The 269068-nt window shown below is 55.0% G+C and overlaps 19 protein-coding genes and 1 long non-coding RNA gene across 44 annotated transcripts; 9 read left to right on the forward strand and 11 right to left on the reverse strand.

The window, feature by feature from the left end:
• Window positions 1-2057: 2057 nt before the first annotated feature.
• On the reverse strand, window positions 2058-10442 carry ZNF346 (zinc finger protein 346). The gene is made up of 7 exons (XM_032703337.1): window positions 10347-10442; window positions 10076-10179; window positions 9895-9990; window positions 7916-8066; window positions 6217-6456; window positions 3651-3744; window positions 2058-2373 (listed from the first exon to the last, which is right to left on the reverse strand). The coding sequence occupies exons 1-7, from the start codon at window positions 10405-10407 to the stop codon at window positions 2268-2270; spliced, it is 852 nt and encodes a 283-aa protein (XP_032559228.1). The 5' UTR covers window positions 10408-10442; the 3' UTR covers window positions 2058-2267.
• An 86-nt stretch (window positions 10443-10528) lies between these two features.
• Window positions 10529-50683, forward strand: UIMC1 (ubiquitin interaction motif containing 1). Of its 4 annotated transcripts, none has more exons than XM_032703325.1 (13): window positions 10529-10767; window positions 15108-15256; window positions 23250-23340; window positions 28525-28649; window positions 28987-30141; window positions 33711-33775; window positions 36262-36350; window positions 37286-37365; window positions 40632-40800; window positions 46227-46305; window positions 47816-47936; window positions 49689-49752; window positions 50182-50683. In XM_032703325.1, the coding sequence occupies exons 2-13, from the start codon at window positions 15116-15118 to the stop codon at window positions 50436-50438; spliced, it is 2436 nt and encodes an 811-aa protein (XP_032559216.1). In that variant the 5' UTR covers window positions 10529-10767; window positions 15108-15115; the 3' UTR covers window positions 50439-50683. The 4 variants fall into 4 exon arrangements, with proteins under 4 accessions (XP_032559216.1, XP_032559217.1, XP_032559215.1 ...); XM_032703326.1 differs by lacking the exon at window positions 10529-10767 and adding an exon at window positions 10771-10883 and having other exon boundaries at window positions 23253-23340; XM_032703324.1 differs by lacking the exon at window positions 10529-10767 and adding an exon at window positions 10778-10883.
• Window positions 50684-51409: 726 nt separating this feature from the next.
• Window positions 51410-57041, forward strand: HK3 (hexokinase 3). 4 transcript variants are annotated; one of them, XM_032703318.1, is made up of 20 exons: window positions 51410-51648; window positions 51763-51906; window positions 52014-52068; window positions 52142-52304; window positions 52619-52767; window positions 52926-53045; window positions 53157-53252; window positions 53338-53437; window positions 53519-53702; window positions 53875-54030; window positions 54152-54385; window positions 54577-54881; window positions 54959-55098; window positions 55252-55371; window positions 55465-55560; window positions 55682-55781; window positions 55904-56087; window positions 56161-56316; window positions 56494-56727; window positions 56857-57041. In XM_032703318.1, exons 1-20 carry the CDS (start codon window positions 51515-51517, stop codon window positions 56996-56998), a joined length of 3012 nt encoding a protein of 1003 aa, XP_032559209.1. In that variant the 5' UTR covers window positions 51410-51514; the 3' UTR covers window positions 56999-57041. The 4 variants fall into 4 exon arrangements, with proteins under 4 accessions (XP_032559209.1, XP_032559210.1, XP_032559212.1 ...); XM_032703319.1 differs by lacking the exon at window positions 56857-57041 and having other exon boundaries at window positions 56534-56692; XM_032703321.1 differs by lacking the exons at window positions 51410-51648; window positions 51763-51906; window positions 52014-52068; ... (6 more) ...; window positions 53875-54030; window positions 54577-54881 and having other exon boundaries at window positions 54247-54385.
• A 64-nt stretch (window positions 57042-57105) lies between these two features.
• Window positions 57106-70106, reverse strand: UNC5A (unc-5 netrin receptor A). The gene is made up of 16 exons (XM_032703323.1): window positions 69995-70106; window positions 61906-62127; window positions 61622-61765; window positions 61443-61546; window positions 61176-61356; window positions 60895-61062; window positions 60542-60706; window positions 60271-60459; window positions 59427-59726; window positions 59248-59335; window positions 59000-59168; window positions 58683-58916; window positions 58446-58595; window positions 58188-58352; window positions 57925-58103; window positions 57106-57722 (listed from the first exon to the last, which is right to left on the reverse strand). Exons 1-16 carry the CDS (start codon window positions 70104-70106, stop codon window positions 57557-57559), a joined length of 2736 nt encoding a protein of 911 aa, XP_032559214.1. The 3' UTR covers window positions 57106-57556.
• An 8904-nt stretch (window positions 70107-79010) lies between these two features.
• EIF4E1B (eukaryotic translation initiation factor 4E family member 1B) lies at window positions 79011-81272 on the reverse strand. Of its 2 annotated transcripts, none has more exons than XM_032703274.1 (7): window positions 80469-81272; window positions 80235-80320; window positions 80039-80134; window positions 79864-79927; window positions 79563-79676; window positions 79314-79453; window positions 79011-79196 (listed from the first exon to the last, which is right to left on the reverse strand). In XM_032703274.1, exons 1-7 carry the CDS (start codon window positions 80484-80486, stop codon window positions 79082-79084), a joined length of 633 nt encoding a protein of 210 aa, XP_032559165.1. In that variant the 5' UTR covers window positions 80487-81272; the 3' UTR covers window positions 79011-79081. The 2 variants fall into 2 exon arrangements, with proteins under 2 accessions (XP_032559165.1, XP_032559164.1); XM_032703273.1 differs by having other exon boundaries at window positions 80235-80323.
• SNCB (synuclein beta) lies at window positions 80927-85576 on the forward strand. Of its 3 annotated transcripts, none has more exons than XM_032703275.1 (6): window positions 80927-81051; window positions 81655-81782; window positions 83302-83340; window positions 83696-83814; window positions 84589-84678; window positions 84828-85576. In XM_032703275.1, exons 1-6 carry the CDS (start codon window positions 80933-80935, stop codon window positions 84858-84860), a joined length of 528 nt encoding a protein of 175 aa, XP_032559166.1. In that variant the 5' UTR covers window positions 80927-80932; the 3' UTR covers window positions 84861-85576. The 3 variants fall into 3 exon arrangements, with proteins under 3 accessions (XP_032559166.1, XP_032559168.1, XP_032559167.1); XM_032703277.1 differs by lacking the exon at window positions 80927-81051 and adding an exon at window positions 81083-81195; XM_032703276.1 differs by lacking the exon at window positions 80927-81051 and adding an exon at window positions 81365-81510.
• Window positions 85577-86621: 1045 nt separating this feature from the next.
• LOC116794552 lies at window positions 86622-94016 on the reverse strand. The gene is made up of 4 exons (XR_004359823.1): window positions 93860-94016; window positions 90956-91036; window positions 90421-90476; window positions 86622-86826 (listed from the first exon to the last, which is right to left on the reverse strand). It is a non-coding gene; the product is annotated as an uncharacterized LOC116794552 (long non-coding RNA).
• GPRIN1 (G protein regulated inducer of neurite outgrowth 1) lies at window positions 93767-99055 on the forward strand. Of its 2 annotated transcripts, none has more exons than XM_032703302.1 (3): window positions 93767-93964; window positions 95509-95600; window positions 95803-99055. In XM_032703302.1, the coding sequence occupies exon 3, from the start codon at window positions 95843-95845 to the stop codon at window positions 97226-97228; it is 1386 nt and encodes a 461-aa protein (XP_032559193.1). In that variant the 5' UTR covers window positions 93767-93964; window positions 95509-95600; window positions 95803-95842; the 3' UTR covers window positions 97229-99055. The 2 variants fall into 2 exon arrangements, with proteins under 2 accessions (XP_032559193.1, XP_032559195.1); XM_032703304.1 differs by lacking the exon at window positions 93767-93964 and adding an exon at window positions 94371-94455.
• A 224-nt stretch (window positions 99056-99279) lies between these two features.
• CDHR2 (cadherin related family member 2) lies at window positions 99280-110692 on the reverse strand. Its single transcript, XM_032703306.1, has 33 exons — window positions 110654-110692; window positions 109331-109396; window positions 108828-108886; window positions 108392-108457; window positions 108157-108299; window positions 107856-107909; window positions 107552-107641; window positions 106828-106917; window positions 106375-106497; window positions 106154-106297; window positions 105936-106011; window positions 105634-105740; window positions 105330-105560; window positions 105087-105242; window positions 104697-104861; window positions 104368-104429; window positions 104034-104274; window positions 103694-103930; window positions 103374-103443; window positions 102672-103286; window positions 102345-102416; window positions 102020-102069; window positions 101752-101903; window positions 101445-101547; window positions 101281-101369; window positions 100966-101040; window positions 100775-100852; window positions 100634-100694; window positions 100401-100525; window positions 100129-100242; window positions 99874-99951; window positions 99708-99768; window positions 99280-99498 (listed from the first exon to the last, which is right to left on the reverse strand). The coding sequence occupies exons 2-33, from the start codon at window positions 109369-109371 to the stop codon at window positions 99379-99381; spliced, it is 3948 nt and encodes a 1315-aa protein (XP_032559197.1). The 5' UTR covers window positions 109372-109396; window positions 110654-110692; the 3' UTR covers window positions 99280-99378.
• A 244-nt stretch (window positions 110693-110936) lies between these two features.
• Window positions 110937-127976, forward strand: RNF44 (ring finger protein 44). 4 transcript variants are annotated; one of them, XM_032703140.1, is made up of 11 exons: window positions 110937-111053; window positions 122949-123129; window positions 123514-123730; window positions 124229-124396; window positions 124574-124750; window positions 124920-125081; window positions 125159-125283; window positions 125442-125529; window positions 125673-125794; window positions 125904-126003; window positions 126251-127976. In XM_032703140.1, the coding sequence occupies exons 2-11, from the start codon at window positions 123023-123025 to the stop codon at window positions 126311-126313; spliced, it is 1329 nt and encodes a 442-aa protein (XP_032559031.1). In that variant the 5' UTR covers window positions 110937-111053; window positions 122949-123022; the 3' UTR covers window positions 126314-127976. The 4 variants fall into 4 exon arrangements, with proteins under 4 accessions (XP_032559031.1, XP_032559029.1, XP_032559032.1 ...); XM_032703138.1 differs by lacking the exon at window positions 110937-111053 and adding an exon at window positions 111596-111732; XM_032703141.1 differs by lacking the exon at window positions 110937-111053 and adding an exon at window positions 120021-120039.
• Window positions 127977-130308: 2332 nt separating this feature from the next.
• FAF2 (Fas associated factor family member 2) lies at window positions 130309-145457 on the reverse strand. Of its 4 annotated transcripts, none has more exons than XM_032702798.1 (11): window positions 144823-145457; window positions 138807-138875; window positions 138326-138460; window positions 137553-137629; window positions 136269-136407; window positions 134888-134973; window positions 134716-134807; window positions 133128-133305; window positions 132043-132214; window positions 131710-131853; window positions 130309-131159 (listed from the first exon to the last, which is right to left on the reverse strand). In XM_032702798.1, the coding sequence occupies exons 1-11, from the start codon at window positions 144883-144885 to the stop codon at window positions 130977-130979; spliced, it is 1338 nt and encodes a 445-aa protein (XP_032558689.1). In that variant the 5' UTR covers window positions 144886-145457; the 3' UTR covers window positions 130309-130976. The 4 variants fall into 4 exon arrangements, with proteins under 4 accessions (XP_032558689.1, XP_032558690.1, XP_032558691.1 ...); XM_032702799.1 differs by lacking the exon at window positions 144823-145457 and adding an exon at window positions 144491-144696; XM_032702800.1 differs by lacking the exon at window positions 144823-145457 and adding an exon at window positions 143896-144460.
• A 179-nt stretch (window positions 145458-145636) lies between these two features.
• On the forward strand, window positions 145637-151888 carry CLTB (clathrin light chain B). 2 transcript variants are annotated; one of them, XM_032702803.1, is made up of 6 exons: window positions 145637-145909; window positions 147439-147485; window positions 148668-148785; window positions 149051-149162; window positions 149563-149616; window positions 150089-151888. In XM_032702803.1, exons 1-6 carry the CDS (start codon window positions 145726-145728, stop codon window positions 150258-150260), a joined length of 687 nt encoding a protein of 228 aa, XP_032558694.1. In that variant the 5' UTR covers window positions 145637-145725; the 3' UTR covers window positions 150261-151888. The 2 variants fall into 2 exon arrangements, with proteins under 2 accessions (XP_032558694.1, XP_032558695.1); XM_032702804.1 differs by lacking the exon at window positions 149563-149616.
• Window positions 151889-152553: 665 nt separating this feature from the next.
• Window positions 152554-153249, reverse strand: HIGD2A (HIG1 hypoxia inducible domain family member 2A). The gene is made up of 2 exons (XM_032702927.1): window positions 153088-153249; window positions 152554-152899 (listed from the first exon to the last, which is right to left on the reverse strand). The coding sequence occupies exons 1-2, from the start codon at window positions 153200-153202 to the stop codon at window positions 152733-152735; spliced, it is 282 nt and encodes a 93-aa protein (XP_032558818.1). The 5' UTR covers window positions 153203-153249; the 3' UTR covers window positions 152554-152732.
• A 100-nt stretch (window positions 153250-153349) lies between these two features.
• On the forward strand, window positions 153350-156088 carry NOP16 (NOP16 nucleolar protein). The gene is made up of 5 exons (XM_032702879.1): window positions 153350-153502; window positions 153625-153733; window positions 154395-154464; window positions 155363-155469; window positions 155723-156088. The coding sequence occupies exons 1-5, from the start codon at window positions 153396-153398 to the stop codon at window positions 155864-155866; spliced, it is 537 nt and encodes a 178-aa protein (XP_032558770.1). The 5' UTR covers window positions 153350-153395; the 3' UTR covers window positions 155867-156088.
• A 1540-nt stretch (window positions 156089-157628) lies between these two features.
• KIAA1191 (KIAA1191 ortholog) lies at window positions 157629-165009 on the forward strand. The gene is made up of 6 exons (XM_032702584.1): window positions 157629-158008; window positions 159270-159396; window positions 160922-161046; window positions 162249-162355; window positions 162637-162773; window positions 163236-165009. The coding sequence occupies exons 1-6, from the start codon at window positions 157853-157855 to the stop codon at window positions 163442-163444; spliced, it is 861 nt and encodes a 286-aa protein (XP_032558475.1). The 5' UTR covers window positions 157629-157852; the 3' UTR covers window positions 163445-165009.
• Window positions 165010-166590: 1581 nt separating this feature from the next.
• On the reverse strand, window positions 166591-174489 carry SIMC1 (SUMO interacting motifs containing 1). Of its 6 annotated transcripts, none has more exons than XM_032702581.1 (10): window positions 174394-174489; window positions 172217-172945; window positions 171759-171979; window positions 171484-171553; window positions 170897-171042; window positions 170276-170443; window positions 169654-169782; window positions 168536-168692; window positions 168159-168457; window positions 166896-167604 (listed from the first exon to the last, which is right to left on the reverse strand). In XM_032702581.1, exons 2-10 carry the CDS (start codon window positions 172739-172741, stop codon window positions 167373-167375), a joined length of 1947 nt encoding a protein of 648 aa, XP_032558472.1. In that variant the 5' UTR covers window positions 172742-172945; window positions 174394-174489; the 3' UTR covers window positions 166896-167372. The 6 variants fall into 6 exon arrangements, with proteins under 6 accessions (XP_032558471.1, XP_032558472.1, XP_032558469.1 ...); XM_032702578.1 differs by lacking the exon at window positions 174394-174489 and adding an exon at window positions 173142-173750; XM_032702580.1 differs by lacking the exon at window positions 174394-174489 and having other exon boundaries at window positions 166591-167011; window positions 168373-168457; window positions 172217-173123.
• Window positions 174022-178086, forward strand: THOC3 (THO complex 3). 2 transcript variants are annotated; one of them, XM_032702582.1, is made up of 6 exons: window positions 174022-174897; window positions 175383-175454; window positions 176184-176388; window positions 176710-176871; window positions 176959-177059; window positions 177364-178086. In XM_032702582.1, the coding sequence occupies exons 1-6, from the start codon at window positions 174207-174209 to the stop codon at window positions 177525-177527; spliced, it is 1395 nt and encodes a 464-aa protein (XP_032558473.1). In that variant the 5' UTR covers window positions 174022-174206; the 3' UTR covers window positions 177528-178086. The 2 variants fall into 2 exon arrangements, with proteins under 2 accessions (XP_032558473.1, XP_032558474.1); XM_032702583.1 differs by having other exon boundaries at window positions 174634-174897; window positions 175298-175454.
• A 1046-nt stretch (window positions 178087-179132) lies between these two features.
• CPLX2 (complexin 2) lies at window positions 179133-194999 on the reverse strand. Of its 2 annotated transcripts, XM_032702585.1 has the most exons (5): window positions 194841-194999; window positions 190166-190263; window positions 181406-181513; window positions 180744-180919; window positions 179133-180573 (listed from the first exon to the last, which is right to left on the reverse strand). In XM_032702585.1, the coding sequence occupies exons 3-5, from the start codon at window positions 181434-181436 to the stop codon at window positions 180376-180378; spliced, it is 405 nt and encodes a 134-aa protein (XP_032558476.1). In that variant the 5' UTR covers window positions 181437-181513; window positions 190166-190263; window positions 194841-194999; the 3' UTR covers window positions 179133-180375. The 2 variants fall into 2 exon arrangements, with proteins under 2 accessions (XP_032558476.1, XP_032558478.1); XM_032702587.1 differs by lacking the exons at window positions 190166-190263; window positions 194841-194999 and adding an exon at window positions 183620-183670.
• A 17647-nt stretch (window positions 195000-212646) lies between these two features.
• On the reverse strand, window positions 212647-225104 carry HRH2 (histamine receptor H2). The gene is made up of 4 exons (XM_032703011.1): window positions 225009-225104; window positions 217792-219305; window positions 214563-214727; window positions 212647-212788 (listed from the first exon to the last, which is right to left on the reverse strand). The coding sequence occupies exons 2-3, from the start codon at window positions 218874-218876 to the stop codon at window positions 214709-214711; spliced, it is 1104 nt and encodes a 367-aa protein (XP_032558902.1). The 5' UTR covers window positions 218877-219305; window positions 225009-225104; the 3' UTR covers window positions 212647-212788; window positions 214563-214708.
• Window positions 225105-256004: 30900 nt separating this feature from the next.
• On the reverse strand, window positions 256005-261113 carry LOC116794519 (pancreatic secretory trypsin inhibitor-like). Its single transcript, XM_032703245.1, has 4 exons — window positions 261002-261113; window positions 259471-259511; window positions 258757-258869; window positions 256005-256143 (listed from the first exon to the last, which is right to left on the reverse strand). Exons 1-4 carry the CDS (start codon window positions 261054-261056, stop codon window positions 256071-256073), a joined length of 282 nt encoding a protein of 93 aa, XP_032559136.1. The 5' UTR covers window positions 261057-261113; the 3' UTR covers window positions 256005-256070.
• Between the last annotated feature and the right edge of the window lie 7955 nt (window positions 261114-269068).

Genomic DNA, 269068 nt, shown 5'->3' on the forward strand with positions numbered 1-269068 from the left:
GAGAGGGAGTGTGTCCCCATAGCCCTCTGGATGGGGCAGGTGGACCCACTCTGCCCCATGCCCAACTGGGAGAGGTGACCCCCTGGCCAGACCCTTGGGCTCACTTACAAGTGCAGGGCCCCACGGCAGTGAGCATGCACGAGGGGCCGGGCGCCGGCATGCTGGAGCTTCATCCTCCCGCCCCTGCCCCTTCCCCCAGGCAGTAAATCATCCCCACTCCTCTCATGAAAGGCCCATGTATGCACTGCCGGTGCAGGGAGCCTGCCTGGTGCCAACAATATTGCTCTTGGAAGGCAGCCGGAGCTGCGGGAACACAGCCGCCCCTTGTGCCTGGCCCCAGCGCTCGCCGACACTCCCGCTGTGGTGGCACCTGTGGCCGGCATGAGCACGCGCGGCACCGTGGCTCCTGGGGGGCCGGAGCCTGGGGGGCTCTTTCCTCCTGGAAGTTTCTCTTGGCTTCCTCTGAACAGCAGTTGTTTGAGGGGCAGGAGCCCCAGCTCCCTGTACCCTATATGTGTATGGGGTCCAGGAGCTGAGGCTGAGCAAGCTTATGCCACGTACTGGGGTGATGGGAACCCCTTGGCACAGAGGGAGTGGGCCAGCCCTGAAGCACAGGGGTGAGCCCCAGCATGAGGGCTTCCAGCTCCATCCAGCCCCACTGGCCACATGGCAGCTTTCAGCCACAATCTGCTGCCCTCACATCCATGGGGACTCACCAAGGCAGGCAGGGCCCATGGCAGAGGGGCAGCAACCCCAGGCTGGGCAGGGTACTCTGCAGGGGCTGGGTGTGTTGCTGGAGGTGAGCAGCCAGGCTCAGGGCAGTGCTTCTCACCAGGCCCTGGTCTCGCCTGCCCATCCTTATCTCCAGCTGGGAGGGACTGATGGAACAACCCAGCTCGGTTAAGGTTTAACCAGGCAGAACTTGGCAAACATGAACCTGCTGCTCCCTCTGGGGAGCCAAGAATGTGGGGCCCAGCACAGGGGCTGCAAGACAGGGACACTGAGGTCCTGGGCTTTGGCCACAGCATGGCACAGGAGCACTCACAGACTGGGGCAGTGAGGGCTGAGTGAGGAAAATGTGGGGTGGGGGTAGCCTGGCAGCAGAGCAGGCAGTGCCATGTCTTGTCCCTGCTGCAGTCCTGTTGCCCCTTCCTGTCCCGGCTATGTGGAGGAGCGCTGGTACCACAGGCAGCACAGGGAACAGGGTGCATGGGGCCAGGATGGGTGCTGCTCCCCTTGGGGATGTGGCACATGCCATGTGCTGGGCTGGGAACCACGGTGCCCACCCGTGGGTCAAGCAAGCAGGATCTTTGCCTCCCAGCCCTGTCCCCTGTATAGCACTGGGGAGAGCTGCAGCCACGGCAGAGGGCTGTGAGGCAGGAATGGGGCCACCCCGATGCTCCCAGCCCCTAATCGCAAGCAGGCACCCAGCCCTGACTCCACATCTGCACCTGATTTACTTGCTGGAGCCAGTGAGGCCACGAGGGATGGCAGTGGTTGGGGCTGCAGCTGGGGCTGTGCTCCCCCCAGCTCAGGGGGAGCCCCACGGCCCAGCCCTGCATTTCTGGAGCAGCAGTTGGCCCCACGGAGCTGCTGTGGTGAGGGCAAGGGACTGCGGTGCTTCCGTGGGGGACGTGGCTGGCGGGCAGCTCGTGCCCTTCCCCGTGTCTGCCAGCCTGGGAAGCGCTGGGGCTCGGCCCAGGGAGGCAGCCAGAGCCCTGGTCCAGGGCAGGGATGAACAGAGCTGGGCTGACAGCATGCCAGCATCAGGGCACACCTGGGGACAGGGGCCACTCTCTGTCCTCAGCCTCCCCAGGCTTGTGGGTGGCTCTGGCCCCACAGCCTGGCTCCAGCTCCCCTCTCGTCACACCTAGGCGTGCCCACAGGTGCTGGTGTCCCTCTGAGAGCAGCCCAGCAGCAGGATGGGCAGCCCTCCAGAGTGGGGACAGGGAGGAGGTGGCCACTACCAGCCTGTTGCCAAACCCTCCTTTACACCAGATACACACTTCCTCTCACACCGCACCCACCTTCACAGGAAGCAATTACACAATGAAAACTACTCTAAAGGGAGTGAAGTATTTGCTGTCTAGCAAGTCTCTTCCAGCTGGATCCTTTTCCTGACAGATTCAGTCCTCGTTCTGCTCAACGAGTGCATACAGGAGGGTAGGGTTTTGCTTATCCAGAGGGATAATGAAACCGTTGTGGGCTGGCAAAGGATGTGCGTTCTGGGGCCACCAACAACTCCAAGAACAGCACTGCAACTTGCTCTAGAAGTCTTGGCTGAAGTAACTGTAGCCTCCTGGGGCAGTTGACTCTTCCCGGACATACTGCTGCGGTGGGAACGGTCCGACAACTGGCACTGCTCCTGGCATCCTGCACGTCGAAGGGAGCAAGAGGAAAACATAGGAAAAAAAGGAGACAATGTCACAAATGCTCTGAAATGTGCCAGCTGCAATCACTGCTCAGCAGGAACGGCTGTCAGCAGAGCAACAGCCCTCTGCAGCCAAGGCAACAACTTGCCAGAAAACCTTCCAAGTGCATCCTTGCCCTCTGTGCCTGTGTGTAAACAGACACCTTTAGCATGGCAGAATTAGCCGTGGCACAGCTCAAGGACTGCTAAAGAGCTCCCATTACAAAGCAAGCATCCTGCCTCTCCGCAGGCTGCAGGAGCTGGAACAGGACTGCACGGCTGAATCCAGAGCAGCTTTCTGAAAAGTGGCTGCAACAGCTATGACAACATCTGTGTCCTTAAAGGGAACATTCATGTGTGTGTGTGTGTTGCGAACATCCTCAATGCTGTCTCTCTGGAATGGGATACTTCCTATTCACTCATTCAGTTGCACTGTTTGAAAGCTGAAACTTTTCTGGGATGCAGGATGGAGCACAAGTCTTCCAATGAAGTACTCCAGAGAGCCGAGGGACCATGGGGCTGTTATTTCACAGACAAGCAACAAGAGACTCCAGTTTTCTTCCTGACTCATTTGGGAAATTTGGCTACGAGCCCGTCCTCACTTGAGGTAGGGTTTCCTAATACTTCTTCCTTCTAAGAAGCTTTCTAAGCAACCCGGGTTCATTATTGAGTCTCTTTTAGTGAAGGCTCTTAAATTAAAGATCTGAACTTTGACAGAGTTCAGAACAAGTATTTTTGGTATTAATCACCTGGCAACCTGATTTTTTTCAATTAATAATATATGCAGGGGATGCCATTATTTAACTTGCCAGCTGTGAGAGGGAGTGAAGGAATATAGTCCAGGTTTCTGGAGCACGCTGACTCCATGCCAAATTTTACAACAAGCAACCCCAAGGGAGATTAGAATGGCAAGCAGATCTCCACTGAGCCAGTTCTTAATTAAATTAAAATCTCAGCTGTTAAGAGAAACCGTGTTTAATGGGTGTCAGGCTCACTGCAAACGTCTGTGCTGAGCTGAACTACCAGGAACCGAAAGAAACTGGAAGCAGCACAGCCGGGCTGTCTGCAGAGGGAGCTGTTGGAGTGGCGTCAGGACACACAGAGAGAGCCTACACAGACCCTGCTGTTCTGCTTGGAAGTCAGCTGGAGATACGCGTTCAAAACCGCATTTTAGGTTATATTTAGGCCATTGATTTGAACAGCGAGGCTGGAAACACACTTAGACAAGAATGTTACTTACTGATTCTTGTGTTTGAAGCCACTGATGTGAGCTTGGTACTGCTCTATGGAGTTCAGCACTATGTTACATGTGCTGCAGGGGTAGCCCTTCCCGGCTGAAACAGACAGCAATGTTAGCACACACAGCCAGCCAAACCCGGTGCCTGACTTAGAAACAAGAGAGATAATCAATCACCTCATGTGTTAAACAACCCTACACAAAGACAAATAACAAGTCAACAGCCTGACCAGGCAAGGAGCTCACACGATCCCACTACCCCACTGTGTATCGGCCAGTCACTGTGAGGGAATCACTGAGACAAAAAAGCTTTCCTAATGAGAACATGGGTTTGTTCATCGATAACAACAAAGACACATTTCCTACGAATAGGTCACAGTATCAGACATAGGAGAAGTCTTAGCATTAGGATCCCAACCTCGATGCTATACTGCCTTTGCAACTCCATTTTTTTCCCACATTCTCACTTCTCCTGATCTGGAAATCTCATAACAGAGAATGAGGGAGATACTGAATTTGTAAGCTCATAGTGTTTCAATAATAAAAACAGCCAGAGGAGATTACACCTGATGTCCAGCTCCACAATGCAGCATTCTGCTAAGCCTTGCTGAGGTGCCAATGGAGGATATTAAGCTCTGTCCTCAAGCAGTTTGGTTACAGTCAGCGGATCAGTTAACTGCCAGGAAAAAAATAGTTTCCAACAATAGTTGTACTAGACAGGATCAATGGTTTTGTGTAACATGACAACTCCAGCCAGACTGAAAGTTCAGGAGGTCACAGATACCAAACAGGCAAGCATGGCAGCACAGGATTCTCTATCAGGGAAAAATTCTGGCAGTTGTCCTCAAGATAATTGAGCGTTCCTGAATTTTGGCTCACTGGGGAAGGGCTCTGCCTGGGAGTCTCACAAGGAAAATATTTCATTAAGATGAAAGAGGACATGGATCCCAGGGGTGCAGAGCAGCAAATCACTGAGCGGGAAGCACAACGTGGCTGCTGCACCTCAAAGATTCCAGACTCCAGTGGGACATTGAGCTCTTAAAATGGGTCTGGATCTGGGCAGGAAAGGCCAGAGGAGCCAATACAGTCTCAGGTCTGCCTCCCTGCACCACCAAGGTCAAGATCTCTCTGTTGCAAATCCAGCCAACAGGTGTGTGCATGAAGTTGTCTAAACTGCACTTCTGCACCCCAAACCTCTGGTTCCCAGAGGACTTTAAGCAGACAAACATCTCAGTGTTGCGCTGCAAAGAACACCTGCTGCCAGCCAGGTCCCAGCAGAGAGTTTAGGAACAGGTGTGGCTGTTGGCACACAGAGACGGCAAAGAGAGTGGGAGAAAACATGCCTGACTACAGTCCATCCCATCCCATCCCATCCCATCCCCCCCGAATTACAGCCCAGGCTCTGAAACTCTCCAGAACAGCTGAGGTGCCCCGGAGATGTGTCTGTATGTACTCCGGTTCTGCTGGCACTTCTTGGGACACATCAATCACACGGGCAAGGGCACTGCCCACCTACCCAGCCCACCTGGGCCGGGGCTCCTGCCACTGTCAGCGCCTGAGTCACACTCAAGTAGAACCATTCATCAGACCCCACTAATTAGGTGCAGAGCAGATGGGTAACACGAGATACCGAGCACCTTCTCCATCTCCCACACGGCCACGCAATGTGGGAGAGAACATTACTTGGCTAATTGAGCCTCATTTGTCATAAGTGCTACCGGTATCTAAAGGTGGCCTGCAAAGAATTAGAATAATTAATCTTCTGCTTGTGTGGGTTTTTACGACAGAGAAAGGAGCCCTTGATGAAGATTTTAAGATGATTTGTCTGCTTATTATTTACCTTGAGCATCCAGCAGGTACTAAGACTTCCTGGTCCAACAGAAGGCTGTTGGGAGGAACAAGGGCATTTTCCTAATGCTTTCACTGGACTCTGAGGGCTTTCATCACATACAAGTGCTCATAAGCAGCAGATCATAAACCAGAAGAGTTTTAACTGTCTGCCTAAAGTTCCTCCTTAATAGCTCTGGAGTTTTTTTCCCCACATTCCTCCTTGCTCCAGAGAGAGTTGCATTAGTTCATCAGATGGAAGTGCCCACACAGAGGCAGAAAAGCATTCAGGGAGAAATCTCTCTGGCTTTCATGTGCTTTGAAGCAGCAGGTGCAGTTAAACCTATTCCTTCCATCTTTGGCTAGTCCCCCCCAAAGATGATTTTTAAGCATCAAATGCCACTTTTATCTTTCCATTTTGGATGCAATCACCTAACGAGAAACAGTACTGGCCAAAATCCCTGGATTATCCGCACAGAGAATAAAAAGGACGCGTCCCCGATTAAACAACATCACAAAACACAACCCAAAGCTTGTCACGAGTAGCTACAGTCTAAAACATCTGCTGCTGGGGGGTTACAGCCAAATCAATCTTATGGTGTATAATCAAGTCCCTCATCACGAGCATTTCTCCCCTGCTCCCTCCACACAGACTCCCTCGTCCAAAGGCCTGTCAGACACATTCTGTTGCTCTCCCACCCTGCTCTCCAGCTGGTTATCAGCCTCCCTGCTGAGAACTCACCCATGAAGGACGATGCAGGTGCATCAGGGGTTCGGCCATAGTGCGCCATCAGCTTGTGTTTGGTCTCTTGCTTTCTGTGCTTCTTGCCTACGTAGTGCTGTTTTGCCATAAGGGGGTTGTTGAAAGTGGCATGGCAGAGGCTACAGAACTTGTCTGGGTCAGTAATGTCCTTGTTCTCTTCGTTAGAAGATGCAGTAGAGGTGGGGAGAGCAGCAGGGTGTTTCTGTGGGGGCACTGCTTCTGTTGGGTGGATCCAAACTCTTGGTCAGTCTCAGAACTCACAGGTAAAAACCAGTCACTTTATTTCCCCCAAACTCACACTGAAACTCATAACCTGCTACATCTAACCCCCAAACCTAGACAATGTAAGACACCTTGATAAATTCACGATGCTCCTATCTCTTCCCATAACGCCGCAGAATTTAAAAACATGTGGTAAGATAAGTCAGAGTACACCAGGAAAACTTTCAGAGTTTAAAATAATCCAACAGATTTGTACATTTCTCCTTAATGTAAGCATGACTGTATTTATGAAACAGTGGGTATGAATGAGCTTCCACCTGCTGTTACCATTCCCCAGCCAGAATAGGAGCACAAGCCCCTGCACAGCAAAGGCAGTGGGTTTCTGGAAGCACCGTGCAGCTGCAAGAGTTGATTGTGAACTGAGTTAATGAGGACTCTTGCCTGAGAAACAGCATGAACGGGACTATGTCTGACACAGCGAATCCACACAGGGAACTGGCTTCCTGTGTGATGGAGAAACCTGCAGCCTCTCACTATGCAGTGCCAAAGACCAGAGCAACAAACCTTCCAGGGATCAGAGAGCTCTTCTAATGCAAAACCAAAGGCACGCACCAGACTGCTCAGTGCACGTCCACCCCTCCCTGCAGGCTCCTGTCTTACCCAAAAGCAAGGGTTCCAAAGAACTAAAACGTCCCACGGGCCACCCTGACCCCAGAGGCGGCCTTGCTCTGCACATACATCTTAGCAAAGCCATGAAGACACTCAGGACAGTTTCTGGCTGGAAGATCCCAGCTCAGAGCCAGCACAAGCTGCCACCCTCAGGTGCACTCAAACGCTGTGTTTTCCCTCCATCCTGAGCACCTGCAGTCCACCAAGCTCATGGCTGCCCCTACCTGCCCTGGAGAGAGGGTTTCCCTCCCCACCCACCGGGCCTTTCTGGCTGCTAGCAAAGGGGTGGGACACAGGCAGCTGCACCCCAGGCAGACATGGTCAGACAAGCATATACTGATGCTCCTCAGCTGTACTCTCCCAGTCCCCAGATATCTGCAGCTCACCAGTCCCTGAACCTCAGAGGCCACATCGTTGTAGCAGAGCAGCTCTGAGGAATTTGTCATATTGGAGTTTCACCAGTCACTGCAATCCCTGTAAGCTTTCAGTGAGCATCATATCCTGTGACGGGCATTTCTACAGTGCAACATCACACTCCTGGTCCCTGCACACAGGGATGGGGACAACTCTGCTACCAGCTGCATTTCTCCCAAACAAAGCAAACCAAAAATCCACACAACTTTTTTTCCCACTGAGCAGGATGTCACAGCCAGGTCTGTGGAGGTGCACTGCTTCTTCTAATTCATAACAAAGAGCACACACACCCTCATAAGAGCTCACACTTGGGGTGCAACAAACCTCTCAACAGCCCCTCGGGACAACGCAAAGGCACTGCAGACACTCATACCTTCCGCTTTGGGGGCCTGCTGCTTCATGTTCTTGGCATGAGTCTTGCCCAAGTAGTGAGATGTTGCCACGGCTGGAGAGGAGAAGGTCATGTTGCAGATGGGACAACACTTGTTCCTGTCCTCCCCGTTGCTGCCTTCCTGCTTGCTGTCCTGTGCACAGAGAACCGCAGAGTGGCTGATGCCAGGAGGGACCTCTGCAGGTCACCCTGTCCAGCCTCCTGGTTATAAGGAGAAACACTACAGTTTGGGGGTTCTGAGAAAAGGTTATGACAAGAAATGCTACAATTTCAGAGTCTAAGAAAAGGTAGCCGGAGACATTTGGGTGCTAAGAAGTGTGACTGAGTAGGACTTCCACGATGCAGCATCACGCTCTCCCTTACTGCAGATTGTTCTTGCACCAGATTACCGTTTTTAAACCCTTTGGTAAACACTCCAGGCAGAAGGGCCACCCTCGCCTGTTTGGGTGAAGGACATGGTTAAGTGTGTGGCTGCCAAAACTGGACCAGGCAGCCTCGTCCCCTGCAAGGTGTGAACTGAGCAGTGCAAACATCACTATCAGCTGGGTCATCTGCAACATGATTCCAGCAGCGCAGGGAGCACCAGGCAGTTCTCAGCCTGACACTATGTGCGAAGGCATCCGCCATTATCCCCCAACTCCCTGCAAATGCCAGAGTTAGGGATTAGAGCTGAAGCAATCATAAAAGTAGAATCTGTTCCCCAAGGGAGTCAGGGGCAGACAGATGGCCGAATGGAACGTGGGGCCTTTACTGACCAACAGGCTTCAGCTACTGGCTGAGGGAACCCACATAAGTACAACAAGGATTGCTCTGGGAAGCAAATTCCCGTGGATGGTGGACCCAATGTGCTCTGTGTGATGTTATGCAACAATACTCCTCACAAGCTGTTGCTCCTATTTTTTCTCCGCAATTTCAAGCAAAACTATCAAAAAAAGGCAACGTGCATTTGTTTAAATGGAGAAGAAATACTCACAGAGGCTGTTTGAGTGAGGAGGGCAGCAAGAGCTGGGACAAGGGCTGGTGAAACACCTGCCATTGAGCTCCTCAGTTCTCACAATGCTCTTTCTGAGAGTCTTTTCCTCATTCACTTACAAGGCTGTTAAACAGTTTTTAGTCCAGCAGGTCCTGCTGTGCCATATTCAGCCCTGAGGGGTCCTGCACTCACAGGATGGGTCAGGTTGGAAGGGACCACAGTGGGTCATCTGGTCCCACCTCCCTGCTCAGGCAGCGCCATCCCAGAGCACGTGGCACAGGATTGCATCCAGACTGTTCTGGAATATCTCCTGTGAGGGAGATTCCACACCCTCTCTGGACAATCTGTTTCAGTGCTCAGTCACTGCACAGGAACGAAGTTCTTCCTCACATTCAGGTGGAACTGCCTGTCCATCAGCTTCTGCCTGTTGCTTCTTGTCCTATTGCTGGACAACCCCAAGCAGAGCCTGGTCCACCCTCTCACACTATCTGGTCCTATCTTCCTCTCAGACACTTTACAGAATCACAGAATCATTAAGGTTAGAAAATGCCTCTGAAATCATGAAGTCCAACCTGTGACTGATCCCCACCTTGTCAACCAGACCAGAGCATTGAGTGCCACGTCCAGTCGTTCTTTGAACACCAAGGATGGTGACTCCACCACCTTCCTGGGCAGCTCATTCCAGGGACTGACAACCCTTTCCATGAAGAAACTCTTTCTGATGTCCAACCTGAACCTCCCCAAGCACAGCTTAAGGCCTTTTCCTCCTGTTCTGTGGCTAGTTACCTGGGAGAAGAGGCTGACCCCCACCTGGCTACAACCTCCTGCCAGGGAATTGTAGAGAGCAATAAGGCCTAAACTGCCTCATTTTCTCCAAGCTGAGCCCCCCCCCCAGCCCCTTCAGCTGCTCCTCATGACTTATCATCCACACTTCACAGACACTGATTTACAGACCTTACTGATAGGCAGCAATCGAGTCCCCGCTCACCTGCTTCGCCTCCAGCTTCATCTTCTTCCCGTGGGCACCCTCCTCCCCACCGTGGATGGACAGGTACCGCCTCACCTTGTTGGCGTGTTTCTTGCTCTGGGGAAAGCAGAGAAAGACCCGCTCTGTGCCCCGCCGCGCCCGGGGGGCGGGCTGGGGTGGGGGGATGCTCCCCGTTCTTTACCTGGTAGTGCGCCAGCCGCTGCGACTCGGAGATGAGCAGAGCGCTGCACACCTTGCACTGCGCCTCGGTGAAGATGTGTCCGTTCTCCCGGATCAGCCGCTCCACTGTGGGGTGGGGGGGCACAGAACGGGGGCGTCAGCGGCCCGGTCGGACCCCGGGAGGTGCGGGGCGGCCCGAACAGGGCCGCCCCGCACCTCGCGGCGTCCGACCGGGCTGCAAGGAACCTCGTGGAGGTCCGGCCACCCGCCCGCCCCCGGTCCCGCCGCCTCACCCGCCTCTTTGCCCACCGGCGGCCCCGCAGCGTCCCCGTTGCTACCGGCCCCGTCCGCCATGGCCACCACCGCCGCCTCACGCTGTTCTCGCGAGAGCCCGCCCGCGCGCCCCCTCCGCGCCTAGCAACGGCGGGGTGGCCTCCCGCGAGAGCGCCGCGCCCGCCAGGGGAGGCGGCGGCGGACATGTTGGTTGTGGGCATAAGTATAGAGCGCGGCACGGTGGCGGCCGGTCTTTGTGACTGTTTAAGCGACGCAGCGCATCCTCTCCGGAGGAAGCGGCGCTCCAGGCTGAGAAAACGGCGAGACCGCCTGTGCCTCAGGGCGAGGCGCCCGGGCCCCGCCCGCCATGGACATGGCGCCGCCCGCTTCAGCGCCCCGACGGCCACGTGAGGAGCAGCGAAGCCGCCGCCGCCATCTTGGGTGAGGGCAATGAGGCCTCCGCCGCCAACTTGAGCGCGGGTGCGGGACCCGCCGACCGGGGCCGGTGCGGGTAGACCTGGCGGGGAGGCCGCGGGCAACGGGGCGGCCAAGGCCCGGTGAGTACCTTGTGCCCTGCGGGGCCTGCTGCTGCCCTGCGGCTCGCCCGGGGCCGACTCGCCGCGGGGCTCCCGGGGCTGTGAGGGATCCCCCTTTCTCCGCCCGGGGCCGTTCCCCGGCCCGTGGTCCCCGGGGCTGACCCCCTTCCCTCACCTCCGCCCCCCCCTTGCGTGACCATCGGCCCCCGCTCTGGGTGGCCCGGGACCGGCACCCAGCGCTGCCCCCTGGGGAAGGGACACCCTCCGTCCCACCCCCAAGGGCAGTTCCCGTGTTCCTTCCCTGGAGGTGCAGTGCCTAGAGATACCCTGGAACTCCTCCTGGCCTGTCCCCTTGGGAGGGAACCCCAAAACCAGAGCTTTGTCCTGGCCCCATCCCCTAAGGCCAGGGTGCTCCTGCCCCTCCTGTTCCCCCTGACAGGCCTGGCTCCTTTCTCCCGGGGCAGCCCCTGCACACTCCCCTCCCTCTTGTTTGCTCACCTGTGGCTGATCACCTTCCCCCGAGCTCACCCCCATCCCGCCTGGGACCCCCATCCTTCTCGGCAGCTTGCTGAGTATCCCTGACCCCATCCTTGTCACTTTCCCTGCAGAGCCCTCCCTGCCCGAAGGCAGCGGGCCGGGAAGGGGACAGAGGGACCCTGGGCGTGGTCTGGGGATGGGGTCACTTTCCTCCCACATAGTTGGGGGGGAAACGTTTTTCTCAGCTGTCCTTGGAGAAGGGAGGTGCTGCGCGTGGGACTCGAGGGCACTGGAGCACGGAGCAGCTCCCGAGAGCTCGGATGCACTCGGCCGTGCGTGGCCTCTGCCGTGCCCGTGCCCTCTCTGCGAAGAGCTAGCTCTATAAACGGATCAGTCCAGTAAACAATTTCTCTCTCCCCGAGGCGCTGCCAGCCCTCGGGTCCTGCTCGCGGAGCATCAGCTGGGCCCTGCGTGCCGGGTCGAGCCGAGGGTCCAGGGATGATATTTCCATGGAGGCGTGTGGTGCTGACCCGCCTGAGCACGGGAAGCGTCGTGGCTCTGCTTCCCAAGGCGGGGGGGAGTTGTTTACAAAGCGACAGCCTGTGTCTCCAACGGCTCAGGAACTCATCCGGGGATGAGAGTCATTCATTTTTTTTGGCTCCGTTTTTCGAGCATTTTTCAAGCTGTCACAGCTTGGCAGGTCTGTAGCTGCAGTGTCAAGATTTAGAATTATTCTGTCGGTAATTGCTTTCTGATTCATCAAAATGATAGATGAGAGGGAAAATGACAAATAATCACAAGTTGGGGATCTTCAAGGATATCCCTAAAAATGTGACTGGAGAAGCGTGACATGTGCGAGTCCCTTATCAGGAGGTCACCTTTGCTGTCAGTGCGTTTACGAAGAAATTCTCTTAAATTCAGAGTTGGAAAAAAAATCTGGATAACTGCAAAATCAGTCTGTGAACCAAATTGCAAAGGTAGTTTTAGATAATTCAGTCTTTGGCCTATTTTTTGCTGGGTCTGAAAACAGGTATGATCCCCTCAGGTACTGACAACTGTCCTTTCCAAGGGTGCTAAAAGCAATAGATGGTCGACTTCCCTGCCTGAAGAGGAGGGCTGTGCTCTGATGCATGTTTTCTTCTCTCAGCTACACCAGCTTGTCTAATAAAAGCTATTGCTGCTCTCCTACTCACAGCCTCAGACTAGCACAGCTACGACTGATCTCTTACTTGTCTTGTTCCCTTAGTTACATTTCCAGAGACTCTCTTTGCCACAAGTCCCTTCATTTTCAGAAGCGCTGTGGGAGTTGTGTGGTTACATCTCTTACATCTCCTCTTTTCTCTCCTTTAAATGTTGAAGGTAGGTGACTCATCATAACTTCAGTTGATATTTCTCAGTGATCTCTTATTTAGCACAGAGCACCAAGCAGAAGATGTATCACAGAGTCAGAGGAGAGATGGTGATACCAGTGTGGATTTAAAAAAAAATAAAAGGCAGCATAGCAACTCCTTGTTGCTGTTTCTTTTGTTGTGAGGGTAAGGAGGTTTATGGGCTGCCTTTCCAAGACCAGTGACCCTCCGTGGGCCTTTCCGTGCTCCTTGTAGCGCATGTGAGTGGTTTTCCAACGATAAGGGAATGTTCCCCACCACTACGGGTACAGCAGCTGGGTGTGAGGCTTGGCTCATCTCCCTGGACAGGGAGGGCAAAGAAACCATTTGGAGCAAAAGATAAAAAAATGGAGACGCTACAATGAGGATATTCGAACAGGACCTGAGTTCAGCTCAGCTGGAGCTGAACAGCGTTGTTTTGCAGGAGCCAGAGCTTTTCCGAAAGCAGCACTTATTTCTATTTCCCTTTCCATAATGGCTTCAAACTGACAAAGAGCAGGGTTAGATTGGATATTAGAAAAAAATTCTTCCCTGTGACAGTGGTGAGGCACTGGCACAGGTTACTCAGAGAAGCTGTGGCTGCCCCATCCCTGGAAGTGTTCAAGGCCAGGTTGGATAGAGCTCTGAGCAACCTGGTCTAGTGGAAGGTGTCTCTGCCCATGGCAGGGGGTTGAAACTGGATGATCTTTAAGGTCCCTTCCAATCCAAACCATTCTGTGGTTCCTAAGCAGACAAACACGGGGGTACTGCAGTGGTCCTTCAGTCACTTTGCCATTTGTACAGTATTCTGCCTTCAGAGGGCTCAGAAAATCTTCGGTGCAAATCATGACTCACCAGGATAATCGTCTTTTGTCTTTGCGTGTGTGTGCATGTCTTTGCAGAGGGAGGGAGGCGAAGGGAGTCCGTGAAGGCTGTGGATAGTAGGGCTGGAGCGATGTTATTCCTCACCTTGCTGCTTGGACTGTAGATGGAGCAGTGCACTGCAGTTCTCGGCACTGATGGGGATTTTGGACTCCCTGCTCGTTACTGTTTCTATACACAGCGTCTGTTTGCAATTTTGTGGTGTTACAGGGAAGGGTTTGGCTCTATCCTGGGTGATGTACAGTCTCTGTTGCATCTTCTCTTCCTCTTATTTTAGATCTAAGCACCACACTTGAGCTATTTGAGTGATCTTGAAGGAAAGCGGAGTGATGCTGTGGAAGGACACTGGTCTGGGAACCAGCCAACTTGACTTGCATTTCCAGCTCTGCTGTTCTCTGGTGTGAAATGAGGGGCTTGTTGTTTAACCACTCTCTGCACATGTTTAACTTCAACAGAGCTGGTCATGCTCAGCCTGCTTTGTAAGGCTCTTTTACATCACAGTTCAGGAAGCGCCAAATGTTGTTGTTGAGTTATCTGGCAAACAGCAAGCACAGGCAGGAAAGGGTGGTTTAACTCTGTGTGCCTTCCTGCTGCTCTCCTTCACCGAGATCTCTTCCCAGTCCTCTCCTCGGAGCCCTTTTGGATCCAAGCAGCTGATGCTTGCTGTGCATCCCTCTCCAGCAGTCTATGGGCTGGCAAGGGAAGGGATGCTGAAGTACCAGCTTGCACTGTGTGGGCACCTGCGTGCACAGAGCACTCAGGTTTGCACTAATAATGCTCAGCAGGTTCCTTGCTGCTTGTTAAGTGCCTTTGTTAATGCGGATGGTTTGGGCATGTCTGCCCGGAGTTCTTCCGGAGGCTGCTGGTCATTGAGAAACCCAGGCTGCCAGATAAACCTGTTGTCTTGTTTCCAGCCTGCCTGCTGCCAGTGCCTGTGTTTTCCCTGTCTGTAGTGCTGGAGCAGCTGTGCACCAAGTGGTGCTGAGGGCAGGACAGCATCCTTGAAAGAACAATGCCTTTCCCCCTGGTTTTGTTGAATACAAACGCTGACAAAGGGCTGTGCTGTGGTGGCTTCTTGGTCTGGTGTGCAACTGTCAGCTTGATCTGCTGCCACAGCCTGCTTTGTTCTGGTGAAGGTGTGGGGCTAAGGAGGGGAAGTTGTATTGGAGGGTGGGAGATCCACTGTAAAGTGATGCTGTGGAGGAGTTTGCTGATGGGCTTTGAGAGGAAACCCTCATTGCTTTGGAACAAGGTATTCAGAGTGGCTTTAGTCTGTGTTGCTGGTCCCCTGAAACCCCTTTTTAGCAATCAGATGTAATAAAGTGTTCTTAACTAGATGAGTGGTGACTGGTACATGTGGCTCCCAGTAACGCTAAATCCACCACGCTTTGTAATAAGGTTTCAGTGCCTGGGGTCTTTTGCCTAAAAATAGCGGAAAAAAAAAAAAAAAAGGATGACTGGTAGGGGAAATCTAAATCAGAAGGAAACAAATGGCTTTTAATCTTTTCATCTGTTTCAGAGTGAAGGATGCCGAGGAGGAAGAAGCCCACGCAGGGCCTGGAGTCTAGAGGTCAGGATGGGGAGGAAGATGAGGATGAGAAGAGGAATGCCAAGAAGAAGCGCAGTTTTGTGGATGCATTTATTGTTATATCTGACAGTGATGGAGAGGTCAGTGATGGGTTTGGGGTGCCCAGAGCCTGTGCTGGGCCCTGCTGCTGCAGGACAGTGCCTGAGCAGCCTTCGGTGTTGTGCCGGGGTTGGACTTTGCGCAAAGGATCTTGTGCCGTTCCTTTTCTTACATACGAGATGAATCAAATCCTATTTGACTAGGAAATGAATGATGTGCTTCGTGAGGGTGAGTTATGAGTCTGGGATTTGATAACCAAATCCTCTCAGAACCAAATCTGAAACGTAATTTAAAAGTAACCTTTCCTCAATCCCTTTACAAATCTTTTTTTCATAATTTTTATTTGATTGATTTCCAGCTAAACCTTAGAAACATGATTCTGTATTATGTGCAAATAGATAAGAAAATGATTCAGAACACAGGCTTGTGAGTAGCTCAGAGACAGCCAGTGTCTAGTAAACTGATCCTGAATTACAGGAATCCAAGTTTGTAACCCACCTCCGTAGGGTGTAAAGGTGAATGTGGTGTGGGAGTGCCTGGCTGAGGCGTCAAGGCTCAGATCTCTGATCCCCGGCGTCGGCTTACACACATCAGCATTACTCTAAAGATTGAAATGTCTGTGTTGGTTACACGGGCGTTGGGATGAGCTCAGGAACTCCTGCCTGGGAGAAACCCAGAGCCCCGAGAACCTGTGCTCAACCGAGCGAGCCGCACGAGGGGAAATTATTAGAATCAGCATTTTATGTGTGACTCTTAAGGCTTTGCTCTGTCTTCCTGGTGATTGGGGATCCTAAGCTGCTTTTTGTAATTCCACCATTTTCAAAAGCGTTTCAGTTCACTCTCTAGCTGTAGATCTTAAATCAAGTCCCTTTTGCTCCCACATCTGCAGTGTGCTGCTCTCCAATAAGGCGATTATCATGTGAGGAGGGGAAAAGCACTAGAAATAAACAGTAAGAAGCTGTAGGGCAAACGATATTGGATGTTTTTTCTTCACATTGTCTGAGTTCTTTCCCATTGGGAAATTCCCTGAAAGAAATGGAACATATGGCAGTAATAGTTCAGTGGGGTTAAACCCTTAGCTCTGCAATATGCTAAGTTAACTTCAGAAGTCTGCTGCATCACTGGCCTTTATGGTGAAACCTATAAGGAAAAAAGAAATCAGCAGCTATAAGAGCTGCTGCAGTACATAAAAGATCAGGACCTGTTATTGTCTGCAATTATTCATCTCAATGTGCGCGTATCTGAAAAAGAGGAAACAAACGTCTCTTAAAACACATCTATAAAAAGGTTAGGCTCTCTCGCTGTTCTGTAAGTTTGTCTATAAACAATAAATTCTGATGGCATAATCGGTCATATTACAGAAAAGGATATGCTCAGAGAGGCCGTTAAAGAGCCAATTAGGTTCTGTTTAAGTGACAACAGTTCAGTCAGTTGAATGAGTGGATTTATTCAGTTCAGTCTCTTTCTGTGAGTCATCAGCTTACAGATCCAGTGCCATAGTCTCTTGTCGTGTTGTTTTCTGCAAAATCGAACGCAAAACTGTGATTTACTTGGGATCTCAAAAAAATAACTGTCTGCCTTCTGTAACTGTCTCAGCTCTTCTGTGTACATCAAGCTGAATTTCAATTTTGAACCTTCTAACTGTTGTTCTTGCTCTGGTAAGACCTTGTTGTGTGTTCAAGAAGAGGTGTGGGAAGCTCAGATCAATAGCAATTTTAGAGAACAATACATTCTCAATTAATCTTGCATCTGTTAGGACATGGTTCCTTATGAATCAAAAGCTACAAGGACAATTTGGGCATCATTGATTCGATGGCTTTCTTCCTTGGCAGTCTCTTGGCAGGTATCTATAGAACAAGTCCCTAGTTCTGCTTCCAGACCAGCAGATCTTGTAGCAGCTGCACCTGGAAAGCCTCCAGCTTCTCACTTTTGATGATCTTTGGCAGACTGCCTCTCCCAGGAATTTTTCAGTCATGCTGGATTATCAAGCTCATCCATGTTATTTTGCCAAGTTCTCTTTCTTTGCTCATGTCTATGCTGTGGCATCTGCAGAGCTGCATCAGAAAGAAGTTTTCTGGACGTGAGGCTTTCTTGATCTCTGCTATATATAATCCTGGATTCGGGGAACACTTCTCTTTTTTTGGAAAGGCTTGGACAAAATAAGAACAGTCTCTCTGGCTCTGTGGAAGGAAGAGGAGATGACCTTCTTTGTGCAAACTGTGTCTCAGAAAACGCAGACATGACGAATGAGCAGAGTGGTTCCTGTCTCCCCCGGCTGTTTAAACCCTGAGGGGAATTGGTTGCCCACGCCAGAAGATGGGTGGTCATCTACAAACACACAATATTTCAAATAGTCCCCAACAGTGCTCTTTCCAAGAATAGCAATTCCTGGTCTGTGTCATGAGCCCCTTGCTTGAGTTGGGCTGTTGGTAAAGACTCTGACCCCCAAGATTTTCTGAAGCCATGTCTGAAACATGATTGTTCCCTGGCATCAGGCCTGGCCGAATGTGAGCACTGAGCACAGCCCAAAGGTTGTGCTGACCCGTAGACTGATTTGCAGCTTTTAATCCCAAAATGCCACTGATCTGCTGTGGGAACTTTTGGAAGGGTCTGTTTTTCCTGGGTAGATCCTTTGTGAGCTTCGAGAGTACCTGCCTGCACTCAGAGTTGGCATGAAGTCTCACAAGCTCTTTCTGCCAGATCCGTCAGCTCTACCAGCCCTCGGGGAACATATGATGAGACTCCAGGGTGATGGTGCCATCTATTTCTGCATGGCTTGTCTTCCCTTTGGTGTGGAACATCCCTTTGCCCAAGTGTTCCTGTGTTTGGAGATACTTGCAGTCAGGGAAATCAGCAGCTTGTGTCGATGTTCCAGTTTAGATTTCGGCTGTGGTGCAGAGGGAGGTGTGTTTGGACATCATCTGAAATACCTGGCCACTGCCCTGTCCTGTCTTCATCAGCTGTGACAGCAGCCACTCACCTCAGGACCAGGCATGGCCTGAGGGACATCTTACTATGGAAAAGATGGGATGACAGTGCCCACCTGTTGTGCTTGAATCCCAGCTGGCAACTAAGTACCACATGACTGCTTGCTCACTCCACACCCCCCTCACTGTGGTGGGGAGGAGAATTTGAAAAAAAGTGAACCTCATGGGTCGAGATAAGAACAGCTTAATAATAGAAACAAGATAAAATACCGTAATACTACTAATTATCCTAATGATAATATCAATAATAATTGTAATGAAAAGGAGGGAGAGAGGAACTGCTTTTTATGAGAAAATGTAGTGATAGGACAAGGAGGAATGGGGTCAAACTAAAAGAGGAGAAATTTAGGTTAGATATGTGGAAGAAATTTTTTACTGTGAGGGTGACGAGGCACTGGAATAGGATGCTCAGAGAGGTTGTGGATACCCCATCCCTGGCAGTGTTCAAAGCCAGGCAATGAGCAACCTGGTCTAGTGGGAGGTGTTCCTGCCTATGGCAAGGGGGTTGAAAAGAGGTGATCTTTAAGGTCCTTTCCAACCCAAACCATTCTGTGATTCTATGAGTAAAACCCAAGAGAAACAAATGATGCACAATACCATTGCTCACCACTCACTGACTGATGCCCAGCCTGTCCTTGAGCAGCCATCGGTGGCTCCCAGCCAATTTCCCCCAGTTTATATACTGGACATGATGTTCTATGGTATGGAATATCCCTTTGGCCAGTTCCTCCCAGCATCTTGCACACCCGGTCACTGTCAGAGCACAGGAAACTGAGGAGTCCTTGATTTATAGTAAGCACTGCTTGGCACCAAAGAACCATCAGTGTGTTATCAGCATTATTTCCATACTAAATTCAAAACACAGCACTGCACCAGCTACTAGGAATAAAATTAACTCAATCCCAGCTGAAACCAGGATACCAGCTCACACCGCTGACCATCCGAGTGAAGCAGAGCCTCATGGGAGTATCTCTGCAGTACCCTGCTGTCCCCATGGGCTCTGCTGGTGCCAAGGGACCTGGTGCCTCCAGTTCCCAGAGGACAATGTGGTGTGAGTTGGCTCTTGGGAAGGCTCCGTGGCTCTGCTGCGATCACTCCTCAAAAATCAGATTGATCTGAATCCAGACTCCTCACAGCCCGATGAAAACCCTTCCCTCTGTGTGTCAGGAACTGCATGTCTGGCATGAGCCCCGTTGTGCCTTGTTGTTCAAGTCTCCAATTCCAACAGGTTTGTTCTAATGAGCTGAAAGACAGCAAAGCTGAAACAGATTCTGAAGTCAGAGACTAATAAAGTAGGGTGTGATATTAATTTCAGCAGCAGCCTTGGCTAGAGCCAAACATTGGACTTCCAACATCTAATTGGTTTTTAAAAATAAATTAGTCTGGTTTTCATCTGCGTATTTCCCATGCAGGACGTGTGGTGTTTGGCTGTGCCCTGTTGTTAGATGGTCCCAACTGCTGTTGAGCAGTAAAATTACCCAGACCTTTCAACTTTGCAGTCTGCACCATTAGTGATGGAGACATTCTGCTGTAGCCTTTCCTTCCCTGAGTCAGTAGAAGCTGATTTCTGTGGTTTATGATGTGGATTTGAGGGAGCAGGATGTGGGATGCTGGCTACTGGCTTCCATTTACGGGCTTTTAGGAGGGAGTGGAGATGTATCTGTTTCTGCTGGCAGAGTCAGGTTCTCTTAAGTATGTGCGAAAGCATTTTTAAAATGGGAGTTTGATTTCCTGCTATCTGGTGAAACGAAGCAGGTTAAAAAATAAGGAAGAAGAATAGTGGCTGCCTTCCACTAAATGTGTAGGGAACTTTGAAAACCTGTCTATTTCTTGATCTGTGTACAATGCTGGCAGTGAAATTGCTCATAAGAGAGCATCATAAATTAAAATGCGGAGCCTGACACACAGGAAAACATTTGGGCTCCTTCTGGCTGTTGTGCCTTGAATGGACAGCAAAGGAGAGATTCTCTCCAGGCTGGCACTGAACAGAGGTGTGCAGTTCCTACCTCACCTCTGCTATAATAATTAGTTTCCCTTGGAAGTTGTGTGTTGGAGATGACCTTGTAACTAAGAGTATTGGCTGCAGTTTGGGAATATTTTAATTGATTAAGATTATTTTTGGACTAGTGATCTTATTAGAAAGGCAGTTGGTTGAGTGGCCCCCTGAGTTCCTATTATCCTTGTAGATAGATGAGCATTAAAAGGTTGGGTCAGGAAGAGCAAGCCCTGTTGTCTTCTCTGAATTTTTTTGGCCCCTTCGGTTTCTACCATCCATGCCTGCATTTATGCAGAGCACTCTGGGGCCTGCGGGGCTCTCTCCCAGCAGAGGTACAAACAGCCATAAATCCTAATTAAAAGGTATGTTTTATTTTCTTGGTTTAAAAATAAAGAAGATTTAAGAATTCTTGGAATTGAGATGTGTGTATATATTTTGGCCCATCAGGATTAATTGGATTTGCTTCAGCGGTTCTCTGCACCGTGGCTGTTCAGTAGAACGCTGCTGAGCAATTTAAACATCTTTCTCAAATGTATGAGGTTCGTATAACACGTGTCCTGCAATAATTTTGCTCCTGCCACTGTTGTAAATGTCGAGATTCTTCAGGACCAGCACAGAGAACCGAGGCACGTACTTGGCTGTGCGGTGGATCCGGGCAGCGCGCCCAGTGCCGGGTGCACCGTTCCACTCCAGAGCCCTGGAGGTGTTTGGGCCCGGTCTTGTCCCATGGTGTGTGTTGTAAGTGTTTGTCTCAGTGCACAGTGCAGGCACTTGCAGCCATGGAAAGTTTGGTGTGCTCATAAATCACATCCGTGCCCTGGAAGAGAGCTGCAGATGAGAGTGTCAGGGTTGACCTTCCAGCAAGTGCAAGAGTGATGAGGGGAAGACTGATGCCTTGAGAGAAGAGCTGGGGATTTACAGAGCCTGCTAGGATTAAATTGCCCCTGTCTTAAGCTGGGGTGCGTTTAGCACTGTTAGACAGGGCTTTGGGGGAGAGTGGGAGAGCTGTTGCTTAACCTCCTACATCATATCATCCTAGTGTGATCCTGGTGCAATCCCACAGACCGTTTCCCACTTCCTCAGGTGTGGTCTGCTCGTGAGGTAGGTGGGAGGCTATTGCTGCAGACCAAGGTGGGCACTTTGGAGTAGGACATCCCTTGGCTTATGGGAAACTGTGGAGAAGGGCGATATACCAGGGCCCCGGAAGAGGGGATTTCACCTCCTAAATGTGAGCTTGGCATCCATCTCCTTGCAGGAGAAACTCTGGATGTGAAGCAGTTTTTTGAAGACACAGTGGCAGATCTTAGAAAGGGGGTACCCAAACCAGGCTGAGTAGGGAAGAGAAGGAATCGGTCATAGGAAAAACCCCTTAGGTACAAGCATGAGTGTGTGTGGACTTGCCAAGTATGATTGCTGCTGTGTTGTGAGGTGCTTCTTAAGTCAGTGAAGTGAGGAATGGTGTAGGTATGAGGGCATGTAGAAGCTGTAACGTATTAGGGTTTCAGGAAACCACTTAATAGTATGTCTTGCAAAAATCTTAGTTGGGTAAATAATTCAATTTGGTCTAGATAGTAACATTCCTGCATTGAAATCCTGCTAAAAGACTGTCAGCAAGAGCTGGTGATGAAGAGAAGGGAGGCTCATCTGGGGGAGATGTAAGGCTGAGGCCAAGAGGATCGATATTAGGTCTGTGTGTGTTTTAACATCCTCATTAATGATCTGTAAGAGGGAGCAAATGGTGTATATAGATTAATAAAATCTACAGATAACACTAAAGCTGGAGATGTCTGGAACAAAACTCAGCACAGAGGTGCAGTCCAAAGGACTTCACAGGCTCAGAAACATGGACGAAGGACAAAAGAAATTGATGACACTTGAAAAAAAATCAATATATCTGTTTGTGTTAAAGTAGCCCAAGCCACATGCCCCTGTCTTGAACCCCTCTCCTGTCACAGGAGGTGGAATGAGGCACAAGTGTGTGGCCAATGTGTGTCTCACAGAGAGCAAAACTCACTGCAGCTGCAGAGGGAGTGGTGCAAAGCCCCTCCTGGCCAGGCATGAGTCTCTGCCTGAAATACTGGGTTTGATTCTAATCCTGCCTGATTTAGAGAGACAAATTGGAAGGGGCCCAGTGCCAGCCTTCAGTAATGTGTGTGGCCTTGCTTAAGCTGCTAGGACAACAACTTGCATTAATGTATGTCATTTATGTCTGTGCCCAGTCCTGGTGCAGTCCCTGTGCTTAAAGCAGCACACATGTAGGTTGTTTGTAGGGGTATTGTTCCAGAGAGGCCCAAGACAACGAATTCCCGAAGTATTCAAGCTTCAAAGATGAAACACTTGTGGCAATACTGCCCAGAGAAGCTGTGGTGGCCCCATCCCTGGAAGTGTTCAATGCCAGGTTGGATGGGGCTCTCAGCAGCCTGGTCTAGTGGAAGGTGTCCCTGCCCATGGCAGGGAGTTGGAACGAGATGATATTTAAGGTCCCTTTCAACCCAAACCATTCTATGATTCTATGAATACAATGAGAGATTGGCACGAGGAGGAAATACGTATGGCTCTCCTGCCCTGGGGTTGTGTTCACATGGGTCTCCAAAAATAGGTAGGGATCCTAGTTTTGATCACCTGAAATTGTTTGGGCAGAGTTACTAGAAGCTGCATGGCAGGAAACAGTCCTGGCTTACAGGTGTGTGATGCTCACTTGTAAAAAGGTTCTGTTTTGAGTGCTTACAAATATCAATGTTTTAGCAAGGCCAAACAAATTCTCTCTGAAATCGTGGGTAGCAGGTGCAGTGCATGGTGGTGACTGGCATGAAGTCTATTGTCTCTCCTACTTCTCTGTTTATGTCAGTCTGTAACTCTTTTTGCTCATTATGCTTATCACACAGCTTTTAATAGTTACAGAATGTGTTTGAATTATGTTTGAAATTCAAATTTCACACAAATAGAGGCTTGTTCTTGAACCAGTGTTTGTGTCTGAGTAGCTGGGGGGGGAGGGGGCTGGTAGTATTTCTTACATATTGCATGGACTCACCATGTTTTTTTCCATTACAGCAGGAGTCAAAGGAAGAGAGTGGATTGCAAAAGAAGAGAACAAAACAGCAGCTGGATCAAACCAAGTTTGCTGCTAAAAGAAAAATTGCACGTAGGTCTCGATTGTGGGGCTGGGGAAGTTGTCTGGTGCTGAGCAGCTGTTTGTGTTAGAGATTATTTCCCTTGCAGAAAGGCTGTGATGTGGCTGGGGATGCAGAGCTTTCAGAAAAGACCCTTCTCAGGGGTAAATTTTGCCTGTCTGAATAGGCACACTGTCACTTGTTTTTTCCCTGGGCAGCGTGTGCGTGGACTGGTGCACTTCCAAAATAAGTGTGGGAGGGTGTTGGTACCTCACCAGGTTTCAAAACTGAAGCCAATCTGAAAGTGCTATCAGTCACAAACTGCTTTTCCATTCAGGCCCCTCTGCTGCTGCCTGTCCCTGAAACATCAGGATGCTCTGACCTGGCAGCTGCCACTCAGGGAAGATCTGAGTCGCAGCTGACAGTTCTCTGAAATTGTTGGCTCATGGCACGGGGGCAGCTGGAGCACTGGCAACAGTGGACATCATAAGGCAGGGTGTTAAGAACCAGAGATTTGGGTGATGTCATTTTGCAGTTATATGGAGTATTGGTGCACCCCTGTCACAGCCATGTGTGCAGTTCTGGTCTCTGCATCGCAAGGCCGTGGTGGTACATCCAGAGAAGGGCAGCCCAAGCCATGAAGGGCACGGAGCAGCTGCCTTATGGGGAGAGACTGGAGAGCCTGGGGCTGCTTTGTTAGGAGAGGAAGGTGGGATCAAAGTTCCTATCAGGAAGGCAGTGCCTCAGCTGAGCACAGAGCCATTGTTTACAAGCTCCTATTAGCCAGCGTGCATTGGTGGAAATAGCAGGAGATAGATGTGTTTGAAACAGGTGAAGGACAGTAATGCTTCACACAGCATGGAGTGAACTCCTGGAAGTTTGTGTCACAGGAGGTTGTGAAGGGGTCAGTATCAGCAGCTTTAATAAGAGATTAAATGCATTCATGGACGATGGGTCTAAGAATAAATGCTAAAGCGAACAGACTGGGATGTTCCTGTTTATATTCTGAATGCTAGGGATGTACAGGCAGAAGGGACCACTGAGCATGGCCATGTTGCCTGTGTTCCTGGTACAGCCCCGCTTGTTACAGCAGCCAGGCCCCAGGTCCCTGCTTGTGTTCCTATGCTCTGCAAGGCAGTAGTCGGTCCATCCAGCATGTGAAATTCAGGATGTTTTAAAATGGGAAAGGTGCTGTCTCCTACAAAACCCAAAGCAATCACTGAACAAAATGGAGCACACCAGTGCTCTGTAAGCAGCAGCAGTTGGGCTTGTCAGTCCTCACAGGGCTTGTGTGAATTAAATTGTTTTTAATAGAGGCCTAAGGCCATAGCACAGAACAGCCCAGCTCTTTGTGGGAGCTGAAGCCCACTGTGCGTATCTGTGTTGAACAAGTAAGATAACAAAAGTCAGAAATGTGGGAAGAGTTCTTTTTCTTTTTCTTCTTTTTCTCCCAAAGGAAACAGGGCACCAAATAAAAGCTAAAACCCCCCTTGGAGAAGCCAATAAAATGTGACCAAACATATGGCGTTAAGAACAGGGATCTGCTGAAGTTGGATATCCTCGTTGCATCATTGAGTGTGCAGGGTTTTGGGAGCTGGTGCTGTGCAAAAGGTGTTTGGTGTGCTCCAGAAAATCCACGGGAGACAGAGCCAGCTCTCCAGCCATTGTGTAACGGAGCAGTTCTGCTGTGTTTCTAGATACTGAAATTATTGATAATAGTTTTTCTTTTCCTGGGGCTACAGCTGCAATTTTCTGTTGCTTAGTGTGCACGTCTGAGTTTGGGGGTGCCGGCGCCGCTCGGTCGGAGAGCGGGCGCTTGTTTAAGCACGTGTGATCGTGGGGCTGTTCTCATTTATGGGAAGCTATAATTAGACTTTTGGTGTTTGCTTTTAGGCAAATTAAGATTTGAAGTAGTAATTATTTTTCTCAGTGTCTTTAAATAAATTCTTTGAATTGCGAGGCAAATTGGTCTTTTGTAAAGATTCGGTGCTTCTGGGTAGAGCAAGTTCTTTCTCCTCAAAACTGGAAAATTTCGGATATTGGCAGGCTCTAGTTCTAAAGCATATCCTCCCATTTTTGCTTTGTTGTGGTTTTATTCATTTTAACCTAAAGCCATAACTAAAATATATCTGTGACGTTTCATCCTGACAGGATAAATGGAAGTACAAAACCTAACGAAGTCTCTCTCTTTTTCTGGAGGAAGTCTGTGCTTTAAAGCACATTTGAATGTTTTTACTGTAATTGCTCTTTGGATATGTGGAAATACTGAGATCCCCCATTTCTGTTATATTTGAGTAAATCTCTTATTAGTAAGTGTTAGAACTACAACTAGCGGGGTTTTGCATCTAATTCACTTTGCAAATGTCAAAATGGAACATAAATCGCTTCACAAATTGCTGTATTAGCATTTAAAAAGGCTCTGAAATGGTTTAATTTGTTTAGGGCTGCAGTATCTTAAAAACAGTTTCTCTCTGACCCCTCCTTCCCATCTGTGGGTGTCTTGGATGCCCTGGTCTCCAGAGAGGCTCTGGGATTTCATGCTGCGTTGGGATGGACGTGTGACGAGTGGATTTTGGAGTGTGAGACGCGGAGTTCCCAGCTGGAAGTGCTGGTGTTTCCTCACGAGAATGGGCTCCTGTGAGACGAGCGATGAGTGTGAGCTGAGCAGGGTGGTCCAGATGGAGAGGGATCGTTCTTCCCCGGGGGCTGTGGGAGCTCCTGTCCCTCTGGCATGCTCCAGGAGCATGGCTCGTCTCCGCCACACGCTCTGAGCTCCCTGGGTCTGTTTGCACACGCCGGTCGGGGGCTAACGCGGCGCTCTGCATTTCTAATCATCATCAATTATGACCGCTGCAATCAGCATCAAGTTTAATAAAACACACGGTGCTGAGAAGTCATCAGTCCTGGAGCACGAAATACTGTCGGCTCCACTTAAAGCAGGTCAGGTCTATGGAAGACATGGGCAGAGCTGCTCTTTGCTCTCCCACCGTAATGCCAGGTGGGTTTAAACTCGAGATTACCCCATCTCTGGAGCACCTACTCAACTGGAACGTGCACTAAGTGCATCTTGTTTGTCACTGGTTTCTTTGCCAGAGGCAGCATTTGTCTGGCACATTCCTTGTCCCCAGAGGGGAAATTGCTGTGCCAGGGAAGGAGAAGAAAACAAAATGTACAGCAGTAGCTCGCCAGAAAATGTTTCTTTTTATTAAGCTTCATGGATGTTGATAGCCTGAACTGGCGAACACTCAGGCCCCCGTTGAAGCACGTGGAAAGTCGTGTGTTGTGGGATGCCAATCACGTGCACTGGTTTTTGTGCCCATGTTGGAGTTTGTAATCAGGATCAGGATCTGGCCTGATGGCTGTGATGGATTGGGCAGGGAAACAAATCAACACAGACTTTCCAAATGCTTGGAAGGTGTTTAGTATTGTGAAACCAGAAAAGACTGGACGTGGCACTTAGTGCCATGGTCTAGTTGACAAGGTGGTGATCAGTCAAAGGTTGTAATCACTGAGGTCTTTTCCAACCTAATTGATTCTGTGCAATGCTGTGTATTGCTGTTGTTCTTGGGGATGGGATCCTTCTCCATACACTGGACTGTCATCTGCTTTCCATTAAAGGATGCTTTTTTGTTGCCCTGGTCCCTCTTGGCTGTAACATCATAGAACGACTTTGTCCAAGGACAAAAGATCCCCACGAGCCCTGAGAGCACTGCAGTCTGCCTTCCCTTCAACCTCTTTCTTAATTTTAAAAGGAATTACCCCCCTCCCCCCCAAACCAACAACCTGAAGCTAAGTGCTGATTTAGTAGGACACATAAAAGAATCTGAGAGTAATCAGAGCAGTCCAAAAATGCTTCAGATCCTGCTTGGGTGGGGGAGCACGGGGCTGCCATCAGCGAGGAGCTGGGGGAAGGGCAGAGCAGAGCCGGCTGCTCCGTGGCTGCTCCTCGTTGCAGCCGTGCTGTCATGCACGGACTGTGCTACGGCCAGAGCAGTCCCCAGCTGCTTCCAGGGTGGCTGTGCTGCTGTGTTTGGGTGGCAGCTGGTAGGAAGAGGATGGGATAAAAAATGGGAGCCTGCAAGTTCTGAATGCTTTATCCAGGGAAAGGTCTGTCTCCGGAGCTGGCTGCAGTGAAGGCATGTTTTGTGCTTGGGCGGCCTCCCTGTTCAATGACATGTCTTAAAGATGTTGTACCCCGTCAGAGAGCGCGAGCCTTTGGTTCATGCATGAGATGGCGCGTGCAGGATTCTGCCTGGAGGAGGGAGCGGGTTCTGAAGGAAATCTGTCAGTTTGTTTCAAGTGACAAGATGTATTTTTCAGCTCCTGAGAGTGCTGTTGAGTTGTTTTTCAAGCTGCACTCCATTCTGCAGGCGCTGTATATTTTAAGCATAGTGGAAGTGTTGGATTGAATCTAAGTAAATAAGTGTTTTCCAGAGTAACTAACTGCTTTGTTTCTAAATAGCCAGTCCAGGCTTTTGGTTTGATTTGATCGAGGAGTATTTCAGGAAGAAATTTTCTGCTGAAATAGCAGTTACAACTGTAGGAAACCTGTTTCCCATGCATGACTGACTTAGTGATGCAGTGGAGTGGTGATGTGAGCAGAAGGGGGATGTATGCATGTGAAAGATCCTCTATAATATCACCAAGCAAGTAACATTATCCTCCACAGAGCTTTCCACCTGCAGCTCAGGGTGAACAACATGTAGCTCTTTTTCTCTCAGGTAGGTCTCCTGTGGTATTGCAGGTATCTGTGTGTCAGAAGGCACTGAGTTGTGCTACTGGTTAGTAAAAAAATGTCTTAAAGAAGGTGTGTTGTTTATCCTGCCTTGCTGCTGATCTGTCTGATATAAAAATGAGCACACTTTGGAAATCTGTCCTTTTTCTCTCTCCTTGAACTGAATTCGGCACCTGCAGAGTGTGTTGTTTGATGCCAAATAAAATATCAAGTTGCAGATAATATACCCAGGGAATGGGAGCTTAGATTGCTGTAGAAACCTGAACTGAAGTTCCTGACCTGGGTTACCTTTCTCATTTATTGTTGCCTGCTCAGTTTCGGTGACACCTTTTCAGGAAAGCTGAAGTTTAGATGTTTTGCTCTGCATTCCTCTTGGGGAGGTGGGACCCTTACGCGTTTCTCTCAACATGTTGGATATATGTTGAGTGTTTACGTACACCTGCAGCTGTGACTTGACATTATCCTATTTCTTCTGCTGTAGAGATGAGTGAAGAGGAACAGTTTGCACTGGCCCTGAAAATGAGTGAGCAAGAAGCCAGACAAGTGAACTGTCAGGAAGAGGAAGAGGAGGAGCTCTTGAGGAAGGCCATTGCTGAGAGCCTTAGCGTAAGTGCGCTTCTGTGAAGAGCCTTACTAGGGTTCTTCAGCAGCACTGCTTTCTGTGCTTGCTTTGCCACGCTGCATAAAAGAAGGTTTTACGGGGGGGGACCTAGTTATTTCCAGCACAAGCTGGAACAACAGCAGTCACAGAGTAGTTGCTCTGGACTGTTCCTAGTGAGAGGGACATGTAAACTTCAACCTTAGCTGTTTTGGGGTACACAGTTCTGATTGGGGTAGGGGCATCTGCAGTCAGGATGATGGCTGCCAGCATGCTGTGGGAGACCTTGGTGTACTGTGCTGATAGAGAACACGCCTCTAGGAGAGCCAACATTTTGTTTTTCAGAGCTGTCAGCCCTCAGACTCCTCTGATGTGACTCCTCAGTTGTCAGAGGAAGTGCTGGGTGCACGAGGCCAAAGCCAGCCTGCTGAGAAAGAAGGCTCTGAGATCCTGGGAGGTCTGGCACTTTGCCCTGACACCCCTCGCTCTGAGTGCAGCTCCCACTCACAGAGCTCCAGAGCTGATGGGAGCGGACAGTTGGATGTCACCCGGAGCCCCCGGGTAGTGTTGAGGAGGTTAAGCCAGGAAATCATTGAAAACTCACTAGTATCCAGCATAATAGTGTCTCCGGGGAAGGACCAGGCTTTGACAAGGTCGAGTGAAAAGTCTTCCTCACCAGCAAAAAGTGATTCGAGTAACATGTTACCAAGAACTCTCGGAGAGGACTTCATCTCATTGAGTCCCACCTTTGGCAGGGTGGCTTCAGGCTCCTGGCGACTCACACCTCGCAGACTGTTCACAAGCCCCTCCAGCTCCTCTGAAGCAACAGGCCACGAACCAAAAGAGCAGTTCCTGCCCTGCACTGGCCATTCTGTGGGAGAAGCAGGTGCCGGGAGCTCAGCCACGCTCTGGAAGAGTGGGACCACAGAACAGTGTGAGAGCCCCAGGAGAAGCAGTGGAGGGGCAGGTACCAAACACACCTCACAGCCCAGGCACCCTGCCAAGGTCTGTGTTTCCACAGAGCAACTAAAGCAGAACGAGGCGTCCGACAGTACCCCGGATCTTTGCATGCTGACTGCGGCAGAGGAGAGGCACAAACAGGAGGAGGCGAGAGACACAGTGCACTATTACTGGGGCATCCCCTTCTGCCCCAAAGGGGTGGACCCTAACCAGTACACCAAAGTCATCTTGTGTCAGCTGGAGGTTTACCAGAAGAGCCTGAAGCAGGCTCAGAGGCAGCTACTGCATAAGAAGGAGTTTGGTAACCCGGTTGTGCCCAGTTCTTCCTTGACCCAAAATGAGCTTGGGAAAGGAGAGGAGATAAGCAGGGAGAACGGGGTTGCTGATGGTATGGAAGATGGAGATACAGAGGGGCAGGAGTCTGAAAGCATCACCTGGCTCCACCCTTCAAAGAGGAGGGAGGCAGAGAGTCCAGGGCACAGCATGGAAGAAGAGAAGAATTCCACTTCTGATGATGAACCAACCACCAGCTACTGCCAGGTAAGAGCCTCGCCACTGACCAGAGGTTGAGCAGCCCTCCTCTTCAGTCTGTTTTACAATTCAGTCCCTTCTGCAAAGCAGGTGCTGCTGTTTAATGTCCCTCTTAAATTTAGGGACTTCCTTCCCTAGCCATACAGTTTACTGTGGAAGGGGGAGAAGTGTGCAGGCTGTCACCCAGCTCACACACGGTAGGGACCATCACGCAGCCTGACAGTCATTGTTAATGCACCAGAGACAGACACATCCAACTGATCCTTCTCAGAAAGGTGAAGCCTGTCAGTGTGTCAGGGTAGCGAGCACAGAGGTGGTCTGACCACCAGCAGCTCTGGTGAACCAGTTTATAAACCCTTGGCTGCATGGGGAGCTCTGCATTTCCCCTCCCAGTCAGAGAATGTGGGTTTGTCCTTGCAGCACAGCCTTTCCAGTTTGCCCCTACTCACTCCTGTGCCTCTGTACGTGCTTCACCCTTGGAAGTTCTCTTTTCCTTCGTGGTCCTGTGGCTGTGAGGAGCTCTGCCTGCTCACAGGCATCTTCTGCCTGCCCTGATGATGTGTCACCGCAGTGGTGCTCGCTGTCCTTGTCCTGGTGTTGGGCACCTTCTCTCGGCTCACTGCTCGGGTCTAGTAGACACTAGATGTCAGCCTCTGTCTCCATCAGGGCTCTCCTGCTGGAGCGGAAGGCAGCTTTCTGTCACTGCTAAGTTTAAACAGATTGCTAGTCAGATGAAGTATTTATTACTGCTGTATTTTAGGTTTGTGTCAGCCTTTTCCAACCCTCATTTTTCATAATGACTTCACTCCCGGATCATTGTATAACTTTATCTTCTCTATGACTGAAGCCTTGGCTCTGTTGTTCCTGTTTTCAAGTGTATTTGATCATTTACCCTGGTGTTAGAAAGATACTTAACTTGTTTTGTGATATTTATATTCTGTCTTGTAATATTGAACACTTAGGAAAAACGTCATGTCTGCATTTTCTGGTTGCAGAAAAAGAGCAGAGCAGCCTGTGCTGAAATGTGACTTTTCCTGACAGTGCTTTGGCTCGAGTTTAGCAGATGGAGATTTAAACAAGCCTTAGAGGTGATCTGCAGAGGAAAGGAACTGACTTGTGTCCTTTTTCATTTCTTTAGGATAGTTACAAAAGGCCTCAGAGGTTCTTAAAGCAAACTGCTTTTTTTTTTTTTCTGTAGCTTTTCCTCTGGAAAGGGAGGTGTCATTAATCTGGAAGATTGGGGTGACTGGAGGTCTATGGATGTGTACACTAAAGCCCTTGGAAAGATACAGCATCTGGGAAGGGTGTGAACTTTTAATCAGTATTGAAAATTGTGGTGTATTTTTAAAAATATTATCTGTTTAATCCTAATACCTAATTAATTCTTGGGGAGAAAAGAGGTTTTAGTGGTGCTGAGTGGTAACTTGTACTCATCTTGACCATGAGAGCTCTCTCAGAGCCATAACCTGTGTGTAGATGTAGCCTTTCTGATATTTTTAAGGTGAAAAAATAAGGAAGGGGGAGGGGCAGTAGGCTTAAAAAATTTCAACCCTAGCCCAAAATTTGCCAGTCTTTTATTTACACAAGAGAAAATTATTTCTAAATGCCCTTTCATCTGCCTTATCACACCCAGCATGAGAGGTTGCTCCCTTCTCTCGCCTCTGTGCAGTCACACACTGAGGCCAGAGCAGGTGATTTACTTGCAAAATCGATATGTTTGATGTTTACTTGTGCCTTGTCTCCATTTTTTTTCTTCTATCAAATACAATTCCATCGACAGTGACAAAGGAGGGGCCCAGAGCAGTCGAGTCTCCGACATGCTGCATCGCTTGGAGACCCTTTGCTGCCTGTGCTGCCCTGAGGCTCCCTCAGTGCCACCAGGGCTGCTCTGCTGGGGGTCTAGTGGGAATTTTAGGCTGTGCCAATGTTAGAAATCATCCTTGAAAAGGACTCAAATCTGTCCTTGAAAAGGACTCAAATCTGTCCTTAAACAAATCTGTCCTCATGCTGTGTGTTATACCAGTGAAATGAAGGTGCAGATGATGTGCTTGAGGGAGGCTGCCTGTGCCCCTGCCCTGAAAACCTCACCTGGGGCAGGCACAGACCTTCCACCCTGCCAGCAGCTGACTGCTGCCACTGTCTGCTGCAGCCAAGGGATGTTTGCACAAAGCAAATCCTGGTTGTCGGAAGATCTCACAGCCCGTGAACCTGCACTAACAAACTTCAGCGCTAATAGAATCAATTCCTTCAGAGCCTTTCAAATAAGGTTAGGGGACTCTTGGTCTTTAAAAGATTCAGAGGGAAAAGGCACAATTCTGGAGATTTAGAGTCTGGTGACCTGAATTAGTGCCATATTTTATAACAGATGTACTTGGGAAAACCAGAAACATGGACCAGTGTTCGTGAGCAGGGCAGAAGCATTGTTAACATATGCACAGTTCAGGACAAAGAGAAATAAAAATAAAGGAGGAGGTATGGTATTTTATGTTAATGGTGAATTAGGCTGCAAAGAAGTAAAGAACAGCATAGACAAAGCAGAATATTTGGGGATTGGAATCACATTAGGGAAATCTGACAGGAGGCCTTGATTTGGGGCTTGCTGGGGAAGTACATCAGCCATCCAGGAGTGGAGCTGGTCGAAATTGAAACCTATGGTGGAAATTGAACTTGGAGAGTTTGATAGACTCAAGGAAGGGGTTGGAAAACCCTTCTGTGAGAACTAGCATGAGAACTGACAGCAAGGACTGCTAATAAACTGTTGTAATTTCACCTGATTAGAGGATGGCAAGTGTAACGTGTACACTGCAGAAGAAGAAAGGGATCTGGGTATTAACTGGCATGTTACCCTGACCTCGGCAGTGCATAAGGCTTTTGAACAAATTTTAAAGGAAAGAATAAGTGGAGTCGTAGAGCTAAATGAAAAATGGGATAAAATGCACACAGATTTATCAGCTGTAGATTGTGCAGGTTAATCTGTTCCCTCTCTTTGATGGGACAACTGATTTCGCAGGCAAGAAAAACGCAACGGATTTTATTTCTAGGAAATTTCGGAAAAGTGCTTCTTATGGTCAAACACCAGCTGTACCAGTTGATCAGGTCATCCCAACTCGAGAAAACAGGTTTTAAAGTTGAGTAGGTGAGGGCTGCTAGGATGCCTGGGGGAGTGCAGGGAACACTAAAAACTTTGGGTTGTTTAGCTCAGCACGGGTGGAGATGGAGGAGAGCTGTGGTTGCTGCCTACAAGTACATTGAGGTGGATGCTTAGAACAGGCAGAGAGCATGGAAGGTGATGGACAGTGCTGGAATGAGTTGACAGTCCTGGGACTGTCCAGGAACATGTCTAGGCAGCAAGGTAACAAAAAGTACTACCTGGCTTTATTTCAGGCAGCTGCTGAAACACCTTCCCAAAAAGAGGGATGGAGGGAAAAAGCTGAGTAGTTCCAGATGGATACTGAGGCATTTTCAAATAAAAATATACAGCAGAGTGGGTGCAGTGTCATGGACAGAAACCGATGACCCAGCAGACCTCTGTCAGCTGTGCATATTGTTTTATATAACATCAGAATTTTCTTTTCCAGGCCTCCCAGGTGCTCCCTGCAGAGGATGCACATGAAGAAGGGGAGCCGATGCAAATTGCACAGAGGTGAGTAGGATAATTTCTGAGTGTGGGGCTCACAGTGATATGGGCTCTTTCACTCTCCCTGGAGTATTTTAGGGTGCAATCCCACTGTGGCTTGCTGCAGGGCTTGCTGGAAAGGCTTCTGCAGCCACTGCTGTTAGATATCCCTCGCTTTGGAGCAGCGTGGGAGAGAGGTGAGGCATAACTGGGGAGAAAGGATCAGTTACTTTATAAGATGTGCAAGTACATCCTTGTGCAAGTTGGAGGACTTGCTCCTTGCCCTCTGTAGCTCCTGTAACATGGTGCAGTACAGCTCTGGGGGTGGGTGGGGGAGCTGAAGGCGAGTTACACCGATGCCATCACGTGTCTATCGGGGAAGGAGCATAGGCAGCATGGTGGAGGGTTTACTGGATTTCTGTGTGTATTTTTATGTTCCTGCCTTACTGCTGAAGAGGAAAGCAGGGAAGAGGAAGCCAGACGGCACTGCCTATCAGCCAAAGATAGAGTGCAGTGCTCCAGAAAAGCCACTTCAGCAGATGACAGGTGTGGGACAAGTCAACATGATTTTCTTCAGATTTAAGCCTACTCCTCTTTCCTTGTTTTTTTTTTTTTCCTTCTCCTTCCTGTGGGATGCAATTCTCAAGCAAAGACTGTGGAGAAGAAGGACAAATGGGAGAGGATTTAGGGAGCAAGTTACAAGAGAGGCCAGATAATGTCATGTTTTTAATTTGCTGGGTTTTATAATTTAAACCTGCTTTGGAACAAAACTGCCAACTTTTCTCTGATCTAACAGCATTTGGCCTGAACAGTTATTATCAATATGCAGAGTATGAAAATCCCTCTTGCTTGCACCTTTCTAACAAGCTTAAAACCTGCCTTGGGGAGCAGGAGGAACCTGCAGCTGCCACTGCTGCTGAGGCTGATGAGTTTGTGACAGCTGAGGTCTGAGCTTGCGTAGAAGGCAGCGAGGTGTGTGCTCTGCAGCGCTGGCCTCCCGCCTGCTTAGGGCAGGAGAGACCAGGATATGGAGGATATAGAAAGAGAGGGACCTCCTTCCTTTGGTGTAGCTGATGGGGTTAGTCTGGGACATTCCCCAAGCCACCCTGGAGCTGCCTGCCTTGGGGTGGGATGCACCTGGTTTCAGCGCTCCCTCCTCGGGCAGCTGGAACATCTGCAGGAAAGCAAGAAATGGCTGCAGTCTTTGCAGTTCTGTGCACATTAAGCGTTGCCATCTGGCTCCTGGTAATTTGCCAGCACAGGCCTCTCTCGGGTAGGGCTCAGGCACCCTGACTGGCTGGCCTCAGCCTCACTTAATAGGAAAACACGGCTCTGAGCTGTCTGGAGGGAGTGGAGCAGTTTAGGAAGTGCCAGCCCTGGGAAGAGGCTGCTTTGCTTTCTGTGGGCCACTCTCCCTGCTTGTTTTACTCTTTGTATGGAGCATGGAAGATTGGGGTTTTAATAAATGATTATAGGCTTTGTTACCAAGAGATAGTTGGTGTAGCAAGAAATGTGGTTTGACTTCAAATTGATTAGCCCATTTTATAAATGTCATAGCAAGTTGTTTTGTGTGAGTTCTTTTGAAGAGAGCCCTGATGTTAGACACAGAGTAAAACATGCTCAGCCTGGATTCATAACAAATGCTTTGAGATGCTTTATTTAGAGAGAAAAGCCACTTGTGATTTCCTATCAGAATTTTGTTATTTATCATAAATCAGCAGTGGCTGTTCTCTCCTCTCTAAGGCCTGTGGTTGAGCTTAATAAATCTTCTGTTTGTCAGTGCGGGGATTCATGTTTTTAAAGTGTGTTCTTGCATACTTGATCAGACTAATCAGAAAGCCACGCAAGGCGTGGAGTGTATCAGCATGGGTGCTAGACTTCCTCAGCAATGCCTGCCTGGTTCGGAAAGACATTGTGCAGTGAGGGGGGAGGAAAAAAAAAGGAGAAATCCGAAGGTCAAAATGAGAGGAGCGATGCCCGGTGCTGCTCCAAGGAACCACCACCCTAATGCTGTAAGGATTTTGCTGCAAGGAAAATGCCTTGTGTCACATCCGTGCTGCTTCTGGCTGCCGTGCACAGGGATAAGGGAGAAAATGAACAGTGTGAGGAGGGAGAGGATAATGTGGGATAAAGCAGGTCTGTCTTTCCTCTGTGAGGATTTCCTTCCCCAGGCAAAAAGAGGCACAGTGCTGCTACCTGCACAACTCCCAAGTCTTCTCCCACAGAGAGTCACACAGTTGTTGTGAGCAGGTAGTTTTGCTCCCCTGACAAGAGATAGTGACCCTTTCTGCCTTTTTGTCAAGGGTTTCTAGAAGAAAAAAATGTTCCCTTTGGGGTGTTTGCTTAGGATGGCATTTTAGATCCATATTTTCCTGTTATCCTGGTCATTTCTGGCTGTCAGATTCGTACTGACCACTTGGAAATTATGGCATTGTCTGCTGTTCTGAACTGCGTGAGACAGGCAGGTGTGGCTCTCACACTGGAGATTCATATTATATTTATATTTTGAACAGCATCTCCACGATGACCCCACTTGGCAGTAAAAGGAGCCCAGATATTGCCACAGAAAATTCTGCTGAAGAAGAGATCTCTGTTTGCCCAGGTAAAAGGCACTTGAGAATGTTATGAATTTTGTACCGAAAGTTGCACACTTATGGAATTCAGAGGAAAGACGAGAATTTTCAAGTTACTTGAAGAAAAAGGGAAAGATTTCTTTCCCTTCTCCATTTGTCAGGGCTAAAATTATCCAGGTAATGTAGTTTGATCCCCTAGTTTTGGACCCATTTCCTCTAAAACAATTCTGTGACAGGGTTTGTTGGGGACTTGCTGCTGAAGAGGCATGAGGATGTGCATCAGCATGGAGGGCTCACTCAAAACAAGGTGTCAGGAGTGGTCTCTGCATTGCAATCAGATTTTCAGATTTTTCAGTGTCAAGATAATGTGCAAAGCGTGAGAGCTGAAATAATTTCTGGCTTGCATTAATTAAACATGTTTTGGACCAGCGACTTTTTCTTCCTCAGTCTCTCCTACCATGTTTGAGGTTTTCCAGTCCAGTGTTTTAAGTGAGAAAATTAATGAAGGGACTGTTCCTGTTCACGAGCAGCCATAACAGGAGAGGTCATGGTGGTGCTTGGTGGCATATTTTGTTGCTAAGGAAGATGTGGAGGTCTAAAGATGGTGCAACTGCAAGGCAGACCACAGAATGGGAGCTCTGCTTGTCTTGATGCGAGAGCAGCTCTATTCTTGCTTTGTCTCCATCCCAGCAAGTGTCCCACGCACTTTCCTTGTGTCTAATCTCACTCCCCATGAAGCTGCAAAGCTGTGGTGGCTTTGTCCTCACACCACCATGCTGTGACTTTAACCCCTCATCTGGCTGTGTTGTTGCACATTGTCTGATAACATTTGTGGCAAGTCTAAAAAATGTTTTGAAACTGTGAAAACTGTGTGAAGAAGCGTTAAGGGCTAAGTTACATCAGGAAGTGAGGAGGTAGTTTGGGGGCTGCAAACCTGTGCTGACATGAGGGTGTTTTTCTGCAGAGACACAGACGAGCCCATTGGAAGCTGTTGAGGAGGAGAGAGGAGAGCTCTGCTCAGACAGCAGAGATGCACCTATGCAGGTAAAAGAGCTGGAAGTTTGGGAAGGGTTCTGTTTCCAGTCCTACCTTCTAGACCCTGGTTCAGCTGAGCTGTGCTGGCATTTCCCCTTGGGTAGCTGGGAGCTTGGACTTCTGCTATTTGGATCCTCAATAAACAGTTCCCACTTTGCTTTTCTCTGCTGCTTCATATCTCCAATCCCTTTTGGCTGGGAACTGCATGCAGCTGCTTGGAGCCTTTCAGTCCTATAGCTGGAGAGCTGTTATCAATTCCAGCCCATTCTTTTGTACCCTTACACTGCTGTGCTGGAGGATGCCATCAGCGTGGGTGGCAGGGCTGTTGCTTGCCCGTGCTCAGGGGTGCAGTGCTGTGATGCTCAGTGATGCAGAGGGACCCCAGGAGCTGTGAGGGGTGTCCTAGGAAACCTCAGTCACTCTTGTTGTGACGTGCTTTTCCCTGTTACAATCCTCTGAATTCCAGTGTTTGCTCTCCAACAGACCATCTTCAAAAGGCTAAGAAGAGAGCTTCACCCAAAGACTGGACTGGGATAAAGATGTCCTTGAAGTGTTGAGGGCTGGTGGTGGTTTGCAGGCCAAGCAAAGTGTCCTGAGCCGGGAATGTTGCTTTCTGTGCAGTAATAGTTGATAGCAATAGTAATTCAGTGGCAGGGCCATCCTCTTACCTCTCACTGCAGATGTGCTCTGTGTGCAGTTCCTTTCCTGCATTGTCACACCTGCACAGCAATTGCTTTGCAGCTGTCACTGTACCAACACCTGACTTCAGTTCCTGCTTCTGATAAAACTCCCTTTGTCTATTAATTTAGAGAGCGATATCAAAGGGGTTGCCAAGTACTCCTCTGGCAGGGTACATGGATACAGAATCGTACAGCTCTTGACAAGAGGACTCATTTGTGGAAAGCTCATTCTGGGAGTTTGCAGCTTGTACAACATGTCTGCAGCTCCTCATTCTCACAGGCCTCTTAATAAACCATCTTCTGCTCTCGCGTGCCTTTCATTCTGCAGGTATCTCCAAGCACTGCTCAGTCAATTAGGGACTGCAGTAGGGAGAGTGTTGATCCTGGGCTGGCCACCGAAGCACGTTTGTGACCCATTTGGCTGTGGCCAGGACTCTGTCCTGTCCCTCGTGCTCTGCAGAAGGTGCCCTGGGTCTCACACCTCTGCCTGGATGGCACAAGGTGATCAGCAAAGTGGTGGGGAGCAGGTTCCTAGGGATTGTTTGACAACATTATGGCTGGCAGCAGGTCCTGGTCCGGAGCCCGCAGCCCTCCAGGAAGACAGCAGAAACAGCTACCATGGCATCAGCAGTTTGCATGAGCTGAGCCTAGACCACTGGGATTGGCTTCTTCCTAGCAGATGCTGAGCCAGGACACAGGAGTCTTGTTGTTGAGCTCAGCCTCTAGCATTGCTTTTGGCTGGCTGTTGGCTGCAAGTACTACATCTTGTAGGCAATTTCCTCTGCTAAAGAGCAGAGGCAACTGTCTCTGCCTCTGACAGGGGTGATTGGTTCTGCAGTTGAGGTTTTCCAGACTGTTACAGCAAGGTTTTGTACAAGCAGTTTTGGAACTGTGGTGTCTTTTGTTACAGAATGTTGCATTTCCATTTAAAATTAGTAATTTACCATCGAATGTAGGCGGGCAGGGTGTATAGAACCAGTGATCTCCTAAGATTGCTTTAAAAAAGGCAGCTAGAAGGAGCAGTGCCTGCTGCTTTTCCCATCATATTTTTTACGTGTGTTGTCTGACTGGGATAGCGCAGGTTTGATTTGATCATTCATATTTGACACATCTTGTTTTTTATGGCTCTTGTGTGTGACGCCCCACAGTGAGGACTTCACACGATGCAGTGACACTGAGATGTGAGAGAGGGGTACGAGCGCTAATGCTGTAAGTGATGTACTTCAGCAGCTTGTATTCGTCTGGAGGAACTCTTGTGGCAACTCCTCCACGGAAATCCAGGGCAGAGAGCCTCCCTGGGAATGAAAGAGATGTTCCTGGGGCTTGGTGCTGTAGCTGTAGCTGGTATCTGGGAGAAATGCATTCCATGAGTCGGAATCTCAGTTTAAGGCCCAGTCCTGCAATTTTTGACATAGCTCCTCGGAGTCAACAAAAACAACCTCCTTCCCTTTAGGACATAAACCCCAGAATCAGATCCCAATTTGGGAAAGGAAGTAATAAACCGAGTAATACGACAAAGCGCTCCAGTGGCATGGAGCATCTTGGCTGACCCCAATTACTGCTTCCCTGAAATGATACTGTTGGAGGAAAGCAGACAGCAGTTTTGCTGCACACTGTCTACATGTCACTGCTTAGCTTTAAACAGAAACCCCTTCCCTGTTATTTTCCTATAGGTTTTTTCTACACGGGTAATATTTAAGTAGCTTTTTTTAATCATTGCAGGGAGGGAAAGGTTCTTTCTTAAATGTGAAAAAATCTTGCAGCAAGCCTGACTAGGCAGAGATGTAGTTATGAGTGAGATGGCTGCAGTCTGCTGCATTTGGGAATGTCAGTAGCATAGGGAGCAGGCTAGATCTCCGTGGGTGGGTAGTGGAACACCTTTGCAGCTGTGTGACCAATGCAAAAAGAGGGTGTCAGTAAGTGGTAATGGCACCCTGAGAACATACACGAGCTGTGACATTCTGCCCTGGCAAAAAGCCTCCGCTGGTAATTTTGTGACACGGATTTTCAATGGTATTGCCTCTCTCCTTGATCGGTGTCCCCTCTGATGATTGCTCCAGCCACCTCCTCTACAGAGGAGGAGCTTCCAGTGATCTCTCCTTGCTCCCTAAGACCACAGCAGCCTCCTTTCATCCTGGGGGAAGCTGTGTTCCCAGACAGTGCTGCCTGTGTGGCGTGGATCGTGTCCAGAAACTGATGAGCACAAGTCAGGTGTTGAACTCTTGCTTTGCCCCATGAATTTTCCATCAGTTTCGCTTCTGAGCTTTCCTGATTAATGGAAGCCTTACCATTTTTCCACGGTAGTACAGGTGATGTTTGCCTTAAACGGTGTGCATGGCTGTGCAGAGAGGTTTCACCATGATTCAGAAGGACATGTTGCCTTTGCAAGAAGAATTAGTTGTTAGTGCAGCGCCGTTTACTCAGCCAGTGGTCTTATTTCTGACCCCTGTGTGATGGAGGAAGAATAAAACTTTCCAAGAAAAACTGAGTCTGTGGCAGGGTGAGTAGCTACCAGACAGCATGGAGCTCTGCACCTAGCAAAAAAAGAGAAACATCACTATCTGGCTAATTTTTCTTCTTCTTCTTCTTCCTTAGGTTGGTGGAGATGAAGATGCTGGTGGGACTGTGTCCAAGCGCAGTCCTACAGCTGCTGCCCATGTGTCGTGCCCGCTGTGTGATCACAGCTTTCCAGCTGCAGAGATCGAGCTCCATGCCATGTACTGCAACGGCATCGTGGGAGCAGAGGCTGGCAGGGACACTCCAGGTCTGCCAAGTGCTACTTGCAAGTGTTTGCTCCTTGTGCTCGTCCCCCTTCCCTACTGTTACTTGGCAGACAGGTGCTGCAGTCTTGTTCTTCTTGGGATATTTGGTGCATGACGTGTGGGGAGGTTTGCTCTGCCTTATTCTGTCTCCACGCTGTTCAGGAGAGTGTTATTCAGAGGCTCTGGTGTTTCCAGCACTTCCTGTACAGAGACATCTCTGATTGACTTCGCACAACAATTCACCACATTATCAGCTCCTGAATATTGCCCCAGGATCTTGTCCTGGATGCTTCAAGCAGTTCTCATAAGACGTGTCTATTGTGTGTTTTGTTGAGGACCTGCAGAGAATGTGGCAGTGATAGGAAGTGGAAGTCTTGTGTCCTTCAGGGCTCTTGAGAAGGAAAAATGTTCTGTACCACTCCAAGCATGGCCTGTGCTCTGCATGGAGTCTGACATTTGTATGTACTAAAATGGCTTGTTCGGGTGGCAGAGATTGCAGAAAAGTTTCCCTCTTGTTCCACTAAAATTGCAAAATGATAACTATCGATCTGGGAGTGTGGATTTTTCTCCTTCATTTGAAGAGTGAGGTGTAGAAGCACGGTCAGAATGCCTGTATTAATCCTCTTTGCAGTCTTTTTTATATCAGGTTTCCATAGCCAACCTTTGTAGAGCTTAAGTGAACAAATACACTGGTTGGTTATCAACATATTCAGTAAGTTATGTTTTAGCTGCTGCTTGAAATGTAAAACTTGTGTTAGCACAATGTCAGGTAATATCAAAGTAGTAGCTTGTAATAAGATTAACTTTTCAGGTTGTGAATATATAATTTTCAGTTACATTCTGGGTTATTACGTGCAACCTAAATCTATGATGTTTAAACAATTTGAGCAAATCAGAGCTAGTACAAGAACCGTAACTTCTGCATTCCTCTAGCAGGAGGAAGTTTCACCATGTAATCTTAATGCAGAGTTGATGTAGTTCCTGAACAAGGTCCCTGTTATACTAAATCTTTGGGGATGTGACATGGGTCCTGTCAAGATAACAGGAGCCAGAGTAGTGGCTGATACTGGCTGGTGCTTAATTTTGGTGGGAAGTTCTCTCTGTAGGCACAGCCCTGCTACTAATGCAAAGCATTTGGCTCAGGCAAATCACAAATTATCACAGTTCTATCCTCAACACTGATAAAGGTGTTATCCATGCTACAAAATGGAGCAGAATTTTTAGTATGCCTTTTAGCAGGAATGTCTTTGGCCCTGTGGTATTTGGGTCCCTGGTGTGGCTGGACTGTGAGCATTTCCATTGATCCTGGGGAATCCTGACTGTGATCAAGAAAAAGCTTTGAATTCTTTGGCAGTGCGAGGGAATTTGTTCTTCCCTTTGGTGTTGGCTTTCAGCAGGACAGAGTTCAAGGCTGGCCTCTCCACTCTGCTCCAGACTGGTTTCCTTGGGGATGTTTGTAAGGGTAGTTATTTTGGAATTGCTACTCTGCTGTTCTGGCTTGTTCAGAATAATCCCCCCATAAGAAAACCAGCCTGGAATAAAAGGGATTTTGCTCTGCAATAATGGCTGTAAGCAGAGCAATGGGTTTGGGACAAAAATCACAATAATTTGGGTTTTCTATTGCCAGCTATTCTGGTATTTTCCCTGTAGAGACCAGGCTCTATTATCCATAGCAGTCTATGACACCTGTGTTGTTTGCACCCAGACTCTTTGAAGGACCATGGGCTTCCAGGGCTTGGGCAGAATCCTGTCCTTGCTTGTGGGACTCTGGGTCACAGGGCATCTTGGGCCAGTTCCCAGCATCTGTTGGAAGGCAAGAGTCACCCAGGAGGGTCTCAGCTGATGGGCTGATCATTGGATTTTGGGTTGAATAGGCAGGGGGGATGTTCAGCTCTGAGCAGAGGCCACACAGTAGCCTGGCACAGCTGTGCAGGTACAAAAGGACTCTGTTTCCAGGATTGTTACCTTGGCATCCATTGCTAGCACAAAATCCACAGGTAAAGCTAATGCATGGGGAGAAAAAAAGAGGTGAGAGAATTGTCTTCTGAGGCAAATGCCAGCTCCTGTGTGGGTCCAGAAGCTGTTCTGTACTGCTGCAGCACTGTGTGCTCTTGGCTGGCTGCTGGCTTCCTCAAGAGCACAGCAACAACCTCGTGTGAGAAGAAATCAGTTCACTACTCTAAGCCATGTCCTGATCTGTTAAGAAAAGACTGCTTCAATTTTCCTTTGGTGCACTGGGTCAGGGGTTCCTGGTCTGTCTTCAGATTTATTAATTGGACTTACTCCTGATGTCTCAAGAATTGCAGATTATGCAGTTCTGCAAACTACAGCTGTCAGTGGTTTTCATTTTAATATTACAAAAGGATGGGTTCTTGCTGGTTTTACTTCTCTTCTTCCCTCTTCTAATCATGCACCAAAGTCTCTTGGTGTTAGGTCTCGGGAGACCAGCTCAGCCTGGCTGATATCTAAGGACAGATTTTCAAATGAGTTAGCTGGGCAAGATGAGTTACAGTCACTTTCCCTACACACATGGACACCCTGGCTGGATGCCCAGACCACCAAACACCTGGGCAGTATGAAAATCTGGTCATGAATTTCCATTTTCCTATGATCTGAGTAAATAAAAAAGAAGAGCCTGCTGTTGTGTTAGCCCCTGTACCAGGCTGGGGAAGGTTCAGGTCCTGGGTTTCCAGCTCAGTGACTGGTGTTAATTCCAAACGAACAAGTGGATCTGTGGAAGTGCTGTGCCAGCTCCCTCTTTCTTCATGCACTCCACTGAAGGGCTCACTTGTGTGAGAGGGGCTGTGTGAGAGGGCTCTGCTGGAGCCACCATATCCATCGCCTGCTGCTGCTGCCAACGCAGGAATCTGCTGGTTTCACCCTGGAAGCTAGTCTTGGCTGCTACTGAGTGCAGCAAATACTCTCAAGCTTTGTGACATACTTGATGCCTCTTACCCTCCATCTACATGCATCCGACATCTCGTTTCCCAAGTGAGCTCAGGGAGATGAGGATTTGGTATGTCCCTTCCTCCCAAAGGCTCAAATGCAGTGTGATGCAGCTGTCAGTCTTCAGCAGCAGCACTGGTGTTGTTAAAAAGCTCCTGACATCAGTAGAAGTGGCACTAATACAGCAGAAAGAGTAAGGGAATAGGTGTAGAGGAAGCTGGATGGCTTCTGAGAAGGGACAAGATGCCGTGAGCTGGACAGTAAAAGATCCTGCACAGAAGTGGCACAGCTGGCAATCAGCACAGGGAGGAAGCTGGTGGGCCAAGCAGCAAGGTGAGGAGCTCAGTGGCTCTGGCCTTGCAGCCCCAGGAGGTGCCTGAGCTGGGCTGATAGTGGGGCCGTGCTGGGGAGGGTTTGCTCCTCTCCCCCAGGGTGCACGTTGAAACCAAACAGGCCAAGGATGACTTGTCAACCAGAAGAAATGCCAAGTGAGGGAAAAGGTGGTTGTTGGACTACGGAGCATGTCTGACCCAGCAAAGAGCATTGCATTTGGGAGAGTTACAAGGCTCCTGTCACACAGCAGGTCAGCACTGCTCTGTGGTGGGGATTTTCCCTGCGGCAAGTCTTTTCCTGTATTCTGAACTACCTTCTTGTGGGTGACTGAAGTGTTTTGGCAGGGGTCGTGCCTCACCAGCTGGCCCTGTTCTCTCTCCTGCGCTGCTTCTTCCAGCAACACAGCTGAGGGTCTCCCCCTGGGCAGCTGCAGAGCTAGTCCCAGACATCTCTAATGGGCCCATTATGCCAGATGTGTTCACTGCCTTTGGAAGAAAATAGAACTGATTAACACCTGAGCTGGTGCACAAGGCTCCCGAGACGGTGTTAAAAGAATATTAACAAGCGCACGCTGGTTTGGAGAGCAGCTCTCACCATGCTGTCAAACACATGTGTTGGTTGGGTTCTTGGGAGGCTGGGTGGCCTGGGGGGTGGCCATCGTTACCAGCCGTCCTAGTCAGGCTGCCACTTTGAATCTGGGCCAGGCTATGTTAAAGAGAGACGTTTTCTTCAGTTCCTGTGAGAGATGAGCTGTTGGTATCAGTCATCGCCTACGAGACAATACCCACATCCTAGGAAACGCTCGAGCTTGTTTCTCCAGTGTGGTTGTCTCCTGTCAGCCCCAACAGCTCCTGAGCACCTTGCAGTGCATTGCTGGTTGTGGCTGCAGATCAGTGATTGCTGCTAAGGGAAAGGCTGTGTTGCATTGGATAGATATTGGGGTTGCCCAACACTTTGGAAATGGGGTTTAGCTAAAACTCAGAAGAATTCCCTTTATTCTGCACAAAATTTTGTGCGTTGCTTTCTTTATCACAGATGACGTGCCAACAAAAACAGGTTTGTTGTGCCTATACCTTGGATTCAGACCTTTTCTAATGTCAGTATGGGAAGCAGCGTCACCGAGCCGTAAAACAGCTCCCTACATTGTCCCCTTAGCCAGCGTGCCTGAGAGCGCTTCCTGTGACATCTGTTTTGGAGCTGGAGTCTTGAACGTCCCTGGTGAAGCAAGCTAAGCTATCTGAAATGTTCCCTGAGGATCTTTGCTGGTGGTATGTCAACAGGAATACGCTGAGAGGAATTCGACTGAAAGGGACAACGCTCCAACATGCTCCCTGCAGATGCCTGCAGAGCCAGTTGGGAAGGGCTGCTTGGGCTTGCCGAGGGAACAGAAATTTTTGGACCCATCATCAGCTGCTCAGCTGGGATCTCCTTTGCTACCCACATGTATTGGAGCTGCTGGAGAGCAGCACTGCTCCTAGTAGAGATCGTCATGCAGGGGACCCCCAGAGCTGTATGTGGACAATAGCACTGGTCACCCTGGTTCATATGGGCCGTGGGAAAGCGACGACTGCGGGGCTAATTGTTGTAACCTTCCCTTTCCGGTGTGAGCTGTGCCCTCCCCTGCAAGGCTCTCCCTGCCACATCAGCAGAAGGGCCGGTGCCTCTGCGCAGCCCCTGCCTCAGCTCACCATGTCCCCGAGCTCACAGCTGCCACAGTCCCTCCCTGCAGCAGACACGGGAGCCTGGATTGGCAGGGAGTGGTGCTGTGCTGCTGGAGCAGCTGGATAACGCTTCTCCCGGGCTATCGCGCTGCTGCGCGTCAGCTTTAAAGTTCCTGTAAACTACATACTGTCGATCCAGCTGTTTCTGGCTGAAGACAAGTTAGGTGTGAAATGTTTAGCTGGCTTCCAAGTGTGGGAAAGATACATTCTTCAGTATCCCTGAGGGGAAAAAGGGAGACTTGGTCAGCAACCTGTTCTTCAGGAAAGAAGACTCTGCTGGTCCCAGTCCGGTGTTTGCCTCTACCATCACTTGTGCTGCAGCCCTGAGTGAAAGCAATGAAAACTTGTTGCAGTTGGGCATGGTGTAGGGGTGGTTTTGGGGTGGACAGTAGTACCCTCTCTGTTAACCCTTTTTGTTTTTCCTCCAGTGCTCACCCGGCGTCAGAGAGAGGCAAGAAATAAAGCTGCCAGTGGTGAAGGCAGCCCTTCATCCTTAGACATTGACAAGTAAGTAGGTATGCTTGCCTTCTCCAAGATTGTTTCCATGCTTCCATTCTAGCTAGACTGTGGATGTCTTTATTCCTGTACAAATGCTGGCCGTTGGCTTTATAGCAGTGTTTCCCTAAGAAATTGCCTTCTGTCAGTGGCTCTTGTTGCAGTGCTGGCTATATTTAAACTGAAGCAAGAGGAATTTGCTGTTCTCAGATTGTTTATTTTTGCACTGATTTCCTTTCAGCCCAATCCATGGTGGGTCAGGGGCGTGTGGCTGCTGGGGTGGAGCTGTAGCTAAAAGGGTGCTAACTCAGCTGGTTTCTAATGGGAGATCTGAGCTTGGTAACCCCAGGAAAAGAAGAGGCCAGGACATGGAGGCTGTCAACATGGCACCTGTAGTGATATTCTTAATTAAATTAGACTTTCAGAATAGCAGTGGCTTTGTTTAATCTCTTTCCATGCAGCCCCTCCTCCTGCCACCCACACAAAGCATCATAAGAGAGGATCTGACAGTAAAATCCTTGCTATGGAAGCAATTTTGCTGCTACAAACAGTGGATGGCAACATCACTAATGGAATTAGGCTAATTATAGAGAGGACAGCTTCTGTTTAGACACATTATCTGGGTAATCAGCACTGACTGGAAAGAAAATACGGGAAAAGTACTGCAGAGTTTTGCTCGATGGGGGCTCTCCATATGCATTTTAGAGCCTGGGGTGTTTCACTAAGAGAGTACCACTATCAAACTGAACTCAATGCTACTGGGGCTGGTCCCTGGGGGCTTTGTCTCTTCTTGGAGATGGTCCATTCCTGAATTCATTCTGAAGAGCCAGTGTCCTCTCCTGCACGGTTCAGTCCCTGCAGACCATGGTTCCCTGGTGTGGAAGCAAGTGTAGCTGTGTAAATCCATGCCTGACCTTCTTCTCCTTTCACCCAGCATGATTTTCTTCCCAAGGACACTCGGTTGTCCTGCATGAGCCTGGGCATCTTCTACTCAAATGAGGGGATTTGAGGAACAGGCCAGCCCCCCAGCAGGAGCACGTGCTCTGCAATTCCTCTCCCTGCATGGCATGATGTAAAATGGAGACAGTGCAGAGAAAGACTTGATTTACTAGTCAGACAAGTTCATCCAGCCCTGGTAAAATGTCTCTCTGATTTAACACACTTGGTTTGCTTTTCAGGCAGAATTTAGCTCCCCTTTGCAAAGCCCGTGCACTTCATTTCTGTAGATTTTGACAGGGTGCTTTATGTCTGGGGAGAAATCAGTGGTGTTTGAGATAGTTAGATGAACAGATTTGATTACTGTCCCGCTGCTGCAGCAGCAGGATACAGAGGAACAAGCAGGGAAAACTGATAATCACTCAGTCTTTGCGATTGGTGCTGGCCCGACCCCACTGAGCAAGACTGGATTTGGTGACACGTCTTCTCCGTGGCGTGGCCTGGAGGAGGAAAGTCACCGCTGGTGTCTGGGAGCCCAGTGCAGGGTGAATCCTAATGCAGTGCTCTGTCCTTTGCTGCCTGGCAGGTGTGAGAAGTGCTACCTCTGTAAGTCACTGGTGCCACTGCTGCAGTATCAGAGGCACGTGGACAGCTGCCTTCAGGCTGCTAGGCAAGCTCAGGGAACCAGGAGGCTGCGAAGAGCCAAGGTGAGGGGCGACCCTGCATACCGTCTCCTTTGCTTTGCGCTGGGTATGGGGCTGGCTTGGCAGCAGGAGCTGCTTCCCTGGTTGATGGGGATAAGCTGACCTGATGTAGGATTGCCTGTCCCTGTGGGCCACTGTGGGCAGAGAACTCATTGCCCTCCTTCCTGCTATGCTCGGTGAGAGCACGGACTGGTCCCAGGGGTGAGCTAATCCAGCAGAGCTGCCAGTAACCTCTCCAGTGGGCAGATAGCCAGGGCTGTCCTGCTGCCAGCCAGTGTGCCTCAATCCTGCAGCCTTCCTCAGCTGAATGTCGATGGAGTGGGGGGCACCGCCAGGATGACAAGCCTATCTGAGTCCATCCACAAGCCTATCCTTTTCCACGGGGGGAGGCTTCAGAGACAGAGCAGGGGGAATTGTGCTGGGAGCAAACCACAGCATCCCTGGAGAATTGTGGGGGAGCGAGTGCAGTGGAGGTGTGTGGGGTGTGGGGAATGTGCCTCGGTAGAGGAGGTGGGAGGCAGGAGTGTGGGTGGCAGCTGGCTCACAGTCAGGTGTTGGCCCCCACTGTGCTTTTCCCTGCTCGCAGCGGTCCCGGGGGAGCACAGAGAGGGTCCTTCCAAGGCCTTCCTGCTGGTTTCTGCAGGCAAAGCCCTAGTGCTGCAGCTTTGCCTGTGCTCAGAAATGTGATTCACGGCATGAAGATGCAACATGATGTCTTAGTTTTGTATAATCCCTTAAATCCATCACAGGCCTCAGCCCTTTGGGGATTCAGATGCAAATGATGAGATTTCTGGTTGATGATTTTGGCTGGGATACAGCCAAGCGCTGTGTGGTTCAGAGTACTGCAGGGCACGGCTGCTCCTGCATGTGACTGGCTCTGTGGGGGCTGTTTGACTCTGTCCCTGTGCTGGCTGGTGTGCAGGTCCTGCATGCAGGAAAGATGCTGGAGCCAGGTGGCTCTTTGGGGTTGGCTTGGCAAGGCTCTGTGTTACCTCTGGCCCTGCCTTGTGCTGAGGTGGCAGCTCAGGTGGCAGCTCACTGGGGGAATAGGTCACGACTGGGCATGGGATGGGCCATTGGAAAGCTTCCTAGTGGCTCTGTTGGGCTTGTGGATTTTTGCCATGGCTCATTTTGGGGTGCTTTGCAGCTCCAACCCACAGCTGGGACACCAGTGCCTTCTAGAGCCGTTTTGGGGGCAGAGAGCAGCCAGAAGAGGAGACTTTGCTGGGCCAATGAGGGTCAAAGCAGCCAGCCCAAGTGGTCTTCCCTTAGCCTGTGTGACCAGCGTGGCTGCATCTTCTCTGGTGCTGAGAGGGGGTACAAGAGGTGCATTCCTCATCTGGCTCTGCCCTGAAGGAAGGCCCTTCCCTCCAGCGCCAAGCCTTGGTGCCCTCAGACAGACTGGGATGAACCTGCCCTTGGAGGCACAGTTCTGGAGGATGTGTCCTAGCTGTGGCAGAGCCCCTGGTGCCCCCATTTCTGTTACAGCACTGTGCTCACCAGCTGGGCTTGGGGTTGGCTTCCTGCACCCTGGCCTCCCTCCTTGCTGGGTTTTTCTTAATTAACTGCTTTCATCTGCCTCTGCTTGAGCACTAGCTGGGCTGGACACAGAACAGAGCCCTTCCTGTGGGTGGCTGGAGGCCCTGGACATTCAACATTCCCTCTTGTGCCCAGCCTGAGGGGGAACTTGTGTCCACAGGGCTATGGGGTTCCCTTGTGGCAGTGCTATGATGGTGGCTGTCCTCTCCTTGGCAGGACACCGGAAAGCGGGAGAGGGGCCTCCTCAGGATGCTGGAGCTCTCGGAGAGCAAGTCTGAAGGTGGGAAACTGCTTAAACTGCTTTTTGTGCCTGCCTGGCTGGGTCAGGAGTGTCCTTTTCCCAGTTCTCCCCTTTTCGTCCTGGCTTGGCCTAGGCTGTTCTGGCAGAGCAAATTCTCCTTGGAAGGGCCTGTGCTTCCTGAGCAGAGCAGGAGGCTGTGAGCTTAGCTGGCTGTCAGCATTCCCCAGTACACATCCCTGCTTGTGCCCATTGGACCTGTGCCCACAGGACCTGTGCCAGCACCCAGAGCCCTTGCGGGGATGGGGTATGCTCTGAGCAGTGGCACCGAGACATGTTCAGCTTCCTGGGGGATGTGGGAGACTGGTCTTCCCTGCAGGGATCCAAGGACAATAGGAAAAAGGTGGGGAGTGGTGCTCTCAGCAGCACCTGTGGCTCACACAGGAGGGCTGATGTGTGCTCTTGTTGCAGGTGCTGACGTGGAGACCCCCCTCACTGGATTAGGAGACCAACAGTCCCCTCCCGCACTCTCAGCTGGAGCCAGTGGGGAGCCAGCAGCAGACAGCCCCTTCTCCCTTCAGCACCTTTCTTTCCACGTCTCCCCCGCGAAACCCGGCGTCTCCTCAGAAGCCATGGACGGTGTGATGGACTCGGAGCCGCGCGTGGCTCTCCGTGCAGGCAGCCAGCAACAGACCAAAGGCTGCCGCCGGAGAAGGCACAAATTCTGAGGCTGGCGATGTGGCAGGGACCCCCAGCAGCTCCCCGTGCCCCAGCAAGGGTCTCCTTGGCACCGTACCCCTGCTTCACCTGCAGCCTTTGTCTCCCACCCCCTTTTTGTATGTTTTATACGACCTGTGCGGGGAGTACCGGGTGGAGAAGCGACTGTGTGTTTTATAGGTGCCTGTGCAGCTTGGCTCTCTGTTACAGAAATGGAAATATATTTATGTATGTTTTTATGAAACTGCAGCACCACGGCGGAGCTGTGCTGGCTTTCTCTGGGGAATGGGAGGGCGCTGGAGGGAGGAGAGGAGGAGCAGCAGACGGTGGGTCCCAAATCATGCTTCCCCAGGCCTGTCCTGGGGTGGAGAGGGTGGTGGGGGCTCAGAGACCCCTGGGCAGGGACCTGCAGTGCCCCCTGCTCCACACAGCAACACAGCAGTGCCATTCCCAGCCGGGAGCAGCGGAGGGCACCTTGGTGCCAGCTGACAGCCGCAGTCAGCGGATGTGGGGACCAGAGGAGCCACGGCCGCGGTGTCCCCGTGTCCTTGGTGCCTTCCCTGTCCCCAGGTGGCTCGGCCGTGCTCCCGCTCGCCGGGACAGCGCGGATCTGCCTGCCGGATCTGCCAGCGCGGACCGGGCCGTGGAGGGACCTGCTCCCCGGGAGCATCCTCACCGGGAACAGGGGCGAGGGGGACTGTGCTGCCTAATTAACGGGACGAGCTGATGCGGAGCTAATTAAACCCCGGGCTTCCACCAGCGCTGCCGCCCGGCCGGGCGCGGGGAGCGGCCCCTCCCGCGGGGGGGCCCGAGCGCCGCCACCCATTGGCCGCGGCGGGCCCGGCCTGCGGCGGGCCGGCCAATGGCGGGGCGGGGTGGGGCTGTTGCCAAGGGGACGGCAGCGGCAACGGTCCCCCCGCGCCCCCACCGGCCCCGCCGCCAACGGTCCCGCACCGGCCCCACACCGGCCCCGGCCCCCACGGGCTTAACACCGGCCCCGGCCCCGCCCCGGCCCCCACGGGCTTAACACCGGCCCCCACGGGCTTAACATCGGCCCCGGCCCCACACCATCCCCGGCCCCGTCGCCATGGGCAGCCGCAGCACCCGTCCCCAGTCTGGCCGGTACAGCGGGCCGGGCAGCGCACAGCAGAGCCCCGGCTCCGCCGGCCGCCCCCGGCGAAGCTCGGGCTCGGAAGCGGCGGGCAGCTCGTACTCTGACCGGTGAGCGGCTCCCGCCCTGCGGAGGCCGCGATGGGGCCGGGGATGGAGCCGCGCAGGCTCCCCCAGCCCCCCGGGCCGTTGCAGGGCAGGGACAGCAGCTCCGGCCTCTTGCAGGTCTCGGAGACCCCCTCGTCAACCTGTCCCGCCGGCTTCGCCCATGGCCGTGGTGGGGCACAGCTGCCACCTGCACCATCGCAGGGACAGTGGGCGGACGCTGCAAAGGAACGATTCCCGATGGAGCATGGAAACAGAGGATAGGTGGGAGGCAGGCCCCCAACACCATCATGTGCCAGGGGAAGGGCAGGCGTGAGTCCTGTCCTGCGGGCCAGCGCTCAGCAGGTGACATGCCGCCTCCCTCCATGCAGGTTCACAATGAGCCGTCTGATGAACCAAGAACAGGATTCTTCCGCCAGCACACCGGTAAGGTCTGTCCCTGCCCCAGGCATCCCCTGCCCTTCGTCCCTGTGCCCCTGGCCTAATGCACCATCGCCAGGTACAACGAGCCCTGCGGGCGCTCACCATCCCGCTGGAGAGGCTGCACATTATGAAGGGCCACATGATGCAGGCCATGCGCAGGGGGCTGGGCCGCCACACACATTCACGGGCCACCTTGAAGATGCTGCCCACCTACATCTGCGCCACTCCTGACGGCACCGGTAAGACAGCCTGGTCTGAGGATGGGTTGCTCTGCTACCTGCAGCCCCACCTCATTGGACTTGGCTCTGAGGGTGCTGGGGAGGGGTACGCAGCTCTCCAGTCAGTTATGGAGTCCATAAGCTGCCCCTCTGCCAGTCTCCAGTGCAGGGTGAGTGGCCAGGAGCTAGTTCTTTTGGCCCCTGTGAGGGTCTCAGGCTCTCAGGACCCTCCTCCATGGATGAGTGACTCTCCTTGGGATAGGCTGAGGAGCAGATTCTGAGGGATCTGCCACAGGAAAGGTCTCTGGCCTGACACAGCCTCTGTTCCCCCATAGAGAAGGGTGACTTTCTGGTGGTGGAGCTGTGCCAGAGCCAGGTCCGGACCCTGCTGGTGACCCTCTTTGGAGATGGAAACCCAAGCCCACAAATTATGTACAAGACCTTTGACATGCCAGAGGACATCATGCAGGGCGAGGGGGAAGCGGTATGAGGAGGCCATGGCACAGGGTGGCTGGTGCTGGGCTGCCCAGCAGCATGGAGGCTTGGCAGGGCTCTAGACTGGTGCTGGAGCTCTGGACTGCCTCCTACATCCTGGGTACTGGATAAGGGAAGCAGCCCTTACCCCTAGTCATGCCTTTGCAGCTCTTTGATTTCATTGCACAATGCCTGTCCCAGTTCCTGGCTGACACCAACACACCCCTGGAACACCTTCCCCTGGGCTTCGTCTTCCCCTTCAGCTGTCGGCAGACACAGCTGAACAAGGTGAGGGGCCCTGTCCTGGGCTGTGACCACATCCTCCCCAGCACAGCAGCAGTGGGGAGAGAAGCTAGCCCAGTCCTGGAGGCCAATGGCTGTGCCGCATGTTCTCCACAGGCAGAACTCATCTCCTGGTCCAAGGGCTTCAGCTGCAGGGACGTGGTGGGGAAGGATGTTGTGCAGTTGCTACAGTCAGCCATCAACAAGCAGGAGGTGGAGGACCGTGGGGTGGGGGGGACCTGCTCAGGGGCTGCCCCCGTGGAGGGGCTGATGATGCTCTCACTTTGCTCCCGGTCAGCTCTCCCATGTGGAAGTTGTTGCCCTGATGAATGACACGGTGGGCACCATGATGACCTGCAGCACAGAGGGAAGCCCCTGTGAGGTTGCCTTGATTGCAGGTCAGCAGCGGGCACCCCATGTGCCAGGGTGGAGGGTGCTGGGGGGGCCGAGCTGGTGCTCACCCCCATTGCTCCCTGCAGACAAGGGCAGCAACTGCTGCTTCATGGCCGAGGCATATCTGGTAGAAACGGCAGAGGAGACCAGCGGGCGGATGTGTATCAACACTGAGTGGGGCCGCTTTGGGGACGATGGTATTCTGAATGACATCCTGACCCCCTATGATGAGTGTGTGGATGAAGAATCCTCCAGCCCTGGGGAGAAGAGGTGCTCCCACCCCTCAGCAAGGACAGGGTCCTTGGGGTTCCCCATCCATCCCTGAGCATGTCAGGCCCTACCAACAGGAGCACAACAGGAGCCCTGCAATGCTCCTGGGTGCTCTCAAAGGGCCAAGGGGTGCTAGGGTGGCACAACTGACTCCCATGTGGGCTGCATGCAGATTTGAGAAGATGGTGGGCAGCCTGTATCTGGGGGAGATCACCCGGCACGTGCTGATTGCCCTGGCCGCTGAAAAAGCACTCTTCACTGGGAGCAGTGTTGCTGTCCTGAAGGAGAAGGGTGTGCTCACGACCCATCAGGTTCTGGAGATCATCAAGTGAGTGTCTGGGGACCAGGAGCTACCGTGGATGGGAGAATGGGGGGGTGATGGATGGGTGCCCCTATTTGCGAGCTGTTGGACCCTTGCAAGTGTTGCAAGGCTGTGCTCTGCCTTGCAGCACTGAGGAAGGCATGGCTCTGACGAAGACGACTCTGGAGGCTCTGGGGCTGCAGCCAAATGAGCAAGATTGCAGCCGGGTGCAGCAGATCTGCCGGGCGGTGGTGAGCCGCGCTGCCACGCTCGAAGCCACTGGCCTGGCTGCCGTCCTCAGCTACATGTGTGAGACCCGGGACATGGATCAACTGCTTGTCAACGTGGGGGTGGATGGAGAATTGTACCAAGGCCACACCAGGTGAGGAAGGTCATGACCCCAGTGCAGGGATAGTGGCCAGGAGCTGGTTCCCTTGGCCCCTGTGAGAGTCTCAGGCTCTCAGGAGCCTCCCCCAGGAGTGAGTGACTGTTTGTGGGACAGGGTGAGGAGCAGATTTTAGGCATCCCAGCAGGATGCCTCATGCCCTTGCTATCTTCTTCTTCCTCTGGCAGGTTCAAGGAGATCCTGCAGAGTGTGACAAGGCTGCTGGCCCCTGAGTGTGTGCCCACTCTCTTGCCCTCAACAGATGGGTCTGGACGGGGGGCAGCCATGGTGACAGCAGTGGCTGTGCGCCTGGAGGCCCAGCGCCGGGAGGTGGCCAAGGTGCTGGCCCCGCTGCGGCTCAAGCATGATGACCTGGTGGAGGTCCAGGCACTGATGAGGCAGGAGATGGAGCTAGGGCTGGGTCAGGAGACCCATGCCAATGCCTCTGTTCGCATGCTGCCCACCTACGTTTGTCACACGCCTGATGGCACCGGTGAGGGACAGGGGCATTGGGAAGTGGGTGCCAAGGAGGTCATGGCTCTGCTGATGCCCTGTGCTGGCTCTCTACAGAGCTAGGTGAATTCCTGGCACTGGACCTGGGAGGGACCAATTTCCGTGTGCTGGTGGTGCACGTGACAGAGGAGGGCATCCGCATGGCCAGTGAGATCTATGTCATCCCAACTGCCATCATGCAGGGCACCGGCGAGGCGGTGAGGCTGATGACCTATGGTTAAGGGATGGTGTGAGGGGGTCCACGTTGCCTCCCTCCTTGCTGTCTGTCTATAGGGCTGGGATGGGGCTGGGAGAGCCCCCTGCAGCATTATCCCAGCTCCCGCCATACTGACTGTGGCCACAATCCACAGCTCTTTGACCACATCATTGACTGCATCATGGACTTCCAGCTGAAGCAGGACCTGATGACACACACCCTACCTCTCGGCTTCACCTTTTCCTTCCCCTGCCAGCAAGTGGGCCTGGATAAGGTGAGGGGTTGCCTCCAGCCCCATGGGTATAGGAAGGACACTGGGATGTGGTGTGAGGCAGCTGCCTGGAGGCTGCTCCTGCCTCTCTTGCAGGCATTGCTGCTGACCTGGACCAAAGGCTTCAGTGCCTCAGGCTGTGTGGGGCAGGACGTGGTCCAGCTGCTGCGGGAGGCTGCTGAGCGCAAACATGTAGGGAATGTCCTGTGGTCCATCCCTGTCCCTGGGGTGCACCCTGCAGCCAGGTGGTGCCAGCCCCAGGAGCGAGCTGGCTGTCACTAGGCTGCATGTGTCCCCATCTCCTGTTTGGCAGCATGCAGGGCTGAAGGTGGTGGCTCTGGTTAACGACACAGTGGGAACCATGATGTCCTGTGGCTATGAAGACCCAAAATGTGAAATCGGGCTCATCGTGGGTGAGGAGCTCCTCTGTAACCAGGAGGTCCCCCATCCCCTCACCACCACCCCATCCTATGTGGCATGGCCATGTGCCTTTACCACAACTGTGGTGGAGGTGACACCAGCATGGGGCCCACAGGGACAGGGACAAATGCCTGCTACATGGAGGAGATGCGGAACGTGGGTACTGTGGAAGGGGACGAGGGCCGCATGTGCATCAACATGGAGTGGGGGGCCTTTGGGGACAATGGCTGCCTGGACCACATCTTCACCAGCTTTGACAAGGTGGTGGATGAGCAGACCATCAATCCCGGCAAGCAGAGGTGGGCAAGGGCCCTGGGGCAGAGGGGGCTGGGAGTGGGTGGCTGTGCCCAGCTGAGGCTGTGCCTGGGGCAGGTTTGAGAAGCTCATCAGCGGCATGTACCTGGGTGAGATCGTGCGCCACATCCTGTTGGCAATGTCAGACAAAGAGCTCCTGTTCCACGGCAATCCCAGCCCCAAGCTCTTCACCAAGGATATCTTCAAGACCAAGTTCCTCTCTACCATCGAACTGTGAGTGCTGGGCTCCGCTGGGTTCCCTGAACCTGGGGTGGGGGGCCAGAACCCCAGGAGAAGGGGCCATGCTACATTGATGGGGCACAGGCAGGGTGATACCACTCCAGCCTATGGGATGGGGACAGTGGTGGGAACAGGGACTTTGGTGCTAACTGTGGCATTGGTCTGGGTCAGCGATGGGCTGGCCCTGCGGCAGATACGGCAAATCCTGCAGGACCTGGAGCTCAATGCCAACTACGAGGACAGTGTGCTGATGCGGGAAGTGTGCCATACTGTGTCCATGCGGGCAGCCCAGCTCTGCGCTGCCGGCTTGGCTGCTGTGGTGGAGAAGATGAGGGAGAACCGGGGCCTGGACCATCTATCTGTCACCGTGGGGGTGGATGGCACCTTGTACAAGCTGCACCCAAAGTGAGTGGGGCCAGGGATGGCAGGAACCCACCAAAGACCCTTACCCCATGGCAGGAGCCTGGGGTGGGAGGCATGGGGTGAATGGGGTGGGGGACATCAGTCCTCACCCTCCCCTCCTGTCCCCTCCAGTTTCTCCCACTGCCTCCAGAGGACTCTGCGGGACCTGGCACCCAAGTGCACCGTCACCTTCATGCCATCAGAGGACGGCTCCGGGAAAGGGGCCGCGCTTGTGGCAGCTGTGGCCTGTCGTACCACCGGCCCGGGGCAATAGCCATCACCATCACTATCACACCAATAAAGCGCTGTGCTCCACACCTCCGACTTGTGAGGGGGAACATGAGGGGCGTGGGGCAGCGCATGGCCGGGCACAGCCCCACGTAGCAATATATATCGAATTTATTTACATTCACGTCCGGCAGACCCCCCGCCCGCGGCACCGCTATGTACATAAGGCCAAGTGTAAATACTTGAATGCACTTAATACAGAATTAAAAAAACGGTCTTTACACAACACGGCACGGGGCCTGGGGCCGCCCGGCCCCACACGCAGACAGCACGACGGCACCGCACGCACGACGCACACCCAGCGCCCCCTCGACACCCACCACGGGGCTGTGGGACCCCCGGGGACGGGCTGAGCCCCACTGCCACAGTGCTGGGGGGCCCTGGCTGCCGTGGGGCACGGGCATCCCGCTCTCCCAAGGAGGCCAGGCAGTCCTCCCTGTGCGCTGTGGGGCAGTAGGGGTTTGGGGGCCAGCCAGGGCCCCCCCAGCCCCATGGTGGCAGTCCCCTGGGAGTGGAATTTCCTGCCCCCCCTTCCCCGTCACGCTCAGCACTCAGCTTCGGAGACGGCGAAGAGGGCCCCGTCTTGCTTGCCAACTTCGGCCACGGCAGCGGCCAGCTGTGAGAGGTTTCCATTGGGGAAGTGCCGTGCTTCCCACAGGTTGAGGATCATGGCTGTTGGGCTGGGCTTCGAGGCGAAGAAGCTGAGATGGCTGGAGGGGGACAGAGGGACCATGTCAGGGCACAGGGATGGCTCCACATTCTGCTACCAGCCCTGTGCTAGCCTCACCTTGGCCAGCACCCTGGTCCCAGGATCTCACAGCATTCCAGCAACCATCTATAGGTGCAGGATGAGGCCAGAACCCCTATTTACCATGCCACCCCATCCCCATCACTGTTCTCAGCCTGGGTCACCTGTCGAGGTTGAGCTTCTGTGCCAGCGTCCTCCAGTCGGCTCCCCGGGTGCCTGGCGGGTCCAGGCTGCTGATGATCTTTTGGCGGATGAGGAAGGGGATCTTGAAGGCACTGGGGCCCACCAGAGCTGGGGTGGCCACCTCGTTGTCAGGGACCAGCCAGTCTGAAAACCTCGTGTCCTAGGGAAGAGCACCAGGGGGAAGGGGGAGGGATGTGAGGCCATCTCGTGGTCACCCCCAGGAGTCCCCCAGCCCTGCCCTCACCTTGGCAATGTTGAAGTTGACAGTGAAGCTCTGCCCATCTCCCTCCACCTGCCAGACCCAGATCTTGCAGGCCAGTTCGCAGGTGCTGGTGCTCAGGCGCTCCAGGGTGAAGGTGCAGTGCAGAAAGGGCTGCAACCCACTCCAGATGTGATAGAAAGGGATCTCCTGGAGTGGGGTGATGGGAGGGAGTTGTCAGAGTGGCAGAGACATCCCTCCACACCCCCTTCCCCATCCCCACACACTGGCCAGACTCCCCACCTGGTAGCTGGCAAGGAGCTTGCTCTTCCAGAGGGAGCTGGGCATGTCATGGATGGAGAGGCGCAAGTTGTGGTAGCTGTCCTTGAAGTGCAGCACCCGGGGAGCTCCAATCAGCTGCCCGCCCAGCTGCTTCTCCAGCTGGATCACCTCCTGCCGGCACATGCAGTGGTCAGGCGGGAGATGCCACACCCTGGGAGCACAGCCCTTACTCCAAGCTGGGATGGGGACCCCCAGTACCTTGAGGACATCCTGGGTGTCGCTGAGGCAGTAGACGCGGATGTTGTACTCGAGCGAGGGGCAGGCGGCCGGCGCAAACAGGACCAGCTTGAGGCGCTTGGAGGCCGCCATGCTGAGGGACTCCCCGACCAGGGCGAAGCGCCCCAGCTGCTCCGTGAACACGTAGCAAGCCTGCGCTTCCAGCTGGCAGTAGTACAGCTCCGTGCACGGCTCAGCGCCCAGCTGCAGCACGTCCTGCGGCACCCAGGCAGAAATGCACCTTGGCCACAGCCATGCCCCCTCCATCCCTAAATCCCCTCGTCCCTGTGGATGCTCACCTCCCACGTGCCCTCGCATGACTGCTTCTTCAGCCGGATGCTCCAGTTCTCGGCGCTGGCCTCCACGCAGTGCCCCATGGCCAGGATGGCAGGCCGGGTGAGGAGGACCCCGGGAGGGCCACAGCTGACAATGGGGCTCAGCAGTGTCTGGCAGCCGGCCAGGGGCAGCCTGGGGCAGCAACAGGGGCAGCTGAGTCAGGATGGACCCCCTTCCAAGAGCCACATGCCCCGGCAGCCCCTGCACCTACCTCACCTCCTCCTGCTTGTGCAGGGTCAGGTAGACCTCGTAGATCTTTCCCCGTGGGATGGCATCAGGTGGGATGAGCAGGCTGATCCCTGGGTGGGAACAGGGGTGCAGGCAGGGAATGAGCCCCATGAGGACACTGCCTGCACTGGGCAATGCTCCAGACCCCCTGCCCCAGCGTACCTGTGTTGGGGATCATGAGCCGCCCCCCCAAGAAGTTGAAGGTGCCATAGGCCATGTTGTTGGTGCCACGGGGCAGAGAGCGGAAGTAGCTCTGGGTGGAGAGCCGGGCCACGAAATCGGCGCCCTCAGCAGCAGGTGAGCTGTGGTGCAGCGTGTGCCGCCCGGCACCCAGCGGGCTCAGCAGATGCCCATTGGGCAGCTGGAGCTTGGCAGGGCCATCCTGGCGTGAGCAGAGCGAGCCCTGGTAGGTCATGGTGGTGGTGCTGAGGTCGGGCTGGATGGTGAGCAGGCTGGGGTTGTCTGTGGCACAGAGCAAGCAACCACGGTGCCAGGGCATGGTGGGAACAGGGGGTCCCCACCAGCAACGCAGTGGCACAGTCGGCCCCAGGGGGCATGGGGCACACAGTCCCTTCCCCATGGTGAGGATCCTATAGGGTATAGCCACCCCTGGGTGTTGAAAGGGCATTGAGTCCCTGCTCCATGGAATTGACCCTTGGGGTACAGTCACCAGTGGGGTCCTCAGAGCACATAGCAGCAACTCAGGTTGCTGTGTGTAGGGAACAGGGATACTTTAGGACACAGAGCCCCTGCCCACAACCAGGGACCCTACGTGGCACAGAGCACTGACCCTGCAGTGAGGGACTCTTTAAGATACAACATCCCTGACCCATAAGGCACAGAACCCCAGCTCAAGACCAGGTATCCCACAGGGCATAGAACCCCACCCAGGGATGCCCTGGGGCAAACAACCCCTACCCAATCCACCTGGGGGTTATGGCCACCTCCACGTCCCAAGGGACACCATGTCCCAGTGCGGTGCATTGTCCCTTCAACCCTCGCTCACCGGCCTTGCTGGGCTTGATGCTGACGGGCTGGAAGCCAGCGGTGAGGATGGAGGAGTCAGCCACATCAGCGTCCAGGCCCCCCTTCTTGCGGCAGTACACCAGCACCCCCACCAGCAGCAGCAGCACCAGGCACACGGCCACGGCTACCAGTCCCACGTACAGCGCCACGTCCTCTGCACCGGGGGCAGCTGTGCAGGGCAGGTGTCAGCACCCACGGCCACCCCCAGCCCCCTTTCCCAGGGGACAATCCTCTCATCCCACCATGCTCACCATGGGTGCAGAGCTCAGAGGTGCAGTTCCGAGTGTCCAACTCGGGGCCATGGCAATCCCGGCCCCCGTTGCGTGGTGCTGGCTCTGAGCACTCCCGGCTGCGCCAGTGGGTGCATTCGGCCCCGCACTCCGACCACTTGCTCCACTCTGACCAGGCGCCATCCACTGTGGGTACAGCTCGAGGTTACCACCCCGCTGCCACCCCTCTCCCCTGCCCCAGGGCTGGCAGAGACGGACACACAGGGGAGTTGGAGGACAAGACAGCCGGTGAGGACAGGGACCTCAATGGGCGCAGTGGGGAGTGCAGCATCCGCACGGTGGGGCGGTGGTGGTGCCCTGGGCAGGACGGGTACCTGGGCAGAGGGTGGTGCAGGCGGTTTTCTGCACATTTTGGCCCTCACAGAAAGCCCCTCCGTTGAGGGGTGTGGGGTTGGTGCACGTCCGGCTCCGCTTCTGCCAGCCCCTTCCACAGCTGGTGCTGCAGCCTGACCACTGCGTCCACGTCGACCAGCCGCCATTCACTGGGTGGAGAGGGACCCGTCAGTGCCCTGTCATGAAGTGGGTGTGGGGAGGGACAGGACGGGGAGGATGACACTGGGGCAGCATGGCAGGGACCAGCAAAGTGGGGCTGTACCATAAACAATGATGGCGGCAGAGGAGCTGCGGCGACGGGCTACGATGTTTTTAGCCACACAGGTGTAGTTGGCAGTGTCGGCCAGGCGGGCCTGACGCAGCACCAGACTGTGCTCTGGCGTCACGTAGACGTTGGCGTCCAGCGCCGGATCCACCAGCTCCTCGTTGCGCAGCCATTCCACCTGCAGAGCACAAGGACATCACCATGTGCCTGTGTGGGAGCACGCACGGCATCCTCATCCTGCCCTGCCCGGCTGCAGGGACTCACCTCAGCGGGGGGGATGCCCTCAGGGGGGCGGCATGGCAGCACGATGCCCTGCTCGATGGAGACCTCCCTGGCTGTCGGCTCCTGCTCGAAGTTCTTGCGTAGATCTGGGGAGGCACAGGGGTGAGGGGTGGGGCCAGGCCAGCACCCACTGCCCATCTGGGCACCCACAAGACACTCACAGGCGATGCGCACGAAGGCTTTCTGGCTCTTGGTGGTACCAGAGGAGCTCCAGGCCACGCACTGGCACCAGTACTCCTCCAGCCCAAAGATCTTCTCCACTTGCTGGCGAGTGACCTCGATGCGCACCTCCATCACTGGCAGCCCTGGGACCGGTTGGTAGCGTGTCAGCAAAGATGTGCCAGGCGCAGTCCCCATGGCCCCAGCCCCATGCAAGCCCCACCAAGAGTGGCACATGTGGCTCCCCATGACTGGGGCTGGCACCGTCCCTCCCGCCAGTGCTCACCGGTGCTACGGTCAGTGCTGTGCTGCGTGACGTGGTCACCTTGGTGCACCCACTCGCCGTTGCACTTGAAGTAGATCTGTGTGGCAGGGGTGGCACGGCAGGCCAGGCTCACTGCCTTGTTCTTCACAATGTAGACGTCCTCTGGCTCCAGCTGGAAGTGCGGCAGCAGGTCCGGGGATGCGCCGGATGCCGGGTTGGCCACAGTTGCGCTTTGCTGAGCACCTGCGGGGAGATGGGGCTCGGCCACCTCCAGCGTGCCCTGGCTGGGCCATCATCCACCCCAGCAGGCCCCATGCCGGTGGTCCTGTGCATCACCACCGTCCCCCCGCTTGCGACGCGGGAGCCCCCTCCCATCCCTGCCATCCATCAGGGAGAGCAGCCGCACGGTGGCTGCGCCCGCTGAACCCGCGCCGATCCCTCATGTCCACACTTAGTGCTAATGAAAAGGAAATGTAGTGTGACCAACAAGGGCCATTGCTCACGCCTCTGGGGCGCCTGCCACCCCCCTCCCCAGCACGCTGTAAGGCATCAGCCAGAGGCTGCATCCTGCCCTGCAGCACCCCAGAGTGTCACAGGGATGCTGGGCAAGTGGTGGGCACACAGCAGGGCAGCACAGCAGTCCATCCTGTCCTGTGCCACTGACACCCTCACTGGCATGGCATGTGGGGGCTGGCTGTCCCCAGGGTGGCAAGGGTGGCTCAGGGCTGCACGCTTGTCCCACCACGGTGACAGCAGTGCTGGGGACATATGGCACAGCCTTAGGATGCCTGCATCCTCCATCCTAGACATGGCCAGGTGTCCCCCCTCCCCACACACCACCGGGGTCTGCCGCAGAAAGAGTTAATAAACCAGGGCCCTAAATAAGCATTTGATTAACAAACGATAAAATAGCGATTGTGTCACTGAATGAAGCTGTAATTGCTGCTGCTAATTGGCTGGTTAGGATTTAATAAGCAATTAAATGGGATGGAATGCGCAGTAATTAAGTGCCTTCCTTTGGCAACCACCAGCCACTCCCCATGTGCCCATGGGACCCCACTGCTCATGCCCACCCCAGCTGGCTCCTGCTTGGCACAGCCGCCTGCGCCACGGGGACACAGGGGACACAGGGATCCCTCAGGCCCTGCCTGGGTCTCCCAGGGGAGCTTCAGGCCCTGGTGCTCTCCCCAGCTGGATCAGGCCCCTCAGAGCCGGGCAGTGGGTGCCGATGAACCTGCCACGATGCCCGCCGGGATGGGCAAGGTGCGGCAGCTAATTTACGCGGGGAAGATAAACGGCGACCATAACGCGCCAGTTATTACCCCATCAGCACTTTTACAATGTCACTGGCAATTAATTTAATTAAAACCCCTGTCGGGGATATACAGGCATTTCATATTTCACTGGTTTAACGACCCCCCCCCAGCCTCAGCCTGGGGCCAGCCCGGGGGGTCACGGCGCGGACAGGCGCTGCGGTCCCCGGCACGGTGCCGTCCCTGACGCCGGCTGCGGCACCGCTTGCTGCATCACCCGTGGTTGCACTGCTGTGCCCGCTGCTCGGGCACTCCTGGGTGCCCATGCTGCAATACCCACGCTGGCACATGGGCGCTGCGTAAATAAACCCAATTTATTCGTGAAATACCATGTTTGCTGCTGCACAGCACCACAGCTGCCTCCTGCCCGGGTGGCTGTGGCAGGCATGCCAGGTGAACTGTGCCGTGGGACCGGCCTTCTAATCACATAGGAAATGAGGACAGCAATTCCTGAGCTGTGTGGGTATCCATCATAGCTGAGTGGAGGGGTACAGGAAACTCGGGGCCAGCAGCAATGGGTGGGGGAAGAAGGATGGGCATGGAGCCCCTCCCACTGCCCACCCAACCAGGGTGCTGGGTGCCTTGTGGGCAGGATGGGACCATGGGCAGCAAACGGATCTGGGGATGTGCAGTGAGTGCAGAGCCAGGGTGCTGCTGCCTGGTCCCAAATGGGATGCTGTCCTGCCACTGAGCATTGTGCTAGGCAGTGGTGGGGCCCTGTGCTGTGGTGTGGACATGGATAGACCCATGTGGCATAGCTGGGAGGCTGGAGTTGGTCTGGAGCCCCATGAGGGAGCAGAGGGGCTGTGGTCTGGTTGCCCCACACACCACGAGCACCCCATCAATGACGGGCACCCCACACACCCTGTTGCCATCCAATGCACCACAGCCAGCCCACACTTTATGGCTCTGCCAAACACCACAGGGATTTCATGCACTGTGGATGCCCAACACTCTGTGGGCACTTACATCCCATGGGCACTCTGTGCTTTGCAGCCACCCCCGTGCACTGTGGGCCCCCACATCCTGTGGGACCCCCCCCACAGCGTGGCCCCACCCCAAGCCCGTGGGTGCGGGCGCAGCGTGGGAGCCCCGTGGGCAGCGGCCCCCCACGTGGCGCGTGCCAGCTCCCGCATCGGCCTCGCGCTCACCTGCCGCTGCGTTGCCATGGAAACAGGCGAGATGCTTATGTCACCTTGGCAAAAGGAACCGGGGAACTTCGGAGGGATCGGGGACCAGGGAGACAGGGACCAGGGGCATGCGGGACGCTGGGTTCCACACACCCCGTGCCCCCCCTCAACCATGGCAGGGCACAGCCTTGGCCGCTCTCCCTGCAGTCAAAGGGCTGACTGTGAGCGCGGTTTGCTCCAGCGCAGATAAATCCCTGCCAGTAAAGTCTGCCCATTAAGCAGGGTTTTAATAGCAATTATCCCCCCCACACACGTGGGCTAACTAGCGGTTATGGGGATGAAGGGGACAGGGTGGTGGGCTGGGGAGCAGGGCTGCAGCACCCACCTCAGGATGCAGAGGGGATGGGGACACCCTGCTGTGAGCTCTAAGCAGCAGCCCTCACCACCCCAGCACTATGGGATCCCCAGCTGCTCCCAGTCCCCTCCCCATGTACAGAGCTCCCCCTGCTCCCTGTGCCCCACCGCTGCCACCCCAGGTGACCACACAGCCTCTCACTTTAGCACCTGCACCGCCACAGCAGCAGAAACACCAGGTGTACTGGTGTTACTGGGCAAGGAGAGACTGCCCTGCACTGCACTGCTCGGTGTTGGGGGGCACTGATAAGACCCACCGGATGCCAACAGGTGCTCCCAGCCTGGTCCCTCTGGTCCTCAAGGGGCTGATCCTTCCCTGGTGCTGGTGCCATGGTCCCCAGCAGTGCTGGGAGCAGCCCCCTGGGTACCTCGGTGCCTGCTGCGGGGAGACACTGGGAAGGTCAGCATGTTCTTGGCAAGGAGAGGCTGCCCACGGACGGCTGCAGCAGTGCCAGACCCGGCACCAGAACACTGGTGGGTGCCTGCTTGGCACAGCTGCCCTGGGGAGGGAGCAGGCGGCTGCCTGCAGTGGGACAGTGCTCCAGTGGCACGGGTCTGCCCTGAATGCTGCTGCCCGCCATCGGTCATGCCTGATGGGAGATCCTGCCCCATTCTCCCTCTGTCTCCAACCCCTGCATGCACCCCTGCCTGCTGCTGCCACTCTGGGGGTCCCCACAGCGGTGTGTGGGACCTTTACACCAGCACCTGCCTCCACCACTGTGCCCCCCTCTGTGGACCTCCCTGAATCCCTGTGGGCTTTGCAGACAGCAGATTTGCTCCCAGCTGGTGCCCCATCCATCGTGTCCATGCCAGGCCTGGCACACCATTAACATGAAAGATTTCCTTGTACTTTGCCGGCGCCCGGCCTGTGCCCCAGCAGCAGGTAATTAAAGCAATAATTGCTGCTGATTGCGACGGCCTTAACGAGGGAAGGGTGGGCATTAGGGGGAGGGCAGAGGGTGCCCATCTGTGCCCAGGGGAGCCTGTGGGTGCCAACCTGCACAGAGGGGCATCCCATTGCTGGCACTTTGCTCTCTGCAGGGTGCAGAGAAGGGAACTGGCACAACTCGACACAATCAAAAAGCTTGTCTGAGGCTTTGAGCCGGGCACCATCCTGCTGGGAGAGGTTGGCTCTGAGCCACGATGAGCCAGTTCTGCCTCTGGGAGACACCCAGCCATGGGCCACAGCATCGCCCAGCACTGCCCAGCTGCCCACAGCTGCTCCAACCCTCACCTGAGGCATCAGGACATGAGCGAAGGCTCTTCCTGAACCCACCTCCCCGCCCCACACAGTCCCACAGCAATGCCAGGCGGGTGCCAGTGCCAGCCCCGGCCGGGCAGGGAGCCAGCAGGGTCGGATGCCAAAGCCGGGTAACAGGGCCTGGCTCCTGGCCAGCCTGGTGCGTGCTGAGCGCTGGGGACGACGCGACGATGGGCACATGATGCCAGCGCATCCCCCATGCTCCAATGGGCACAGTGCCCCCGGGGGTGCCCCTGCCTGCCCGAGGACCATGTACCCAACATCCCAGCATGTCCCAGTGAGCCAGCCACTGTCCTGGCCCTGTTGGCATGTGCCCCACGTGTGCCAGCCCCACGGCCATGGGGGAGGCTGAGTGGGGGTGCCTGTCTCCCGGTGAGTGCCTGGCAGCGTCTGGGCGCTGATGAAGCAAGCGCTGGTTATGAATGAATTAGGCGGGTTTGCATGACAATGGAGCTGCCTAATTACGGATTTGAGTTGATACCGCTCTCCCCATTACATGCAATTAGTATGTGCCAGGGTGGGCAGGGCTCCCAGCGCCCGCCCAGGGCTGCACGCCCCGGCTGTGCCCACGCTGTGCCTGCGCGTGGCCCACGCTGCCCTGTGCCTGGGGTCTGGGGACAATTGTGCCAGTGCCAGCAAAGGCAGCCAGGGCTGGCAACTCCTCCCCAGGGACCACCTCCACCTGCCTGGGGGCTACCAGCCCTGGCACCCAGTGCAAGGCACTCTTCCACCAGGCACACACAGAGCCAGGGCTGAGAGGGGAACTGTTCCCCACCAACCCCAGGTGCCCGTGAAGCCCCAAAGCCCACCAGACTTTGTGTGCTGGCAGGACCCATTCCAAGCCCTGACAGCCCTTCTCAGCAGCACTGCACTGGGAAAGAGTCCTGTCCTGGACTCTGCTCAGTGGGGGATGAGACTCTAGCCCAGCCTGGCACTGGGATGGTGGGGACACATGACCAGCCCAGTCCCATGTGCGGGAGCTGTCCCTGTGGTCCCGATCCTGGGGAAGCTGAGTGGCTTTCTTGACTCTCTTAACCGACAATGAGAAGCAAACATTCTGGCGGAGCCCTGGCCCTGGCGAGAGGAGTGTCAAGGTCACCCTCAGTCCTGTATCCCACCAGAGCAGGCAGGGGAAATGAGTGCAGGGCCAGGAAGGCCCCTCTGTTCGTGCAACAGTCCCAGGTGCTAGGGTCCAGCCCTGCAGTCTCTCCCCCTCATACCCACGGGTGCCACGTGGTGGTGACCGCAGCCCCAGCACCTCACAACCCTGTGGCAGCAAGGGCTGGCTGAGGGGTCTGGAACCTGAGACCTCGGTCCTGCAGGAGCCCTGGGCTAAGCAGGGTCTGGGGCCCCACAAAGAGCTGCAATCTGCCTGACACCCACCCAGGAGCAGCACCCAAAGTGTGGGCTGACAGCAGGGTAACTGGGCAACTGGGACTGATTGGATGAGGACAGGGTCCCAGTGTGCCCAGTCTGGAGCCAGCCCACCCCAGCATGCCCATAGGCAAACAAGCAGTACATGGACCAGAGATGGTGCTGGGACCCAGAGCGGTGCTGGCACCCAGGGTAGGGGATAGCAGGCCATGCACAGCGCACGGTCCCCACACCATCATCCCTTGGGCACCAGCACCAGTTACAGGGTGGTCTCGTATGCTGCTGGCCACCCAGGTGGGGCAGGCTGCGAGGGGCCCGCAGTGGCTCTGGGGGTGCCCAGCCCCTGGCGGCACCGTCAGCGCCCCTGTTCCCTCCCGCAAGCACCTGCCAGGCTCCGCACGGTTTGATGTAGTGCCAGCCCCGCGTGGCACCGAGCCAGAACAAACAGCCCTGGGCAGGCTGCGTCTGCCGCGTGCTCATGCTGACAGCCGGCACGGAAGCTTCCCAGTGCCCGGTGTGTGCCAGCCCTGCCTGCCACCCTGCCCTCCTGCCCGCCCCACAGAGCCACCAGCGCCCAGCCAGGCACATGTTGTGGGGTACTGTGCAATGCAACGACCTGGCGTGCCAGGCTGTGGGGCACCACGTTGTGGGGTGCAGTGGTTGGGGGTTGTCTGCTGGAGCCCAGGGGTCCCCGGCAGACCAGTGAATCCAACTGCACCACGTGGCTTGTGCAGGGTTAGAGCAGAGCCTGTGGCCCCAACCAGAGGAGCTGGGACAGCATCTGCTGCGGCTGCTGTGGGTCACACTCACCAGAGCAGGAGATGCACTAGGGTCTGGCACCGGCTGCAAAGATGCCATGGCACTGCTGGACCAGTGGTAGCTCTCAGGAAGGACCCTGCTCCCGTGCCCTTGCCCACTATCCAGTGTAGCAGTCGAGCAGGGCAGGCCCCCATCTCAGGAGGTTGCCCCTCACTGCTGCCCAGGAGTGAGCCCCAGCCCTCTCTGTCACCCTTGCCCTTCCCCTGCAGGCACTAGCCACAGTGGGCACACCGGGGATGCTGCTCTGTCGGGCAGTTAGGGGCCCTTTGCCTGGACAGCTGAGTTCCCTGCCCCCAGCCTGTGCCTCGGTTCCCTGGGGGACGGGAGCTGTGCCATGCCATGCCATGCCGTGCCGTGCCATGCCAGGCTGGAGCAGAGGTGCAGCCCTGTCTGTGCTGAGCAGTGCCCGTGCTGGTGGCTGGGCTCAGTCGCGCCGCGGCCGGCTGTGAGCTGCCTGCAAAGCGAGTGGTGGGGACCAGCACCAGCACCACACTGCCCGAACCAGTGCTGGCACCGCCAGGCCCCCCACACTTCCCATTGCAGGGTTGGTGTGGACTGCTTTGGTGCACCCCTTGCCCCTCTGCCCCCCACATCCATCCATCATCATGTTCCCATGGGTGCCATAGGGACAGCCCTGATCCATGCCCAGCTGGGGGTCAGTATGACAGCACCCTCCATATGGGATCCCCTGCATCCAAGGGATGCCCACTCACCGCGCCGGCTCTGCAGTGTCCCCCTGCAGACGGGGCCGCGCTGAGAACGCAGGGTCCCTGGGGCTGCCAGGACGGTTGTGGCTGCAGCCCCCCTGGGTGCCCACTGTGCCCTCCTGGCACATCGAGGTCAGGCTAGGGGACGTCTCCGGTGGCGGCAGGAGGGTCAGCGGGCCGGGACCTCCGGACGCAGAAGGGGGTCCCCCCCCTCGGACTCCCCGCAGAGCGCACGTCCAGCTTCGCGCAGCTCCCCGCCCCCAGCCCGGTCCTTTGTCTGCAGCCGCCACTTCCCGGCTGCCGTGACACCTGCCAGTGGCCGCCAGCCCCGGGCATCCATCGTACCCCCGGCTACACGACCCCCGCCCCGGCCGCCGGGGCGGCCCAACCCCGGGGGTCCGCCCGACCGCTCCTCCTCCCGCCGAGTCCTGCCCGAGGGGGCAGCGCCGGGGGCAGCCGGGCTCCGGACCGTTCGCGTCTGCAGCAGCACCGATACAGCCCCGCATCCTGCCCGCGTCACGGCCACCCACGCGCATCCCCGCGGCGTGACAGCACCCCCCGTGCTATCCCGTCACCACCGTCCCCTGTGTCCCGGCCAGGTGATGTGGACGGCACGGACCCTGTGCCAGCGGCAGGGATGCTGCGCGTGGGGCAGGGACCCCGCGCGTGGGGCAGGTGTGCTGCGGACACCCGTGCCCGGGGCTGGTAGGGTCCCGGGGGAGCGGAGCCGTGCCGGCGAGGCGGCGAGTGCCAGCCCCCCCCAGTGCGGGCAGCGTCCGGGGCAGCGCGGGCTGGGCACGCGTGTGCGGCCACGCTCGGGCATGGGGCGGCGGGCGGCAATGCCCTCCGTAGGACTGGGGACACATTCCCGGTCCGGGAGAGCGCCCTGCCAACACCCCAGCATCCCACAGCACGGTGAACGGTTCCCGTCCCCGGGAGGTCACCGGCGCTCCGCAGGACGCCCACCCGCCGCCGCTCCCCAGGTGACCTTGCCCGGCGCCCAGTCCCGGTGCCTGGTCCCCGCCGCGCCGCCGGTCCCCCCCCCTCCCGCCCGGCGCGCGGTGCCCCCGCAGGGGACGCGCGGTGACTCACCGGCGGCGGCGAGCAGGGCAGCGGCGAGCAGGGCACCGAGCGGCCCCGGCGCGGCGGCGGCGGCGGCGGCGGCGGCGGGGGGGGCCCGGCGGCGGGGCGGCCGCGCACCCATGGCGCGCCCCGCGGAGCGCTGCGGGGCGAGGGAGCAGGGCGGGCCGCGCTCCGCGCCGCCCTCAGCGGGCCATGGCGCCCCCGCCACCGGCCCCGCCGCGGCTGCCGCCCGCCGCCGCGCCGCTCCGCTCCGCCCGGGCGCCGCCAATGCGGGGCGGGAGCGCGGACCCGCCCGCGGAAGGGACGGCGCAACAGCTGGGCGCGCCCCCGCCGCCGCCCCCCGCCTGCACCGCCGGCACCGCTCCCCCCGCCGGCGCTGCACCCTCTCCTCAGCACACACCGGGGCCGCCGCGGAGGGTCCGCACCTTCTCCGAGCGCAGCGCAACGCAGCGCGGCATCCCCGGGTTTGCGTCTCCCCGGACACGGTGCATCCCGCGGCACGGCATCACCCCCCTCCGCGGGACCCCCCCCCGGCACTGCATCCCCCCGGGACACCCCCGGCAGCGCACCCCCGCTACCCGATGCATCTCCACAACCCCTCTCTGCCCTAAACTTCTGCTCTAACACCGGGTGATGCCCAAGGGTCCCCCCCAGCCCAGCCTGGCAACCCACGGGTGGAGGGTGGGAGGACAATCCCAGGAGATGAGGGTCCTGCAGACACCCTGTCCTGCACCACCACAGCTCCGGTGGGTGACTGTGTGTCTCATGCTAGGAAATGCTATGGAAGCGGGGACACCATCTTGGCAGGAACGTGGGTCACCTGTGGGGCCCCACCTCACTGCCATACATGGGGGTCTGGCCTCAAGGTACCCCACGCTCAGCGAAGCTGGCCTCTCCCAGGGACTGTGGCTTCAGGATACATCCCCTTCCCTCCCCATGCCCTCTCTGAACCCAAACAAGGTGCGCTCAAGCAGTGCTGCTGTCACCAGTGGGCAGATTATAGTGTGGACAAGGGGCAAGGGTCAAAGGGGGGTGAGGCTGTACTGGGGTGCCCAAGGTGCTCCCCAAACCCTCTGGGAGCCAGAGTCCATGCCAGCAGTGTTGAGCAGTCCCTGTCCCCAGCTGTGGGGCCAGGCAGTGGTTCCCAGCATCACGCAGCAATAATTTCATTAGCAGCATCAGGAACAATTAACAACTGCTCTGATGCCTTCAAGAGCTGAAGCGGGTGGGAAACCAGCGCGGCTCTCCTGGGTGGCACCAGCTGTGCCATGGCCTCCATCCACCTCAGCGCAATGCTGGCAGTGCCAGGCAGAGCCAAGCCCGCCACCAGCACAGCCCTGGGACAAGACCAGAGACATCTCTGATCATCACACCCTCCAGGGGCCTCCCGTGCCAATGCAGCTGGGGACTGACCATGCACACAGGTAGGGCAGTGAGTGTGGGGTGACACCCATGTGTGCCTGCTCCCGTCCCACCATGCGCCTACCCCAGGTGGTGCCACGTCCTGTATGGACACTGGTGGGGGCCAGTGGCAGAGGAGAGCCCCAGCCCCTGTGGGCAGAGCCCTGGCACAGCAATAACCACCCTCCTTCAGGCTGGCTCGTTATTACTGATGGCATTTGCATGGAAACAGGATGTTTTTACTCCTTGCGGCTCCATCTGCTCCTGCTGAAGTCACCGCTCTGCACATGAGCTCTGGGGGGGGCTGCCATGGGAACCAGGGTGAGCTCCCCCGCAGCACTGGGACCCCCAGCCTGGGCTCTCACAGTGGCTGGACCCCCCAGGCTGGCAGCGGGGCAGGGCAAGGCGAGGGTACCCAGCACAGATGGCACCTGAGCAGGGTGCCCAGCATGGTGCCACCCTGGGGCAGCATGGTGGGGAGGGGGCTCGGGCCCCCCCAAATGGTGACAGCCCCATCTGCTCCTTGCACTGCTCTCCCACTCCTGGTGCTCTGCCACTGGTGCCAGCAACAACACTCCCACTGAGTGGGCACCTACTGCATCCTCCCTGTCCAGGGACTGCTGATGGTGCCCGGTCCTGCCTTGGCTTCTCCCGGTTCCCTCACCGTGTGCTGGTGATGCACAGTGCCATGTAGATGCTGTGCCAGGGCTGTGTGGTGTCACTCTGTGTGTCCCTCCTGTGCTGCAGACCAGCACGGCTGGGTCGTCAGTGGGGAAGTGGCAGGGCACGCTGACGAATTAATAGACTCTAATTAATACAGATTGGGGAGATCACTTTCAATTCCACTTGCTTTCCCTCTTGCTGAGGAGAAGCTGAGGGGATGGATGAGCCAGATCCTGCTCTACAGCTGCCAGAGCCCTGAGCCCTGTTGCCAAGGGTCCATGTCTGCCCGGCTCGTGCCCATGTGGGCACCTGAGACCCCTGACCACCCGCCAGGGTGGTGTGAGAGGCTGCAGCACATAGGGAGCCACAGGACTCGGGGGCTTTGGGGAGAAGAATACATTACCCAGCTGGCCCACTGCCCCCAGTGCCATGTGCTCAGCACCTGGGTGTCCCACAAACCCCGGGGGGACGCCAGAAACACTGACCCCATTGGGTCCTGTAAATGGATTATTAATCAGAGTAATTAAGGTGGAATTAAAAATTAATTCTCCTCTCCAGTGTGCTGTGGTCATGGCTCAGCCGTGTGCTACCGCCATTGTGCCAGGACTTTCATCTGAAAGAGACTGGATTGGGGCGGAGCGGGAGGGAGGGCATCACCAGGCTCTGTGGGCTTCGTCTGCCACCTCCCTAGGGACATCACCTCCCTGGCAGCGCTCACTCCTCGCCATGTGTCCCAGGTGCCAATTTTGTCTGGGCCAGCCAAGATGAGGCAGCTCCCACCACCATGAGGCCTGGAAGAGCCCCTGCCTGTGCCATGCCGACCTCCTGCCCAGCCCTAGCAGCCACGGGCAAGGCCAGCCCTGAGATTTTCTAAACTCCTATCAAATATTTAAGCAGATATTTGAGCTCATGTATAATGGATCGCCTGTGCGTTGCCTCCCTATCCATTCGTGGTATTTAAGGAAGCCGAATATTAAACACCATTGTATTAGCAAAACCACGGCTGCTTAATTGAGTTACAAACAGGGAAGGTGCTGACGAATAAACAATGCATAATGCAGGGACCCCGGCGCCGGGGCCGGGCAGGGACGGGGCTGGGCGGGGCACGGGGCAAGAGAGTCTTCTGATGGGGAGCAGGCACCAGCGCTGGTGGTGTCGCTGGCAGAGCCAAAGGTGTGAGGAACACGTGCACCATATGAAGGACAAAGCATGGCAAACACAGCATGGCATGGGACAGCTTGGCCTGGGATTACATGACATGGTGTGAGACATCCCGGGTATCATCCTGTGCAGGGATGCTCAGAAATGGAGCCAGCGAGAACAACCCCAGCCACACAAGGAGCGGAAAGATTATGATAATGAAAAGTAAATAAATATGGATGTTGAGGACCTAATTCTGATAAGAGGATTTTCAAAATTAGCCATTTGCAAGAGTAGATTAACGGCGCGCGGTGCCGGGGGTGGGAAGGGTTTCGTTAAGAAGTGCAGCAAAGCCCATCCCGGCACCAACCTGCTCCTCACAGCCCCAACACCCACAGAGCTGTTCCCTGTTTTCTGAGGAGATGGATTTGCTGCTGTTGTGGGGGAAAATGAGGCAGCCAAAGGTGCAGCATGGTGCCACCCTGCACACAAGGGTCCTGTGGACAAAATACTGCAGTACCAGGAACCTCACCAGAGAGCATCAGGGTCTGGCAGCACGGGGGTGCAGACACCTGTACCCAGGCAGACAGGAGGTGGTCGCACACAGCCTGGAGTCCTCAAGGGTGTCCCTGGCTCCCCTAGCCCTGGCATGGGGTGGCTGTACCGGTGGCAGAGTGGAGCTGGGACAGGGGTCAGTGGGGTGAATGGGTAGCAAAGCTACTGGACTGCACATGGGCACTCCATGCCAAGCAGTGCAGTGGGTGCTCCAAGGCCCAGCTGGTGCTGATACCTCCCTGGGAACACTGTGGGTGCTGGGCTGGGGACACCTCTGTACGCCCAGGGTAGGAGGCTGCCTGAGCTTGGTGAGGCTTTTTGCATCCTCTGTCTGGGATTTTCTATCCAGGCAGCCAAGCAGAAATCTCATTACATCCCGGCACAAAGGCAGTATCCCTGTCCCCGTCCCTGTCCCCATGCCTCACTGGGGGCTGGCGCAGGCTGGGTCAGGCACATTAGTGAACAGTGGGAGGCTGTCTTGGACATGGGCAGCCAGCGGGGGCTGCAAGTGGCCATGTGCTGCCTCCCAAATTCCCGCTCAGCCCCTTGTGCTTCTCACCCTGCTCCGGGCCTGCCAGCCCCCTCCCTAGCCTGATATAGACCCCCCCCCCACTCCGTGACAGAGGTGGGTGCCAGCTCCAGGTCAAGTATGGGGTAGGAGCTGTGAGCTGGCAGCAGGGCAGGGTGCAGGTATGGCAGGGTGCCAGCAGGGAAGGGTGCAGGCAGCCCAGGCGCCCCGGGTGCCCAGCACTCCCGCAGCAGCAGCAGCAGCAGCAGTAGACAATTAATTAGCAGGGCGGTGGGAGAGCAGCCGCCAGAGCTGTGCGGGATCGATGGGCGCATCGACCGCCCGGGAAACACCAGCTCTCCCAGCTAGAAACGTGGTGCTTCGGGCATGCAGGGAGCCTGGCGGGGAGCCCGGCAGCCCCCAGCCTCACAGAAGGGGATGGCTGTGAGCTGGAGCATCACCAGCCCCTTGCAAGGGCACACCAGGGTGCACAGGGCCTGGAGGGAAAGGACAGGCATCAGTGGTGCTGCCTGCCATGTGCCCTGTACCCCAGGGCTGACAGCTGCTCCCCTGCGAACCAGGAGAGTGGCTGGTCCCTATGTCACACTGGGAGGATGAGGGGGTGGTGTGCTAATGGATCTGTGTTGGTCCCTTGGAGCTGGTGGCATCCACCTGGGGAGCCGAGGGAGGGGGCTGCGGGCAGGGGCTGCACAGAGAGCACAGGCACAGCAACTGGAGCAGGAAAAGGCCCCGTGGGCATGTGCCAGCCAGCTGGGGGGCACCCAGACCGTGATGTAGGTCCAGCAGAACACACCCCGCAGGAGTGGTGGTACTGCCTGCCACCTGCACAGCCCCGTGCTGCAGCTATGTCTGCAGGTCTGTGTCCATACAGCTCCCGACGCTGTCCCCATCCCCATCTCTGTCCCCATCCCACCCACTTGCTCCCCCCGCCTGCCTCTGCCAAGCGAGAAGTGCCAGCCCGTCCCTGCGGGGAAGGAAAGTGCTCAGCCGTGTTGTAGAGCCTGGTATCCACCCAGATGAGAAGTGACAGCAAAGGACCCTTCTCAGGTACAGGCTCCCTGAGGCGCAGGGCAGGAGATACTGTCCCTGTCTTCCCCTCCTCTGCTGCTGGCACTGGGAAGGACCCTGCAGGCACTTAACCCCTTCCCCACCGTGCAAACCCAGCTGTGCAAAGAACCTGTGCAAAGCTATTGCTGTAGAGCAGCAGCCCAGCCTGGACAGGCAGCACCAGCACTGCCATGCCTGCCTGCCCCACACTGCAGGGACAGCAGGCAGGGAACAGGATGGAGGAGGCAGAGCCCAAGTCTGGGAGCAAGCCCCTCTGCTGTGCCCCACTGCGTCCTGCCAGGCACAGCAGCCCTTGTGTGGAGGGGTCCACAAGCCCCTCACCTCCCCCATCTCCCACACTGACTGCTATCTCTCCCGGGAGGTTGTCATGGGAACAGTGCGCTGTAGGTACCCCTCACCCTGGGTGCCTCTCCTTGCATGCCATGGTGATTCTGGATGGAGGGCCAGCACAGTCTGTATCCTTTCCAGGGCCTAGCAGGGTGGGCAGGGAGGGTATGAGGTGCTCCAATCCAGGAATGCTCATAGGATGATGGTGGTACCCACTGATGGGAGTCCCCGCATGCACACATCCCTCCTGCAAGGCCCAGAGCATCCCTGTGACCCCTGGTTGGGTGACAGGCTCAGGCACTCCAGGAACAGTGTGACACAGCCCCAGTGCTGGCAGCCGCGCTGCCTGCCCACTCCCACGGTGAGCCAGCCCTGCCTGTTCTTCCCCAGCCCACATACCCTGCACGGAGCCAGGGGCTCCTTCCCCAGTTATTTGGGGGATTTTAACCCTGCAGCACCCATTGGTTGTAACAGAATGGGTGCCTGCACTCAACCTGGCACCGGATGCATGCTGAGGGCAGGAGGCAGGATTTGTCCTTGCTGACAGAGCCAGTGGCTCAGGGAGAAGCCAGACTGGCAGTGCCTGGCCCTGGCTGCATGCCAGCTGCTGGTAAAGTGACCCTGTAGAAGCACCCAGCACCACCAACCCACTCCACCTGCCCAGAGAGGGGGACATGGATCTCCATCCCTGCACCAGCCCAGAGCTGTGCTTCTCTCCCCCATCCTGCTGTGCCCCACGGCAACTGCAGCCCTACATCCCCCAATCCCCCATCTCTGTTGTTTCATATGAGTCCCACACTCTGCACCACTCTCCCCACTGGACCCCACAGCACTCCTCCCCCTCCCCCCCCCCTTCGTCCTTGCAGGCCCCTCTGTCGCCAGTGCAACCCCCCACCTGCAGCCCTGCCGCATGTCTGCTGCCATCTGCCTCTCCCTTTTGATTACTATTAATTTTTAATTATTATTATTGACAGGGCTGCCAGCTTGGCTGCCAGCTGGGACAGCTACCCAGCATGAGACAGGCCAGGGGCAGCCCTGGCACTGGTGTGCTCACTGGGTGGCTCCTGGCAACCACTGTGCCCACCCGGGGGGGTCCCCGAGTGCCCCCCGGCACCTTCTGGCTCTCAGAGAGGGACCGTGGAGTGCAGGACTCAAGGATGAAAGTCATTGTGTCTCCAGAGGGTGGGCTCTGAGTGGGCACTGCCAGCCTCCCAGCCTGGCTGGGCTGTGGGGATGCTAGGAGCCCATAAAGCCATGGAGATAAATGGCTCCTATTATTTTTTCCAATCAAATGAAATCCCACCGTGGCTGCACAAGAATGGCGATGAACCATGGCACTACAGGGTTAGGGTTAGGGTTAGGGTGGCTTAAAGGGACAGAGGGACAGGCAGCCCTGGGTCTCATACACTTCATTTTGTCACTGCTGGGGAGGAGCATTAATGGTGTGTTTTAAGGGGGTCCCGGCACCCGCTCCTCCAGCTTCAGCCTTGTTACCCCACATGTGGCTCTGCCTGCCTCTCCTCCGGGGACCTGGGGTAGCTCTGTCACCCCACTACAGCCAGGGTGTACCCTACCGCCGGCCGGGCAGGGACCCCACCGCAGGCAGGGCAGGCTGCCAGCCCTGCCGTGCCGGAGCTGGCCAAGGCCGGGCGAGCGGCACCATCGCGTGGCGAGGGACCGGCGGTACAGGCAGCGTAGGCAGCATCCAGGCTGCCGGCACACCACCCGTGCGGGACCTCCGGACGTGGCAGGCAGAGCCGACCCTCGCTCCCTCGCCTGCGGGCACCCCAAGTCGGGGGTGTTGCCTTTCTCCCCACACTGTCCCCTCACCCTGGTCCTGCTGCCTGCAGCACCTCCAGCCCAGTTGTCCTATGGGGAAGGGTAGAGGGGTCCTGCCCCCCCTACACCTGCAGAGAGAAGTGACCTAACGACAGCACGTGATGCAAGGACACAGGGATAGGGCCTGGCACGCTGCCTGACAGGAACGAGCTCCTGTCTTCACCCTCTTAGCGGCATCTTCCACCTGGCACAACGGCAATGTGGGGTGGTGGAGGGCAGGCAGAGCCCTGGCATAGCTTCCCCAGGGGAGGTGCCCTGGAGTCCCTGCTGCTGTCCCCTGGAGAAGGGCAGCTGAGTCCTGGGGACACAGCTCTATGCAGCCGCAGCAGCAACCCAGGGCAGTGCAGGGCTCAGCAAGCTCAACCCCACGGGCTGCACTGCAGGCAGCCGAGACTCCAGGGGTCACGGCTGCACCAGCTGCCTGCCAAGCTGCGACTAGACAAGTCTCAAGCAACTCCAAGAGCACAGATGTGGTCGATACTTCGTCCTTCTGAGGGACCAGCTCTCTGCAGAGCCTGGCTTCAGACAGAGCAGTGCTGACACAGCACCATGGGGGGATGAGTGACCCTGACTCTGGGCTCATGGGGAGGCACAGATGGGCTGGACGTGCTGCCCTGGATAAGGTGTAACCCTAGGCTGACATGGAGGGCTGCTGGAGGGGATGGAAGATGCTCCTCCTGCATCAGAGCTGCAGTGAGGGCAGAGCTGCAGGCAGCACTGTCAGGAGGTGAGCAGACAGCTCCACCTCGAGAACCCGACTAGGCAGAGAAGGAGGACAGATCCAACAATCAAACACACAAATAAAAGATTGAAGGACAGAGTGCAGGCTGGGCTGAATCTGGGAGGGAATACAGTGGCCTCTCTGCAGCCAGGGTCCAGGACAGGGAGAGACAGCAGAAAGGAGGAGCCAGCAAAGTCAGAGCTCAACAGACTGAGGCTGTGAACATGTAGGTCTGGCACCAGTAAAGCCTTGGGAAGCAAACAACTTTGTACCACCTGTGCTGCAGGTGTCTGTGGGAGGTGATGAAGCACGGGGACAATGCTGTACTGCAGCCCCAGCACCCACCCTGCTGGGATACTGACAGCCCTCAGCTGGGGAGATCATCTTCCTGGGAAGGCAGAACCATGTCTCACTGATGTGCAGGGCTCAGGAGAGATGGGAACCAGCTTACCAGGCTGAGCTGAGCTCCAGCACTCCCTCCCATGCCCAGGCTTGCAGGGCAGTGAGCTGTGCCTGTGCCTCAACCAGGGGAAGACAGAACCCAGCATCATCCTGGGGTCTTTCCAGGGTCCCCCAGAGCAGAGAAACACGCCCACAGCTCCAGGGAGAGGGGCACTGGTCCCGGGCACTAGAGGAGGCAGGGGAACATGCCCCATGCCATAGTGATGTGCTCCCAGCCCTGCTCACCCAGAAAGGGGGTGGGGGGCCAACATATCATCCCCTTCCCCATCCCCAAACAAGAGCCACCCCAAATTTCCAGAGCCCTAGAGACACAGACCATATTCAGATGCGGTCATTCATTCTGAGACAGTACATGGGGACCCCACAAGCAGCTCACTGCTACCCCCCCCAATCACAGCACAAACTTGGCGTTGGGGAGGGAGCTGCTCTTGGTGGCTGTGTCTGCGTGGGCCTGGTACCCGATGGTGACCTTCGGTGACAGGCCCAGGTGCTCCTTGTAGACACGCCTGCCAGAAGGAAAGGGCTACATGAACAGGGTAGCACTTCTGCCGCTGGCTCCCTGCCCAGAGACCCCATTCCCCCCCAAAACTAGCCCTGTACAGCCTCCCTTGACACTGCATTACCCAATGTGGGTGACCCCTTCCTGGTTTTCCGCTTCCCGGGTCCAGATGGCAATCTTGTCCCCCTTGGTGCGAATGTTGATGACAGCCCCGCACACCTCGTCGCTGTACTCATCAAACATCTCCCCAATGAGGCACAGCAGCTGCCAGGAAGAAAGGAGCTCAGGACAGTCCCTGCTGGGGCTCAGCCCCGGGGCAGGGGGAGTGCCACAGTCAGAACCCCCAGGCCAGCCCAAGCAGGGCTGCACTCACCGTATCCAGCCAGAAATGGTCCAGCTCAGTGTGCCGCTGCTGCTTGGACAGGGTGACGAGCCAGCGCCCACCACGCTTGTTCTGGCTGTCCTCCCACATGGGCTCGATCCCGTCCTAGGGATGGGCAAGGGAATGGTCAGGGGCACCAAGCACTGGGCCAAAGCTGGCTGTGGAAGCTGTGAATATCCAGCTGGATTTCTCCTCCCACCTTACAGCCAGGGCATCCTGCCAGCCCCGCCAGCACTCAGTGTGCCCCTGTAATGCTGGGCACAGTGGGGACTGTGAGCATGGGGTATCATACCTTGAAGAGGGAATAGTCACAGCCAGATGAGAGCTTACTGGCAGGCTGAATGTGGCTGTACAACCTGTACCAGGTGGAGACACAGAAGCAGATGAGAAGAGGTGCCTTGGGGACCTCTAGCACCCTCCTCTGGCCCAGACCTCCCCACCAGAACACCTCCAGAAGGGACACTCACGCCCAGAAGTCCTCCACAGTGCTGAATTTGGTGACGAGACGCAGGTTTGCCTGCCACATCTTGCTCTTGTCATTCTTGAAAAACCACAGTGCCCATCTGGGGAGGGAGAGTGTTCAGCCATGCTAGAAACCCCCTCCAGACCCAGCACACCCCTCTGGGTGCGGGGAGAGGCTGCCCATGGCTGGGCTCCCCATACCTGTTCTGTAGGGGGTGCTTGTCCAGGACCTCTTCTGGGAGCAGCTCTTGCTGCCGAGCCCTGCGCCGGCGCCGCTTCTCCTGCCTCTGCTGGGGAAGAAGGAACAGCCCTGAGGAGCCCTATGGCCACCCCAGCAGGCAGCCTGCAGCCCCTCAGCCATGCTCACACTAGGAGCCCCAAGGGATAGCAGGGCTGCCTAGGCCTGCCTCCCCAGCTCACAGGGTGAGCACCCACCTGCTCTCCTGTAGCCATCCTGCCCAGCACATGCTTCCCTGGGCTGCCCCTGGCTCTTAAATGCCCACAGGCAGGCAGGATGAGGAGCCGTCGCAGCTGCAGCTGGTGGGGCAGGAGGGTGGTGTCCTGGGAGGGGGTGTCAGGCCTGCCCCTCCTGGAGAGCAGGGAGCTGGGGGATTCCCCTCTAGGGCAGGGAGCTGGGGGATGAGAGCGGGTGCTCAGAGTGGGATGGGATCAGGATGGGGAAGTAGAATGGGGTAAGGTGGAGACCATGTGTGTGGGGGATCAAGGTGGTATGGTATGGGCAGGGCAGGATAGTACACAAAGAGGATGGGGTAGCATCAGATTGGAGGATAGGAATGGGATCAGGTTAGGATCAGATGGAACAACATGCAATAGGAATGGGATGGAGAGGGTGTGGGATGCAATGGGCAGGAAATGGGATCAGAATTGGATCGAGTAGGATGGGAAAAGAGTGGGATGAGATAGGAAGAGGATATGATGAGAAGGGGATCGGGGACAGAAATGGCACAGGGACAGGGTGGAATGTGTTGAGAGTTGGACAGGGACAAGGATGGAACGAGTTAAGGATGGGATGGGATAAGTACAGCTTGTAGACAGGAGGTGATGGAATCAGAAGGAGACGGGACAGGGAGAGGATGGGATAGGATGCAATGGGGATCCGAACAGAATAGCATGGGGACAGCGTGGGGTGGTATCACGACGGGTGAGGATGGGGAGAAGGACCTTCCCGGCGTGCTGAGTAGTGCGAGGAGGGAGCCCGCGGGCTGGGGCGGCGAAGGGCCGGGGGCGCCGCTGCCGTGCGGGGCGGTGCGGGGCGGTGCGGGGGCGGCGGGGCACGGCACGGCTCGGCACGGCCGAGCACGGCTCAGGCTGGCTCAGCCCGGCGCGGCGCGGTCCCCCCCGCGCATCACGGCGCAGCGCGGCGCAGCGCGGCCCCGGCACAGCCGCACTGAGCCCGCCCCGCCGCAGCCCGGCCCGGCCCGGCCCGGCCCGCCCGTCCCCGCCGACAGCGAGCCAGGTCGGGCGGGCGGCAGGGCCGGGGGCGCGGGACCGGGATGCGCGGGGATGGGATGCGCGGGGAAGGGATGCGCGGGACCGGGATGCGCGGGGCGGGCGGGCGCGGGGCCGGGGCGGGGTGAAGCCGTGCGGCCTCTCCCCGCAGAGCCGCCATGGAGGTCTTTATGAAGGGCTTGTCCAAGGCCAAGGAGGGGGTGGTCGCCGCCGCCGAGAAGACCAAGCAGGGGGTGGCCGAGGCGGCCGAGAAGACCAAGGAAGGGGTCCTCTATGTCGGTAAGGACCGGCTTGCTCTGCCAGCCCCCTGCCAGCCCCCTGCCAGCCCCCTGCCTGCCCCCTGCCTGCCCCCTGCCAGCCCCCTGCCAGCCCATGCCTGCCCCCCCGGATAATCCCTGCCCATTCCTGCCTGCACCTGCCGGCCCCCTCTGCCTGCCCTTGCCTGCTCCTGCGTTTGCCCTTGCGTCCTCCTGCCCATCCCCCTGCCGTCCCCCTTCTGCTTCCACCTGTCCCCGGCCCCTCTCCCGCCTTTCCCTGCCCCTTCCCCGTCACGACCACCCTGAGGCAGGGTGCCCCGGGGCAGAGGGTCGGTGCCCGCAGTGCCCCCCAGCCCACCGGGGATCTGCAGGCATGAGGGTGGGCTCTACAGGCAAGAGCAGAGCCGGGGCTGGTCCCCAGGCTGAGGGGATGGGACCCCCGGGGACTGGACCCTCTACAGTCCCCGGCAGTCTGAGCCCCAGGGTCCCTCGGCTCCGTGCCGAGGATGCTCTGGGACAGGAGTGCGGAGGGACTGTGATGGAGGTGGTGACCCCCTTGCTGGGAAGTGCCCGGCGTGGGGCAGCAGGGCCGGGACCACATTTTTCCTCCTTGGAGAGACAATGCCCTGGAATGCATCCCACGCCAGGAGATGCTCCCCTGCTCCCAGTTGGTGACTAAAGAGTCCCTCTGTGCTGCCAATTGGGGTCTGGGTCTATTTGGTGCCAAGTCCTAGAAGACATGGCAGGCAGGAGAAGCAGGTCCTAGGCAGGTTGTGTGCCTGGCTGTGGTGTTGGAATGCTGGGGGCAGGAGCTGAGGCTGCCCTGGACTGGAGCAGGAGGCAGGAGGGCGCAGGGCTGGGGCTCTGTCCTGCTCCAGAGGGCACTAGCTCTGTGGGAATGCTGAGGCCTCAGAACTGTTCCCTTGGGCAGTAGTGGATGCCTGTTCTGGACCCACACTCTGCCCAGGGTGTGTGTGCTGGATGGGGGTCCAGCAGCCTAAGGAGTGCCTGGAGGCTCCATCCTGCAGGAGCTGCCTAGTCCCTGCCTTTCCTTCCAACCTAGACACCCCACCCCCATTCCATGGGGTGTCCTGAGTGGTATCACTCTGCCTGAAGGAGCCTGGTAGGATTGTCATGGCCAGCAGCAGCACTCAGCCCTGGGCACTCTAGCTGTGGGGCTTCCCGTGCTGTGTTGGCACCAGCTCTGGGTTTGGATCCTGGCTCCCATGGGAGATTTTACTCAGCAGCACGGTTGGCATTCAGCCTGCCTGGCTGGGCCCTGACAGGGTGCTGGGCCCTGGGGTCTCTGCCCTGCCAGGTATGGGGCAGCGGCCCCAGTCCTGAGGGTCCTGCAGGGACCGGAGAAACCTTGCAGGGAGCCAGGCGGGTCCTCAGCCCCCAGGCTGCCCTGGCGTGGCTAGGCTGGGATATGGGCAGGATGCTACCTTGGTTCAGAGCCCTGAAAGGGTCCTGGGCACAGCATGTGGCAGAGCCTGGCCACTGGCCTCTCTAACCTGATCTCTGTCTCTTTCTACCCTCAGGGAGTAAAACCCAAGGTGTGGTGCAAGGCGTAACCTCAGGTACGGTCTACTCTGTCTCCCCACTGCCGTACCCCTCTGGCCCTGAGAGCGTGGCCGCACTAACGAGATCAGAGGCTAATTGAGGGGCTGATGTCACTCTGCTAAAGCCTCTTATATAACTTATATCCTGCAACCAAGGATTTGCAGTGGCGGCTCACACTCCCTGCCCAGCTGCAGAGCACTGTCCCGGCCCCCTCCCCTCCTCAGCACCCCAGCAGGGAAGTGGGAAGAGCCTGATCCTGCCCAGCGACTCCCCAGCAGCTCCCCCGGGTGGTGCAGGGCATGAAGTCACAACTGGGCTCCCCTCCCTGGCACGGGGCGAGGGGGCACTGATGGGCAGCCCTGGCTCTTGCAGTGGCTGAGAAAGCAAAGGAGCAGGCGTCCCAGCTGGGTGAAGCGGCGTTCTCCGGCGCGGGCAACATCGCGGCGGCCACTGGGCTGGTGAAGAAAGAGGAGTTCCCTGCGGATCTGAAGGTGAGACACCCCCCCGGACGCTGTGGGGAGGCTGGCACGTGCCCGGGTCTGGCGGGGAGCCCCTTGGCTGCTCCCCAGTCCCAGGGGAGGGACTCTGAGGGTGCCCAGGTGCTCTGCCTGTGCCCAGGCCAGGCAGGCATCGTGGCCCTGAGCGTGCGGGCCGCGTGCGCGGCCGCGTGCGTGGGGCGTGCGGACGTGTGCGCGCGCGGGCCCCGCCATGGCGGCCGGCGGCGCGGGCCTGCGGCGCATCGCTCCGGCGGCTGCGAGGTGACCTGACAGCTGCGGGAGGGGCAGCGGGTTCCAGCTCGCCGCCCCATGAGCTGTTGGCTTCCAGCTTAGCCCAAAATAGCATCAGCTGAAGAAATGAGGCCACCGCCGCCACCGTCGCTGTGCGGCGGGATCGGCTGCCCCCCTTTCCCTCCTGTCAGCCCCGGGGAGGGGTTACCCAGCACCGCCCTCCCCTGACAGGGATGCAGGATGCTCCCGCAGCACTGCCAGCCCCTGGAGCTCAACAGGGTCTGCACGGTGCCAGCACCCGTTGCCTGCCCGGGGCTGGGAGAAGCACAGGGATGTGCACACACAGCCCCTGGTCCCACGGACTTGTACATGTCACCTCCCAGCTAAGCAGGCTGCTGTGTGCTCAGGGTGCCACTGGTTCCCTCTACGTGGAGCCCCCTGTATGCTGCTTGCATTGCTGGTTTGGCAGGGGCAGGGTGGGTGGGTGCCCACACGGGGGGCTGTATGTGTGGGACTGACCCCCTGGCTCACTCTCAGGCAGAGGAGGTGGCCCAGGAGGCTGCGGAGGAGCCGCTGGTCGAGCCGCTGCTGGAGCCAGAGGGGGAGAACTACGAGGAGCCCCCGCAGGTGAGGGGATAGGGTGGCAGGGTGGGCACAGGGCACTGTGGAGGGCACAGTGTGACAGTGTTCACAAAGATGGCACGGGGCTGGGGGAAAGAGGGACTCTGTGCACCACCTGAGCTCTCTCACTAACTCTTTCTTTACCCATCCCACAGGAGGAATACCAGGAATACGAGCCAGAGGCATAATGGACCCCCATCCTTGCCTCTTCCACCAGCAGCACAACGAACCGCCGGTAGCCCCCTGCTCCTCCCCAGCCGGCCCCGGCCGGTGCCTGTGTGCCGGGGAGGAGCAGGGGTGCCCCTGCCCCGTTCGCTCACGAGTTCTTCCTCCAGTTCCGTTCCAAGGGACCGTGTCCGTGTCTCCGTAACATGTCTAGCAGTGAGAAAAACCCGCTGTGTCCAAGCCCCCGAGCCCCGGCGCGTGCCCGAGCCGTGGGTGCTGCCCGCAGGGGCTGGTGTGTGTGCGTGCGTGCGTGCGTGTGTCCATGAAGCCCGGGTTTATGGCTCTGTATCCCTCCCAGTGCCATAAACCCCGGCTGTGTCCCGGTGTGTCTGTGTCTGTACGAAGCATGTTTACCTGCTTGCGGGCTGCTGTACATTTCGCTTGCACGCGTGTCCCTGTGGTTCTGCTCTGGTCATCGTGGAACTATTTTTTTTTATATATATATCTCTCTATCTATGGGTGGACGGGTCTTTTGCCTTTGTGAACCCTTGGCGCCCAAGCCCGCTCCCCAGCCTGCTGGGTGGTGACGGTGCCTGCGCCCCCCCCGAGGTCCCATAGTGCCGAAGCTGTGTTGTGACGTGGCATGGATATTCCCCCGTCGCTGGATGTGCAATACGAGGGCAGCTGCCAGTGACACAGCTGCCCCCGTGTCCGTGAATAAAGCCAACTCTTGTCTGTAGCCCCCTGGTCCTGGCTGTGGGGTCCCTGGGGAGGGGAGCCGCCCTGTACTTTGGTGGTAGTTTTGGGAAGAGGAATGGGGCTGGCAGTGGGGGAGTGGGCTGAGGTGGGTCTTCACAAGGACAGGGTGCCTTTCTGTCCTCTGGCTGCTGTCCTCTGTCAGCAGCAGGTCAGTGTGCCCTGGGCCTCCAGCCAGGCTCTGGCTGAGACTTGGGGTGCAGGCAGTATCACTATGCCAGCTGCCTGTCTGCAGGGCTTTGCATCTCCAGAAGAATGCAGGGGGCCCTGTGGGGCTGTGGACCACAAGCCAGGATGAGGCTAGATACAGCCCTGGGCCCCAGCACTGGTTTCCCCCTTCCTACCCTCAAGGGGTCGGGGATGTGGTTGGCACCCATGGGCTCACTCAGCTGCACTGTGACCGCCTGAAGGGCAGGCGGGTGTCACACGCTGCTAAGGGATGTCCACCATGGCAGAGGGTCCTGTACCCACCCCAGAGCACAGTCCTTGGGCCTTCAGCTCTCCTGGGGCAGGACCACCAACCCAGCCTAGATCCCCAGCCAGCCTCCAGCCCCTTGACCACAGCACAGGCTGGGGTGAGGGGCTGGGCTGAATCTCCGTGACATGAATATCAGATTAGATCCCCTACCCATGCTGGCTCACCAGCTTTGCCAGCAAGGAGTGAAGCTGCAGCAGTCAGCACGGACACACAACAGGTTTGCTGATGCCTGCAAATCTCCACCCTGGCTCTGCTCCCCGTGCCTGTGCTGGTTGCAGCAGTGCTTATAGCACCCACTGTGGGTTATTAGAAGGACTGAGAGAGCTCTTTGGGGTCTGTCTGTTCCCTGGGCTTCCCCGTCCCCTGGAACTAATTGCATTTTTTTCTTCTCTTGTCCAATTCTGCCATCCATAAGCAAGCAGACCTAAACCAGCATCAGCATGGCTTTCCTCAGTGCCAGAGAGGCTGTAAAGGGGCTGGGGCAGAGAGGGTCTGGGGGAAGACAGATCTCTGCCCAGGAGAGCTGGGAGCCAGAGAGAAGAGAGAGAACTTGCTCAAACCAACCCTTTATAGACAGCAGGGTGCAGCATGAAGTATCCTGGGCACTCCCCGTGCAGCAGGATTGTGACCCTCACCAGGGCAGCTCTGGCAGGTGCTGTGTCGGTAGGTGCAGTGGACCTCATGTACGTGGTGAACATCTGCTCCAGGGTCTCTGTCCAGATCTTGTTGTACCTTGCCGTCATGACTGCAATTTTCTAGACAAAGAGAAAGGAGAACTGTGAGGCCGGTGTGTGCTGGGAGGGTCTGGGGACAAGGTGGGGCAGAGGTCCCTGTGAGGAGGGTGCAGGCAGTGCCTAAAGTACAAGTACCAGGCACAAGAGCCCCCACCCAGCACTGCACCCCCGACTCATCTAACCAATCCTGGAAACGGGGAACACGGCAAGAGAGAGAGGGACAGGGACCCAGCAACAACAAGGAACACTGCTGAGCAGGAGGCTTTATCCAAAATGCATGAAGCTAGCCCTGGGAAGATGAACCCAGGCCTTGTGCTGGCCTGCGAGGAGTGGTGATGGAGTGCTGTGGGTGGGCACCTCTCAAATACAGCCCAGAGCCTCTGCAGTGAGGCAAGGGCCCCAGAGCAGGGATAGGTGAGGCAAAGAGCCCTCAGATACCTCAGCTGACTGCTCCATGGTGTAGGACAGTCCTAAATACAGCGGTGGTGGTAAGCTGGTTTTTGTAGCAGTCCCCTGCTTTGCTCACTCTTTTCTGCTGCCCATGATTTTCAGTGCCAACGCCGTGACACCCAGTACCTTTGAGAGCATCATCTCCTCTGCTCTGGGGGGAGGTCTGATACAGCAATGAAGACTGAGGATGCAGAAGAGCTGCCCAAGGTCACTCCAACAATCCTTGCTCTGTGTTAGCAAAGGGAAGGGCTTGGGCTTTACTTCACTCTAAATTGTGTAACCTGCCACCTCTGTCTCATGCTCTGTCCCTCCAGCACAGTGAGCAAGATGTCAGTGCAGTGATGTGGCACCTCCCTAGGGTGCTGAATTCCTAAAGCTAAGGTTTGGCTGTGCTACTGCCACTCGCACGCCCATGTAGGGTCTGTTGGGAGCATGTGGCACAACTGGTCTGTACCTCTGCTTGCACCAGGGTGTGTTCTCCCTCCTGAGCTGATTCTCAACAGTGGTAGGGATGAAGATGTTGCAGCACACTTCCAGGATGCTGCTATCATAGGGATCTGCTTTTGGGAAGCCAACTATGGTCCTGTGGTCCTGGAATGAGCAGGACAGTCCTGCTGGTCCCAGCCTAGCGATGCTGAGCACTGCCCTCAGAGTTGGGCTCAGCGGGACACAAGGGCCAGCCACATTCTCTGTGGGTGTTTCAGAGACAGGCACTGACCACCACCCCTTTAAGAACAGGGATGGGGACGACTGGGTTCAATTCACCTGCTTGTAGTCTTCTAGTGCCTTGGGATTGATCCCTCTGGGATTGTAAATGGCTCTGTCTGTGACCCCTACACAGATGCAGCAGGTTGTGCAGGTGTGCAGCCCAACTTTGCCAAAGCTCTAAAGTAACACGGAGCAGAGATGGTGTGGGGAGAGGTAAATTTTGGGGACAGACACTGAATCTGACCCTCTGTGCTGGTAACAGCCCCTTCTCAGGAGCCTGAGCTGAGAAGCACAAACGGAAACCCCAGTGTGGCCATTCTTGGTGAATGTTTTGGCTGGGTGGAGACTAGGACCTGGTAGGGCGGAGATCTCCTCGGCCAATGAGAGGGTTGTGAAAGGCAGAGCCTCTGGGATAAGGGCTTCCAGCCCATCTTCCAGCTCAGCCTGTCTTCATCACCTTCAGAGCTCCTGGACGCGATGTTCCAAGCACAGCATGCTGTTCAGTTCTTAAGAACCAATCCCGAAAGAACACAGCTCCAGTGAGAAACACAGTCCCTTGGTGGGCACCACGCAGCATCCAGGCACAATTCTGCACCTCACACTGAGGGGGTGTGATCAGCTGCCACAGCATCAGCACAGGGCAGGGCCATGGGAGAGCTCAGCTCTCCTTATGAGGACAGAGGGCTTTGCACTCTCTGCCCCAAAGCACTTACCGGCTTGATACAGCTCCTAAAAGCAACACCGACACCACAAAACCAGCCCCAAAACTCAGCAAAACTATATACAATAGCTGAGGAACTTCAGCTGTCTTGTTCTCTGCCACATCAATGAAGCATACAGATGCGTGGAAAGGAAAGGGATGAGCAAAGGCAGGGCTGTTCCCGAGGCCACTGTGGGCAGCAGCTCGAGGTTCAACCTCAGTTCAAAGTGTCCCCCCTAGGGCAAGGAGCTGCTTTGGAGAGTGAGGGCTTGGAGGGAAACACGGAGTTGCATCTGCAGGCAGGACTTCAGCTCTGTGGCTTCCAGTTTATTCCACCCTGGCAGAGAGCAATGGCCTCAGGAATGGGCAGCTGCAGGCAATGGATCGGGGCAGCAGTGCCTGGCTGAGAGCAGGAGCTCCTGGAGTTACAGCAGGGGGAAGCACCTCACCACAGTTGTGAGCTGGACCTGGGCTGAAGAAAGGGAGGGAAGGTCCTTCCTTGGAGGGAAGGTCTGTACCCTCAGAGTCCCACTGAGCTCTTGGGCCCAAACTGGCACTGTCAGAGCTTACCTGGTACCCCAATGTGTGGGTGCAGGTATCTGCTATCCAGGACATCTCCCACTCCCCAGACATCAGTCGCCAGCACATCAATCCCAGGCCTTGTGGAGGTAGAAAAATGTGTCATATCCATTGATTGCTGTGCTCCAACCAAAGCATGTGTGCGGCCAAGTGATTTCCATGGGCTGATTAAGGCCCTGGGCACACCGAGGAGTCCCCTGACCAACGTGTGGTGCTGCCCATACCCCAGGGCCTCCTCAGCTTCCCTCAGGTATGAATGGCTTTGGCTTTCACGAGGTCTTTGCTGCCTTGTCCCTTTCAAGAGGGAATGTAGAGGTCTTTGCCTTGTGATCAGCACCCACTGAGCTCTCTATCATATGCTGAGGCAGAAGAGACTTTCACTTCCTCCCTGAGTCTGAGCAGGCCAGCAGGAACGGAGGATAAAGCCCAGTGAGACACCTGCCCAGCAGTAGGACCAGCCTGAGGCTCTCTCTACTCCAAATTTACACTGTGCAGGTAAAGTGGTGAAGGGACAGCAGAGCACTGGGGCAGTGACAGGCAGTGGTGGAATGGCAACCTCTCTGCTTGCCTGGCCAGGTAGCTGCTGCCTGCTCCCCTGACTGCCAGCAAACACTGTTTACAGAGCTGGGACAAAACTCTCACCTACAAACTCCTTCTTGGCCTTTTCTACAGTAGAATGCCTCATTATTTTCTCCATCTCATGTTCCTGCGCAAGAGCAACAAAACACAGTTGTTACTGAGGCCCCAGGAAAAATCACAGAGCCACAGTATAGCATCCAGCAGCTGCCCTGCCCCGCCTGATGACTCCAGGGAGTTTATTCACAGCAGCTGGGGCCCCTGGATCAAAAAAAAGAGATATGTGAACTCCTGCTCCCTTTGCTCCCTGCCCTTCCAAGCTCTTGATGATTTGCCCCTTCCCCCAGCACAGCAGACAGTGGCGGGAGCATCCCTACACCAGGCTCCTTCAGCTTGTCTCTGGCCAGATGCACCGACCCATAAACCAGAGTTCACCTCCCTCTCCCCGCCCCGAGCTGCTTTTCACAGTCTCTGGGCAAGTGTTACTCACTACAAACGTCTCCCCCCACTCATCAGAGGCAGATATGCAGAGAGAGGGAGGGCTGTGCAAATGGAGCGTGAATTATGGGCTGTCGGCAGGGAAACGAGAGAAGTGAACTCACCGAGTATTTCCTTGGATTGATCCTCACACCTGCCATGGTAACACCAAAAGGAACATCTGGAAAAGACCGGGTAAGGCAGACAGATGTTCTCTGCCAGCTCACCTGCTCCCCAGAGGGAGGAAGTGACTATGGCACTTGTGATCTTGTTGGTGGCAAGGGACCACCGCTTCCCCACAGCACACATGGGTCCCCACTGATGCCATGCGGCCTCTGCAGAGTGGAGCTGAAGGCAGGACAGGATATGCACCCTGAGTCTATCACAAATGCCACCAGCCAGAGCTGAATCCATGACAACCCAGGCACAGCGACTGCATCTGAGAGGCACAATGCTTGACACTTCCTGATTAACATGAACATTCCGGGCTGCCAGTGGCATGTTCTATAGCGAGACTTGCCCTCACACATCAGTGCCCAGAGAAACATCCTGCACTTCTGAGGCCCTTCTGATTTTCACAGCATCTAATGAGCTTTTCTGTCTCATAGCCCCTTCCCAATGCCCAAGTCACCATGTGCTTTATGTTCCCCTTGTACTTACCCACTACGGTGCATTTTTGTGTTGTTAATGCAGCCAGGGCTTTCACTTCATCAACATTGATTGATCTGCTGAAATGAACCCCTGGGAAAGGAGAGAGAAGAAGTAAAGAGCCCCTGCCTTTCTACCACAAAGGCATAGAGGCACTGTGGGAAAGGCTTTGACTCTTCTGAAATAGCAGCATCTAGTCACAATAGATGATTGCATGATGATCAGAGAGCAGGAGCATCTCTACTATGGAGACAGGCTGGGAGAGCTGGGGCTGTTCAGCCTGGAGAAGAGAAGATTCCACAGAGACCTTAGAGCCACTTCCAGTACCTAAAGGGGCTCCAAGAGAGCTGGAAAGGGACTTTGGACAAGGACATGGAATGATAGAGGGAATGCCTTTAAACTGAAGAGGTCAAGTTTGAATTAGATACTAGTAAGAAATTTTTTACTGTAAAGGGTGGTGAGGCACTGGAACAGGTTGCCCAGAGAAGTTGTGGCTGCCTCATCCCTGGAAGTGTTCAAGGTCAGGTAGGATGGGGCTTGGAGTAACTTGGTCTAGTGAAAGGTGTCCCTGTCCTGTGGCAGTGGGGTTGAAATTGAATGATCTTTAAGGTCCCTTCCAACATAAACCATTACATGATTCTATGATTCTTTGTGTTGGTTCTTTCTCAGAGCTTCCCCTCACCTGTGCTGAGAGGCTGGATGTGTGACTGGGCTGTTCCCCACCCAGCTCTGGTTGATTGATGCCATGCTCAGGCACAGAGCTCATGCCTCTCAGTGACACAAAGCAGCAAGGCTGGGCCTCCCTGTTCCTCTGTCCCTGCCTCTGCCCCGCAACTGGTCTTGGGGCCATATCCCTGTCTGTATTCCGGAGTATCCTGGATGATGTGCTCGGCCACCAGGCTGTGGTGTCCTGGACACAGTGTCCTCCCACTCCACAGGACTAAGGCAGGGGCTGTGTTTTGGGGCATCTGGAACAGAGGGTGCTGGCAGGGATCAGATACTCCCTCCCCCAGCACGTCCACACCAAGGTGTCTGGGAAAACCGTGCTGTTTTTAGGGTGCTTGGCGCTTTTGGATCTCCAGCTGATGTCCCCATCATCACATGACACTCACAGCTCTGGACATGCTGAGGGTACTCCTGCTGATGTCATGGCCCACGGGATAGCATGTGGCCAGGGCTGGGAGCCTGATGCCCCCAGGCATCCCCTGCCTCTGCCATTTGCCAGCACCCCACCAGCCCTGGTACTGGCACCTCTGCCCGCCGATACCATGGGCAGCCGTGTGTGAAGGTGACGTGGCTGCGAGCGACAGAGGGAAACCCATCGCCTTCCCACCAGGGCAGCCCTGGAGGAGTCACATTCCCAGCCAGACCCTGCCAGCTGTGTTCCACAGCTCCCCGGCACAACGGGGCACTGGGGAGCCGGACGCGGTGGAGCCCAGCCCGGGCTGATCCGTGTACCGGGCGCGTGTGTCTGCTCGCTCCGGCGTGTGCGGGCGCCGGCGGCTGTGGGGGAGCCCGGTGTGCGTTCACGTGGCGCTGCCCGTGCGGCGTGGGAGGTGGGCCATGGCGCCCGGGGAGGGGGTGCCGTGCTACCTGCGCCAGCACCCCCTCCGCCGAGGGAGAACGCGCTTTTCAGGCAGCTGCTTGGCTCCTCCCGAGCCGGCAGCGCGGGAGTGCGTTGCCAAGGCAATGGGGACCATCTTACTCATCCTCCTCGCTATTGTTTTCCTGCCAGCCCCGAAGTGCCCGGGCGGGGAGAGGAGGAGGAGGAGGCAGCCAGCCTGGGATGAAGGCTGCCTGCAGGGAGGGGAGGATGATCACCGCGACCACCCCTCCCCAACCCCCCCCGCCGTGCCAGCCCGTGCCCCCTGGGACAGGGACATGCTGGGTGGCAAGATGCCGATGGGGATGGGGAGAGCTGCTGCCGATGGGGCTGAGAGCAGCAGGTGGAAGCAAATGGCAGCAGGATGAGACCCAGCAGCCTCCTGCCTGCGGCAAAATCCCAGCCAGGGACCAGGAGTCGTTTGTCTCGTCCTCTGCCAGGATTTGCCCCAGTCCATGGTGTCCCTTGGATGGGATTGGGTCTGGTCCTTGCGCCCAGGATTGGGTCTAATCCCACACAGGACAGCACGGGATGTAAGCCCCTACTTATGCCCCACACCCTGTTCCCATTTCATTGCAGGTGGGCAATTGGGCCCAGTCAATGCTACAGAACTGGGACCAGCACGCAGGACCCAGAGTGGGGACAGACACCTAGAGGAGGGGACACATTGATTGGTGCAGTGATACACCCCCAACTCAGTCACTCCAGCCACCTATTGAGGTGCCCAGTGCTGACATGGAGGTGCCTCACTCTGCCCCAGGGAGAGAGAATTAAATTTTATTTAATTTCCATATCCCGCCTCCCTATTTTTAGCCTTCAGGGTTTTGTTCCAGCCTGGCTGTTTACTGAAAGAAGCATTTCCAATCTCCCTTGTCTCCAAGCAACCAGGTGTGCCAGCTCCCCTAGAACCAGCCTTACCCTATAGATCTATAGGGATGGGAGACAGGTGCTTATGTTAACCACAGGATGGGGAGCACCCTCTAACCTTAGCACATGCACCCCCAAGCCCTATAGATCTATTGTTCTTGTCTGTAATGACATCCCCGGGTCACGGAGGGTACCCTGATCCTATAGGGTGACGAAGGGTAGGAGAGGGTTTGGGGGGGATGCTGGAGGGTTTTGGGGAGGATGCACGGATACAAGCGAGGCGAGCAGGTCGCCTTCCCCCCCGCAGCGCGAGCGGGAGTGCGTGGGAAGGAGTTAGACAAAGCCTGAGCCCGGGAGCAGAGGCAAGCGCTGCCGGGAGCGAGACGGGGCCGTTCTTCCCTCCCCATCCTCCCCCACCCTCGGGCGAGGGGTACGCGGGAACCCACCTCCATCCCGCCGCGGTGGCACGTTGTCCCGGTCCCTCGGGCTAATTGGGGTGCAGCCCCCTCCCCGGTGATGCCCGGGAGGAAAGCGGTCGTCTCCATCACCAGGTAGGAGGGGGACTGTGCTCAGCGTCGCTGTGACCCCCACCCATGGGACCTACCCTAAGGGTTGGGGCCCCCTGAACCGTCCAGTCCCGACCATATGTCCTGCTGCGCCCGGGTGCAACGCGGGGTGCCGGGGTGCTCGCCCCTGGGACACGCGGGGTGTTGATGCTTTGGGTGCCGGGGGAGAGGGGGGGGCTGTGCGGCGATGGGGGGCTCCCAAGGCGGGCCGGTGGGAGTGACAGCGATGACACCGGGAGGGATGCGGTGTGCCGGGACCTCCACGCCTGTCCCTCGCCTCCCCACCGCTGCCGGGGGCACCGGGGCGGGCGGCAGCCGGGGGGGAGCGGCCCGGGGCACGGTACCGCCCCCGCCGCCACCGCCCCACGCATGCTCGCCGCTGCCGCCGCCGCGCCGAGCCGAGCCGAGCGGGACCGGACGGGACGGCACCGGACGGCACCGGACGGGACGGCACCGGGCGGGAGGATCCGCCGCAGGTACCGCGGCCCCGGGGCGCACATGGCGGGGTCGGGCCGGGCGCTGCCGCCGCCCGTCCCGGCGCCGCAGCCCACCCCCGCCCAGGGGTGCCGGTGCCGGTACGGGGCGGGCGACGGCGGCGCGGACGGGTCGACCTCCCCCGGCCGGGACTGCCTCGGGGGCGGCTTTGTGCGAGGCTCGGCCGGGGAAGCGGGAGCCGGGGCGTGCACACGCGTGTCCGTGCGTGCGGGTGTGCCCTTGGCCATGTGCTGGCGTGTGCGTGCCCGTGCGTGTGCACACGCGTGTGCCGGGGGCTCGCAGCTCCTCCGCGGAGCATCAGTGCCGGGCACGGCGCCACAGCCCCGCGGGAGCGGGATGCTGTCGAGGCAGCTCGGGGTGCGGGCGGCACGACCCCGCGGGGATCAGGGTGCTGCGTGGGAACCTGCAGACGGGGCGGGGGTCGTGGCTTCTGGGCCTGGCTCTGCTGGGAGGGGTCTGTGCCTGCCTGGTTCCTGCTCCTGCCTCCCGCCTCCCTTTGTGGGGACTCGCTCGGCTCCAGCCGTGTCTGCTCGGCTCTACCCTCTCCGGGACCCACGAGTGGCCGTGTCCAGACGCGTAGAATGCCCCACGGCTGCAGGATGCATGTGCTCCCAGCAAGGACTCACTGGCACTGGCAGGGCTGGGGGGCTCCCGGAAAGCCCGGGGCTTCCCACCCTGCTTCTGCCTCATGGAGCCAGGAAGGGTTTGGGGACAGTTGGGTGAGACTGGACTGTGTTCCCCTCATATGTGGCACGGCTGGGAGCTCAGTAACCCTCGGCATGGCGTGTGGATGCTGAGCTGGGGGTTCCCGTGGCCGGGGACACATGTCACTCCCAGCTCTTGGCAAGTGGAGGGAAGAGCTTGCGCTGCCCCGTGCTTCTGCCCTGCCCTACAGCCCCCCTTGTACCCCAGGCCCAGCTCACTCTCACCCCCTGCTGCACCCAGCTCCCCACGGACAGGTGGGGGCTGCCAAGCCCCCCTGGGCTCTCAGCCTGGTGTCCAGGGCCGAACTCCAGCTGCTGCTCTCTCCACAGGGGTGTCTGCACTGTGTTCCCCACTGACAGCCACAGCAGCGCCTGGATCCTGCTCCTGGTCCAGCTGTGCTGGGAGAAGGCTGACTTTTACGGTAGGCAGCCAACACCATTCCTCCCTTCCTGTATGGCCAGGCACTGGGTGCCACCACACAGGCTGCGCCAGGGACAGTGAGTGCTCTGGGCAGCCACCCAACCTGTTGTCATGGGTGGCACAGAGAAAATCAGTTGGCAGCTGAGGTGGACTGGGGGTCCATGTGCTGCTTCCTCCTCACTGCCCCATCCTCTCTCTTGCAGACCCACGGCGGGACTAGCATGGGAGAAGCCTTCCCTGGGCATGGGCAGCGCTAAGGAGCCCGAGGGGCTGCAGGTGCTGAGTCGCCAGGCCGGGACCGAGGACACCTGTGACCCCAGTGCCACCTCCCCTGGCTGCTCACCAGCAGGTGAGTGCCTGCCCGGCTCCGGTTGTGCCACGGGAGCCCATGCCATGAGGACCTGCTGCGTGGCTGAGTCAGAGGCCCAGGCCACCACGTCGGGCTCAGCAACAGAGAAGAAGGTGCCATCACCAACAGGACCAGCTCCTGGCATGCTTCTCCGGGACACTGGCACAGAGCAGAGTGTGGCAGTAACAACAGTGAGCTGTGGGGGACCAAGTGGCACTGCCCCTGCCTGTGGTCCCACAGAGATGGGGGTCCCCAATGCCCAGAAGGAGAGCGCAGCCCCTGCTTCCCCCCTGCCTGATCCCTGCCTCAAGGCGACCAACAAGGACATGGGAAGTGCGCCAGCTCCAGCCAAACGTGTGGCGTTTGTGGAGCCCACCGCAGGCACCGGGACAGATGAGCTGCCAAGCCAGGAGCAGCCTCAGGGTGACACAGGGATATCCCTGGGTGCTGCACCCCAGCTGAACAGAAGTGAGGCTCCCAAGCATCCCCAGGGAGGCACAGCAGACCCCCACAGCACCAGCACTGTGGGGAACGGGGGCCAAAGCAAGACAGAACTGAGCTCCACCACCCTGGGCCAGGGCAAAGCCGAACAGAGCTCGGCCCAGAGTGCAGGTGCTGGAAGCAGCCAGCAGCCCCAAACAGCCAAGCAGCTCTGTGAGTCCTACTCCTTTGAGGTGACCCCACCGCAGGACGCCGGGACACAGGACATGGGGACGCAAGTGGACAGCCGCGTGTCCCTGGTGTCAGTGGCCTTGAGCCCCATGAGTCCCCCGGGTGGGGCTGCTGCCTTCACCTTCCCCAAGAGAGAGATGGGCTCTGCAGCCCCACGCCTGGAGCCCTCCAAGAAGGACGCAGAGATGCAGGTGTCCATGCCTGTGGAGACCCGCTCAGTGGCCACTGGGCCAATGACGCCACTGGCCAAGTCCCCACAGACTTCGTATCCTGAGGTGCAGGTGAAGGGGACGGTGGCAGAGGTGGTGGAGGAGGCTCCGGAACCCATCCGGGAGGTGAGCTGGGATGAGAAGGGGATGACGTGGGAGGTGTACGGGGCCTCCATGGAGGTGGAGGTGCTGGGCATGGCCATCCAGAAGCACCTGGAGAAGCAGATCGAGGAGCACGGGCGGCAGGTGGTGGTGACCCCACAGAACACCCGCACCGGCTCCGTCAAGGGAGGCCCCCGCAAAGGTGAGGCCAAGAGGCAGCCCAGTGTCTTTCGGGCTCTGCTGCAAAACGTCCGGCGGCCCCGGTGCTGCTCCCGCACTGGCCCCGCCATGGAGTGAGTCGCTGCCCATGCTGGCAGGGTGGGGGTGCCACGGGGCTTCTCTGGGCGAGTGAAAATGGGTCCCTGCCCCGGTGTCCTGAGACACCTGGTGCCAGTGTGTGGGGCTCCTGGGGCTGAGGCAGGTGGTGAAGGAGCACTGCATGCTGGGGCAAGGTATCTCCTTTGCTGGGGTCCCTCCTGCCAGCCTGGGGTCCCCCCATGATTGTAGCCCTGTGGAGGTGCCCCAGAACGTGAGGCTGGTGCCCTGTCTCTGTGTTTGGTGGCTTTTTTCAGCATGAGGAAGCACGTGGCTCCTTCCAGATGGAGGCAGCTGCTCCCGTGCATCTCTTGGCTGTGGCACAGGTCTAGAGATGACTCAAGGTGGGTGCTGCTGACTCCCATGAGCTCTGGCACCTCAGGCAGCAGCATCACTTCCCGTGCTGGAGAGACACTGGTGCATCACCCTGCCATCGCTTTGCCTGCCCAGGGCTTGGCCACGCTCTGACCAGCCCATGGCCATGCATGTGTGGGTCCCCGTGGCTGCCCAGGGCAGGCACCAGCCCCTCAACAGCCCTGTCCTCTCTGCCCCACTGCTGTGTCATGGGTGCCCTGGAGCTGTGACAGATCTCAAATGAGAGAGACTGAGGCCAGCCATGCCTGTGATGGAGAGCTGCTCATCCTTGTCACCGTGGCTGGAGGCAGCTGGGGAGTCTGTCCCCATGGCCCCCTTACTCGGCCTGCCTGGAAGTGACCATTGGAGCCCAGGGCACATCCTCGCCACAGTTGGTGGTGAAGATGAAGCTGCCCTGCTACCAGGCCTGTCCAGCTGCCCTTGTGGTGCCAGAGATGCCCCACGTGCTGGGGACATGGGCACATATCCCTGTGTGGGTTCCTTCAGCCCCACTGGCCTCTCTTCTCTGACAGCAGCTGGGGATGCAATGACTGCAAAGCGCTGCCACTTTTTACAGCTGGGGTTTTACAGGCTGGGGGGAGGGGGGCTTTTATCGAACTGTGTTTGCATTTTTGGAGCTTTTTAAGAGGCACTTTCAGCTGTGTGTGTCCTGCCTGAAGCCACCTCTTTCCCAGTGGCCTGCGGGGCCGAGACCCTCTTTTCGAACACTGTTCCTACTTTGCTTGTGCTCTGCTGGGCTGAAGAGCATTTGGAGTGAAGAGTCAGTCTGCAGGGGTGAGCATTCCTGTGGCTGGGTCAACATCCCTGTGGCCTGCAGCACCGCAGTGTCCTGCTGAGACACAGATCCTGGTCCCCCCAGCCTGGCCCCATACCGAGGACCAGCTCCACAGTGCTGCAGCACCTGATGGGCAGGAGGCTGCTTGGGGGTGCTCGGGAAGCTGCACCATCCCCTCTGAGCAGAGGTGCAAGAGGGCTCAAGGTGCCAGGGTCACCAGTGCAGCCTTTTTCCCTCATTAAGGGTCAAGTCTTGCCCCTCCAAACCCATGTTGTACATCCTGGACTTGGTTTTGTTCCTGGGGGGCTGCAAAAGGCTTACTGAAGTGCCAGCTGGCAGCCAGGGCCGTGGCAAGCGCCCACTCCATGCCATGATACTCACCAGGACCTGGCTCTGCTCAGTGCCTTGGGCTTTGGGAGTGTTGCCATGGCCATGCCAGAAAGACCAGGAGCCCTGGGGTATCTCATCCTACCCCAGTCTGTGCCCACCTCCAGCCCTGCACTGCCAAGCTGTGGCACACCAGTGCTACAGCTTCATCACCTATTTTCTTCTTTTTTTCCTCTTCGTTTCTTTTGGGGAGGGTGGGGGGGAGGAAGGGGCGGGAGGACCAATCTGTCGATATGGATGTTGGGTAATAAAACCTTACACAAATCTCTGCATGGGGCTGCCTGCACCTCCCTCCCCTGGGGCTGAAAGGGGCCAGTGGGGCAGCCTGGCCAGTGGGGCAGCCTGGGGAAGGATCCTGGGGACAAGAAGCCAGGCTGGCCCCCACAGTGCCCCTCTGGCACCAGCCTGGCACAAAAACAGCACTTCATGCCGGGAGAGATGACTTTAAGCTGACTGAGCCCCCCAGGCAGGTGGGCTGATGGCCACACAACACCATGACCTCTCTGGAACACGTTTATTGCCAGACACTGAACACATCATCACCAAAGCAGCTGCCTGAGTCCCGCTCCAGCCCTGCTGCACCCTGTGAGCCCGCTCACAAGTCCGTGGTGGTGAAGGTGGTGTTGATGTACACTGCTTCGGTGGGCTCCTTCAGGTTCAGGGCAGCCACCAACACCTCCTTATCAGTGGGGTCTGTTGGCCGCACTTTGACCTGCTGCAGGAGGAGAGCATGGTCAGAGGGGATGGGGGACAGAGAGCGGGGAGAGGGACGCTTGGCCTTCCCAGGAGCTGAGGGCTGTCAGGGGGATGCAGAGAAAGGGACACAAGGGGTCCATGAGCCTGGAGGCCACAGCAGAGAGAAGGGGATGCAGGTTGCTCTTGTCAGGCCTCCCTGCTGAGCCTGGCAGCTCTTTGCACACCTACCTTGACCTCAAAGTCATCATCCGCAGGTGCATTTACTGTGTTTTCATCCAGGGAATTCATGCTGTGGAGAGTGGAGGGTGGGGGGTAGAAGAGGACCCAGGCACTGGAGAAGTGGGGGTTTAGGATGATGGCCCTCTGGCCTTTGGGACTTGGCAACAGAGCTCACCTGGTCACAGAGATGGAGTCCTCATGGAAGCCCAGGTCATGTGAGGGATCAAGTGGGTGGTTCAGTATGGGGTTGGCCCTGGTCAGGGATGGGTGGCAGGTGAGTGCTGTCCCATGGGGCTCTGGGGCTTTGAGGCCAGCTCGGGCCAGCTGTGTCCCCCAGGCAGGGAGGGGTGTGACAGCAAGCCATGCAGGCTCCTGGGTGTGGGGACATGCCTGGGCTCTTCCCTCCTGCTACAAGGAGCCCCCCACTCACCCCTCTGCATTGTACTGGTTGGTCCCAGGAATGCCGGCTCCCTGCTGTGCTGTGGCAGGATTGAACGTGGTGGCCACCTTCAGAGCCTTCATCGCACTCAGCTTCCTCTTGTAGCTGCAAAGCCCAGGGATGGGGTAGGTGAGGGGTAGGGGGGAGCTGGGCCATGGGATGGGGTGGGCAGGAGCAGGATGGAGGGTAGGGATGGGTCTGGGGGTGCCGGTGAGGATGGGGGTGGTGGAGGGAGGCAGGAGGAGATGCAGGCAGTGCGGTACCTCCTGGTGGTGAGAACCAAGACGAGGGTCATGATGAGTATGAAGATGAGCAGGAATGCTGCCAACCCTGCGATGATGCCGATCAGCTCCGTCTCCCTGGTGGGGTTTGTCACCTCCCCGGGGCCCTGGCACAGAGCAGGGGTGAGGGCACAGTCCCAGGCAGTGGAACCCCACTTCTAGCCCCACCTGGGGTTGGTGCCCTCTCCCCATGCCCCTTGCCCAACCCCACTCACGATAACAGCAAGGCCCAGTTTCACCAGCTCAGCCAAGCCCAGTGGGTCGGACTGAATGAGTCTGCCAAGGAAAGCGGAGGGATGAGCAGCTGGGCCGGGCCAGGCATGTGGCAGTGCCTGTGCAAAGCCCCCGGCACTCACATGCTCAGCTGATTGATATCCAGGGCAGTGCCATTGCTGTACACGAAGTACGCCTCCATCACTGACTTGGCTTCCACCCTGCAGGATCACAGAGATGGGGGAGTGGAGTGCCAGGGTGCAGGGCATGGTGCCCTACCCCAGGGTGACCCCCCAAATGCCACCACCGTGTCTTTTTCCCCACCACCACTCACCTGGTGTCACGGGTGCTCTCCATGGTTCGGATTGCTACCACATAAACTGCTGCTTTGGTCACGCTGGTCAGGGCCCTAGGAACAGGAGACATAGGGGGAAGCTGGGCCAGGTGGCCTGATGTTCCACTTGCGGGCATGGGAAGCAGCTGGACCCCCTGCAGCCCCCTCCTCTGGTGGGAACCTGCCTGCCCCATCCCCTTCACAGTCCGTGAAGCTGGGAGACACAACCAGTGGGCCCTGGCCTGAATATCCATGAATATCCATGTTCCCCGCTGCACAGCCGTGCACCCCCGGCCCCAGCCTGGCACCCCTTACAATTTGATACTTTCGGAGTTACTCTGGACTTCTTCCACCGTTGACACGAACTGGAGGCGAACGCGGTAGGAATTGTCCACTGTGAAGATCTGTGTGTGGAGAGCGGGGGTGAGCGGGGCTGGGCAGGGCGCAGGGTGTCCCAGGGTGTGAGGGGGTGAACTCACATTCAGCACAGTCTGTGCTGAGTGCACCGGTGCCTCGCTGTCCCGAGCCTCCACCGTCACCTGGTACCGCCCCTTCAGCGACTCATCGAGGTTGCTGGCCACCCTGTGAGGACAGGGACATCAGCAATCCCGCTGGGCTGCACAGGTTGTCCTTGTGATGGCACTGCTATCCTTCAAGCTCCATCCTGCCTCCATCTCCAGGGCAGGACCCCAGGATGGCTTTGTCCCCTTTCCAGCCTGTGCTGGCCCTGCAGCAGGCAGGAGCTGAGTCACATCCCCCCACCCGAGCCCAGACCCATGGCCTCACTTGATGCTCCCAATGTAAACCCCCTGGTCGAGTGTTGGCTCCACCATGAAGAGGTTTTCAAAGGGCCGGCTGACCCCGTTGTCCTCCAAGAGTACCACACTGACAATTGAGAAGGTGATGGCTCCCCCCAGCCCTGTGTCAGCGTCTGTGGCCTGCAGGGACAGAGCGTGGCAGGAGCACGGGTGGGAATGGCCACCACCTGCCCCCAGTGGGGATAGGTAAGCAAAGCTCAACAGACTGACAGACACACATGCAGGCAGCTCCTCACCTTCACGGTAGCCACTTGCAGGCCCACGGGGGAGATTTCAGGAACAACCACTGCGAGGGACAGACAGAGGGATGGTGCAATCATGCTGGTGTGAAGCCAGACTTGCTGCAGACCCCGTGCCCACACAGGCCCGGGGCTCCAAGCACTCCCCAGTACCCTCGGCCCCACAGCCTTCACGGAAAACACTGAGTAATCCCAGCCTGGTCCCTGCACCGTTCACAGCCCTGCCCCAGGCTGGGGGAAGATCCTTGCTGCCAGTGAGTGTGGCAGAGCACGTGTGGGTGCAGTGAATAGCCCATGAAATGAACCACCCCTGACTGCTCACCAAAGGTCTCCGAGGTGGCCTGGAAGACCGGTGTGTTGTCATTCACATCAGCAATGAGGATCCTCAGTGTTTCTGCAAATGTCCCAAAAGCAGAGCTCCAATCACCAACAGCCCTGCAGCACCCTCCTCTGCTTTCCTCAGGAGCCCTTAACTCCCAGCAGGCTCAGGTTCCTGCAGCAGGGATCAAGAGAGCTGGGGACACCCTCCCCCATCACCAAACTGTCCAGCTCCTGTCCTCCCCACAGCTTCTCCTGGGAGGTGGGAGAGGCAGGTCCCACCACCCACCATTCCTAGTGGTGGTGGAAGGAGCAGGGAAGGGGGCCCTACCGTTCTGGCTGTAGCGGTTGCCCTTCTCAGTGTACAGGTCCTCAGCCCGCAGTGTGAGCAGGACTCTGTCACACACCTCGTAATCGATGTCCGAGCTGTTCACCAGCAGCGAGCCGTTGGGTGCCAGCACAAACCAGTCCCTGCACACATCCCCAGCACTGCTGTCACCCTTGAAGCAGGCGACTGCCAGCCCCTCGAAGACCAGTGAGTGGTTGGTGTCTGGGTCGGAGGCACTCAGCGTGTGGACCACACCCTGCTGCGTCCCGTTCTCGGTCACGGTCACATCCTGTAGTGAGTCTGGCAGGACGGTGGGGGGCTCGTCATTGACATCTAGGATGTGGACCACCACCGAGACGTTGGCCTTGTCTCCTACGTTGTCTGCAGCCGTGTTCTCTGCCACTACTTCCAAGGAGAAGAACTTCTGCTGCAAGGTGTCATAGTCCAGGGGCACGTCAGGGTCTACGGACAGATCGCCGCTGTAGTTCCCTGGCCCCAGGCGGGATGAGCGGATCAAGAAGTTGCTGGAGCCACTGGTCCTCTGAAGTAGGAACGAAATGCGGGAATTGATCTCTGTCCGGTCGGCATCTGTGGCATTCACCTCACCCACGGAGGACCCTGAAGGTGGAGACAGACACTCAGTGGGCAGCAGGCACTGACTCAGGGCCACCACTGGTCCCACAAGCCTGGCCATACAACTTTTACCTGGAGAGTCTTCAAAGACTGAGAACTCATAGGACTGGTTGAGGAACATGGGAACGTTGTCATTCAGGTCCTGCAGGAAAAAAAGCCTGGTTGTAGCCCTTCCAGGAAACATAGTTCCCAACAGCAGGCTGGGGACAGGAGTGTAGGCACCTGCCCACCCACAGGCAGGAGCTACACAAGCCCTCTACTGCCTCCCTGCATCAACTATTCACTCTTCCCGCACAGAAAGCCTGGGGACACAGTGCCTCTGCCCTGCCCATCCGTCTCAGTTCCAAGCCCCAGCCTGCCCCAGCATGTCCCCGCTTGTGCCCAGGGCTCACCCCCACAGTGATGGTGACGTTCACTGAGGTGCTCTGCTGCGGCTCACCGTGGTCATACACCTCCACCGTTACCACCATCTGTCCCCGCTCATCTTCCACAGCCTCGCGGTCCAGCGGCTCCTTGCTGTGCATCTCACCTGTGTCTGCATCGATGGTAAAGTTGTTGCTGAACGGTCCTGGCAAGATCTTGAAGCCCAATTCGCTGTTGGGGTTCCCAGGCTCATCGTTGTCAATGGCCTGAAAAGGTCACCGGTTGGAATGGGGTTCTTGGACACCTTGGGGACAGTCCCTCCTCCTCTCCGACAGCCATGTCAGCCCCTCCACCTCTACTGATAAATACCTGGATCTGTGTACTGATGTTCTGCCCCTCTTCCACTGAGATGAAGTAGGAGCCGATGATAACGGGCACCATGTCATTGACATCCAGCAAGGTGATCTCCAGCACCGTAGTGCCCACCTGGCCGCCCCCATCCCTGGCCTGGAGGGTGGCGTAGTAGACAGAGCGAGTCTCCCGGTCCAGCAAGTTCCCGTCCTTCACCAGCAGTGTCCCAGTCGTGGTGTCCACCGTGAAGACTTTAAGGCTATGGCATACACAGGGCCATCACTGGGGCTCAGGCCTGAAGCCCCCTCGCCAGGACGATGCCCCAGTCATGGCTGGCTGTGCCCTTACGTACATGTCGTCCGGGAGCAGCCGATAGGTGATCTGACCCCACACACCGCTGTCTGGATCGTAGGCCTAAAAGACAGAAGACTGACTGACCATTTGGTCAATCTGTTTCAGCTCCCAGAGGAGTGATGAGTCTGAGACAACGACTGCTGGCAGTGAGTACCCCAAAAATGCGGCCCTGATAGGCAAGAGGTCCCACACCCCGTGTGCCTGCTGGCACTGACTCCTTCCTGTGTGCATGGAGAGACCAGTGCCCTCAGTGCAAGCTGCACTAGAATTGCCCAGGGCCCTGCTTTGGGGCTGTAAGCTGTGCCTGCTCCCTGCCCAGCTGCTGACCGTGATGGTTGAGATGATGGTGCCTTCAGGGCTGTTCTCCATCACGCTCAGGTTGTAGAGGCTCTGGGGGAACTCAGGGATGTGATCATTGCTGTCAATAAGGTCGATGGTCACGGTGGCCGTGGAGCAGCAGTCTGTGGGGTTCCCCGTGTCATTAGCAATGATCTGCAGGATTGAGAAGGGACTGTGTCTCACATGGGTCCCCAAACATTACAGAGAGACCTGTCACACTCCAGTCCAGCTGCCCCGCACCAAACAAGCTGCCAGGGCAGAGCCATGTTCTGCTTTGGCTCCTGAACCCTGCAGGAGAAGGGCTGTGTCCGCTCTGTGCCCTGGCATTTGCAGGGAGCAGGAACTACCTCCATGACAAGCCAGATCTACAAGTCCCACCTGAACCACCATGACATGGCTTATCTCGTAGTCCACTAAGGATGGGTCATGCACCAGGATCTGGACCTCCCCTGTGCCCACGATCATTTCAGGGGACACATCGAAGGCGCTGGCATTTGGACCCTGCAGGCTCAGCTTAAAACTGCTGTTGATGCCCTGCCAGGGAGAGACAGGAGTGAGGGTGGGTGGTGCAGCCAGGACAGACACCTGCACCCTGGCCCAGCCCCATGGACAGGGTCCTACCTTATCTGGGTCATGGGCAACAATGCTGAGGTTGGACACAGGCAGCCTGGTGGAGGAGTGCTCTATGATGCTGCCTCTGAAGTTGTCCTGGACACTGGCAGAGAAGTTGCAGCTGGAGAGGGAGCAGTTGTAGAACTGGGGCTTGTTGTCATTGATATCAGTCACTGTGACTGTCACCAGGGTACTGGTCTCGGCCACATTGCCGTAGATGTTCAGGTTCTTCTCACGTGCCTGGGCAAGAGGAGAGAGTGGGTTGAAGGGGCCCAGGGAAAGGATGGGTTTCCCCTTGCTGCCTCCTACTTACCATGACTTCCAGCAGCACTTCCTCACTTGGCAGCTGCTCCCGGTCCAGGGGCTCACTCACAGTGATGGTGCCCGTTGTGGCATTGATAGCAAAGGGGACGCTGGAATCTAGGACAAGGGGACAGCAGGAACCAGTGGTAGCCACTTGGAAAGGCAGGCGTGGCCCTCTCTCTCTGACAGCAGGGCAGACTGGCAGCACCTGGGTGCCCAGAACCCGTCTCCTTGTTGCCTGACCACCCCTCCTGCCCATCCCACCTTGCCACTGCTCATCACCTGCCCATCCCATCATGCCCCATCACTCACTGGGGATGCTGTAGAAGATTTCATCATTCACCCCTGTGTCTCTGTCCAAGGCGGTGACGGTCAGCACAATGGTGCCCTGTGGGGACATGGCCATCAGGGCAGGACCTATGACATCTCCAGCTGCCCCCATGCCTGGTGGCCCAGACCCCTAAGGGTGTCAGAGCCCCCAGGGAGGGCCAGGGGCAGAGACATGACATTGGGGCAGGCAGGCTCCTGACCAGGGGGCAGTTCTCAGGCACAGAGCCTGAGTAGGGCTCGTTGAGGAACCGCGGGTCCAGGTTGGGCACGTCTTCAATGGTCAGGGACAGATAGGTGAAGCTCTGCTGGACGATCCAATTGTTGTGCAGCAATCCCCCGCCATCCTGGGGAGCAGAGCACCTGTAAGTCCCAAAGCCCCCTTACCTGGCAGCCCTGTACCCCTGGCCCAGCTGGTCCCCACCTCAGCACGAATCTTGATCTGGTAGAAGGTGTTCTTGGCATAGTCCAGTGAACCATTGAGCACCACACTCCCATGGGGCAGGATGTAGAAGAGCTGGCGATTCTCCGTGCTGTCTGGGATCACCTGGGCAGGGCACATCACCCTGTGTCACCAAGGCAGGGAGCAGAGGTGCACCAGCAGAGATGGGGGCTCAACCTCCATACTTCTGCCAGGCTTGACCCCCTACCACCTGGCTCATCCCCAGCCTGCAAATTCAGCACCTTGCACTGGTTGTCCAGTGGGTGCAGAGCCAGACACAACCTGGTCCTAACCTGAGACCCTCCTGCTCTGCCAGGGACATGGGGCTGCCCTGGCTAGGTCCCCCAACACCTCAGCCCCAAGGGGGTGGCCCAGGGGTGGCCCAGCAGTGAGGTTTGGGTCTGGCATGCCCTACCCCCAGTGCACTGTGCTCACCTCCTCGATGCTGTAGCTGACTCTGGAGGCGTTCCCAGTGTCGCTGTCATTGGCAAACACGTTGTAGATGATGCTGTGCAGTGTTGAGTTCTGGGCACACAAGGGAGTGATGGTGAGAGAGCAGGGGGAGTGATGCTGGGCCCAGTCCCTGCCAGCCCTGCTCTGGGGTGCTCTGACCCAACAGGGCTGCAGGCATGCCCAGTGCCGTGGGACACACACGGACAAGATGCTGCCCTTGCTCAAGCTGGGCAGAGGCTGGATCCCCCTGCCACCCTCCTTGGGGCTCCTTGGGAGCAGGGGCTGCACCCCAGTCCTGGAGCTGACGGACAGGGCCAGACTCAGCCCCACACCCCATCTGCACCCTGATCCAATGTCACCCTGTCCTGGGATGAGAGTCAGCTCGGGCACACCCTGATTGGAAGCTGCAAGGGCAGAGTCCCAGCCATGTGTCATGCCTCAGGGTGACACAGAAGCACCCAGAGGGAATTGCCCCAGCATGGAGCACTCCCAGGTGCCGGCTGCACCATCGCCCCACGCCCAGGCACACCATCACCAAACGCCCAGGTGTGGGGTCACAGGGTTCCTGGTGCACTGTTACGCCCAGGTGTGGGGTCACACAGCTCCCAGCACACTGTTGTCCCACTGCTGGCACTCCCATCCCACAGGAGCCACCCAGCACCCCTGCCCTACTGCCCATGGGAGCCAGGAGGTCCCAGGAAGGTACCTCGGGGATGAAGGCGTTATACGGCACGTTCCAGAAGACTGGGGCATTGTCATTACGGTCCTCCACGATGATGGGGAGTATTTGGGAGACCTACCGGGTATCAGAGAGGACATAGGATGGGTATGGGAGATGGTGGCCAGCAGAGCTTCATGCAGTTCTGGCACCCCATGCGCACCCTGGCTCTGAAGCCAGTCAGCATCACCCACCCACTTCTAGTCCCCTTCCCACTGAGCCTTGTCCATGGCCCTGTTGAGACCCTGCTCCCCTCCCACTGCAGAGACTTAGCCCATGCCCCAGCACTCACCTCATTATTTACACCATCAGACACTGTGGCAGTGATGGTGAGCCTGGCCTGGAGCTGAGGGGACACAAGGCAGGAGTCGGTCAAGGTCAGGTGAAGCTCAGTCCCTGGACGGCTGAGCCCCAACCTCTGTGTGGGATGCTCCTCCCAGACAACTCTCCCCCCAGGAGCTGGGTTTCGGGGCCAGGGAGTGACACGGTACTGCCATGAGCAGCTCTCCCACAGGATTCATGGCTCTGCCCTCTGTCCCCGTCACCCCAGACCCCCAGTCAGGCAGGGACATCTGTCCCATCTCTGCCCACACCTCGCGGTCCAGGTAGTTCCTCAGCGTCACATTGCCTGAACTGGGATCGACAGAGAAGTAGAAGGAATCTGTCCCTCTGATTCCATAGGTGAGGATGTCGTCCTTGTCTAGGTCATAAGCCTTCAGCTGGAAAGCAAACTGGCCTGGGGGCACAGGCAGTGTCAGTTCCTGTCTGAGGAACCCCCCGGCCGCTCCTCCTGCAATCCAGGGCCTTCCTGAGACTGCCCCTACTCACCCAACTCCAGGTCCTCAGGCACATAAACAAGGCTCATGTTGAAGATGGGGACTGTGTTGCCTGAAACTACAAGGAGTAGGAGCTCTGCCAGCAGCCCCACATCTGGCAGCACCTACTTATCTTCAGCCCCAGCTCCTGGCCATGGTTTGGGTCTCCAGGGAAGGCAGGGGAACCCACCACCCCTCATCTCCTTGTGCTCCTCCCACACCTCCAGACCACACTTGACTTCCAGCTGCAGCTCCCATGCTGGATGCTCTCCCCAATGCCCAGCCCTGCCCTCTCCCAGGGCAACAAAGTTACACTTGGTTCTCCAGTGGGGTGAACAGCTGTTTTGGGGTCCCAGCTGCCCTCAGGGAATTCAGAAGGAATGTTGGGGGCTGAAAGCAGCTCCATGACCCCCTGCCCACCCATGCCAGATGCCAAGAAGAGTCCTTACCTGTTGCCAGGAGGAAGGGGAGCAGTACCAGCGAGTGCCATGCCATCCTGCCAGGAATCCTGTGGGCACACAACAGAGAACAAGCGGCTGAGGGCTGCCCCCCGAAATCCCTCCTGGGGAGCAGCCATTGGGGCAGGAGGGGTGTTGGTGGGGACAGTCCCTCTGCTGAGCTGGGCTGGTGAGCAAGCACCAGGCTCCATCCCACACCCCTGGGCAGAGGCTCCCTGGGGACATGGAATGGGGGTGCAGGATTGACCTCCAAGTACTGGGGACCGTGAGTGCGCCTGGGGACTCCAGGAGCCTCCTGGCTGGAGGCTCCATTGCTCACGCCCAACGTGGCTGCCCCAAGCAGTGCTGGGAGTCTGAGAGCAACCCGTGGCACCACTGTGGGGTCTCCCTCCTTGTGCCATGGGCTGTGGGCAGCCCTACAGCCGACAGACATGCCCCCCACCCCCCCGCAATGGGCCGTGGTGCCCGTAGGGGCTGGGGCTGTCATCCCTTACCTGTGGCCCTGTCGCTGGGGATGCTGCCTCTGCACTTGCATCCTGACGCCACCAGACCTTTGCCTCCTGCAGTAAACACATTCGCCAATCATTAACTGCAATTAAGGGGTGAGAAATCCCTCTCTCATCTTCCTTATTCCTTGTGGTCATCCTGCCGTTCCCAGTCAGCCCAGCCCCATGCTCAATCCCCATCACCAGCCCCCCAGGTCCCCATACTGGGTGATGTCCCTCAGGATTCAGACACCTCAACCTTTGCCCACGGGACTCTGGCTCCCAGAAAGGGTGCAGAGCCTGCATGGATGCAGAGGGATCCCAAAGCACACCAGGAGACCAAAGAGAGGCTGTGGAAATGCCCTGCATGCCCATGTCCCTGGGCTGGGGACACCAGGGTCCCACCAGGACAAGGGGTGGGCACCAAACCTGTGGTGTGGCCACTGGGGCAGGTGCCTGGGGCCCTCTGCACCCCCCTGCCACCCACTCCCCTCCCCAGGGGCTTGGCCAAGCCTCCCTGACCTACTTCAGACCTGCTGGGGACAAGGACAGATTGTCCAGCTCTGCTCAGGCAGAAGATGGCTGGGAGGTGGTGCGGGGGGGCACGGCCAGCCCTGGGCCTGCTGGACCCCTGCCTCCATGGCCCTGGGCCCCTTTACCCCTATTCCCTGGGGAACCCACAGGGTCTGGATGCTGAAGAAGCTCTGGGGTCGCCCCAGACACTCAGCCTGCTCTGAGGTCCCCATATCACCCCACACCTGGGTCAGGGAGCCCTTAGAGAAGAGGCTCCCTGGGACCAGGGACCAGACTGTGACACCACCCCCAGCGAACCTCTCCAGAGCTGGTCCAGCATTGCCCCAGGCCCTTCAAAGGTTGCCCCAGAACACCCCCACAGACTCCCCACCCCCAGGGCTAGCCCAGAATGCCCCTTCTGAGACCCCCGGGGCTGGTTCTGGACACCCCTCTGAAAACCGACCCTGGCTGCCCCGGGACACTTCTGTATCTCCCAGGGCTGTCCCGGGACATCTACAACTTCCTGAAAGGAGGTCATAGCCAGGTGGGGAGCGGCCTTTTCTCCGAGACAACCAGTGACAGGATGAGAAGACATAGTCTCAAGCTGCGCCAGGGAAGGTTTAGGTTGGACACTAGGAGGAATTTTTCCACAGAAAGGGTGATTAGACATTGGAATGCGCTGCCCAGGGAGGTGGTAGAGTCACCATCCCTGGAGGTGTTCTAGGAATGACTGAACGTGGCACTCAGCGCCCTGGTCTAGTTGACACGGTGGTGTTCGGTCATAGGTTGGACTCGATGATCTCAGAGGTCTTTTCCAACCTAATTGACTCAGCGATTCTGTGATTTCTGTGATCTTCTCCAGCACCACCCGGGCTTGCGTGAGTTGCGCTGCCACTCAGAGCATTACGGCCGGATCGCCCCGGCACGCGGTTTCATTGGCGCCGCTCTTGGGCGCAGTACGGCAGGAGGCGGCGGGCGCGCCCATCGGCGCGGCGCGGGGGGGGGGGGGGCGGCGTGGCGCGGCCGGTTCCATCGGCGCGACGAGCGCGGGGGCGCCATGAGGCGGGGCTGAGGCCGGAGCGGGAGCGGCACCGGGAGCGGCACCGGGAGCGGCACGGACACGGAGCCCGGCGGGCCCGGCCGCCGCGCCATGCGAGCGGGCTGAGCGGCGGGCAGCGCCGCGGCACGGCACCGAGCGCCGGGGGAGCGCCTCCCGCAGGTACGGGGTGCGGCGGCGGCCGCAGGCCCGGGCTGCGCGGACAGGGCCGGTGCTCGGGGTGGAGGCGGCGGGCAGGGCCCGGGGCCGAGGGAATGGGGAGGGCAGCGCCGGGGCAGCGGGGCGGGGAGGACGGCGGGCAGGACCCGGAGCGATGGGGCGGATGCAGGGCTGGCGGAGCGAGCGCGGCCCGGTGCGGCGGGGGCGGCCGGGCCGGGCCGGGCCCGGTGCGCAGAGGGGGCGGATGGCCGGGGCGTGCAGGGGCGGCGGCAGCTGCTCGGGGCACCGAGACACCGGGGGAGCGGCCGTAAAGCGCAGCTGGGCCCGGTGCGGCCGCACGGCGGTGGGAGGAGCCACCGGTGCCCGGAGAGCCCCGCGGGGAGAAAGGGCCCCGTGGCGGAGCCTGCCCGGGGCAGCGGGGAGGGGGGCAATCCCTGCCGGCCCCGGGGGCTGCCCGGACCTGCCCCGGCTGGAGCCTCTTCTCGGGGGCTCCCGCGGCCCAGGCCGGGCGGGGGTCGGCGGCTCCTGCCGAGGCTGGTGCTGTGTCCTTGCCCTGCTGCGCACCCCGGGGTGCCCCGTCCGCTGTGCCCCTGCACCCCGTGAGCTGTGCAAGCCCCGGCGTGTGAGAGGGGACGGGAGGGGAAGTGGTGAAGTTCTTCGGAAAGTTGCATTTGGGGAAGAGGTAGGAAACAAATGAACCTGAACTGCCGGGGCGGTGATGGTGGCATGCGGGGTGGTGGCAGCGGGACAGGCTGTGCCACCGGCCCTGCAGGGTCTGTGCTGGCAGCGTGGGCTGTGTGCGGGGCCCGTGGCAGTCCTGTCCCACGGAGGACGTGTGGGACCGGGTTGTGGGCATCTGGGATGTGCCCCCGGGTTTGCTCGCCTGGGCAGTTGAACACTGCGGCCAGGCGGGTGCTGTCTCTCCGTGCCCCTCTTCCCACGAGCATTGCTCGGGTTTGTGCTGGTGCTTTGTCTGACGGCTCTGCACCAGCCCTGTGCTCCAGCACAACTGGCCGTGTGTCCGCAGCTCCGGAGCTCGTCCCCGTGCTCGCCTCCTCACCGTCCTGTGCCACTGCCTCGCCCTGTCCCTCTGCCACCTCTGCTCATGTCGGCCCTGATGCCCCAGGACCTCGAGGTCCCCCTCGAGTTGGGGCCTCGTGCCCCGGGGAGATGGGCAGGGCAGAGACCGGCAGGGCAGGTGGGTCCCCGGGGCCAGGCAGGAGCCCCGGGAGGAGGAGCGGCTGTCGGAGGGGAGCCGGCTGCGTCTGATGTCGCTGCGGTGCATGGTGGGTAATTATGCACGTTGCAATGAAAATAATAAGGCCGGCTCCATAGTGGTGTCTAAAAATACTGCTAATGCAGAGTGCCTGCCGGGTGCCTTTGTTTGTCACCTTTGGGTGGCTGCTTTGGGGCTGGCCGGGTGGCATCACGCCCCTCAGCAGTGGGTTTGGTTTCTCAGGTGGTCTGTTGCCCTTCCACGCCTCCCTGCAGTGTGAGCAGAGACAGGGCAGGTGTTGGCATGGGAGGTGAGTCAGGAGGCACCTGTCTCTGTTTGGGAGGCTCCAGTGTCACTCCCCTGCAGATGTGCAGGGAATCTCAGTGGGGTGGCAGGGCTTTGTCCCCCCAGCTTTGCTTGGAGCGAGTGCTCTGAGTGGTGGCTGTACAGTGTCCCAGTGACCAGCCCTGATGTCTCCTGGCAGGTAGCAGTGTGCTGGCCTGCTCAAAGGTGGGTCGATGCAGATTGGGGTTTGGGCCCTGGTGGTGTGGTCTGTCCATCGCTGGCTCACTGGGCCAGGGTTCCTAGACCTGCCCCCTGGGGCTGCCTCCACAGTGTGTTCTGGCATGACCAGGACTGTGGCAACTTGCTGCTTTCTGAATGAGCAAAGGCCAGGGGAGGGAGGGATACGTCCCAGGGCAAGGACTGCCTGGCACACTGATCTCTGCTCCATGGGCTCTGCCTGGCTGCTCTCTGTGCAGCTCTGGCTGCTGCTGTGATCCTTCCATCTGCTGCCAGTGCTGCAAGCTCCCACTGCAGTGGAGGGAGAGGCTTGCAGGGGTGATGAGAGCCATCTAGAGCCCACCAGGGTGGCAGGGTGAAGGTGGTGTGTGGCAGGGCAGCAGCAGAGGGCCTGGAAGGACAGGAAATGGGGAGCCTGTGTACTCGGGTCTCTGTGATGAGTCTCTTCCGTTTTGTGTGTGGAGAGGTCGGAGTTGTGGTGGCTGCTCCTAGTTCTCAGTTGATGCTTCTGGTGGGCTCTGACTCCAGCTGTCAGTCATGAGAGGCTGAGCCTTGTCCCTCTTCCTGTGGAGCAAGTGGGGAGATATCACCTTGCCTGTGTGCTGTGTTGCTTTGCCTTTAGGGTCATAGCTGTGTTTTTGGGGCCTCATGCTGGGCTCTCCCTTCACTGGAGGGGGAGAACTGCCACTACCTCCGCTCTTCCCAGGCGCTAACTCTGACCTCTGAAGCCACACATGGCAGTGGTGTTCCCTTGAGCAGTGAAACACACCGTCCTTACCTGCTGCACCACCTGGCTCCCTTTGGTGAGTGAGGAACAAGGAATGGGGAGAGGAGACTGCGAATCCCCATTGATCCACAGCGTGAAAGCTGTGTGTTTGCGTCTGCCTGCCCCGGACTGGGGCTCTGCGAGGGGAATTGATCAAGCTGTAAAACCCAGAGCCAGCTAATGAAATAGGGACTATAGATTTTTATTTTAAATGGAAGAGAGTTTACGGGAGATTTAATTATCCTTCGTTTATGGACCTGTTAGAGGAATGAAATAACAGCTGGCAGGTAGGGGCTGGGCTTCAGCTGGCAGCACTTTTATCCCAGGTGTCTGCAGTCCTGCCACCTAGGGCAGTGTGGGGAGTGATGTGAAGTCACTCAGAGCAGAGCAGGACAGGGAAAGTCCTGCTTGTCCTGCCAGGTGTCCCTGCTTCCTGGTGGGGGCTTCTGTGCTCAAATAATGGAGGGGCTAGCCCTGGGCAGTTGGGGCTGGTGTAAGAACAGCTCTCCTTGTCCCTTGGGCTTTGCGTGGGCCTGTCCTCGCTCTGGTGGACATCAGGGAGTTCAGGAGGCTGTGTCCCTCCAGGTGTCACTTCCCAGGGCCGTGGACAGCGAGCTGTCACTGACACCCCTGTACCTGCGCAGTGTGCGGGGTTTGTAAAGCAGAGCTGCAGAGCGCTGGGACTCACTGGGCTCAGCCGTGTGTCGGACACCAGCTGTAACGCTGTCACTACAGCCACTCCTCCCGTGTGCATCCACTCCACTGTCACGTGACTGGCACGGCTCAGGAGGTGGTGGCAGCAAGCGGCACAGTGCTGGTTTTTGGTGGAAAAGCCTGGCTTATGGATGCTTTTAGTTTTTCATTTCTGAATCAAGGAGCCGGTGCATAGCATTTTCCCACCATCTCTTGGCTCCCTGCTTGGACCAAGCTGGAGGAACATGGTTTGTCACCTGCCCTGTGTAGGTGAATGGTTGGCCAAGGGGTTTGCGTACCCACCAGGCAGGCATAGCCCACAGGGTGCAGTCTGATGTGGCCAGAGGCTGCTAAAACATCCAAGGAAGCTGCTGGTGCTGGGGAGCCCTCCCAAAGGCCCTCTGACAGTGGTGTGCAGGAACGTGGGAGAGCCCGGCCCTGAGCCCTACAGTCATGGAGATGCACAAGGATGTTGCATGGCTCCCTGAGACAGGTCAGTTCTGGAGGGGAGCAGCGTCGATCCGTGCTGTTGGCTCGCAGGGGTGTTGGGAGAAGCCAGCCTGCTGATTCTCTGGGCAGCAGAGCTGCACCATGGTGCTTATCCTTTCCTTCGCCCTTGCATCTGCAAGGCCTCAGCATTTCAGGGCAGGAGCCATTTCCTGGAGGGCACGAGCAGCCCAGGGTGCCCATGTGCAATATGGGGTGTTTGGGTTTTCTGGAGTGGAGTGGTTTGGGAGGGCTCCACACTTTGCTGCTTGCGTGGCAGAGGGCAAGGCAAGCAGTGTCCCTGGCAAGCAGCGTCCCCAGCAAGCAGCACTCATGATGGGCCTTGGGAATATTATTTTCCAGCTGCAGCTTGATCCCTGGAGAGCTGGCCTCGCTGGCTGTGGAGCTGTAGCTCTGGGCTTTCCTTGGCTACTCTGGAAAGCGGGATGAAGGATTTCAGCTCGACCGTACAGAGCAGAGGACTGGCCTGTAATGCTTTGTGTTAAGAGCAGCTTCCTCTTGTGTGAGCCTGTGTTGTGGTGATCCAGGCCTCCAGCACCTCTCGCTGTTGCCCCTGGAAAGGGAGGGCTCATGCTCTGATCCTTCTTTCCCCCAACCTGGCAGCACCAAGCTGTGGTCCCCTCCGGCAGGTTGTCTTTTCCCTGCTGTGCTGGTGGGGCTCCCTGGCAGCGTTTTCATTTTGAGCCAAGTGTCTTAGTTGCTTTTCTCTCCGTTCCTGCGCTTTAGGAAAGTGGCGAACAATAAAAATCCACTGGCAAGAGCTGTAGCAGAGGTCAGGCAGCTCCTGTGCCCCAGGCTGCTCTCTTGTCACCGCACAGCCGTGCTTTGTGCGCGGGGGCTGTCAGCTTGAAAGTCATGTTTTTGCTCTTAAAGCCATCCCCAGGCACTGGTGTGGGGTTCTGTGAGTGATGTACTGGGGAGATATTGCAGCAAACCTCCTTCGCATTTAGGGCAGTGGTCACTGCCTGTTTCGATGCATCTTGTAAGCAGCCTCTTGGCAAATCTTAAATCAAGGACAAAGGAGGGTAAGTGGTTGCTGAAAATCATGAATTTCTCTGAGCTCCTTTCTGAAAGTGATCGTTGCAGGTTGTCGGTGTCCCCGCAGGCTTCTTAAAATGCAAAACAAAACACCCAGCCCAACTTCCTGACTGTCACTAGTGCTTTCAAGAGACGCTTCGTTTTGCTGAGTGGTAATGAAATTGGTCTTCGCCATCCACCAGCTCCTGGCTTTGCCTCTGGAGCTCCTTTGCTGGAGCTGCTCTGCCTGAGCACAGCTGGGGAGCAGTGGGGAAGGTGTCTGGAGCCCAGCCCCTCCTGCTCTTGGTCCCTTGCTTGGCAGATGCCTTTAGCACTGTCCACAGCATGTAGCAAGCGGGCTGGACTCGAAGGGATGCTTGTGGAGAGGTGGCAAGTGAGCTGGGGACTCCAGGGATGCTGTGTGGGGATGGGGAGTGGGGACTGAATCCCTGCTCCCTGGGTTGGCTCTGCCCAAGGAGAGATTGGATGTGTTTTAGCAAAGGGCTCTTTGAAATGTGAACTAAAAGGTGAAATGCAGAGAAGTATGGAGTCCTGAACTGCAAGCTCTGTTGGTAGGAAGCAAGGGAAGGACTGTGGAGGCTGCCCAGGCATTTGCTCTTCTCCCCCCATCTGTGCGCAACTGAGATGTGGAACCCGTTTCTTGATGCTGTTCAGCTACAGAGGTGCCTGAGCTGGACCCAGTTGCTGCACCAGCAGCCTTCTGGTCATGCTATTCAGGTTGTGCTGGTGTTTCTAGGGCAAACGAAGGAAAGTGGAGATATCTCTGCAGATTATTTACCCTGTCCTAAGGAAATGAAGGCTTGTGCAAGCTGCAAGCTTATTGTTCATTTGTGAGCATTCTCCTCTCTGCTTTGAACTTGGTGGATGGTGTCAGCTGGGGTAGGTGTTAGGTGTGTGGATGATGTCTCAGAGGTCTTGGCTCGCTACAGGCTCTGGCTCTCGGGGAGGAAGGTGCTGCTAGTTCTCCCTCTGCAGTGCAGCTCAGCCGTGCTATTAGACATCAGAGAATCCACGTGGGAGAGATCGACAGGAAACTGGGCGTTATCAGTTCCGCTGCCTGTGCAGCTACTCGCTCCTCATGTCAGCATCCTCCACTGTGTGTGTGGCTGGAGGCGTTTGATGGGAGTGCTGTCAGCCCGGGGGTGGGAGTGGGTGGCGTGTGATCAGGCGGAGGCGTCCTGCCTCTGCTGCCGGTGAACTCGGCTACACTGGGTGTGTGGAGCAGGGAGGGAGCCCCTCACTCCCCTGTCTCCACAGTGGAGAAGTGCTTCACCCTGCCAATGTGAGGGTGTCCCATGTCCTCTGGTGCTTGCATTGGGCCTTGGGTAGCACGGGGACACTCCTACTCCCGCTCCCCACAGCATAGGGAGCTTCTGCATGCTTGGTGCTGGTTTCTTACCACCTTTTTCCAGGCGCTGAGAAGAAGAGAGAAGGATCTGAGGCCTCTTCATCTCCCTGGACTTGTGTGAGAGGCCAGGGAGAGCACAAAAGCAAGGCATTGGCATGTTGGGTGTCAGGGAGAGCATAGGGGACAGAGCAAACCTCCAGTGGGAGATGCGCTCTCACCACTGGATCACCCTTGCTAATCCTGTGTCAGACCTGACCTATATATGGGGCAAAGGAGGCAGCATGCCTGCAGCAGCAGATGGTATCTTTAAGAGCCTGGGCTCGGCAAGGCTTCGTTCTGCTGGCCCCCAGCTCTTGGGAGGGAGAGGATGGGCCACCCGTTGGCTGCAGAGCAGTTGAGTTCAGCCTGAGCATCCCCTGCAGGTACAGAGCTTTCTAAGGCTGCTGCCTGGCACTAGGCGTCCTGCTCACCAGAAGTGTCACAGGTCTTGGTGGCTGGGCTGGGGCCCCTTGTCCTGGCCCAGATGCACTGTCCAGTGTCTGTGGCCAGCCTTGTTGTAGCATCGCTTGGGCTCTTGAAGTGGCTCTTCAGGGAGAACTTTGCACCTGGAGCACTGTGATGTTGGTGGCTGTGTCCCTGAGACAGCGAAGGGCAGGGTGGGCTGAGCCACTTCCACATGCCCTGGCCCTGAAGCTGCATGTGCAGTGCCCTGTCCATGCTGGCAGTGTGGCTGTGTCACAGGAATGATCCAGCCTGGCTGGGCAGGGAGCAGGAGCAGCATATGAGCTGTGCTCCATCGATGGCTTCTCCCAGTGCTGTCCTGAGGACATCGATAGCTGCTGGCCACGGGGGAGCTGGTGACGCTGGAGCGGGTCCGCAGGGAGTGTCTGCACAGATATCCACCATCTGTGGCCTCTGCCTGCTGCCGGTGCTCTGCCCAGGATCAGGCTGTGTCCTGGCAGCCTTGTGAAGGTGCAGTGCTGCCTCTGCTCACAAACAGTGGCAAGGTCAAAGGGCAGAGTGCTGTTTTCCTTCTCTTCCCTCTAGTCCCCAAATCTTGGAGCAAAGAGGCTGTAATAGAGCAGACCTGGAGGGTGGTTGTTCAGATCTGGGCTGATTCAGTCCTTTGGCTGTTCCTCCTGGGGTGCCTGTGTGAGCACATGGATCTGACTCCATCATAGATCTGCCCCACTGTGCTGCCTTCCTGTCCTGTATCCCCTACCATGGGGACAGAAGCAGTTGGCCATGGTGCCATTGACAGCTGTGGTAGAGGGAGCTTGCCCCTGGATCCTCCATGTCCTGGGAGGTCCTTGAGCCTAGTGTGGTTCCTCCTGTGTTCCTGGATTTGAGGTGAGGAGGTAAGAGCCGTCAAACTGGCCTTGAGAGGGGCCTGGAGGGATCTGGGCACAGGGCTGGGATGGGGCAAAGCTGAATCCAACTGCTCATCGAAGTGATGAGCTACTGAATTGTTAAATCGTCAAGCTGAGGTCTTCTTTGAAAGGGGTGATGCTACAAATTAATTAGCTCCCTTTTGGTTGTTAGCACTTTAAAACCCAGCTGTCAGGGGAAGGCTGGTTTATAGGCATTACATCAGGGCTGCCGGCTGGCTCGCTCGCCTACCTGGGAATTTCTAAGTGTGGTTGTAACCGGGGGAAATTTGGCTCGGCTGCAGCATCTGCCTCTCAGCGAAGCTGCTGCGATGCACTGCCCTGAGCAGGGGGGTCTGACTGGTGCTGAGCAGGGCTCCGGGGGCACACGGGGAGCTGCTGGCTTGTCTTGGTGAGCAGCCCCCGAGGAGCTGGCGACTCAGCCTCCCAAGCTGCCGGGGAAACAGGGGCTCAGCCTCCTGGTGTGTGGTTCCCAGGGAGCCGGTGGCACAGCTTCCCGTTGTGAGGCTCCTGGGAGCTGGTGGCTTGGCCTCTCAGCATACAGCTTCCAGCGTTAGCCACCAGCCAGGGGACTTGCTCAGGTGAGCTGCAGGTGTGCAGGAGATGGTCGAAGTAGTTCCTGCTCCTTGTTTAATAACTGTGAGAGAGCAGGAGGCTTTTCTAAAGCAAAAGGGGATTTTCTAGTGCATAGAAGATTGTACAGCGTAAGACGTCCTGGCAGAGCTGTCGGTGCGGGCAAGGGCTTGATGTGCAGAGCGGGAGGGGAGCAGCTCGTCCGTGCTCCCGTCCCAGTGGGGGAGGTGGCAGGAAGGCCGAGCTCCTGCTTCCCCATCCCCTCGCCCGGACTTTTCCACCCATCTGGCAGCGGGAGCACGGCGATGCCCGGGCACACGGTGCTGCCGTCCCCGCTACCCACCGGGCTCACGGGGCTGGGGCCCGGGGGAACACAGCCGCAGGTAAGATGCCCTCAGCCGTGGGGGCTGTCCCAGCGGGGTGAGGTGGCTGGGGCCGGGCCCCCTGAGGAGGGCAGCGGGTGCCCGGTGCCCCCGTTCCGGGCCCGACCCGGTGGTCCCGGGCGGGGGTCGCTGCCCCGCGTGGCGGCCCCGCGCTCCAAGATGGCTGCGGACCGTGACACGCCTGGTCACGTGGGACGCGCGCGCGCCGCGCCCCCCCCCCCCCCCCCCCCCGGGGCCCCCGGCCCCCCCCCGCCCCCGCGCGCGCCCCCGGGGCCCCCGAGCGCTGGCATCGGCCCGGCGCGTCCCGCCGGCTCTTAAAGGGACACGCACCCGCCGCGGCCGCCCCGCGCCGCGCAAAACAAAGAGGCACCGGAAACAGCGGCCGCGGGGAGGGGGCCGGCCCGGGGGGAGGCGGGCGGGAGGGAGGGGAGGGCCGGCGGCGGGCCGGCGGGGGGGGCAGGCCCGGGCCCGGCGTCGGCGAACAAAGAGCGGCGGGAGGGAGGGGGCGGGGGCGCCGCGGCGGCACCGGAGCGGCGGCCCAGGCCATCGGTGCAGGTACGTGCGGGCCGGGGGGGGCGTGAGCGGCGGGGGCGGGGGCCACCTCCCGGACCCTCGGCGGCACCTGCCCCGGGCGGCGGCGGCGGGGCCCGGCGGCCGCCTTTGTTATTGCTTTTGTTTGGCGCCGAGCACATGGCCCCGGAGCGGCCGCTCTTAAAGCCACAGCTCCGCGCCCGCACCGACACCGGCACCGGCGGGGCTCTGCGGCGGGGACCGCGGCCCGGGGTGCGGTGCCGGGGGCCGGTGGCCGCGGTGCCTCCCCGGGGTGCTGCACGGCGGGGCGCCCCGTCGGTGCGCTCCGGGATGCGCCGCTCGCTCCGCCGCGCGTCGCCGTCCCGGAGATCCGGGAGCCGAGCTCGGGTTGGGTTTGGTGTCGGGGTCGGCCTTCCGAAGGGGCTGCCGCTGCGGCGGGGCCACCAGTGACCCCGCTCCTGGGGGAGCGTCGGGGAAGGGGCTTCGGGGGAGCTGGGGGTGCCGGGACGGAGCCGGCGGCGGGGTGGCAGCACCGTCGGGGCGGGCGGCTCCCCCGGCAGCCCCGAAGCCCGGCTCTGCCCGAGCAGATGGCACCGGGCGTGAGCGCTGGCGCGCTGCTAACTTTGTTCTCGGCGGGGCCCGGGAGTCGCCTCCCTCCGCCCCTCCGAAGGGCTGCGGGGATCGCGGTGCCCTTCGGTGCGGGGCTGCTGTGACCTCCGCGGGGTCGCGGCCACCCTGCCCGGGATGGCCGTTGGCTCCCAGCCACGAGTGCGACAGAGAGAGCCGGGTGTGCCCGCGTGGGGCAAGAGGGTGGGTGCCTTGGGGGTGCTGGTTGTGGCAGGACGGGGGCCGGGCCACCACCGTGTCCGCGAGTCGGGGATGTCCCGCCTCGAGGTGCCGTCCTGGGGTGCTGGGAGCCTAGGCAGCCCCCACTGCTCCAGAGGTCCCGTGAACAGGAGAGTCCCTGCGTGGCTTCAGTGTGCCTCTGCGGAAGCACTGCCCATCCCGAAGCCCATCCCTGTGGTGTCTACTCTAGAAGGTGCCCGCCGGGTCACGCAGGGCCTTGGTACCACGTGTGCTTCGAGAGTGAGGATGTGGAACTGGAAGCAGTAACAGCTCAGGGAGGCTTCTGGGGAGTGGGCTTAAACCTGGCCTGCTGCTGTGCCCTGGCCTCCAACCCACACAGGGGAACACGGCAGCTAAGCAGAGCCTTGAGGGGGACAGAATAAACCCCCTGTGGGGCAGAATCCCCTGCTCTGGCAGACCCCCCTTCCCTGGCAGCAGTCACAGGCAGGTTCCTTGGGGTTTAGCCTGTGGCTTTTGCTTGTTTTTCCTTATTCCTCTCAAAACAAAGAGAGAAATTTGCTTTCAGCTTTTACAGTAGTGTAGTAGATGGAAGTGAAGTTAAGAAGAGACCTGTGTGTGGCACAGAGCTCGCCCTGATGAGATATCACTGTGCTTGCCGATGCCCGTCACCCAAAAGTGACATTGCAGCTTCTCGCTGCTGGGCTGAGACCCCCTCTCAGTCTTGTCCTGGGGCTGAGGAGTGTTCCCCCGGCTTCAGGTGCCCTTCTTGCCTCCAGTGTGCCTTTGCCATGGGCACTGAGGAGGAGGTGGGGCTGAAGGAGCTGGTTTGGGAGGGCACCAGCCTGCAGGCGAGCTGGATTTAGGGGCAGGTGGGCTGCAGTGCCAAGGCCACGGCTGCTTCCACTTGCTGGCTGCAGCTGTGGAGACTGAAGGAAGCTGGGCAGTGGGAGGATGCTCAGGGAGGGTGTTGGACACACATGGAGCCATGGAAGGCCCTTTTGGGACTCTGGAAACCAGACCCTGTGCAGATGTCTCCTCTGTGCGGTGCCAAGCTTCAGTGGGTCTGGGGGGGCTGAACTGTGTGGTGGAAGGGGGCTCTGATATGAGGACATCAGCCAGCCTGGGTGCGGGAGGGGGGATGGGGCAGGGCCAGGGCTCTGTTCCCAGTCCACCTGCCTGTGTTCCTGCTGTCCCACTGCATCTGGAAGCAGCTGGGGAAGCAGAGCTGCCTGCCTGGCTTTGACACAGCCCATACCTGTCCCCTGCTCCACAGGGATGTGCGGCTGTGCCCTGTGTGCAGCAGGGAGTTGAGGTGCACAGCCCTGACACAGCAGGGCCGTGAGCCCCACTGCCCTCACCAACCCCTGTGCCTGCCGCCAGGGCAGCAGTGTCACTCCAGAGTAGGATGTGCAGGAGTCCAGCAAGAGAGAGCAGCCCCCAGACCAGTACTGGAGCCGATCTTGGCCAAGGACATGCTGGAAACCCCCCACGCTGTTGCTCAGGCTCCCCATTGGCCATCGAGCAGCCGGGATACTGCCACAGCCGCAGGGCCCTTCACTACTTGCTTTTCTCTGTGCCAAAAACAAGTGCTTCTCTCTCACTCTGTGTCTCTGTCGTGCATGGGGGGGTAGCTCTGGCCATGCAGGGGAGGGACAGTAATGGGGGGATGGGGTGGGGATAGGCTCTTCCTATCCCCCTCAGAGCTGTATCCAGCTCCAGGAGAGAGGGTGGGTGCAGCAGCAAGAGCTCCAGCCATTGGCATTATGATTCCTGTGGGGAGGGAGCAGCAGGCTGAGCTGGGGGGGGATAGTGACGCTGGGCTGGCTCAGTGTCACTTGTGCAGGTCTCTGGGTATGAAAAGGGTGGTGTGACTCTCAGCATTTAGGGGCACAGCAGGGGCCAAGCAGGCTGAAATTCCTCTCCCTGCCCTTCTAGCATGTCTGTAGGTGCAGTGGCTACTCCAGCCCTGCTCGGTGTCTCCTTTCTTCCCTCTCCCAAAGCAGATGGTGAGAGAGTGAGTTGGGGTGGTGCTGTGCTGGCTTGGGGCATGGGGAGGACTGGGGGCTCCTGCAGCCCTGTGCAGCCCCAGGGGTTAAGGTGCCGTGACCCGGCTGTCCTTCTCGCAGGATCCAAGGTGCTGGTGTCTTTCCCTGCCTGGAGCCTGAGGTCCCGCGTGCCCATCCGCCTCCCGACGTCACCAATGCGACCATGGGAACTGGCAGTGAATAGGCGGCCGCCCTCTGCCCCTTTTGCCCAGCGCCATTTCTCGGGGGGACCCTGCAGCAGCCCCGACCACCTCCGGCGAAGGTACGGGGTGCAGTGCGGAGCCCTGTCCCCCACGGCGTGTGGGGCGCAGGGTCGGTTCTCTGGCCCTGGTGGGGCAAGGCACCGGCTCCCAGGCGACTTGGGGGGAGATTGACAGGGAAGCACATCCACCTGGCCTGACTGAGGGGTCCCTGGGGAGCAGGGGTCCTTTTTGTGCTGCAGACACTGAGAGGGCACTTGCAGAGTGAGCAGAGAAGCTGGTTCTGGAGCTGCCCAGCCTGATGTGGCCTGGCACAATGCCCTGAGCATCTCGCCCTGGGCACTGGGCTGGCACTGACCCACCTGTAGCCACCCTGCCCGGGGCTGCGGTGCCCCTGGCCTGGGGGGTCACTCCTGCTCTGTTTCTCTCCTGCGGTGGCCCCGCAGCCCCCCTGCCAGGCGTCAGTGGGGACGACGTGACAGACCTCTGGCAACCCTGCTGGGCCAGGATGAGCCCCAGCTGCACCCTGCCTTCCCCCAGCAGCCGCACATCCCTGTAGATGAGCCCCGTGCCTACGCTCTTCCCAGCACGCCGCCACGAATGCTTCACCCAGCCACTCACCCGCCCCACCAGAACCCATTCATGGTGGATCTGCATGACCAGGTAGGTACTGCAGCCCCAACCCCACTCCTAAGTGTGGCCCTGGACTGGTGTCTGGGATGGTGACATGTCCCTGAGTCCCCTCTGACCACTTGCTGCTGGGAGCACCCGGTCCTGAGCCTGTTGGTGCTCTTGTCCTCTGAGCACTTAAATCGTGGGGTCCCTGTACCAGCTTGGGTGTGGCCAGGGTTGTCCCTGCTCCCAGGGACTGGGGATAGTCCACTTGTAGGGTTGTTCATGTTACAACTGTCAGTGTCATCTGTGGTGGCAGTGCTGGCTTGGAGGCTGTGCCATCTTGTCTGTGGGGAGCAAAGAGGGGTCCAAAACTCCCTGAAACTGAGCCTGCGCTCAGCCCACTTCTCTGGCCACCACCAGTGGGATGGAGGTGCCAGGTGTTGTGTTCCAGTACTGGGTGCTCAACACCCTGATGCCACCCTGTCATGATGGGGGCAGCTCAGCCAGGGCTGTATCCTGACAGTACCCTTGGCGCCTCATCCTCAGGTGCACCAGGGACCTGTCCCTCTCTCCTACACGGTTACCACCGTCACGACGCAAGGCTTCCCCATCCACGCTGGCCAGCACATCCCTGGGTGCAGCACCCAGCAGCTCCCAGCATGCTCAGTGATGTTCAGTGGACAGCACTACCCACTCTGCTGCCTCCCACCCCCGGTGAGTCATGGCAGGGGACACCTGGGGACAACCTGGACCGTGAGTGCCCAGAGGTTGTGTGGGTACTCAGGCCCAATGGAGTGCAAGTTTCTGAGGGCACAGGGTCTGTCTGTTGGAGACCTTGGGGAGGGGGCAGAGGTGTCTGACCCCATTTTTTCTCTCTGTTTCTCCCCACAGCTGATTCAGGCATGTGCCATGCAACAGCTTCCCGTCTCCTACCAGACATTCCCCCCCATCATCTCCAGCGACCATTACATCCTGCACCCACCCCCGCCACCAGTGCCCCCTCACCAGCCGCCCCACATGGCCCCCCTGGGGCAGTTTGTACCTCTCCAAGCCCAGCATCCACGCATGGTGAGTTAGGGTGGGGTATGGGTTGGGGATGTGATGCGCCCAACGAACGCTACCTTGGGTCTTGTCCTTCTGCAGCCCCTGTGGGTCTGAGCTGGGTGCCCAGAGTCCTGGTAGTGTTGGGGAGGTGTAATATGGGACGCTTCTCCCAGCCTAACTGTTTCCCCCACAGCCTCTGCAGAGGATAGACAATGACGTGGACCTGCGAGGGGAGCAGCACCCCATCGCGGGCTTCACGTACCCCCCGTCTCACCACGCCCCCACGCTGTCGCCCTCCATGCCGCTGCATTACCTCCCCCACGACCCACTGCACCAAGAACTGCCATTTGGCGTGGTGAGTCTCTGTCCTGTGGAGGGGTTGGGGACACTGTGGGGCTGGCACAGCTCTGAGTGCCCTGTCTCTCCCTGCAGCCATATCCCCACATGATGCCCCGGCGGCTGAACACCCAGCGGTACCGTCTGCAACAGGCGCTGCCCCCACCGCCACCCCCTCCACCGCCGCCCCCCTACTATCCGAGCTTCCTGCCCTATTTCCTGTGAGTACTGGGGGGATATGGTGTAGGGCAGAAGTGGTGCTGTGGATGAGGCACACAGTAACACAGTGTTGGCACAGGTGGCTCTGCCCCCATGGGGATGCCAGGGTGGAGGTTGGGTTTTGTGGCCCCACACTGACTGTCCCATCGTTCCCCCCCAGCTCTATGCTTCCTGTGTCGCCGACAGCCGTGGGGCCCACGATCAGCCTAGACCTGGATGTGGATGATGTGGAGATGGAGAATTACGAGGTGTGTAGGCTCAGCCTCCCCACAGGATGATGGGATGGGGGAGATGAGGGGGTGTGGTGATCCCTCTACTGGGAGGGGAGAGCCTGAGGGGTGCTGTGCTGGGACATCAGATGAGCTAAGATGGCCACTGCATCTCCTTCCAGGCACTGCTGAACTTGGCTGAGCGGCTGGGGGAGGCCAAGCCACGGGGACTCACCAAAGCAGACATCGAGCACCTCCCGTCCTACCGCTTCAACCCTGAGAGCCACCAGTCCGAGCAGACCCTGTGAGTGAGCCCAGGTTGCACATGGGGGGCCTGTGGAGGTGCTGGGGGCTGTGGCTGGTGGTGGGGCCGTGGCTGGAGGTGGGTTTCTACTGACGGCTGCTTCCCCCAGGTGCGTTGTGTGCTTCAGCGACTTTGAGGCCCGACAGCTTCTCCGCGTCCTGCCCTGCAACCACGAGTTCCACGCCAAGTGTGTCGACAAATGGTTAAAGGTACTGCCTGTGCCCTCTGTGGGGAGCGTGGTGGCTTCTTGGAGTGCTGTGGGTGCTGGGTGCTGCCTTTTGGGTGGTCTTAGTGCCCTGCAGCACAGGATGGATGCACTGGGAGTTGGGGTCAAGCACTGCGCCAGGCTGGATCAGGCACTCCCAGGATGTGGTTCCAGCCCTTGCCAGTGGGGTGTGGGTGCAGCTGGTGCTGTGGGGTGCCCGCTCACTTGCCCTTGTCTCTGGTTGCCTGCAGGCGAACCGCACGTGCCCGATCTGCCGGGCGGACGCGTCAGAGGTGCAGCGGGAGGCGGACTGAAGCTGGCGGGCGCTGTGCCGCACAATTCGCTAGAGGACGAGGTCGCCGGGCTGGGGCGAGGGCCGCTGCCCACTGCTGGGGCCTGACCCTGCGCTTACCCCCCTCCCCAAAGCCTCTCCTCGGATGTGGTGAGCATTGAGCAGTCCGGGCTCCCGGCCAGCCCTCCTCCTCCCTGCCGGGGCATGGACTCGGCCGGACACCTGCCCGCTGCGCTCCCAGGGCCCTGAATCGTGTTGTGCTGGAGGCAGGAGGCGCGTGGCCGTGCCCTTTGTGCTCCAAAGACGCTGTTGTTGCTCCATCAGTTTTCCAGGTCTTTGTACTCCGCTAGGGAATTAGTGGTTTTTCCCTTTGTCACTATTTTTTTTTTTACGATAGTTTTTTTTTTCCTATTTCCATTTCCGTCACGATTTTGGTTCCGTGGCCGTTTGCCCCAGGGGCGCGCAGGCAGCTCCTCCCCTCGGCGTTGCTCGAGGAGGACACAGGGAGGAGAGAGGAGGGAGTGCCGCAGGTTTGATGCCGGCGCACCCCGAGCCAAGCTGGAGCGCCGGGACGGCCCCGGGACGTCCAGAGGAGGTGTGGCCAAGGTGGGACACCAGCAACCCTGCGGCATGGCTGGGGCAGGAAGGCAGGAACGCCTCTGTCCCTGCTCTCACATGCAGCCCGGCTCAGCCCCTTTCCTGCCTCAGGTGCCCTAGGGAGCCCCGGAGGGTTATGGCTGCTTGGGGTCTTTCACCAGTGGGAGGACGGTGCTGTCATGGCCCTGGCCCCTCTCCCTATTCATTCCCCCGTGCCTGGCAGCTCCCGGGGCTGAGTCATGTGGCATCCCATGAGGCAGCCAGGCCTGAGGAGGGATGCCAGCCCCGCATCCCCATGGCCATGGGCATGTGGTGTCCCCGGTGTGCTGCCTGGCCCCCCGGCTCCTGCTCTTGTTTCTCTGTCCCGACAATGTAAATCAAGGTAGCCCCGTGCCCCGTCCTGCTGGCTGGACGGCGTGGCGCGGTGTCCCCGGCCGGTGGGCAGCAGGGGCTGGCTGGACTGCGGCGGGTGCCCCCCCAGCCCCCGGAGCAGGGAGTTTTATTCATAACCTCGTGGTGTATTTTCAGTGCTACCCTGGCCCTGCCCTGGCTGGCACTGGGGGAGCTGTGAGCAGCCCCCCGCTGCCATATCCCCCTGCCCGTGCGGGGCTGGGCGACGGGGCTGGAGGAGAAGCTGCCACACTGCCACCCGGCTCCGTCAATCCCGCGTGGCCGTTGTTTTGCATGATTAATTAGCGAGGAGGGTGACGGGAGGCGGTGGCTGGAGTGGTGGTGAGAGCACCGCCCTCCCCTTGCGGCGCGTCGTCGCTGACGCCTGGGAGCCTCCGAGCGGACGCCAGCCCTATGTAAATGTTCACAAATATGCATGCATGTCTGACCAGCTTGGAACGTGGTCTTGGCTACGTCTAGCCGGCTGTGGGGTGAGGGGGGTGGGGAGAGGGGTTTTTGTGCTCAGCTGATACTGCCATGCACTGTACTGCACATGTCCGCAACGCCACAGCAGGACCGTGAGACTTTCAGGGCCGTCCCTGCGGGGTCCGCTCCCCTCCGGGCGGGAGGCGGCGGCGGGGGTGGGGGGCGCCCGCGGTGGTGGCGTGTGCGGGGGGCCGGGGTGGGAGGGGGCCGCTCCCCGCGGGGCGGGGGGCAGACGTGGGGCTGGCCCTCGGCCGGGTGCGAGGCGAGGGGCCGCGCCCGGCACATGGGTGGGCACGACGGTGCCTGCAGGGCAGTGCCAGCCACCGGTGGGGCCGGCCCTGGTCACTGCCTGGTTGGGCACGGGGCCGGCGAGCGGCGTGGGGCGACAGGCCAGTCCCCTCGCTGCCCTTTCCCACCTCTCCGGCGGCCACGCTCCAGGGGGAGCGTCGAGGCCGAGGGTCCCGGCCTGGTGCCACCAGCTCCGCCGGGCACCGCTGGGCTCGGTGCCCCTTGAGCAGGACCCCGGCCCCCTCCCCATCCCTCACTCAGTGACAGATAACCAAAGGAGTCCCCGTGCGCGCCCCCGGAGACGCCCCCCTCCTCCCCTCCCGCCCTCGCGGTGCCCAGGGAGCCAGGAAAGCCTTACGGTCCTTTGACGGCGACTCGAAAGCTCACAGCTCGTGTGCTGCAGAATTTATTCCAATGAGCAGCTAAAAGTATCATTTAAAAAAAAATAACAAAAAGAAAAAATGACAAAAAAAATACTAAAAAACAATTATTTAGGGTGTTTGTGATTGCTGACTGCGCTGTAGATACCACTGTTTACCAATGAATTCCTGTGGTGGGATAGTGGACTGTTTACTGTTCTATTATACCAGTCCCCGGGCCCTCCGGTGGGACCCCCGCGGCCCCCGCGGCTCCCCGGAAGGTGCTAGGACGTGTGTTCTGTGTTAGAAAGTTTTTATATATATATATATATATATATAAATATATATATATAATTTTTTTTGCTCTGTTACTTGCACATTTTACAGTTACCTCATTTTTCCCATGTATGTATTTGAAAAAAGGCTAATATATAGAAAAAAAAGGTTCTTAAAGCTCTAAAAGTGTTTGTTTTTTTCCATTCCATTGGAATCATATTGGTTTTGTAGCATTTAACATAACTAGTATGTTGTATTATATATATGTGTATTATACTGATTGAAATTTTTAACAGATTTGTACTTTTTTTAAAATGAAAGTTGCTAGTTCTGCTTGACCAAGTAGTGCAATCATTATTTTTTTTAATGTTGTGGCTGATTTTGAGAGGGATATTCACTAATAAATGTATGATGTATACCAACATGCTGTGCCCAGCTCTTGTCTCCGGGGGGGCTTCAGAAGGGATGGGGTCCCCTGGCTGTCGCTGCACAGCTGTGTGGAGGTGCAGCAGCTGGGAGAGCCCCAGCGAGGGGCTTGGAGGGGAGTCCAGGGGAGCCTGAGGGAGGGAGCAGGAGCTGCTACCCAGCAAACCATGCCATTCCCAAGGCTGGAATGGGAATAGCAATGTGTGCTGGCAGCCCAGAAAGCCAACTGTGTCCTAGTCTGCATCCAGAGCAGTGTGGGCAGCAGGGCAAGGGAGGGGATTCTGCCCCTCTGCTCCACTCTGGTGAGACCTGACCTGGAGTGCTGCATCCAGCTCTGGGGTCCCCTACATAAGGACACAGAGCCCTTGGGAGCGTGGAGTAGATAAGGGGACAAGCACCTCCCCTGTGGAGAAAGTTGTCATGGTTCAGCCTGGAGAAGGTTCTGTGGAGAACTCACAGCCCCTTCCAGTATCTGAAGGAGCTACAAGGAAGCCAGAGAGCGACTCTTCATCAGGAGTGATAGTGATAGGACAATGTGGAATGGGTTCAAACAGAAAGAGTAGGTTTAAATTAGAAGGAAAAAATTCTTCCCTGTGAGGGTGAGAGCTGTGGCTGCCCCCATCCCTCAAAGTGTTCAAGGCCAAGTTGGACAGGGCTTGGAACAACCTGGTTTACTGGAAAGTGTCCCTGCCCAGGGCAGAAGGTTGGAACAGGATGATCTTTGAGATCCAACTCAAACCATTCTGTGATTCTAAGTGAGCTTGGCTACCTGTCCAGAACAGGTGGGTAGGGAAGGACCATTTCTACCACTCCCCCTGTGGGCAGGAGCTGATGGTACTGCTCCACAGCCATGACCAAGCCTCTGGCAGGGAATAGAGCCCTACACCCACCTTCAGATCTTTCACCCCCTCCCACTTGCTCCTGGAGAGTAGACCCAGCCCTTAGAGCTCAGGGCCAGCTCTCTCCCTCCCTCCCAGCCTCAGCCCTGAGTCGATGCCCCAGGAGGCAGGAGAGGAGCACCTCAGCCCTGCCCTGCCCCACACTGGGTACACTTGTCTCACACAGCACCTCCCACTGGCACAAAATCACCAGTTCAAGGCCAGAAGCTGAGTGCACCCACAGTTCCATGAGCCACAATGCCCAGAGCAGCTCACCCCCCTCCCCAGGGCACAGGCAGAAAGCATGGGCACAGACGTGCTAGAGGCAGAGTTTATTACACTACGCAGGCTAAGAACCCTGGGCAAGACCCCACACGGGTAAGAATCGAACCAGCTCTTTATCAAAAAGTTAATACTATAGTCAACCCCATTCTCCTTTGGTCATTACAAAGCAAGAGAAATATTAAAGAACAGTATTTATACAGAGAGGGAAGCTGAAGAGATTCTGTCCAGCCCTTTCCCCCCACCCCACTCCCAGCACATTCCGGTGCTCGGTCGTGTCTCTCTCAGGAGCAGCAGAGTATCAAATCTTCACGCGATGTCAGGTTGTCGGGGTTTTATTATTATTGTCATCAATAAAAGCAGTAATTACCAAGAGCTGCCATTCCTGTTCCTCCCCAGGGAAGGTAGAGGGGCAACACCAGCTTCCCCCTCTCTGCCCCCCCGGTGCAGGGGATGGCCGTGCGCACGCGTCCTCTCGCCAGCGCACACACGCAGCACAGCTGGCACGGGCCATGTGGTCTCTGATCCCTCGTTTGTACGCAGTCTTTTAAAAAAAATATTGTATTATAATAATAATATGAATTTCTCTTTCCATTTTGTGTCTTCTGGAAAAAAAAAACCAAAAACCAACCAAAAACAAAACCCCCCCAAAAACAAAACAAAACAAAACCCAAAAAAATCAAAAACAAAACCAAAAGAAGTGTCAATCGTCCGTAAGGTCCTGCACAAAGAGGACTTCCGTGTGGCTGAGTCCGGCCTCCTGCAGCGTGGGGGGGTTGGGCCACTCCTCTGTAGGGAGGCAGGGCAGGACACGGCGAGGGAAGTTGGCCTCAATCTGGAACTTCTCAGGGCTTTCTTTCAAGGAGAACAGGAAGTCGTGGATCACCTGGGAAAGAAGCACAGAAATAATTGCCAGCTAGTGGAGCAGTGACACAGCCACACGGAATCCCTGGCATCTCACAGGGGATTGTTACCAAATTTGCACCATCACTGCATTGTAGATGTGAGACAGCCATTTCCTTGGCACACTTGAAACTGGACTTGTCACAGAGCACCTGGGGAGTGCAGATACTGTTTCTGACTTTTCCTACACCATTATATAATAAGGAACAATGGAATAATAGAACGTTATGTGTTGGAAGGGACCTTCAAGATCATCTAGTCCTACCTCGCCACCATAAGCAGGGACACCTTCCACTAGAAGTCTCAGCTTTTAGGGAGAAGGAAAAAGTTTCTTCCATTTTTTCATCTCTCCCAGGCTGGTGGGACTAGGCCCCACGACACCTCTCCTTACGCAGGAGCAGCTGTGCCTGCTAAGGCTCTCAGCAAAGGTCACCATTTGTCACAGTGCAAGGGAACCAAAGCTTTGTTGAGCCACATGGAAGTCTCCAGACGCCCTCCCTCTGGAATGCCCATCAGCTCTGCCCCAAGCTCACCGTCAGTGACTGTGTGAAGTGGAATCGCCGCTCCACTCTGGAATCGTTAGGCAGCTTGAAAATGATCTTGACGCTCTCCGGGTCATCGGGATGCGGCTCGGGAGGAAGGCATTCCGACTTCCGCTCCTTCTCCTCCTGCAGCGTCTGCAAAGCAAGGAGGGAGCAGGAGCAATGGCCGTGCACTGAACTGACCTTTATGCCCATCCCTGCAGCAGAGCTGCTCCAGGAGGCTCGAGGGACATTCGAGCCCCACGCAAGGCCAGCAACTCCGATGTGACAAGCAATTCCTCCCGCAGGGCACGGCAGCCTCTCCAGCAGCCCCTCTGCTCTCACCTGCCGCCGCCTCTCCTCTGCTAGTTTTTGCTGCTGCACTTCCTCCTCTTTCTTCTTCTTCCTCTCCCGTTCCTCCTTCTTCTTGCGCTCCTTTTCCTGGTCCGCACGTAAGGATGCCAGATATGCCTCGTCCTGCTGCTGCCTCAGGACTTGGGTTTGGTTCCTCTCTTCCCTGCAAACGTGAGTGGGAAGGGGTCAGGGCTAATGGGCCCTAAAGTGAGGGTTTGGTTGGCTGAGGGTAGACCCGAGGGTGCAGGGACAGCCTCAAACTCATAGGAGCACACAGCAAGTAATGACTCGGAGCACCATGAGCTCCCAAAAGGAGAGTTGAGACCCAAAAACAGTTGGGTCCTCATGGTCCCTCACACACAAACTGCTTCTCCAGGGTGGGTGGAACTGAACTCAAAATGCTTCTCAGCCACTGTGGCTCAACAGAGCTGACAGATAGTACAAAAGCAGTGCCCAGGATTTCTGCCTCATACTTGAGACTCTTCCAAGTTTTATCACCTTCAGGTAATTCCTTGCACATTTCAGGAACCAGAACGTGTTACCAGGTTCCCACAGAGACCGTGGGGCAGAGGAGGAGCAGACGGAAGGTGGGATCCTACTTTGGACGCAATCTGCACATCCCTAAGAGTCACGAGGGGCTTGTGAGGCCCCTAGAAAAGCAGCCTGAGCTCATCACAGACAGTCCAGGCAGCAGCACACACTCACCAACCAGCTGCAGACACCAGCTCTCCTGCCTGCAATGCCTTTGCTCCCATTTGGATCCTACTGGCTGCTGTCCAAGCTCTCCCTGCAAAGCTCCAGCACAGCAAAGGTGTGCCCTAACTGCAGAGAACAGAGCACTCACACCCACCTTTCAGTGGTAGGACTGTGTACACAACACATCCATCTCCCTGGCTATAGGATGGCCTGAATTTATGGACTGATGATCCCACTGGGAAGAGGAAAGCCAGGGGCTGTGTTACAGATCAGGAGATGCTGATCTATGTGCCTACACATGGTGTCTGGCAGGAGGAAGGGGACAGGGCAGAGCCTGCCTCAACAAGGTCTGCATGACTGAAGCTCAGGTCCCATCCTACCTTTCCAGGCGTTCAGACACCAGGTATGTCTGGTTGGCATCCATGATGAACATCAGCTGGTTGATGAGGTCATCAGCCTGGATGAGACCTTCCAGCCGCCCAACCACGGTCATCCTGCGATCCTTCAGCATGATCACGGCCAGGAATGGGTACGTGTTCTCCCGCAGGGCCTGGGACACTGGGAACGGCCACAAACATCACTGCCCCCTCCAGAAGGGTCAGCAAGGGGTACAGCACAAACTCTTCCCATCACCACGGGCCAAGGAAAGCAGCTTCCACAGACACTCTCTCCTCCAAGGCAGAAAAGGCCTCAGGCTCTGTTTTGTCAAACTAAACCCTATCAGTTAGCAAAGGGAGGAAGTGCCTTGGAACACATGGACTGAGGGGAAAAAACAAGCTTTCAAGTAACCAAAAAGGCACTTATACTCAAGCAGGAAGGAAGTAAATGGTTCTGAATGTCCATTCAGAATGGGACAAAGCCTTGGATTTAAATGGCAGGATGAGAAACACAGGTCAGACACAGGGAAACACTTGCTAAGGTGATTAGGGATGGCTGGACTTTGGAAGACACTGTTGTGGGGAAGATGGTAATGTCCATTCTGGACATTTCTGAACAAACTTAGGTTGGTATTGTTGGAGCCAGGCTCTGTCTGAAAGAGGGAATGGAGCAGATTGAGGGCTTTAAGTTATTGCTCATGTATGGCTGCTGATCCCTTCCTTAAAGCACATGTAGTACACCATGTAACTTGAGCCATCATTACCAATGGAGCCCTCCAAAGGAAATCAGGGCACCTCACAATCCCTTCCAGCTCTGCTTTCCAGACTGCGACTCCAAAGCACTGCAGCAACGCAACAGCAGCAAGTCAAAGACTTGTCTCTACAGAGAGCCATTCTCTCTAGGTGCCAATAGCTGGGAGCTGAACTGTGGAGCCAAGAGTGACCCAGATTTAGTCCAGAACTCCTGGACCCCCTGCCATGAAACAGGAAGGGTGGAAGGGACACAGGAGGCAAGAAGAGAACTTTGGGAAAAGACTCCAATTACAGCAAAACCTTACCAAAATGCTGTTAGGCCAGGCACCAACAGCTCTAGAAAGACTGAAAGGACCTCACTGTGGACTTTGGAGGAGACACAGAGACTGGACATGAAGATGACTGTCTCAGAAAGAGAAAGAATACATCTAACAAGTTTGTCCTGGCCTCAGGCATCACAGGAGCCAGTGCTAAGGACACAGTTAGTTGGATATTTGTTTCTGCACTCAGTTTATCCCCAGCACACACCCACCAACTCCCATTGACAAGGCACTGAAAGCAGCTTGAATGCCCACAGCAAGGAGCACACAACTAAGACTGCCGGAAACACATGGAACAGAGGTGAAGATCACAATGTATTTGGTGGCCCTGGTGGCCAAACAGGCCCTCTGAGATATCCCACAGAAACCAATATGTATTTCCCCATGCAATCCCAAAATCTCTTGCCTCCTTGCACAGAATCCAACAGTGTGTTTCACACCTGTAAATTTGTCAAAGGGCATCTGGCTTGTTCCAGAGACAAGAGGAAATATGTAAAGCCCACGAGGGACACACTTACCTCTGTATCCCTCTGGTTTATTGGTTGAGCAAGCCCAGAAAAGCATTCTAGTGTTGATAAGGGTGATGACCTCAGGTGCACACAGTGTATTGCTGGGGGATGAGAAGAGACTGTGTGAGTGAAGCTGCACTTAAAGTACAAAGACAACTATTTGGAAAACTCTCCTACCTACCGGCAAAACTCATCTGTGTCTTGGTGGTCATCTCCATGAAGATAAACCAACAGGAAGCGCAGCTCCCGCTTGGCATCATTCAGTGCCTTGGCATAAGAGGACAGGAAGTGAGGTTACAGGGTCTCTGGGCAAGGGGAAAGCAGCACCCACAAGGCTTGTGTGACCCGAGCCATTGCTCTGCCACTAGTGTGGTTTTAACAAAGCAGCAGTAGAGGGTGAACCTGTCAGATGTTCTGAATAAACCCTCGTTTGAAAGGGCTACAGTGGTGCTTTTTCACATCCTCTCAGGATGTGGCTTTGGAGAACGCTGAACTCAGAGTGAAACCAGGTAGGCAACCAAAGGGATAGACACCCCAGCTGCCTTGCCAGACTCAGCCGGCAGTGAAGAACCCTCCTTCACCCCTCAGACTCACAGCAGCCAAGGCTGAGCTTTCCACTTGAGCCTGTACAGGACACAAGTCGCATATCACACCAAATGAAAACTCTACTAAAAAGGTAATGCAATAATGCTGCAGGCCCCCAAAAAAACCCTACGGAAAAATACATCCCTTTTTGCATTTACAGCCTCCGGATTCCACCCGCCCAAGAGCATTTCTCAACAAGAACACAGGATAAGTCTACAATAAGCTCCCTGTTTTACTGGTACTGAGTTTCGGTAGCCTAATCATTCCAGGGTTATTTAAGTTTGGATTCCAGGCAAGATGGAGGAGCTTGGAAGAGCTGTGGAGGCGATGAGCTCCACCTCTGTGCAGCATGGAGCAGACACAAACTCCACATTCTTCCCTGGCACTTGGGAAGCAGTGCTGATCCAACTGTCTGCTGGGACGCACTGCAGAAGGCCCTTCCCTTGGCGAGGCTGAGAGAAGCCGTGGAAGAGGCAGTGTCCATGGAGATATCCCTCTTCTACGGGGAGCACCCCCAGATTTGATATATGGAACACTCATCTCCCAGAATTTCTTGAGGGCTCCCTCTCAATTTTGAGGCCCTGCATTGTTCTGAAGCTGCATTATGATACAAGCCCAGGCAGTCAATCCCAATTTGGTGAACAGAAGGACAGACTCTGGCACAGCATACCAGTTTATAAAAACAAAGGCAGGATTACAAAGAAAAGCCGTCGGCTACAGAGTCACACAGACGGTCGAGGAACAGCCAGAGCAGCTTTGCTTTCCAACTTGGCAGGCTTGGTAAATCATCAAGCCTGGCAGACACTGGTTTTCCAAGACACTTGTTCACTATCTCTCCATTACCCTATTAAGAGAGTTTGGGGACAAATGCTGGGCTTTAGATGAAAAGCAATTTTGCCATGAAGGCCCTGATACCATCTGGCAAAATCCCCATTCTCCACCTCCCCAGGATCTATGCACCAACACGTGACACTGACCTGGCTGTAAGTTCCCTGGTAGAAGACAGGGTGTATCCTCCCATATTTTTCCTCAAACATATGAATAAACGAAATAATGTCACCCACTGGGTCAGTGACCCGACTACGAGGATCAGGGCGTATAAAACGCAGAGCAAACCTAGGAAGGAAGCAAAGGACACTGCAAATTCAACTCACTGACTTTCTGAAGAACAGGTTTTCTTTTCCACAGACAGTCACTGGGATTCATAAAGAGGAAAAAAGTCACAGCTGAGATGCCTGAACTTTTGTAATCTCAATCTAAACTGTCGCCTGCTCCAAACTGATACCACTGCTACAGAAACACCCCCCAGTCACATATCTCATGCCAGGCATCAGCAAGGATCGAAATTCTATGTGATTAAACAGTTTCAACTTCCTCTGAAGCATGAGACGTAAGCCACACCAACAGCAGGCGGTTCAAGGAATTTAGTCAAAGATGGGCTCTTAAAAGCCACATAGTTTTGTCCAGATAACTTTGAAAACTGCATTTCTGCTAATGCAGAACTAACAATTCTGGGGTGCAAAGAGTTGCAGAAAGAGAATATTACACTACCAGTATAATGAAACTGTCATTCCTCTGAGGTTGAAAAAAACTTCACTGAAAGGCAGATATCGGTGTTGTTTAGTTCTACTGATGCACAGAAGATAAAGACCTTTCCAAAGTTCAGTGTAACAGGAAAAGAAAGTTAATACAACAGGGGAAACTGCCAAAGCAGTGCAGACAGCAGGACTGCTGGCTATTTACCCCCTTTATGATTCCCTTTTCCCTTTATCAGTGTAAGGAGGTGAGACGAATTAGCCCCGTGGGGTGGCAAACGGAGAAGAGGAGACAGACACTGAAGGGGAAAAGGCAGAAGCGTTTACAGTTTAAGTTTTGCCAAATAACATCCATGGATTAGGGCAGGTTAACCTGCAGCCCAGCCCAACGGGACACGATTCTGGTGTTTGTACAAGAAAATCAGCCAGCTGGACACTGTTTTGCAATCCCTTTGTGTGGCACTCAGACTGCAAAGTTGCATGGAGTTAGAATTGCAATTAAATACTTCATTTACAGAGCTGCAAGGTGCTCTTTTTCTCTGCAATAAGACTTATTTGTTACTAAACCACGTAGGAACTTTAGAAGGCTAGAGATAATGCCAGTTGAGCAAACAAATGGAAAATCTGCCATGAGATTTAAAGATCCAAGTGACAGAGGTACAGCTGGATCTGAGCTACCATGTGCCTTCATGCAGTCAATGTGAGTCAGCACAAGCAAGTACTTACCTAAATATATCAAGTAATGTGTAATAGGTAAATCGGAATGGAAGCATTATGAAGTAGTAACCCCATCCTAACAGGCCCTGCAATGACAAATAAAGAATTAGAACAGTCTCCACACCTGGAACAGCCCTGCTACAGCAAAGTGCCCACCAGCACCAAGCATCATGTGAGGTATCGGTGTTCCAACCATGGAAAAAAACAGCTCAGCAACAGTTCATGGCTTCAGACATGTCAAATCAAATGTGACTAACGTGGTTCACTCAGAATTCAATGTGACACATCTGAAAACTGGCCTCACTGACTAATGCTTTTGCTCTGTGCTGATTTTCTTAACTATTCAAAAAGATTAACAGCACTGAGTCTTACAGGTGCTCATGCAAATTCATTTGTGAAACATTAATGCAAGTAATTGGTGCTGTATTCTAATTAATACACATTTAAGGGGAGCTCTAATTAGAAAAACATTATCACTGCCAGATGGAGGGGACAGTTCTTTGTTGCAATTGAACTGATCAAAAGGCTTTACCACACCACAGCAAACTGTCTGTGACACAAAAAAAGGTCCTCACACTCAAGTGTGAACTGCCACAGAGAAAGTCTCCGCAGCAGCAACAGAGGCTAAAGGAACAGTTCTACATTTTGTTTTCAGAAGATAAAATATTTAGAAAGGAGGTAACAGCATGCAAAGAAAACAACTCCTTTCCCTGCTTGCAAGTTCTGCTGTTCATGAAGAGTCATCCAAGAAGCAGGACAAAATCCACTGTAAGATAACTTGCCCTTGGCTGTGGCCTTGAGACAACGTAGCTGTAGATCCTGTGGTCGGCTGTATTGACCTGCAACGGCCGCGATGGAGGAGGATTAAAGACACTTGGGACACCCTCTTGCTCATTCAGTCGGTCTTGCACAGCTGCCTTTGACACGAGAAAGAGCAAAGGGAGGTTTCAGACATTTTATCTTTTCTGTACTTTGGACACTAGCGGTGGGTATTCCTTGTCCAGAGCCCCGGAGCACTGAATAAGCACAATTCATGACAAATGGCAACCACCAGTGCTCTTTTCCATACGGAAAGTCTTCTCCACGGCAGCCAGTGTTTGGCTGAAACCTCTCCAGACAAGTGGAGATGCTGCTCTAAAGAGCTACTTGAGTAAACTCAGGGGTGGACAGACTCCTCTTACTGGTAGGGCTTCCCCTCCCCACAGAGGGCTCCATTTAACCCAGGTACTTGGAAACTGCTACAAATCTTATTTCCAGCGGTACCTCTATGTTCCAGTTGTGCTGCTCCAGCGTGTGGCGACACTGGTCCATGGACTCTATGCCAGTCAAGTCCTAAAGAAGGAGAGTAAAAGCAGTTGAGTGCCAGGGAAGTGTTGTATTTTTACTGTTCTTTGCAACACATGAGCAGAGCCGGGAGTTACCACAACACATTACCACAATGATCATTTTTTAAGTGCTCTGCTCTGAGTTTAAGAGCAGAGCAACCTGAGCCAACCCAAATCTGCAAACACATAGGAGGCCTTAAACAGGCCTTTACCCTCTTCCAGCATCAGCCAATTCCCAGTGTGCCCAAGGTATGTTACTACAACTGCACTCAGCACAGCCAAGAGTTTAATGCAATAATGCCCACAGGTTCCACTCTGGAAGGATGTGCTGGGCCAATGCCCTCAAACCACCTCAAACTCAAAATACAGACAAAGCATTTCTGAAAACCCAAGTTAACCATGACTTCACTCACTGCCAGTATAAACAGAGACTAAAACCAAAATGAGCCAAGCACTAGTGAAGGCGGTGTTTCCAGCATCACAGGGGAATCTGCAGTAAAAAATCCAAACCCAGTCCAACACAGACAGGCCCCGAAACAGAAAACACAGTCCAAATACCTGGCAAACTTCAAAGCCACTGGGCAATTTTAACTCTGTATCAATTGGAATTTCTTCACAAGAGATCAAACAATTGTGTCTGTTGTTACAGGAAGCCACATCAACACCTCCTGAATGGAGACAAACCTTTGCTGACGTGAACATCCCTGTCACTGTGCCACAGAAACACATCTCTCTCCACAGTACTTGCTGTAAGGTGTCTGAACAGACATTTTCCTTGCTTCCTTTAGAAGCCCCTGAGGCACTGTTGACAGGCTGACCATTTAAAAATGCACAGAATTGGCTTTTTTACTGGAGAAGGATGGCATATCTATTCCCTTCCCTGCCCCCATTCATACATTCCACATGCTATTTCCACCCAAGTAACACAGTGAACAAATGCCTTATTCAATCTCTGGCTCAGTTCAAACTTTTGAGCATTTCTTGGCTTCTTTGTCACTAAGTCTCCACAGAGCACCACCTTCTCCCCAATCTCCTGGGTAAAAATCATTGTTTCATTCCACTGCACAGAACCAACCAGACTGTTTAAAGCATTGCTAACTGTGACTGCAGTAGCTCAGAAAAAAGCACTTCAAAGTCACTGCCCACTGGTGTATAAATATTTATTAAAAAGTAAGTCTGCAGCAAGCCTTGCAAGGGAACACTACAGAATTGGATTTCATAGAAGAAATGAAGCTCAGTGAACTCAGCTGTTGCTGCCAGAACACCTTTAATTATAACTCAGCTTCAGGATTTAGTGTTTTAGTTTAGTTACCTTGCTTTAAAGACGTGCTTCAGAGTAAAATTTAGGTTTTGTATGGTGACTTTATTCTTATTTTCTTCTGACTTTATTTATTTTTCTAACCTTCCTACAGAAGGCACTTAATTGCCTTTTTAGGCACCTGCAATTTACTCAATTAATTGATTTTACAATGGAGTCACAACGTGTGTATTCCAAAGCCTTGAAAAACCTTCTGATTGCCATTCCTCAACACCCTGGAAATTCTGCTGGTGGTTGCAAAGTTTACAAGATTCAGAAGCTCATTCACACCTTTGTTTCTAAACGCAGGGATTATCTCAGCACTAATAACATGACTGAGCAATCCCTCCTTTTTAAATTATGCAAAACACTTCAGCAGTTTTAGGTCAAAAAGCAGCAGAACTATCAACAAGCATTTAACCAGCACTGAATCACTGCAGCATTTGCAAGACCTCCTGAGCTCCACAGAGACACCACAACCAGTCAACCTCACCCTTCCCAACCATCATCCCTCACCAGGCAGCTGCTGGTCAGATCTCAGTCTGAGAACACGAGTTCTCCAGGGAGATGAATTTACCCTTTTTTTCCTTAGCATCTTAATTGAGTGGCTCTCAACACAAAGCAGAAGTGACAAAACCACCCCGAGCACACAGTGCACTCGCATCCTGAGCACTCCCACCGCTCATCTGATCAATGAAGCTGCACAATTAAACACTGCAGGAAAAAATTGCCTGTGCAAAGACAGTTTTTAAAAACCCAGCATCCCGTTGACTGTTACTCTGACAGGCTCTACAGGACACAGCACGGTTCAGAACAACCCGCACCCCACGCAAGGAGCGGCAGGACAGTTCAACTGTCAGCTCAGACAACCCTTGCTGGCAAACACCGATACTGGTCATTATCACCCCAAAGACATTCCTACTGCTGTCCCAGGACCTTCCAAGGCGCTGCTTCACCTCAGTTATGGAAACAGATCAGAAACTTGAAACACATCCTTTCCACTGCACCACTTAACAGCATTTCTGGTGAACCTTGTTCAGCTGCAAACTGAGTTATGCACATGTCAAAAGAGCACGTTCTTAGTATTATCAGGGCTAAGAGAACAAACAATATCTTCAAACCTTGCTGCTGGTCTCCTCCTCACTGGGGTCTCTCAGCTGCCTCAAAGAGCACATACATAATACAGACAGTAAGTAATAAAAAGATAAAGTCTCCAGTAGTTAAAACGAGTCCTGTTAAACCAGCACCCTCAAACCTTCAAATAGACGTAGATCCAAGCTCAAGACAGTGGCTAATATTTAGAAAACAAAATATTAAGTTCCACAAATGCCAGGACAGTTCGATAGTGCCTTCTCAAATACCACTCAAAGCAGAGTGAAGCAGCTGCTGGAGAGAACCATTTCCATCTCTCACCTTTGAGACTGCCCAGAATCTTCTCAATACTCAAGTAGTGGAAAGTACAATTCCATGCTCCAGAAGCAGAAGGAATATCCTGGAGTGGACAAAGGTTGTAAACTGGACTTACGAAACTGTTGCCTCTGCAGATACACTCTGATGTTGAAACAAAGCACGAGATGCAAATCCACAGGACTAACTGGCACTGCTCTTACTTCCCAACCCACTGCCAAATTCCAGAGAATTATGTTTCCAAGGGTAAAGAATACCTGACTTCAAACTGGAAAAAAAGCCTTAACCAAGAGTTTCTCGTTGTATTTTACAGCAAATGCCTCTATGAGGGTTTTGATCGATACACTGAGCAGGAAAGATGCTGGAGTTTCATGTTTCCTCTTTCCCTTAAATCAGTCATACCCAGCCCTGAGCATTCTGTTTTTGCCAGCTGAAGTCAGAGATGGTATCTTGAGTGCCAACTCTTTCCTTTGCAAATAACACTCCATTACTTTACATTAGCATATTATAACATCAGACATCAGCCAAAGTGTAATGGGCACAGATCAATAATCAGATCCCACAAAAGCTGCTCCGCTGTTTCTTCCATCTCCCAAAAGAACTGTATCTCCACAGCTTTCTTAAACTGCTCACATCAAACTTCTCTCTACCGATGTCAAGACAGCAAAGTCTTAGATGAAAAATTTAGATGCTTTTATTCCTTTACATTATTATCCAATGTTCGAGCAGCAAATGGGAGACTGAAAGCCTGCAAGAGGCTTTGTTGCTTTCATTTCATGTTTATCCCAGTTCTCTCTCCCTACTGGTTTTTTTTTTTTTTCACTAACCTGCCCCAGCAGGGTGCAGACAACTGCCCTATTCCAGCCCTGCCCACAAGAAGGAAGCTGCTGGTTTCAGCATTCTGCCAGCCAAGCCGTTTGTAGAGCACTACAGAACCCATCACACACATCAATGGAATTAATGCAGAGCAGGCACTAACACAGGACTGTGCCCAAAGGCTCAGGCCACGACAGGAATGCTGGGACTCACCTTTGCCTGGGAAGGAGCCATTTCCAGCAGAAGTAGGGTAAACACTTTAGGGTAACAGCATCTTCACCCCCACAGCTGTTTGCTGGGTGAATGGCAGCTCTTGCTCCATGCTTCCCTCTGACTCTCCATTTAACTGAGGGCCTTCTGCTATTCCTTACCTCATCTCTGTTATCCTCCCTTCTTTCCCAGTCTGCTCTCCTGCTTTAGTCACACTGCAGTGGCACATAACCTTCTATGGAAGTACAATGCTCTGCCACCACGGAATATTGTATAAATTACTTATGATGGTACATCACAACAAAGTGTAAAGTTATCTTTGAAAACAGTGAAGTGTTCCCTGAAAAGACAGTAGGGATCCCTGAAGGGTTTCCCAGCTGACTGCAGCAGTGTTCTGTAGCAATGTACAAATTATTTTAGTGAGATTTTTCCATCCTCTCCTAACACTAAATGCTCTTTAACAGACTCCCAAGAAAAAAAACCCTCTTCCAGGTGGACTGATTTAATTCTAAGGGAACAAGCAGGACCACACACCTGAGTCCCTTTCAGCCAGGTGTGAAGTATCAGAGAAGGAATCACCAGCGGAGCCTGTGAATAGCAGAGCCCTGGTGAAAGGTGATCCCACATACCCCCAGGGACAGAAGAAGAAGGATCCAAGCCTTCTGGACCACAGCTTTCACATCAGGCTCAGGACAGCAGCTGTCTCCTAACTAAAAAATGTCTCCCCTTTACAGCCTGAGGAGCTCTACCTCAAACCAGGATTGGACAGGCAGCTGGACTAAAGCATGAATCCTTCCTTCTGCCTCCTTCTCCTCCCCCCCAGTCCATGGCAACACCAGGTAGCATTGGGAAACAGGATTCTTCAGTTTCACAGCTGCCCACAGGGGTTTGAAAATAGCAACAGGGGCACTGGTGAGAGCAGCTGGTCCTATCTGTCCAGATTCTGCGCATTCATAAGTACTGGGATAGCTCACAGCAAAAGAATGGAAGCTGGGAATGGGACCTTTGGCGTATCTGTAAGTGCTGCACAAACCTCACCTCCCCACCAGGCAGCACTGGGACAGCAATGGTTAACACTGCTCCACTCCCTTGGCCTGTATTTAACTTGACTGCCCAATCTGCAGTAAAGATTTGGAGGCGATATGTGTAAAACAAGTTTCCTCACAGGTCCAGTCATGGGAAAACACCTCAGTGTTTTAATTCACTAATTAACTCAGGGGGTTGTGAATTCGCCTGACTCAGAGGCAAAGGCTTGGCATGTCCCTGTCTGGAATGAAGAACAGCTGCACCATCTCACCTGGGGAAGGCAGGGCCGGATGCCTCTGGAGGCCCTTTAAGCCCTACAAATCCACAGTTACATCACACCAAAAATCCAGAGCAAGGCCTTAAAAAAAATAACAAATATAAAGCAACAAAATCAAACAAAACACTCCTAAAAGTAAACCCTGTCTCTGTAAGAGAACCCTGCAATCCAAGAGACACCATGTGATGTCCTACAGCTCAGAAACAAACATAGGACACCTGAAGGTAATTTTCATTGCTCAGCACGTTTAATTACTCCTCACTGAGCAAACCTAAGTATTTCAGCTGCCCAGAGCTGTTTTCTCCCCAATAAACCACATCTGCAGATTGGTTTTATGATCACCCAGCTGCTGCACGGCCCCGAGGCCTCGGCACACCAGAGGTTAAGCGACTCAGCCCGTGTTGTGCAGCAGATACAGATCAGATCATTACAGTCTCCAGTGGCGTTACCAAACCGTGAGGGGCAGGAACGACGTTCTCAGTAACCACATTCACAGAAACGCGCTGGACAACCCTCCCGAGGTGACAGAAAACGCTCTCCCGCTGCGACAAGGGACTTTTTCATACTAATTAAACCGGTCGGGACTTACCGAGGAGTTCTTCCCGTGGGGGGTTTATTCAGCAGCCACTTCCCGCCTGCCCGGGTGGCGATGACAGAACGCTCCCGATGAAGCACTCGGGGCACGGGAGTCTCACTCGCTCCCGCCAGCACCGGGACCACAGGTCTCTCTCCTCTCTATCTCCCCTCAGGCCCGGTGTGACACCCCCGCACCGGCGGGGTGGCTCCAGGACGGGCCTACCCGGCTCTGTGCGCCCCGTACCCCCCAGCGCCGGCGGGGCGCGCCCAGCCCAGCCCGTTCCGTGCCCATGCACCGCCTCCTGCGCTCCCGCCGGCCGGCGCGGGCCCCCCCGGACGCGGCACCTGGAACTGCAGCAGCTTCTCGGTCTGTTCCGCCGTCAGCTCCCGCTCCTCAGGCGCCGCCATTTTGCCGCCGCCTCTGACCCGCCGCTCCGTCACTCTCCGGAAGTGACGACGCCCGCCCGCACTTCCGCCCCGGCGCGGCGCCGCGCGGCCAATGGCTGTTTATCGGCCGGAGCCGCTCGGCCACGTTCCGGAGACACCCGAACGCCTCTAGGGCTCGTCCGGAAACGCCCGAATCCCATCGGCGGGGTTGGCCGCGCTCGGGTGTTCCCGGCGGGCGTCCGAAGAGTTCCGAAGTGTGCCGAGCGGTGCTCGGGTGTTCCCGGCGGGCGTACGAAGAGTTCCGAGTGTGCCGAGCGCTGCTTGGGTGTTCCCGGAGCTGGCTGGGGATGGGGAGGGTCTGCTAGTGGCTGTGGGAGAGGGCTCTGAGCCCGAGAGGGCGGGGGGTATGAGCCGGAGACCCTCGGGAGCTGGTTGTGTTCCCGTCACCGCGGGGGCTGCCGGACACCGGGTGGGCCCTGCCCGGTACCTCTGGTCCCGGCCGAAGGGTCCTGCCCAGCACTCCCCGTGCCCTGCGCCCAAGATGGCGGCGGCCGCCAAGATGGAGGGGCCCTTGAGGGGCCCCCGCTCCCACCCGCAGCCACGAGCCCCCGTGTGCGGAACCGGCGCGGCAGAACCGCGGCCAGCCGAGCCCCGGGCGGAGCAGCTGGGCAGCCCCGGCCCGCCGTGCCCGCTGCAGGTGGCGGGGAGGCGGGACGCGACCGCGGGGCCGCCCCGGCGCTGATGTCAGCGCGGCCGCTCCGCCCGCCGCCGCAGTGACAGTGGCGGCTCCGCCCGGGCGCAGTCGGGCCCAGCCCAGACGAGCCGCGCAGCCGGAGCGGGAGCGGCGCGGGCGGGCCGGACATGGCCGACGACTTCGGCTTCTTTTCCTCGTCCGAGGGCGCCGGCGCTGAGGAGGACCCGGCCGCCGCCTTCCTGGCCCAGCAGGAGAGCGAGATCGCGGGTATCGAGAACGACGAGGGCTTCGGGCCGACCGACGGCGAGGCGGCCGCCGCCCCGGGCGGGCAGACGGCCCCACCGGAACAGAGTGAGCGCCGGGCGGGCACGGCCGCGGGGACCGCCCGGCTGCGGCCCCGGTGGGCACGGGGCACTGCCACCCCCGTGGGGTAACGGGAGGCTGTGCCCCCTCCTGCCCCGAGGGTGGGGAAGGGTCCTCCGGGCCGCGCGCCCGCGGGGCTGAGGTTCCCCGTGGGACGCGCAGCACCCCCCACGATGGGCGATGGAGTCTGTGCTGCACCTCACGGGTAGGGGATGAGGGGTCCGGGTGGGCCTGGCTGGCAGCCGGCAGCAGTAAGGGCTGTCTGCGCCTGTGCTTGGGCCCAAAGGACTTCAGAACATCGGGATATGGCGTGAATCCTGAGCTGGGATGTGCTGGCCGTGGGGCGATTTTTCTCCCATGTGCCCAGGCTGGGTTCCCCGGGTTGGATGGACTCCCATGTCCATGTCTCAATGCCCCCAGCTATGGCAATGTAGGAGGCATCCAGGCGGAACTGAGGAGCAGTGACAGCCTTGTCACTGTCCCCGCAGACAGAGAGCCCTTTGGAGTGTAAAATGGAAGAAATTCCCATTGGGAACATCGTGGTCGCAGGCCCTGTAGATAGAATGTGCTAATCCTCATCTCTTGCCTCCAGTGTGCAGGGGTCAGTGGTCTGCTCTCGGCACAGGCATAGGGATGCTCTGATTCCTTCCCCTTCCACTTCAGCCCCACAAAGTCTTCTCGTGCTGGCTGTGGAGCAGTGGTTTTACTGCTGTGCACACAGGGCCGTGGAGGCAGATCTGGGCCTGGAGAGATGTTGACAGCCACAGTGATAAATGCAGTCAGACAGGCTGGAGCTGGGTGTAGTCGTGGGGTTGAGCACCATGGGGCAGAGCTGCACTGTGGCTGTGCCTGCAGCTGTCTGGCCAGGAGAAGGCCTGTGCTGGTCACTGGGGAGAGCTTAGGGCCTGGAGTGTGACTCCTTCAAAGCCTCTTCTCTCCCAGCAGCAAAGCCCACTGCCTGGGGCTGGCATTGTGATGCTGGTGTGCAGCTCTCTGGGGCTGTCAGTGGTGCCTCATTCCCAGCCCTGACCTTGCAGGTCATCCCAGGTGGCCTCTCAAGGACCTTGGCCTGCATCCATGCCCTCCTCTCCTGGGGGAGCACATGGAGTATTTCCATGGGCCCTGTCCCTGGAGAGTTGTCTCAGCAGTCAGCCAGCAGCTTCTGTGTCCATCAGCAGCCTCTGCAGGTGGGAGTTGGTCACGTGTTTCTTCAGTCAGAGCAGCAGCCTGTGTCCATGCCTGGAAGTTTCCCTAATCTTCAGATAAGATAAAACACCAGTGAAAACACCATAAAGACATAAATGCCTGGAGAGGCTTGTGTGGGAGAGCGGGAGGTGCTTGCTGGATCCCACCAAGGACAGGGCACTGTTGGAGTGTTGTGGACAGGTGTGCTGGGCTGGAAATGGCACAGACAAATTCCCAGGAACTGATTTGCTTCAGTTTTCATGAACGCTAGCCCTACTGAGATTACCTGCACCTGCCATAGTTGTGTTCTTTCTCTCTTCCTTTTTCTCCAGCTGGTTTCCAGAATGGAGGAGCCACTGTCAACGGAGATGTGTTTCAGGTGAGAGCTCAGCCCTTCCCTGGCCCAGGGCTGCTAAGGGAAATTGGGTGGGTGTGGGGCCAGCACTCTGCTGCTCTGCCCCCAGTTTTGACTGGAATTTGCTATCCAGCTGCAGAACAGCTACGGTGTTCCTGGAAAGGTCTGGGTCTCCTGGGGGAGTCCTGGCTGCTCCATTCTCTTTGAAGAGAAGATGTGTCCCACCTGCCATGACCTGCCCCACATCTGTTTGCAGGTGGCCTGTGCCATGAAGGAGTGCCTGGGCCCTAAGAGCAGGTGACAAATCCTCCATTCTCCATGGAAGGCCCCTCTCTTCAGCCTGGGTAGCTTCTGGAGATGTCTGGGGCAGGCAGGAGCATCTCTTGGCAGAGGCCAGAGCCAGGGCAGGGCTGCCATGGAACACATGCTTTGCTGTCTTGGCAGCATCTCCCATGAAAAACTTGCCCCATGGCCAGAGGTGTTGGGGGGAGCCCACCTGTGTCTCAGCTCCCTCTGGGAGCCCAAAGCCCAGCTCTGCTGGCTACAGGAGATGCTTTGCCAGCATCTGACAAGTCCTTCACCTCACTTGGTGCCCAGCAGTGGGGTGTCTGCACAGCCCGTGCCTGGCTTACAGGTTGATAATCACATCAGTAATGGGACAGACTTAATTAGATTGGGGATCTTGGAGAAAGATGTAATCCCATTGCTGACCTCGGTGTCAGCATGACTGGGCATCCTGGCCAGGAAGGTGTTATGGGAGGTGCTGAGCCAGCACCTCCAAGGCCTGGTGGGGCCGTGTGGGCAGCTCGGCACAGGAGCGAGGGAAGCAGCTAAGTCCTGGGGCTGCCTTGGCCCTGCTGAGAGACAGGGAATCCCTGGGAGTGTGTCCCAAGGCCAGTGGCTGTCCTGTGCTGTGGGGCTGCCCAGAGGATGCAACAGCTGTGATGGCAGTGAGTGGCAAGGCTAGGACGGGAACGCTGGGAATTATTTTTGGGTGACACGGCTTGAGGCTGGGAGCTGGAACAGCAGCTTGAGCAGCGCTTTGGGGACCCTGTCCCAGATGTCCCAGGCCATCACCCTTCCTACCTCCAATCTTGGCTTGTCAGTGCTGGGAGTGTGGAGTCCTGATCCCTGCCAGCTGTCGGAGGTGGCTGGGCTGGGCTGTGGGAAGAGCTGGTGCTGATGGCAAGTGCTCATGTCCTGCAGGAGTCCAATGGCCCCACGGATGCCTACGCAGCCATAGCCAAGGCTGACCGGCTGACCCAGGAACCCGAGAGCATCCGCAAGTGGAGGGAGGAGCAGAAGAAGCGCCTGGAGGAGCTGGGTGAGGACCCAAGGCCGTGTGTGGCTGTGCTTGTGGCGCCTCATGATGTGGCAGTTGGGGCCCTTGGGTCCCTCACCTGCTGCATCCCAGAGAGGTGTCTTGTGCCCCTACCAAAGATCTACGGTCCTTGGAGCAGTGGGGCCTTTTGGCCAGTACAGTGGGGACAGGTCTCAGTGGCTGCAGCTGCCCTGCCTGCTGAGGGGCTGCCCAGCACACCCAGTGGGTGCCAGCCTGGCTGATGGGTTCTGTCTCACTCTGACCTTAGATGCAGCATCGAAGGTGACTGAGCAGGAATGGCGTGAGAAGGCCAAGAAGGACCTGGAGGAGTGGAACCTCCGTCAAAATGAGCAGATGGAGAAGAACCGGGCAAACAACAGGTATGTCGGGGTCAGCATGACCATTAGACTATGATGGGAGCTGCTGTTCAGCCAGGTCTGCCTTCCTGGGTAGTCTGGGGGCCTTTTTCCTCACAGTGGGGCCGAGCCCTGCAGGGATGGAGCTTTGCCAAGTAAGGGGAGAGGCCCCAGGGCTTGGAGTGGCTCCAGTGGCTATGCAGAGCCACCCTGGCTGGGACCACACTGGGATCACCCTGGGATCTCAGTGCCTCCTGCCCGTGCATGGGTCTTGCAGGGGGGCAGGGTTGGGCTCCAGGTTCTCCTGGTGCTGTGATGTGTGGGTCACACTCTTTGGGTGGACTAACCCCCTCTGTTCTCTCTTTCTAACCCTCTGCCTGCCTGTCGCTCCGCTCCGCTCTCTCTCTCTCTGTGCCTGGGGTAGGATCGCTGACAAAGCCTTTTACCAGCAGCCGGACGCCGATGTCATTGGCTACGTGTATGTGCCTCTTACACACCGTATCCTGCCCCACAGGCTTTGGGGGTCCCTGCCCCAGCACTGGCTGACCAGCCAAGGGGAGGGGCGTGCTGGGAGGTCCTGGGCTCTGATGAGGTCCCAGAGGGAGGACAATGCAGCTGAGTGTCTCTGAACGGTAGAGTCTTAGGAGGCAAGTGGAGCTCCTGGAAATGCCCCTGTGGGAGCTGGTTGAAGAGGCAAAGCTGTGGGCTCTTAAGCCTTTTTGGGGCTGTTGGGGGATGGAGAAGTCTTGGGAGCACATGGATATCCCAGCACCGCTGGATTAATGATGTCTTGGGTGAGTGCAGCCAACAACAGCCTTGAGCATCCTGTGTCTCTGGCTCCTAGAGGACACTGAGCTCATTGTCTGGAGCAGGGGATAGGAAGCAGGGACACAAAGGGAGAACCTCCTTGAAAAGGGTTCTGCCAGTGACAACCCTCAACGTCTCTGCAGGGCATCGGAGGAAGCATTCCTGAAGGAGTCCAAGGAGGAGACCCCAGGCTCTGAGTGGGAGAAGGTGGCCCAGCTGTGTGATTTCAACCCCAAGAGCAGCAAGCAGAGCAAGGATGTCTCGCGGATGCGCTCGGTGCTCATCTCCCTGAAACAGACGCCCCTGTCCCGCTAGCTGTGCCTGGCACAGCCGGGAGCACTGCGGGCACGGCCGGGATCACCGAGTCGGGTGGCTCCAGGGGCCAGCCCAGGACAGGCCTCCCACTGCCTGCTCCCTGGTCTGCACCTCGGCTGTGCTCGAGTCACTGGTTGTAACTCTCCCCATGGTTTTCCTTTGCTTAAAAGGTGCATCGGTCTCTTTTTACACTTATTTATAAATCACTGTGGCATTTCCCTGGGAAGCGGCACTGGGTGGCAGAGCTGAGTTAAGGAGGAAGCCCTGGCCCAGGGTCTGCAGGAGCCTGGCTGAGTGAGCAGGGAATATCTCACCCTGTGTTCCCACCTCACCCCTGTGCTGGGAATAAAACTGCCTGTGGCTGTCCTGGCAGCCCTGTGTTCAGGCCTCGGTCCTATCCCTGAGGCAGGGATCCCAGTGGGGTCCAGCCTGGTTGTGCACCCCAAAAAGCTGATGGGGTTCCAGCGTCAGTGTCCCATCTGTCCTGCAGTCCTGGCAGTACAGCGCTGCAGGGCACTGGAGAAGGGCCAGGGGTGAGTGTGCAGGAAGTTTTCTGTCCCTCTCTCATGACCACCAGCAGTTGGGAATGTGGGATGCCAGGCTTTGAGAGCCCTTGGCTTTGCTCTGCTCCTTCCTCTGCTACTAGAAGGAGAGACGGAGGCTATGTGGTTGCAGGGAAGGAGGTAGGAAGGTCCAGCTGCTGTGGGGCAGGTCAAGCTCTCCCAGCTTCCTAACCCAGGACAGAGGGTTGGGCAGAGTTCTGGTGCTGGGGCTTGTCCTGTCCGTGAGAACAACCTGCACATCTGTCTGCAGCTGCTCTGCCCCCTGGCTTTGCCCACCTAAGGTATCGTGGGGAGATGCCTCAGTCCCACTCCCCGCCTGAACACTGGCTTTCTCTCCTCTGCATGGCAGGGCTGGCACCAGCCCTGGGAACCTGCACAACTCCTGAGTAGCAGGAGAGGGACAGCCTTGAGCTTGTGCCCTGCATCTGGGAGCTTGGAAAGGGCTTGCAGCAGCTGGGGGGACATGGAGCAGAGGCCACAAAACACTTGAGCCTCACTGCAGGGCCCTGCTCAGCTGGAAATCAAGTGTGCAGAGCTGTCCTGCCCTGAAGTTGTGGCTCCAGAGACAGGAATGTCACCTGTGCTGCTGCTGCAGCCATCAGGGGGATAGTAAGGCACCTGTGGCTCTGGGGCACAGGCTTAGCAGTGGGCTGGGAAGGGAAATGGGTGCATAGGGAGTCACTTGGTGTTGTGTGTTGGGATTGTGCCCTTCTGCCCATAGAGCTGATCACTCCTGCCTGGTCTCCCTGCCCTCCAGCATGCGTAGGCACCTCTGCTGTGCTGCAGGACACCTTGGGACTTGGCTGCCTGCCTCTGCCTTTCCCTGCAGAGCAGTGGGAAGCACCTCTGGCTGCTTCTGGGGGGACAGTGTGCCCCCCATCCCATGCTCTGTTCCTCCAGGCCCCGCAGGCAGCCAGGCCCCTGGGTCCCCCAGTTGCCGTGTGCTCCATGTGAGGCCGGGGCAGCTCCCGGGGAGCCGTGCCCACAGCTGTTCTACATCCCCTCGGCTTTGGTTTCTGTGACTGTCCAAATTATCTGTTACAATAAACCGACATCTCCAATCCTGTGGGGCACTGTCATCTGTGTGTTAGGGACACACACGCTGCATTCAGGAGAACCCACAGCCATGAGGCCTCCTGCGGGAAGGATGGGGCTGGAAGAACAGCATATCCTACAGGAAAAAACAGGAGTGAGGGGAGGAGAATGCTGAAGCAGCAGCACATCCCAGAGAACTCAGCCAGGCCCTGTTTTGGAATCATGAGTTCCCAACTTGTTTTCACAGGGAGTTTCATCTCTCATGCCCTGTTTGCATCACCACAGCTCCAAGGCAGCTTCCCTACACTGCTTACTGTTGTGGTTTCTCAATGCTCTGCAATCCAGTATCAGTCACAATCTTGCTGCAATTCACCTTATTACTCACCAGTTGCAATCGAACAGGTCACACATCCTCCCCAGACTGCTCCCCCGCTGCTTATGGACTCTGTCCTGCCAAGACCAAGCCATAAACAGCTGTTCCTTCCTAGCTGGGCAGCTCATTTCTCAAATGCTGGTGCACTGCCTGACTAAAGCCACACCTCAGTGCAGACCACGACCCAGAGGATGTGATTTTAACAGGCTGTGACAGCACCAAGCAGGGACAAGAGTTCTCACAGGGGTAATGAGCCTTAGTGTCACAACGTTGGTGTTGCAGGATAAGCCCTCAAGGAATCAAAAAAAAGCCACGGCCCACATTTCAGGATAATCACAGAGTGTATTCACCCCATTTCCAGTGCTCTGGACTACAGAGCCTCTCCAGCAGTGGCTCCACCAAGACATCACGACAGTCCCTCAGAAAACTCCATCCACAGCCAGGATCCATCCCGGGGTGGTGGGTGCTGGCCAGCGGCCGCAGCTCCTCTCCTGCCCGAGGTCACTGTCTGGATTTCAGGGCCGTGACCACCATGCCCCCCAGCAGGGCCGCGAAGGTGAAGCCCTGGGCCAGGATACGCGCCCGCATCATCAGCTGTGACCCGCGGGTGTTGCCCCTCTTGAAGCAGATCAGGCCGTAGGTCAGGACGCCGACGGTGCACAGGCAGCCTGGGGAAAGGACGAGGCTGTGAGCGAGGAGCAGCTCCCCCCGCGCTTCCACAGCACCCCCACACCCGGGCCGTGCTCGCCCGGGGGGCAGCCGGGCCGGGGCTCATGAGGGACCGGCTTCTCACCGGCCCGCACCGCCCCGGCCCTCGCCCCTCACTCAGCACCGTCACCCCCCGTCCCGCCCTCACCGAGGGGCACGAGGGGGTTCTCGCGGGTCTTGCGCAGGAACTTGTCCCCGAATCCCTCCTCCCTGAACGCGGGTAGCATGGGGCGATCGAGCGGCGGTGGCGGCCCGGCCGCCATGGCCAAGGTGACAGCCGCGGCCCCTCCCGGCTGCCGTACCCCCGCCCCGGCGCAGTGCATGCCGGGGGTTGTAGTCCGCTGTAGCTCACACCCCGCGTGGCTCTGAGGTCGTGGGACTACATTTCCCGTGACGTCCCGCGGCGCGGCCGGCAGCTCAGATGGCCCTGCCGCACGGGCACTCACGGGGGCCGCCATGCCGAAGGCGAAGGGGAAAAGCCGGCGGCACAAATACTCCTACAACCTCAACCGCAAGCGCCTCTACCGCAGCGCCCGCCGCCGCGCCGCGCCTCGCATCGCCTGGTGAGGGCCGGGGGCATGGGCACGGGCCGAAGGCGGGCGGGAGTGGGCGCCTCGTGGGGAACCTGCAGCGCGTGTTGGTGGGGAGGGGGAGCACAGCCCTGATGTCTCTTGTCCCCGCGCAGCTCGCACATCCGCCATGCCTGGGACCCGAGCAAGTCGGTGGCGCAGAACCTGGCCGAGATGGGCCTGTCCGAGGACCCCAACAAGGCCCTTCCCATACCGAAGAAGCTGGTAAGTGTGGCACGGGGAGCTCGGCGGAGGCTGCACCTTTGTGGGGGCTATGGGGGGTTGGGGAAAGCAGCGTGGAGAGCAGCCAGCCTCAGAGCATGGGGCAAGTGGCTCTGAATCCGTCTCCAGCAGGTGGACGCTGTTTCTTTTGTTGATCTACGTAGTTTTCGCACCAAAATCCTGGCGTGGAAACGAGCTATAGCACCACAGAGACATAATGGACTTTAGAACAAGTATAGACTTTAGAACAAATATAAATAACGTCATGTCCTGGGACTTGACAGAGACAGGTGGGGTTGAGAACGGTGCAGCCAAATTGCTCCTGATACCAAAAAAGGGCTCTTTGTGCACAGCAGTGCCACCATGGCCCGTCAGCATCTGTGAGCAGCCAGGTGGAAGGTGGCCCCACAAAGGTTCCACTCAAGGGAAAAAATCAGAGTGATCTTGTTTGCCACTTATGTCCTTTCAGACAGTGTTGCTGAGAAGACAGGCTGGCCTGCCAGCCTCTTTAATGTCGCAAATAAGGCTCTGCTTAAGCCAGCTGAGATTTCCTGGCCCTTGCAGTCATGTAGCAGCAGTCAGGAATTTTGGGAGCAATGTGTGCGGACACAGCCCTCTTCCAAATAGACTTTTCTTGAGTGTTCTTTTCTCTCATCTAACACAGGGAGTGGAAGCGGAAAGCAATGGACAACAGTCAGGAAAGAAAATAGTGCGGAAGCCGTACGTGGTGAACGGTCAGTGCTGCATGGGGGGTTCTCCCAAGGCCCTGGGGAGTATTTTGTCTCTCTGTGCTGTGCCAGGAGCAGGGAAGAGTGTTACTTCTTGTCTGGGCTCATGGGCTTGTGGAGGCCCTGGGCAGCAGTTGGCTGGGGGTTCCCAACCAGGCCAGAGCAGGACAGCAGCTCTGCCCTTCCCCTGGATCTATCTCGTGAATTTCCTTTTCCTTTTCAAGGAGTAATGTCCATAAACTAAAACACAACAAGCTCCACTTCAACACGAGGAAAAAACTTCTCACCGTTCAGCGTGACAGAGCACTGGAACAGCTGCCCAGGGAGGGTGTGGAGTCTCCCTCTCTAGAGACATTCTAAACCCACCTGGACACATTCCTGTGTCACCTGCTCCAGGTGACCCTGTCACAGCAGAGGGGTTGGAATGGGTGATCTCCAGAGGTCCCTTCCAACCTCAATGATTCTGTGATTCTCTCCTGGGCTGCCTTTCTTGCAGGATCTGTCCCTGCAGCCCCAAGAGGGCTCTTGTCACTGTGAAACATGCTGGTGTGTGGCCCCAGGGTGACAAGAAGCCATGGTTCAGTATCTGGCATGTTTTAGTGGTGGGCTGGGCATCTCTGAGCAGTCACACTCTGCAGCCTGGCCAGAAAGGGCCCTCTCCTCATGGTGTGAGCTGGAGAGGAGCTGGAGCACAGGCCTGGATGCCTGCAGCGCATGCAGAGGGCTCTTTTGTTGTCCATTTTCCTGCACCGTCGTGCTGGGAAGTGTCCCTGCATGCGTGAGCAGCCAAACTGTGCAGCAGGAGTCTGCAGCACGGGCAGGCTTGACCCTGGGGAGAGGCTGGGAACCTCTGAGGAGGTGTTGCTTCCTTCCCCTGTTCATGCTGCCTCTGTCCTCTGCCTAGAGATGGAATATGAGGCCAGCCTCCCCGAGAAGAAATCGAACACACTGTCACGGGACCTCATTGACTACGTGAAGTACATGATACAGAACCATGGGGAAAACTACAAGGTATGGCCTGGCTGTCCCAGGGCAAGGAGAACCCAGAGAGTCCTTGCTCCTGGACCTTCTGCAGGATGGGAATTGCTAATCCTCTTTGTCCTGGATCCTGTTTTGCAGTCAGCTGATTGTTAAGGGAAAAAAATGCTTTGAACCATGGCCAGGTCCCTGTCTGAGTCAGGGAGTGATTGCGCCGGCGTGGGAGGGATGGGTTGGTGTTTCCTCTTGGGGCTGCTCCTCTGACTTACCCTCTTCTTTGTCACAGGAAATGGCTCGAGATGAGAAGAACTACTACCAGGATACTCCCAAACAGATTAAGAGAAAGATCAATGTGTACAAGAATTTCTATCCCGAGGAGTACAAGGAATTCATTGCATCACTCAAGCCGGAAAAGATGGATGTGCAGTGACTGCCCTTTTTCCTTAGGTTTACCTGTAAGTGCAGGCTTGACATGACCATTTTCTGAACTGAAAAAAGCCTCTGGAGATGGAGAAAGGACCCTCATTAGACAGAGATGGTTTTAACCAGCCATGAAAGACTCTTTGGCATTGGCACTGACTGTGCTGTGCTGCTCACTTTCTGTGTGGCAGCTGGCACTTTTTTGCTTTGTTGAAATAAAATATTCTTTCAAGCTGGTGTGAATGTCTTGCTCTGGGCTCTTGCTTGGTGCAGCCCTGCTTTAGAGAGCTCCTGGTGCCGACCCATGTGACATTGGTATTGGACACGTGTCACCCTCCGTGGTGACAGGGCTGGGGCCCACGGGGTGTGGGCAGCACTCAGACCTTGGCTGATTGCCCTGTAGGCAGCAGAGTGGGGCCATGTGGTGCTTCCTTCCCCTGCTGGTGACCTTCCTGCCTGCAGTGTGGGAGACCAGGCTGGGGTCCCTTCCCTACTGAGGAGCTGGAGGGCAGTGCAGAGCTTTTATTGACAAAACGAAGGAGCAGCTGTATGAAGGGTTTTGCAGCAGGGACAGGCTGGTGTGTACTCCTGCTCCTTGATGGGCTCCAAGCTTCCAGAATTGGTTTTCCAGGACCCAGCGCCCTATGGGCTGATCCAGCAGAGTCCTGCTGGCAGGCAGGGCTTCCTACTATCCCTGGGTGTGGCTCCATCCCCTTCTCCCTGGGGCAGTGGAGCATCAGGCAGAGCAGGCAAATACCTGTGGAGTGCAGGTCCCACAGAACAGCCCATCTTCACCCCTGCGCTGGGCTGCTCGATACCTGCCTTCATCTCTCCTAATCAGGGCTTTAAATACAGGGTTGGGAAAGCTGAGAGTTGTGCTCAGCCTTTGGAATGGACAGGCTGAGCTGGTTATTCCCACTGTGTGCTGTACTGGCAGGGCTGTACCAGCAGTAACTGATTTCCCAGGAAGGAGAACCCACCTCCTGAGTGGGTACTGTTGGTGCCAGTGAGCACAAGGACTGCCTTGCTTGTTCATTTAATATCCTGCAGGGCTGCTGTGAAGGTGTAGGGCCCTGGGGAGCTCACCAGAAGGTAAGAGCCATGCTTGTACCTCTATCCTAAGGGAGATTCCATCCGTGAACTGAGATGGCTGCCCTCTCCTCATGCCTGGCAGCAGAGCCTGCTGCTCATGCTCTCCAAGGGCAGCTCCTCACAGCTCACCCTCAGACTTCGTGGGGTGCAGTGAACACTCCAGGGCCAGCAGCAAGTCTGAGCTACAGGAGCTCCCTGGTCACTCCATCCTCTCGTTGCAGACCCCAAAGAAGAGCTGTGCTGGGGGTGGGAGCCTGTCTGCCCCCACTGTGTGGGCTCAGGGCTGGGGGAGCAGGGTTGCCAGCAGGCTCTTCACGCAGAGGACGCTGGTGGCAGGGCTCGGGTGACGGTGCCCAGGTCGCGCTGGTGGGCAGGAGGAAGAGCTGACTCTGCTCGCTGGCAGCTCTGCCGTGCTCAGGGCTTCGCTCTCATCCTGCGAGGGAGAGACGCGGCTGCTCGGGATGGGAGCAGCGCTGCCAGCTGGCAGGAGCCGTGTCCTGCCTGTGTGATCCCGGCAGGAATTGTGCCCGGAGTCCCTTTGGCACAAGCCCGCGGGACCCGTCTCCGCCCCCTCCATCAGAACTACATCTCCCAGCGCACCCCGCGCGCAGCAGCCAGATCTCGCGAGATCCGCGCGCCTATAAGAATGGCTCCGTAGCTCCCCATCCCCTGCGCCGGTCGCGGCTGCCGGAGGCTCCGTCATGGCCGGGCTGGTCTCGGCCCCGCCGCGCTCCGCCGCCCCTCGCTGACCGCGCCGCCCGCGCCATGAGCTCTGCGCAGCCCGAGGCTCCCGGTAAGGCCCCCCCGCGCTCCCCGCCGGCCCCAGTGGGCCGCGCTGGCGGTCGCTGAGCGCTGCGCTCTCTCCGCAGCGCTGGAGCCGGGCGGCGGGGCCCGCCGGGTCAGAATGTCGCTGCCCCTCGGCGTCCCGCGCCGCGCCTTCAGCTACGACGATGCCCTGGAGGACCCGGCGCCCATGACGCCCCCCCCCGCCGACCTGTGCGCCGGCGTCCTGTGGAAACAGCCGGTCATCCCCGAGCGCAAGTACCAGGAGCTGTCGAAGGTACGGGCCGGGCCGTGCCCTGGCCCGGGCATGGCCCCCAGGTGTCCCCGCAGCCCTGCACTCCTCTGGATATCCCCCTCTTGTCATCCTCTCCTGACACCACCCCCTCCTGGTCCCTCTCCTGCCCCCCGCAGCAGGACCCTCGGGAGGGGCTGGGGACAGAGGCCGGCATTCCTGCCCGGCATTCCCTGCTTTGGGAAGGGACAAGCGCGTGCTGAGCGTCTCCTCGGTGTTTGTGAATAAAACCGCGTTAACCGGTTGTAATCAAACTAGAGCACAAGGGTGGGTTTAGGTTGGATGTGAATTCTTTCCTCTGAGGGTGGTGAGGCCCTGGCACAGGTTGCCCAGAGAAGCTGTGGCTGCCCCATCCCTGGAAGTGTCCAAGGCCAGGTTGGACAGGGCTTGGAGCAACCTGGGAGAGTGTCCATGCCCATGCCAGGGGGTTGGAATTTGATGATCGTTAAGGTCCCTCCGAACCCAAAGCATTCTGTGATTTTGTGCTTTGAGTGCAGGACGAGCCCTTTTAAATTTAGAGGTTGTTTTCTAAGTTTGAAGTGAAGTTAAATGTTGCTGAGTGGACTTACATAATTGATCCCTTGGAGTTTAACCTCTACTGTACACCTCCTTTTGTTTTAAAGTCTCCTGTGGAAGAGAAGCCAAAGTTGTGGTTTTGCACAAAGAGCAAACTCTCCAGCCAGGGAGCTCCTGTTTTAGGAGGAGGAAGTCTGTGTTTCATGGGATTTCTTGTTTTATAACATTTATTTTCCCTTTCTTTGCTGGGGTCTCATGATCATTGGTAGAGCTCTGACCTCTTGATACACTGAGCAAGAAACAGATAAAAGGAATGAAGGGAAAACAAGGTGTTCACACCAGGCTCTCCTCTGTGAACAGCTTGTGCTTGAGCTGCCTGTGGAAGGCGCTCTTGCCCAGCTGACCTTGAAGTCCAGTTTGCCTTTGAGAGAAGTACAGATGTTCTGTTTTCTTTGCTGTTGACCTTTCTGTACTTGGCCTAACAGCTTGTTGGCTCTGAGCCTGGCAGGTTTTCAAATGTTGGATGCAAGTTTCTTGTTCATTGCTATGAATTCTAAGGTTCAAGCTCTGAACGTTCCTGGGCTGCAGTGAGCATAGTGTAGGGATTTTTCCTGTGGGATGAAGGCTAGAGCAGCTTGGCCTCATGTCTCACTTTTGTGTTTAGAGATGTGTCCTGGCCAGGTGCTGAGATACTTTCCCATCTCAAACTGTCCCCTGCTGCTTCCCACAGGTTGAGGAAGGGGATGCAGACACGAATGCACCTGTCATAACTCCTTCATCGTCCACTGAAAGTGTGAACAAGGTGCCTGTGGTGAAGGCCAAGGCCACTCACGTCATCATGAACTCCCTCATTACAAGTAAGAACTCACCTCTCACATGGTGGCTGATGGGGAGGGGGCAGTGAATGTCCTTGATGTCTCAAGGTAACTTCTGGAGTGGCTGGGGAGCTCATGGATTCAGACTGACTCTGCTCTTGAGCTGTGTGAGTTCTTTTAGGAGGATGCTTCTAGAAGGAAGCAAGAAACTAGGGAATAGGCTACACTTAGTGCTTCTGTGTTTCCAAGGGCCGGAGGTGGGTGATGTGGGAGGAGTGCAGGGTACATTATGTGCTGACAGGACACTGCAGTCCGTGTTGCTGGAGTGCAGAGGCTGCTGCTGTTCTGTTTGCTTATTAACTTGCTATTTCTGAATGATGGGCAGAGCTCTGACATTAACCCAAGCAGTGAGAGCTGACACCCTGTGCTAATGGAGCACTTGCTGGCATTTATGTTAGTTAATAGCAGCAGCTGCCTTGCTGACAGTAACACTTTAAAAAAACAAACCTCATAAATCATGATGCTTTAAAATAAAATTGGTTCAGTTATGTTTGCAGAGAAGACATGCCCTTTTGCAGCAAGGGGAATTATTCTTATGTTAATCTGTCCCTGCTGCCTCTTCTTTCAGCAGATGGGATCTGAGCTGCCATCTTTTCCTCCAAGCAGTGCTTCCAAACACTTCTAGATTTTCAGACAAGCATTTTGGAACCTTTGCATTTATTTCTGTCTTGGCTCAAAAATAACCAGCACGTCAGAAAATAACATCCAGGAATATGGACTTTCTTCTGGAAAGCAGCTCCTGTTCTAATCAAATGATAAATGCTAAGCTGGTTAAACCCATGATGGTCTAAAAACGTTCTTGTGCAGTAAGAAGTCAGGAGCCTTGACTGCACCCGCACCTTCCAGGAGACAGAACTCCTCTGGATTTGTCATATCTACAGTGCAGTATCCCTGCAAATAAATTCAATTCACCATGGGAAGCGTTACCTGTTTTAAAGAAGACATGGGCTTTTCTAGTAACCTCTTTGTGCTCTGATTCCTTTTGACTTTGGAGTGAACATTTTATGCTGGAGGGTTGGAGAAGGTGCTTATGTTTATCAGAAGTGAAGGTGATATCAGTTTATTGGATGCTGGCTTTGTATTTGGCTGAAATATCTTATTTTACTTAATCTGGGTAATCACTGTTGAGTCTTTAACACCTGTTCTGCAAGCCTCCTTTGAATCTAGAGGGCAATTTAAAATGACTAGGTTTTTGATATCTCCTAGATTTAGGAAGTTGTAAGTAGGAATGATGCAGGGTCTTGGGTGAGATGGGATTAATTACAGGTGTTATGTATGTAATATATCTGGTGATCTGGGACAAATCACTGTACATCTGACTTAGCCCTGTGTCTCAGGGTAGTTTTCAAGTCAGAATAGCTCATTAGCTTCATCTTCTTGTCTGGGCTCATTACAATGTGTAGATACAAGTGATGAAAAAAGGGTTTGCGTTTGGTTGCTTAAGTTGTCTTTGCTAGAACTGCCTGTGGTACCCTTTTTATATGAATTTGTGCTCTTTTTGTTCCAGAGCAGACTCAGGAGAGCATTCATCGCTTTGAGCAGCAGGCAGGGCTGAGGGAGGCTGGCTACACACCCCACAAAGGCCTCACCACCGAGGAGACCAAGTACCACTGGGTGGCTGAGGCAGTCCACGTAAGGCTTGTTTTCCACTGGATTTCTCCATGCAGGATATGTGCTACTTTAACATCTACCTGGTGACATAACTTTTGGAGCATGTTGCTTGGACTCTCCTTAAGCTGCTTCCTCTGAAGGCTTTCAGCTTATTGGGTACAAAAGGATGCCCACTTGTACTTTAAAGTTAGCATTAGCCTTTGTAGTTTTGAAACAAACTTTTTTTTTTCTCCTGAATTCTGTCACATTTCAATGTCAGGAAGTTGTCACAGTTGTCTTTCCAAGTGGGGACATCCCTACACAGTCTTGTTTCTTGCTGTACCTTTGAATGGTGCCCTGCAGTTAACTTATTTAACTGTTTATCCCAAGAGAACTTGTAACCAGTGCATTTCTGATGTGGAAGTTACCAGATGGGATGGGTTTTGCTTCTTACTGAAAACAAAGACAAAGGTCTTGACTGAACATGTTACTATGGGCAACTGAGCTCATCAAAAATCTTGGAGTTGAAATTTAATAGTCAACTCTCCCAGCGTCCTCCCACGAGGTCAAAGTTTCAGTAACAGCATTGGTGAATTACATTAGTGTGGCTTGAATAGCCACAGGAGACATTACCAGGTGCTTATGCATTTTGTGTTTGAACTGTAACTGCCCTTCAAGTGACTTCTTCAAAGTTCAGTTTGTACTGTTCAGCTTGAAACAACCTGGTTTGCATACATCCAGTTCCTGTTTATTTTGTGCCCAAGTTCATCTCTGTTCCAGAGCAGTGATTTCATCCTGGTGTACATGGATTGCTTCACAGGGTCTGGTACTCCTGACCTTGTATCTTGTGTGAGAACTGGTCTCGCTCTCGTTAGAGAACTTGTGGGACTGAAAGCTTTGTTGCTTTAAAAAGTGCTGGAGTCAAATGGGTGCTGTGGCAGTTAGAGCTGTTACCAGGTAGCTGAGCTGAAGCAAACTCTGCTGTATCCATAACTTCCCTATGAGTACTGGTGTTCCTTCCTCTAGCCTGGAGGATGTGTCTTGAGCATAGTGAACTTCCAAAATGCTTATATTTGATATGGAGAGAAGCTTAAGGGGTGCATGCTGGTATTGTAATACTGGGTGTAACTTTAGGTTATAAAGTGACACTTTCAGCTGTGATAGAAACAATTGTCTGGTTTGGGGTGTTGTTCCTTATGTCTTGTTTTTAAGCCCTGTTGCTTCTGTGTTTCTCTTCCTAACAGAAGCTAAAAATGCAGAGTGGAGAGACGACAAAAGATGACAAACACAATTCTTCTGCTCAGTCCACTCCAAGCACCAGCCCCCACTCCTCTCCCAAGCATAAAAACAGGTACTCTGAGCCTGGCAGGCCACTGCCTTATTTGGTTTCCTACAGGCTGCTGAGGTGGGAGCTGCTAAATAACCTTATCCAGAGATGGACTGTATGGGCTGAAATTCAGAGCCTGATGAGAATATGTGTTGGATAGATCCAAATGTTGGAAGACTGTGGAACTTGAGCATGCATTAAATTGCCCCTGTTAACTGCATGGGAAGTTCCTGGTACAGTGAGGTCACTTGAAGTATTTATTCTCAAGTTTTATACATCTCAATGATTTTTTTTTTTTTTGTTAGGAGTTGGTTTAGTCAGGGATCCTCTTCTTCTATCGCTGGCTCAGACTTTGCCATGGAAGCTGGTGGGGACAAATTGCCATCTGAAAAGTGGAGCTTTTTTGGACCCAAAGCCATCCAGAAATCCACCACTGATCCAGGTATGTCCTCAAAAATCTACTGCCTTGAAAGAGCTAAAGGAGAACCATCACACAGCAAACTTGCTAGCTTTTTCTAGAGTCTTATCCTGCTTGCCTTGTTACTTTCTGTGACCACCTTGGGAATGTTTGCTATTCATATAATTTCTATGCCTAAATATAAAGCAGTTGGGTAAAACCTGTGCTGAGGATTTGGAATTAGAAATAACTTGCACTGCGCTGCAGTGAAAGAGCAGGGTGTGAAGGGGACAGCATTTTACTTTTTCTCTGCTGTGTGATGCAACCAGGACTGGAAGTGCCAGCCACTGATGTGGAATAGGCTTTAGATGACATGGAGCTGCTGGAATTTTCCGGCTCCCTGTGGTGTGGGGTGTCAGTGCTGCTGCTCACTCCTGGCAGCAGTAGGAAAAGGACTTGACTGGTTTTCCTGGCTCTTACTGTGATTTTTTTTTTTTTTTTCACCAGGAGGATTTACTATTCAGTCCTATAAGGGTGCCCAGAAGCCATCCCCAATGGAGCTGATGCGTGCTCAGGCTACCAGGATGCCAGAGGATCCAGTCACCTTCAAGCCACCCAAAATGGACATTCCAGGCACAGATGGGAGGAAACAATCTCCACGTTCCCACAATATCAAACCTCGGGATCTGAACGTGCTCACTCCCACTGGGTTCTAGAGAAAATCTTCTGATGTTTTTAGCAGGATACAGGGTGTCTTAGGCTCTGCTTCCCTGTCCCATGTGCTGCAGTAAAATAGGAAAGTCTCCCTTCCAGCTCTTCATCTCAGAAAAGGAAACAGTTGTGACTGTTCTCCTAAAACCAGTCTTGGAAAAAACTCCTGCACTAGTCCTAAACCAATGTAAACCATCCTGTCTGCTGCACTGCACTGGTTTGGGCTGTCAGGCTGCTCTGGATGTGCTTCCCAGTACACCACACCACAGTGAAACCCTGAGCTATGTTTTTGGGACAGTAGTCCATGTGGTGTGTGAGCACCTGGCTTGTCTGCCTGTAGTCTGGTTGTCTTGTCCTGCTCAGTGCTGAAGGACCCACAGGAAGATGGTGATTCTGTCTGGCATATACAGAGCTCCAGTAGGAAATCATGGAAACAAGCAAGGACTGAAAACTGGACTGTTAACTGCCAGAAGGAAGTTGGGGAATGTGATGGGTCAGTTTAAGTGTGCCATTCCCTTACTATCCACTGTGACCATGTAGTTCAACACCTATTTCTTCTCTGTTCTTGATATGTTTTTTTTAAAGGGAAAGTGGACCAATGACAATTCTAAGATGCTCTTATTGGAAAGGCAGGGAGCAGCAGTGAGGAAGAAATCCTTCTGTTCCAACTCTTTGTTCCTCTAAAAGGGTGGAAATGACCAAAGCTGGTGTGGCTTGAATCAAGTAATCCTCCTCTCTTCTTTCTGCAAAACAACACTGTCCTGCCTTTTAGACAGCAGACTTTCAGGTGTTCTGGCAATCTGGGTGCAGCTAGATTTGTTTTTGATTCTGGTTTTCTTTTTCTTCCTAGAATCGCGTAGAAGTGTATTAGACAGCAGGAGCACTTCTCAGAGTATTTTATCAGCATTAATGTGTTCTGCAGGGCTGAGGGAGGACGGAGGGCAGATTAAGGCTAAACATTCCTCCCTGTTATGGTACAGCTGGATGTAATTCTTGGTCTGGGCAGAGCCAGTTACTGGGAACAGCTAACACTTGCTTTCATGGAAAGTGGAAGGAGCTCCTGGTTACCATCTAATCCCTTAAGCATGATAGGCAGCATTGCTCTGTAATCCTCACCTGTCCTGTGGCAAATGGGTCACCTCAGGTCTCCTCTTGATCTCACGATTGTGTTGCAGAGTCCCTCAGCCAGCAGCAGCCTTGCATCTGGAACTGGAAGCATCTCTGTTGCCAGGACATTACACAGAGGTTTCTTAACAGCTGGTAACTGTTGAGCTCTGGGGTTTTTGCCTTCTTAAACCAAACATTCCTCCCAGAGAGTGAGGCAGGGCTGGCTGCTGGCCCTTCTGAAGAAGCACATTTTGTGCCACTGCTTTCTCTCAAGCTTCAGCAGCACTGCCAGTGATGTGTGAAAGTCCCCAACCTAACCCAGCAGTTCTCACTGTCACCACTTATTTGCACCTTGGCAATCAAGCTCTCATTTGACACTAATTTATTTGTTGTCTGTATTCATGCCTCCTAACGTGTATGTTTGTTTTGTTTGTTACAGGAAAATAAAATCCTTGTGAATGGAGGTCCGTGATGTGTGTTGGTGCTGGCAGAGCATCTGTGGGAGAAATGTGGGGTCAAGGTTCTGCCAAATAAGGCTCTGACAGCACCTCACTAGGGTAAATGTTTGTTCACAAACTCCCCTTTGACAGGGAGATCAGGTTTAAAGCCATGCTCAGTTCTGTCCTAGGGCAGGGGAAACTGAACATGAAGTCTTTGTGTTTTCTTGGGCTATTCAGATTCTTCTTGTTCCTGCACTTATACTGTGGAGGTGTATTTCCCTAGAGGTGCCCAGCTCCCAGTGTATCCATCCCTGCTTTGCCTTCCTCTGGAAGGCTGGGGTTTGGGTGCTGTTGTAGCATTTGTAGCTGCCCCTCAAAGCACTGCTGATGGAGCACATGGCTCTCCTGGGCTGGGGATGTCTGAGCTGAACACTGGTGTTCCCTGTACTCCCAGGGGGTTGGCAGAGTGATGGAATAGATCCTGGAGCACCCAGGTACTGAGGTAGACTCTGCTGCTGTGGTCCTGGTTACACAGGCCAATCTCAGTTAGTTTGGGAAGGCTGGGGTTAAAGCATGGCCTTGTGGTGTAATACTCTACTCCATCATTCTTAGGGATGCGACCACCATAAATGTAAAATAACATCCATAGCTATGGACTTGCTGGAAAGCAGTTTCTTTTCTAGTCTAGTGACAAAAGTCTAATCCAGTTAAAAGGACCTAATTGAAAAATACACCTGAATGAGCATATGTGCAGGAAGAACAGCTTTCCAGAGCATGGAGCACTTGGGTTTGCACTGTTGGCAGTCTTCACTTTTCCCTGAATGGCTTACCTCTGGATTAGGGGGGCAGTGTCATGTGAATGAGTGGTTTGTTTTACACCTGGCAGTTGGCAAGAGGCTTCCTAAAGAACAAGAAGCAAACTTGTGAACCCCGGGTCAGACCCTTGTGAACAGTTCTGCGCTAACTGAAGCCAGGCTTCTGCATGAGACCACTGATATCAGGACTAGTGTGTTCCCAGCTGTGACTACTTGATGCTCCTACTCTGGTCTCTGCATTAGGACCCTGCCAAGTGTGGTGGGCAGCTCCCACTCCCAACCTCTGCTTCTGAACTGAGATCTATAGAAACACCTAATTGTTCTCTGACCTCACCTGTGGTTTTTGTTGATGGCTGTGGATTTGAATTCAATTGAATTCAATATTCATCCTGATCATAATGCCCATGCCTGCACTAGAGTGGTTCTGGAGGGAGCAGTTTTTTCAGCTCATGCTGCCATCCAGCCCACCCTCTTCCTAATCACTTTTGGCCAAGTTATATAGATTGATTTGCACTGGAGCAGAAATCTTCCTCTACTGAGAACAGACTACCATGTCTTTGGGATCTCTGCACTATGAATGTCCTCACTGCCCCTCACACCTGTTGAGTTTTTTTAAAGATTATCATCTTTCCCCTAATAATTGACCAGATATTTGGGCATTTTGCTTGCTGTGCAAACTGCTGTCAGAGTTTATGGCTGCATTAGTCTAATGCTATCCCAAGGTATGACTGATGGAGGTCTGCACTTCCTTTAGGCAGGGCTGGCACCAAGATGAAAGAGTCTCAGCAAATATAAAAATAATTTATTTTTTTAAATAAAACGATGCAAATTTGAACAGAAATTCTGAGACCATGTAAACCAACTATTTTTCTAAAGAACTGTATAAACCAACCCCCATGACATTGAGACTGCAGCATGAGATGGGTGTTTTGAGGGTTTTTTTGGGAACTTGAAATTCTTTGTCCCCCTTGCTGCAGTGGTTGTCTCCATCAGGCAGTAGTGACAACAGAGAACAACTCTTGCAGCAGGAACAATTTCTCCTGGATTTGTGAAGGAAAAGGCTGCCCTAGGACCCCCTGCATTCGGCTGATGAAGTCCTCAATCTTCACCTGAACGTCCAGGTTGGTGATGCTGTCACTCTCCTGGAGCCTGGGCTTGGCTTTCTGAACCATCAAGTCCATCCGGTCACTGAGGTTGCTCCGCAGGTGCTCTGCAAGAGGAAATGCTGGTGGAGAGAGGCAGCACACACCAGAGCACAGTAGCTGGTGTGCCAGAGTGAGAAGCAGTTGGGAATGGGGCTCATCCTCTTGCGGTTATCCCTGATGCTTCTGCACAAGACTGAGGGAAGAAGGAACTGGCCCCTCCTGGAGCTCAGTCTGCATGTGGGTAGAGCCCAAGAAATGGGGAAGGGGCAAGGCTTGTAGAATCCTTTTCTCCTGTGTGAGTGGCAGAATGGGCAGCTGCAAAGGAGTCTCCAAAGAGCTCAACAACAGTAACATTGTCTAGGGCTTCAGGGGAGAGTAAGACTGCACATGTGATGGTGGATTCCTCTGCATTCTTTCATGAGAGCCTTAACCCTGGGCTAAAGCAGCTGAAGTTAGGAAGGGACTTGAAGAATTTTCTGTTAAAATTACTTTGGGGAGTTTTAGGGAGTGTTTTGTGACTGCCATTCTCCTGGGATCAGAAATGCTGTTCTTTCCATGGCTACTGTGGGTGGTGCTCCCTGCCCAGTTTACTAAGTGCTGAAAGTGTCCTGGGTTTACCAAAGAGAGCGTCCAAAGGAGGCTGTGAGGATGGTGAAGGCTTATAGGGGAAGCCACACAAGGAGTGATTGAGGGCACTTGGCTTGTTCAGCTTGGAGAAGGGAAGATTGAAGGGAGACCTCATTGCAGTCTACAACTTCCTCGTGAAGGGAAGAGGAGGGGCAGGTACTGACTGATCTGTGCTCTCTGTGACCAGTGACAGGACCTGTGGGAACGGCTGGAGCTGTGTCAGGAAGGTTAGGCTGGTTATTAGGAAAAGATTCTCCCGAAGAGTGGTCAGGCACTGGAACGGGCTCCTCAGGGTAGTGGTCAGGGCCCCAGGGCTGACAGAGCTCAAGGAATGTTTGGACAATGCTCTCAGGGACATGGTGGGATTATTGGGAGGGGTCCTGTGCAGGGCCAGGAGTTGGACTCAGTGGTCCTTGTGGGTCCCTTCCAACTCAGGATATTCTACAATTCCTTTGCTTTCTGCTTTTTCTCCCAAACCACCCTATTCTTCCACCCACTGTGTAGCAACTTAGACAACAGTGGGTGCAAAGCACCCCCTTGTGTGCTTTCTGGTGCTGGGAAGTGCTTCCTTCCTTTAGGAAGAAGGCTATTTTGTAGGGGCTAAACTTGGCAAAGTAAGTTGGGTGCTCTGATGCAACATCACTTCTTTGACTGCTGGGAATAGTTACTAGCATGGACAGAGGCACATTGTCTTTCAAAGACTCAGTGGCTGTGAGCTCAAGAGTGATGAGAAGGGAGGAGGAAGGGAATTTGGCAGTTCTACTGCAGCCTCTTGATGAGGCCAGAACAAGCTGCTTACCGTGTATTACACTTTGGTAACTCATCAGCAGCAAACTCAAGTACTGCAGCATCTCATCCCACCTTTGCCACGTTGCTGTTTCATCCTATGACAGGAGACAGCATTTGATTATTAGAAGTTTTCTCAGAAGAAAACAAGGCAAAGGAGAAGTTGGACTGGATACCTCAAAATGCAGCAGCACAGAGAAGTGGCTCAGGAAATACAGGATTTTCTCCAGAGACATAGATGAGGTTGAGGGCACATCAGAACTGTGCTGGAACAACAGCTCTAGCAGTCTGCAGCGCAGGAGCTGGCTCTCCATGGTGTTTAATAAAGCTTCCCTGGAAGACAAAAGGGATTTACTTTGGGAGAGACAGCACAGCTTGACCAGAGACAACTGCTTCAGCATGTTCCTGGTGTGCTGCTGGTGCTGACCCAGTGGAGTGACTGCAGGGGCTGCCCAGCTGTGCCTTGGAAGGAAGACCACCAGATGTGGTGAGAGACCTTTGTTATGTGACTTCGCCATGGCTGTGTTTTTGTCCTCAGGTGTGACCTGTGGCAGCTGGAGGTCAGTACAGTCTCTGATGCAAACTGAGCTGCTTCACTTCACCCTGCCCAGCAGCCTGTGTGGCAGTGATCCATTCCTGCTGACTTGCAGGGAGCACAGCCAAGGAAGGGTGATGTGGGGTCAGGGCCAGCCGGACCTACATCTGTCCTGGGCAAAGTGACAGCTTGGTTAGACTCAGTTTGGCTTGATTAGACCTGGTGTGTGCACAGAGTTCTGCTGAAGGGGTGTGAAGGGCTGCCTGCTGGGCATTGCAAGAGTGGGTTTGAAATGCCCGTGGATCCAGTGGTCTTGTGTTTACACCAGAACCAGTCAGGCCCTTGTGCTCTGGCTTCAGATACTGCATTTCTTAGAGAAGCAGACAAAAGGATGTCAAGGCAAAGCTGTAGGAACGGCATCATACTTCTGACAAGCTACCTGGTTGCCCAGGAGAATCAGTGACGTGTTTGCCAGTACTTGACTGTGCTGATGCACAGTGCTGCTTTTCAGACCCTCTTTACATTTTTAAGGTCACACAACTTTAATATGTGAGAAAATTGACTGTTTTCAGCAACATACCACCGAGGTAGATGTGTTCAGCTAGTGATATTGTATCTCCATGGGAGATATAGCCATGCTCTTGCTGGCTGGCCTGTCTTTCTGTACCCTGTAGTACTTCGTGCATCCAGACTCATGTAAATTGGGAATAAGACCATTGCTCACACAGGCAAATGCTGCCTTGCATGTGCTTGTCTCACCTTTGGCTCCTCAGGGGGATATTCAGTATAAATGGGAATATCTCATCTGCAATCTTATGGGAGCTGCAGGTGGGAGATCTGTCCACTTCCACTGCGATGGACAACATCCGCTGGAGCAGGAGCATCACCCTGTGTCAGAGAGACAGTCAGCACTTGGAGAAGCTGCTCCTTGGCTTGCCAAGTAAAGCATTGGGGATGGTCCCTAGTTCAGCCTCGTGCTGTGCAGTGAGGGACACGGGAATGCAGTGGGCTAGATTTGGTGTCTCTTGGTGGCTTTTGAGTCTGATGCTCTTGCAAGCAGAGCTAATCCCCAGATTGATCCTTGGGAGGTCTTGGGCTGTACTGAGTGTTGGTGGAGCAGCACAGGGTAGCCTGAGCTGTAGCTCAAGAGCTCCAACCTTACACTACATGCAAGAGGATGATACTTACTGAGCCAGTCTCCTATCAGGTGACAGTCTTTTGCTCACCAAGTCAGACTATGTCTAACCCGAAGGAGAACCAGCAAAGCTGGTCACAGGTACAGCCTGGCTTCCCTGACCTGACGGGGAGTGAGAGGCTCTAGCTTCTCCTTGACTTGGGGCCATGATAATACCAGTAGGGAGTTAGCACTTCTGGGGCTTACTTTTGGGCAAAGAAAGTTGCCGGAGCCTGTGTGCTGGCTAGACTTGGTGCAGATGAGCTGTGTTCAGCCCTGGCTTCTGCTGAAGAGGAGGGAGTTTCTTGTGGCTTCTCCTGGGGCTGGCAGAACCCGACTCCTGTAATAGCTGCGACCAACCATTTGACCACTTCCCTAGGACAGAAATAGGAACTTCAGTGGGGATAGGCCTGATTTTGCTGTATTCTGACCTCTGGATCCACTCGGAGCTTGACGAAAGATCCTGACAATGAAGCATATGTCCCACTCACTTAGAGTAGCTCTGTAGAGCAGCTCAACAGAAAAGCTCTCTTGATTTGTACATTTGTCCACAGGACTGCAGCCTCCTTAATCCTGTCCTGAGCAATGCAAATCTGACCTCATTCCTGGGAAAAGCCTGCTAGGTTGCAGCTGCTAATGCCTTGCATCCTCTCTGGTGGTTTGCTTTTGTAAATCTCCTGTCCTTTATATTTGGCCCTACACTTCCCTCTGTCTCCCAAGTTTGCTTCTTGTAAAGTCTGAAAGTCTGACCTGGAGTCTCGACAAGTGTTCCCTGAGCCCCTGCCTCAGTTTGGGGTTAGAGAACAGGGAGGAGGAGGTGTCCCTTACTTGACATTGTTGAAGCACATGTCACACGAAAGCACTTTCTTGGCAATCGACTTTTGCAGCAGGTGCAACCTCAGATTCTTCTGCAAGTCGTCCTCCAGGGTCTGCACCACATACTGCAGGAAGAGGAGCCGGCCAGGGGGCTTCTCCTGAGGGCACATGGAGAGCGTATGAGCCTGAGGGAGCCACTGGGTGAGGAGCACCAGGGAATTTGCCTGTCTTAGGAATGGACTGACATACACGACCGAGGAGCAGCTCCAGGATGGGCTGCCTGGCTCAGGCAATGCCCTTATGGGCATTGCAGGACCTGTTCTACCACTGCACTAGCGCTGTGACCCAGAGTCTTTATCTGTTGCTGTACCTTCTTCAATGGGACAACCTGCCTGCAGCTGTGCAGTGGGTCAGGGAGCACTGAGGATAAATATGAGATACCCAACTGGCACTTGCTGCCCTCAGCAGCTGCAATAAACCTGCACATTGGACTGGCCTGTTCTCTGCAGCAGAACACAGCCACATGAGGGCAATGCTTACCCTCAGGCACTGTGTCCTGGATGATCCCTGCCCGATGTGACACACACGGTGCCAAGTACCTGGTCCTCCATGATGAATTTCAGCAGCGTCCAGTCCCATCCCACTGTGGCAGCGTTGGTTGGATGGAGCCTGCAAGGACAGCCCTGTCCATTTGTGCTGAACTGCCTGACCATCTGGCTCCCACCCTCAGAAAGCCTGGGGAGTGCTGGCGGTGGCAAGAGGATCATCCTGGGTTATATGGGAAATCACTCCTATGAGTGAGCCCCTGTATGCTGGGCAGACCCCTGGGAGCACCTACTCAGCCCTGGGGCACCGGGACAAGGGGAACACCTACATTTGGATCTTCATCAGCAGCATGTAGGTGTCCTTCAAGATCTCCTCTTCATGGGCATTCAACAGGACCTGTCTGATGAGGTGGGAGATGATATCTTTGGGGGGATAGTGCTGGCAGGAGACGAACTCATTCAGGAGATGCAAGGTGCCCTCCAGGAAGTTCTCCTCCATGGTGGTGCGCACCATGCTCAGCTTCCCTCTGGGGATGAGCTCAGGTTTCTGCTGTGTAGAAGGCAAGGTAACAGGTGAAAGCGAGCTCCCTCAACACAGAGGAACCCAGCTGTGATATGCAGCCCACCGTGAAGGGAACTGCAATAACCAGAGCCCCCAGCTGCCTGGCAAAGCTTCCCACAAAGGGCAAAGGGAGCAGGGCCTGCCCTTGCTACATCCTCCACCACAGGGGCTGCTCTGAGCAGCCTCTAGCTGGGCTTGGCAGTGGCTGCTCTAAACTCTGTTTACCTGCTGTGTTTCACTGTTGGGTGCTATGCCTTGGAAGAAGAGGTGCTGGACTCCACTCCTCCTGAAACTGTGCAGTTTGTCCAGCCAGGCCCTGCTGTCACCATCGCTCCTGGCTGGGGTCGCTTGCTGGGTTGGTTCGTGTGGTATGTCATTTGTTTCCAGCAAAGACCCTCGGGCCTTCCCTGGGGTTGTGGGAAGGGTTGGGGCAGGGCTCAGCCTTGGGGGGAGGTCCCTTTCCTGGTAGAGGTGGGGAGGCTCTTCCTCTGGGCCATCAGCTTTCCAGTTGCTATTGCTGTCCAGGCTGGGGGGTGCTGAGTCCTGCTGCATGCTGGGCAGGGAACTCAGGTCACTATTAAAGCTGGTAGCACTGCAGTCCTGCTCCGAGCTGCAGGAGCTGTGGCAGCTGGAGGCAGGAGAGAGGCAGCTCCTGTTCTCCATGCTTTCTGCTGTGTCTCTGGTGGCACTGGGCTTCACGGGAGTGCTGTGCCAGGATGGTGCAGGGCTTGGCTCTGCCACTGCCTCCATTTCTTCCTTCACGGTGGAGCAGAGCTGGGGATGGGATGTGTGTGCTGCTGGGGCAGCAAGTGCAGTCCTGGGGTCCTGGTCAGCAGTGCAGGTGCAGTGTAGAAGGATGCAGGCATCCTCAGTCGCAGCGATGAAGATGTCCTCAGTCACGCTCAACGACACTGGGTCTGTGCTTGTGTCCTCACAGGTCAGATCGATGATCTCCTGTGGGGACAGAGAAGCAGTGTCAGTGTCCTTCCTGCCAGGAACCTCTGTTATGGTGGCACTGTAGCCCCAGTCCAAGAGAGAAAAGAGGCTCATTGGCACCAGCCCAGGGAGAGAAACCAGGGGCAAAGACCCCATCTGAGGGGATGGGGCAGCCTATGGGGGCTGGTGGCTCTGAGCTCTGGGATCAGCTCACCCTGGCAGCACCACTGAGCCTGAGCACAACCCTGACTGAGGCTCTTCTTCCCTGCTTTCCCCAGGGTTCCTTCTTGCAAAGAGCCATGCCCTCTCCTCCAAATGCCTCTTGCCTTGGGCCAGAGTGGTCCTGGCTGCTTGCTTAGCTCCCTCCCATGATGGGGAAATGCAAGTCCTGCTGAGGTGTTGAGGGAGGGCAAGGCAAGCACAATGAGCACTCCTGTAACCCTGTTCCCACCGGCAGGAGCAGCACAGGATCCAAACCCTGGCACCCTTTCTGTGGCACAACCTCGCCCACTATGAAGACAGGAGCGGCAGGGAACAGAGCTGCTTCTTCCTCTTCCTCAATCTAGAGCTACAGCAACCCTGAGACTTTGGGGACTCCCAGTCAGGACTTGCTGGGTGATGCAGCACTTGGTGTTCCAAGGAGCAACAGGAGTTGGCAGGGGAAGGCAGCTGTGTCTGCACTGGCGGCAGGCAGGACACAGCACTTCACAAGATCTCGGTGTGCCCAGGAGGGGTCAGGGCCTGTTTGCTCTTGGAGAAAAAAATCCCCCTCAGCGTCTCAAAGCAGGGAACACGGTTAGCGGACAATTTAAGTCCGTTTTTTTCCCCCTGACTCAAACCTGCTGCCTTTCCCAAGGAGGGGTCCTGGACGCTGGAGGAGCTGGGGTGGGGGGAGGCCGCGGGGCTCCAGCCGGTCACGGTAACCATGGGCGGCTGCGGAGCTGCCTCAGGAACTGGGACAGCGGAACGGGGAGCGGGACGGGCCGTTCCCTGAGGGGCTGAGCCTCGAGCCCTGAACCGCCACCGTACCGGGGCATCGTCCCCGCACCCTCTGGCGGTAAAGGGGAGAGGGGTAGGACAGGGTAGAGGAGCAGGACAGGGGCGGGGGACGGTACAGGGAGAAGGCGGCCCTGGGGAGAGGGGCAGGACAGGTGAGAGGGACAGGACAGGTGAGAGGGGCGGCAGCCGCCCCACCGCATCCCTGAGCCAGATCCCGCCGGGGGCTGAGCCCTACAGGGCTGGACCCTCCTCGGGGTGCAGCGAGGGCATGTGACGCTCCATGGTGGGGACTGGTGTTTTCTGGGGTGGGGGGAACGTTGCCGAAGAGGCTGGAACCGCTAGGGGGGCGTGCTTGAGGGCCGGGGCTCCGCCGGCCACAGGTGGCCGCGGGGACCCGAGCCCGCCTGGGGAGAGGCTGGGAGGTCCCGGGGGTCCCCGGGAACACCCGGCCGGGGCTGCTCACCCACCCCTCCACTGCCCCCGAGGCTTCTTGTCTGCGCGCGGCTCCCGTCCCCGCCCGCGGTGGACGCGCCGCCATCTTTGTGCGGGGCAGCGGCGGCCCCGGACTCACGGAGGGGGCGGGCAGGGAGCGGCGGGGGCGGCACGGCCGGGCCGGCGGCGGCGAGCGGGCGCCCTCCGAGTCCGAGTCACTGAGGAGCACCACGGTGTCGTCCATCCCGGCGGCGGGTGGCGGCTCCGCCCCGCCCGTGGAGACGCGCCAGGCGCGGGGTGGTGGCGGAAGTGCCGTCGGGCGCCGTGCCGGGGCGGGGCGCGGTGCCGGCCCCGCCATGGCGGTGTCCCCGTACGTGCAGGCCATGCAGGAGCTGTTCCGCGCCAACACGCGGAGCCGCGAGTTCCCCGCGCACGGCGCCAAGGTGCATTCGGTGGCCTGGAGCTGCTGCGGCCGCCGCCTCGCCTCCGGCTCCTTCGACAAGACCGCCAGCGTCTTCCTGCTCGAGAAGGACCGGCTGGTGAGATCCGCCGGCAACGGGCGGGCGGGTCGGTACCAGAAGCCCTTGGGCACCCTGGGCCCGGGTGCTTGGGCAGGTGTGTCGAGCCGGTGGGTCCCGGTGGTCAGTACCGGGTACTCGGTGTGTGCCGGAACAGGAGCGTCGCCAGGAGGCCCCGCCGGCCGGTGGCAGGGAGCCGGGAATGGAGCTGGAGCGGGCATGGAGCTGGTGCCTGGCGGGGAAGGCGCGGGGCCTCCTCCGTCCCGGCCGGCCGTGGGCAGGAGCGTGGCCGGGGTGGCGGTGGCGCTCCGGGCTGGGTTCCCGCCCCGTCGCGGCGGGGATGCAGTGTGCTGGGATGTGGGGCAGTAGCGGGAGCAGAGTCAGGCGCATCCTCACGCCGACGGCTGTTCTCTCCCCCCAGGTGAAGGAGAACAACTACCGGGGCCACGGAGACAGTGTGGATCAGCTCTGCTGGCACCCCAGCAACCCTGACCTCTTTGTCACAGCGTCCGGGGACAAAACCATCCGCATCTGGGACGTCCGCACCACCAAGTGCATTGCCACTGTCAACACCAAAGGTGAGCCCCTGCCTTCCCAGGTGGGTCCCTGCAGGACCTCAGCTGTGTGGGACCCACCCACAGCGGCACAGAGCTTTGGACCCTTTGCTGGCTGCTTTATCTTTGGGTTGCACTCATCATATAAGGGCTCATTTACTGTGGAGTAGGGACTGGAGAAACTCCTGAAATACAGCGCTGGCCATTAAAATGTTCTATGTACTTGTTTCTGGAGTCTGTGGGCTGTGAGGCTGGAGACTGGGGAAAAAGCATGTTTACAGGGAGCCATGATGGAAGTAAAAGTTTGTGTGGATTCAGAAAAACCACTATTTGAGTTCATGCACTGCCTAACCCAGATACCACGTCTGCCCTTGAAAATATCAAATTTTGAGTTGTTGGGGTTGGAAATGGCATTGTAAGATGGCATAACTGCAACTTGCCTTGTTTTTATCTTCCTTTAAAGGTATTTGTTGTTGGCTTCTGCTTTTTCTGGATCTCAAAGATCACTGGATCTAGAGGATCTTTGGGTTGACCTTGTGTGGTGATTGCTGTGGTCCCATCTTGGCTGAAATGGGATGTGGTTCTACTGTTTTGAAGCTGTACTTCTCATAAGTTTTATTTTTCAGTAACTGTCTGTATTTGCTGGACAGCTGCCATGCAGGGTTTGTGTGTTACATTGCAGGCCTGGCAGTCTTTCCTGTCTGGGAATGGTTTGGAGTGGAAATGGGACCTGCTGCCTTTCTGTCCCTTCAGGTGAGAACATCAACATCTGCTGGAGCCCCGATGGACAGACCATCGCCGTGGGGAACAAGGATGATGTGGTCACCTTCATTGACGCCAAGACGCATCGCTCCAAAGCTGAGGAACAGTTCAAGTTTGAGGTGAACGAGATCTCCTGGAACAACGACAACAACATGTTCTTCCTCACCAACGGGAATGGCTGCATCAACATCCTCAGGTAGGTGCCCGTGGCTGCAGGTGGGCCGAGTGGCTGGGCTGGCTGCAGTCAGGCTGCAAGTGCCTTGGCTGCTTTTGGGGGACTGGAGTCCCACACCTTAGTGATCCGCCGCCCTCTGGTGGGAATGAAGCTGAGGTTGCCCCAGTTCTGGGCTGGGCTCCCCAAGAGGGACCCTGATGCTTCACCTCATTCACTGAACACTTGGTGTTTCCTACCCTGGCTGGGTTTGCTCCCAGTCCTGGTGTGCCTTGTGCCTGCCCTCCTTCAGACAATCCCTGTGCTCCTCTCACTGCTCCCTGTCCTCTCCCTTCACCTCCACAGCTACCCAGAACTGAAACCCATCCAGTCCATCAACGCCCATCCTTCCAACTGCATCTGCATCAAGTTTGATCCCATGGGGAAGTATTTTGCCACGGGCAGTGCTGATGCCTTAGTCAGCCTTTGGGATGTGGATGAGCTGGTATGTGTGAGGTGCTTCTCCAGGTAGGTAGAGCTGTCCCAAAGCTGTTTGCCCCCTCTCTGGGGACCATGTGCGGTTGGCTCACTGTCTGCTCCCCTTGGTTGCTGCAGGCTTGACTGGCCCGTGCGGACACTGAGCTTTAGCCATGATGGGAAGATGCTGGCATCGGCATCAGAAGATCACTTCATTGACATTGCCGAGGTGGAGACAGGTAAGGGTTTCTTCTCGGGGAACAGCAAGGAGGGATCAGATGGAGAAGTGCTGGTGGAGCTGGGAGGGCACTGGGAGAATCTGTCTGCTAAGGAAGAGCTTTGCTGTGCAGAGCAGAGCACCATGAGGGGGAGCCTTTGCCTCGTTAGTCGGTGGCAGACATGCTTGTCATGTCTGAGCCTTGTCACTGGGTGATTAAAAGGCGCTGGAGCAGCAGTTGTGCCGGAGAGAAGAAGCAGGTGCTTGGCACTTGGGCAGCGAGCAGTGGAGGCTTTCCAGGCTGACATGGCCCCTTTTCCATGCAGGAGAGAAGCTCTGGGAGGTGCAGTGTGAGTCCCCTACCTTCACAGTGGCCTGGCACCCGAAGAGGCCACTACTGGCCTTCGCCTGTGATGATAAAGATGGCAAATACGACAGCAGCCGGGAGGCTGGCACCGTCAAGCTCTTCGGGCTCCCCAACGACTCCTGATGAAGCTGCACCTGGGGAGGCAACACCTGCCTACTCTTGGAAGTGGGAGCTTAGTGTAGGTGGGGCAAAGAGTTGACTCCTCTCCTTGGCAGCCTGGCAGGGCTGTGACCTCGGGCTCGGCTCAGTGCATCCTGCTCTTGGGAGCATTTATAAATAGGCAGCTGTGTGATGGGGATGATGGGGGTGCTGGCAGGCCCCCCCTCTGCCGCCTCCTCTCTGGAGCATGGGGAGCTTGTTCCAAAGGCAAGTGGCCAAAGAAAATCAGTTGCTGGAGGTGGCTGCTGAGGGGCCTTCCATGAGAGGAGCTCCTCTCTGACCAGTCTCCCCAGCAGTGATAAGCTATGTGACTGTCCCCTTGTCCCCAACAGCCTGGTGGCGAGGGCAGCCCTGGGAGCACAGCCTGCCCCTTTTCTTCCCAGACATACCATGTCCCTTCCCTGTGCTGGGGCAGTGAGGAGATGGTGAAGGGATGCAAGCTGGGAGATGTTTCCCCAGCTGGGGCTGAGTTTTTTTAATACTTGTTTTTTTCTAATTTTGATAAATTCTCTTCCTTAACGAAGGTGTCTGTGGCTCCTTGCAGGGGGGAGAAGTGGGTGGTTGAGTTGCTCTCCCTTCCCCTGCCTCTTTCTCTTGGCCATGGCAAGGCCCTGGCTGAGGGGTCTGTCGAGGGACTGTCCCCCTTGTCCCCACTGCCTGTCCGTGCTGTCCCTGTCCTGTGCTGTCACCACACCAGAGGGCGCTGTGCCCCCACACTGGCGACAGGTGACAGCGGGGACACTGCTCAGTGGATGTGGGGGACACCTGCAGGGCCCTGCCCGGCAGCACCGCATGTGCGGAGCACGCTGCTGGTCCCACGCCACGGCCACCAGCCCCGGCAGAGCCCTTCCCCACACCCCTGCAGGGGTGACGGGCACTGCCTCCCCTGCCCCTCTCCCCAGGGAGGGCTGTGGGGAATTCTCCCCCTCTGTGCCATCACAGGGCACAGTCTGCCTGCGATGGAGACCTTGCCTGCGAGATCTCTACCGTTTTCTATCTTCATATTTTAGTCTGACAGAAGCTTTTCCAGGTGACTGCTCTGCTGATGGCGCCTGGGTAACGGTGGAGCTCTTTGGTGGTAAATGATGGCAAATGATGGCTGAGGCTGGCTGCAGGCTGAGGCCTCCAGGGCTGTGCCAAGCCTGGGCACTGCCAGGGCCTTTGCCTCGCTGTGGGGACAGGAGGTGCCCCATGCCCATAGCCTCAGGCCCCTCTATTAGGGGTCAGAAGGCTGTGACCCACCAGAAACAGCCCTTGTACCCCAGGGTATCCCCTGTCATTCAGTGAATGCCATGTCTGTGGGACATGGGTCCACCAGGACCCATCCCTTTTGCCTTGTCCCCATCCCCAGAGAGGACACCTGCAGAGTGGGGAGCAGCAGAACTGAGCAAGACTCTGGGAGCCACCTGTGGTCACTTCCTACACCTGTGGCCTGGCTTGGGTGCTGCCCAGGGTGGGCCCTGTGGCCTTACCATATGTGATGAGCTGCCAGGTGTCAGCCCTGGGGTTGGTGGGGCGAGGGAGCTGACATGGGGACCCAGGGAAGCAATGGATGAGAAGAGGCTGGAGCAATGTACAAATCCCTTTATTTTATTAGTTTGTCAAAGACTAGTTCGAGCAGGATGGTCACAGCATGTCCGTGGGGCCCCGAGCTGCCCACCACCTCCCTGGAGGGCCCTGGTGGGTGGCTGGGGGCCGTGGCTGAGGAAGCAGGGGGAGGGGGGAGCACGGTGTGGCAAGGGAGGGGCTGGGATGAGGGTGTGCCCCTGCCTCCCCCCATTGGGGTACAAGCAGCAGCTCCTGGGACATCCCAGGGCGCTTGCCCAGGGATCCCTTCCCAGGCCCGGGGACCCGTGTGTCCAGCGTCAGGTGGGGGGCAGCCAGGCACTCCCAGCCCTGGACTGGCCCGGCAGCCCTCGGCCCCGCGCTGGCTTTATTGCAGGGGGCAGAGTGGGGGTCCCGGCAGCGCGGCGGGGGGAACTCGGCTCAGCGCCGCGGGTGGCCCCCGGGGACAGTGGGGGCTCGGGGGTGGGAGTCTGAGCAGCGGACACGAGGACGCATGGAGCGACGGAGCGCACCCTGGCACAGAGACACTAATGCGAGGACGGGGGCCAGCGGGGCCAAGACACAGACGAGCGAGCGGCGGGGACGGGGGACGGGGCAGGGGGGGCCCTGCCCCGCACGTGCCTTTGTACACGGTTGGCGGAGCGCGGCGCCCGCTCCTCCCGGTGCTGAAGTATTGCAGTCTAACTGATATGGCTTTAACTATGGGGCCAGAGATGCGGGAAGGGGGGTCCCCTCCAACCCCCCGATGCAGGGGCACACCGGGCAGCCCCGGGGGACCCCCGTGCCCGACGACTGGGGATGGGGGAGCTGCGGGCAGGGCGCCTGGCTTTGTGCTTTGGGCTTGGCCCGGGGCGGGACGGGGCAGGGGGATGGCAGTGTTGGGAACGAGGGCAGGCGAGCAGAGGCCTGCTGCGGTCCCCTGGGAGGGCAGGAGCAGGGCAGGGGGCACAAGGAGCCACCCCGGGGAGGCCGGTAGGGCCTGGGTGCCCCCAGCCCGCCACGAGGTTACATCAGTGCATTTGGTCCCGGTTCGCCCTGTCCGGCCAGGGCTGCTCCCCTTTGGCGTGGTGGGGGGGGCCCTGCCTGGACGGGACGGGGCGGGCTTTTGGTCTGGTCAGGGGACAGGGCAGGAGGGGATGGGAGGGGGTGTGGGGACCCCCTCTCCGGGGCCCAGGGAGCTGATGGAGGGGTTGTAGGGGAGAGGGCGCCCATGCCCCAGCACCCTATGGCAGGGTTGACAGTGCTGTTACTTCTTGAACATATCCTGCAGCGGGCCGGGCAGGTACTTGAGGACGGTGTCCAGGATGCTCTCCTCCTCCTCTTCCTCCTCATCCCCGCAGCCTGCTGGGATCGCCTTCTTGGGGCGCGTCAGGCTGCCCTCACATGGCTGCTCCAGGGCAGCTTTCTCCTCTGCTTCCTTCTCCTCCTTCTTCTTCAGCCCGTACTGAGAGGACACAGACCCTCAGCAGGGCAGGCACAGGGCACTGCCTGCACTGTGCCCATGCCCATCACCACTGCCTTGGGCCACCCTCCTCCCAGCCATGCCAGCTCCCTGTCCCAGCCCCACCCCAGGTGCCAGGAGCAGGGGTGGGTGCAGGAGAAGCATGTGCCCACCTTGTCACGGATCTGCTGCCGGACTTTCTCCCGTTCGGCTTCCATGCGGGCGTGCTTGGCTTTCCGCTCCTCTTCCTGCTGGCGCAGAGCCTCCTGCCTCTCCTCCTCCTTCTTCTGCGCATCGGGGTCCTTCTCCTCCTCACCCCCCAGCATCTTTCCCATGTCCTTAGTGGCCCCTGTGGCATCACAAGAGCATTGGCTGGTCCCCAAGAGTGCTGCAGCTCAGTGCTGACTGCTGAAGCCCTGCAGCAGCAGGCAGGGCAAGGAGCCCCCCTGATGAGGACAACCTGGGACATCCCCAGGGCCACCGATGCCAAAGTGGGCTGCAGACAGGCTCTGGAAGCTGTGGGGATGGGGGGTGCCACGGGCTGGCTGCGCTGCCCTAGTTCAGCGTCAGCCGGAGGAGACGCCGGCAGCTCCTTCGGCACCCAGGGGACCTGCCGGGGAATCCCACTTAGCGGCAGGAGAGCCAGGATTCCCCAGCCAGCTGCTGACGGTGCTGGGAACAGAAACCCCAGAGGGCTTCAGCAGCAGCTCCCCACTGCCGGTGGCTCTCTGTGTGACTCTGTCCCCCCGCCATGTCCCTCCCACTGTGGTCCCAGGGTGTCAGGCCAGCACCACTCCTGGAGAGGGGACTCTGAGGGGGAACAGCACCCACTCACCGCCCAGTGCTTGCTTCATGACAAAGTCCATGGTGCCGATGTGTGCGTGTGGCTAGGCCAGTGCCCAGCGCTCATCCACTGCTGTCCGGGCTTGCTGACCTGGGCCACCTGTGTGGGCAGAGAGGGACAGCATTGGGGACAGCATGCCCATGGTCCCTACCGCCCAGGTGCAAGGAGTGGGATGGTCCCTGGGGCTGCACTTTACACCCTCTGCATCTCCAGCCCCAAATGCCTTCCAGGATGGACAGAGGGAATTTCTGGGGTCTGCAAGCAGAGGGTGTGCTGTGCCTGTTTCCCTCAGCCCCCTCCTCACATCCCTGCTGGCCTTGAGGACCTATGGAGGGACCAAGACAGGGATTCCAGAGGGATGTTCCACCTCACCACTGCCCTTGGTGTGGCAGCAGGAGCCAGGGGTGCTGCCTGAGGGCTGGTGGGATGGGGACCCACCACACCACTATCCACCGTGTGCCCCTGCTTTGGGGGAGGGGATGACAGCCCCTGCCTGGGGATGCCAGCGTGGCGCAGCCAGATATGGGATGCTGCGTGTGCGCGCGTGTCTATCGCAATGTGAGTGCTCTGCAGAGGGTTGGCGGCAGGTTGTGGCGATGTTTGGGGGCTGCAGGGGTTGCGAGCAGCAGCCTGTCACTGTCTGTGTGATCCATGCGGGTGCTGCAGATGGGTGACACCATGCAGGGGCACTGTGTGTGCAGGACAGAGCGGGTGCACGCCGTATCTGTGTGCGCTGTGTGTGAGCTCTGTGCAGGCGTGCAGGTTATGTTTGCTCGAGAGGTGTGTTTGCGGGTGGCTGCAGGCTGTGTTTGCATGGGGTGTGTGTGCACACACGCGTGATAAGTTTGTGGGGCTGCAAGCTGCGCGTGCCCCCACGATGTGCAGGCTTGCAGCCTGTTTTCAAGCTTCGTGTGTGTGCGAGTGTCGGGGTTTGCGGGCTCTGCGGATGTGTGTGCACGCAGGGCTGTGTCTGTGTGCTGCGTGTTTTTGCTCTGTGTGTGTGTGTTTGCACACTGGGGGGGTGTTGCAGGCTGTGTTAGTGTGTGTGTGGGGGGCTGTTTGTGCAGGTCCGTGGGTTTGCAGGCTGCACGGGGTCTGTGCACACAAATTTGCAGACTGTGTCGCGTGTGTGTACGTGTGGGGGTGTTGCAGGCTGCTTGCGTGCTCCGTGTGTGCGCGCATGTGGGGGATTACAGGCGGGGTGTGTGTGTGGGGGTTGCCCGTGGGGGTGCCCATGCCCCCCACGTGCCCCGTGTGAGTGGGGGGCTGCAGGCTGTGCTCAGATACTGGAGTGCAGTTTGCTCTGTGTGTGTGTGTGTGTGTGTGTGTGTGTGTGTGTGTGTGTGTGTGTGCATGTGCCCAGAGAGTGCCGCAGAATCGCAGTTACCCTACCCCAGATCCCCGGGACCCCAGGGGGCTGGAGGGTCTCCAGGAGCTGTGACCCTGGGAAGTTTGTTGCTGCCAGCGCTGGGGCACCCTGCGGCTAAGGAGTGGGGGTGCTTCTCCAGGCGGCACAGTGCTGAGCCCCGGGACCGCAGTGGGGGGCTCAGGGGCCACCGGGGATGAGGGAACACTGGGAAGCATTGGGAAAACGGGGCCGTAGGGAAGGTGCAGGGGACACGGGGGGCATCGGAACACCGGGGCTGCCTGGCGGGGGGTCGTGCAGCGATAGCGGGATATGTGGGGGACATCGCGGGGTGCAGGGAAAAGGGCAACACGGGGAAAACACAGCAGACGCATGGCACACCGGCAGGCACCGGGACACCAGTGACACCCGTGCGGGGACACCGCACGGGCTGCAGCGACGCAGGGGATACGGGGAGGGGGGCGCCGGGAAGGCGGGGGACAGCGGGGACACGGGACGTAGCGGACACCCGGCATGCGGGAGACAGCGGGACCGCAGCGGGGTGCGGGACCCTGGTGGGGCTCCGCGACAGGGGTGCAGGTACAGGGAAGACGCGGGGGGAACCCGGGAGCCGGAGGACACGCACGGGGGGCGCAGGGGACACCGGCGACGGGGGGAGCGGGGACACGGGGAGGGCGGGAACCGCGCCGGGGGCGGGGGTCGCGCAGGGGACGCGGTGCCGCCGGGACCCCCCTCCCCACCCCATCCCATCCCGGTGTCTGCAGCGCGGGGCCCCGCCCGCCGCCCGGGGCCGCCCGGTGCCGCAGCGGCGGCGCTGTCCCTTCAGCACCGGCACTCACCGGCTCCGCCGCCGCTCGCCGCTGCCGCCGCTCCGCCCCGCCCCGCCCCGCCGCGGCCCGGCCCCCTCCCGCCCCCGGCGGCACGCGTGGGCCCGCCCGGAGCGAGGGACCGGCCCCCCGCGGGAGCGGGAGGATGCGGAACCCCCCCGGGAAACGCCGCACGACCCCCAGGGAAACGTCCCGGGGAGCCCCGCAGGATGTGGACGGGCTCCCCACGCTGCTCACCACCCCGCGCTCCCGCCGCGGAGGGACGGGGCAAGAGTGTCCTGCGCGGGGTTAATGATTCACCGCCGCGGCAATTAACGGGCGAGACGAGGCATTCATTAATCAGCCGGAGCTGCCCCCCAGTCCCGCACCTCCTTGCTCCCTCACTCGGCACCCTGACCCAAAGCAACCCAGTCCCCTCTGCAGGGGTGTGGGATGGCTGCGGGAGTTTAAATAAAGTCCTTGATAAATCATTTCGTGCCCCCCTCCCCTTCGCGATGGCATCGAGGCTGTGATGCCCACAGAGCTCAGGACCCAATTCAGAACGGGGTTCCCGTCCAGGAAATGGGGGGCACCTCCCTGCCTGGCCCCCCTGCACCTGCCTGAAGGGAGACAGTCTCCTGCAGCCCCTCCTGTGTTCCCTTCCCCGCACTGAGGGACAGATCTCCCACCCTCATCCCGATGCACAGGGTTGGTGTGTGCTCACCCTGCAGAGGGGCAGCCGGTGCCTCCTAATTAATCCAGCCCTGAGTTATTAAAGACAAGCCGAGCCCTGTGTAAATGAGATTAGTGGTGCTTGGAGCCGGGCTTTGGGATAACTGATGTTTAATGGTGAGGTTCTGGAGTAGCAGCCCTTCAGGGGCCCAGAAGAGTGCTGGAGAGGGTCTGAGTCTGGAGTCCTTTCAGGGACCCCCTACCCCTACACCTGGGAGGGTGTGGGGAGCTGGGACAGGCTGCAGCTGCCCCCACAAGCACAGTAGTGTGGGCTGTGGAGATGCTCCTGGTGCTGCTAGGCACTGCCAGGGCTGCTGCAGGGAGGTCGAGAGTGATGCAGGATGTGGGGCAGCAGTGGGGAGCCATCCTGCAGCTGGGGGGCCCAAAACTGGTGTGCAAGCACCACCTCCACAGGGATGCAGCACTGACAGATCCGTTTGTGTGCACCCTGTGCTCCTGCCTCGATGCATGGCAGCTGCCACGGACAAGTCTCAGCACAGGGACAACATACCAAGGACTTGGCCCTCTTGTTCACCCCCTCTCACTGCTCCCAAAAATACCCCCTGGCGCAGCACATCTCCATCAGCTCCAAGCCCTCAGCCCGGCATTGGCCAACAACTCCTCTTTCCACCTCCAGAGTAAAAATGCCTCCTGCCCTTGTGCCCAGCCCCACTCTGCCCGCTGGCAGCTGGTGGGACAGGCACGTGGGTGGCAAGACAGGCCTGTGCTTGGCCCGTCCGTCTGTCCATCCATCCGTCCTGCGGCAGCCCTGCTCCGGGTGTTGACGTCAGCGCTCCCGGCAGCCGGGCGGTGGGCGGGCGGCACCGCTCCTATTGTATTAAAAATAATACAGCGGAGCACAAATTCATTACAGATAAGTGTGACAGCCAGGAGGAATTAACGAGCCCGTCTCTCAGCGCCTGACAAACGCCTCCCTTTGTTCCTGGGATGGGTCCCTGAGTCTTTCAATCTTTGGAGATGCCTCGACTCATTAAGCACATCCTCCCCCAGCAGCTCCCAGTGTGCCTGAGGACTGCTCCCAGTGTGCCTGAGGACTGCTCCCAGTATGAGCTGTGACCACGCTGGCAGGGACATCCCTTGTGCCAGTGTCCAGTGCTGTTGGGCTTGCCCTCCTTGGGAGTCAGTGTCCTGTCCCCAAGCATTATCCCCATGTGGGGTGCAGAGTGGCCAGGGGGAGGTGGGCGAAGCAGCCCCCGTCCCTGCTGCTGCGGGAAGCACGAGGCTCATGTGAGCTGAGGCCAAACGCCCCGGCACTCCAGCTGCCGGTGTCGGCGGCGCAACCGCAGCCGACGGGCTGGCAGGCACCCAACTCTGCCCTGCTGGCTGGGCTCCCATGGGAAGAGCAGCCAGGGGCTTGTCACCAGCCCTGGGCATCGCCTCCATCCTCCTGCCCCTCATACCCCTGCAGACACCCCTGCTCGTGGGACAGGGATGGCCCCATGGGATCCCCATAGTCCCAGAGCTGAACTGCCTCTGGACAGTGTTTGGGGTGCTTGTGCCCAGCACAGGCACTCTTTAGGACCAGTTGTTCCCTGGTATCATCCTGGGCAGTGTCACCTGCTGGGTGACTGCCTGGAGCTGCCTGGGGAGGCAGGAAGAGAAGGGACAGGGAGGGATGGGAGGGACAGGGTAGCACCGTGGCCAAATGGAGGTGGAAGCTCTCAGTACTGACAAGTCCTGCAAGTTCCCTCTGTGCCGGCTCACGGGGGCAGAACAGCAGGGGTGGAGCTAGTGCAGGAGCCAGGGCCCTGGCACTGCCTTGCTCGGCTCCACACTGGCGCCCAGGGAAAGGGCACGGGGCTGGCTGGTGCCGTCACATCGCCCACAGCATCTGCCGCCAGCAACGCCTGAGTGGCACCTGCCCATCAGCATTGTCCCCAGCTCCCACAGCCAGACAGGGACTCTGCAAGGTCACAGCCTCTGGGCAAAGCTCCCGGGCTGAATACCTGCACCCATCCCTGCAGCACTGCCAGCCCAGTCTGCTGCCACCCATTAGCATAGGGCAGTTATTTCACTTATCCCCCCGCCCCCCCAACTATGCAGAAAATAATTATTGGTCCTTCTCATCGCACCAAGGGATTAAAAGTGGTTAACTCCATTTCCAAAGGCTTTGTTATGTTGGTTTTCCCTCAGCTGCTGCACAAGGCGATTTCCACAGTGCCACTTAGGCAGCTTTTATCAGGTTGTCTTCTGGAGGTAATTGGGTTTTTCAGGAGCCTGTTTAAAATTCGTAACCCAGCCTCTTAAACAAAACAAAAACAGCAGCGGGGAGAAGGGGAAGAGGCAGCACGAAACATGCAGCAGCTGCAGCCTCTGAAGAGCAGCCCTGGCCCCTTGGGGCTGGCACCGGGTGGGGACAGGGACAGGCACCAGCGTGCTGAAGCATCAGTCTGGAGATGGACCCTCCAGTGCAGCAGCTGAGAACAGACTGCAGGGACAGCCCCTGCTGCCCCTGCTGTCCCTCCTGCTGGTGACACTGTGCGAGGTGAGGGGTACCCTCGCCACAGGGACCCTTATACTGTGTTCAGGGCGAGTGTGAGGTGCTCAGAGCAGATGCCGGGGCCACTGCTCTGCCTCTGCAGCAAGTCACAGCCGCCTCAGCACACGTGGGTGCCCCCCCAGCACCCACTCACCTGTTATCACACCCACAGCAAACACGGGGTGTGAATGTGGGTCTCACTGTGGGGCTGGCTGGGAGCTCACCATGAGCCCTGGGGCTGCCATGGCTTAATCCCGGCTCCACTGTGATGCTCCTGACTGTGGGAGCTGCGCTGTCGGAAAAAGATTGGGGGTGGCAGGGCGCCTGTGCTGATCAGAGAGGGACAAAGCAAACGGGCCAAAGCCACCCTCACAGGACAACTTCTGCTGGCCCCATGTCCTGAAGGTCTCTCTGGTTCTAGGCTTTGCTGGCTGGCTGGGGGAGGCTCCTGCTGCCCTCCCCGTACCCTGCTTTGTATGGGCACAGCACTGCACCCCCGCAGCCAGAGGGGCTCCAGGTTGACACTGCGGCTCTTTCTGCTCTCCTGCATCACCTCACGGGTCCATCTGCATTAATACCACAGCCCCGTCGGCATCAGTGCTGTGGACCTGTCTGCATTGCTACCACAACCCCATCGCCATCCCTCAGGAAGACTTGTCTGCCCCCTTTTTGTGGGGTGGGGGTTTCATTGGGCACCCCCAGCTCGTCCCTGCCCGGCTCTGTGCCGCGGGGCGCAGTGTGGGCTGAGGAGTGAGAGGGTGGCGAGGAGCTGCCGCAGCAGATGGTCGATGGGGCCGGATCACGGCACCGCACGCAATGAGGGACGTGCGTGTCCCCGGGGCCATTCACAGGAGCTGGTTGTGAACCGGTGCCTGCAGGGCCCCAGCACACACACACCTGCTTGTCCCAGGCATGGCAACAGCAGCGTGCGAGCCAGGAAGGCTACGGCTGATGGAGGGATGGGGAGAGGAGAGGACCAAGCCAATGGCTTCCAGCTGTTCCCAGCATGGCGGTGTCCCAGGAGGATGCTGGAGAGAGAGGGGTGCTCCCAGTGCTGTGCTACTTCAGAGCTCCCCAAAAAGACCATCTACACCTACATCTGTGTGAGAGAGTGATAAAGGGGCTGAATCTCCCAGTGAGAGTGCCCAAGGAGACAGGGAGTCAGCTCCAGGCTCCAGCTAAGAAGCATCCACTGCTGCTGGGATATCAGCCACTGCACGGCTGAGCACCTTGGCTTTGCCACCGCTGTTCTGTGCCCTGTGACACGGAGCTCTGCTCACCCAGTCCCAGTCTCAAGGCCACCCAGAGCCCCAAGGAGTCCATGTCCCATGAGTGCTGGGGGATGCCGGGATGGACATGTGAGTGCTGGGGGATGCTGGGATGGACTCTGCCACTTGAGTGCTGCAGTGGTGACTCCTCATCCCCACAGCTCCCAGCTCCCGGCGTGTGTCCGGTGCCTCTGTGCCATGCATTATTAAACAGAGGCACTGCAGCCCCTTGCTGTTTATCCTGGCGTGGCTGTGCAGGGACAGGCTGTGGGAGCCGCGGTGGCTCGCTGCAGTCTCAGCCAGAAGATTTAGTCTCACTGCAGGCCTGGCCAGTTCCCCAAACAGGTTTATGACCCCTGGGCTTACTCACCTGGCAGCTTTCAACCCCCTACCACACACAGGATGGATACCACCTCCCTGTAGAAAAGCCACTATGCATTCAGCCTCGGTGCTATCACCTACGCCTTCCCCTGCCCACACAGCAGGTACAGCATTTACATCCCAATCGCCCATACAAAGGCACAATTGCATCGAGTCCACCCCATCAATATTTATGGCAGGCACGCACACCCGCAGCTCTGCAGGGGCCAGTGCAGAGCAGAGCTGGGTGCAGCACACCACACACTGCTTGGAGAGCAGACAAAAGCCCCCTTGAGCCCCTGCACTGCCTCCCCATTGCCCTAGCCTGTGTACATACTGATTTCCAGCCTTGGTACTCTGGCAGGGACATGCAGGGCCTGTGCAGGCACTGATGACCATGACCGAGGTGGTCATGATGTGTGGGGAGTGGATGCCCAAGGATCCTCTTCCTGGCTCTGTGTCAGGATGGGATTTGGGCACCTGCTCCCCACAGAAAGCCTCAGAGTGGTTATACCCACCCTCATTTCCCTGACAGAAAACAGGTGTGAAGGACAAGGGCATAATTGTCTCAAGGCTGGGCATCCAAGTCACAGCAGAGCAGCGGAAGCCCCCATCTTGTCCACCCTCCAGCTGAAACATCCTAAAAAATGAGACCCTGGGCACTGTTCCCCTGCGGTTCAGCCTCATGCTGACAAAGATTTTGGATCCTGAAAGCATTTTGGGGCTCCTGAGTCGAGGGCAGAGACTGGGGTGCTTTAGCCCCTCTCTGTACCACCAAGGCTGGGGAATGGGAGGATGAGAGGAGCAGGGCGGATGGCTGGCCCTGCTCTACCCAAATTTCCCAGCCTGGCTTTGGGAGAGCATCTGCCTTCTGTGGGAGAATGGCTCATCCTAAACCCCCCATGAGAGGGGAGGTTTAGGAGATGAGATGCCCCATGCCCTGGGCAACAGAGCTGGATGAGGGGCACCACACCAGGGACACCCTGTCCTCCAACAGCAGCAGATGGCTGCACGGTGGGGGGCTCCATGGCAGCGTGGAGGGGGACATCTGGGTGCCTGGGCTCCAGCCAAGTTGCAGCTCGGTGGGAGCAGGATGAGCCTACATTCACCCCCTGACTTGGGACACTGGGACATTGGGAGGGGTGAGATCCCCACACCAGGGAGCAGCTGGGATGGGTGGGGGGGCTCGCTGCCCACCCCATCTGAGACCTCCCCCAGCCTGCCTGCGCTCAGGGTTTCCGCTGCGGCGTGACGCCGGACGGGTACGGCAACGCTCCAAGAGCTGCTGGGGCTCGGGCCAGAAAATTCATTCTTGGCTGCTTTCAGTGGGGTTTGGCTCGTACCTTTCCCATCTGGGGGCTTTCAAAAGAAAAAAAAAAAAGGAGAAGAAAGAAAAAAACCTCCTGTCCCTGTGCCAGCTCCACAGTCACTGTCACTTGCCATGGTCCCCAGGTGGGACCGTGACGAGCATCTGTCCAGAATCTGAGCTGGTCTTTACTCCTGTGGCCTCTACCTGGTCTTGAGCCGGTCCAGGTGCCTCTTGCCCTGCACTAAGGTGTCACGAGGACGTCCATGATAGACACCCCCCTCCCATCTTGTGTGACACTACCGGCTCTGCTGAGGCGGCCCCAGGTGGTACCTCTGCACCCCCCATCCATCCCCCATAACATGGGGAGTGAGATGTTCCCACAGCCCCCCAAGAGCCACGGCACTGCCTACCTTGGTGTGTGAAGCACCAGGTGTCTGCTGCTTCGGCACCTAACGCAGGGGGACAGAGACCTCGCGGGGGTGGCTGAGCATCGCAGGGAGAGCAGGGCCTGCAGAGACACAGACAGTGAGAGGATCAGCACCATGGAGGGGCTCCAGGAATGGATGGCGTTGACAAAATGGATACACTTGATGGGTGATGGACAGAGCACACCACTGCCTGCTGCCCTTTCTGCCACCCGGGGGCCCAGGGTGGGTCTGTGTACTCCCCACATCTCAACCTCCAAGGATGGGAGTAACCTGCTGCCAAGAGCCACCATCTCTCTGCAGATAGGAGCCCAGCGGGGTGTGCAGAGTGTGACAGGCTGCAGGAGGTGGCAGCTTGTCAGGGTCTTTGGTCCTGTACTAAATCAGGGACACCCACTCTGCTGCTGGCAGAGGGCTCCTGGCTATCTCTGCAGGTACCTGGCAGTTTGGATGCCTTCATTAAAAATTTAGAGAGCTCTCAAGTCTTTGAGGGTTTTAAAATTTCACATTAACTCTGCCATCCTTAGCTTGCACATTTGTTCTTTGGAGAACATAATGGCAAGTTAAAACAAGCCGCCAAACAAAAGCCCTGCTCAGACTCGACAATCGAAGAAAGCCTGACGCCACTCTGGGCTCCCCACTTCTGCTGGACCACAGGAAACTTCTGTCTGGGGATCTTGTCCCTTCCTTGAATGTCCTTGAAATCCCCCAGTGATGCCTGGGGAGATGCAGGGAGTCCTCCTGGGGGATGCTGGCCTGGGAAGGGGCTGTGCAGGGACCTGGGTACCAGGGTGCTGGGTGCCATGCTGGCAGTTTCTGGGGTGGTCTGTCCCTGCGGTGTGGCTGACTGGTGTCACCGTGATGGGTGTCATGAGTGTGATTTCTGCTCTGTGACTCGAGGAGCAGATTCCTGGGGAAGTTACACATTCATCCTGACTTCAAGCAAAGGCTTTTCCTCCACCAGGGGAAAGGAGGGAGGCTTTGGCAAATTGGAGATAAATATATGACCGAGGGGAGTTGGGGGAAACAAAGGCAAACACCGATGCTGTGGAAGAGCAGGGACTGGGATGGATAGAGCCTGCATTTTAAAAAGCATTACAGAATAGGGATGTCTCATTCCAACCCCAGGAGTAGGAGACACTGACAGTCCCTGGGAACAGGGTTTGGTAAAGTTGGCTATGGGAAAGAGGCAAAGGATCCCCAGTGAGACCCCCAAGGAGACCCCAGAATGGCAACTACTTCCCTGGGAAATGCAGTGCTAAAAGCTCAGCCTGGAAAGGGCTCAGAAGCAGCATGAAGGTGACCTTTGCTGGGGACAACTGCTGCCTCCTTTGGGATATAGGAAGGCTCTGGAGCGGGGTAACATGGGCTGCAGAGTGCTGCAGGGATGTGCGCCTGGGGGCGTCTAGTTTCCAGACAGCCCAGTGCCAAGGAGACAGCTGGGCTGGAACAGAATCAATTTGGCTCTGCTGGCCATGGCCCGGGGTAGCAAATCAGGAGATATTTGACGAAAACCCAGAGGGTGGAAAGAGCAGGGACCCCCTGTCCAGGTACCTGAGAGAACGCAGAGGGTCCTGGGGGTTTCTGCTCCAATCCCTGTAGGGTATTTTTTATTTGAGCCAGACCAAAATTGTTTTTTTCCTCCTTTGCAATGGGGAGCCTCCCAGTACCACAAAGATGCATCTCACCTGGACAGCTGCACTAGCTCAATCTGTCTGTCTGTCCAAGCAACCAGACACCAACTGCAGCCAAACACAGAGGACAGGGAAGAGAAGAGCAGGGTGATGTGCCAGAACCTCCCCAGCTCCAGGGATGGAGGTGCCCAGGAGCTGGCAGAGTTGTTTTGATCTAGCTGAGGTCTGGACACAAGACAGTATCCAGGGAAAACTTAAGATGAGATCATTAGTGAGTCCACAGCTCTTGTGCTTTGGCACCTCCAGCTCTCGGCACCCTGCTTGAACAGCTGAGCTTGTCCAAATGTCTGGAAGGAGGGTGGGCTGGGGAAGGGGAGCAGAGGGGTGCACAGGCTGACAAACTCAGGGCACACATCTCAAAGCACTTCCACTGCCTGAGGGAGATGCTCTTGGGACCTGTCTTGGGTCTGGCATCAGCTTTGTGTCTGAGAACCAGGTGAGAAGGAAGGGTCAGACTCGCGATGCTTGGGGAAAGTATCTGCCAGCAGTGCACTGTCCTGGCCCTCACGCAGGGATGCAAAGGGATTGGGGTGTCACATTGCACTGGGCAGCCCCCAGAGCCCCCAGCTGGGGTCCTGTACCTGAGCTGACCTGCCTTGCCTTCAAAAAGCAGATCCTTAGCCTCAAACACCTCAATACCTCTTGTACACTTCATCTTGCCACAGGACAGGGCAGGTCTGGGTCACATTGTCATGGGGCTCTGGGATTTGACTGGGACGAGTAAGTTTCTGAGCCTCTGGTGAGTGTCACAGCAGGAGCTGGTGGCACCAGCTAAGGAGGGATGGACATGATGGCCTGGCTGTGCACAGGAGGAGCAGGGACCTGTAGTGCAGAACAACACCGTAAAAGTGACAGTGGCTCCTGGTGAAGTACTGGGTGACCTAGTGAGACACTGGTGCCTGGGGGCACAGCTTGGAGAGCCCACAGCTGAGTGAGGAAGATGGTCTGGGTCTCTGCAGCCAGGAAGGCTCCACGGGACCAGGAGAGGCAGAGAGGAAAGCTCCTGGGACGAGTGAGCAGAGAGTGCTCACGCGAGAGCAGCCCGCAGGAGCACAGCTTGTTTACCCTGGCTGAGCAGGCCTGATTGCTCTCTATAAATACACCCGGCGAGTAAACACCGGGGAGGGAGAAGGATCATTTAAACTCGAGGATGATTCTGGCATAAGAACAAATGGGAAGGTCTGGCCAGGAACACACAGAGGCTGTGGGTGAGAGCAGAGATCCTCTGGCTGCTGGGAAGGTCCTGTTCTGGGTCCAGCCCTGGCTGTTCGGGCAGCGCATGATGCCCAAGGGCTTGGGCTCAGTGCTGGTGGAAGAGGCAGCAGCCTGGGCTGCAGTGACCATGCCCACCTGCCATACCAGACCTCTCAAGCTCTGGGCCATGGGGGCACAGTGGTGCCCAGTGGCAAAAATAGAGATGTGCCACACTGCCAGCGGTCACTGTCTCTTCCCCAGAGGGTTTTCCCACAGTACCAGATCTGCCCTGGGACCTCTTGGTGCCAGTGCTTAAATCATTCTGAGCAACTCAACGTGGCTCCCCTTGGCTCCTGATACAGCTCCTCACAATCAGCTCCAGGCCCAGTGGGCTGTGCCTGGCAGCAATCTCTGCAGAAACCCAGGGAAGAGCCAAGGCGTGAACCGCAATCATCCTCCAGTGCTGTGAGGTGTTTTGAGCTCTGTCTGGTTGGGGTCATTTCAATACTAATGTCATCATGCAAGGCAATTGAAGAAACCAACACTCGGCCCACAGCCAAGGGAGACTTTGAGACATTTTTCTGTGCCAATTTGTCTCAGCTGATCTGTCTCCAGTTTCCCCAGGACAGTGAGGGTCAGACACCAGGAGCAGTGTTGCTGGATGGGGACTGAGCTCCCTGTTTCCATGCTGGAGCTTGTCGCGGCAGCCTCAGGTGGACAAGGACAGGTTTGGCAGGGAGGACACTCCTCTGCATCCTGAGTCCATGGCCCTTCCTCATCCTCTATTTGCCCAACCCAGCACCTCAGTTTGACTTGAATAGCTCTGCTTCCTTCGCCAGCTCCAATTCCTTAACCAGTCACAGTTCCTTCACCAGCCCCAGCTAGCAGCTGCCACTGCTGGTTGCATGGAGAAGCCCTGAGCCATGAGCCCTGTTCTGAGTGAAGGTGCCAGCCTTGCTTTGCCACTCTGACTCACCACTCTGCCTGCCTCGGGCAGCGGCTGCCCGGTCACGCTCGTGCCATGCGGGCAGCAGTGCCACCGTGTGCTGCCAGGCCTGGATCACGGCAGCCAGCTGCCCGTGTGCTGCAGCCTCAGTGATGGGGGCACAGCAGGGAGAGGGGCTGGAGCGTGGGGTTTGGGAGGCACCTCGTAGGGACAGTGCAGAGGAGAGAGTGGTTTAATCCCAGGGGACAGGGGAGAGGAAGGTGAAATGCTCCACGAGTGGCTGGACTCAAGTGTTGAGAACAGGATGGAGGAGGGAGGCAGTGCTGGGGAGGCATGGGAAGAGCTCGGCAGGTACCAGGAGCTCCCCAGAGCAGAAGGGTGCACGGAGCCTCCCGGGTGCAGACAGGGGATGGCGGGGGGAGTCTCCTCCTCTCCCTGCCCACTCCCCACTCTGGGCCTGCCGGACGAAGGGGCTACAGGGGGTGTGCAAAGCACAGTCCGAGGGTGACAGACTTTCTGCTCCCAACCCCTCCACACCGGCGCGTCCCCTCCCCAGATCTGCGGGTGGGCAGTCCGGGGGCGCGCCGCTCAGCCCCGCATCTTGCACCCGCATCACCTGCATCCTTTTCCCCATCCCGCATCACCTGCATCCCTCCCCGCATCCCGCCCCGCATGCCGCATCCCGCCGCTCCGCGGCCGCCGCCCCGTTACATAAGCCGGCGGCCCCGGGAGGCTCGTCGGGCCGATCCCCGCGCCCGTGCCCGGCCCCCCCCCGGGCTCTGCGGCACGGCGGGCCCGGCCCGGCCCGGCCCGGCCCCGCACCCACCTGGCTGGCTCGGCGCGGCTCCGGTGCGCCCCGTCCGCCCCCGGCGCAGGGAAGGAGCCGCCGCCGGAAGGGAGGCGGGAGCCGTAGCGGTACAGGGGGGGCCCGGTGCTGGCTCCCCCTCCGCCGCACGGCCTCCCGGGCGGGGCCGCCTCCGTGCCCGCCTCCGGACCGCCCCGCGCCCCGGGCGGCAGCCCCCGGCCCAGCCTTCCGCCCCGGTACCGGGCGGTCCCTTGCGGTACCCGGCCGTTCCCCTCCGGTACCCGGTAATTGCTCCTCTGGTACCGAGGTGTCCCCCCGCTATTCAACCATCTCCCCCTGCCACCTGGCTATGCCCACCCGCACCCAGCATCACCCCCCAGCATGTAGCATCCCTCCCAGTACTGCCTGTGCCTGCAGTTGCACCTCCAGTGCCCATAACAGCCAACCCCAGTACCTGACCATGCCTCCCATTTCTTGGCCACCCATTTCCCCAGTACCCAGCAACTTCCCTGAGTCCCTGGCCATCCCTCCTGACCCCCTGGATCTGCCAGTCTCCCCCCCCCCCATTCAGCAATTCTCACTAATATTTGCTCTCTCCCCACAGGGTCAGTGCTTCTCTCCCCCAGAGTTGTTAATTCTTCTCCCATGGCACTGCCAACCCCTCCAGAGGAGGGGTCTCTAGGCAGAGCACCTCTGTCTTGGTGTGCCAGTCTTGGGGTGTCTTGGGGTGCCAGTGGTGCTCCCCAAATCAGAGACCCCTGTTGCATGTGACAAAGCCCTTGCCCAGGCTCTCTTACACGGTGTTCCAAGGATGGGGTGATGAAGAGCTCTGAGCCCACTGGGGTCTACAGGGCTCACAGGCAAGCCAAGAGGGAGCAGAATGGGTGGAGAGGCTGGAGAGGGGGCTGCTCTGGGGGGCTGCAAAGCTCTGGGATGGGGATATGGGCAGGCTGGCCATGTGCTGTTGTGTGGGGCAGGGAGTGGTGGAAAGAAGGAGTGGAGCAAAGAGCAAGAACTTGTCCAAAGAGGTTTTAAGAAGTCAAAACTCTGGTCCAGGGCTTGGTGCAGAGCATGGCCAAGAGGCCTCCAAGATCCCCACTGGCCTAAGGGGCTGGGGTTTCTCCTTCCGCTGCCCAGTCCCTCTCCACAGGCTGCTGCCCCCATGTTCCTGGCAGGCAGGCGAAGCCCTTTTTCCCCTGGATTTTGCTTTGGGTTTGTGGGTGTGTGAAACAGCTCCCACTGTGCCCTGGGGATGCTTTGGGGTTGGTGCTTCCTGGGAGGGCTGTGCCTCTCCTTGTAACTTGTTTTTGCAATCTGTTTGGTCATTGGGATCTCTGATCGCCCTCTGAACAGCGGAGTCCTGCCTCTCCCTCCTGAAAAGGGGGTGCAAGGCAGCTGTGCCTTACTGCCTGAGGAGGGCTCAGCATCATGGCCCCAGGGGAGTCTGCTGCTCACGTTTCCCACCCTGGGGAATCCTTCCTCCACCAGGCATCATGGCAGGGTCAGATGCAGGTCAGCTGGGAACCACCTCCGGTTATCCCTCCCTGCTCCTCCCGTGCTGCTCTTCACATCATGCAGAAGCTCAAGCTCACTGCACCACTCCTTCTTGCAGGGCTGCTGCAGGATGGAGAAACTGATGAATAAATCAATCCCCCTCGGTGCTGAGGCAGCAAAACTTGGATGCGAGCAGAGGAGCAGCGCCGGGGCTGACGGCCGGGGTGGCACCTCTTGTGAATTCCTCCTATGCAGCCGCCGCAGACTGAGCTGCTGCAGCCAAGTGGGCAGCTCTGATTGCCTTCTCGCCATGTTTTATTTATCAAAGCGCTCAATATGCAGCTCTCTCCTGCTGTCCCACATTTTTCCTGGATCCTCCTGCCTAGAAATGGGAGCAGCAGTTTGGAAAGGGGCTTTGGGGTGCTGCTGGCTTCTCCTGGGCTCGGGAGGCACTGGCCCCTTTGCCTCCCTGCCGTGGGCATCCGTGAGCTGATGGCATCGCCCTGCCATGTGGCTGTCACTCAGCTGCCTCTGTCCGAGCAGAGGGGTCCCTCGCTGTGAGCAGAAGGACAGCGCTGTGCGACTGACCTTTCCCGAGCTCAGGGAACACTTTTAAGGAGCAGCCAGGCTCTCAGTGCTCCTTCTGTGCTTTGCCAAGAGCAGGTGTCGCGGGCTGATGCCAGATGCTGCAAGAGGCTGCTGCGATGCCTCCATGCATGGCAGAGGTTTTGACCTGGCCCTGGCCAGACTGTGGTCGCTGTCTCTGGCCCCATTCTGGTTCCCGCTCGCTTTCCTCCATTGCCTCCAGCTGCCTGTGCTGGAGAAGAGGGAGCTGCAGGGTGCGTTTCTGCTGCCTCGCTGCTAATAAATAAGCCCCAGTAATGAGTTGGGCTCTGGCGGGCGGGCAGGTAGTGGCAATAATCCCCCAATTAAGTGGACGAGGCAGACAGTTAAGTGCAGAAAACCCACAAATAAATAAGAAGGAGAATAATACAGGAGCAGGGAGGAGCTGTTGTCTGGGTCCCTCAGCCTTTCCCCCGGCAGTGCCAGGAGCACTCTGGGAAGTGTAGTTCTGCTTTCCCTGCCGACATCCTCTTCTGAAGGGACGGCAATCTTTGATCTCACGCTGAGCGCCCCGTGAAACACCAGAGCAGACAGCCCCTGAGGATGGGAAGCATGACAGGAGCACGGCTCTGGTGGGAGCCTGTGTGTATGGAGCATCTCTGCTGAGAAGGGAGCCCACAGGGCTCCTACACAGAGGAAACCCTGCCAAGCAAAGAGACCCTGGGGCTGTCACCATGCCACCAGGGTGGGAACTGAGGGGATGGAGAGGCTCCAGCCGTTGCATGGCTGCTTTGCTTTCTCACCCCTGCCGTGCATGAGTGAGCATCCTTGCTCTTCTGCCTCCTAGGATGAAAATACCAGCTTGGAGAACCTGGTGGAGGGTGCACAATGGAGAATGGACCTGTGCAGGAGCTGTGCTGAATGATGGCACAGCACAGGCTTCCTCCTGCAGCCTCAGATGGACACACAACTCTCAGTGAGAGCAAGAGCAAATGCCTCCCTGGCACTATCGATCGCAGCCGTGGGCTGTGTGCCTCATGCTGAACTCACAGGGACGATCAATAGTCGTTTTTCTCCCCAGCCTTCCCTTCACCTCACTAATGGGAGCCACCAGTCCTGTCACTTCCCCAGAGAGGCCAGGAGGAGATGGCCATGGGTGGGCTGGAGCAGGACCTGCTTCTCCTTTGTATTCTCTGGATTAGAGTGTCCAAGAGCTGTGGTGCTACTGCAGCCTGGGGCTTTACAACTGGATACTGGGGAGCTGGTGGCTGCGGAGGCCACAGAGACCATAATGGGCACTGGTCCCTAGCTGGGAATGCTGGCACTAGGATAGCTGCAACAAGTAATAAGCAAACACTTTGGAGCAAAGCTCCCAGGCTTGTGGCGTGCAGGGAATTTGCTCCCTATAGTGACAGGTTTCACTCTTTATGGCAGTTGGCATGTAATGCAGGAGGAGATGCTCAGCTCCACAGCTCTTTCTGTGGCACCACAGGTGCCCAGGAGGATGTACCCACCATACGTGGGTGGGAGAGGGAAGCCCCTGGTGCCAGGGGACACAGTCCCATCCTGCCTGGTGGCAGTGCTGCTGATGGTGTCACCGCGGGGGTTTTTCCTGTGCTGGCAGCAGAGGGGGGACTCAAGAGAGGCATAATAATAATCCCCACGTGAAGTATAAGAAAAGAATCTATTTCAGTATTACCTCCTCCGCTTGGTGAGCCCACAGCCAGGCCTTTATCAGGAGAGGGAAGGCAGATAAATCAACCATTCCTGTTAGGTAGATGAGCTTATAACTCTCATGTGGCACCAAAGCTTGTTGGGAAAATATGCTGGTTCCTGGTGGATGCTGGTGGCAGCCAGGTTGCAGCTTGCCCACAATCCCACCAGTGGCCAAACACAGAGCAGGGAGTGACCAGCATCAGCTCAGCTGCCCAGACCCCTGCAATGAATTTCCCAGGGACAGCAGCAATTCCCCAGAATTTTCTTTTCTGCTCATGTGCAGGCAGTATCTGGGAGCTGAACTCCTCCAGTAGAGAAGGGGAAAAAAAAGACCAAAGGGAAATTGAAGAGATTGAGGGTTTGATGCCTTTCCCTTTGAACCCAGGGGCTTGCAGAGCTGAGCAGTGATGGGCAAGGGGCTCTGGTGTGACAGCAGGATGCTGCCACAGGATGGAGCATGGATTGGAGCCCCTTCATTCCACTTGCATTTGGGAAAGCCAAGCCAGGCCCACATGTGCCCTCTGTCCTGTTTTGGAGGGCAGGAGCTGCCCTTCATGGCAGACTGCAGAAGATCGATATGTTTTTGAAGGCAAATGAGAGATTTTGCCCTGAAACGGCACAGGTGCCTGCTCCGAATGCTAAGCAGCTCCTTGGAAGGCAGTTTCAAAGCACAGAGGGTGGCAGGACTCAGGAGCAGAGCACTCAGCCCTTCCTATGGCCCCTGGGGACTGCACTGTCCCTTCCCGAAAGTCACAACAGAGAATTAAACATGTAGGAAAAAAACCCCAAGAAGTCTGGTCCACGGTTCTGGGGGTCTGAGTGGTACCATTCCCCCTCAGGAGTTCATTGCCTGTTTTGCAGTGACCAAGACCGACTCCTGGAGGATCATTTTGGGGGTGTTGCAGCAGTGGCTTTATTTTTGAGGCAGCTGCTTCTGGTGGGACCCACTGTGCTGATGGGACAGGAAGCAGAGAAGTGCAGGGGACCCGTCCCAGGGATGTCACCAGCTGTAGTTCCCCCTTATGGTTGCATTGCCCCAGCCACCCCCAAATTGCTGCAGTGTCAGCCCTGTCCCCAGTCCCCTTGTGGGGGTGGCACAGCAGCATCTTATGTGCCCCCAAACTGCCATCCCACACCTGGGGGTCTTGCAGGGAAGAGGGCTGGGACCTGCACAGAGTCAGACCCAAAGTGCTCTCTTCATAGATCCTCCCACCTGCCTCTGCCAACTAATGGAGGTGATTTTCACCTCCTTTCATCTGGAAAACCACCAGCAAAGTCATATAACTTCCCTGGCAGCAGGAGCATTGGAGAGATGCACTTGCACATTCACAGCAGGTGATTCTCTGTGCTGTTCACCAGAGGAGGATTGCTCTGAGTTGGGATGCAGAGGAACACTCAGGAACGCCTGCCCACACAACTCACACCCAGCTGGGCACAGGGATGTGCAGCGAGGGCAGATGTTACCCACCCTCGATTGCTGCTTCTCCGCCATCCTCCCTCATGCCTGCCCTGTGAGAGGTGATAGTTGCAGAAATAGCCCAGCATCATCCCTGGACAGCAAACATCCCAGCTGAGGGGAAAGAGTTCAGGATGGTGGATTCACAGGGATCTCTCTGTACTATGCCTGAGCACAGCCTCTCCCTATGGTGAAGATGCCTGGGAACATCTGTTGATGGAAGCACCTCTGTCTGGGGATGGGAGCATCATCACAGTGAGGTGGATGCTGATATGGGCTCCTCAGGAGCCGCTGTAATCTCATTCCAGGAGCAAATCACATTCCCAGCAGCCAAGGACATGTTAGGTCTTAATAAAAATGGTAATTCCCAGCAGATTGAGTTGGGAACAGGGAAAGCGATTGTTGCTTCCCCTTGCAAACCTTTGCTGGTGCCTGTGGGGAGTGTGGCGGTGCCAGAGGAGGCAGAGGCCTGTGCTGAAGGATGCAACTGCATTTGGAAAGCAGGAGCATGGGGAGCTTCTGCAAAACTGCAGCTCCTCACGTCCTCTGGGATCTGGCCTCGGCTTCTTGCCTGCCTATTCCCTGCCCTGATGCTCACCCGAGCTGCCTAGCCATGAAAGCCAGAACTGTTTGTTTGCAGTTTCCTAGGAGAGAAATCACGTTAAAAAAATTAATTACACACCTGAAAACAAAATCTGGCTGCTCAAGTGCACATCAGGGATAAATGGTGTGCTCCAAATTAGACAATTTACAGCTTGGGTAAGTAATGAAGGAACCCAGCCGGGCGTGAAAGCAGAGGGGAAGAGTGACCCTGGGGGGACACGGGGCTCTTTTCCCCCTGCTCTCCTAGTCCCCCAACCCCTTCGTCCCTCTGACCTTCTTTTCATTGCTGCTTATTGAGAAATCTCAGTTTGTTCAGCGCAGTAGCTCCTGGTCTCCCCAACCTGGGGAGTTCAGCAGGGATTTTGGATGAGTTTGAGCCCTTTTAGAGCTCAGAGATGAGAATGGCCCTGGAGAATGGGGAATATGGGGCAGGTAATGGAGCAGAGGAATGTGCCGTGCACCCCAGGGAGAGAGGGGCCATATGGGACATGCCTGGTATCCTGGTGAGCAGAGGTGTCCAGCATGGGGAGGGCCACACTGCACCCCGGCCCCCCTGGCATCCCCCAGCCCACACTGGCCTCTGCAGTCCTCGCTCTGCGGTGCGTGGGCGGGCTGGCAGCACGCTGCCGAGGAACGGGCAGCAATCCAGGCTTGCCGGTGAGAAGAAAATAATTTCTTTCCCTTATTTTTCCCTTTACAGTGTCCCAGCCCAGCCTGTGAGTGCAGGGATTTAAAGGGGATGTGTCCTAGGGCCATCATCCTGGGGTTAACGCTAGTGGGAATGGTTGATGTGGCCGGATCTGTGCAGCTGAGCTGAGCTCTCCCTCATGCTGGTGGCTGTGGGTGCTTCCTGACTTGCCTGTGGTGAAGGACCAGCTATGGGTACTATTGCTACCCTGGGGCAAAGCTAAAGTGTGGGCAGCACCTGCAGGAGGCGAGGAGGTGCCCTATCCCCCTCACTGCCCACGGGGAAGCTTGGAGCACAGCAGCACCTCAGGAAACCATAAGAATTGACCCCGGTACACCCACACTCCTCCCTGTCCCCCGTGTGCTGCCCACCAGCTCCAGCAAGGGGCAGGGTCCTCCCAGGCTTCCCAGTCTGCTGACAATCAATGGTGCGTGGGGCTGGGACCAGCCTCCCTTCTCCCCTCTCTGCTCGACTCCCACCTCTGCTCAGAGCCGGCTCGGAAACCAGCCAGCTAATGATGCGAGATGCGGAGCAGATGGGGGACCTGACGCTGTACTCCCCAGCAGAGGATTAAACATGCAAATGGATGTATAGCGACGTGGTGCCTCTTGGCCTGTATCCTCTCCACCCCCACCACACGTATGGCATCTCAGTTCTCAGCCCCCAGGCTCCCTGCTCACAGCACCCTGGGCCTGGCCTGGAGCCACACATGGAGGGCAAGGATGGATGGACAGATGGACACAGGATTGCGGATGGTCCATACAGCCCTGTCTGTGTGCAGGATGGCCCCTCCTTGAATTGTGAACCCCACCATGTCCCTGCACCGTAGTGGCAGTCGCGTGGATGAGCTGCATTCACTACATTGTTTCCCCCTTCTTGCGTTCCTTTTGCAGCATCAGTGTGCGCTGCTGCCCCATGCCCTGTTTAGGGAGAGATGCTGTGCAGAGATGTAGAAGCAGGGATGTAACAGGGACCCAGGTGCCACAGTTGCTTGGCTGTGCTGATTTCAGAGGCACAGCCAGGTGCTACACCAGGGATGCTCTGGGGTGCTGGCAGAGCTGTTCATGCCCTGGGGAGCACCAAGAGTCAGCAGTTTAGCTCCTGCAATGCCCGTGACCACTTGTCAGCCTCAGAAATGCTCTAAAATTGAGCTGACAGAGGCAGGACAGTCTGACTGAGTCCTACTCCACCTCCAAAACCTGTGGAGAGCTGGAAGGTGCAGGGAGGGTTGGGGCTTCACAATGCATGATCTCATCACATGTCCCAGAGGGACTGGAGCAGCCCCAGTGGAGACCAGTTCAGCTGGGAGCGGGAGCAGAAAGGATGCCCTTCTTCAGCCCAGCCCTGCAGCCATAAAACCCACCTCCCCCTAAAAAGACACAAAATCTCTCCTTCCCGACATGGGAATGAAACCATCTCCACCTGCAGCATTGCTCCCTTAGACCATCTCTGCCACTGCAGCAGCCAGTGCAACGCCTTTATCTCTAATGCCTGGGAGCAGGAAAGAGATTAATATTCATCACAAGGGAGCGGAGCATATGGAATATGAATAATGCTAATTGTGTCTGTATAGATTTAGCGTAAGAAGCTTCCATGCATTAAGGAGGGAGGGAATTAGTTCTTCTCTGAACCGTTTCAGACTCATTTGTGGCAAAGGAGTGCCTGCCTGCCTGCCTGCCTGTGGGTTTGGAGACGGGGTGAGAGTAAAACTTGTGTCCCGTGCCTGAGTGTGGGAAAGGCTCTGGACGCAGGGTGGCTGTGCAGGTGAGCACAATCACCCTCTGCCTCTCAAAAAAATGAGTAACGGAGCAAACTCGGTCACTGCAGATGCCAAGGAGGAAAAGGGGCTGCCTGTAGCAATGTGAGCCCCACAGCCACGGGCTGCTGCAGCCAGAGACCCCTCCAAGCTGCCAACGCTGGAGGCAGATCTGAGCCTGCCCTGCCTGGGCTGATTTTCCATGAGTGTGGTCCTACTGGGCTCCTGGTTCCTGGGGCCAAGATGCAGTAGTGCAGTGCTGGCAGGTGCATCCTGCTCCCACCCTAGGTGAGTTTACCTGCCCCCAGGTGCAGGCAGCTGCTGTGTGTGGCAGGCAGCTGCTGTGTGTGGCAGGCAGGGAGCTGGCAGGAGGCAGTGCCCTGTGCATGGGGGGCTGGAGTGGCAACAAGATGCTGGGGATGAGAAAACTTCCTGCCTTAAATACTCATCCCCTTTGCCTTCTGGGGACAAGGGTTGGTTCCCTGTATTAATCGAATCAGCTCATGGCTTTAGTGAGGTGAAGAGGAGAAGGCTCATTTGCTCAGCCAGGTAGGGAGAGCAGGCTGGGCACTGCAGGTCCAGGGATTCAGCAAAACCCCCCGGGCCCAGGCAAGTGTGACCCCTCCTCATGTGGCATGGACTGACACATGGCAGTGTCACCTTGGTCATGGGGGACCAGTATGAGCAGGGGGATCAGGGTTCCCTCCCTGCAGGGCACAATGCTGAGCTTCTCCCTGTGTCACAGTGCTGCAGAGGGGGTCCAGGCTGGACACCCTCCTCTGCTGTACCCCTCAGAGATGGTCCTGTGGCAGGGGGAGCTCAGGAAGGGCTTGGTCATCACTCTCCTCAGGGCTAGAGCTGGCCAGGGAGATTTTGCAGCCCCAGGAGAGGATGGAAAACACCTGGGGTCTGGCTGCTCCCTGAGATGCTTTCTGGCATCCCTGCAGGTGCAGTGTGAGGATGCTCCATGCCTTTCCCAGTGCTCTCCAGGGCCAGCAGCCGCAACCGTCTCAGGTTTGACCATTGCCCTCTTCCTTCCCTCTCCTCCCATCACTGAGAACGTGGGATTCCTCTCTCTGCACTTTGATCTCTCCAATTTTTAGCTCATTCTGTCTGCTTTATAGGCACTAATCCCTCTGCAGGCACTGGGGAGAATCCACCTACACTCCATGCAGTCTTAAGTCTTATTGTATAAACAAAATCTCAAACACAAAATCCCTAATCCTTAATGGTTGGAGCCTCCGATACCTGTTCCCCTGTGTCCTGCCCGACAGAGGTTGGAAGAGGGGGAAGGTCTCTGCCATGTTTACTCCCATTCTCAACCGCAGCATGGATTAAACATCTGTACATGCCTTTAACCTTGGGTTTTTCCTTTTTCCCAGCGGTCCACCCTGGCGAGCTGCCCCGGCTCCCCCCTGCTCCATTGCATTTGTTCAGCTTAGGGGATCAAACTGGGTGACATTTGGAGTTGGGATATTTAAAATGCAAATTTCCCCTTGATGGATAAGTGGAATTTGCTCCCTCTTATGAAGGGAACCTCTGGGGAGAGCTGAGCACTATGGCCAGCCTGCTCTGAATGCGAAATCCGGCTGGGGGGAATCCCTGCCTCCCTCCAGCCTGGTACTTCTGGGCAAACACTGCTGCAATAACCATCCTTATGACCACAAAATTGTCTAGATTTCCCCCCAATGCTGCAAGAGGTAAGAGCTGTAGGGCCGGCAGGGAAATCTGTGGTATTTCTGGGTTACAGCCATGGAGGGAGAAATCTCGGTGGCCGCTGGTGTAATCCCAGAATTGATGTTTCCTTCCTCTGCACCCGGGGTGTTGCTGATGTATCATTGTCTCTCCTTCCCAGCTCGGAAATTAAAGCTTTCGCCACTTTTCTTGCTGCAGAGGAACAAATGTGTGTCTGAGAGAGAGATTTACACTTTGCTTTCCCTTCTGGAAATGGAGTGTGATTTTCCAGCGACTGCAGATGCTGGGCCTGTCCTGACGCATTGAGACGAGCTGTTAGGTAGGGGGGGAAGAAGGAGCCCCTCACTCCAGGTGGGTTTACACCCCAAAGGGTTTGGTTGAGAGAGCTGCAGTCCTGCATTACTCCCTCTGCACTCCCATATGTGCCCTCCTTTGTGTCCCCCCTCTTTCCCTCCCCAGTGCAGGCTCCAAGCTGGGCTGATTCACCTCCTGGTATGGCTGTACTTGAAACCTGCTAAACCCCCACAAAGGGAGGAGAAGTGAAGCATCTTTAGGGAAAAACACTCGATTTGCTGCCAACCCCTTCCAGGATGCAACTGCAGAACCCAGACTGCAGCTGGTTTAGAGGATTATGGGGGCCAAGGGAGGTCAGGGGGTGCATAAACTACAGCAGGGATGGGATGGAGAGAAGCAGCCCTGGGCTGGAAAGGGCTGGGGGGAGTTCACCAGTTCTGGAGCTCTGCACGGGCAGCAGCTTCTTCCCTCCCCTTTCACCCAGCAACAATTTAAAGTAAAGGGGAAAAACACAAAGCAGAAAAAGTTCAGGCAGCTCTTTGAGCTGATCCCAGGCTCCTGCAGAGGCTGGGGGCTTCCCACAAACCATGATGCACTGAGGAATATCTAGAGCGTCATAAATACACTCCGGGAATGAAGGAAAAGGGATTTGAATTTCAACTTTGATGCATAATGTGCTTTCTCTAAAAAAAACCAGCCTTCTTGGCAGGGACCAGACAACTTCACACTAAATCTCCTGCAGGAGCATGTTGCCAGTTGCAGAGATAAACCTCAATGAAACACAGTTAGCTTCCACTTGGATTAGCTGTACTCGCCTCTCTTCTCCCACCTGATCACCCTGTCCCGGCATCGGGATGGCGATCAGTCAGTGCCAGCCTCCCGTGTCCCCAGCCCAGCTGGGAGCGGGACGGCTGTGACCCGTGGGGGAGGATAACCCTCCCTTCACGGCTAAGGGGAACTGACAAGTGATGAATACACGAAAGCCTGAGCGCTGCAGGGCAGCCCCTGCCGTCTCACCGAGGACGGCGGCTCATCACGGCTGGTTTGCTGCGGTTCTCTGAGATTTGGAGACTGGTGGAGAGCCTGAGGCAGCGTCTCCATGTTGTCCCCTACGGTCCAGCCAGTTCGAGGTTGGGGCACGGCACTGCTGCCTCCTTTCCCTGCTCAGTGCCGAAGGAGGGAGGAGCATGCAAAGGGGACCTGCCGGCAGCAAAGGTTGCTGAGAGACTTTTTCTTTAGGCAGGAATATATTGAATATTGATTTTTTTTAAGGTTTATAAGCTGGGATGTTTTCTAGTCTTGGAGTTTTTAGGCTTTAGCATCACTCATGATGACAATATCTCACCCTTGTTTGCCTCTAACTCCTGGGTATCACTGTGAGTCCAGACCTGCCAGCCTCACTTGTGCCCCAGGCAGTTTTTTGGAGCAGGCACCCACTTCCAGTCTGGGTCAGTGCCCCAGAGCCAGGCTGGCAGGGACAGATCACAGAGGAGGTAGGAAAAACACCTTGGAGCCATCCTGAGGACAGGGACACTCCCCAGCCCCTGCAGCTTCTGCCCTGCCAGGAGGCAGCTGACAGAGGGAACAAGAGATGCTGGCAGGGCTCTGAGGGGAAACCAGCCTGTTAATTAAGAACTTAATTACCCAGTAACGAATGGTGGACTTAGCTCAGGCTTGAAGCAGGCCAAGCGAGTGAAGTGCCCTCAGGGAGGGCCGGGGGAGGTGAACCGAGGGCAGGCTTCTCCTTCTGCCGTATTTGCGAATATTTGCAAGATCTGTACATGGAGGGAACAGAATCCTGCAGCACCCTCCGTACCTCTGTCCCTGCTGTCTCCAAGGTGCCAGCGGGAGGACATGTGATGGGGCTCACTTGTCCCTCCAACAGTACAACCTACCCCAGGGAAGAAGTGGACTGTGGAGGAGCATTTCTGATGGTGAGGGAGGGGAGTTTGTGAGCTGGAAAGGGAGAAGGATTTCTTTGGCTTGGTGTGTTTTGCTGCAAAAAGGCAGTTTCAGCTCCAAGGGTAAGGGAAATGAAACAGAAAAATGTTTCCTATTAAGCAAAAGGGATGGAGAGCCCTGTGTAATAGTGCTGTCTGCAGGGCCTTCTCGCTCCACGTTTGCATCCAGCGCGGCCTCGTGCCAGCACCTGGAGGGAGCTGTACTATGGTGAGATGGGATGGAGAGGATGAGCTCCCAACCCCACAACTCTGGATTAGGGAAAGCCACATCTGACCCCATGGATGACAGGCAGTGCCTAGAGAGGGGATAGATCCCTGTGATTCCCTGGGCAGGTCCCATGGGGAGACTGGGATGTCTCAGCCCATAGTGTAGACTGAGACAGGGGCATAAGTAGCTGCTGGAGGGGGTTTGGTCAATGCCCATAGCCAGCTCTGAGGGTTTCCTGACTGGGACATGGGCAGTGCCAGCACATGCCCTTGCCTTGCCTGCATTGGCATGGACCCAGTGAACAGCCACACCAGAGACCTCGAACCCAGCAGGCACTCTGAGCCTGGGGCATGGCTGCAGTTCTTCATCAGGGGATGCTCCTTCCCTTTGCTCTTAGATTTTTTAAAAGCCCAAGCAGACCCAATGGCTGTGTGGCAGGAAGAACAACATTCATTCTGGAGCTTTCCCAAGTAATTCATCCTCTGAGAAATTAATTATCAGCACTGGAGCTGCACTTAATTAGCACCAGTCCCTGTGTGTGTGGGGTCAGAGGGTGTTGCTGCCTCTGCCTCCAGCGTCTCTGGGTTCCTGCCGGGAGGGAGGAGATCTGCTGGTCTTGCTGGGATGGGAGCTCTGAGCAGGGAGAGCAGATCCGGCAGGGAGTGTGCGGTCCCAACAGCTGTACAAACACCCTCAGGGCAGCAGCACCTGTCAGCCATGCCCAGGGCAGGTGGCTGGGCTGTGATGGGGCAGCCCCGGTGCTGAGAGCACCTTAGACACCTACACAGGAGTCCCAGGGTGCCCATCAGGCTGGGAGCAGGAATATAGCCCGGGAAGTAGGAGTCTGTGACTGTGTCCTGCACCGAGCACAGCAAACCCATGCAGACAGCGTGCAAATCTGTGTGCGGGGGTGTGTGGCACACCGGGAGGGCGGATGTTGCAGTGTCTGTTTGCTGGGGGACACAGGGGCATCTGTTCCAGCAGAGCTGCTCTGGCAGCCGTTTCCCTGACAAATAGTGTTTGGTTTGGTGGCAGAGCCTTAATGAAAGCGGTGAGGGGAGGGGAGTGCCTGCCTGAAGGATGCTCTGGGGGAGAAAGGAGAAGAAAAGGACAAAGGGATGTTGGGCACGGCCGCTGGCGATGGCCAGATGGCTCCTCACAGGACTCACATCTTATTGCCTGGCTGGGGGCACCCAGCTCTCATCAGGCAGCTCTGCATGACACGGGGTCTCAGGCTACTGGGAGAAGGTGCATTACTGTGGGGAAGAGTGTCTGAGGGTCCCCTTCAGTCTGTGTTCTGGGTGTGAGAGGGCGCTGGCTGGTGTGCAGGCTCAGGCTGTGCTGGCTGGGTGTTTTGGGTCATGCAGCCCCTGAGCTGGAGAGCAGGAGCTGGAGGGCAGAAGCTGGAGGTTCTGCCTCTGTGCGGCACAGGTTGCCATTGCTGGGGCTGGGGCTGGCTGAGATGACGTGGTGCTCTCTGGACACATCTCTGTCATGCAGCACCAGCAGCTCCAGGTGCAGCAGTGTCACCCACACCGCTGCCTGGGAGACTCTAAAGCCATGGGTCCAGCAGGACTTCAGCTAAGTGTGGACTTTTTGGAGATGGGGTATGATGAGGGGCTTTGGGGACCTCTGGAACTGTTGTCCTGGAGAAGTTGGAGATTCCTTGGTGTGGGTACATGTTTCTGTCATACTTGTGCCCTCTAGTGGCTTTGTCTCCTTGACAGTCAAATGGCCACCATCCTAGTGCCATGACCATGCCTCTGGTCCCATGGCCACGCTTCTGGTCCCATGGCCACCATCCTGCACTGGCCAGGATCAACCTCACCCTCCACCACTGCCAACCTCGGCATCCATGGCTGTAGGGAAATGCTATGTGACAAGGGTTTGGATCAGGCCAGGAAGGCATCTCAGCACTGCCTGATGCCTTTCCCCATGATCATCTCCTTCAGGCTGAAAGGGAATGCTTGCTCTTGTTTTCAAGATGCTTTAGCATGGAAATGTAATTTTTAGATCTGGGGGGAAGCAATGGATTCCAAAACCTTTTCAGAGTCTTGATTCCCCAGCCAAAACTGTTGGGTGAGTGACCCCAAAATGTATTTTATTCCAGAAAATCCAGTCTTGAGATTTCTAACATGAAGTTTCTAATTTTTGTCTGCTTGAGGCTGTTCTCTACCTCTCTGTTTTCTCTGTGCTTAATCACATGACAGCCTGAAAAAAAAAAAAACCAACACACTTTTTTCTCATTCTACTGATGTTTGTCTTTTATCTAAAAGAAATAAAGCGCTCCTTTGCCTCTGGCCCATGGCAGCCACCACAGCTCAGCTGTGCTCCTTGGGGATGGGACGCCTGGATGCCCTGCGGCTGCTCCTGTGTGTGGCTCTTCTTCCCCACATCTCCTCTCTGAATGTTTTTGGGCCCTACCCAGAGCTGCAGCAAGGATGGGAAAGGTGGTTTGGTGGGAGAAGCCCAGGCAGGCACTGTGGGTCCCTGCTGTGGCTGATGGAGCAGGGTGAGAATGGGGTCCCATATATAGGGCAGTGTGAGCTCCTATGTCCCCTGTAGGGACAGGGGGATGGGGTTGTCCCCTTGCACTTGGCAGCCATCCCTGCCTGTGCTCCCTCCACTAGCAGGGGGATATTTCCTATCTGAGAGAGCAGATGTTGGTTAGGAGCTTCCTAAGCAGTTTCTCTTCCTTTCCAGAATTGCTGCTTGGAGAGAGAATTAAATTCCCTTTTGTTGTCAGTTTAGAGGAGAACAAAACCAAATGTCACCTGGAGAAATTCTTGCTGCTGCACCCCCAGGGGATGGAACTGCTGCCTCAGGACCAGGATTAGCCCATCACTGAGAAAGCTGATGGTCCCTGAGGGGATTAGACAGATGATCAATGCTGGGATTAGTTTGTATGGTGGCTGCGGTGACAGCAGCGATCTGGAGCAGCAGCTTCACCCTGCCTTGCACCGAGCCAACCCATCCCCAACCCATCCCTATGGCATCTGGGCTGGTCCATGATTGGTGTCATGCTGGTAAGGGGCTGGGGACAATGGCACTGCAGCCAGCACTGCCACAGATGTTCCACATTTTGGATTTCTCCTCCTTCCAGCCTCGTTAGTATTGAAATTAAAAGCAAGTGTTTGTGAATTGGTAGCTGTTCTCCAAGACCCTAATTAGCAAATCTCTCCATCCCCTGGGGCTGCAATCTAATAATCAAAAAAAAAAAAAAAATCCCAGCACCCAAACAAGCCCCAAACCTTGTTTGATGGATTAGGAGTGCTACTGGAACAGTAGGAAGTGGCTCTTCCTGCTTAGTATGGTAATTAAACACTTCAATTGCAATTATTTTTGCAATTAGATAACTCTCTAATTGTTGTCATAGGTGGTAGGGGTTTGGGTGTGTGTTTGCCAGTTCTTCCTCCCTGAACTGGATTGGAGAGTGGACGCTACAGGTGATTCAGGCCTGCTCCTGCCTGGTTTGTCTGGGGAGGACAAATTCTCCATGTGCTCAGCTGCGAGGACTCCTTTGTCTCCTGTTGCTTTGTAAAGGTGCTGATGAGGCAATGTCTCCATCTGCTGTGGAGGCTCAGCCCAGAGGTCTTGTAGCTCCTTATTCCAAGGCTGTGTGAGGCAGGACTAGGAGAGGATACTGCCTGCCAGGGCATCACCTTGCTGGGGATGTTTCCTTGCTCGGGATGTTTCCTTGCTCACTGATGCTTTAGTGGGGCTTCACACTGTCCTGGTTGGGTGCTGGGGGGCACTGCGGTTGCAACACCACTTGTCCCTCAGCCTTCCTTGCTCTCTGGAGGCCATTTGCTGTCTATAACCACTAATTACTGAGAGAAGGGTGAAAGCCACAGATGTACCAGTGGTGGGTGCTGACACTCAGTGCTGTGGTGGCTCGGGGGTGTTGGAGGCTCGGGCGGGGTGCGCTGTGCCGGGTTGGGGAGCCCTGTCCCAGCCGTGGGTGATGCCCGTGGCGTGTCCGGAGCTCGGGGTCGCCGGACAGGTCCGTGCTCCGAGCCTGCGCTGCTGCCGCACTGGGTCCGCACCTGGGGGGCTGCCGGGTGTACTCTGTTTCTGCTCGGGGTGTCCCCTGCTTCCCAGATCCAGACACTCACCGTGTGGGTGTCGCCACCCCGGTCTGGTCCCATGCTGGGAGCCCCGCCTAGGCACCCCTCCCGTCGGGAGCCCCCCGGATCTCGGGGAGGGGGTGTCCCGGGGCAGCCGGAGGTGCACCAGGATCGAGGTCTGCTCTCGCCCGTGCTCTCTGCCGGGCAGAGCCCCGCCGCAGTGGAACCAGCTGGCCTGGGGGCTCAGCTGCCTTGCCGGAGGCTACTGCAAACAGGATCTGCCTGTGCCCCAGGGATGCTGCGGAGTGCAGGGTAAGCGAGCTGTATCCGGGGTGATGGGAGTCAGGTGTATTCCAGGAGGAAGACTCCTGCCCCACAGCACAGCAGTGCGGGGATCCATGTGTGTTCCCATCCTACCTGGTCCTCGCTGCCTGCTGCCCACTTTCTCCCATCAGAGACCAGGGAGGGATCATCTGGCTGATCCCACGAGCCAAGATACTCTCTGGGGGGTGACAGCCTTACTCAGGGCAGCTGCAACTTGTATCCTGGGAGCTTGTGCTGTGTGTGTCCAGGCTCTGTCCCAGCAGAGGGATGGGACAGCAGGTACTGGGGGACAGAGAGACTCTTCTCAGGACAAAGCATGCCCAAAAAAATCAAGCATCTCATTTTCCTTCTGTCTTAAACAGATTTTTATATCATTGATGATTTCTCCACAGGCTCAGAGCAGAAACATCCTCTTCTGGTAGTCTTAGTGTTGAGCTGCTGGGGAGGGCAAAGGCTGGGGCAAACCCCAGCTGCTTAGCATCTCCCATGGCCCAGCAGGCTCCAGGGGCCCTCTCCACCTTGCAGTGGGGCTGGGACAGCGGGTGTGAATCAGGGACAGCACCAGGGGTGCCAAAACCTCCCAGTGTGGGAGGCAGTTTTGCTCCAGCACTGATGCTGGAGCTGAGGGACTGGGATGTCCTGAGCACAGACGTCCAGCACTTGTGGCTGCCAACATCTGCTGTGCTGAGCCCTCCTGCCACATCACCCTCCATCTACCAGGACCCCTGCCCCCTCTGAGGGGTGGATACATCCCTTGGACAGGGTAGCTGGGAAGGTAATGCCTGTGTTGCTCTTCTCCATCCTACGCTGGTCTGTCTGGCACCGAGACCTCAACTGTAGCCCCTTTTCCTTCCCGCCCTGTGCCCTTCAGCCTGATCCATTGCCGTGGGCCTGGGGAGGGCATCCCTATCCCAGCCCTGCCAGGGGCACATGCTGGCTCCCAACCCAACTCCTCAGGCACCTCTGCCTGCTGATGTGGGGCTTGATGCTGGAAGTGTCCTGACAGAGCAGGGGAGAGGCTCTTCTGCAGCTTCTCCAAGGGCTCTTCAAATATACCACCCTCCTGGGAAGAAACCTGGGTGGGCAGAGGCCTCTCCAGCAGTTTTGGGGATGGAGTAAATGCCACGTGCCAGAGTCGGGATCCTGCAGGGGAAGAGAGTGATCAGTGGCTTTGCAGGATGCAGATGGTTCTATTTCCTCCCCCCTTTCCTGCTCCCCAGTATAAGGGATGCTGCATTAAGCACCCACTGTGCCTGGGGCGGACCGTGATGTGATGCTGTGAGGATGCTCTTGGCAGAGCATGACTAAATGCTCAGTGCTGACATTTGGGCAGAGCCGAGCAGGCTTGCATCACCTCAAGATCCGTCATCCGACACCCCTCTGGGTAATATCGTTTTGCTTTGTGGCTTTCTCTGCCGGTTCTTCCTGTCCCCTGGGCCAGCCAGCAGCAGTGGGTTGTTGCCTCTTCACACAGCTTGATAAAAGTTGGTATCCTGGGGTTGGCAGTGCTCTGTTCCTGGGTGCTCCTTCTCCATGGCCCCTCTCTTTGCTGCTGCATGTGGGTCAGGGATTCTTTGCGTGGGTGTCTGGCACGAGATGACATTTCCTGTCCCCATTCCCATGTCACAGAGAGGAAATCTGTGGCTACACCAGGACCTCAGATCTCCTGAAAACCTCACCCTCAGACCTTTGTTTCATTCTGCTGATTAGATCAGCAGTCTCTCAGGGGGTGGCTGGTATTTTACATTATGGAAACTACATGTGTTTCAGAACATATGCATGTCATAGAGAGGGAAAGCATGAAACATGAAGCAGAAGAGCAGGAATTGGTGTCCCCTCTGCCCCTGCTGCTGGGCAATGACAGCAGCAGAGATAACTGCCTTGTGTCTGCACTGCCAGGGGGTGAGTGCTGTGCCTGCCCTGGGGAGCTTCATTGTGTACTTCGTGGTTTCCAGGCTTGGAGGTTCATTCTGCTCCTTCCGGCATGGCAGCAGTGATGCCACCCCAGAGAGCAGCATCTGTAGCCTCCAAGCCTTTGGTTCTCCTTCTCCTGATGGGCAATGGCATTTCCAGGGTGATTCACAGGGAGTACCTCCAAGAAATGCAGGTTGATGCTGTGCCCCAGGGCAGGAGGGCCCTGTGCTCCAGCTCCCTCCCAGCTGCACGTGAACAGAAAGCACTGGCTCTTGCCATTGCTGTGACCTTGGCTAAGGTTAGAAGTGCTCAGTGTGCAGTAGGGACAAAGTGTACCCAGCTTCCAGCATGTAGGTGACTGTATTTCCCCACAAGGCACAGTCAATACAGAAAGCCCAGGTTATCAGCATGCAGCTTTGGAGGGAGAGCATGTGGAGGTCAGGGTGACCTTGCCCGGCTCTTCCTGAGAAGCCCTGCACAAAGTGGCTCTCTGGTGCTGACAGGCACCGCCTTGCATGGCAACCATGGCCTCCAGCCCAGCACCACTGGGAGAGAGCAGCAATGCCCAGTGCAGCATCAGCTCTTCACCCCGGGAGCCCTGCCAGCATCTCCGCCAAAGCTGCTGGCAATTTATGTGGATGTAGGCTTGCATGAAAATGAAGTGTGCTGGAAATGTATGGTCTGAATGCAGCTGCCTCTGCAGTGTGTGAGGCACAGGCAGGATGCAGCATCTTCCAGAGCACTGCAGGGTGGTTCTCTGAGCCCAAACCTCCGGGGCAGCCAGGGGATACCCAGCTCTGTGCACATCTCCTGGGCTTGGGGATGGGTTTGGAGAGCAAACTGTGCTGGATAAAGGAGTGAGGATGCATCTCTGATGATATCACCCTCTGCACCACGTACCATCAGGATGGGATGGCTGGACCAGGGAAAATGCAGTGGATGCCACAGCAGGGAGAGCCACCTCTCCCTTGCTTGCACCCTGCGACCCCAGCCCTGTACTCACCCTGCAGCCTTTGCCTCTGCTGTTGAGTTTTTCGCTGAGGAAAGCTGAGTGTTGTCTTTTGACCTCATACACAGGATTTTGGAAGAGGGTAGCCAGGAGTTGAAGGCTAAGAGATGTGAGTCCTAGGGCAGCAGGCTGGCTGAGACTCATGGGAGAGCTCTGGTGCTGGAACGGGTTAGATTGCGCATGAAGACAGAAAAAACAGAAAAGGAACAGACCAGTCTGTCAGTGGTTTTGCTCTGTGAAGCACCAGGTAGTGCCTGCCTGGTGTCTGCCCCCTGAGGCCAGCAGCTGTGGCAGGGACACTGTGACTGGGACAGTGACTCTTTCCTATGAAAACTGGCTTATCCTCTGCCCATATGCTGTGGCCACTGTCCTGCCCCAAGCTGCCCTGAGCACAGCTGATGTGTTTTCTGCCCAGTATATCTGATAGTGCTGAACACTCCTTCTCTCAGGATTTCAGTCTCTCTGGACTGCAGGGACTGGTCTCACAGCCTACAGCCACGAGCATGCTGAGGACCACATCTCTTCAGAGCCCTGTCCCACTGCACTGAAGCAGCTCCCTGAGATCCATCAGTGCTTTTTTTTTACTGGTTTTGTGTGAAATGAAATGCCTTCCCCTGGAGCCCGGTGGGGAGATGGAAGCAGCTGTGCTCCCTTGCATCTCTGTTTGGCCCTGCCCTCTCCACCCTAGCTGGTCCTCAGCCATGGAAATGCCTCCAGTCCTTTAAAGGCTCCTGTGGCTTTTGATTCCCTGTCCTGCTCTTGACACTCTGAGACTGGCTGCAATTCTTTAGTATTCCCACTCTTGTTTTTTGGTCTTTTCTCTATGCTTCATAACTGAAAAGAACATTGTTATTAAGGGCAACAGTTCAAAATTCTACTGGTTGTGCTTTCCCTTGAATAACCCCATGGAGCTACTCTGAGCAGAGCTCTTCTGGGCTCTGGGCCTTCTTATTTGGGGGGTTATGAGCTTGTGGAATGATTCACATTGGTCTTTTTATGTTAACATGACCAGGGTAAATGACTGGGAAGACTACACAGAGGAGAAGAGGGGAGAGGAACCAGCTTGGTCTGTGCTCGGGATGAAATTGGATGCCAGGCTTTTGGTGAACAGGTAAATCTTGTGCCCATCTGTCTTGTGTGGTATTATTTGAACCAGGTCATCTGCCAATAGCAGATGGCTATATATGTGACTATGGAAAAAAGGGTTAGAAGGGGTCACATGTGATCATTGGTGAGTCATTGCTGTGCAGGTGAGAGGGCTAAGAAGAGAAGGAGAGAAAGTAAAAGCAATAACTTATCATTTGGTGCTTGAGCAACTCTTATCTGATTGCGAGCAGAAACCACAGCGGTGGTGCTGTGTAGGATGGGAGGGAGCTCTCTGGATTTAGAAAGGTCAAGAAACATCCTTGTGCTTAAGTCTTCCCTCTGGGAAACCAGGGGAAGAAACTTTTCTACCCGGAAAAGCTAGAAGGGGGAAAGCCAGCAAGTCAGTGACCTTGACCTCTGTCTGGGGAACAGAAACCCATTTTTCTTCCCCTTTTATCTCCCTCCATCGCATTATCCTTCCCTTGTGGTAGAGAGCATTTTGAGAAGTCATTGACATTTAACTTCTCTTCTCTCTCTTGGCTGCGTAGGGAAGTCCCGGCAGTCTGTTCCCCGTTGCCAGCTCTCCCAGTTCAGCTGCAGAGCCCCAGTGGTGAGCTCCTGGTTTGCCCAGGGGCTGCACTTTTCTGTGAGTACACAGGACAGCTCTCTTTGTCTCTCTGTGTTTGCAGAAACATCAGACACATGTTTTCCATATGTTTTTATATACAGCCTATAACTACACCTACCAAATGTTATACCTTTGGACTCTTCATTAATTCCTTGGAAACTGAAAGGGCAGCCCTAGGAGCTGCATTCTTGCATTTGTTCACATTCATCCATCCCTCTGTATCTCCTCTGCTGCCCCTGTCCCTTGGGTAAAGTCACGTTGGAACCCCAGGGAACTCACGATGCTGGCTAAGCCTTTTGGATGGCTCTGAACTTTGGTTCACCTCCCTACGTTCTCCTTTTGGTGGTTTGAGACCGTGTTTCTGCGGCAGGATCAAGGGCACGTGCTGCAGGAGGCAGCACGAGTGCGGCTTCTTTGCTGGCACACTGGGAACAGCGAATCAAAGGACTCCTTATCTATGGATGGAAAGTTTCCGGGCTGCTTATCAGGCACTGCTTAGAGGTTAGATTAGTCTCAGGAGCAGCAGTTTGACAGCAAGCATCTCTGTTCTTGTGCTTGGCTGAGTGAACACCTTGGAGTGAGGTGGTGTGGGGGTGGCACAGACCTGCAGGGATGTGGGTGCCCAGGGAGAGGACTAGTGCCACAGCCTGGCACAGAGCCTTGCACCCATCCTGCTTCCTTGATGCACCCCCACCCCTCAGTGGGGCTGACCCCCATGACATGCTTGGGATGACGCCGAGGGAATTTTTGGCTCTAACTTTACATGGGTATTATTAGTATATCTAAAAACATTTGCCAACCTAATTTTGGCTACTCTTGCTCCTTTTCCAGAGATGGGAATGGAACTCGCTGTTGGCTGAATTCACTGCTGATGCAAACTGATGGCCAAAATGTTGAGGGTGCGTGGCTTGGCTGGAAAGGGAAACAGCCGAGCTGCCCTGCAGGGAGCTGGGGACCCAGACCTTGGCTCCTGCAGGGACTCTCTGCTTGGCTGCAGCTGCTGTGACTCTGTGCCCCAGGACTAATTCCTGTTTTCCCCTCTGTGATGGGCGGTCACCTCTCCTGGGCCCCTGCAGCTCTGCTGTGTGCCTGGACTTTGCTGGCTGTCTGCTACGGAACCTGGCTGTTTTCTGGGAGCAGCCTCAGCTAATGGCTGCACCCCATTCTGTACAGCAAATACTAATGGCAGAACTGTTCCCATTGCCCCGAAAAGGCAGGAAACGTTTTATGCTCCCTGTGAACAGTGGCAATTGTAAGGGAGGCCAACCATGTGGGAAGCTGGAATAGCTAGGCCTGTGTTACTAGAGTGGAGGGACACAAGCTGAGTCCCTGCCAGCAGTGATGAATTTCCAACTGGCTGCAAAGAGCAGGAGTTGCCTGGGCAAGGAGCTCCTGATGCAGCATCACCTTGTTGTTTAAAAGTTCATGGACAATGTGGGGTCCCCAGTCCTGCCTTCCTCTCTGGGGACAGACCTACCGTCAAAGCCCCATGTGTAGGAAGGCTCTTACCTCTTGCGGGCTCCATCGGTCAGCAGGATCCCCTTCTCATTCCTCATCTCCAGTTTCAGGGTTTTACCCTCCTGCCTGCCCTGGCCCTGCCCGCCTCTGGATTGGGCCTTCTGTAGGGGAGGCAGGCAGGAGCTCCTGGGACCCCCTGTCCTCCTGCAGTGCAGCAAGTGCTGATATGCCACTCGGAAATCCCTGTTGAGTGTCCCATAGAGGATGGGGTTCAGGGCTGAGTTGGCGTAGCCCAGCCAGAGGACAACGGACATGGGTGTGCCTTTCACCCTGCTGTCTCCCCACATCCCCCGGTACGTGAACACGGTGAAATAGGGGAACCAGCACACGATGAACGCTCCCAACACCACTGCTAGTGTCACAGTGGCTTTGTGCTCTTTCACCATGGGTGACATGGGGGTGTTGCACCACGTGTGGTTTATCCTCTTGGCTTGCTCCCTTGCTATCTTGAGTATCCGGTAGTAGGTGACGCACATGATGACCAAAGGGATATAGAAGGTGAGCAAGGCATCCACTAATCCATACACAGGGTTCACCTCCAGCGTGCACTCCTTGTTGCAGATGGGGACCGTGTTTTGGACTGTTGTCCCATTGGTGTTCCAGCCCAGATGGATTGGTAGGAAGGAGACCATCAGTGAAACGGTCCAAATAACAACCAAACCCACAGCCACCCGGGGAGGAGTGACCAGCTGGCAATAGCGGAGTGGGGTGGTGACAGCGATGTAACGGTCCAGGCTGATCAGGAAGAGGTTGAGGATGGAAGCCGTGCATAGCATGACATCGAGGCTGCTGTAGATGTTGCACAAAGTGCTGCCAAAGGGCCACTCTTTGGCAAGTTCATAGAAGGCAGAGAAGGGCAGCACCAGGAGACCCAGCAGCAGGTCAGTGATGGCCAAGGAGACGATGATGCAGTTTGTCAAGCTGCGGAGCCGGCGGTCAAGGGTGACGGCCAGGCAGACAATGATGTTACCACAGAGAGTGATCACGATGAGGATGACAAGGCAGGACCCAACCAGCAGCTGCAGGGGAAAGTCCATCCTTTCTTGAGAGCCTGTATGGTTGTAACATGGATCCATGGTGTAGCTGCATGGATGGAGCAGTCCCGCTCTCACCGGCTCTGAAGCTACTTGGAGTAAGCCTCTATCAGGCAGGTCTAGAAACCTTCCTAAAGTGACCCTTGGTCTACAGGGACCTTGGAGAACATTGCAGAGTTACTTTGCATGCTCAGCCCTGTGTGCTGGGAATAACATGGCCTGGGGGACGACGTGGCCCTGCAACTCACTTGTACTCATCGGCCCCATCTGGGAGCTCAGTGCTGGAGCTGATAACCTGTGTCAGCTGCTGGTGGCTCTCAACTGCTCCTTTTCCTCTCCTGCCTTCTCCTTTCCTCTGAGCAACCATGGGTTTATGTGTTGTGGGCTCTCATGCTCTATGCATGATTGGTTGGTGACAGTGGTCAGCAGTGCTCCAGCAGGGACAGAGCTTTGCCACCTCCCAAGGACAACCTGCAAAGAAAGTGTCTGGTGAGACACTAACATAAGTTGCCCAGAGAAGTTGTGGATGCCCCATCCCCGGAAGTGTTCAAGACCAGGCTGGATGAGGCTCTGAGCAACCTGGTCTAGTGGAAGGTGTCCCTGCCCAAGGCGGGGGGGTGGAACAAGATGATCTGTAAGGTTCCTTCCAAACTAAACCATTCTGTGATTCTATGAAAGCACCAAGTAAGAGCTGAAGTGGGCAAAGGTCCTTTGAGCTGCCCCCCAGGCCTCTCCAAACTCAGTGTCTGCACCTCCCTGGCTGCTCCAGCCCACTTAAACCCAAATTAGAAAGTCCTTTGGCAGCCAGACACACATGTACCTGCTAGCTGGGCCCACATAATGCAGGTATGTTGAGAGAAGGCAAGGAATTTTAGAACTACCAAGTTCCTACAGGCTTACAATAAAAACGAGGACTGGGAGAATATGAGGAAAGGATTTTCCTGAGAAAGAAGTGCTTATGCAATCTAGCAAAATTAGTTCCAACTACATAGTTTCTGAAGATTGGCTGTGGCTGTCAGTCTCATTAAACTTTGCCCTTGCATCTGTGCTTTGCAGCAGCCCATGCTTTGGGTTGGTCCCTGCCATCACCAACCACAGTAGCTCCAGCACCCTGGATAGGAAATCCTCACTCTGCTCTGGGCCCTGGGAGGGAAGAAGAACATCCCTTGTAGACTTACTTTTTATGGCTATTTTCTGTCTGGATATACATAACAAAAGGCTGCATTTTTCAAGGGCAGAAACAATGCAGAAAACCCCTCTAACTTCCAAAAGAGCTCTGAGCTGGCGATTATGGTGGTCTCCAGGACCATACTGCTACTAGATTCAAAGGGTCCTCAGTTCTACTGTGATTGGAAGCAACACTGATGTCAGGAAGGGGAACTGAGGCACTGCAGGGACAAGAAAGAGGGCTGGGAGTAGGCTCAGGAGCCGGACTGCCTGTGCTGGGACCCTCATGAAGCCGCCTGTGGCACAGCTTGGTCTCCCACCATGAGCTTCTCCTATGAGGTGATGGGTCTCCCCATTCTGCCTCATGTGCTGGTGGGGGAGAGCTGTGCTGGTCCACACGGGTGGTGCGTGACCCAGCTCTCCAGGCTCTCTGCACCCTGTAGAGGGCAGTGAAACCCACCCTGGTCGTACCCAGGCTTGTGCAGGAAGGTAGAGTTGATTCTCCGCAGGGTGCAACAGCCTGCAGAAATGGAACAAACAGAAGAAACTCTAGAAAATGAAAAGGTCCAGCCTTGTCAGAGGGTAGAGGTGAGATTTTAAACTCACCCCGCAAGAACAAGATAATGCTGTGGAGTAGGTTGAAGTACTCTTCAGATGATTTGTCTTTGATTCAAGGTTAAAGGCATGAGGGCCAAGGGAGGGAGAATACCAGGGAGACTGCATGAGTAAATAACCACTGATTGCCAGGAACCATATGGGGGAGAGATGGGGACTGGACCGCTGAGTTTATAGGTGATACCCACAGCCCTGCTGCCTCTAAAGGCGTGGAAACCGAACCAGAGACAATGAACCAGCCTGTGGGAAGCCTTTTGCCGAGCAGAGCAAACTCACTGCCAGGCAGGAGGTCCTCTGAATTTGGGTGCTGGGATTAAGGCTGCAGGGAGAGGGATGTGATACTTTCCACCACGGTGGCAGTGTGTGGAGTGGTTCCTCACCTCCCGCCGCAGCGCAGGCTCTTGCCATGGAAAGCTCTTTGTTCATGCACAAAAGGAGTGTGGAACAAGCTGAGCGCTGCCTGCCCACTGACGGCAATGAGGAGAACAGGTTGTTCTCACAGAAGGGTATTTCCAAGTGAAAGGGATGGTTTTTTTGCTGCTCCCAACATGTGGAAATGGCAGATTAAATTATAGGGGGAGTAGCACACTTAGAAAATGCTGTGGGTGGATTGCAGCCTCCTACGTGGCTGCTTTACCACACACCAACAACATGCTCCTGTCATCAGCTTTTGCAGCTTATGTGGTCTCTGCTGGGCCTTGGCTTGGGCTCTGCTGGTAAGCCCCAGCTCTGGGCACATCAGCACATTTGGAACCTGATGTGGTGTCAGGGGCAGCCCCTGGTGCATCCCTGCACAGCACACCTGGCAAGAAGGAGTTTCAGTTCTTATTGCTTTTTCAAATTAGCTCAGGACAAGGAATGGCCACTTGGAAGAGGACAGAGGCGTCCCCATCTCTGCAGAAGAACCCAGGCAGAGCTGGGATCTTGGCAGCTCAATGTGGGCTGCAGGGCTCGACTGCCCGCAACCCTTGGAATGTTCCTCCACAGGACAGGGCAGAATCTGCTCCCTGTCAGGTCAGATGTGTGATGTTGCCACCCTAACTGTAGCAGAGGTGCAGGAGACTTCCCTGTATCCCTCAGCTAAATTATCTTAGAGAAACATTCCCACAAGTGATCATAACCTCAGGATATGGCTTTGCAGGAAAAGCAGGCTGGAGGGCTGGTACAGGTGAGGGGCCGTCAGCCCACTGCCATCGGGACACAGTCCCTGGGATGATACATCCAGTTTAGGGCTCTCTCCTGGAGGAGCATCAGCCCTCTGGCACTCCAAATCTGCCCCTGGCTTTCTGCCCAGGTCGCTCGCAGCCACCTTTAATACCTGTGTCCTTCTGCTCTTGTGTTTTGGCAGAGAGAGTTGATTTCCTCCTTGATGAACGAGTGGAGCAGCTGTTTCCCATGGCAGTCTTTCCAGCAACAGCCTGAATAAATGATACCCTTCCAGCCCTGTCTCACCAGGCAGCTTTTACGTTTACCTGATTATCCTCATTATCACAGCCTGGACCTGTTCAGAGTTCAAAATCACCCTCCTGACATTAAAAGGACCAGAGCAGGGCATTGCTTCTGGGTCATCCTTCTAGTGCCTTTTCCAGTGGTGCTGGTGCTCTGATGGACACTATCTCTGCTGTGAAGACTTGTCAAGTTGCATTTGTTTTGTTGCAGTCATCCCGGGGTTCCCTAAAAGCCAGACATTTTTCCTGTGGTGTTTTCAGCTGCTTAGAGTAGCAATTTTTGTTGTTAGGCCCTAAGTGTATGAATTTGTGCCAGCCCGGTGCGTTTCTGTTAATCTTCAGATCCTCTGGTTATACTCCTGTAGTACTTAGTGCCTTGTCAAGTGCAAAACTTTTCCCAAGTTTCTCACCAGTACATTTTCTTAGAGAAACCCTCATTTTCTGAGCCAAGACCACTAATGAAAATCGTTAAATAAAATTTACCTCTAGGCTGATCTTTAAGGAACTCTGTTAATAGCTTTCTTTGGTGCATTAATGATCCTTCCATTGTAAAGTCCTATCATCGTCCCATTATTCTTTTTACAATTCTCATAGTAATTTCTGCCTTCTCTTGCCTGAGCAGATATTTTCTGCTCTGTTGCAGTCCATGTTACATTTGATCCACTGTGTTTAAAACGGCATTTATCTCCTCTGGGGAGGGGGCTGTGATTCATTCACTGGAAATTCCTGTTGCATCTTACCCTTTTATTCCACACCCCCTCCCCCCATCTTTCAGCATCCTTTCCTTCAACATGGTTAATTCCAGCACTCTGTGCACTTTTGCAGTAAGATTAATGGGATGCAGCGCCTGCTCCAGCAGTGTAGGGATTGCATTGGCTGCTCTCCCTTCCTGCACTACTGCTTCTGGCATACCTGGTTTGCTTAAAATCTGTTAAAAGCCTGGGTACATCAGCACTGTGAGTGGATATATGGGCAGAGAGGAGCACTCAGTGCCTGGATGTGGCAGCCTGTCTTTGGGAAGTGTTTCCCACTACCGGAAAGGGCACCGACAGAGGTGGTTGTGGGCTCAGGAGAAGCTCCACATGAAACATTTTAGCTCCATCCTGGGGATGCTCTCAGGCAGACCTGAAATGTTATTCTGCCTCCTGCGTTAGCTTCTTTCCGAGAAAAGGGCTGGCAGAAGTCACTTAGCAGCAGAGCAAATTCCCTGGCCCCGCAGAACTTGCAGCAGAGCATCATGGCTTTTTTCTAAAATTATATTCATGTGCTTCCTGAAGTTAAACATCTGGACATGCTGTGAGAGGTACTTCAGCTGGGGCTGTGAGATGGGCAGGAGTGTGGGGGTTTCTTCTGGTCTGAGAGAGGATGTCTGAGGTTCCATGGTGGGGAGCAGGCAGGGCTGGCAGTTGCAGGGATCCTGGGAATGGGCTTCTTGACCCCTGCCAGAGCCAAGAGCCTGCTCCACATGGGATAAGAGCAAATGTGCCAGAGCCAGGACTTGAAGGTGATGTGAGAGAGGACAAATGTGAGTGGTGCAGAAACTAGTCTGCCTTGCTGTCTGTGAAGGGTTTTGGTGAGGTTTTGGGGTAGTTTCCAGTTTATGAGCAGCCTTCCTGGAAGGGTTGTGCTCCTCCCATGCAGTGCTGCACTTCATAGCATCCCCCAGCACTCCTCTGACCCTGAGCTCAGTAAGCCCCATCACTGGAATTTCTGCTCCCTTATTTCCACCTCTTCCTTGAAATCCCTCATCTCCTCTCTGCTTCTCAGGGCAGGGCTATTGAGTGTGCTGCTCACTCATCCAAGGTGCTTCATGCTCTCATTTGGGTGTGTAGGCACAACTCACCCTGGATCTTACAGGTGCACAAAGACAGTTTCAGTCTCATTTTTGCAAAGTCCCTTTGGAATCTCACTGCACCTCTGGGGTTGTGAGGGGATACTGGTGTCCTGTGTGGCTGCATCCCCAGACACTTTTGTCACTTCTCCTTGGTCTCCTCCAGAGCCTGGTGCTTTCTCTTCCCCAACCCAGCCTCATCCCTGATACAAAGCAGCAACTATTGTGTCTGACATGAGCAGAGGGGCTGGGGGAGGCAGGACAGAATTCCCATCACTGCCACCAGCCCTCCATCGTGCTCCCCCAGGAGGAAAAGGACTCCATGGGTAAGAGGCAGTTAGGACCCCTGAAAGCAGGAAACAAAGAGATATGGGGAACCCAGCACAGCAGAGCAGTCAGAGTTTTGAAAGTTTGTTCTGCAGAGAGTGCCCAGAAAAGGTGAAGCTGAAAACAAAGGTTCTGGGCTCATGAAGGCTCTCGGAGTTGCCCAGTTTCCCAGCAGAGGTCCCAGGGTTCAGCCTCCCGATGAAGCCTATTCCAGGCAGGGCACAGTGAACAGCGCATACCCCTGGGGATTACCCACCCTTCCTGTGCCAGAGCTACAGCCCAGCTCTGGGGTACCCTGCCTCACAGAGCCGACTGTGCTCTGGGATGGGGCAGCAGCAGCTGCCCAGCGGCTGCCAGGGTGTGGAGGGCTGGATGGAGAGGCTGGAGTGCTTGGAGAAAGGGCTCAGGCAGCTCAGTGCAGGAAGTCAGTTAAGAAACCTTGTGGGGAAGCTGCTTGGGCAGAGATGCTGCACACCACAGATATTCAGGCAGGGCAGGGCTCTGCCTCTGTGCCCTGGGCACACTCCACCACGTCCTTCCTCTGACCCTGATGTTCTCAGGTTCAGCTGTCCACACCAGTAACAGCCAAAAAACGTCCCCAAACTGTTCTCTGCTCCAGCCAGCACAGGGAGCCGATGGCACAAGGGTCTGATGACCCAGGTGGCCCATTGCAGGGTGCTTAGCACACTCCAAACTCAGTAGTGACCCACCAAACCCTCTGAGATCTTACCTAGAAAGTAATTTACCAGCGCAACAAGTAAGCAAAAAGTAAGGCAAAAGCTTTACCTGGGAAAGGTGCTGCTTTCCCACAGCCCTCGAGCGGGTGGGAGCCCTCAGTGGCTGCACTGCCTCCAACTTTTCTCCAGTGTGCGTGGCTCAGTTGTGAAGGCAGAAGCGTGTGCTGTGAGAGGCAGCGGCTGCTCCGTCTCTCTCTTCTCCTCCTCCCTCCCTCCCTCCTCTCGTACCAATATCCAGGCAGCGGTGACTGCAACATGAGTCAGACCTCTAGTGGGTGGGATCAGAGCCGTGAACTCAGACACCGAGGTTATCATCCGGCAAATTTGAAATGCTGAAAGTGAGACGAACTCCCAGCACGTGGTGTGCCGGGCTCCACCGAGCCGTGCCTGGCACAGAGAGGAGGGTGGGATGCCTGCTGCCTCCTTCTGCTGCTTCCCTTGCGTGCTCCCATCACCTTCCTCACTAACATTGAGGTTTCAGGGCTCTTTTTGCTGGTGGCTTGCCATGTGTAAAGCCTTCCTCCCTCCTGGCTCTCTTCTACAGGCACACGTTTGCCTGCTGCTGGGAACTCTGATGCCGTCACTCGCTCCCAGTTTTTGGCTTGGCCATCCATGCGAGCCCCCTGAGACCAAACAAAACTGAGCCTGGAGCTGGGTGTCAGAGATGGCTCAGGGCAGATGATGACTCTTGTGTTGCACTGGGGAGAGATAAGGAAAAAAGTGGGGTAGCTGTAAAGCAGGTGGAAGAAACTGGAGCCCAGCCAAGGCTGGGGTGCACGTTTACTCTTTATGCAACTGGAGGCATCAGGAAAAGCTCACACTGACATGCTGGGGGTTCTGCACCATGCTGGAGAGGGGTTTCACATGCTCTGGGTCAGTGTCAGGGATGCTCCAGGCTGAGCATCTTTTCCTCAAGGCTGCGCTCACCTATCCTGAAAATTGTCCCCTTTGCGTGCAATGGCAGGGAGGAACCACACCAAATGACAAACAGGCAGTGACAGCCTTTCGTGTCTCTCAAATCTTTCATCTGTGGGCTTCAAAGCACTATGCAAATATCAGCTGCTGGGCCAGCTGTGCGAGGACCTGTTTCCCCTTTTAGCTCTCCCTCTTGAGCTGAGCAGGTCCCGGGCTGCCAGCAGAACTCCAGTGAAGCTTGGCCACCCCCTGGCTCCACATGGCCCAGGGAGAGCAGTGGAGGCAGTGATGCTCTGAGTGAGGTGCTTCAAGCCCCAGCACCCATTTCCAAGTATCCCACACAAATAGCCAAGGAAGGACTTATTACAGCCTGGGTGTGGTCCTGAGCTTCCCAGGCTGGAAGCAGGCAGATCCTGCTGCTCCCCGACCTGGGCTGAGCTCCCCCAGTGCCCTGCACTGGGAATGGAGAGCATGTCCTGGCCTCCATCCCTTCCAGACAGGGATACCAGTGGCACTGGCACACAGACCCAAATGCCTTTGATCTGTCTATCTCCGCAGACCTAAGCACAAATCTATCTTTAATAAGCTTGTGATCTGCTAGAACTAGAGAGTTTTCCCACTGATCAGCAGCTGTGATGTGTCTGGATAGCTGACCCATGGACCGGCTGCCAGATGCTTCTCAAGTGGCTGGTGTGTGCAGCCTTTGGAGGCAGAGGGATCCCTCCTCAAAAACAAGATTCAAATCTGCTCAGGAATGTCTGCGTCAGCTAAAGTCACTGGGGTGTTGATTTATTCCAGGGGCCCCCCTTGGGTCTTGTCTGCAAGGGATCTTTCATCTGGAAGTCTCAGGATAGGAAGCACCATTTAGGGACAAAGTGCTCTGTTTATTGGGACAGGATTCCCTCTCCAGACCCCTTGCCCTAAACCCTCCCAATAAAAGGTCCCTGCTGCCCACGGGGCAGGCTCTGAGTTCAGCATTCTCCGTATTCCCAAGGCCTTTGGGGAGATTTGAGGGTTCAACTCTCACCCGGTTCATCAGCCCCCACTAACAGCCAGCAGACAGGAATGGTTGCACTCTCCCCCCTACACTGCTTTCCCCAGCCACTGGGACCTGCACCCTGGCCCACCCCACCCAGCAGCCAGAGACTGGGCTGGTGGCTGGAGCTGGGGCCAGGCTGCTGTGCCTGTCCCGGGCTGGATCTCTCTGTCCCAGCTCTGCAGACGGACACTGTGTGCAAACTCCACTGCACTGGTGCGGGGAAGCGGCCGGACCTAGAGCTGAAAGGAGCCTTGCAGGGACATTCCTGCTGGCATGGACTGCTGTGCACTGTGCATCAGTACCCTGGGAAGTGGCAGATGTGATACCTGCAGAGCCCATAGCTGGAAAACGTCGTTGTTGGCAAGCTCTGAAAATTAAGGAGGCACTTGATACTCATCAGACCTGATGTTTGACCTGCCACATGTGCCCAGGCAGAGCAGACACCTCTGCCAGGTCTGGATGCATGGGGCAGGCAGCAACTAGAAACACTCACAAACTGGGACATTCCCTGAGTGGGCTGTGGAGTGAGTAATGAGTCAGGGAATGGCAAGGAGAGGTCTCTGACATCCTCTGTGTATGTATGTGTGTAAGCAGCAGTTATCAAACTGTACAGCAATGCTGAGAGATGGGAAAGTACAAGAGAAGCCAGGGAAAGACTGGGACTCCAGGAATGTGATGTTTGGCAAAGATGAGAGCTCCTGAAAAGCCTCAGATGGTGAAGATATGCCTGGAAGGTGGCAGCCAACCTGGTAGGTCACATATGGCAGCTCAACTCTGAGAAGAGCTCCAAGGTGCAGCTCTGTGCTGCTCTCCCCAGCCTGAGCTGGGTTTGGAAAAGCCAAAGAAGAAGGGGGAAGAGGAGTAGAAAATACGCAGAAAACAAAACATCTGGGTGCAGAGCAGCTCCTTGGGCAGTGCAGGCTGAGAGAAGTTGGTGAGTGTCCTACTGGGTTTTAGAGACATTCATGTGAACTCTGGCAGAAGATCATGGATTAGGGAAATAAACTTGTGCTGAGTTGTTTCCTCTGGAAAAATTAGAAGTAAAAAGCCATGGAAAGGTACTGACCCCATTGCAGGCTGCTGAACTTCCTGGCTAGAGGGAGAGGCTAGTGGCTAATTCAAATCACCCGAACAATCCAATTTCGAGTGGTTTATATACATGGTGAAAATAAAAGACAGAGACCTCCCCGATGTATTAATATGCTTTTTTCTTTTATGAGCAAATAATTTCCAGTGAAATCTTATCCCAGACAAAATGACAAATTATGACAGAAATCTCTGATATTCCCTGCTGGGGACTGTGTAAGCCAGAGCATACTCATGGGAAACAAATATTACAGGGAAAGCATGTGTAAAACTTCTGCAGTGAGTCTGGGGCTGTGCAAGGAACTGCTGTCTGCAGACCAGGCAGCTCCCCAGGGTGGTGAAAGACCCTTGCTGGGCTGTGGCTGAGCTCCAGAGCAACATCCTGCTTGCGTATATATTTTTGGCGTACCCTAAGTCCTGGTTTTCCAGGAATATCTCTGTCCAAAGGCACTTTTCCTGTACTGGAACACATGTAATGGAAAAGAAGAGGATGCTCGGGCCTTTCCTACCTTCTTGGTGAATCAGCAATGCTGATCCCAAGGATGCTTAGCAGGATCCCATCTGCTGTGATATAGTGTCAGACTATAGACACAGTCTGTGACATATTTCTTAAGTTTCTCTTGATGCAGAGAGAGGATTTTAGAAGTTTATTTCCGGGTCATTGGTCTGTTTGTGCTATACAAAGCTCTCCAGGCTCTAACGACCACCTAAGGGTGCTGCTGGCTCCACACTAGTATGGAGCTCCTTCAGGGAATTGAAGGCCCATGTTTTCAAATGTGTCCAGGGTCAAGGAGGGTTCTCTGTTCACTCAAATAAAGCTGTTCATAGATTAAACCATGCTAGGGATGGAGCAGTTTGTGTGACACCAGCACAAGGGTTTTCATCTCTCTGACTCACTGTTAAGTGTTAAAGCACTGGCCAAGGTCTGTGGGAGGAGGTGACAGTCATTCCCCCCAAACCACAAAGCTGGGAGGGGAATGGGAGCCTTGGCACTCCTGCTGGTGTGCACGAGGCATCCCTGGGAAGGGAGCAACTGGCTACAGCTCCAATGAGTGGGTCTTTATGGGCTTTATCACTAATCCTGCCAAACGCAATTGTGCACATCGTTGTTTTCCAGATAAATATTTAATCCTCCTCCAAACACTGCTGAGGTCATGGCCTGGGTGATATCTTGTGGCAGCAGTCTAATTTGGGGCTGTGCAGAGCTGTTGCCCTCTCTGTGTGTGGAGGAGACTGAGCTGTGGTCCAGGACCAGGTTGGGAGAATGAAATGCTCTAGGCTTCAGCCCTGCTCAGACCGCTCCCAGCATTCCTGGGCCCTCTGTCAGGAATGTCAGCCAATTTTTGTGGGAATGAGCTGTCTGGTTTCAGCTTGGGGCCAGTGAAGTCTGGTCTGTGTATGTACATGCTTGCTCTGAGGCTGTTTGGGTGGTTTAGGAGCCCCCAGGGCTGGAAGGTGGTTCCTGCCCTGCTGCTGCTTCAGACGGAAGGATTCCCTGCTTGAGACCCAGGTGCTTCCACAGCTTTTCCCTGCAAAGCTGGCAGGAGCCTGTCCTGCTGGGCATGGGGCAGGAATGAAAGGATTAGCAAAATGCTCTCCTGCAGTGGGACCGCTGTGGGGCTGGCAAGGAGCACGTGGGGCTGGCAAGGAGCACGGGGCTCTGGGCATGGACCTGGACTCAAACACTGCCCAGCTCCCACCCTGCCTGGCCCCTGCCCTGGGACCCTGCTGTGCCCCTGCCTGACCTGCCAGCACAAGCAGACAGGGCACGGGGAGGCCCTGAAAGGACTGAGGCTGCAGAAGGGACCATGAAGCCAACACAGTGCTGAGCTGCTCCCAGCATGAGGTGGCGAGCTGGGCACTGGTGTGGATGCATAGCACCAGCAACGTGCTGTTCCTCTGTGCCAAACTGCTGTGACTTCTCTCTCCTGCCCCACTGCAGGTAACTTTGTCAAAACTGGGGCTGCATCTGTGGGATGGTGATCCCTGGTGAAATGGTGTTGCAGCTTCATGTCATGTGGGATGGGGTTAAAGAAGTCTTTTTCTCTGAGAAAAGACTGATGAGATTTTGACGGACCAGATATTACAACCTGCTTATATTTCCACTTTTGCCACAGGGATGGTGAGTAGAAGCTCTGTATCCCTGAGAGGAGGAGTAGCAGCCAAGGGCTTAGAGTGCATAATCTAAGATTAATTTAGACTTACTCATCATAAGGATAGTCGTGCACTGGAAGGAATTTCCTAAGGAAGTGCAGGTTGGACAAAGTCCTGAAGTCATCAGGGAGTGGAGCACCTGGCAAGAGGCATTGATAGCAGCAGCCACCTCCGTGCCTGTGCATTGCTTTCACATCTTCCATCTCCACAACCCCACATACCACGAGCTTCTGGGAACTGTCAATGTGGGAATGGCCAGAGTAGCTCAGAGTGACAGACCTGCTGTTTAATAATAATCACCTATCAAAGCAAAAAAAAAAAAAAAACTAAAGCAGGCGGTGAAATGTGCCTGGAACCTTCCCCCTGCAAACCACAAGCTGAGACTTGCGATGGGCACTCAGTGACAGCTGTGCTGATGGAGGAGAAGAGACACTGCTGTGCCTGGGATGGGCTCACCTCTGGACTGATCAGACACATCCTGCCTTGTACTGGAAGTGTGAGAGCCAGCGTGGTGAGGCAACAAATTCCCAAATATACGGTTTTTTTTCCACCCCTTACATAGCCTGGAATGAGGCCAAAAACGTAGGGCTGGAATCTCTCTCCAGACAATTAATTATTGCAAAGAGACAATTTGTTAAGCAAGAAAGGCTTTTAATTTGTAAGAGCTCATCTATTCTTATTGTATCTTTTAAACTGAAGGAAGCAGAGTTGATCAAAATAGTCTGGAAATAGAAGATTTTAATTTAGAGGCTATGTTCAATGTGCTGACAAAAATAGGAAACAGCTCTCTCAGAAGAGCATGCTCCCCCCAAAAACCCGGCTGGAGTGTGCAGGGCGTGCTCCAGAACTGCTCAAATCATTACAAATATGTTCAGAAATATTTTAGTTGGATTCAGCTGGACTTGCTGAGGAAAGGCAGGACTGTCTCCACTGCTGATTTGTGCCCCGGGGCAGATTCTTTGCCCACAAGGCTCCCACTGGGGCAGTGTGGGATGTCCAAAGGAAGGCAAGGGATGGCATTTGAGGGAACACAAAGTGACCTTTGCAGCCATGCGGGAGGTGGGAAGACCCACTGAGTTTAGGTTATACAAGGGATGGGACAAGAGATGGGGTAATTTCAAGGGGTCCTGGCCAGGTGGTCAAGCCAAGTCCTACTTCCCAGAGAAACACCTGCACTTTCCTTGTCCTGAGCTTTGTGTGCCCCACAGCAGGACCCCAAACTGCAAGGCAGGTAGTGAAGGCAGTGGAAGAGAGCCATGATGGGCCTGGGAAAGGCTGTCAGGTTGTCATCCTGCATCCAGCAACTTCCAGCTCTGTGCTGGGATAGGATCAGAACAGCCCCCTCTGCCAGGACAAGCCACTCTGCGGATGATCCGGGGCTGCTATAGCACAGGGACCTGCCCAGGGAAGATTTTCCATTTAGCATCTTTCCATTAGAAAACATGAAGTCTTCAAAGCTGCCAGTCTGCACCAAGAAGGATATGTTTTGACCAGTCTTCTTATTGCACTTGTTCTTTTGAAGTATCTATATTTAGAAATCTTTGTGAAGTCTCTCATTGACACTTTTCAAAGGAGAATGGTTTGTTTTCTGCTTTGAAATAACTTATTTAGAAATAAGTGCTCATCTGCAGCATAACAAGTAGATAGGGCTGTAGAAAAGGCTGTTAATGTGAAATGACCCTTGCTATCATTGCTCTGGACACCTTGTTTGCAAAATATATTGAGTTCCTAACTTTTTGTCCCAATTCAAGCTGAGAATCACTCTCTTTTAAGTTTGTGCACAGATGCCATTTCTTATCTAGTTGAAAAGCTGCATGAAACAGCCAGTAACAACCAGAAATTAAATGCTGCTTTCCATAAAAGATGAAGGACTCTCCCCAAATGATGTATTCTCCCTGAAGACTGCCTGTCCATTGAGGAGCTTGCTGTAAGGATGGTATCAGCTGGATGGAGGAGAGGAGCCAGCCTGCGGGCAATTCAGTTGGAAACAGAATCGACTCTGTTTGCTTCAGTTTAAAAAATAATAATCTGTAATGAAGTGAAGGCAAAAGAGAAAATGGGCAGAAATTGAGTTAGAGCTGTGGTTGTTCCAGTACTCCCCTGCGGCCCTCCACAAGCTGAGCCCCTGGACCCATCCTGCCTCCCATCCATCTCCGAAGCCTAGAGAGGCACTGGGAGGTGCAGGGGGGGGGCAATTCGTGTTTGAGGGTGCCAGCTTCTTGGAAAGAGGGTGAGAAATTCAAAGGTAAATCACTGCAAATAAACAAATCAGTGCTGCTGGGCTCTGCAGCAGGAGCCTGTATGCGACGGGAGCTGCGTGTGCCGGCTCTGTGCGGCAGCATTAGATTAGCATAGCTGATTAGGCACGTCGCAGTCTCGACTTTCTGCTTAGCAGAGCTGCGCATTTTCTTAGAAATGTCTAGAAATTGGATGGCAAGTCCAGTGCTTCAGTTATGGGAAGGGAAATTAGTCCTCACATGCATGCCACAGGCAGGCAGGAGCTGAAGGGAATGAGATGTTCCTCCAGTGTTTTCAGTTGGGATCAAAACTAGTCATGAAGCTGGGGTATTCCCACAGAAATGCTCCAAGATTCCTGCTTCTGGATGTCCATTTACCTGGGACATTTCAGGCCCATGAATGTTGTGAGCCCAGTCCTGGTTTGGGGAAAGATCATCCATAGAAACCTGTCCCAAGCCTGCCCCGGCCCCTGCCATAACCCTGCCAGCCCAGGAGCTTAGTGCTGTTGTTGAGCTGCCACAAAGCCCATGGACCAGTTCCTGTCCCCCCACTCTGTTGGGGACAGAGTCAACTATTGGGGACAGAGTTCTGAGGTGCTCCAGCAAACACTGTGCTGCAGGTGAGGTAGATTAAATCGCCATTCCTCCATTAATGGAGGCTGTATCTTATCTGCAATATCTTATCAGGCTGCCTGGCACCCTTGGGGGAGTGGAAAACCCCCTTCCCTTGGACTTTGCTCTATGCCTGGCATGTGGCATGGGACACCTGAATGGTCTGTAGTTGGCAGAGTGGCATTTTTCCCTCTCTTTGGTCAAGGTGTTGTGTTTTCTGTTCTCCTTTCCCCATGCTTGGTGAATGTTTCCATGGGCAGGTTTCAGTGTGAGGTGTTCAGTGATGGGGGATAGGAACCAGATGTGCCCATGAGCTCACTGCCCTCTGACTTGATCTGGAAGGATGTGACATTTCCATGTCTGTCTCCTCATTCCTGTTATTCTTGTGGCATCTGCACACTGACATGATGTTAGATAGACTGTGCATTAGTTTTGGATCACACTCGGCCTAACTTTAATCTAACCCCCATACTCTCTGTACAGCAGCTCCATTTCTTCGTTCCTTCTTTTCCTCTGATCTATATGGCTAAAACTTCTCTTGTCATTTTTCTTGTCATCCTCTGCAAAAGCCAATTCAGCCTGACCTTTACCTCACTTTATGTCTTGGGCATTTCAAGACATATGGGTAGGCTGCCTTTGCAGCACAATCCTTTTGCCCCATCCCTTATCAGCTCTCTCTGTTCTTTTACGTAGTTAGAAGGCACAAAAGCCCTTTCTGGGCTTGAATTCCAGAGATCAAAGGTGCAAAATCACTAAAGGAAACTTCAAGCCATCTCTGTGTACAGGTCCCCAGAGACACCACCCAGCTGTTTTTATACTTAGGGCTGGTACATGGCAGAGTCCATCAGGAGGGCAGCCAGCAGCATGGCACTGGGCTGGGGCCAAGGGGTCCAGCAGCAGCATGGTGATGGAAGAGGGTCCACAAGGAAGGAAAGTCCTTGCTCCCAAGGATTAAGATGAGAAATGGTCCCAGTGGTTTATTTTTCTCAAGAGCTCTTCTATTTCTGGGGCACCACCGTGTACTGAGTGATGTTCAGAGCTTCAGCTTGGCGGCTGTTCTACTCCAGTCCCTCTGAAAGATTTACTGTGATTTGACATTGAAGGGGGAATTGCAAAGAAGCATCATCTTCCCTTCCTTGTGCTGCTTTGTTTCCAAGCTGGGGAATTTAATGTGAAGACCAGCTGTGGCCATCTTGCAGGGCAGAAAGAGAGCATGAGAGTTGTGTAGGATTAGGGGCATATGGGTCCCAGAAGAATCATTAGGGAAGGAATGGTAACGTAAGGCTGAAGGCAGCTGGACAGAACTGTTCTTTTTATTTTGGCCACATGCCTTAAAAAAAAACAAAAAAAAAAGAACAAGAAAAGGAAAAAAAGAGAAAATAGAAAGGCCAAAGCTCTTGTCCAAACACCACCACGGTTTTGGGAAGGCCAGCCTACGTAGTCCATTAGTGTCCTTCCTGACCCTGGTGCCCTGGGAAGGACCAGGGTTGCAGTGTCATTCCTGACACTTGACATTCCTGTGTTGGAGGCTAAACACATCCTCACTGCGATGGAGGGATCTGCATGGGATAAACTGGATGCTAACCAGAAGGCTTTGCAAGAAAAGCAAACTGCTGCTTCTTCCCTCCCACATCCTGTGGCCCTTCTACAGCTTTGGGCATGGCCGGGGACAATTTCATTTTGGCCTATGTCACCTGGAGCAAACTTCTAGTTCTGGTCTTTCTGCCTTGTGTCTCTACATTGTTTCTCACCTGACCAAGCAGCCCTTGTCCTTGAAAGCCCAGCTTAAAAATACCCTCAGGCTGTTGGGACCAGCACTGCCAAGCTGCACTATGAGAAACCTGTTACTGGTGCCACTCTATTGTGATGGAGGAGCTGGTCCTCAGCATCACCCCCCTCACCCCTGACCTCCTGTTCCTCCACCTCTGCAAGGAGAAGTGATATTCCTTGATATCTTTGACTTGGCTGCCGGTGCATAAACTCTTCTTCCCAGCTCTCCTCATGGGAACTGGTGCCTTTGACTCTTGCCTTGTCGCTGGGGCTGGTCTGACTTGGCACAGAGATTCTGGAGCAGAAACTGCTGAAGTGAAGCAGGGTAGGAGATGTGCTCCATCTGTCTGGGATCAGGAGAAACATCCACAGAGGCCAAAGGCTGCTCCAGCAGACAGGAGTCTTTCACTTTACTGCCAACACAACTGTTTTTCCAAGGCGTAACTGCTGCCAGAAATCCATGGAGTCAAGACCTGCTATTTCTTTGCTTCTAAACAAAACAAACCCCATCTTGCTTTCTGCTGGGAGAAAAGCTCTTGTCTTGGAGAATAAAATCAGGCAGAAAGAGAGCAGGGTCTTGTTTCCTCTCTCATTCAGTAATGATAAATTCAGGGAGAGGGAAACCATGTTGCAGGATTTGGGAGATGGGTGCATGGCCTGGGCATGTTCTAATCTGCACGGGGAAGCCTCATCCACTGCAAGATGTTTTAAGCATCTTTCCATCCTGATCACCCTTTGGAAGCAGTTGGGCTCCTTCTCCCTGGTGCCTTAGGCACTGTGAGCAGCGTGATGAGCTCGCTGCCGTGCTGCCTTTGCAGCTCAGCAGAACGATCATGCATAAAATCCCCAGGTAATTTACCCTGAGTGGGATCCTGTGATTTGCTGACATTCCTCATAAACTGAAACGAACACAAAAGAAATGAGTGCAGAGTTGCTAATTTGGAAACTCATTTTGAGTAACTTCTCACCAATGTGGTAACGGTCAGCAGGGAACCCTGGTGATAAATAATAGTTGCTGAAATCCTGAATTGGCTATAAATTGGCACGAAGGAGCGGAATCCCCTGCGTGCGTGCGGCTCAGCCCAGTGAGTTGCTCTACGCTACGCTCAGCAGCAGCCGTAGGTGAAGACAGGGGTAGTTTTAGCTGTATGAGGTTGTAGTAGCAGATGTCCTGACGTACATAAACTAGAGGATCATATGCATCCTCAAATGTCAGCTCTGCTTTACATCGTTTACTGCTTCTGGGAGCTGCGGGGCTTTACACCAGCGGATTATCCACCTCCCTTCTCTGCCGAGCACTTGTTCTTTTTAGCTGCTTGATGTAATTGCGTATAAACTGCGAAGATCCCAAAGGGATCATTACTCTTCTGCACAAACTGCTTTCCTTATTCACATTTCACATCATCACCTGCAGGCATCCCTGAGACCGAGCAGTGTTTCCTTGCAGGGCAGTGTGAACACACAGAGCTGCAGTGGCAGCGGGCAGAGAGCTGCTGTGCCCGGAGCTGGATGGGATGACGAGATCTGATACCCAAGGTGGTGGTGGGCCAGATTTCCTCCTGGACATCTCGTTTTCCTTCCTGGTGGCTTACCCTTCCCAGAATTTCTGTGATGTTTGGTCCTGCAGAGGGGAAAGTGGCATCTCCACTCTGAGATGCTTGGGAAGAATCAGCAGAAGGGTCAGGAGCAGCTTCTCCCTCCCATGAACTTGTGGCTCCCAAGTCACATCACAGTGGCCTGATGTTTAATGACACCTGAGAGGCTGGAGGATGTGCAAGGAAATGCTGATGGTGAGAGCAAAGTATGGTCGCAGGAGTTCTCTACTGAACACGACTACTTTTTGGAAGTCACGAGTTTGAGATGTAGTGAAGAGGAAATCTAAGTTTCTTTTCACCATATTTTGTCTTCCAAAAAAGCCCCTGCTGCTGCTGCTTGTAGGTGGCTGTGACTGCAGCAACACCTTCATGCTGTGCAGCATTTACTCGTGAAGATGGAAAGTTGTGCTCCTAACATTGCAGGTTTTGAGGGGCTGGGTGGCTCAGGCATGACTCGGCCAACAGCCTGCAGAATGGGTTGTCACATCAGCCATGTCCCAGGGGCAGCTTCCACCAACATCGTCCTGCAAAGCACTGCAGAAGCAGACTGCAATTCTTCGTGACCACAATCTTGGAAAGATACATATTTGTCTTTCAAAACCTCGCGGCCACAGCAGTCGGTTGTTACACACACTGGGAGTGAGCCAGACTGCAAAGGACTGCTCAGCTTTTCAGGTACCGATCTGGCACTCAGCCCTAAGAGTTTAGGTTTTCTGTTTGTTTTTCTCCTTCAGTGGAACTTCTGACAGACCCATCCATTGAGATGGCAGAGACCTGCTTATCTGAAAAGGAAATTGTTGTACAGATTGCGAACTGTGGTAGCTAGACCACAAAAGAAGGCAGCTTGTCTGACATGTGGATATGGAAAATTTTACCTGACTATGCATGTGCTTCAGAAAGATATACAAGAGTTCAGTGTTTCCTTTGGTTAAGGATGTTTTGAATTTCCCAAGTGGCACCCTGATTGTGTGGTTTTGGCCCTGCTGCACCAACCATTACTAGCTGTGACAAACCCAGAGCTAAGATCCCTCCATGTAAATTTTCCTCAACATTGAGTGATTGCTGGTTTCTTCCTCCTGCTCCTTTGCAGCAAAGGCTATGATTTACAACATACTTGTATATATACAAATTTGTATATTTTTAAATGTCCTTTCTGTATGATAAATAGCCTTGAAATATGCTACTATAAGAGACTCCAGGGAGATTAGCCCTGCTTGAGGCATGCAGCTTTTGGCTGCATGTCCTTTGAAAGGCATGACATGTTTAAGAAACACCTCATCTTAGACAAACTGTTCTCAGGCTGAAGACATCCAACAGCAGCAAGTGATGAATGTTTTGTGCAACAGAAGATGTAAATCTTATTTTAATCCTGTCCAACTCATGGTCAGCTTGTCCTGATCTGGGCTCAGGGCTTGTGCCTTGTATTCTGAGAGCATCCTGTCCCAATCCCTGGGGCAGGTGGTTGACAATCGCCATCTCTCAGAAGAGCGAAGGCAGAATGATGTTGTCAAGTCAAAATGACTCAGTAGCCATAAATCAGAGCAGGAAACCTCTAGCTCAGAAAGATATCATGATGGAACTCATCTGACTGGATGATCTTATTCATGCCTCATGCAGGGTTTGTTCCCCTTCTCTGGGACTTCTCTGGTTTCTGTGAGACCAAAACAAGCTTTGAGCTGACTGGGAGAGCTGCAGATATGATTGAAACCATCCTGACCTTTCTGAACACTTTTCATCCTCGAGCTGGGGTTGGAGCACTGCTCTCCAAGCCAGAAGGCTGATGTCAGGATTGCTTCATTCAGAAACGCTGGGTAAAGGCTAATAAACACCACTAAGAGCTTGCTAATAGCTCTAATTAGACTGCAGCTGATGCTTCATAAGTGGTTCTTTCCTCCTCCGCCCCTTCCTTGCAGCTATTTCCTGGTGGAGTTTAGGAAGGTGAGGTGGATTAATGCTACTTTGGGAGATAATCAAGACTCCCAGCTGCAAAACCACATTTTCCTCTTGGCTTTTTTTGCAGTGGGTCTGGCAGGGTTTTCTCAGGACAGTGTCTGCTTCAGGGCTAAGTTGAGGTGTGGATGATGCATTTCCCTTTGTGTGTTGCTGGGAATAAGCTTAGTTTGGCAGTTTGATAGTCCAGAGGTAGAATGAAAATGTAGCTTTGATGAGTTCCTTACCCTTGCTGCTGGGACCTTTCCTGGCTGTGAGAGGATCAGCAAGTTGCTTTCTCAAACACATGGGCAACAGAAGTAGTCCTTGTCAAAAAGAAGAAAGCTTTGCTGTAGTTTGCTTTGTAGTGTTTGTTTGTTTCTTTCTTTGGTTGTTTGTGGTTTCTATTTAACCTTGAGTACTTCCTGCAGCAGGAGAAATTTGCATGTCTTTAGCTGTCTTGTGACATGTGATGTTTTTAAGTTGCTTTTTATTTTTAAATTGGCCAAGGGTCCTGACCAAGAAGTCTGTGTACAGATGCTGTGCAAAGCAGGTGCTCAGGGGCCTGTCACTTCTCTACATCGATTCCCCAGCTATTTGTCACTGCCGGGCTGGACAAAGGAAATGATCCCCCCCCAGGTCCAGGTCTGTGGGTCACATCACCAGAAACCCTCTGTGATGCTCCAGCCCTTACCTTGGAGCATCATGTGCTGCATTTCTCATCCCAATTCTCTGCTTACAGACACTGTGTCTCCTCTGTAGATAAGCTGGCTTGAGCTGCAGAATTACATGGACTCCTACAGCACCATCATGGAAAACACCCCTCTCTGCATCACAGAATGAGGTGGGTTGGGAAGTCTTGCAGAGACCAAGGCAGCAAAGCCACGGGGCTCTGCTGTTCCTTGGCTTCAGGATCCTAATTCTGGCTCTGCTCTCCTACACCTTCGATTACAGTTCCTATAACGCATCTGAACAACCTGCTGTGCAGCCTTCCTCCACAGGGATTCATGGGCATGTTTTGAAAGCCTCTTTACTCCAAGCCCCCACAAAAAAAATCAAACCAAACATACTTTGGAATAAAGCACTGAAGCAGATGACTTGGAAATGGCTCTTGCATAGCGCTGGCGTTGGGTGTAGGCATATGTCCCGATTCTGTGGACTTAAAAGCACAGTGATTGTGTTAGCAGATCTTGTTTCCTTCTTACAGAGATAAAAGCAAGGAGCAGGCTGGATTTTTGTGGGAGAGAGTGCTTTTTGAGAGATGCCCTCATTGAAACCTCCTATGGAAATAAAACAAACATCTACAGCTGGGAAAACTAATGAAAGCCGTCCCTCCCACGGCCTGGGACCGTCACCGCAAGGCAGGGATTTTGTTCTGCGTGTCTGCACCTGAAGAGTGCAGTCTCCCTATGAAAACTGTCTGGAGGAGGGAAACGAGGTTTGGTGCAGGACTGGTGCTCTGGTCCTTATGAGCCAGTTGTGAGAGTATGCTGATATTTAAGTTTCAACATCTCCCTGGGGTGTGAGTGATTTTAAATGGGATGTGTGTGTCTGAAGGTCCAAGGGAGGTTTGCAAAGAGAAGGATCCAGGAGGACAGTGCTTTTGGGCAGAGATTCAGTCGTGTTTAGAACTAACTTCTTTCTGCAACAGCAGGGCTATGAGCATTGGGTTTACTTCACTTTCTAGAGAAAAGCTGAATTCCTCTTTTGGGTCTCAAGGGAAAAACATTCCTTGAAATATGATCAGACTCTTGCTATTTTGTGTGCTGGTGACAGGACTGCAGAATGCAGTGGAGATGAGTGCTCCTTATTCCCAGTATCCCTTCCCATCTGGGAATTCCCAATTGCTCTTGGATGACGGTGGTTTTTGAAGGTGCCAGAGTCATGTGGAGCTCATCAAATGCTGGCGTCAGTGCCTGGAAGAGATGGGCTCTATTCGGAAACTCAGCAAGGGCTTCCTGTGCTTCCTGGAAGCTGTGCCGGGGGACTGTGGTTCCTGGCTGCTTGAGGAGGTGCAGAGCTCACTGCTAACCCTCTGCATCCCAAATGCTGCCTGTGCCAGGGAAATGAGTGTGCAGGTTCTGGCTATGAAGTTTAGGCAGCTTCTTTCTGGCAGCTGCTGCCTGGATTTGGCAGGCAGAGGGACTTTGTGACGTTTCGTCCTTGTCCCTGGGAGGGTGGAGGAGTCTAAAATGCCCTGACCTCATGCCATGCCTGCTGTGACACTGAGAAGGTGCTGTGCTAGTCTGGAGCAATGAATGCTTCCTTCTGCATTTCGCACCTAACAAACTGTCAGGAGCGCAATAGGAGAATTGCTGTAGTGACTTTGGGTGGGAAAAAAACCCCTCAAAGCAAATCGAGCAAGTTGAGACACACCAAGGATGAAGCTTTTTAAAGGGAAAAAAGAGCCCTGGGTGTGCTGTGAGACACATGCTGGCTCCTGATGTCTGGTCTTGTGCTGTTGGAAAAGACAAAGCTATCGAGACCTTGCTTGGCTGTTTGGGGTTTTTTGAGCCATGTTCATAATATTCCTGGGAAATCAGAGTGTTGTATTCAACTCCCAGCTCTTGAATGTGATAATAGTAAAAATCACATTTCTGAGCCTCCTTGGAGCTCTTTGGAAACAGAACAACTTAACTTGGCTCCCAAATGACAATCCCACTGGCAAGGCCCTCCACGCTGGCCAGCCCTGCAGGTGAGAGTGAACTCTTGGGGGAGACACTTCTCTGCCCCTTGATAACACCCTCTGCTCCCCTCTAGCTGCCGTGTGTGTTCCAGGTGCAGCCCTGGGTGCTTCCCCAGGCCTTTCTGCAGCTCTTCTATGACCCCCTGGGCTCCCCCACATAGGAGGATGCTGGCATGGATGGAGGGGCACTTACATTGTTCCTTCTGCAAGGCACCCTGTGTCTTCACTGGCTGGTGAGACAGGATGTTGTCCCACTTCATCCCTTTACACAAGGTGCTGCAACTACTGAACCCATGTTTCCCTCTCAAAGCTCTCCATTCTCTTGCCTCCAGAGCTGTTTCACTCACCTTTTTGCCTCCGCTGCCAAAAGGCTGCAGAGAGGAAGTGCTGGTCTCTGCTGCTTTGAGACCCTGTGGGGTTCTGTATGGGCATTTTGGGCCCTTTTGCCTTGATTTTATAGGACTCTCAGATCTTTTGCTTTGAGTAAACTGTTAGAGCTTTAGAAATAGTCCTTCACCCAATTCCTTGCGCAGCACAGAGATAGTGAAGCCTGCTCCAGTTCCCCTGTTCAGCCTTTGACGGAAGGTTTGAGAGATTTGGCAGGGCATCCTATGGTGGAGAATTTGGGCTTTTAATTGCACCATCTGTTTTTCCTCTCAGCTAATGTTTGCTTGAAGGCTCTTGAAATGCAAACAAGGCTGAGCTGCACAAATCTGGAGCCATGCACACAAGTAAGGACTGCAAGAACTGGTTTTAGGATTATCCCGTTGTTCTACCTTCTTGGATGCATGCTCATGAAGCATGAAGTGCTGTGTGCAGATAGTGAGAGTGCTGGAAGAACTGCCTCGTGTGTGCAGAGCAAACCCATTGGAGTTTCCTGAAACATTTAGAAACAGAACAGGCATGAGGACTGTATTGTGGTGGAGCTGGAACACCTTCTGGTAGGAACTCTGGGATGTAGAAGTGTGTCTGATGTGAAAATAGCAGGAAATGTTTCATTTTCAAAGTTCTTGAGAATTCCTTGAAAAGGAATTCAGCTCCTGTTTCAGCTCTAGTTGATTCAAAAGAACTACTTTCTTTAAATAAAAATTTGTTTAAATTTTAAATGTTTTAGCATTTCCTTGGAAATCTGCACAGCTGGGGAGCTCCTGGGTAGGGGTGTGTGAAGGAGGCAGGCAGATACTTGTGAAAGGAGTTGCTTTCATCATCATATGTCAACTGAACTGACATAAATCATGGCCTCAAATTTTGCACCACAACCCCCCCTCCATTCTCTTTTTGAAGATTTGGGGTAGCTTTGTACTTGACTCCAGGAGATTGAAAAGAGCCAGAGAGAGGTAGCAGCCAAGAGATGTAGGTTGGATGAATTTTCAACCATTGTTTAAATGTCACTTTGTCAAAATCTTTTTGGACACTTTGGTTTGTAGATCAAATCCCGTCCTTGCACAGGAGGGCTGGGTCCCTCCAGAGCTGCTCTCAGCAGGGTCTGGTGTTAGAAGCGATGTCTGTTTTGCCTGACACCAGCCAAGCCTGTCTGATTATTCAGAGGAGAATTGGATGGCATTGCTGAGAGACTGTTATTAAACTGGGCACCTGTGGATCCTGCTCAGTGTGCCTGTGTGCTACAAGCCTACACAGGTTTCCGCAGTGTCTAGTGCCAGCAGGCAATGTTGGTGTCACACCTTGGACTTGGACAACATAATTATCATCACACCCCTACCTCCTACCTCAGTATGATTTGCTGCCAGTGTTGTATTAGCAAAAGGGGGGGGGGAAAGTCATAATTCCAGTGTACAGACAGTAACAGAGATGTTTGTACGGCAGTTGTGACTGGTGTAATCTTGGTTGTTAGACAGATTTAAGTGGGATTTAAAATGGGCAAAGATGCCAAAACAAACAGCAATGAGATAGATGGACTATTAGGCACAGCTTGTTTGAATCATTCAGTTCAGGAAGAATTTACCTGGTTTGTGATACATTGACAGTGCTAAATGAGAGGAAAAAAGGGGTATGACCCTGGTGGGATGCCACCAAGAAATGAGTCAGCACCATTTCAAGTATTGCACCAGGCAAATCTTTTAAAGCAGCTGTATCTGCTCAGTGTTTCCTTAGCCATTGGGCTTGGGCTTCATCCTGTTCAGTGCTTTCCACAGTGAGATTTGGCAGTATGCTCTGAGCCTGGAGTCCAGCCAGGTGCACACCTTTCTGTCTGATGATATGGAGAAACATGATCCCAAACGTCGGTCATTGCGGATTTATCTTTGAGCGCTCAGTTGATTTTTTTTCCCAGTGCAGGACCTTTCTCCTGGTTTTTCAGCCATTTTAATCAAAAGCTGGTGTAAATATCCATAAGGAATCAGGGAGGTACATTCACTCTTTGGCCCCAGCCTAGGCTATCACGATCCCCAAGCTTTCAGGAGACCAGCTCATTCTCAGTGACTGGTATTTAGTGCTTGAGCCACTGGAGCTCAGATGCTATTTACACCTTCCAGGCTTGCAGATATATCATGCAAGCAGCTTTTATCAACAGCATCACATTTCTCACTTGAAGACCCAGTGTGAACCCCAGTGAGAGGACATGTGGCCATTGGAAGAGGGACCACATCAAAATAGACAGTCAGAGACATATGATGCATGGGAGGACACATGTCCTGCCAGCAAAAGGAGAAGGATATCTCCTATTCCAATCAAAAGTGGTACACCTTTGTGTCTCTTCTCAGAGCAAAAGCCTCCTTCCTATCTCCAACAATGACCTCTGCACATGTGACATTCAGCAGAGAAAACCGTAATTGCATAAACCGATGATTTGCAGAACAAGAGCTTTCCCAAGGCTATGTAAAAATGGCTGGTGTTTGTCAGTGATGGGTACATGAGGAAAACAGAAGTTTCAAGGCCAGCTGGTTTATGTATTTTTAAGTCAATCTGCTGCTGGTAAAGCTCTAATTGACCAAACTCTGCCCTGGAAGTCCTGGCTGTGCGAGGCAGACGCCTCTCTACAGCCATTGCTTGCTTCAACTTCCACCAGTCAGCTGGAGACGTTTTCTCTCGTACTTTCTTTTTTAGTTTTAGTTTTATTTCTGCCCATGTAATTACTTATTCACTTAATTCCTAAAGAGAAAAGAAGCAAACTCAAGCAAATTGGCTGAAAAAGACAGATGAAGAGCTGCTTCTGTACTGGAGATCATCAGGAATTAATTTCTGCCATCCTTGCGTTGGTGCAGTCCAGACTTCATTAGAGCATTTACAAAACTCCTCTGGCAGTCAGGCATGCAGCGGAATAATTTGTGTCTCCCTATAGATCTTACTGGTATTCGCCTCTGGGTTTGGCTGGTCTCATTTAGGAATGTTTGTGTTGTTTGCTGCTGCATGGAAGGGACTTTTTGTACTATCTTTTGCATAACAAAACCGTGTACACTTTCAGCAGGGCACACAGCTGAGGAGGAGATGTGTCCTTGCTGCGATTTGTTGTAGACGGAGAAGCAGAGTGAGAAGATGACAGGGCAGTGCTTACGGCCATGCAAATGGGACTGAGTTTGGTGCTTGGGTGTCTGTCATAAAGAAAAGGATCGTGGTCACACAGGTAAATGGATGGAGCTGGGCATGCCCCCATCCTTATCTAAAAGAGGCTGTGCATCCCACCTGGAGATCCTATATGCCTTGTGTGCAGTGATGTGGTGCTGTGATTACTGAAGGACACTCAGATTTACGTGGTGTTTTCAGATATTGATCAGCCAAATAAACAAGCTGAAGTTACGGTGAACTCTCTGTGACAGTCTGACCTGGGGAAAACGTGTCTCTGCAAGTGCCTTGTGCTGAGGGCCACGTGGGGTCCCCTGGGAAGCAGCTGGGTGGGAGCTACACCAACATGTGATTTAATTTGGTTTTCATTAGAAAAGGTGGGAGCCTGTTAGGCTGTGGTGAGATAGGCAAGATGAGCCAATCATAATAAACACTTCCAGGAATTTAGCTCTTCGCCTTCTCTTGAGTGGATAATGTGCACGACGCAGGTCTGCTGGAAACCAGCCTGCAGTGCCTTCAGAGGGGTGGGCAATTACCTGCAGGAAAACTTGTTCCAGCTTTGCTAAATATAGCAAAAAATATCCAGGGCACAACACGTGTCTCCTGGGATGGAGAGGGTGCACAACTGATCTAAATAAGCTGTTGGAAACTTGAATTTTGGCCCAGATGCAAGCTGGTGTATTAACCCTTTCAGGTATTTGCTGAGAGAGCATGGACTGCTTCCTGTGGTGTCCATGGAGTCCCACGGTGTTAGATACGGCAGTATTCTCACGTAAGTGCACTTAATTATATGTAGTAACTTCTTTCAAATAGTTTGAGGCAATGAAATGATTGTAATTAGGCTGCCATATACAACATAAAAAGAAAAAAATCCCCAAAATATGGAACACATTGAGCCAGAACCTTAGAACTAAGAGAGGAAAATTTAAAGAACCTAAATATTTATTATGTGATTTATGAAAACCAATGGCCTAGCACCAGTGTCCCTTCCCATGAGTGGTATGACTCCCACAGGTCCCAGGCATGACTTGCAGGGGTGTGCTGGGATGCAGCTGTCCCCTCCTGCTTGTTCTCTCAGTTTGTAGTGATGCTGCAGTGGCCACGGGTCACTGTGGGAAGCTGGCACAGACAGGCTCTGCTAAAAGCTGGAAAGCTCTTCCTGAGCTCGAGTTTTTGTGCAAAGGAAGAAGAAAAAAAGAAGCCAAAAAGAAGAAGGAAACTGCCTGTGGAGTGGTGTGGGAGCCCACAGAAGTGAAAAAAGCTAACGCAAAGCCCAGCTGGTGCTCTCCCTCCCGTGGAGCACCACACTAACACTGATCCACATGTGGCAGCCAGCCCAGGCTTTCGCAAGCCTCGACTGCTGTGCTGGGTTTATTAGCAGGTTCCCATAGCACTGCCCTCCCCGGGCATCCTCTCCTCCCCTGCACATGCTGCTGACCTTCCGGAGTGGTTTGTTGACTGGGAGAGGCTGCTGGGTATTTACGAGGAGCTTGGCTCCTGTTTCAGCTCCCAGGCTCACAGTGCAAACATCAACGTGAATCTTTCAGTAAACAGCCAGGGACTGGAGGGAGGAGAAGGATTAGAAACTCCGAATAATGACTGAAATGTCAGACATTTATTATTAAGTCAGTCCTTATGTTGACAGCTGAGCATTCAATATTTAAAGCATCCTTGATCATAAAAGCCAAAGGCAAACCTGATTCTTAAATATCCCAGTTGTTCTTTTTGACCTAGTTTTTGAAGTCTTAAGGAGGAAATAAAATCTTAGAAAATATTTACAGACGCGAGAAATGCAGGATTTCATCACCGCTGGTGACTTCATGGATCTGCCTGGGGCAAGGACAGCAATTAAAGAGCAGGAAGACAAAGTCTCACATCTCCTTTGCAAATGTATTGTCAATCCTAGAAGCTGAAGCTGTGTTGTTAGGGCTGGAAGAGTAAGAAGTCACCAGGTCTCAGTGTGGGGTGTTCCAAAGGCTTTCAGGATGTTAAAGGAGTAGCTGTGAGCGAGGCCGAGGTTTGACAGACTTTGCCAGGAGCTATGAAGGTGAAATGATCAGTGTTGTGTTGTGTGTCAGTGAAGCAGAAATGCCAAAGAACTGCTCTGAATAATTCATGGTCTTTGCAGGTCAATGTCTCCTATGAGAAGACTGGTAGAAAAGGCTCCATGGTGCTCACCCAAAGCATCAGCATTAGATTTCAGTTTTGGATTGAGGTAAGAATAGAAGACAGCAGTAGGAACAGGCAGAAGGAGAGAAAATCCAACCTAGCAGGAGATGGAATAAAAGAAAATTGTTTACTTAATATTGAGGCAAAATAGGATGAGTGTGAAGCTCTTCCAATGTGTAAAAAGCTACCGAAAAGAAGAAGAATATATTTTTTTTCTCTGTGTCTTTCATGGCTAAGAGAAGATGTCATGACTGTAAGCCAAACAAGAAAGACACAGATGATGAGAAATGGTTTCTTAGGAAATTTGTTGAAATTCCACTACTGGAAGCCTTTGAAAAGAAAGGGAAAAATACCTGCTACAGCTTTGAGCTCCTTAGGCTCCTTCAAACTTTATTTTTTATGAGTGCATTAATTTGTGGTTATTATCATGGTATTAGAGAGATGGCACAGCTGTTGATGGCATTTTGGAAGGGTTCAACTCCAGAGCTGCAGAGTCAGACACTGCCAGAACCAGCTCTTAGAGTAAAATCTTGAGCTGAGACCACGGACCTTGGTGGCTAAGTGTTAAGAAGAGAATGGAAGCTGTGAACAGAGAAAAGCACCCCTTGGTATTTAATTAGGTTCCTTGTAAACTGTGGGAGCCCACCAGACACCTCACCAGTTTTCCCATGGCACAGACAGATTTTTCTGATTCCTGGGTTTCAGGAGGGGTGGCAGAATGGGACTGAGATCTCCAGCCCAGCTGAAATGATCCAGATGGGTTTCTGGGACAGTTAAGCCCCTCTGTATTCAGCCACACAGAGGGGGATGTGACCCCTGGTCGAAGAAGCAGCTCTCTGCCAAGACAATTCCCACCTGGCTCTGCCAATGGGGATGTGGTGCCCCTGAGTCCTTGGTCAGGATCTTGAACTGAGGCTGTGAAAGGGGTTGCCAGGCCCTCAGATCCACCAGCAGAACTACCCAAACAGCCTAATTTTGATGTTGGATGTGGGGGAACTGGGAGTGTACGAGTGGATGGCAGTCTGCTGTGTGGCAGTTCACACCTCCACACATCTCTCACATTCATGGTGCCTCCAGGAACTGCACAACTACATTCTCTTGATGAAGGACATATTGTGCTGGAAGCACAGTGCTTGGCTAGATGGACCTTTGGGGCTAGAATAGCCATTCCTATGTACTCATTTAAATTTCATTGATTTTTCTAAAGAATTATTTCTCCCTTGATGGTCTAGAAATAAAACTCTTGCCCTGACTGATGCAACAACCCCATGATTTCTATCTATTGACAAGGTGGTTTTCACACTCTGTCTCAACACGACCAAGGTATTCTTCAGCACGCTTGATCAGAGGAAGAGAAAATTACATTTATGTGCCTCCTGCCGCTTCCCGTTACATCTCCCCTCCTGGATTTCCACTGGTAGGTGTTTATGCAAGATCCCATCTACAGGCTGGCCAGCGAGTTACCCAGCATCAGGTTTTCACAGGAATATCTCCTCTCGATGTGGGCAATGCCTAATTAGGCACATTGCCAGGCTACAAATTTGCAGTGATATTTTTAGTTTTTTCTCTGAGGTTCCTTTTGGTCTCTGTCCTTATCTTAGCTGAAGCAAAACAGCTTGTGTGGCTACTCTTTGTGCCTGGCTCATTTCTCATGGTGCAGCCAAACGCGTGCAAGGCAAGCAGGGACAGGCAGTGGTGCTGACCCTTTTGTGCAGAGCACACGTGTCAGGCTGTTGACCTGGAGCCAAGGGCTTGCCTGAAGGTTTCTCTAAAATCAAATGCTTTGAATAGTAGCAGAAGAGGAGTATGGAAACTGGTATGATGACCCTGCAGGTGTATGACAGTAGCTTCGTTGGGTTTACCTGAGGATAATGTGACAAAGGTGCTATTTTCCAGCTTCCACTTCAGTTAGGACCTTTCTGACCATTATATATATGGATCAGGGGTTTTGGATGAGGAAGCCTTCATGGGTTTCAGAATTGCAGCCACACTGTTTCCAGCACTTACAGTTTCCACGAAGAACTTGGAGCTCATTTCCTTTGCTTGAATTTCAGTGGTTCAGCCAGGCAGTGTTTTCCAGAAGCAAGTAAGAATTATGGGCTTAAAATAGGCACAAGATCCTGAAAGTGATAAACTGTGGAGGCTGTACATACCATGCCCCAATGAACAGGAACTTGTCTGCATGGGAAAGTGCTCCTGCCATGGGGAGTTGTTACTGTGGGTGACTTTGCTCTCAAGGGCCTTATTTCTGAGAGTGGCAGTTCAACTATGCAACTTTATATGTATGTGTTCTTGTCCAGATGTCCTGTTAGGCCAAAGCCCTCACTTCACCTGTAAGAGAGCTGGAAAAGCAGGGACCTGCCTTTGAAGTTAATTAGCTGCCTCCAAGGCAGGATTTATCTTTAAAAATAGTTAGATCAGGGCAGGGAACATGTCAGAGCTGGAACTAGAAGATGCTTGTCTATCCCAGTGCCTACAGAGGTCAATAGAACTTTTTCTTAATTGCTTTTTGGGAAGTTAAGTATAACCAGATCGTTGCTTTCCTTTGCCAAGAACTTGGGGGTATTTGTGGCTCTGGAGTAAGAAGGAACAGCAGAAATGATAGTGCACTCATTATGATCAAACCAATTTATGCTTAATCTTTCAGTTTTTCCAGGGAAAGACCTTGGTATTGAACTCTGTCTTTGTTTATATGCTCTACACATCTCTCTTGCACTGCTGTGCAAACTGGAAAGCTCAGGCATGTAAGTGACTGCTTCTGAGCACCAAAATTAGGAGCTCTTGTTGAAAAAGGGTGGCTGATCTCAGGGAACTGGGGCAGTCAGTGGCCAGGGAAGGGCTGGAGGGCAGAACTGTGGGGCTTTGTCCAACACAGGCTTTATTTAGCTAAGACACTGTAGCCCAGTCCACATGTTTCCCAGAGCTTTCCCGATAGGATGAATATGTGTGCTGTTTCCTAGAACATGTCATCCCTGCTGGCAGGCCAAGACTACTCCCCTCCTGCACTGTGTGGGTTCTGCTGTCAGATGGAGGAGAGGAGCTTAAGTCCTGGTGCAAATGCTGTTCTTCCTTACTGTGTTGCCACTGGCTGGCAACGATGCAGGTGCAGCATCCTGAACCAGCCAGGAAGGCCAGCAGAGGCCAGGAGGGTGACCTCTGCCTAGCTCCATACCCTTGGAAATGTGCACTGAATAATCACTTTGGTTACCAAATTCCTGTGTTCTTGTGACCAGCAGGGGGGTGAGGAAAGAAGAATGACTTCAGCCCAAGTGCAGGGGCAGCCAGAAACATCTTCAGCCCAGTAGCAGCTGCAGCGATGCTGGTGCAGCTCCCTATGGTGTCTCGCTGGGGCCGGATCCAGAGCTCCTCTGTATCCACTGGCAGTGGTACACAAAATCAGGCATTTGTGCCATCTCACTGCTGTGTGCATTAACTCACTCCCTGCCTTTGATTTAGCATGTGGCCATTGGTGCAAGGGCTGTGGGACATCTTTCTCTGCCCCAGCCATGCCTTGCCTGATGCTTCAGCCTTGCCTTGGCTCTTTCCCCACTGTGTTTCAGCCTCTGATGTGCCCAATTTGTGGCATCCTGGCTTTTTTTTTCAGGTCAGGGCATCCTACCACTGGAGTTAAACACCATCTGCACCAGTGAGGGCATTACTGGGGAACACAGTGCCCCAGGGCATGTGACAGGGTGTGTAGGCAGGGCTGCTGCATCCCTTCTCCTTATGGATAATGACTTCAGAAAAGAGAGCTGATAGGGGGTCTCTGATTAATGCATCAGATCTTGGTCCATGAGAGTGATGCCACCTGGAAGCTGGACACTTGCACTGACCTAATGTCTTTGTGGCTTCAAGCCACATTACACCATCTGCCAGCAAAGGAGAGCTTCCCAGCACCCCACCACGCAGGTGTGGGGGTGGATCACACAGCCAGGGTGTACCAGGAAGGATCCAACCTTCTCCCAGAGCCCAGCAGCCTCTTGGGTTAAACAGCACACATGATTTTCTATTTGTGGCATCCTTCTGCAGGTAGCAAAGAGCTTAAGTTTTTGGAAAAAGCCTAAAATCCTGTTGAGCCATGCTACAACAACAGGTTATTGTTCTGGTACAGGTGAAGGACAGGACCTCTGCCTGGGAGCTTTCCAGGAGCTGTGCTGTTTAGCTGGAAGGAAGCAGAACTTCTCAGCATTGAATCCACCCGCAGTGCTAATGCTGACTGCAGTGCCGAGAGGTCTCCGACAGCGTGCAGAGTGCAAGGAATCCAGCTTCACGTGCCAGCACCATGCAGAGCTGGCACTTCCAGCCCCTCCTGTCCTTTCTTTAAGTGAACTGTGCCTGATGGAGGATAAAGGCCAGAAAACTAGTGTTGAAATGTTGGCAGTGCTGCCTTGCTGTCTGTGCTGGCTGCAGAGCACTTCGGATGCTCCTGATTCCTGGAAGCTTACTGTCTTTTGATAGAGAGAAATACAAACTATTACTGTCATCTGACTTCTCTGTAACAGCTCAGAGACATTAGAAAGCAAAAGCTGAGATCTCACTTCAAATGTGCAGCTCTAGTTGTGGCTATTTGTGCCATGTCTGTGGTTATCAGGGTGGTTTCAGCCCTTCAGTGAGAAGTGTCCACTCTCTTATTTAGCGATGATCCCGTTACAGCCCCACTAAGCCCTGGGGACAGTCCATCTGTATTGGTGCAGAGCCACTTCCAGCTCATTCCCATACATTTGCCAAGGACAGCTTTTCCCCAGTGTAGCCTGAGCTGTGGTTTAGATGAAAGGAAATTTGCAGTTTAAAAGCATCCTTCCATTTCAGTCAGACTTTTCCTTTGCAGAGTGTTAGCACTGTCATTTCCTACTCAGGTGGAACCAATTGGTATTTTCTTCTGTGGCCTCAAGCTTGGCAGCGTGACCCTCTGCCACAGCAGTGCTGCTGCGCTGGGCTGGCAGCTGCCTCTCCACCATGACAAAACTGTTTGCATTTGCTGCCACTCCTGACATCTCTTGTTGAGGTTGTCACAACAGCAGCAGCTGAAGTGATTGTGTACCCATCAAGGAGAGCAGGCTCTGGATGTCTGCCTTGCTCTGGGCACAGGGACACCACTGTCTGCATCCTTGCCAAAGGCCAGATCCGGGAGGTGGCTGGTGGCAGCATCATAACACACAGGAGCCTTTCATCGGCAGCAGGGGGGTTCCCTTGGGGTGTCTGGAAAGGGGAGCTCTCTTTGCCAACCTGCCAAACTGGGTTTAATTCAGCTCCCCGAAAACAAGCCTCCTGAAACTGAACACACCCCATGGAAAGTGCCCTCCGGCAGCTGCAGAAAATCTGAGGAAGACTGTGCTTATTTCCAGACTAGAAAAACCAATCTAATGTTGAAAATGTGGCTAAAATAGAAGCCTGCTTAGCGGAGGAAGTCTGGGGAAGGCTGCAGTGGGCAAAGGTGGTGCCAAAGCTGTCTCTTCCAAACAGGCCTGGAAACAGGAATATTTTGCAACTACCAGAAATCCAGAGCTTCTTCTCAGCTGGGGCATTGCATTTCACTAAAGTCTCTTAGTCCAGTTCTAAAAGCTGAATTCACAGTTTGCTATCATGACATTATGAAGTCAAATGCCACTGGCAATGGAAATAGATATTGCCTCCCAGGCGGGAGTTTCAGGAAAGTGTTCCAGGAGGCAGAGGGGGAAGGGCTTCCCCAGCTGAATTTTACAGGAATTTTTACTGGCAGAAAAGTCTGAATTTAAAGAAACATGGTTTTCTGATCAGAAAATGCTCCCCTGGGTTTTCTATCCTTAGCTGCCTGGTTTTCATCACTCTTGTGACATTCCTGAGGCTTGGCAGTACCCAGGGCTGCTTCGGATACACTGAGCCAAATGTGCCCCTGCTTTGAAAAGTTTCCACCTGAACAGCAAATCCTGGTGAAGGAGTGCAGGAGAGATGTACCTGGATGGCAGGAGGAGGGAGAGAAGGGGAAGCCTTGCCAGCTGCAAACCACCTGGTCCTCCCATGGATATGCTGGTGCTCCCAGGGCAGGCAGGCTGGGAGCTGGCAGGGGCTGGGCCCTGGGGGTATCCTGCTCTCTGTGGAGCCCCAGCTGCTGCAACCATCATGGTTATTTTTGGCTTTCCCCCCCTTTGTCATTCAGTTACTTGTTACTCAGAGCATGGCACTGGGGCAGGAATTGGATTGCTCTTTGCCCATGCTTTCCCAGGCTGAGGCCTGCCCCCCTCTCAACATTTGTATCATCCTTTGGGATTCTCTTCACCCACCAAGTGCCCCTGGCCTTTCCCTTTTTGCCCTGGCTGAGCCCTCTGAAAAGTCAGGTTGGCGGCTGGCAGGACAGCTCCAGGCTCTGCTGGTGATCAGATGGCAGAGGAGCAGCTAGGATGAAGTGTTCCCCTCCTTGGCTTCAGGGAAGAACCCTTATGGGGGCAGAAAACTGACTTTTGTGGATGAGTCTAAACTAAACCCAGTCTAGGGGGCAGTAAAACACCTTTGCACCTGCTAAAGCTTCCTCAGACTTGCCCTTGTTCAAGCCAAAACTGAAATATGGGCAGGAACCATTCACTTCTGGAAACTTGCTGCTGGTTCTGCCTGATATGTCCCCACTGTGCAGTACCTACAGAGCAGCCCTTGACCTGCTGCTTCCCATGATCTCAAGCCTGATATGGACCTTGCTGTGGAATGGATGTGGCTGACATTTAGCAGAAATGCCAGTTCTCGTCAGAAGAGTGCCTGGGGAGATGCAGGCTGTGCTCAGCCATGCGGCTGATGAGACCTGCTGTTTTGCAGGCTCGGTCAGCACCTCACTTCATCTAAGAAATGCTCTTGGCTAATACTGGGTGATGTTTCCCAGAGATGGCATGGGCAGGAGAGATGTTTTGCTTGGCATAAGGTGGCCTCAGTGCAATCTTTCCAGTGTACTACTGAGTAGAAGAAACCAACTTGGATGAGTTTGGAGCCAAGCTGGGTTTAGCCATGCCACAAAGTCCAAGAGCAGTGAGTGAACTGCATGAGATGGCTCAGCTTCCCCCCTGCCAGCTTCATGTACAGAGATCTCTCCAGGTAAAACTATGCTCCATTTCTCATGATGCAGCAGAATCAACAATATCCCAGCTGTGGGAGACATCCTTCCAGGATTCCCTGTGTACTAAGATGTCAAGGCAATTCACAGTCCCAAGCCTATTTGGGGCTACCACCTTTAGTGCATTAATTTTACATACGGGCAAAGTGAGTGGTTTTTCGTCTCTCCCTCGACCACAGACTGGTTGGCAGGTCTGGGAAGAGGAGCCTGTGTTTTCCCCCCCTTCAGCTGCATCTGGTTACATTAGAAATTTCAAGCGAGTGCTGGAGTTCTCTCAGCTTGATCATGCTTTTTTTTTGGTATGCGTGTGTTTCAGCCGCTTCTTCATGAAGAGAACTCATCTTTCTAACCACAGTGAAGTTCAGGATCTGCTAAGAACAAAGCGTTTGGCTTGCCCCACATACAGTCATTTACTCAAGGGCTATGATTCTTAGGAATCACAAGAGGATTTGACCCCCAGCACTGCTCTGTCCCAGGCTGTTTTGTGTTGACTTACAACAGCCCTTTGGCACAAACAGTGGAATGCCCAGCGCTCCAGGGAACAGCTGGCAGAACTGCCAGTGCCAAGGCAGACACATCCCCCCAGCGCAGGGCAGACCCGCCGGGACCACTCATGTCCTTGCGGCCTCCCGGGCGGAGCATGAGTTCCCCGCAAACCTGCCTGTGGGTCCCGGGGTATGAGGAAGAAGGATATGGTGAGGCCGGCTACCCCAGCTCAGCGGGTCCATCCTCCCGGCAGGGCTGGGAGGAGCAGCACCGCCAGCCCGCTGCGCGCCCGCGGGGAGAGCGCTGCTCCCCGCCCGCCCGGCCGGGAACCCCCCGCCAGCCGCGGGCCCCAGCTGCGGGTTCCAGCTGCGGGGTCCAGCTGTGGGCTCCAGATGCGGTCTCGGCTCCGGCAGCGGCAGCGGCAGCGGCTGCGGCGGAGCAACAGCGGCCTCCAGTGCCGAAACCTCCTCCCGCTCTCCATCCAGGGACCCGCAGTCCGCGTCCTGCCGCGCCGGGCGCCGCGGAGAGCCACAGAACGGGTTGGGTTGGGAGGGACCTTTAAAGGGTGTCTGGTCCAACCCCCATCCATGGCCAGCGACATCTTCCGCTAGACCAGGTTGCTCCGAGCTCCCTGAACTTGAATGTTTCTGGGGATGGAGCATCCACAACTTCTCTGGGCAACCAGTGTCTCACCACCCTCACTGTAAATAACTTCCTAATATTTAACCGAAACCTGCCCTCTGTCAATTTGAAGTTATTCCCCCTTGTCTTGTCACTCCAGGCCCTCATAAAAAGTCCCTGTTCAGCTCTCTTGGAGCCCCATTAGGTACTGAAAGAGGCTCTAGGGTCTCCCTGAAGCCTTCTCTTCTCCAGGCTGAACACTTCAGCACTCTCAGCCTGTCTCCACTGCAGAGATGCTCCAGCCCTTGGTGCACCTTCTTGGCCTCCTTGGGGCTTGCTCCAATAGGTCCATATCTTTCTTGTATTGGGGGCCCCAGAGCTGGACACAGCACTGCAGGTGGGATCTCACAAGAGCAGAGGGGGAGAATCCCCTCCCTCAACCTACTGCTCACTCTTCTTTTGATGCAGCCCAGGACACAGCTGGTTTCTGGGCTGCAAGTGCACATTGCTGGCTCATGTCCAGCCACTCATCCACCAGCACCCCCAAGTTCTTCTTGGCAGGGCATGTCCTCTCCCATCAGCCCACAACCCTGGTACGAGTAGCAAAGCTCACCAAGGCCACTGAGAGAAATAAAAAGATTTTTGCCTGGAAAAATGGAGCTTTTTGGGTTTTCTGAGGCAGTGGGTAGCTGTGATCTGCAGGACAAGTGTGAGGCTGGTGACTCTTGGTGCACAGGGACCATGTGATGGGGCATATGGACAAGGCTGGAGGCATGTCAGTGTGGAGATGACTTGTTGGACTCTTCCTCCTGGCAAAGACTCTGGAGTAAGGGCTTTAATGCCCTGTATTTAACAAATGCAATTGCAAGTGATGAGAATGCTAAAATCTCCTATTGTGTGGACGCTGGAAGTTCAGGAAGGAAAAAAACAAAATTCTTGGTGCAAAAAAGAGCCTCCTTGTCAAGCCTGGCTCTCTCCTTGGGCATGTCCCCACCTTGTCTCTGCAGCTCTGTCAGTAACTAGATTTGCTCACAGCTCTTTGTGGACATAACCAGCACAAGCCATATTTTTCAGGAAGGTACTATAAGTGTCAGGGAAAGGGGTCTGCTGTGTGTATAAGAAATCCCAAAGCACGACATGGTAATGCTTCTACTTTATTATGAGCTTCTGCAGGTGAGGAACAGCTTTGTGCTCTCTTCTCCAGAAGGGTTGTGCCTCTTATTCAGCGGAGCGTGCAGAGGGCTTTTGGCACATTCCTCTGTGCTTTATGCGCACATTAGCGCCCCTTTGCCTGGAAGAGACAGTTAAAAATACTGGAGGGTGCCTTCAGGTCCCTGAGACACAGAAGAGCCTGGCTCAGAGGACAAAGGCAGAAAGAAAGAAAATACTGCTTAAATCATCATCTAAGTGTTATTCACAGCAAGCAAGGCCACATATTCTTGACAGGGAGTTCAGGGTTACCATGGACGTGTGTTAATTAATTCCAATAAGTTCAAGAGTGCTTCCTGACACCTCCTGGCGGAATAGTTCACCTCTGTGCTGCAGGACAGCACTAAGACACCTCTAATGCCTGTCTGGCTGCAAACAATAAAGGTTATGAATTTGTTTTGTAGGTTTTTACAGACAAATGCCTGCCACCGTGTCTTGTTTGGGGTTTGGCCTGCTCCCAGTCTCCTCTCCTGATTTTTTCTGCAGCAAAAGTGAGGAAAATATTAAAAGGGCATCTTAAAAGAAATAAATCTTTTTTTCCCCTGATTACTCTGAATTGTTCCATTTTCACATGGAATCATGTTCTCCTCTTTGTAAAGACAGACCCATTTCTCAGGTGCATAGAGAAATGCTGGTAAAATGATTTGCATTTTGCAAAATACATTTTGTATGCTGGTCACAGTGAAATGACCAAAGGCGACAAGTGAGACACTGCTGCCGCAGGGACCCACCAGATGCTCTCCACAGTTATTCCCAGAGTCCTTGCAGGCTTCCAGCTCTTGTCAGACCAGTTGCACACACAAAACTGCAAATGACATTTTATCCTGCCTCTCGGCTACCTGACTTTTCCCCATGAACCAAAGCTCTATAGATGAGGACACTCCGTTTATCTCTCCCCGAAGACATTTGGCACCAGGCTCAGAGTCCTGGTACCTGGCCCAGACCACCGTGGCCAGGAGACCAAACAGCTGTTGTTCCTAACCTCAGAATTTCTTTGCTTGAGAACAGTAGAGGGGAGCTGCCAGGCTTGGGGCTCTGACCCGCGGGAGCAGCACATTTCCAGCTGCAGCTGCTCAGAGCACAAACGGGAATTTGAAGAGGACCAGGGACACAGTGCCTGTCAACACAAGGTGGGTACTAGCCCCAGCTTCTCATCCATCTCTTCTCCCCTCTGACTCCTGGTTGGCTCTGGAGATACCACCAGCTCAGTCTGTTTCTTTTTTGTACGCCAAACTTTCCTTCTTGTGACCACTGAAGTCTCCCAACTCTCTGAAGCTGTTCTCTGCACCGGGGAGATGAAGCATCCTCGGACGCCACTTTGCTCCCAGCATTGCTGACTTTGGAGCCTTTCTCATTCACTTTAACTGGCTCCTGGTTCATGGCCAATGCCCTAATGATGTTGTGCCTGATGAACCTCCCACCCCCATCTGTTGCACAAGGCAGGCGACAGCTGGTGCTGGGCTGCTGCCTTCCAGCATGGTCATTACTGCCCTGCCAGGCCGTGCCGGGTCATTAACCGTGCTGCCTTTGTTCAGGAGATCCCACTCAGCATCTCTCTGCCTGACTGCATCATCTTCAGCCTTAAAAGGTAAACCAGCAATTGAGCAGGCTAGGAATGGAATATAGGGCAGCAGCCTGGGTTAATGAAGCAAAGAGGGGACAACCAGACCAACAATTCTTATCCAGGCTCTTTTTTCTAGTGATTTGGACTCTGTTCCTTGTCACTGCAGAGTTAGCTGGGAGGCAACGCTCCTTAAAGCAGAATTTGGCTCCACATTCAGGAACATAAAAGATGGAATTTGAGCTTCTGTTAGAGATGTCTCTGCTGGTGGCAGATGGGCTTGTGAGCCTGATCACCAAAAATCCCTACCTACACCAGGTGAAGTCAAGGGTGAAGCTCCCTTAACCCTGCAGACTGGGGCATCTGGCTCCAGATAAAACTCAATCTTCCCAACAGAGATTTTCAAACCACCTAATAGCATTGAGTTGGAAGTAATTCCTTCACTTGTCTGACACAGACTGCTTCCAATGTATAAATATACTTTAAATTACCTAGGGCCCAAGCCAGATGAAGTGAATCAAGTCTTGCCAGAGACATTGCTAGCATTTGGACCTGGCCTTCTGCTAAAACAGTGCAATCTGGCACCAGCACAGATTAAATATAAAGCTCATTCTTAAAAATACCCAGAGCAAATTGTATCCCTGCATATGTAGAGAAGATAGAAAGCAGAACTCAGCTATAAATTGCTGAGGTGAAAAAACATAGTTTTTCCTCAGCCACCACACATCTGAGGTCATCTGGAAAAATATTTTTCTGCCTGCATGCTAGATCTGGGCAGACTTTGAGGAATTTGCCATTTGTCTGAGATCCTGGATGCCCGCCAGCACAGTCTGGGCTATCGCTGCAGTTTGGCAGCTGCAGGTAGGGGGAGATTTTGGCCGTGTAGCCCCTGCTTGAGGGCAGTTCGTGTGCTGAGCTGCACACAATGGACCTATTTCTCAGCCAGAGTCCACATGCTCAGAGCAGTGGGTGCAGCATCTGTGCAGGAGGCCAGATTCGTGCCAGATGTGCTGGGCTCACTGCCCACGCTCCACCCAGCTGCATGCAAACAGCTTTCTTTCTAGGAAATCCCAGACATATGTAGTAGCCCTCATCTGTGTGATATTTAGCCTTGCAGCAGGTTCAGATACTTACCGGTTCTGAAGGCACAACAGACACTCGTTGCTGTACAGGACGTCATCCGTGCCACAGATGGGTTCAAAGATCCTTGAACAACCTCTACTTAGGTTGAAATTGTCACAGGCTGGCTGGAGACACAAAAGGGTAATGCTGAAAATGTTAATCATGTTTTTGATTTACCGAAGGAGCTCTGCTTTCACAGCAAGGTGCATATTTTTTCTATCTTGATAACCCATCCCAGCTTGCTCAGAGCTCTGCTATGAGCTCTCAGAAACACTGGGACCTTTTGCCACCATGTCCTTTGGCCAGCTGAACTCCACTCCTGTCACTGCTGCACACCCTAAGGAGTAACAGTACAGCATAAATAAGTGCTCCATGGGCAGTGCCTGACCATGTTCTTCCCAGTTTTTACTTTCATGCCACAACAATACCTGTTCTCACACTTGAAAGTCAGAGAGTAAGGGGAGCTCTGATCTTCTTGGCAGGTGACAGCAGTATTCAGCTCTTTAATAAGTTTTCCTCCACTGTGGGGCAGGGGGAGGGAGAAATGGAATGCAGTGGAAAACCAGTACCATCACTGGGATTTTGCTGAGGCACAGCAGGTGGAATGAGACTCCCAGGCACCGGCATCTTTGGGCTGGCAACCCACTATACTTCATTGAATTGAGCTCCCCAGTTGTATGGGTTAGTGCTGTCTCACTTGTGCTACACAAAAACAGGAGCCCTCACCTCTGTTCCTCTGCCAGCAGCTCGATTTGCCTCAGCAATTCCTAGAGAAAGAGTGGGGAGAAAGAGAGGGGGGAAGAGAGACAGAGAGAAGATGTCTTAGCACCCATAACTTGGGCAGGTTTCAAGGAGAACCGAATAAAGATGCTTTAGCCTGAGGACTGTATGTCTTCAATCAAACACCTTTGTCCCAGAAAACAATTCCTCCCCTTGGATCTCCCACATTTTTCATCTGGGTCCCTCCGTGATGCGTATGCCTTTTTCCCCTGGCAGAAACACCATGATGGTGCAAGGTTCTGCCAAGGCAAGATGCACTTCTAGTGACTTCGCCTGCCAGCTGTCAGGAGCAAAGGGGGCTTTTCTTACCTCTTATCACACATTCATGAGTAAATGAGAAACTGCTGCTGATGCTGGACCAGTGCTGGAGTAAATCCAGGGTGATTTTTCTACTGTCAGTAGGTTTGTACCACAGAGAAGCAAAGCAAAAGACAAGTTGCTGAAGGTCTCTACTAGAAGGAGAAATGATTGGACCCTGAGGTCTCACACCAAAGCTAGTGGGAGCAAGCCGTGACTTCAGTTGGCTTCTCCAGCCCTGAGCAGACAACTGGGATCACATGGGTGGAACATGTGGTGAGTGTATTTTGAAAAACAACCCAGATTTGTTCAGCAAAAGTCAGAACTGAGAAGATCTTGGGTTTCTTACAGATCCAGAAGTCAGCTATATGGAGGATCCGGACTATATCTCTATTAACAACCAGCATGGCACAATAGCAATGGGACTGCAGAGTGAAACGTTTTGGTGCTGAGGACCTGGTACACACTTTTACAAACTGTTTAATGTTTCAGGGTTTTTACTTTGGACTAGCACTGATCCAGACCCAGGAGCTGTAGCTCATTACGTGCTCAGTTCATCTGAAATGAGCCCAGATTCTGTGCTCAGACAGCTCTGCAGCGGCAACTGCCACGCAGTAAACAGGATGGTGGAGGACTTGCTTTGAAGCACCCTCCTGTTCTGAATGAATCCACAAACACAGACATCCCTGGTGAGCAGGACCTGAGGAGCAGCAACAGCTCATGTTCGCATCCCTCTGCACCATATGGGATTTTGAAAACACAGTTGGCTTAAACATTGGATTTGGTACCGAGAGCTGCATTTTCCCTTGCATAGATTCATTTCCTGTCTTCTTGGATTTGCTTTTTAAAACCAGAATAGCACCTATTCAGTCTGAAAGGATCACACTGTCCTAGAAATCAGAAGCTCCAGGCTGAATCGTAGCCCTGAAGGAAGAGCATCAGCTCAGCAGGTCTGCTCATTTTTGGGAGCAGGTGCCAGGCACCCTTTCCAAGCCTTTGTTTTAGGCTTGCTAACAGACCACTAGTTTAATGCACGTTGGCCATTGCAGCATTCCCTACCCAGGGCCACAGCAAGGTCCCAGCACCAGCTGGCCTGTTCCCAGACTCACCTTCCCATATGACAGACCTGGGAGCTTTAGCAAGCAGGGGAAATGGCTCCTAAGCAAAATGTTGCACTCACCTTGGTAGCAACAGAGTGCCAGGGAAAGGAGTAGGAAAATGCCGGTTGCCTTCATGGTCAAGGTGATGTTTCACTCCACACAGCAGAGAGAAACTGGGACACTCCTCAGTCTGTCAGAGGTCCTGTCTCTGGCAGTCTGCTGGGACCTTTATATCTTTCCCAGTCTCTGGCACCACACCAAACAGCCAGCTCCACCCCACAGTCTTTTGGTGACAACATTCAAAGTACTGGGACAACACCAGGTGGCAACTGGCTCATTGGTGTGCACAAGGATGAAAGGCTCTCCGAAGCCAATGGAGTTAACAATCCTTATCATCAGCAAGGACTGGAGCCCCATCCCAGGTGTGGGAGACAGCCCTAGGTCTGCACCGCAAGCTGTGATAAAGCGGCTTTGTACAAGAAACAGATTGGAGAAATGGGCAGGACAGCAAGGGAAATACATGTGTTAGTAGGAGTAGTGTGGCTTTGATTAATGGCCCTGTCGCTGCCACTTCAGGCTGAAGATGTTTGGTGAAGCCACTTCTGGGTGAAGAAGGTTTTGATCCACAAACACCTTTCCTGGTGTGTTCCACAGAGCAGAGCTGGGGTGTTGCAGCTCCCCTTCCCTCCCTGGGCAGACAGGGACAGCAGCAAGAACTGCTGCTGGAGAGCAGGGAGCCTGGCTGTGCCTGGGGCTCGCTTGAGGCTGCACATTCAGTGCTGCTATTTTGACTGCACATCTCTGATTGCAGGCAGCAGCTGAAATGAGCCATTGGGTCGGATGCTGCTCCTTTCCCCTTTCCCTGCCCGTAGTTTGGAGTAAACCCTGGGGATTTCCTACAGTTACACCACCAGTGGTGCATTGCAGAGAGTGGATCAGTCCCTCGGGTATTAGAAGGATTAATTAATGTTTCTAAAGCACTTTGATATCTCAGCCATAAATCACTGGAGAAGTGCAAAGCAAATTATTACTAATGGGGGCTTATGACTCAAAGACAGATTTTTAATTAGCTGAATGGGAAAAAGTCAATGCCAAGAGCAATTCAAGGAGCTGTTTGTGAGAGAGGAATCTCAGCTCCATTGGCAACTGCTCCACTGTCCAAGGGATGTCCCAGTCCGAACACAGCTGTGGAGGATGCTTTCCCCTGCCATGAACATCTCTCATGATTTTGCTTCAGTGGTGAGGGAGATTCCTCCCTCTCAACTGGGTTTCCCTCTGTCCTGTAACATGAGGCAGAAAGAACTGCTCCCAATTGCATCTGTTATTTTAACTTAGTGAGTAAAGCTGGTTTGGGATATGACCTGCCCAGCAACTCTCAGTAGGTGGGCTGGGTGTTTGCAGACCTCTGAGTGCAGGCAGCAGTCCTTTAGCATGCCTGGGACAATGGTTCGCGTGGTGTTATCACCCTCTGAGGAGCAAGGGAGGGAAGGATAGTCATTTTTTATAGCTGAAAGAGATTACTCTCGATCCAGCACTGTTGTTCCCTGTTACTTGCCAGATCTGCAGTGTGAGTAGAGCCAACAGGTACCAATAGGTGTTTTGGGCTAAATTCCCAAAGCTGGAAGGGGACTTCGCAAGGGCATTGATGGTTACACAGCAGGGCAACCGGGGGAAAGATTTTCCTCCTCAATCTGTAACATGTGTAAACAGAGCAGTACTGAAAAGAGTTTCTCTGATTACCCTTGTTTGGGATGTGCCCACTCCTGGTAAAACACATTTGCACATTTTTCCATTTAGATCCTTGCTGTAGCCAGGAAATGTGATACTTTGGATTGTCCAGAAACAGAAACCTCTTTCCTCAGATTCCTTGGAAACATCCAGGCACTTTTCCAAACTTGAGTTTGATGGGTAAATCCTCAGCATTTATGAGAACTGCTCTGCAAGTGGGAACTATGTTGGCTCCTGGGACATTTCAAGTGTGTAACACTGTAGTTTTCTCCTTCCTCCACAACTCAGAGGCATCAAAGCAGAGGCAGGCTGCTGACCTCCCCCTGCCTCCTGGCCACTTCTCTCTTCATCCTCTTACTGCTTAGGCTTCTGATAGCTTTGCACTGACTGAATTTCATGTTCCTAACCGATCCCAGAGCTGGATGAGATTAAGTACTTTGCTACTGAAGCAGGTTGAAGAAACTCCAGATTATGCAATACAATGGACTGCACTTAATTATTCCACAACGAATTGAGTCAAACCAACAGAGTCAAGGGCAGTTGCCTGTGCCAAAAGAAGGATCCAGCACAGGCTGCTAACACTGCTGCAGCTGAACAGCAGGCACACTTGGTTTTTAATGCAGTTTCTCCGTTAGCAATTGCCCTTCTTTTCCAAGCGTCTCTGCTGACAGCTGCATGTTTATGAGAAGCCTTCAAAAACGTGGGATTTCAGGGCTCCTCTCTCCTGATTGACATCTATTCTATACCCTTCGGGAAAATCAAACAGAAATGCTTGGGGCTCATTTGACTGGGGAGGAATGAAAAAGAGCTGCAAACTGCTACTGCGCTGGGTGCTCCCGGTACCGTCCTCGGCAGTGTGGGCTTTCTCAGGATGTGTCACCTTGTCAGAGCAGCGTGTTCCTCCAAACACATCAGCTGGAGGAGTAGAGAAAAATGAGTCAGGCGGCTCTGCCAGGCATGTTGTGTGACTTGCTGGGTGCGGTGGCTGTTGTGGGGAAATGGAGAGGACAGACAGACCCCAAAGGAGGTGCTGGGATGGGATGGTTTCCCCGTGGTCACCTTGTTGGGTGATGGCCACATGGTGTGGCAGAAGATATCTGTAGAAGATATCTGCAGTTGCTGGTGGTGTCTTCTCTTGGCTTGTGGAAGGCAATTGGAGAGGGAATTAATTGATGCTACACAAGGAACGTGAGGAAGGGGTGACGGGTAAGGAGGCGAGTTGAACTGTCAGGTCTGCCTCCAGATGGACCAGCTGGAAGAGGTGATTCTCCTTCTGCAGGATGAATGTCTACATCACCCTTTGGCCAAATCTGAGTGCTCTCAAGTTACATTTTTGTCAATAGTAAAGTGCTGCAAAGGAATAAAAAATTGCATTGCAGGGGAATGAAAAGTTTGAGAAACTACCTGTTTCCCTGTAATGGTCCATCCATGACAGGCAGGAGGATCACTTGTTGTACCAGGGCTGTAATTTGTTTGTTGTGAAGACTTAATATACAGAGAAAAGCCACCAGTGCCCCCAGGAAATTGCAACAGACTCACCAGTCAAAAGCATCCAAAGATCACAAACAAGACACAGATGATACATGAAGGGCAGGCACCAGAGGATCCTCAGTGCTCAGGATGTCAGCAAGGCAGGTGGAGACTTTACTGCTGCCTTGCAATGGGTGGGATGAGTGAAGTTTGGAGAAAGGTGGATGCAAAGGTGAAACCCAGAGATGTCACAAAAAACAGTTCCCAAAGCTCTCTTGGGTCCAAAGAGCTGCTTGGGTTGGATTTAAACGCTAAAAATCCCTAAAGCTCTTTTACCTGCTGGGTTTGCCAGGCCTGAAGCTTGCAGGTGTACTCAGGGCCTTGTCCATGGTATCCAAGATGGTTTTGAAAGCAGTCAGTGCAAGAAGCACAGAAAAGCAAGCCCCACACAGCAGTGCATCCATGGAGGGAAGGGGGTCTACTGTGCATGTAGGAGCCCACTGGGAGATCTGCAAGTCACCTGGAGGAAAGGAGATGGTGCAGCTGGACCCATTCAGGTGTGGGAGACAGCCCAAGTGCTTTTGCCTTACAGAGTGAGAGCTAGCAGTGTGCAGTGATCAGCTGCTCCTGTATCCAGGGGATACTGCTCAAACACTGATTTTTCCTGCAGAAAAAACCCCAAACTTCAACCATAATTTGGTCCATAGTGATTTTTGTTTTGGATTCTTTCCCATTAATGCTGAGAAAGCTATTGTGTTGCTCTGGGTACATGGAAGATATTGAGCACTGACAAACGAATTCTGTGAGTAGCTGCTGGGAAGGCATCCGGTATTTTCTCCAGCTGTAGGAGAATCTTTGGAGCCCAGGACAGTATATAAATTTGTTTTCTCTCCTGTTCTGGAAATCTTGCCTTTGGGACCTCTGGTTTCTGGGGACGGGGCTGAGCATAGCTACAGGATAAAATTAGCAAATTGTCATTTTTACTTTTACTAAAGCTTCTGTTTGTTATCCTTCAGCAAGGGCAGCATGTCCATGATAGAGACCTTTGGATATCTGCAGGCATTGGCAGCTTTGCCTGAGAATGGGTATTGCTGACAGCAGTGTCTAAAGACAAAGACATCACATAAATCACTGCTTGTTGGATTGTTCAGAAGAGACCATGCCTGGATGCCAATCAAATGCTTCCCAAGGAGGATGAACGTGCTGGGCACAGGCCTTGTGTTTGTAAAGGATTACTGGCTGAAATTGGCTGGGGTGGAATCACACAGCTCCCTGGTTTGGGGTAAGTTCCCAGCCCAGCTCCTGGTCTGTTTGCCTCCACTCTCCCACCACTGCAGTGACACTGAACCCCATGGGCTCATTCCATAGAAACCTTTCCCTCCTCTGCTATGGACTACTGGGCGATGACACGTGGCTGGTGGGAATAGCCTGGGCTGTGGTCAGCTCTGGTCACAGCAGTGACCTCAGGGCTCTGTCCCTTGCAGGTGGGACAGCTGCTGCCACTGGCTGCCCAAGAGTGACCCTGGGTCAGGTACACTGCAGGGGGGTTCTGGCTCCTGGCAAGGCTCTCCCCTGATCCCTCATGACCCTCTCCTTGGCTCCCATGTGGGATCTCCATGGGATGTGGAGGCAATGGGAGCACGTGGGAAACCGTGCTCTGCTTTTTTTGCTTTCCCTGTCATTACTGGAGAAAAACTATCATTTTTCCCACTCCTACAGAACATGCCAAAAGCAAAGTATTCCTTCGTAAAATTGCTTCTTTATTAAATCCTATCTGTCTCCCGCCTCCACATCCGACTGCCCCTGTGACTGCCAGAGATCCAGGGCAGAGTGATTAAGCACTGTGGCCAATAATTGGGTAAACACAGATTTCAATCTCCTCCAGCAAGGCACTCCCCCCTTCTCCAGCAAGAAGCAGCACCCCCTGCCCACTCCCTCTTTCATGGAGCTTAACAAGATGGGAAGCATATGGTATATTCTCTGAAAGGACCATATGGTCCTTTCAGGGTCACACGCTCAGAGAGGATGATCTGGTCTAATCTCACCTTCTGCACAGCTCAGGCCAGCTCTGTCCCTGCTCCCAAGAACCACATGTCCCTTGTCCAGGGCTGGACCTTGCTTTGAAGTATGTGTGAGGTAACTTAAAAAAGAGCTCTGGTATGAACCTCTCTTGATAAGGATCCTGGGTCTCTATTGCCTGGTCTGTTTGGATAAAAGTTCCTGTCTTCCTGCAGCTACTGCCCACTGACCAGAGAAGATGTGGACATCCCATCCCCAGGGCCCGGTTGAAAGGGGTTTTGAGCAATCTGGTCAAGTGGAAGGTATCTCTGCCCATGGCAGGGGGGTGGAACAAGATGATTTTTAAGGTCCCTTCCAACCCAAACAATTCTGTGATTCTGTGATTCTGTGACTGCTGCTTTTATGTCCTCTTTCCCCCAGGTGAGTTTGAAGTGATTATATCTGAAACCTGGCTCTTTAGAAAGCTGGGTGAAATCTGGGTGAACTCTGGATGCATTGGCCTGGCTGCAGAGCTGGTGAAGGATTGGCCAAAACACCAGGAGAAGACAGAGCCAGAGCCCTCCCAGACCTAAATAGCAAAAGGAGGGGAGACAGCACAGACAGGGTAGGAAGGGTTATCCCAACTGGATAGTAGGAAAAAAATATTCACAATGAGGGAGGAAAAACTCTGCTGCTGGATCAAAAAGGCTGCTGAGTCCTTATTATCCCTGCAGAGGTTCATAACACAACTGAATGAATTGATATTTTCCACAGAAGTTTTCAGAAACTGGCAGAGAAACAACAGTTCCTTTGTGGTCCTTGGCTAACCTGAGGTCCCCAGGACTAGGAGCTTTTTTTAGTGGAGGTCTGAAACACACAGTATTTTCACATTTTTTTCTTAATTTTTTGAAAATATTTTGTCAAAGTTTTTGTCAAGTTTTTATAATCATAGAATCACAGAATCAGCCAGGTTGGAAAGGACCTCTGAGATCATCAAGTCCAACCCTTGATATTACTTTCCATCACTTTGTAAGCCAGTTGATCGACAAAGAGAAATATAGTGCAAATGATTTGCATCCCAGCCCCAGAAAGATTCAGCATTTCTAGCCTCTCCTTTGAGTTCATTGGCAGTGCTAGTGGCTATTGATACATGACTTGCTCAGAACTCAGAAAAACAGTATTATACTTCTGAATTCAACAAAATATTTGGCTAGAGGATGCTGAAACCCTTTGGTCCCTCTCACTAATTAGACAATTAGAGGAGATGAGGCTTTTCCAACAGAGAGCTCTCAGCCTGCTCAGTTACATGTAAAGGAAAGTAAACTATGAAATAAGGCTTTAATTTCTGACAATATTTCTTCTTCCTGTTATCTATGGAATGATTTTAAAATGGGAACTGCACTTTTTCACAGACTGATAGAAAAGAGATTTTGGGAGGAAAGAGAAAAAAGTAGCAGACATAGGCTAGAGCTGGGGATGATGTTTCTACTGCTGGACTCTGGTCCTGAATATACTATAAAGGGGAGAAAAAAGACAGCAGAGCTTGGAAACACTAAGCCTGTTTCCAGAGATGGCTTTTCCTCAAAGCTGCACTGCTACGAGGCACTGTGAGATCCATGTTATTTCAGGAGTTCATTCATAAATGTGTATTTCATTCTTGGCGAGCTCTTACCCTGCCAGCATCTCGTGCTACTGCTGGTTGTTTTAGCCACAACAAATGTGTGCTTGTTAATTGTTGGTATCTGCTCTCCGGTTCGGAAAATCAATACCCTGTGACCCCATCTGTGCGTCAGCAGGCTGCACACCTTTCTGAATGCAATCTCCCCAGAGCTGATAAATGATGGCCAAACACTGCTGATAAACTTTAGTGAACAGGTATTGATCCTTGGGTTGGGCTGAGATTAGATACGGCCCAATTAACTCTTGCACCTTTTCCTAATGACTCCTCCAGGCTCAAAGACAGAGGCTGGATTTTCAGGCTGCTAAAATAAGGACACTGTGGTGCTTTGGATGGCTGATGGCTGAGGTTTATTGTCCCTACAAAACTGTGCTTTGTTTTAAGTGCCAAGAGCTGCTCCCAGGACACAGACACAGGATACTGGGGGAAGGATACTGGGGTATAGGAGCTTTGGCACTAGCAGTCCTGCCACGAAAGGCGATGTTGGCGGCTCTGTGTGCTTTCAGCTACGGTCAATGGCCTTGATTAAAGAAGGATTTTGTCTTTGATTTAGAGAGCCTTTGAACATAGTGGCTAAACATTTCTTTTCGATCAAGGGTTTCCTTTGATTTCTGCGTGTAGTCAGCTCCCTATGTCCCTCGGTGAGTTTTGCACTTGAATTGCTTCCCTAATAAATGTGACATTATTTTTGATGCCTCATACGTTTTCAGCCTGGTAGTGAAAACGAGGTGCTTTGCAATGAAGGCACTGTCTTCAGCCCATCAGGGATATGAGGAACAGTCCTTTTGCTCTGTTAACGAAGATGAAAAAAATCTACTGCTGAACCTCCTTTTCCCCAAGCAGCTTTTAAATTGGGTTTTTTCCTTCTACATGAGGAAGTGGCTGCCAAAGCCCATGGCTGCTGCCTGCAGTATGCTTTTCCTTCTTATCCTTATTCATCCCTGTCAAGATCCTCTTTCCTTCATTCCTTCCCATTTTCTGAGTTTCTGGAAGCCCCTGGCTCACAGTTTCAAGCCTCACCAAGAAACTTGGTTTTCCAGTTAAAAAACAGCTGAGGTTCTCATGTTATGCTGTGGTTTCTGTAGGAAACACTCAGAGATGCTGCATCTTGTATTTTTCACTCTGTGTGTTTTGGAAGAAGAAATCTAGCCTGCTCCCAAGCTCAAGGCAGTCTTGCAAGTGCCTGGACTTGGGGCAGCTGCTCTCCAGTGCTGAGTTGTTTACCAGGAGCAGATGGTGACAGGAGTGCTGGAGGCAGCTGATGATGCTGATC

This window comes from Chiroxiphia lanceolata, chromosome 15 (genome assembly GCF_009829145.1).
Source record: "Chiroxiphia lanceolata isolate bChiLan1 chromosome 15, bChiLan1.pri, whole genome shotgun sequence".
Taxonomy (NCBI): Eukaryota; Metazoa; Chordata; class Aves; order Passeriformes; family Pipridae; genus Chiroxiphia; species Chiroxiphia lanceolata.

What these genes read in the sequence shown, in the direction of transcription:
- ZNF346 (XM_032703337.1), bottom strand. Translation starts at nt 10,407, where the DNA reads ATGGCGGACGGGGCCGGTAGCAACGGGGACGCTGCGGGGCCGCCGGTG. An exon ending in AGCGGCTGGCGCACTACCAG is followed by an intron (nt 9,991 to 10,075) that starts GTAAAGAACGGG and finishes TGCTTTCCCCAG; the next exon opens with AGCAAGAAACACGCCAACAA. An exon ending in GCAGGCCCCCAAAGCGGAAG is followed by an intron (nt 6,457 to 7,915) that starts GTATGAGTGTCT and finishes TCCACCCAACAG; the next exon opens with AAGCAGTGCCCCCACAGAAA.
- UIMC1 (XM_032703325.1), top strand. Translation starts at nt 15,116, where the DNA reads ATGCCGAGGAGGAAGAAGCCCACGCAGGGCCTGGAGTCTAGAGGTCAG. An exon ending in CAACCACCAGCTACTGCCAG is followed by an intron (nt 30,142 to 33,710) that starts GTAAGAGCCTCG and finishes TTTCTTTTCCAG; the next exon opens with GCCTCCCAGGTGCTCCCTGC. An exon ending in AGAGATCTCTGTTTGCCCAG is followed by an intron (nt 36,351 to 37,285) that starts GTAAAAGGCACT and finishes GTTTTTCTGCAG; the next exon opens with AGACACAGACGAGCCCATTG.
- HK3 (XM_032703318.1), top strand. Translation starts at nt 51,515, where the DNA reads ATGGGCAGCCGCAGCACCCGTCCCCAGTCTGGCCGGTACAGCGGGCCG. An exon ending in CGCCACTCCTGACGGCACCG is followed by an intron (nt 52,305 to 52,618) that starts GTAAGACAGCCT and finishes GTTCCCCCATAG; the next exon opens with AGAAGGGTGACTTTCTGGTG. An exon ending in CAGCCATCAACAAGCAGGAG is followed by an intron (nt 53,253 to 53,337) that starts GTGGAGGACCGT and finishes GCTCCCGGTCAG; the next exon opens with CTCTCCCATGTGGAAGTTGT.
- UNC5A (XM_032703323.1), bottom strand. Translation starts at nt 70,106, where the DNA reads ATGGGTGCGCGGCCGCCCCGCCGCCGGGCCCCCCCCGCCGCCGCCGCC. An exon ending in CAGCACTGACCGTAGCACCG is followed by an intron (nt 61,766 to 61,905) that starts GTGAGCACTGGC and finishes AACCGGTCCCAG; the next exon opens with GGCTGCCAGTGATGGAGGTG. An exon ending in CATGCGAGGGCACGTGGGAG is followed by an intron (nt 58,917 to 58,999) that starts GTGAGCATCCAC and finishes TGGGTGCCGCAG; the next exon opens with GACGTGCTGCAGCTGGGCGC.
- EIF4E1B (XM_032703273.1), bottom strand. An exon ending in AAGCACCCCCTACAGAACAG is followed by an intron (nt 80,135 to 80,234) that starts GTATGGGGAGCC and finishes CTCCCTCCCCAG; the next exon opens with ATGGGCACTGTGGTTTTTCA. An exon ending in GTGACTATTCCCTCTTCAAG is followed by an intron (nt 79,677 to 79,863) that starts GTATGATACCCC and finishes GCCCATCCCTAG; the next exon opens with GACGGGATCGAGCCCATGTG.
- SNCB (XM_032703275.1), top strand. Translation starts at nt 80,933, where the DNA reads ATGGGAAAAGAGTGGGATGAGATAGGAAGAGGATATGATGAGAAGGGG. An exon ending in CAGGGACAAGGATGGAACGA is followed by an intron (nt 81,052 to 81,654) that starts GTTAAGGATGGG and finishes CTCTCCCCGCAG; the next exon opens with AGCCGCCATGGAGGTCTTTA. An exon ending in GGTGCAAGGCGTAACCTCAG is followed by an intron (nt 83,341 to 83,695) that starts GTACGGTCTACT and finishes TGGCTCTTGCAG; the next exon opens with TGGCTGAGAAAGCAAAGGAG.
- GPRIN1 (XM_032703302.1), top strand. Translation starts at nt 95,843, where the DNA reads ATGGGCAGCGCTAAGGAGCCCGAGGGGCTGCAGGTGCTGAGTCGCCAG.
- CDHR2 (XM_032703306.1), bottom strand. Translation starts at nt 109,371, where the DNA reads ATGCAAGTGCAGAGGCAGCATCCCCAGCGACAGGGCCACAG. An exon ending in TGCCTGAGAACTGCCCCCTG is followed by an intron (nt 106,012 to 106,153) that starts GTCAGGAGCCTG and finishes ATGTCCCCACAG; the next exon opens with GGCACCATTGTGCTGACCGT. An exon ending in ACATCAGTACACAGATCCAG is followed by an intron (nt 103,931 to 104,033) that starts GTATTTATCAGT and finishes TGACCTTTTCAG; the next exon opens with GCCATTGACAACGATGAGCC.
- RNF44 (XM_032703140.1), top strand. Translation starts at nt 123,023, where the DNA reads ATGCGACCATGGGAACTGGCAGTGAATAGGCGGCCGCCCTCTGCCCCT. An exon ending in AAGCCCAGCATCCACGCATG is followed by an intron (nt 124,751 to 124,919) that starts GTGAGTTAGGGT and finishes TTTCCCCCACAG; the next exon opens with CCTCTGCAGAGGATAGACAA. An exon ending in TGGAGATGGAGAATTACGAG is followed by an intron (nt 125,530 to 125,672) that starts GTGTGTAGGCTC and finishes ATCTCCTTCCAG; the next exon opens with GCACTGCTGAACTTGGCTGA.
- FAF2 (XM_032702798.1), bottom strand. Translation starts at nt 144,885, where the DNA reads ATGGCGGCGCCTGAGGAGCGGGAGCTGACGGCGGAACAGACCGAGAAG. An exon ending in AGAAGCTGCTGCAGTTCCAG is followed by an intron (nt 138,876 to 144,822) that starts GTGCCGCGTCCG and finishes CTCCTTCTTTAG; the next exon opens with GACTTGACTGGCATAGAGTC. An exon ending in ACATTACTTGATATATTTAG is followed by an intron (nt 136,408 to 137,552) that starts GTAAGTACTTGC and finishes CTTCCTTCCTAG; the next exon opens with GTTTGCTCTGCGTTTTATAC.
- CLTB (XM_032702803.1), top strand. Translation starts at nt 145,726, where the DNA reads ATGGCCGACGACTTCGGCTTCTTTTCCTCGTCCGAGGGCGCCGGCGCT. An exon ending in TCAACGGAGATGTGTTTCAG is followed by an intron (nt 147,486 to 148,667) that starts GTGAGAGCTCAG and finishes CATGTCCTGCAG; the next exon opens with GAGTCCAATGGCCCCACGGA. An exon ending in GAAGCGCCTGGAGGAGCTGG is followed by an intron (nt 148,786 to 149,050) that starts GTGAGGACCCAA and finishes CTCTGACCTTAG; the next exon opens with ATGCAGCATCGAAGGTGACT.
- HIGD2A (XM_032702927.1), bottom strand. Translation starts at nt 153,202, where the DNA reads ATGGCGGCCGGGCCGCCACCGCCGCTCGATCGCCCCATGCTACCCGCG. An exon ending in GAACCCCCTCGTGCCCCTCG is followed by an intron (nt 152,900 to 153,087) that starts GTGAGGGCGGGA and finishes TCCTTTCCCCAG; the next exon opens with GCTGCCTGTGCACCGTCGGC.
- NOP16 (XM_032702879.1), top strand. Translation starts at nt 153,396, where the DNA reads ATGCCGAAGGCGAAGGGGAAAAGCCGGCGGCACAAATACTCCTACAAC. An exon ending in TTCCCATACCGAAGAAGCTG is followed by an intron (nt 153,734 to 154,394) that starts GTAAGTGTGGCA and finishes CATCTAACACAG; the next exon opens with GGAGTGGAAGCGGAAAGCAA. An exon ending in GAAGCCGTACGTGGTGAACG is followed by an intron (nt 154,465 to 155,362) that starts GTCAGTGCTGCA and finishes TCCTCTGCCTAG; the next exon opens with AGATGGAATATGAGGCCAGC.
- KIAA1191 (XM_032702584.1), top strand. Translation starts at nt 157,853, where the DNA reads ATGTCGCTGCCCCTCGGCGTCCCGCGCCGCGCCTTCAGCTACGACGAT. An exon ending in AGTACCAGGAGCTGTCGAAG is followed by an intron (nt 158,009 to 159,269) that starts GTACGGGCCGGG and finishes TGCTTCCCACAG; the next exon opens with GTTGAGGAAGGGGATGCAGA. An exon ending in TCTCCCAAGCATAAAAACAG is followed by an intron (nt 162,356 to 162,636) that starts GTACTCTGAGCC and finishes TTTTTTTGTTAG; the next exon opens with GAGTTGGTTTAGTCAGGGAT.
- SIMC1 (XM_032702575.1), bottom strand. Translation starts at nt 173,083, where the DNA reads ATGGGGTCTTTGCCCCTGGTTTCTCTCCCTGGGCTGGTGCCAATGAGC. An exon ending in AATTCATCATGGAGGACCAG is followed by an intron (nt 171,043 to 171,483) that starts GTACTTGGCACC and finishes ATGTGCCCTCAG; the next exon opens with GAGAAGCCCCCTGGCCGGCT. An exon ending in TTTAGCCCCTACAAAATAGC is followed by an intron (nt 167,605 to 168,158) that starts CTTCTTCCTAAA and finishes TTCCCCTATAAG; the next exon opens with CCTTCACCATCCTCACAGCC.
- THOC3 (XM_032702582.1), top strand. Translation starts at nt 174,207, where the DNA reads ATGGTGGGGACTGGTGTTTTCTGGGGTGGGGGGAACGTTGCCGAAGAG. An exon ending in TGCCACTGTCAACACCAAAG is followed by an intron (nt 175,455 to 176,183) that starts GTGAGCCCCTGC and finishes CTGTCCCTTCAG; the next exon opens with GTGAGAACATCAACATCTGC. An exon ending in GGCTGCATCAACATCCTCAG is followed by an intron (nt 176,389 to 176,709) that starts GTAGGTGCCCGT and finishes TCACCTCCACAG; the next exon opens with CTACCCAGAACTGAAACCCA.
- CPLX2 (XM_032702585.1), bottom strand. Translation starts at nt 181,436, where the DNA reads ATGGACTTTGTCATGAAGCAAGCACTGGGCG. An exon ending in CATGAAGCAAGCACTGGGCG is followed by an intron (nt 180,920 to 181,405) that starts GTGAGTGGGTGC and finishes GTGATGCCACAG; the next exon opens with GGGCCACTAAGGACATGGGA. An exon ending in GGCAGCAGATCCGTGACAAG is followed by an intron (nt 180,574 to 180,743) that starts GTGGGCACATGC and finishes GTGTCCTCTCAG; the next exon opens with TACGGGCTGAAGAAGAAGGA.
- HRH2 (XM_032703011.1), bottom strand. Translation starts at nt 218,876, where the DNA reads ATGGATCCATGTTACAACCATACAGGCTCTCAAGAAAGGATGGACTTT.
- LOC116794519 (XM_032703245.1), bottom strand. Translation starts at nt 261,056, where the DNA reads ATGAAGGCAACCGGCATTTTCCTACTCCTTTCCCTGGCACTCTGTTGC. An exon ending in GGCACTCTGTTGCTACCAAG is followed by an intron (nt 259,512 to 261,001) that starts GTGAGTGCAACA and finishes CTCTTTCTCTAG; the next exon opens with GAATTGCTGAGGCAAATCGA. An exon ending in CTGCTGGCAGAGGAACAGAG is followed by an intron (nt 258,870 to 259,470) that starts GTGAGGGCTCCT and finishes TTGTGTCTCCAG; the next exon opens with CCAGCCTGTGACAATTTCAA.